This window comes from Odocoileus virginianus, chromosome 19 (genome assembly GCF_023699985.2).
Source record: "Odocoileus virginianus isolate 20LAN1187 ecotype Illinois chromosome 19, Ovbor_1.2, whole genome shotgun sequence".
Taxonomy (NCBI): Eukaryota; Metazoa; Chordata; class Mammalia; order Artiodactyla; family Cervidae; genus Odocoileus; species Odocoileus virginianus.
Genome location: NC_069692.1, coordinates 5765009 through 6053366, shown reverse-complemented (window position 1 = coordinate 6053366; position 288358 = coordinate 5765009). Strand labels below are relative to the sequence as shown.

General features: G+C 40.1%; 2 protein-coding genes, 3 long non-coding RNA genes and 1 pseudogene across 6 annotated transcripts in view; 4 read left to right on the top strand and 2 right to left on the bottom strand.

Moving 5' to 3' along the window:
- SH3BGRL2 (SH3 domain binding glutamate rich protein like 2) overlaps positions 1 to 61560 on the bottom strand; it is a 91968-nt gene extending 30408 nt beyond the window's left edge. Inside the window, exons 1-2 of the mRNA XM_020899248.2 lie at positions 61448 to 61560; positions 41263 to 41758 (exon numbers count right to left, since the gene is read on the bottom strand). Coding sequence (XP_020754907.2) covers positions 41263 to 41758; positions 61448 to 61560 — 609 coding nt within the window. The remainder of the gene's footprint in view (positions 1 to 41262; positions 41759 to 61447) is intronic.
- A 7355-nt stretch (positions 61561 to 68915) lies between these two features.
- LOC139039607 (uncharacterized) lies at positions 68916 to 76291 on the top strand. Its single transcript, XR_011492939.1, has 3 exons — positions 68916 to 69149; positions 72465 to 72516; positions 75443 to 76291. It is a non-coding gene; the product is annotated as an uncharacterized lncRNA (long non-coding RNA).
- A 60944-nt stretch (positions 76292 to 137235) lies between these two features.
- LCA5 (lebercilin LCA5) lies at positions 137236 to 201777 on the top strand. 2 transcript variants are annotated; one of them, XM_020899216.2, is made up of 8 exons: positions 137236 to 137505; positions 152037 to 152422; positions 156681 to 157210; positions 194123 to 194260; positions 195188 to 195284; positions 195996 to 196138; positions 198436 to 198568; positions 198941 to 201777. In XM_020899216.2, exons 2-8 carry the CDS (start codon positions 152224 to 152226, stop codon positions 199795 to 199797), a joined length of 2097 nt encoding a protein of 698 aa, XP_020754875.2. In that variant the 5' UTR covers positions 137236 to 137505; positions 152037 to 152223; the 3' UTR covers positions 199798 to 201777. The 2 variants fall into 2 exon arrangements, with proteins under 2 accessions (XP_020754875.2, XP_020754866.2); XM_020899207.2 differs by lacking the exon at positions 137236 to 137505 and adding an exon at positions 144959 to 146819.
- On the top strand, positions 160028 to 163399 carry LOC139029682 (cytochrome b-c1 complex subunit 7 pseudogene; annotated as a pseudogene).
- Positions 196133 to 267654, bottom strand: LOC139029683 (uncharacterized). The gene is made up of 4 exons (XR_011481873.1): positions 267484 to 267654; positions 255264 to 255381; positions 204313 to 204413; positions 196133 to 196715 (listed from the first exon to the last, which is right to left on the bottom strand). It is a non-coding gene; the product is annotated as an uncharacterized lncRNA (long non-coding RNA).
- On the top strand, positions 240419 to 252687 carry LOC110140804 (uncharacterized). The gene is made up of 3 exons (XR_002314859.2): positions 240419 to 244911; positions 250343 to 250434; positions 251744 to 252687. It is a non-coding gene; the product is annotated as an uncharacterized lncRNA (long non-coding RNA).
- Positions 267655 to 288358: the final 20704 nt, after the last annotated feature.

Sequence of the window (288358 nt, the reverse complement as noted above, 5' to 3'; positions counted from 1 at the left end):
GGCAGATAATGCTAGTTATTTACCCAGTAGCTAATCTCCCATCCTTTCTTAATAACCAAAGACTGATTTTATTTAAGAAAGCAATGTGGAAAAAAAAGAAAGAAAGAAAGCAATGTGCTCAGCTACAAAAACTTGTCGACTCAAACTCCTCCGTAGCTAGGGGCGATCACAGAACACAGTGCTGCCCAGGTAGATGTGAGGTGGCCACTCCTTGGCTCCACTTAATGAATGAAAAGACCAAGCCCATTTTGCACCTATTCATTGGAAGGACTGTTGCTGAAGCAGAAGCTCCAATACTTTGGCCACCTGATGCAAACCAAATCACTGGAAAAGACCCTGATGCTGGGAAAGAGTGAAGGCAAAAGGAGAGGGGGTAGCAGAAGATAAGATGGTTACATAGCATCACTGACTCAGTGGACATGAACATGAGCAAGCCCCGGGAGATGCTGGAGGACGGAACAGCCTGTAGAGCTACAGTCCATGGGGTTGCAAAGAGTTGGACGACTTAGTGATGAACAGCAACAACTTCTTTCTCTCTTGCAGAAATGCACCCGTGATGCCTGGAGGTACAGAAACTATTTGGCAAATGTGGAAACCAATGCCTTATGCAAAAATGGTGGTGGTCAACCAGAAGAACAGAAACCTGAGTCCTTGGTATTTTATAGCTGCCACACTAGTCTTACGCAGCCCAAGCTAACCTTTCAGTATTAGACAAATAAATCCATAATTAGTTAAGCCACTCTATAACAACTTTTCTACAGCTTGCATCCCAATGCAATGCTGTTTGGTAAAACTCCTAATTGCTACATAAAATGTCTTTAGCAATACTGTGATATGATGGGTTGAAAATAAAAGTTACTATTGCACAGCAGAGTCTAGAAATAACAGCTGTAAGGCATAAATTTCACATAAGTGAAATGAGTATCTGTCACTAGATGAATGAATTTTCCTTTTCTTCATAAAGCAACAACAAAGCTGTTGGACCTAAAATAGCAAGATATCTACAGAAGCAGGAAAGTTGCATTTCACCTTATCATTAACCAAACACCATTACATGTCATCCAAAGCAATTAAAGGGAAGTTGTTCTTGTTCAGCCACTCAGTCATGTCCGACACTTTGCGACCCCATGGACTGCAGCACACCAGGCTTCCCTGTCCATCACCAACTCCTGGAGCTTGCTCAAACCCGTGTTCATTTAGTCAGTGATGCCATCCAACCATCTTATCCTCTGTTGTCCCCTTCTCCTCCTGCCTCAATCTTTCCCAGAATCAGGGTCTTTTCTAATGAGTTGGTTCTTCATATCCGGTGGGCAAAGTTAAGTTAAATCTCTCAGGCTCTAACATAGGGAGGCCCTCAGGCCAATTCTAGCCCACAAAAACAGTCTTTATCTTTTAAGTGGTTGACAAGAAGCCAAAAGAATAATGGTATTTCATGACATGTGAAAATCCTATGAGATACCAATTTCAGTGTCTATAAATACAGTTGTAGGCACTTTCCTGGGGGTCCTGAGGTTAAAACTCCACATTTCCAGGTCAGGGGCCGCAGGTTTGATCCCTGGTTGGGAGCTAAGATCCTACACGCCCTGCAGTGTGACCAAAAAAAAAAAGTAAAAAAAAAAAAAAAAAATGTATTGGAAGACAACTACATCCATTCATTTACATACTCTCCACGGCTGCTTTCACCCTAGAAAAATTAACATAGTTGAGCCATTAAAACAGAGGTTCTATGTATGGTTCCCAGGTGGCTAGGTGGTAAAGAATCCGCCTGCCAATGCAGGAAATGCGAGTTCGATCCCTGGGTTGGAAAGATCCCCCCTCGAGAAGGAAATGGCAACGCTCTCCAGTGTTCTTGCCTGGAAAACTCCATAGACAGAAGCACCTAGTGGGCTACAGTCCACCAGGGTCACAAAGAGTCAGACACGGCTGAGCACGCAGGCACATCGTGTGGTTCCCAAAGCCTAAGGTATTTCCCAGCTGCCCTTTTCAGAAAGTTTGCCAGCTCTGCACTAGGTCACAGATTCTCATTTCCGGCGCAAAGCTCACTTTCTCGGGGAGGCCTTCCCTGACCACGTGATTTTGTATTTTCCCCAGCCACCACCGTGCCCCCACCAACCCCACAACCCCCTACTCTTCCTTCAGTGCTTTATTTTTCACCATAGCACTTAGCATCTGATGTATCGGTCCGTTTTACACATGTGTTTGTCTACCTCTTCCTATCAGAATACAAATCCCACCAGGTCCCAGGGTGTTTTGCCTGCTGTTGCGCTCACTGCTGTGTCCCCAGGTCTAGAATGTCATCTGGCACAGAGAAGACACTCGTTAAGTAGTTAATGGACAGCCAGGACTTTCACCGATTCATTCATCATGAGGGCACCACCCTCTTTGGAGAACCCTCTCCAGCTCCCTCAGCTGAAGTTTTATTAGTTACATTTATTACAGCTTTATTTATCTGTTTACTTGTTTTTATGCTCACTTCTCCCTCCACAGTGTCAGCTCTCTTTAAGCATACAGCCTGGTGCACAGGAGGCGCTCAGAAAATATTAACTGAGTGGATGATTCAAGAGTTATCGCCCCAGTGCTGAACATCAAAGCTTTCCAGGTGACATTCAAGAGGTCACACTGAATTGATAATTTAATCTAGGAACAAATGGAATTGAAGTTTAGCCAAACAGGAATGGAGATCAAACACCAATATTTTTCAATGAATGCTAAAGCAGAATGACTTTCAAAAGGTCTACCATGCTACTTGGAAATGGAAACAGTCTAAATAATTCAGAAGAATCTCTGGACCCTGAATGTGAAAAAGGCGTCCCTTCTAACGTTGACACTGACCTTGAAGAAGGAAGTTGGATGTGATTCTATGTTTAAATAAATGCTACAGTCAGTTAATTTTAAAAACTGCAAATGCATTATGTATCTATCATAGTATTTGGTTTCGCCCAAATGGTTTTGTTTTTTTTTTAAATAAGATTGCTGATAGATTCTTCCCTGCTGGTCCAGTGGTTAAGAATCCACCTTCCCAATGCAGGGGATACAGGTTCGATCCCTGGGCCGGGAAGATTGCATATGCTGCTGAGCAGCTGAGTCCAAGCACATCTACTGAGCCCACGTGTTGAATTACTGAAGCCTGAACACCTAGAGCCTACACATCACAGCAAAAGAAGTCACCACAACGAGAAGCCTGCACACTGACGCCAGAGAGCAGCTCCCACTCGACACAACTAGAGAAAGTCCATGCACAGCAACAAAGACCCAGAGCAGCCAAAAATAAATAAATATATTTTTTTCTTTATATATATATGTGTGTGTACTTTATTGAAGTACAGCTGACTTAGAATGTCCCAGGTGCACAGCCAGGTGATTCAGTTACACAAACACACATATATTATTTTTGAAATTATTTTCCATCATCAGTTATTACAAGACATTGACTATAGTTCCCTGTGCTATACAGTAAGCCTTTGCTGCTTGTTGCATATCTATTTTTTTAATTAAAAATTTAGCATTCTATTCATATTAAGTCAAACAAATGAATCAAAATGTCATAAATTTTTTAGTTAGGCAAAAATTTGTAAGTTTTTTAAAATATATATACTATATACATATATATATATATATATATACATACACACAAAAGCTTTTCTATTATGGTTGATAAAGGCTTGAGAAAGAACATTAAAAAAAATGAAGAGATGGAGAAATGGGAAAACATAAACTAAATGAAATGGGAGCACTGAACATGAAATAGAAAAAGTGAAACAAGCTAGATAAAAGTGAAACATCACCATATAGTCCAGTTGTTTTTAAACATGACTGCTCATTAGAAACATATCTGGAGCTCTGGAGAACATTTTTAAAAAGGTGTGTTGACATTATCTGCTAGCGGATGGCAACTGAAAACTAACCAATATGTTGGTATTTCCCTGACCCTGCTTCCAACTACTACCATAGAATTCTATCAATACCACCCCCCAACCCCTTTCCCCCACGTGTCTCCCAGAACTCTGAGGCGAGCTCCTCACACGTGTTTCAAAGCAGCCTTCTTGGCCACTGCATTGGAAGTGCTGCGCCCTGAAGGTGTCACCCCCAAACTCCTATGTTGAAACCTCACCCTAAAGATGACAGCATCGGAAGATAAGGTTAACAGGAGGTAATCAAATGATGAGGATGGAGTGCTTCTATCAAGGAGGCCCGAGAGCCCTCCTGCCCCTGGCCAAATTTGAGGACACAGCCAAGACGACAGTCTGCTCCCTGGAATTGGGATTTCCCCAGCACCCAACCATGCTGACACCCTGTTCTTAGACTTCCAGCCTCCAGACAGTGAGAAACTTCTGTTGGTGAGGAGCCACCCAGTCTGTGGTATTTTCTTAGAGCAGCCTGGATGGACTAAGACAAGAAACCTTTTACCCTTTCAACTCCGGAGCCCCGCAGGACCCAGAATCTCAAGCTCTCAAGTCCTGACGACCCACCCCTGGTGATAAGGCGTCTGGGCTGGGCTGCTGAATCTGCTGACATGGGATGAATGCTCAATGACTTGTGGACATCCTAGTGAAGATGCTAGTAGCTTCCACTGGCAACCTCCTGACTCCAGGAATCCCTAGGGTTAGGATCAGAGACCAGGCTCAATAAATGACACTGCACTTGACTTACACTTACCCCTCCTCTGAGGCACTGGCTTGTAACTAAACTTGCACTCCTCCACTCTCTCTTCGTGTAGGATTAGTTCTCTCCCAGAAGGCTGCCAGTTAACTTACATAATTAAGCGGCCCCTGCCAGATTCCTTCCAGACGTGTCTAGTCATGTTTGAATTCCAAGCTGAACACAGCCAAGGCTATATCCTGGCATCTTGGAAGTCTACTAGTAAATAAAGATATTATCAATTAGAATAAGATAGGGCTTTTTGTTTTTTGGTTTTTTTTGCTTTTGCTTTTAAACTAAGATTTAATGTGAGCAACTGTGGGAAAGCAAGTTTACAGAAAAAGCACACACACATGAAATAACGCCATCTGCAACAACATGGATGGACCCAGAGACTGTCATTCTGAGTGAAGTCAGATGGAAAGAAACAAATATTTTATAACACTTATATGCAGAATCTAAAAAAAAAAGGTACAAATGAGCTCACTTATAAAACAGAAAGACTCACAGACATAGAAAACAAACATTCCCCAAAGGGGAAGAGGGCGGGAGATAAACTAGGAATTTGGAAGGAACATAGACACACTACTATACATAAAATACATAAACAACAAATACCTACTTTATAGCATAGGGAATACTCAATATTTTGTAATAATCTATATGAGAAAAGGGGCCTCTCTGGTGGCTCAAGACAGTAAAGAATCGGCCCGCAATGCAGGAGACCTGGGTTCGATCCCTGGGTCAGGAAGATCCCCTGGAGAAGGGAATGTCAACCCATTCCGGTACCCTTGCCTGGAAAAGTTCATGGACAGAGGAGCCTGTGGGCTACAGTCCATGGGGTCACAGAGAGTTGGACACAACTGAGCAACTAACATACATACACACATACGGGAAAGGAATCTGAAAAAGAACACATGTATTTATACACATCTCAATCACTTTGCCTACACTTGAAACTAACACAACACTGTAAATCAAATATACTTCAATGAAGAAATTAAAAAAGAAAAAAGACATAGCACAGATGGAAGACAAGGAAAAACTAGAGGAAAAATAAGTATTTTCGAGTCAGACTGTCCTGGTTTTAACCCTGCCCCTGTCAGCTGAGGAGCCTTGCTGATATTATTAAGCTTCTCTTTCAGCCCTAGTTTTCATATCTGTGAAATAAACTCAGTATCTTTTTTCATAGGTTTATTGGGAGGATTAAGTAAGACAAGAGCTAAACAGTATTTTTGCCTGAGATATCCCATGGACAGGGGAGCCTGGTGGGTGATGGTCCCCAGGGTCTCCAAGAGTGGGACAGGACTGTAGCAACTTAGCCTGCAAACAGTAACAGGCATTGCTCAATTATTTCATTCATTCAAGCATGTTAACTTTTCTTCCTTTACCCTAGATACAGCCTTTGGCAAAAAATACAAAGTAACTTCTGAGAACTTTCAAAGGGTTTAGGAACTGGATATGCAACAGTTCTTCATTTCACCTCCTTCTGCACTTCAAATACACAGATTTCTTTCTTTTGACTTGAGGCAGATGTAAGGCTGGTTAGGGCCTTTCATGTCTCTCAGAGGAAAAAGTCAAAGGCAGGCAGAGGAAGGACAGAGAAGACAATTTCTTAACTTGATGAGACCTACAGAGAAGAGGCTGGACTAAACTAGGAAGCGGAGGGGGCATGAGGACAACTCCTCCTTCCAACCAAAAAGGCAGGAATGTGCTGATGCTCCTTCCCTGGTCAGAGACCCAGGAACTTTCCCGGGATTAAGTAGGGTGCCACAAAGATCAATCATTTCGTGGGAAATTCTTTAACTATACCACACAGTGGGACTCACTAGGCACTATGTTCTCATAAGGAGGATGCAAATGGCAGATGCTAGTTACCCCAGAGCTATCCTCTACTTCTCCCATGAAGCCTGGACAGTGAAACCCCGGGTTCCCAGCCATCCTTGCAGCTGGGCAGCCACAGGACCCAGAGGCCACAGCTGAGCAGGGGCCGAAGTCCACGGGGCAGGGCTTCTGAACAGGGCTCTGCTTTCCTGCTGGAGCTGCCCTTCCTTCCTCTTCTTGCTCAAAACCACGCCCTGAGGGCTGGAAGTGCAGGGGCCACCTTCCCACTATCGGGCAACAGGCGTCAGGAAAATGCCAACACAATCCCAGAAACACAGGTCTGAACAAATCAGTCTCCTGATTTATCAACAGAGACCAAAACACCTGCTCATTTCAGCTCGCGTTACTCAGGTTTTACCTTCAGACAGACATACTCCTTCCTGAAACAGCCACTGGTATGTTTCCTTTCTGAAGAGCAGGGCAGAGGTGCAGACTACACCCCAACAAGCCATCAACTCACTGGCAACATGCAAATGCTATTTAACCCCACATGCGATTACACATGAATGGCTGTGTCTCTGGTGTCTATTTCAGTCTGTCTTACTAGAAAGCAAATACCAGGTCACCACGCCAGAGATAACGAGAGAGGCTGTCCTGCAAGAGATTGAAACTTGAGTTTCAGGGAATCAGAGTGTCAGAAAGGAGAATTGTGAACCACAGGGCAATTTTTGAAAGAATCACTATTATATGCTGTAAATTAAAGCAACACATTTTCAATGATGGAAAAGATCATGCTTTTTCATCTGTGTATCATTAGCAAACTCCCTGGTACTTATGAGGCACTCCATATGTTTGCATTAAACAAATAAACATTACTGAGCTTGAATAAATACTATTAACATACTTTCTTTTTAACGAGTAAATATTTTGGATCCTGTTGCATTGGCTTCTTTCCCCCATGTTTATAATGCTAAGTCATCTTTTTAATTAAAAAAAAAAATCCATAGTATCATCCTGAAGTAATTATTTTTCATGTTACTTTCCAAGGATTCAACATTCATAAATAGACTTTCTATGACTGCCCTAATAACATATATACTTTGGGTAGAATGTTTCAGATATATTAAAAAATTTTCTGCTTTTATAATCTTCACAGTTATCTTACTGCATGATGGATTCTATCATTTACTCTAATATTTAGAACATTATCCTACCATAGGAAATTTAAGTATATACTAGAGATATTTTTCTTTTATATGAAAAAAATGTTCTAAATGGGCTGACATTTTTCACAGTGATAATGATATCAATAGTAAGCTACTTAACATATTAAACCACAAGAGTCACTCAGACGTACACACAGACCCTCTTCTTAATTTGTTCCTTCAAAGTAAAGATGATACTTTTATCAAGTAACTGTTTCACAAAATGGATGTTAGGAAATGTTTGATATTTTTATTTTGTTACTGTAAACAAAGCTTGTCATCTATAAAAACTGTCACTATGAAAACCTAGAAACATAATTTTCTAATCTACTAAGTCTTTCAAATGAAAAATTTCAGTGTTTTTTTTTTTTTTAAGTGTAGAAATTTAACATCTTTCCATTAGTTTTCAGGAACAACTAAAAGATATCAGGGAAGACGGTAAGATTTTAATGACAAAATGTTTACCACTTCTGCACTATTGATGGATGGGATCAGAAAAATGATCATCACTGTCCTTTAATTCTAATGATGCTTATCCTCCATTTGCATCCACATATTTTTAGGAGTTACAACTGCTGGACTTCCCTGGTGGTCCAGTGGTTAAGAATTCACTTGTCAATGCAGGGGACATGAGTGCGATCCCGGGTTCGGGGAGAGCCCACATGTCTCGGGGCAACTAAGCCGGTACCACAGCTATGGAGCTGGCGCTCTAAAGCTTGCGTTCCGCAGCAAGAGAAGCCACTGCAATGAGAAGCCCATGCACCACAACCAGAGAAAGTTCTTGCACAGGAATGAAGACTCAGCAAAAAATAAATCAGCTGATTTAAAAAAAAGAGTGACAACTGTTAAAAGCAGACTTTCAAATTGTAGTATTGATCTTTAGTTCTCATTGTTCTCATTAAGAAAAAAATTTTTTGATGAAAGATTATCATTAAAAATAAAATTAAGAATGCAATTTTAACTGTATCCCATTATTCTATAATTGCTTTAACTGACATTTTAAAATGCATGTACTTTATTAGTATAGTAATGTATACATAAAATTCATTTAAAATACATACATATTGGAGAAATATGCTCAAAGAATTTTTTATCATTTGGATATGTGATCAAAAAATTTCACAGACCACTGTACTAGAGAACCGTGGGGACCATGAGAAATGTTGAGTGTGCAAAATCAGGGGATTCTACATTATTTTCTTTTGTAATATAAAATAATATGTCTAAACAGCTTCCAAGTCAGAAAGCAAATCTCTTTTCCAAACATTTGATAAACATTAAATTATATTATGCTAATTTTTTAGGGTCTTATTTCTTAAACTATGTTTGAAGGTCAGCTTATAAATTACTATCTTGCAAAACCAGCAAAAATGGAGGGAGGTGAATCCTACCATATTCTCTAAAAGTTCAGAAAACTAACCAGAGTTTCATTGTAAACATATAAATATACTATCCTGCTAATATATTTTCTGTTAAGACAACTGAGACATGATAATAAATCTAGAGGCAGCAAAGACAGGAATACAAGCACATACTAATATAGCTGAATCAGGCAATACATGCTTGAATCATCACAACATCTTACAATGTCCTTTATAATCTACTTGCTCTTTACACTACTATATTGAAGACATCAAACATTTCCACAACTTCAACTAGCCCCTCTATGGAAACCACATCTAAAATCTGCATTTCAAAATCGGCCTTTCATGATGGCCAACCCACAGTTCCAAAGCCTTTCTCAAAATGTATACTTACAACAAAGATGATAAGACCTTGTTGTCACAAGATTTACCTACCAATCTACCTCCTCCTAACTTCTCTGTTTCTGTTTAGGATAGGTCACTGTGTTGATGACTCAGCATGATCACAGACCTGCTTGTCAGTCCGACACTTAACATTAACTACCTACCTAAATGACAGCCTCTCCCGCACTCTCTCCTCTCTTTATTTTTATTCAAATATAGTTGCTTTACAACATTGTGTTATTTTCTGCTGTATAGCAGAGTGAATCTGTTATATGTATACACATATCCACTCTTTTTTAGATTTCCTTCCCACTTAGGTCACCAGACAGCAGTGAGCAGACTTCTCTGTGAGATACAGCTGGTTCTCAACAGTTTTCTATTTTACATTAATACACAGCAGCGTGTGTATGTCGATCCCCATCTCTCAACTCATCCCATCACCCCCCTCCTCCCCTTGGCATCCGTAAGTTTGTTCTCTACATCTGTGTCTCCATTTCTGTTTTGCAAATAGGTTCCTATGTACTATTTCTCTAGATTCCACATACAAACGACGTAACACAGTATTTGTTTTTCTCTTTCTAGGAAGAGTATCTCCGAGTTCAGTATGGCAGTAATAGAATAGGAATGGCATAGAAAAGGTACTGGAAGAGTGCCTCTGAGGGGTCCTGGTTCATCTGTGACTTCTTCCTTGAGGGTTAGAACATCTGATGATGATGTCAAGGGCAGTGACCTGATCCTCACTTGGGTCACTTAACTTTGATTTATGTTCTAGTTCTGGATAACCAGCAAGGGATGGATCTGTGTCACCTTGAGCAAGTTACTTCTCTATCAAAGCCTCCGTTTCCTTATTGGTAAAATGCAGATCAAAATTTAGGGCACACAGTGGCAACGAAAATTTAAATGATGCAATCAATACTCAACAGTTCTTAAGCCATAGCAGGAACCCACTGAAAAAGCTCAGCACACTTAGTTACTACTATTGCTGCTCTTTTTTTTAAGGCTACTTTGCTGTATCTATTTATTTTGGCCGTGCCCTGTGGCAGGTGTGATCTTAGCTCCCTGACCCGGGATCGAACCCGTGCTCCTTGCATGGGCAGCGCAGTCTCAATCACTGAACTGCTAGGGCCAAGGCCACAAACCTCATTAGCTGTTCTGTTCTTTGGTAAGTGTACGCTCTCACTAGTTACTGGCAACACAACACCATTTATTCAGTGAGTCCCTCATCTGTTCTTTCCAGAAGGGCATTAGGAGGGTTGAGCAGGTGCAAGGCACTTTACTAGGCTTAGGGCGGATGCACCCGCCTCTGCCTTCCTTCAGCTCGCCCCCCAAGAAAGCTGGGAGTTACAGGGAGTCACCAGTCAGAGCACTGACGGTGCCTGAACTATAAAACTAGATAATGCAGAGAGGACTGATGACAGGAATGTTCATGTCTGACAGACAGGGAAGTCACTGTGGCTTATCCATGAGTTAACTTGAATTTCATGCTAACTGAAACAGCCTGTTTATGGTCTATCAAATATACACTGTACATCTGCTCTAATTATTAAGAGAAAAGGACATACTGACCAAAAGTAAAGACTGCCCGTGTTAAAAATAAAGATTAAATGCCTCTCTTCCTGGGATGACAATGCTGGTCCTCCGTTGAGGATGAGACTCCCTTCCCAGGGACCAAGGCCATGCTGACTTGCAGTGAACTTGTTGGACTGTTCTTTTTTTGAAACCTTGAAGAAATGTATCCCTGACTTGTTTAATGTTCTTTGTTTTGACAGGAAATAAAACTGCGCTGAAAACCCTGCTTCTCCGGAGCAGTTTAGCAGAATCGCCTGGGAAGCAGGCTTCTAGGCTAGTCCTCAGTTCGGCTCAAATAAAACTGCTTTCTATTCTTATAGTTGATTGTTATATTGATTATTTCTGTCAACAGGATCCACTCCCTGGGAATATGAAGTGAAGTGAAGTTGCTCAGTCGTGTTTGACTCTGTGCGACCCCATGGACTGTAGCCTACAAGGCTCTTCTGCCCATGGGATTTTCCAGGCCAGAGTACTGGCGTGGGTTGCCATTTCCTTCTCCAGGGGATCTTCCCAACCCAGGGATCGAACCCAGGTCTCCCGCGTTGAATATACCCATTGGTAAAAATGGGTTTCTCTTGAGATGCAAGCGTGATTGCTGTCACACTAGCACAGATTCTGTGAGGCTGTATTCTCTTGCTGACACATGCTCCCATCCCGGGAAGCAGGCTAGGGCAGCGTGAACGTGATGAGGGCAGGAAGGGGTCTCCTTGGGCATCCCTGCCCAGAGCTCGTCATGGCAGAATGCGGCTCAACTGCCCTGGCCAGACTCACCAAACCCGGGAACAGGCAGGTGCCATTCCTTGCTGTCTGCTCACAGGAAAACCCTTTTTGACTTTCCCATCTCTACTGCATACAGGGACTGAGAAAACAGAATGCAAGAATTAAAGCTAGAAAGTGGGGGCGGGAGGAGAGGGAAGGATTGGGAACGCGGGTTCAAGAGATGCGAACTATCATATAGAGAGTGGGTTAACAAGGTCCTACTATGTAGCACCGGGAACTATATTCAATATCCTGTGATAAAGCATAATGAAAAAGAATATAAAGAAGAATGTGTAAGTATATGTATAACTAAATCACTTGGCTGTATAGCAGAAATTACCACAACACTGTAAATTAACTAGACTTCAAAAAAAAAAAAAAAAACGAGAAAGTGGAACGGAGAGAACCACAAACATCAGACAGGTAAAGAGTCATCAACAAATGTCTCCAGAGCTGTCCTCTTAAGACTAAAAGTCCATCCTGGCACATTTCTTTTTAATTATTTTATTTGGCTGTGCTGGGTCTTCATTGTTGCATGCAGGATCTTTAGTTGTGGCGTGTGGGACCTAGTTCTCTGACCAGGGACTGAACCCAGGCCCCCTGTATTAGGAGCATGTAGTCTTAACCACTAGACCACCAGTGAAGTCCCCCTGGCACATTTTTAAACCGATAACCAACATCAATTTAAACACCTGCTTATCTGGAGTCATACTCAGTTTTAGAAGTGAAGATTAAGATCAAGAAGTTAAGATGGAATTAAATCTAATCACTTCATTTAGTTCCCTGACTGAAACTTTGGCGGGTGTTGGAGTTTACGGTCTACAGTTCTTGAGTTTAAAGAAATATTTCAAAGAGAGGGTTCCTGCTGCCCTGAGGCTGGCAAAATGACTGTTCTCATGAACTTGAATCTAATCTGTCACTAATGAAAATTTATGTATTTTCTGATTGGGAACTGGTATTCTCAGAATAGCTTTGTTGTTGTTCAGTTGCTAAGCCATGTCCAACTCTGTGACCCCATGGACTGTAGCCTGCCAGGCTCCTCTGTCCATGGGACTTCCCAGGCAAGAATACTGGAGTGGGTTGCCATTTCAGAATACCTTGGGCAAGTCCTTTCACACTCCATGTCATAGGTTACCAAAACAACATTTGCTTCTAATTCTTGGTATAATTTTAAAAGACAGACTAGTAGGACCATATGAAAACCGAATTACAATGGAAAAGATAAAGGAGTCAATAAAATCTGCTACCTCAACTTTTAGAGATTTTATTTTTCAAAAGACAATCACTGTTGGTCTCAGCCTTCCTCTCTCAGTCCTCCATCACAAGTTATGATGGACTTAAGATCTTTCAGCTTCCTAGAAACCACGAAGTCACCTCCTTCTTCTCTTTGTTTGTTCCTTTGCTTTTTCCTACAGCTGCTGAAGACTCTACCACTCCCTTCATCTTGTCGATTTCCCCCACTTCCACAGTGCTTACGCTGCTCTCAGCCTCACCCTCAGTGTTTTACTCTCTTACCCACGTCCCTCCAAAAGCCCCTGAGAATGTTCTTCTCAAGCACATATTACCACCTCTCCAGACTTCACAATTCTTCACTGGCTCTTGACTTAAAATAAATTTTCAGACAGTTCTACTGTCTCCTGCCCCTAGATTCCCAGGCCTCTCAGCAGCCATGCCCTGTTTCCATCTCACCTTCAGAATCCTGGATCACATCCCTAACAGCCAAGCACCTCATCTCATCTCGGAGGCTCTTCCAGAATTGACCAGAACCTCAGATCTCTTCTCTCCACTCGTAAGACACTCCAATCTCTTCTCTCTAAACTGTGGAAATTCACCTCATGTGCTTGCAAAGACACATACCTGAGTCCAAACACCATGGTTACACCTTTATTTTCTAACTTCTCAGATATTATTTTCATGTATGTACACAATAGTATTAATACTATGGTTCTAGATGTGTAGGCATGTCTCCCAAGAGTATTTTCCCCATAGTATGCACTAGATGTCATCTGATACATTGTCCCCAAGGGACGTTTGAAAGAGTAGATTCCAGGGGGAGGAAAGGAGACTAAGATTTACACATATTAGAAAACTAGAAAATTCAGAACATCTAGTGATAAAACCAAAACCCACACATCTGCCCAACCCAGAACCTGGATTCTATCTTTGACTCTACCCCGATGATACAATTAATCATCAAGTTTCTGCTTTCGAATTTTTTCTTGAATCCATCCATGTTTCTCCATTTTCACCCCCACTTGTCCACACCAAGCTATCATCTCTGGTCTTCCTATGTCTTCTTCTAGCCAGATTTCCCCCGAAGCTACTTTTTACACAGGAGCTAAAATGAGACTTTAAAATTTTTTATTTATTTTTAAAAAATGCTTTATTTTTATATAATTTAAAAGGTTAGTTTCCATTTACAGTTACTACAAAATACTGGCTATATTGCCCATTTTGTACAAATAATGTAGAGTTAGTTGCTCAGTTGTGTCCAACTCTGCAACTCCAATGGACTACAACATGCCAGGCTCCTCTGTCCATGGAATTCTCCAGGCAAGAATGCTGCCAAACATCCTTTTTAAAATGAATTTTTTTAAAAGCATAAACCTAACGGTTTTATACCTGTGTTTAAGAACCTTCCAGAAACTTCCCAGTATCCTTGAGATGAAGGTAGAAATCTCTGCCCAGGCCCACAAGGCCCACCTCTCCAGCTCCCCCCACCCCTCGGGAGCCCTGGCTCTCCACCCCTAGGTACACTTGAGTCACCTGGAGGGCTTGTCCTGGAAGACGCCAAAGTTTCTGATTTGGTAAGACTTGGGTGGGGCTCAATAACTTGCATTTCAGAGACCTCCCTGATGATCCAGTGGCTAAGACTCTGCACTCCCAATGCAGGAAGTCCAGGTCAGGGAATTCTATTCCACATGCTGCAACTAAGATCCCGCATGCTGCAATTAAGACCCAGTAGAGCCAAAGAAATAAATATTTTTAAAAAAAGAATTTGCACTTCATGTCCATCAATGAATGAAGTATTGATACTCACCACAATATGGAAGAACCTTGAAAACATTATGCTAAAGTAAAAAAAAAAGCTAGTCATAAAGGATCATATATGTGTCCGACTCCCTACCAGGATCCTCAGTCCATGGGATTTTCCAGGCAAGAATACTGGAGTGGGTTGCCATTTCCTTCTCCATATACTGTATAAGTCCATTTAAATAAAATGTCCAGAGAAACAGACTAATCTACGGACAGAAAGTAGATGAGTGGTTGTCCAGGGCTGGAGTGAGGAGGATGAGGACATGGCAGTGTGGGTAAGGGGTGTGGGACTGGCATTCGTGGTCCCAACTTCTCCATGCAATCGACCACCTCTTCTTTCCTACACTACGTCCTCACCACACTGATAACCCTTGCTTCCCATACCTGGAATGCCCTCTTACCTCCTCAACAGTGAATTCCTACCCCCTACAAAGCTCTACTTCAAGCCCACCTCTCTCCACCCCAGTCCAGAATATTCTCCACTTACTTCCCCTGAACTTCCAGAGAACATGACCCACATTCACTGTGTGTCTAAGAGCTACTGGGTCCTGTCGAATCAAGGAACTTTCAATCCTGGAGGGCAGGGAACTTATGCTACGTCTCTTTGACTTTAAATAACTTGCACACTGCCTCGGTAAATGGTGAAGTTGCAGAAACAATGGAGGTGAAATTGCCAACGCCTAGATGACTGTGATCCTGAAGTGAGTCATTTACTCTACACCTATTCAATGACCCGTCAACCTACGCTTTTGACAAAATAATGAAACAGAAACACAGGTTAGTTAAGCAATTTACCCAGTAGACAGGGCTGGAATCCACATCTCCTAATAAGCAGCCCCACATCCATTTCCCCACTCTGCCAAGTGATTTTTGTTGTGTAGTTGCCAAGTTGTGTCTGACTCTTTTGCGGCCCCATGGACTGTAGCCTGCTGGGTTCCTCTGTCCATGGAATTCTCTAGGCAAGAATACTGGAGTAGGTTGCCATTTTCTTCTCCAGGGGATCTACCCAACCTGTAGATCAAACACCCGCCTCCCACACTGCAGGTGGATTCTTCACCGCTGAGCCACCAGGGGAGTCCTGCCAAGTAATTTACGTCCAGGAACTGGGAAACTGAGAATTCTTGTCCCAGACTATTATCCCAAATGAAAATACAAAGCCTTGAGCTCAATGCATTATTTCAAGCAACTAGTTTCAAGTAAGGAACCAGTTAGCAACTAGTTTCAAGTAAGGAAGCAGTTAATATTAAAAAATTATGCATTCCGGAAACACACAATGCACCATGAGTCAGGGATGCAAAATAAAGAAGGGAAGGAAAAAAAAACCCATGAACACTTTAGATCTTAAAAGTATCAGATATGGAATATAAGTAAGTGCAATATGTTTAAAGAAATAAAAGAGGGGTAATTTAAAAGTAAGTGGCAGAAGGGGGTGGGGTGGGGGAAGGAAGGATTGGGAGTCTGGGATTAGCAAATGCAAACTATTATATATAGACTCTGGATAAACAACAAGGTACTACTATATAGCCCAGCAAACCATATTGAATATCCTATGATTAACCATAATGGAAAAGAATATGAAAAAGAATTTATATATATATATAACTGAATCACTACTAGGAAGCAGTAACACATTGTAAATCAACTACACTTCAATAAAACTTAAGAAGACAAAAAGTTCAAGCAGCAGGTGGAATTTCAAAGCAAACTAAAGTTCTTCAAAGCTTCTTGGGAAGACATAAGCAAAGGACCACAGCCATAGGCTACACAATCAGCCGTCACAACCCCACACCCACACCCTCCACGCGTCCAAACAGGAATCCAAATTACGAGCAGAGAGGCACATACCCACCAACGCCACTATTAAAACAGTGCCAAGGGCACAGACCTTTCTCCACTCACAGAAAATGCAAACTCGCCAAAACAACATTCTCCTTTCTTTCCTTAAGGAATGGCCTTAAGCAGTGGCTGCTGCTGCTATGTCTCTTCAGTGTCTGACTCTGTGCGACCCCACAGATGGCAGCCCACCAGGCTCCCCCATCCCTGGGAATGTCCAGGCAAGAGTACTGGAGTGGGTTGCTATTGCCTTCTCCGTAAGCACTGGCAAATAATCACAAAAATTACTTTGTGCCAAAGACACTAAATTGTTTACAAATCCCAAGAGGGAAAGACACACAAAAGGTGAACACCAAATCTAAAATATATCAATGAAAGTTTCAAAATCATGGTCCCAGGGCGAGCAACTAGAAAAGGTTTCTAAGCAGGAATCATCAGATGACTGAAGACTAAACCCAGAGACAGGCCAAATGACAAACACCCTCCTAAACATCACTCCTGTCTCAAAAATATCCACTGGGTCCCTCTGCCGAGATTCACTGCACTTGGGGTAGAGGCTTTCCAGGCATTCATTCATTCAGTCATCCTGAAAATGCTGAGTTATCAGGTCTAAGATGTGGCAAACACCCTGTGAGGGCTCAGGAACCAGTCCAACTCCATGGTCCACATGGGCCGAACCTAGCCCATCTTATTTCACACTGTGCATCCTAAGTCCAGTCTGGTCAGAGTCGCGATGCTTCCAGAGCGTCAGTGGTAAAGGACCACTCTGCTATTGTTCTTACTGTTTCACTGTTCCCATACTTCAACCTTCCAATGTTTTTTAATGTTCTGAAATTGTCAAAAAATGAATTTCTAGAAAAATGAAATGATTAAAAAAATACAAAACAGAAGCCTGAAGTTTTTGTGATTATATTAAAAAAACCCATAAAGTTAATTCTGTAAACTTTGCCACAGAAGTTGCTAAATATTTACCCTCGACCGCAGTACTTATATCAGGAATAAGGTCCAATCCACAGATGCTACTCTGAGCAGGTTGCTCCAAGACTGACTGGGTTTGGGGTGGGGGGATGGGGTTGAGGGAGAAATAAATTAGGAGTTTGGGATTAATATATACACACTGTTACATACAAAACAGATAAACAACAAGGACCTACTGCACAGCATGAGACACTATCCTCGATATCTTGCAATAATCTATAACGGAAAAGAATCTGAAGAAAAGAATATATATACATATATATAAACTGAATCATTTTGTTGTACACTTGAAACTAACACAATATTTTAAATTCACTATAAAACAAATAAATCAAAAATCAAAACAAACAATTGACTGGCTCTTTCATAATGGCACCTGGTAACTAAATCATCTCCCAATAGTCCACACTTCTTATCCAAGTTCAAGATTCAGCCCTAAACCCACACTGTGCTCAACTATGCCTACCCAGTGGCTCAAAGCTGGGGCAACTCTGTCCCCCAGGAAACAGTGGTCAGTATCTGCAGATGTTTCTGGTTGCCACAACTAAGGGATACAACTGGCATTTGGGAGGCAAAGGTCAGGGGTGCTACTAAACATCCTCTGATGTACGGGACATCCCCCCAAAATATCAACAGTGATGACGCTGAGGAATCCTGACTTATGCCAACCACTGCCCTCCCAGATAGTCTTCTAACCAAACTCCCATTGTGCCCACTGTCACCAGCAACCTAGAATTTAATGATATACAGCTTGGCACTGTTTATAACAGCTGGGTGTGTGTCTCTTCCCCTAACTTAACTGTAAATTCCTCTGGAGGATGAAGACCATGTGTGTATCGCACCTCCATCCCCCATAGGACTCAGGAGAGTGACTCCAGTGAGCTGCTCATCACATACTGGTTAGCCGATCTGTCTCCTTTCCCACCTGCTTGATGCAATATATATGGTTCTAACTAATTTCTTAATTTCTCTATCAACTCATACATTAAACTACTTTACCTCTGCACTTTAGCAAAACAACAACAACAACAACAAAAAAAAAACTTGTGTTACTTAGCAATGTGAAGCCGTAAAAAACATTAGCAAAAACCTGGAATGAAAGATGTGGGTGGTTTGATGCTATTGTTTTTACATTCCCTGTCAAGATTACATGTTTATTTCCTCAAAGGAAAAAGTCAGCCAAGTACAAAATACCAACTTAGAATGCCACTATTTTGCAAGAGTTATCTACAAAAATTATATACTACTGTTCTCACACATGTTTCCTGTTAATTAGAGGATACTTTGTAGAAAAAGCTGCTCCAGCAGAACTTGCTATAATAGTCCAAATCCTCTGCAGTAAGGAGGAAATCCTGCTGACGATGGTATTTTCCACCAAGTGTGACAGGACTGCAGCCGAAAGCCAAGCCTTTATCAATGGCCAGGGTACTACACCGCAACAGTGTTTTTGCAACACCGTCTTCCCATTTCTATGCCAGTCCATCCTCAGATGTGCATAAAGAGATCCGAAGAGGTAATCTAGAAATGACAACTATTCACATTTGACAAAGAGTAAGGGGACAGTAGACTGTTCTCACAATTACATTTTATGGGAGATCACACAATGAGCTCACATTTCCATAGCGGGCGCACACGGATGCCCCAGAGACATTCTGCGCATTCTCACCCACATCCCATGGGCCAGGTCCCATCAGCATTCTCCTCCCTCGGTGGGCTACTAAGTCAGGCCAGGGCACCCTCTCTGCTGAAAATTCAAACTATCAAACTTCATTCATGGGCTTCCTGGGTGGGTGGCTCAATCAGTAAACAACTGGCTTGCAATGTAATAGACCTGGGTTCGATACCTGGGTTGGGAAGATCCTCTGGAGAAGGAAATGACAACCTACTCCAGCATTTGCCTGGAGAATCCCATGGACGGTGGAGCCTGGCAGGCTACTGTCCATGGGGTCCAAAGAGCTGGACATGACTTAGCGATTAAACCACCACCAATTTCATTCAGTTGGACACTCTGTTCTATTTAGATCCCCAAAAAACCATGAGCTTTTGAAGTCTGCCCGAGTCTCTAGAGGCACTCACCCTTCCCACAGATGACCCTGATTCCTGAAGCCTAGATGAGATAAAGTCTGTCTGGAAGAATGTCTCCAAATTCTTAAAGAATGTCCTCAAATTTCTATCTTCAACCACATCATTTCTGAATTCCATCTTGACTCCAAAGAGTCAGTGGAAGAAATTAACAAAGAACTAGAAATTAACACAACCTTATAAATCAACTAGGAAAGTGAAAAGGCAAAGTGTTAGTCTCTTCATGATGTCCGACTCCTTGCAACCCCATGGACTATACCCCGCCAGTCTCCTCTGTCCACGGAATTTCCCAGGCAAGAAAACTGGAGTGGGTTGCCATTCCTTTATCCCGGGGACCTTCCTGACTCAGGGATCAAATCCAGACCTCCTGCATTATGGGTAGACTCTTTCCATCGGAGCCATCAGGGAAGCTCAAGTAAAAAAATATTATAACTGAAAAAAAAAATTTTAGTGAGAGGGCAGAGGGTTGCAGCACAAAGGAAAACCACATTCTCTAAAAGGTCAAGGAGCCAGAGTTCACTCTACGGGCTTTACAAGACCTTGTGCAGACTTTGCAAGGTTATAAACGTTGCCATGGGAACTAGGACAGCACAGGTGACAAAACAAACCTCCAATCTGATGCGGTGCATAGTCACTGGGGTGAGAGGAGAGAGTCAAGGCTTGTCAACAAGCAACTTCCTTACGAAACTAGCAGAAACACAGGGGTGCCCACAGGGTCAGGACAGCTGAAAGGCAGGTGCTCCGTGGGCAAAGTACTGGGGATGAACTGGCACACTACAGCTAATGTGTGGATGGGTACAAAAACACAGCATGAGAACTACAGAAAGAAGGAATATAAAATAAATGGCTCCAAGGGTGATAAGGAAAAAGAGTCAACGTCTATAATACTGAAAGACAGAAAGAAAAGTGGGAGACAAAGAGCAGGTGCCATACAGGTACAGAGTTAAGAGTAAGCAAGTGACTTTCTCTTGGGATTGGAGAGTGAGGTTTTCTGTATAAGTTATAAATTTGTGCTTAAGAGGCTGAGTTTCACTATCTTTTTCCAAGTGTGCAAGTGCTAAGTTGCTTCAGTCCTGTCTGACTCTTTGAGACCCCGTGGACTGTAGCCCACCAGGCTCCTCTGTCCATGGGATTCTCCAGGCAAGAATACTGGAGTGAGTTGCCATTTCCTACTTCAGGGGATCTTCCTGACCCAGGGATCAAACCCGGGGTTTGATCCTGCATTGCAGGCGGATTCTTTACCATCTGAGCTACAAGGGAAGCAGTAAAGAATCCACCTGCAATGCAGGAACTGCAAGTTCAATCCCTGGGCAGGAAGATCCCCTGGAAAAGGAAATAGCAACCCACTCCAGGATTCTTACCTGGTAATAACCATGGACAGAGGAATCTGCCAGGCTACAGTCCACTGGGTCTCAAAGAGTCAGACACAACTTAGCAACTAAACAACAACCAAAGTTACTTTCTCCTGGGATTGGAGCCTGAGGGTTTCTGTATAACTGAAACTCAGCTCTTTAAGCACAAATTTATTACTATCTTAAGCCACTTTTATTTTAGACATCTTTCTGAAATGCACCACACGTGTTCCTGCCTTGTTCAGCAGGATACATCAAGTCAAAATATGCCAACTCCGATTTGATCTCTCCTGGACTGAGCGTTATCCTGCTGACCCATTTTTGTCCTTTGATGCGGTGTGCTGACATCTGCCGAGCCTACTTACATGTCAGAGCCTGCTGGCTTATTTTATGCCAAACAGAACCCAAAGCTGTGCTTCTGGAATTGTCCATGTCTGCCTTCAGAAGGTGACTCCCCTTCTCAGAGCTTCCCCTGGTGACCCCCCCCCGACCCCAAGGGGCCAGGACTGCAGGACCTCAATGCATTCCCAGTCATCTGGGAGAGGGCAGCCCCCCAACTGGCGGAATGGAGACCAGCCAACTGCCTCTCAGAGGTCTCCCTGCTTCCTCCTGAATGCAGATTCTAGAATCCTGGTACTGGGATAAGAGAAGTAGTACTGTAATAAAATTATCCCTAATGACGTGGATTCTTCACGCCATCTATTTAAGAAGCAGTGAAGTGAATCACACCCCCTCGCAGCCTTTCTGTTTTCAAACCAGACTTTCATCCACCTACTCCAAGCCAGGCCCCCACTGGCAAGGTCACCAACTCTTATTAGCTTTCCTGTCTGATGTGGAAGCTACAGAAACAATATTTCTTTTCCATGTTGTTCAATAGATACAACATGCCAAGTTCTCTGACAGGAAACCTGTGCGTGCACCCTCAGTCATGTCCAACTCTGCAACCCCACGGATTGTAAGATAAGAATACTGGAGTGGGTAGCCATGCCCTCCTCCAGGGAATCTTCCTGATCCAGGGACTGAACCCGAGTCTCTTAAGTCTCCTGCACTGGCAGGTGAGTTCTTCACCACTAGCACTACCTGGGAAGCTATGACAGGAAGTGTGGGGGGAATAAAAAGATGACTAGAAAACCACATATGAGAAGGAAGGAGACATATGGGAAATCTCTACTTGCTATTCACTTTTGCTGCAAATCTAAAATTGCTCTTAAGAAAATAACGCTATAAAAGCCCTTGTAAAACATAAATATTTTCCTTAAAAAAAAAAAATGCATAGAACCTGACCTCAGCAAATTTAGAACTTAAGGAGTTTAAATCTGGGTACAAATTCATCTGGGTACAAAACCACTGTAACCAAGTGTGAAATGGGCTTCCCGGGTGGCGCAAGCGTAAAGAATCTGCCTGCCAACACAGGAGATGCAAGAGTCTCGGGTTCGATCCCTGGGTTGGGAAGATCCCCTGAAGTGGGAAATGGCTACTAGCACTGGCTCTAGTATTCTTGCCCAGAAAATTCCGTGGACAGAGGAGCCTGGCGGGCCACAGTCCACGGGGTCACAAAGAGTTGGACACGACTGAGCACCCATGCACGCGGGTTACACGTGTGGAGGCCGCAGGAGAGCAGTTCCCCAGGTTGGACTCTGGGGGGCTGGGGAAGCAACATCCTCCTGATTTGGAAGGTGAAGAAGGGAGACAGGGTGGGCTGGGAGGTGGATGTAATGGGAAAGGTTATTGGCACGGGCTTCAAAGAAGGAAGCGGACTAGTCCCAGTGCAAGGTCAGCACAATCAAGGGAAAGAAAGTGGCATGACAAAAGGCCCAGAGGGAAAGGATTAAAAACGCCTGGTGTGGGGACTTTCCTGGTGGTCCAGTGGCTAAGAGTCCTATACCCAATGCAGGGGGCCTGAGTTCGATCCCTGGCCAGGGAACTAGATCTCACATGCCACAACTAAGAGCCCGTATAGCCTCTAATAAAGAGAAAAGCCTGGTATGTGTATATAGTTGGAGAAGGAAATGGCAATCCGCTCCAGTATTCTTGCCTGGAGGACCCCTTAGACAGAGGAGCCTGTCGGGCTACAGTTTATAGGGTTGCGAGGAATCAGACACAGCTAAAGCCACTTAGCACATACGCATGCCAACAAAGGTCCGTCTGGTCAAAAGCTATGGTTTTTCCAGTAGTCATGTATGGATGCTGGAGAAGGCAATGGCCCCCCACTCCAGTAATCTTGCCTGGAAAATCCCATGGATCAGGGAGCCTGGTGGGCTGCCGTCTATGGGGTCACACAGAGTTGGACATGAATGAAGCAACTTAGCAGCAGCAGCATGTATGGATGTGAGAGTTGGACTGTGACAAAAGCTGAGTGCCGAAGAATTGATGCTTTTGAACTGTGGTGTTGGAGAAGGCTGTTGAGAGTCTCTTGGACAGCAAGATCCAAGCAGTCCATTCTAAAGGAGATCAGTCCTGAATATTCATTAGAAGGACTGATGCTGAAGCTGAAACTCCAATACTTTGGCCACCTGATGTGAAGAACTGACTCATTTGAAAAGACCCTGATGCTGAGAAAGATTGAAGGTGGGAGGAAAAGGGGATGACCGAGGATGAGATGGTTGGATGGCATCACCAACTCAATGGACATGAGTTAGAGTAAACTCCAGGAGTTGGTGAAGGACAGGAAGGCCTGGCGTGCCACAGCCCATGGGGATGCAAAGAGTCAGACACGACTGAGCGACTGAACTGAACTGATGCATATATAGTAGAAAAAACCCTGCAGAGGTAGGTCAGGATTGAATCAGAGGGCCCAAGGTGCCAGGCCAAGAAGTGAGGCCCTGAAGGGAGCAGGTGTCAGCAGACCGTGAGGTTTTCCTACACTCTCTGAACTGAACACAGACTTCATCTTTTTAGAAGGAGGATGCTTAGCTTCCCACTTTTAACGGAAAAGGAATTTAAAACGGTGAAGTGTTAATCTCATCTCTGTTAATCATTAGAACCAAGCTCACAATTTAAATATTACTGTGAACTCACTACAGCATATGTGTGTGTCATGCTCTCACTCCACAAGTGAGAAATGCATGCCAGTGGAAAAGGAATCATCTGGTCTAAGACACCGGCAGCATGGTACCCAATCCAATCCATTTCTTTGACAAAAAGAGAATAGGAAAGGTGATACCTGTTCCAGTTCACAAGCTCGCACAAAATATTTTGGAAAAAAAAAATCTCTCAATTTTCCACTAGAGCCTTTTACTTAAGTAACACTTTCTAGAATCTTAAAAATAGTCATCTCCCCAGCTGAAGAGATGCTATCTTTCTGTCTGGTTCAGAATATGGCTTTCTTTGCCCTCAGCCAGATAAATCTACCTGCCCTGGAGACTTACTGACAGGACAGATCATTCTAGCATTATATTCCCTAGGGCTCTGTTTTCTGTGCTCATCTTTTCTGCTCAAACAGATGACCAGCTATCTGGAGGAAAGGATCATGCCATGTATTCATGCTGTGTCCTGAACATGGGTGAACACAGGGCAACAAAAAGTACTCATGAACGGATGGGAACAGATTAACTCAATTAATTTTAAATCTATATCTTCCCTACCCATGGATCAAACATGCGTCTCTGGTGTCTTCTACATTGGCAGGTGGGTTCTTTATCACTAGCGTCACCAGGAAGCCTAATATATATAAGCAGAGAGAGAGAGAGATCCCTTAAAGACTCAACTCTGTCATATTGTTCTAAATGTGGAATAAAAGAAAAAAAAAGTGAAAGTGTCACTCCCTCAGCCGCGTCTGATTCTCTGCAACCCCATGGACAGAGGATCTGGCAGACTAGCCAGGCTCCTCTGTCCACAGAATTCTCCAGGCAAGAATATTGGAGTAGGTAGCCATTCCCCTTGCCAGGGGATCTTCCCAACCCAGGGATTGATCCTGGGTCTTCTGCATCACAGACAGATTCTTTAACATCTGAATTAAAAAGTTAGAGTTAACTCTGGGAAAAAAAGATCTAAACCAGTTCTTAAGAAATAATAGCAACAGTATTGGTTGCGAGGGACATGCAAATCAAAACCATAGCGAGATTCCACCACATACCCACTGCCTGCAAACACCTAATAACCATTTAGGACTATTATGTCCTTCCTTTCACAAAAAAGACATTCACTAGCTCCATTCTTCAGGAAACACATTTAACCCTCTCAATAGACTCTCAACCTTATTTTGATAGTCATGGATGCCAAGAAATATGTTCTAGTATATGAAAAAGAGATGGTTGGATGGCATCACCAATTCAAAGGACATGAACTTGGGCAAAATCCAGGATATGGTGAGGGACAGGGAGTCCTGGCGTGCTGCAGCCCTTGGGGTACGATTTGGGGACTGAACAATAATAAATATGAAAAAGAACAGCATGAGCTCAAGAAAAATGGCTCAGAGCTGGAAAGACGGCGCGAATGATGGGGAGCTTTGGAGACCCCAGGGGTATATGCCCTGAAGAAGGTGCCACCACTAGCCAGCTTCAGTGGATCCTTGCCTTGATGGAGGTCACAAAATCTTCAGATGTCTCAAGAAGAATGGGAAATCCAGATCATGTGAGGGAGTGAGAAAGACATCTCCCAGGATTTAAAATCTTTGCTTAAAAAAATTTAAACACTGTTAAGTCAAAAACAAACGGGCTCTTTTTTATGTCTGAGTAATATTCCATTGTATATACACACGACAACATCTTTATCCATTCATCTGTCAATGGACATCTAGGTTGCTTCCATGATAGTGCTGCAATGAATACTGGGGTACATGTATCTCTCTCAATTATGGTTTTCTCAGGGTACATGCCCAGTAGTGGGATTGTTGGGTCATATGGTAGTTCTATGATCAAAGCTAGTAGAGGTGATGGAACACCATCTGAGCTATCTCAAATCCTAAAAGATGATGCTGTGAAAGTGCTGCACTCAATATGCCAGCAAATTTGGAAAACTCGGCAGTGGCCACAGGACTGGAAAAGGTCAGTTTTCATTCCAATCCCAAAGAAGAACAATGCCAAAGAACGTTCAAACTACCACACAATTGCACTCATTTCACACAGGAGCAAAGTAATGCTCAAAATTCTCCAAGCCAGGCTTCAACAGTATGTGAACAGAGAACTTCCAGATGTTCAAGCTAAATGCAGAAAAGGCAGAGGAACCAGAAATCAAATTGCCAACATCCACTGGATCACAGAAAAAGCAAGAGAATTCCAGAAAAAGATCTACTTCTGCATTACTGACTACATCAAAGCCTTTGACTGTGTGGATCACAACAAATTCTGGAAAATTCTGAAAAAGATGGGAATACCAGACCACCTTACCTGCCTCCTGAGAAACCTGTATGCAGGTCAAGAAGCAACAGTTAGAACTGAATGTGGAATGATGGACTGGTTGCAAATTGGGAAAGGAGTACATCAAGGCTGTATATTGTCACCCTGCTTATTTAACTTAGATGTAAAGTACATCATGCAAGATGCCGAGCTGGACAAGCACAAACTGGAATCAAGATTGCCGGGAGAAATATCCATAACCTCAGATTTGCAGATGATACCACCCTTATGGCAGAAAGCAAAGAGGAACTAAAGAGCCTCGTGATGAAGGTGAAAGAGGACAGTGAAAAAGTTGGCTTAAAACTCAACACTCAGAAAACTAAGATCATGGCATCCAGTCCCATCACTTCCCAGATGGGGAAACAATGCAAACAGTGACAGACTTTATTTCCTTGGGCTCCAAAATCCGCTGCAGATGGTGACTGCAGTCATGAAATTAAAAGATGCTTGCTCCTTGGAAGAAAAGTTACGACAAACCTAAACAGCATGGTAAAAAGCAGAGACATTACTTTCCCAACAAAGGTCCGTACAGTCAAAGCTATGGTTTTTTCAATAGTTACGTACAGAATGTGAAAGCTGGACCGTAAAGAAGGCTAAAGGCCCAAGAACGGATGCTTTTGAACTGTGATGTTGGAGAAGACTCTTGAGAGCCCCTTGGACTGCAAGGAGATTAAACCAATCAATCCTAAAGGAAATCAATCCTGAATATTCATTAGAAGGACTGATGGTGAAGCTGAGGCGCCAATCCTTTGGCCACCTGATGCGAAGAGCTGACTCACTGCAAAAGACCCTGATGCTGGGAAAGATTGAAGGCAGGAGGAGAAGGGAACAACAGAGGACGAGATGGTTGGATGGCATCACCGACTCAATGGACATGAGTTTGAGCAAGCTCCGGGAGATGGGGAAGGGCAGGGAAGCCTGCCATGCTGCAGTCAATGAAGTCAACAAAGAGTCAGACACGACTGAGCGGCTGTGTGGCAGCAACAACGTGGTAGTCCTGGTCCTAGTTTTTAGAGCCTGTTATGCAGAGTGAAGTCAGTCAGAAAATGAAAAACAAATATTCTATATTAACGCATATACACATGGAACCCAGAAAGATGGCACTGATGTACCTATTTGCAGGGCAGGATTGAAAATGCAGATATGTGGACAGAGAACAGACTTGGGGACACAGCTGGGGAAGGAGAGAGTGGGATAAATTGAGACAGCAGCATAGCAATATACAAATTACCATATTTAAAATAGATAGCCAGTGCCAATTTGCATTTTTGATGCAGGGAGCTCAAATCAGGTGCCTCTGTGACAACCTAGAGGTGTGGCAGGTGGGAAGAAGGTTTAAGAGGGAGGAGACATATGTATACTTATGGCTGATTCATGTTGATGTGTGACAGAAACCAACACAATATTGTAAAGCAATTATGCTCCAATTAAAATTTTTTTTAAAAAAGGGGGTTCCAGCCTCTGCAAACAGGCCATGAGGTAGCACATATTAACCCCAATAAGCAATGTCAATTTCAGGTCTTCCTAGCAGTGTGTTCCATTGAATACAGGACTTACTGTTTGGTTATAAGAACAATTCCTTTCCCTTAGTTAAATCTTAATAGTTCACGTGAAGTTGAAAATTTACCAAAGACCAGAGAATTATTGTTAACTTAAATTTAAATGAACTCATAATGTTATTGACAGCTGCCATTTCTTGAAACTCCCAACAACTTTACAAATGGGAACACTGAGGTCCAGAGGGAAAAAAAGACTTGCTAAACTATCCTGCTAAGCTCTTCTGCCAGTTGGGGAACCAGAAGCATCATCTGAACCCAGCTCTTTCTGTGCTGAAAATCCATTCTCTCCACTTCCAAGGGCCACCAGGCCAAGTTACTTTAAGGAATACAAATAAAAAACACAAAGCCCTGAGTACTTCCTGCACATGCTGTGAATGATAGTTATTATTAAGAAAGATTAGCTTTCCAAGTCAACCGTACTTTAAAAATATTTTTTTTATTTTAAAAACTTACTTATTTTTATTTTGGCTGTGCTGGGCCTTCATTGTGGTGCAAGAGCTGAGTTGCCCTGTGACATGTGGGATCTCAGTTCCCTGACCAGGGATCGAACCCACATGCCCTAAATTAGAAGGCAGATTCTTTACAACCGGACCATCAGGGAAGTCCCTCAATCCACAGCATTCCTGATAGCTTTTGTCAGTCTCTAAAAAAAGCAAAGCCATTGTCTCCACAAGCCCTGAGGACACTAGGCCTAAAATGACCTGCTCAACAGCTTGAGTGGGGGCCCCTGGAATGGCTCTGTGAAGTCCTGCCCCTCCCACTTTGTTAGCCTGGGCTCACACACTGTTATCCTAGCAAGTTTTCTGGGTCACTGGTCTCCAATCAGGGGCTTTTCTGGTGGGCAACAAAAAGTGGACTAGACACAAAACCAGAAGACATGGGTTTCACTGCGCTAAATGATGCTGGGCATGTGACTTAACCACTCTGTGCCCCCCAATATCCTCATCTGCAAAATGGGTATAATAGTCTGCAGTCTGTAGGGTGACTGTAAGGATTCAATTACCTGCAGAAAAAAATCACCCAAGACTGCTGGGCATGGGTAAACACTCATCATTCACCCGATCTTTCCATGTTCAAGGCTCGGCAGGGTGCGCAGGCTGATCCTCGTCTATCCCAGGGCTTTTCTCCCTCTCCTGTCTCCACCACCTTGTTCCACAAAGCCCCTGCTCTCTTTGACCACCATCCCTCTGCCCATCTGCCAGATGTGAAAGAACCCTGCCTACCTTTCACCACATCAAGGTTTGGTGTTCAGTTTCACAGTCAGATAATCATGATGGTCTTTTCTGGAAAGTATCACTCACCTTCATTAAACACGGAGATCCTGATCTTTCTCTGCTGCCACCCCCTTATTTGAGGGTAGATGTTTGCAAAGGATACAATCCATCAATTTGATCCATTGTCGAATATTTCTATTCCCTCTTGCTCACAGACTGAAAACATTCTACATTCTACAGTTACATGAATCTGAAATGTGCACAGAGACAGGGCTGCAATACATGGACGAGCCCTGAGCCGCCGCCTCTGGTGCCAGAGCACACATCAACAATCAGTCACACTGTGCGGTTCCTAGCTGATCCCAGACAAGGCTCCCAAACCCCTCTCCCAGCTCTCCAGGCAGCCACCATCCATCAGACAGGGCTGTCATTTGGGATGAAATCTACTTGCCAAGTTTAGGAAGCCTTAAATCGGATGAGGACTCTAAAAATCACATGCTATGTACAGCAAAGGACAGCGCCCATTTGCATCATAGTAAGCACTTCGTAGGCTGTGAATAAACACGGCTTAATGACCTGTGCACAGCATGCTGTGTCCCTATATGGTGTTCACACGTTACAGAAGAACTCTAATTAAGTGATTTGCTTGGGGAATGACCTCAAATAATAATGTTCTTAAATTTCAGTCAAAAACTGAACTTAAATTTACTAAAAGCTCTCTAAAAATTATACCAGTATGCACCCTTGGTTTAGTAAAGTATTATGTATTAAACACAATATTTTTTATGATTAAAGATCTTGTATGATCCAGGGTTATAATTTTTCATGTTTTTATTATTGCTCTTATTACTACTGCTGCTGCTAATGATGATACAATGAAAATAACAGATAACAGGCATTGAACACTTCCTGTGTACGTGGCACTCTATATGGAATACTTCACTGAAGAAATTTTGATGCTCACAGCAATCCTAGACAGAAGGTACCACTCCAGTCCCATTTTCACAAATGAAGAGGCTGAGACTCCTTGCCTAAGGCCACATCCCTCACCAACGGCAGACTAGGATTTGGACCAAGCCCCGCCTGAACCATGAGACTACGCCAATGTAGCCAATGTGCTTGCACTGGTGATATCTACCCAATGGTAGATAATCCAAAGGCGAGGCCGAAGTAGGCACTTGAGTTGAATGTCAACTGACTCCAGAATTAAATAAATCAGCAGATATTCAATGCAAAGATCTCCTTTGGCAATTATGTTGTTTTGTCATAAAGGGATAGTGCAACCCAAACCTCCTGTCAAGGGGGGAATCCAGGCTTATGGAAATGGCCAATTCTCAGGCAAAGGATCTGTCCTAAGGAACACGATTACTAAAGGAGAGACGCTGGAAGTGTCAATCCGCGTGGGAATGTCATGAATGGAGACATACTCCCATTCCTCGGACAACCCACAGAAGGAAAACAAATTGACTCAAAAGCTATGTTGGTTGTGTTGCTTTGAGGGTTTTTGTTTTGCTTTGTTGTCTTGTTTTTCATTTGAACATGTTCTATTGAAATCGGATGGTATTCATAAACCGATTTGAATCTGTTTCCCAACTTAACATGCACAACAGGTGGTGTATTTTTTTTAATTTACTTTTTCTCTCTTTTAATTGAAGTATAGTTGATTTACAATGCCGTGCTAGTTTCAGATGTAAAGCAAAGTGATTCAGTTACACACATATACATATATCTCTATTCTTTTTCAGATTCTTTTCCCTTATAGGTTATCTCAAGACATTGATACAGTTCCCTGTGCTATACAGGGAACTATACACGCTATACAGGGCGCTATACAAGCAACCTTGTAGGTTGCTTTGGTTTTAATACTAGATTGGTATGTAGCAATAGCTACTGACTTTAACTCCATGTATTTGCATTTACCAAACACCACTGAACTGACCTATCAGGCAAGTCACCTCTTACTCTTAGCCTTCCACTCTCAAAGGCACTAGAGCCAAGGTGACAAGAAGCCATTTCCAGAGATGGGCTACTCATCACCAGCAGGAAGTGGAAAATGCATCCTGAAGTAGTAGAACTCTGCCCACAGTCAGAGCCAAGTTCCATCTCCGGCTTCAGGAGCTCGGCTGTTATGTTGGCACAGAGCCCACAGAGGTCCCACAGCAAGGCAGACACACCCCAAGCACACCACTCCTATCCTTCCACTGTCAGGGGTCAGCTCCAGGAAACTCCCTTTGGGGTTCTGCCAGTTACAAAGGAGTCAGGTCCTCTCAGGAATAAATAAGCTGTCAAAGCTAACACAAGGGATCAGATCTAGGAGAACAATTAAACTGCTCCAGCGCCTCCCAGGGGCCATACCAGCCTAAAGGCCCTGGGGTTACAGGTGGGGGGCCCCCTCTACCAGTATCTAGTTCAGCTGTTCAGTTTAGAGCAAAGCTGTCACAAGTCTGGAAGGGAAACATTCAATGAAGTACTTTTCCTAGGTTGATTTCTCTTTTAGCATTTGTGGGGGAAAAAAAAAAAATCATAAAAGAAATAACAGCACTAACTTTAAATTGCTAGAGTTCTGGGACTTCTCCGAGGGTCCAATAAGACTTCCTGTTTCCACTGTAGGGGGTGTGGGTTTGACCCCCCACCCTCCACCTCCCAGTTTGGGGAACTAATATCCCACATGCTGCATGGCCAGAAAAAAATATTTGCCACAGTGCTGGTCCTGAGGGACTAGCCTGTACTGGCAGATAAACCCAGATAAGCCTCTGAAGAGGACAGAAGGTAAACCACTGCTTTAAACTAGACACTTAGCTGCAGCAGGTGTCAATTTCCAATCTCGGACTCCCCCGACCCTTGCCCCCGCCCCAGCCATCCCAACCACCAATCAGAAACTTGGCAGTGGTAAGTACTGATCCCTATTGGTTTTAAAAACACCAAACAGAACTTCAATGACTTCAAAACAGAGTTCAATGACTTGTTGTTAAGCTACAATAACAGGACCCCAAAAGACAAGTGTACATCATCAGAGGCAGAGGATTTCCCTCACAGGTTAGCAAGCATTCACCATTTCACAGAAAGAAAAAATTTTCAATCAATTTCTAATTTGGAAAGCTAAGCTCCTTCCCTGCAAAATGGATAAACAAATAATATAAAGTTGACCACAGAAAAATAATGAATACAGGGATGTGATTTAAATGATAACGTTTCTAACTAACCCTGCGGCTAAACTAACACCTATTTAATAAAACACCTATTTAATATTTAATTAACACCTATTTAATAAAAGCAATCTGTACCAAAAAACATAAAACCTAAAAGGGTCTCCTTCTGAGTTTAGAGTTTGGGGGGGGGGCAAATTTTTTAAAAACATTTGGCAGCTAAACTAATAATTTCTAAACTAAAAAATGATCCCATTTTTTTCCCCAAATATGCATTTCAAATAAATGTTTCAAACTTTCACATACAACAATCATTAAATCATGCTAAATTTTTATGTTAAAAGCGGCACAGTGGATAGGAATTAGAAGCCCACACACCTCAATGAAGAGTAGCCCCCGCTCACAGCAACTACACAAAGTTGTGAAAAAGCAGCGAAGACCCAGTGCAGCAAAAAATAAATTACTTTTTTCTTAACATGACACATTCACTAAGAATCTTGCTGCTGTTCAGTCACTCAGTTGTGTCTGCCACTTTGCGGCCCCATGGACTGCAGCACACCAGGCTTCCCTGTCCTTCCCCATCTCCCAGATCTTGCTCAAAGTCATATCCATTGACCTGATGATGCCATCCACCCATCTCATCCTCTTCTGCCCCCTTCTCTTCCTGCGTTCAGTCTTTCCCAGCATCAGGGTCTTTTCCAATGAGTCGGCTTTTCACATCAAGTGGCCAAAATACTGGAGCTTCTACTTCAGCGTCACTCCTTCCAATGAACAAATTCAGGGCTGATTTCCTTTAGGATTGAGTGGTTTCATCTCCTTGCTGTTCAAAGGACTCTCAAGACTCCTCTCCAGCACCACAGTTCAAATGCATTAATTCTCCAGTACTCAGCCTTCTTTATGGTCCAACTCACATCCATACATGACTACTGGAAAAGCCATAGCTTTGACTATATGGACCTTTGCTGGCAAAGTGACGTCTCTGCTTTTTAATATGCTGTCTAGGTTTGTCATAGCTAATTTAGATTTTTTCCTATTCTGTCACCCATTCCTAACTTTACTGACAAAAGAAAAGCATGCAATTCATTTCAGAACTTTTTAAACATGAAAAAATCTGAGGAAGAAATGTTCTTTAGTGGTAGTGTCTCACTGCTTCCTGCACAACCGCTGGGGTTTGTTTCAGAATAGTTATTCTCTGGTTTTGATCAAAAAATTGAAAAACACAGAAAAAAGCAAGACAACTAGACTTACATTCCTGAGACATGGAAACCACCTCATACTTTTATAAACAGCTGTCAAACTTTAGTTTCCTCAAACAGAATGGAATATTTATTTAAAGTGTCCTAATGCAAACAGATTTTTCAAAGTCCCTAATTTCGTAAAGGAGTCCATGCCCTTGATTATATTTACAAATTTAAAATACCACAGAACGGAAAAAAGATGTCAAATTTCGGAAATATTAGAATGAACTAGAAAAACTGAGGTCAGGTCTTCACTTGGGATGATGAAAAATCTCCCTCGCTAGCAATGGACCTTAGTGTATACAATGACTAAAATTTCATACCCTGCTGCTGACTTTAGGATTCAGGAAATTCGCCCGTAGTCTTTCCAATTAAAGGCAGGAAGAGCCATCAATTGGTACTTCTATTCAACCTTCAACTTGCATGCTGTTATGGGAACTGGGTTGTGTCCCCCCAAAAGATGCTGAAGTCCTAGCCCATAGTACTTGTGAATGTGACCCTATTTTGCAAATGATCAAGTCAAAATTAGGTCCAAAGGGTAGGCTGAAGTTCAATATAAAAAGAGGAAATGCAGACAAAGACATACACACAAGGGGAATGCCATGTGGACATGAAGACAGATATAAAGGATAATCTACACGCCAAGGAATATCAAAGACTTCCAGCAAGCCATCAGAAGGTAGGCGAGAACCATGGCGCAGTCTCCTTCACAGCCCTTGAAAGGAAGCAACCAGACCAACACCCTGATCTTGACTTTCACCACGTTGAGACAAATGTCTGTTGCCTAAGCCCCACAGTTCTTGGTACTTTGGTGATGGCAGCCGTAGAAAACCAACACACAAGTCTTCCCAGCCTGACATTCTCTTTCAACTTTGTCCCTGTGTCCCCACCTTATTCCTGTTTCTTCTAATCATTTCTTATATGCTCCCACCAATTCCCTAAAGTCATTCCACAGCACCCCCCCCCCAACCCCGCCACCAAAGCCCTTCAGGAATAGTTCTTGCCCGGTACCACTGGCATTTTGCATGTGGCAGCTCTTTCAGGCAACTGTCCAGGACGCTGCAGGATGTCGAGCATCCCCTGGCACTTCCATTTCATCAAGGACATGACAGCGCCCAGAGTGGAGAAACTCGGCTCCAGAAGCTGTAGAGCCACCTGCCAGCCAGACTCTGACTCAAGGTCCCACCATCAACTGCAAATGGTCTCAATCAGGTCGGTTACCTTCAGCCTCTCCACCTGTAAGATGGGAATCAACCCTGCCACGTGGCTCAGGATTGAATTAAAGATCCTAGCAAGTCCAGGCTTACCCTCACCAGCTCTTTCTGGGATTAGAGTCACTTCCAGATGTTCAAGCTGGTTTTAGAAAAGGCAGAGGAACCAGAGATCAAATTGCCAATATCCGCTGGATCATCAAAAAAGCAAGAGAGTTCCAGAAAAACATCTATTTCTGCTTTATTGACTATGCCAAAGCCTTCAACTGTGTGGATCACAATAAACTGTGGAAAATTCTGAAAGAGATGGGAATACCAGACCACCTGACCTGCCTCTTGAGAAACCTGTATGCAGGTCAGGAAGCAACAGTTTGAACTGGACATGGAACAACAGACTGGTTCCAAATAGGAAAAGGAGTACGTTAAGGCTGTATACTGTCACCCTGCTTATTTAACTTATATGCAGAGTACATCATGAGAAACGCTGGGCTGGAAGAAGCACAAGCTGGAATCAAGATTGCCGGGAGAAATATCAATAACCTCAGATATGCAGATGACACCACCTTTATGGCAAAGAGTGAAGAGGAACTAAAAAGCCTCTTGATGAAAGTGAAAGAGGAGAGTGAAAAAGTTGGCTTAAAGCTCAACATTCAGAAAACTAAGATCATGGCATCTGGTCCCATCACCTCATGGGAAATAGATGGGGAGACAGTGGAAACAGTGTCAGACTTTATTTTGGGGGGCTCCAGAATCACTGCAGATGGTGACTGCAGCCATGAAATTAAAAGACACTTACTCCTTGGAAGGAAAGTAATGACCAACCTAGATAGCATATTAAAAAGCAGAGACATTACTTTGCCAACAAAGGTCTGTCTGGTCAAGGCTATGGTTTTTCCAGTGGTCATGTATGGATGTGAGAGTTGGACTGTGAAGAAAGCTGAGCGCCGAAAAATTGATGCTTTTGAACTGTGGTGTTGGAAAAGACTCTTGAGAGTCCCTTGGACTGCAAGGAGATCCAACCAGTTCACGCTAAAGGAGATCAGTCCTGGGTGTTCATTGGAAGGACTGATGCTGAAACTGAAACTCCAATACTTTGGCCACCTCATGCGAAGAGCTGACTCATTGGAAAAGACCCTGATGCTGGGAGGGATTGAGGGCAGGAGAAGGGGACGACAGAGGATGAGATGGCTGGATGGCATCACCGACTCGATGGGCATGAGTTTGAGTAAACTCCAGGAGTTGGTGATGGACAGGGAGGCCTGGCGTGCTGCAGGGTTGCAGCAGTTGCAACCTGGGGTCGCAAAGAGTCGGACACGACTGAGCGACTGAACTGAACTGAACTGAAGATTTAATACTCAGTCTGTTTTACATGGTCACATCCTGATTTACATTGGAACTCCTTTCAGAGGTTCCCTTACACAAATAAAGCTTCATGATACATCCTGTGGAGATGGAACAGATCACTGCCTGTTTCAAATAGTTATAACTCAGGCAAAACAAAATGCCTTTCTAAGCTCAAAAGAACAAGAGAACTCTAAGGACAGTTCCTACATTTCCCCTCCACTCCCACCCTCACTTGAAAACAGCGCTGCAGCTGTGGACAAAGGTCCACGTCTTCCAACTCTGCTTCCCATTTCTCTGTACATTTTCCTCCCACTGACTGTCCTGTCCAACATCCAGCGATATACTACTGCTGTCAGGCTCATTTCACCTTGTCCCATGGAAACATCCCCCAGGCCAGCATCAGCTCTGTGTTCTCCTTGGAGAAATGGTTTTCAGTCCAAGTCTCCGAGCGGTGGGGCGTCAGCACTGATCTATGCCGTTAGGCAGTCTGTGTTCTCCTGACCGTGGTATACACCTAGCACATAACAGCACCTCACAGAGCCTGGTTGTTGTTCAGTCGCTCAGTTGTGTCTGACTCTGCAACCCCATGGACTGCAGCACGCTAGCCTTTCCTGTCCTTCACCATCTCCCAGAGTTTGCTCAAACTCATGTCCATCAAGTTGGTGATGCCATCCAACATCTCATCCTCTGTCGTCCCTTCTCCTCCTGCCTTCAATCCTTCCCAGCATCAGGGTCTTTTCCAACGAGTCGGCTCTTTGCATCAGTGGCCAAAGTATTGGAGCTTCAGCATCAGTCCTTCCAATGAATATTCAGGGTTGATTTCCCTTAAAATTGACCAATTTGATCTCCTTGCAGTCCAAGGGACACTCAAGAGTCTTCTCCAACACCACAGTTCAAAAGCATCAATTCTTTAGCACTCAGCCTTCTTTACGGTCCAACTCTCACATCCATACTTGACTACTGGAAAAACTATACAGAGCTTTGTCGACAGAGCCTGGAACTCAGTTGGTTTTCAGTGATTAACATATGAATGAGTCCATCGAGGCAAGAATACACTCCGGGCCCACACACACATTCAGGAGTCAGGTGACCGGACTCATTTAACCCTCAGCTCGGCTCTGACTGACACAAATGACCTCAGAACAGGTCACTTATTCTCTCAGCCCATATTCCTTCTCAGTGACGTGAGGCGATTGGACTTCATGAGAAAATCTCTCGGTATTCTGCCAGCCCCAACACTGGAGCCCAAGGACTTTAAAGAGTGAAAAGCTTTCCCTCCTTTTAGAGAAATATCAGTCAAGACAGGCAGGAAGGTAAAGAACCTGAAATCATATCCCGGGGTCCTTCCCCATGAGATCACACCTTCCTCCCTGGGGACAAAGGGTCCAGACATCAGCTGCAGATTTTGAAGACGCCTCTGAGAAGCTAAGCACTCTGGACGTTGTTATCGTGGGCGTCCCTGGTGGCTTAGGCATAAAGAATCTGCCTGCAATGTACGAGACCCAGGTTCGATCCCAGGGCAGGAAGATCCCCTGGAGAAAGGAATGGTTACCCACTCCAGTATTCTTGCCTGGAGAATCCCATGGACAGAGGAGCTTGGTGGGCTACAGTCCATGGGGTCACAGAGTCAGACATGACCGAGCGACTAACACTTCTCAGAGTCTGCCCTGTCCTCAAGAGAGGGCCACAGGGAACCCTGCAGCCTGCCCCCTCCCATCTAAGGCTCCCCGTCTCCAGCCTGAACACGGTGGGCTTGGGCACTCTCCCCTCCGTTCCAAATCCAAGTCAGTTCCTCTCTCCACCATCTGCCTGAGGCTCCCACATGCATATTTGATGGCTTCTGGCACATCTCCTCCTTATCTGACATCCTGCAACGCATCCCTCTGCCGCCTATATTATTTCCATCTCTGTTAAGAATGTTCCCGAAAGAGGCCTGTGTCCTTGGGTTGTACTTTATTACTGCCGGTTTCACCTTTCCTATCTTATCTCCCGGGCGTGATCCCCACCTGAATTCTTTGAGGACATAGAAACCACACCCTCTGCTCCTCCAATTCCCAAAAGAATTTCCTAGCCCAGGCAATTCTTGTCCTTACAGAGTTGGGCAAGCAGCAGACACTTAGAAAATGCTTGCTGAATGAATAAAATAATGAATATGAAATAACTGGCTGATTTCAATGTTTTTCAATAAAAGACACATGTATATGTATGGCTGAGTCCCTTTCCCGTCCACTTTGCCGTCCATAGTTTTTGTGTGAAAACTATACGAAACTATCACAGCACTGTAATTATCTATACTCCAATACAAAATAAAGTTTTTTAAAATGTCACATTAATAATACATTTCCTGGATAAAGTTACCAAGATCACCCCTGCTGGGTATACAACCAAAATAAATCAAGACGTCTTAAAACAGCACTTCTACGGTATTTTCTTAGGACTGAAAGAAAATGCCCTTCACTACGATATGAATGACAGCTGGATAAGAAATCTGATTTTCAGGTAGCCACAGCATAATAATGTGGCATTGCTTTTATTTCCTATAAAAGCAGATTTTACACTGAGCTGAGGAAGAGAAAATGGCAATTAACCTTTTGGTGTTAATTATTCCAATTACCACTGTTAGGTGTTGAAGCTGGAGAGCTCAGGGAAATCAGAACAAGATATGAGGGTTTTCCCTAAACAGTTTATTTAAATCTATTGTGGACTGGGGCAGAGCATCTTTTTGGAAACTCCTGGGACTTACTTAGCCAAGTCTACATTCAGTCACATTACTTCCGTGTGGTTTAATCAACTTCAACTAAAACCAAACTGACTTAGGAATCAAAATATTCTTTCTCCCACGCACTTGCTGGTCATGGTTGGCCACTGGATAAAACAGAGTAATGGTCAGTTCAACACTGCTGGAGGGAAAACCCTGCTATGCCCTCCCAGCTCAATACAGCATAATGCCATAAGCCCCAGGGAGCCTCTACTGCTCAGCAGCTGACCTAAACAACCTCATTATCTCTTAGAAATCACTATTCTTGCATATAAGCAGAAACTTCTCATTACCAAAAGTATCCATGGTATATTAACTACAGAAAAACTGTGCAGGGATAGAGGAGATAATATTACAAGTGGAGAGATTCAGTGACTGAGGATTGTCTGAGACCCAAAAAGATCAGGTACATTAAAATAGATAATTAGTGTTCACGGGCTGCACATATGGTACGTGATAACAGAGTATGTCTTCCAGCTCAAACCTTATCTGTTAGAACACAAACTGGGTGGGGCAGTGAGGGGATCCCAGTAAAACACCAAAGGGAAAAAAATTCACTTTGATACTAGCATGTATATTGTCAATGTGAAAGAAGCTGTTATGAGGATTTATCCGCATTTATCCAACTAATTAAATCAAAGTACTTTAAAGCTAGAGTGGAATGCTGAGTTTTTCATCACAGCTCTTCATTCTATCAATGAGAAACTCAGGCAGAGATGAGGTACTTCAACCAAGCTCACTCTGCTCATCAGAGCCTGCCTGGGTTCTCTCAGGTCTAGCTTCATGTGCAAAACACCCATCATTAAATTTAAAAATTAAAAAGGCACATAGCAGACAGGCAATAAATATCTGTTAATGGAAATAAGCAAACAGAGATGCAGGGTTCCAGAACTCTCTTGATATACTACCTACTGAAGGATAAGCCAAGTAATGACCTCAGAATTTTGACTCTGACTTGTCCAACATAGATAACATCGGCTTCTTCATATCAATACTATAAAGTCAATGAAATACTATTGCAGTAAGTATGGGAGCATGCAAGTTGATGGTGAAACCAAAAGCTTTGTAGTACTCTTATGAAGGAGTGACTGTGAAAAAAATCTATCCACGAAACTCTATGGGTTTCCAAACACATGAAGTGTAGCTTCGGTGAAGCAGTGGAGGGATCTATAAAAGGCAGGTATGACTAAGCAGCCCCAGAGAGCAAGCAACACCAAAACTATCAGGAGTCTGGGGACCGGAACATTTCTGCATATAAAGATAAGCTGGAGTTTCCCATCTCCTGTTACTAATACAAAAGGGGGCCTTTTTTTCTACCACAAGTTAATTCTTTTTAAAATAAAAAACTTCAGTGTTATGTTGCAAATGACATTTTCTTCGATTCTCCATCGAACCTGCCTTCTGAAACAAATTTGGGGAAAACCTAGTTGACCCTCCGGGCAGGCAACCAACTGGCCGGACTAAATTTGAAACAATCAATACCGCACTTTTTGATGTATTTAACTCTGTATCTCACTAGAGAGCCCCTGAAATCTACAGCTTAACGCAGCTAAAGGTAACCAAATCTTAATAATCATGGAAAACATACTGCTAGATATCTTACTCAGTGAGCTATTATTACTGAATTTTTCCTTAAAGTCTGACATCTAGCTATGTAACTTCTCCCTAAAAAAAAAGAAAAAGAAAATTCGAGAACATCGGACCAAACAAAATAGCTTAAAATAATTGAAGAGACCACAATTGACACCCCCAAGATGAAATTGAGCGCAGCATTATAGGGGAAAATGAACCAGTCACACCATATTTACATATAAATGCAAACATATTTATAGCATCTTAGGCGAGAAAGAAAAAAGCCCTGGCACAGCAGGACAAACCTGGTTTACCATTCTCTCCGCGCAGGTATAAAGCTGAAGTAACGTGCTTGGCGGCGGGGCACAGAGGGTGGAGAGCAAGTTCCACTTAAACTTGTTCCATTCAGGAGCTAGGTGAGCAAACCAAGCAGCTTAACAAGCTCCCGTACCAAACGGAACCAGGCTGAAAGTCCCAAACCGGTCAAGCCCATCAAGGTAAGTGGGACCCCCCCCCCCCCGGGCCCCCCGCCCGAAGCTCTCTGACCACCCCTCTCCAAAATCCACGAGCCTCCCGACGAGAGCCGGGGGCTTCCCGCCGAATCCACTTCCCGGTCTCCCTCTCGGACCGTGCAGGGTAGGCATGTGGGGTGAGTCCGGGGTCCCCCCACCCCAACACACACCCACCCTGGCTCCCCGCCCCGTTCATTGTCGTCCGAGGGAGATGGATCACCTGCCGGGCGCGGGCTCCCGCCGCCCCGAGACGCACAGGGGCGAGCGCCGCCCGTCTCCCGCGGGACCCGCACCCCCTTGCCCCGCGGGACCCGACCCCGGCCCGCGGCCGGTCCCCTACGTGCTCACCGCCACGAAGCCCGAGGAGGAGGCGAGGAACACGCGGATGACCATCCTCTCGCCGGGTCGGGACGGACCTTCTGCGCCCCCCGCGGGCTCCGGGCTGGCGGGGACGCGTAGGCAGAACTCGCCTAGGAGCCGCCGCCTTCCTCGCTGCCCTGCACAGCGCTCGCGACTGGGGAGACGGCAGGGACCGGGAGCCCGCCCGGTCGACCGGTCTGCAGATAAAAGCTCGGCTCTGCCCGACCGCCGGCCGAGGTAGGGAGGCGGGGCCGGGCCGGGGAGGGAGCCGGCTGCGGGGCGTGATGGGAGTTGTAGTCCGGGCCGCTCCCCAGAGTGGCCGTCGCCGGGCTCCTTCCCGCCGCCTCGTCCCTGAGCCTGCTTCCCGGGCGCGCGCAGGTGCCGGGAGACACTGTGCGAGGGGTGGCAAGGATCCTGGCGGGCGGAGGCCGGGGAGAAAGGAAAGATAGCGAGGATAGCTTGGTTCGGTGTCCGAGCTGGGGTTCTGTGTATAGTGGTTTACTGGTTTGGAGCATTCCCCACACCTAGAAACGTCAACAGACAACAGTGATGCCTCGGAGACCCATCGTCTCCGGGTCGCGCGTGGGGTGGACTGGGCGGCTGGGAGGTGGCCGCGGTGGGGACGGGGTCGGGGGGCGCGGTGGGGCTGTGCGCTCCTGTTTTCCCAGCGGCTCAGCAGATTGCAGAAGGGTAATTCTTGGGGAATAAATACGAGGTTTTCTTTTTCGGTAGACGCTGAAAATTAGAAACCCAAGCGAGAGCACAACCGATATTTTATTTTTCTAGCGAAGCTGTAATTGTCGTAGAAAAAAAAAAAATAATAAGCCCCAAGCGAAATTAGAATCCTACTAATCAACATCGAGAATCGGGACCCCGCCCGCCCCACCCCGCTTCCCTACACAATGGCTCGGGCTCCGTGCACCTAGTATTTACAGATTTGAGCCAAATCTGTGCCGTTTTCAGACCTGCTGCACATTCCAGCGCAGTCTCCCAGGAGGATGCTGCTAAAATAAAAAAGCTTTTAGGTAGTTTCTAACAGTTTAGAAATAGTTCTTCAGCAAGTGTGTTCTGTTTCACAAAAGCGCAAGCCTCTCACAGTTCCTGAAGAATGAACCAGTTTTCTCTGCAGTCCTGTATTTACTGTCTTCCTTTCAGCAGGGGAGTTTTAGCAGAGTTCTGGGAACAATGTTAATTAATAGTTCTAGGAAGAAAGAGATAAGATGATGAAGCCTCTGGCTCTTTGGTAAAATTCTTTCATAAACATTAATGGTTTTGGAGTATTTGTTTTTTAGAGCGATTTTGATTACTTCAGTGTATAACCCTCCCTATTATTTATCGGAAGTCATGTCTGTAGTATACCGTTTTCTATTTAGTACAGTAACGGAAAAGACAATTTTAATGTGACTTTATTTCTTCTTACTATTAGACAATTTCAAATATACATTTTCCTGGCTGTAAATAATCTTTCTCTGCACATGTACTTTAATTTGGCTACCCTAAATGTGGAAATGAATGTTTATATCTTGAAACATAATTTTCTTCAAGGTAGATACCATATTTCCTGTATCGATGGAACTTCAGAAAGTCTAAATTTCTTCCGTTTGCAATTATTCAGCTTTGAGGATATGGTTAAACTCAACAAATGAGAACTCAAAGCCTGTGCTCTGACAGGTACCAGAGTGCATGAAATGCTGAATAAGTCCTTTCCTCAGTCAGCAGAGCATCTATTGACTGCAAAACAAAAAAGTCAGATACAGAAATAGCAATGAGACAAGACACACTATACCAATAGAGTTGTGTGGATATAAAAAAAAGAGAGGGCAAAAGATGGCCTTCTAGAAGAGTGTTTAAAGATGAGTAGAATTTCTGCGAGCAGATGGAAGGGATACAGGATGGAATATTAGAGAAGGAAATGGCAGCTCCCTCTAGTATTCTTGCTTGGAAAATCCTGTGGACTGGGGAGCCTGGCCAGCTGCAGTCTATGAGGTCACAAAGAGTGGGAGGCGGCTGAGTTCACACATCCAGGATGGAATATACAGGGTCCACAGGAACAGCAAGCGGTTCGTTTTACTTCAAGAAGGAACATCAGGGTTCTAATAGGGGACAATGCTGAAAATACAGCTTTGGATGAATGCAGACAGGGACTCTCACTGACTTGTCTGCCCAACTCCTTGCCCTTTTCTGAAATCTGTTCTTCTGCTTTGATCTAAGAGATTTTGGGGATGGGGTTCCCAACACCCTCCTGGTTCATAAAGCAAGACCCAAACTCCTGGCCACAGCTGATTAGTCTCAGGGTAAGTATCTGACTCAAGAAAGGCCTGGCCACATCTCTGCCCGAAGAATTTAGAATGAGGATCAAGAAAGAGTGAGAACACTTGACCTGGAAGTGTTTTGTGACCTGGAAGCTCAGTGCTTTTAGAAGCCATTTTCCAACATGAGAACCAGAGATGCTAAGGATGGTAGTTGGTAGGAAAAGAACAACAAAGTAGGTGTGTGGAGGATGACAGAGATGTTTCGGTGAGTTCTGATAATGCTTGAGCCCAGGGACCCTAAAACTCTGGCCTCTGTGTCAAATCCAGCTGGTTGTCTATTTTGTAAATAAAGTTTTATTAGAACACACTACTTTTCCTGTTGTCTCTGGCAGAGTGTCAGAAACCAGATAACTTGCAAAACCTAGTATGTTTATTCTGTAGTCCTTTACAGAGAAAGTTTGCCAGTCTCTGTTTATGGTTCAGCCTGTTCCTGATCTTTGCTCTGGAGGCCTGTGTAATATTCCTGTATCCATGTCATAAATCTGACCTGAGTCATCCCAAGTAGGGTTCTGTGTTTTTACAACCCTATCTGCCTTAACTGAGAAGTTTGTACTTAATTTGTAAGCATTCTGAGGAAGAGAAGGATCCAATCAGAACTATACTTTGAGAAGATTACTCTGGTCAGAGCACGCTCTGTTTTTGAACACCCTCAGTGAAGAAGGTTGTCTCCAGAGCTTGTATGCAGGATAAAGTGCCAGCAGTCCAGCAACCCCCAGCAGCCAGGATGGAGCTGAGACCCAGAGAGTGACGGAAGAGTAAAAAGCAACCTGGGGTATAATTTAAGTGTCCAGGATCAGCCCCAGGGTATCATAGCACAGAGAGCATTCAGTGCCGATATGACAAGGCAAGTCTGCAAATAGGGCAGGTGGCTGAAACTTAACGACAGCTCAGAAAATGGAGTGGGCCATTGGACATCGCAGAAGGTGGTCCTGCCTTGTCTAGGACTTGATGGTTTTTACAAGTCATGATAGACCATCTGGCGAATGTGGGTTTTTTCCTTAGTTTTATTGACATATAACATTCTGTAAGTTTAAGGTGTATAATATCTCTTTTCCTGGCAGCTACACAGTCCCAACCAGATTATCCACATAGGACACGGACAGTAAATACTGCTCATATAGGGAGTCAGGCAGGTGACATAAATAAGAGTGGTGGGATAGATCCAAGTGTACATATATTCACCGTGAGGACTGTAGCAAACTGGACAGCATCGCTCAAAATACAGACTTTTGTCTAAGATGTTCTGATCTTTGAATACTGACTTGATTTTTAAAAATCGAGCCAACCAAGCCAAAACCGTACAGCCGTGAGGTTCTCCTGGTTTTTCCAGTGTAAAGAAAGCTCCAAGTATGGGGTTTGGAGCCCAGTTAAGCCACAGAAACCACTGGGTATTATTATAATGATGGTCTGTTATCATTGCTGACGTTTGGGAGAGCGCTTCCAGCAGGAGGGTGGAGGCAGAAGTCAGATGGCAGAGGCCGGAGCCCTGATGGCTAATGAGGCAGTAGAGGCAACGATCTAGTCTTTTCTAACTGGAGGGTGAGGGGAAATAGGGGATGAATGAGGACAGAAGCTTGCAGGGGGGCCAGGGAGCAGAAACACTCTCATTAAGGTTTCCCTACAGGTTAAATGAAGAGCTCTTTGAAACAGTCTGGAGTCCCAACTGTCCAGATTTTATTTTTAGAGTAGAATTGCGTCTGATTGATAATTCTGTGTTGTCAGGGCTGCCCTGTTCTTTTTTTTTTTTTTTTTTGGCCGCACCATGTGGCAGGCATGTGGGATCTTAGTTCCCTGACCAAGGATCAAATCCACATCCTCTACATTAGAATCACAGAGTCTTAACCACTGGATCGCCAGGGAAGTCAAAGATTGCCCTATTTTTAACAGCACTTAATCCAATGCTATCTGGCTAGCCAAGAATTTCACTTTTTAAGGAAGGTCGGTCTCCACACCATGCCTGCCACAATCCGTGCCCTGCTGCAGGCAGCAGCTGCTGTGAAAGCTGAGTGAGCGTAGTTGGCTGTTAGTAGGCGATAGATTGTGGGAGAGGAGGTTATAAGCCAAAGCGCAAGAGTAGGTCAGAGTGGTTAAAGAACCGGTCTGGCCTCGGAGTCCAACCTGGATTGGTGTCACAGCTAGATGACCTTCCTAAGGACCTTCCCAATGCAGGAGACCTGGGTTAGATCCTTGCCTGGAGAATTCCATGGACAGGGAAACCTGGGGGTTACAGTCCATAGGGTTACAAAGAGTCAGACGTGACTGAGTGACTAATAACTAACTAAGGAAGGTTTATGTAACTTGCCAGTGTCTCCCCTTCCTCATTGTTGTTAGGGGACTTCATGGAGAAGATTAAGGAAAGTGCTTTTCACACAATGCCTGGGACATAGTTAGGACTCAGGAAGTATTAGCTGTTATGAATCATACAAAGTAAATCAAGGAATGGCCTGTATTTGCATAAAGCGTGTGAGTCCTATAAATATTTCTGTCTTAAGTCTGTGATTTGAACTTGCTAAATAACAAGAATCTGGTTCTTATAAGCCTCTTTGTACAGTGCCATGTTCCGTTAAAGTACTTAACAAAATCTTTTTGATGTTAATGAAGTTTAGAGGACATACTTAAGATAAAAGGAATATTAGAGAAATGAAGCAGGCATAAAGTCAAATCAGGCAGCTTGGATTTCATGAGAGAATTCATCCGGTGCTTTTATGTGGCTTCATCAGACCCATTCTGTCTATTCTTAATAAAATAAAATCTTAATTAACAGAGTCATACGAAGCAATCCCTGAATTGGATGGAAGTTTCAGCGCTCATGTTTAGGAACTGGAGGTAAATCATAAAGCAAGGAATTAGGCTTGAAACCAACATTTAGGACATATTCTTTTTTTTTTTTTAATTGAAGTACAGTTGATTTACAATGTGCTAGTTTCAGGTGTATTCTGACCACAGTGATTCTGTTATATATATATGTGTGTATATAACTTTTATACATATATACATATACAGATGTATATGTATATATATATATACATATATATGTACATATATATAACTTTTATACTTATATATATACATATGCACATATATTCTTTTTCAGATTCTCTTCTCTTAGAGGCTATTACAAAATATTGAGTATAGTTCCCTGTGCTATACAGTAGGTCCTTGTAGGTTTATCATTTCATATATATATATATGTAACAGTGGGTATATGTTAATCCCAAACTCCTAATTTGTCTCTCCCCACCCCTTCCCCTTTGGTAACCATAAGTTTGTTTACTATGTCTATGAGTCTCTGTTTTGTGAATAAGTTTGTTTGTATGTCTTGGTTTTTTTTTAGATTTCACATATAAATGATATCATATGACATTTGTCTCTTCTGGCTTACTTCACTTAGTGTGATAATCTCTGGGTCCATCCATGTTGCTGCAAATGGCATTTCATTCTTTTTTATGACTGAGTAATATTCCATTCCATATGTGTGCGTGTGTGTGTGCACGCGCATGTGCGCACCACATCTTCTTTATCCACTCATCTGTCAACAGACAGTTAGTTTGCTTCCACATCCTGGCTGTTATGAATAGTGCTGCTATGAAAATTAGGGTGCATGTATCTTTTTGAACCATAGTTTTCTCCAGGTATATGCCCAGGAGTTGTATTGCTAGGTCATATAGTAATTCTAGTTTCAGTTTTTAAGGACCCTCCATACTGTTCTTCATGGTGGCTATTCCAATTCACTTTCCCACCAACAGTATTAGAGTCTTCCTTTTCCTCCACACCAGGACTTGTTCTTGAATCAGTTAATATTCAACCAAATCAATAGGGTTCCCCAGCCTCTCTAACAGGAGAAAACACTTTCATTTCTCCAATACCTTATTCCCACTAGAATCTGAAAAAAGTTTGGCACAAGCCACCATCTTGGGCACTATTAGGACTATACCAAGGAAGCTTAAGGTCTGCTGGTGACCACAGGAAGGACTGAAAACCGTGCGTGCGGTTCATTTCTTTCAGCTGGAGTCATTCAGTATGTGTCAGATGCTGTGCTATCTGCTGAGGATTCAGCAGTGGATCAAACAGTCCCTACCCTCTTGGAGATTATGGCTAATCAGGAAGATGAAAAGTGAGCAAGAGTATGCTAGGACTTGATGAAAAGAATCTTTTTATTGTGTTTTGTTTTTTAATCTTGTAAGACTCTCCTAATCAACTTTTTTAATGATACGTATATACATATATCGGAGAAGGCAATGGCACTTCATTGCCTTCAGTACTCCAGTACTCTTGCCTGGAAAATCGCATGGACAGAAGAGCCTGGTAGGCTGCAGTCCATGGGGTCGAGAAGAGTCGGACATGACTGAGCGACTTCACTTTCACTTTTCGCTTTTATGCATTGGAGAAGGAAATGGCAACCCACTCCAGTGTTCTTGCCTGGAGAATCCCAGGGACGGGGGAGCCTGGTGGGCTGCCGTCTATGGGGTCGCACAGAGTCGGACACGACTGAAGTGACTTAGCAGCAGCAGCGTATACATGTATGGCTTCCCTGGTGGCTCAGACAGTAAAGAATCTGCCTGTAATGCAGGAGACCTGGGTTAGATTCCTGGGCCGGGAAGATCCCTTGGAGAAGGGAATGGCTACTCACTCTAGTATTCCTGCCTGGAGAATTCCATGGATAGAGTCTGGCAGCCTACAGTCCATGGAGTCACAAAGAGTCCACTGAGCGATTAACACTTTCACTTTCCCATAGATATATATATACCCACACCCCAACCCCACCACACCCCTCAAGATTACATTCCAGATCAGGAGACAATATCACCATAACAAAGGTTAAAGTTAATGTTGCTTAAGTAATTCTAGGCAGCACTGTTAGAGGAACTCCCAACAGACTAGTGTTTTGGTTATTAGCTCACTACTTTATAAATGAATACCATACTGTAATAAACAAGAATTTACATGTAGGTTGTTGTTGAATTCTGAAATTATTTTGATTCCTCATGAATACATTGCTAATGAGTTTTCAGTTCATTACAGTTTCTCATCATGCTTAAAGGCCATTTAGAATAATTGCAACAGAGCAAGTATAAGAAAATGTTTATATATAGCTACAATTAGAGAAAATGAAACAGCTTAAACAAATATAAGGTGGTATTGTAGCAATTGGTATTTTTTTATTATTACTTTCCCTAGGATTCTAAAAGGGTCTATTGAATGGAAATGATTAACATTTGTTTGTAGTACTTTTAAATACCTTGAGCCATAATGATTTTAAAAAGAACAATGAGGTCTTTGCCTTTAAATTTTGCAACTCTTTCCTGAAAGTAAAATTAAAGAGCAACAAAAAATATAGATTACTTTATTAGATTACCATTTCTTTTCCTCAGTTCTTTGCATCCATCTCGAGTTAGTTTATTTAGAAGCAATTTAAGTTGCAGGCATCACTTTACCTTGGTCTCCACTGCAATGAGAGCCAGTGGTTTTAAATAGCATCTTTGAGAAGGAAGGCATTTTTTGCATTAAGTGGAATTCCATTTAACAACAAGGTCAGGAAACTAGACTTCCCTATGAATGCACTCACTGTACTGGGAAGCTGTGATCTGGCCCAGGTATCACTAAGTTTATGACAAAATGAAGCACTTAATGATGTAATGAAGCTCTACTCCTTAATTGCTTTCTGGTTATAAGCCAAACATATTTGAAAAATCCTTTAAATTCTTCTCGCCCTGAGAACAATGCGTGGAAAAACCTGATTTTACTTGAACCAAATTTATACTTCCCAGAGCATGTAGCTTTTTATTTTTTTATTTAAAAAAATGTTATTGGGGTATAATTGATTTACAATGCTGTGTTAGTTTCAGGTATACAGCAAAGTGATTCAGTTATACACACACATATATTCATTCTTTTTGAGATTTATTTTCCATATAGATTATTAAAGAATATTGAGTAGAGGCTCTTGTCATATACAGTAGGTCCTTATTATCTATTTTATATATAATAGTGTGTATATGTCAATCTCAAGCTCCTGATTTATCCCCCCCACTTTATTCCCCTTTGGTAAGTTTGTTTGTGATAGCTGTGTGTCTGTTTCTGTTTTGTAAATAATTTCATTTGTATCATTTTTAGAAAATTAGATTCCACATGTGAGTGATATCTTACGATATTTATCTTTGTCTGACTTGCTTTATTTATAGTTTGATAATCTCTAGGTCTATCTTGTGTTGCTACAAATGGCATTATTTTATTCTTTTATCAGGCCAAGTAATCCATTGTATGTATGTACTATTCTTCTTTATTCATTTCTCTGTTGGTGACATTTCATGTCTCGGTCATTGTATCTTTTTTTTTTTTTTTTTTCATTGTATCTTTTTTAATTAGTTTTCTCCAGATATATGCCCAGGAATAGAATTGCAGGATCATATGGTTAACATGTAGCTTTTTAAAAGCTCGTCTGTTTAGTTTATTTGTTGAGCACTTCAGCATTGGCTGTCTATTAGCAACTTATCAAACTTCCCCTCCTCAGCAATTTGAATTTCTTTAAATGTTTCATAATTCTAAGAAATCATCTCTCAGGACCTGGAAAATATTAATCTATCTGTAATTCTTGAGATGCAGGTGACTTTAATAAGTGTTCAGTAGAGGATATAATACAGTTTTACTTCCATAGCATTGGTATTTATCAAAATCCTAGTTGACACCAGGCACTCTACTAGATGCTGGGAATATGAGGATTCATAAAACAAAGCATGTGTGTTAGGGACGGACAGAAACAGTTTTAGTACAAACTAAAGGCCTAGATGATTCAGTAGTAAAGACCTCACCTGTCTGTGCAGGATACCCAGGTTTGATCCCTGGGTCCACCGAAGAAAGGAAATGGCAACCCACTCCAGTATTGCCTGGCAAATCTCACCACAGAGGAGCCTAGTGGGCTACAGTTCACAGGGTTGTAAAAGAATTGGATACAAGTTAGCAACGAAACAACTAAGTCCTAGATAGAAGCACAACTGTGAGTGTGGGTAAGCCTGTGGCTCTGTGTGAACAATGCAGAGACAAGAATCTCTGTAGTATGAACTGAAGTTTACTTGCAATATGTATCCCTTATTGTTCTGGTTTTAGTAGAATAAATTTTCCATAGTTCAAAATCTCCTCAGTATGTAGTTTCCTACAATTTGCTACATTTTGCCTTTGTCCCTCACTTAGGAATAACAACCGGGTATATGAAGTCAAGGTTGAGGGTGGGAAGTGCTGTTGGAGATAGAATTCTGGGATACCGAATAGCAAACTGTCAGCCTAAAATAGAAACAGGCTTCCTGTGTCCAAAATCCACTTCCGTTCCATAACAGTGGATATACATGCAACTGTAGGTTTGGCTAAATGTAACAAACTTCCAGCAGCAATAGTTTACATTTGATGTGAAATATCACATAAGAAGACGAGGATAGGGAGGTGAATCCAGGTTTACCCTAACAATCTAGCAGTATCCTCAAAATGCAGGACACATTCCACTTTTCAATCTCCTATCCTCAGTGTAGCCTTTGTCCTTGGGCTTGTTGCCTCATGGTTGCAGGCTGGCTGCCTGAGCCAAAAGGATGACACTGTCATTGATTATCATCCCAAGGAGGAAGAAGGGAGGCAGAAAAAAATGCTTTCTTCTATCACAGAGGAGGGCTTCCCAGGTCGCTAGTGGTATAGAACCTGCCTGCCAAAGTAGGAGATCTCAGTGCCATGGGTTCAGTCCCTGGGTTGAGAAGATCCCCTGGAGGAGTGCATGCAACCCACTCCGGCATTCTTGCCTGGAGAGTCCCATGTCCAGAGGAGCCTGGTGGCCTACAGTCCACAGGGTCGCAGAGAGTGGGACACGACTGAAGTGACTTAGCACGCACACACATCACAGAGGAAAAGCTTTCTCAGAAGCCCTCCAGTGGACTTCTGTCTAAACCTATTTGATCAGAACTGGGTCACATGGCCAACTACAAGGGAGACTGGGAAAGTGTATACCAGGAAGGAGCATGCCAGAGGCAAGGTGGGTGTAGGTCTTTTTTTTTCCCCAGGGACTGGGGTGGAGTGTGGGCCTGTAGTCATCCCAAACTACTGGGGTTCTGCTAGCAAAGAAGACAGTGGTGGTGGGAGGGGGTCCTGACAGCAGTGACTGTCATTTGCTCAGTGTGACCTTGGGTAGGTTAATTAGCATCCTTGCCTCAGTAGTAAAATTGAGGTATTTATAAAGCCTAATTCCTAGGCTTGGGGTAAGGATTAAATGGCATAAGTGCTAAGTGCTTGAATAAGTATGTAGTAAACACTCGTAAATATTAGCTACTTAAAAAAAAGAGGTGCTGTGTTTCCCAAAGTGCTCTATGTACAAACCAGTTCTTCAGATTCTTTGGATAGCACCATGTGCATAAGATACCAAACTGGAAAACATGGTTTCCAACCCTCAGAGGAGAATTCTTTCCACCAGAGATATGTCTGTTGGCCAAAAAGTTGGCCATGTTGGGTTGGCCAAGAAGTTTGTTTGTGTTTTTTGGTACATTGTTTCAGAAAACGTCAAACATTTTAGCCAGCCCAGTAATTTAGATGCTTTGTGCTCTTGCCTGCAGCAACCCCAATTTCTCTTCTTTTTTCCCTTCCCTCCCTCTCTCTTTCTTCCCTCCTTGCCCTCACATCTACTCTTCCATCTTTTCCCACTCACACCCTTTTCTCCCTCCTCTTCCTTTCAGGCCAGGAAGTAATCATTGCTTTGCCCCTGCTCCTGACTGCAAGGCTGAAAAGGATGTTGACCCTCAGCCAGGGCTTCAGATTCCTATGAGACAGTTATCCTTCAAGGACTAAATAGGTGATCTCTTCAGAGCTTGATTAATTTATTCTGTGTGTGCTAGAGTACAAGTAATTCACAAGCCAGGCAACAGTCATGCATCTGGCATGGGTGGATTAGATGGTAAGCACACTGTATTGCATTAGTTTCTTTTCTTTTTTTTTTTTGCATTAGTTTCTTTTTGCCATATTACTCAAAGGTCAGAAGAAAATCATTGCAGGGAAAGGCAAAAAGCTTTTAATTTCGCCAAAATGGTCTTTCCATCTTTTTTTTTTTTTAATCGAGTGGGGCAGAAACGAAACAAATGACTTACGAAATGAATTTTGAAAGAATTACCCAGCAAAAAGAAAATAAGAGAATGTGTGTGTTATGAGCTTTGAAGATGAGCACAGAAAAAAGTCTGCATTAAGAGAACTCGCATACTGAATCTTTAAAGTTATTCTGAGAAATCTAAGACATGAATTTTGAAGATGAAAGCTCCAACTCCAGTGTGCAGTAAAATCTTTCTTCAATCAAATGATGTGTCTTTTGAATGTTAGTAAAATCTTGTGTTCTGTTTTCTTTCCTTTTTTAATTGCCTGTAAGTTAGCACAAGAGGAAAATGATTCCAATTTGTACATAGTAGAGAAGGGAAAGGGAAGGGAAAAAAAGAAAACAGGGCAGTTAATTCCAAGCTGTATTAAATAGCACCCTCCCCTTGGTCATTAACCCCCAGCTTTCCATGGAAACAGGAAAAAGTCCAGGGTGCCTGGGGTTGGATCTGAGGGAAAACAGCCAAGTTAGGTTCCTCATTACCCTTATCTCCACCAAAGGCAATTAATGGGATAAATCTGGGAATTGACTGTACTTGGGTTCCCTGCTTCTGTCCCACTGGAAAGCTTTAGCAGAGGTCAAGACCTCAAATGCCTGTGAGGACCAGAAGAGCATGAACAAAGGCAAAAAGAGCCACTAAATAATAATACAAGCAAAACTGCTTGAGACGAAATAGCAACAAAAGTGTAGGACCACTGAATAAAGGATACAGTAACAAAAAACAATGAGGAAGATATGTAGGAACTAGATGGATTCTCAGCAGGCATTGTTAATATTGTTAGGAAGAAAACAAGGCACAGAGCAGTAAATGTAGATTGCTTTCTTTTGTGTAAATGGGAGAGGAAATCACACAGACACACACAAAGTATCAAACCAACAGAAATGAAAGTTTTAGTTATCTGGATGTAGGGAGGAAGGGGGAGCAGGTGGAGGGGGATATGGATGAAAAAAGTTGATTTCTTTAACTATATTTTTATGTAATTTTGAATTTGAGCCACAGAAATGTTCAAACACGTTTTACCTGTTCAAAACTAAAATTTACTCACAAAGAAAATAAAAGCAAACCAAATTTGAAATCAAACCAAAAGAAGTTACTCTATTTACCAAGTCCAAGCTCCTTCTGCTCCCTGCACAATAGGCCAATAAATCTAGGAGACGAGGCGTTGAGGCAAGGAATACGACTTTGTTTCGAAAGCTGGCTGACCGAGAAAATGGCGGACTAATGTCCCAAAATAACCATCATGTTGGGGCACGGATGCCAGGTTCTTTTGTGAATCAGAGATGGAGGAAGATAAGGAAACAGGGTAAAAAGACCATTTAATTGTTGCAAATAACTCCTAGAATGGCAAGCTTCAGGCGGGAAGGGGGGAGGAGGGATGTGTTAATTTCTTTCTTCCTGCCATCTGCAGGTGGACACCATTATCAACAAAGGCACTTTAGTTTAACAGGCAGAGGAGGGCAAGGTTCCCTAAGGCAAGCCATTATCTATGCTTATAATAACAAAAGCAGCAAAACTTAAATCCAGAAGAACAGATTTGGCATGGAGTCAAAATTAACCCTTCCTGGTTACATACGGATAAGACAGTAAATATAGAAAATAGTTTTTTCAAGTGATTTTGGAATACCATACTCTTACTGTTCATCTTTTTTCCTTTTTTGCTATGCTGGTCTTCATTGTTGCTAGCAAGCTTTCTCTGGTTTCAGCGAGTGGTGCATGGCCATCTCATTGCGGTGGCTTCTTGTGGTTTGGAGCCCAGGCTGCAGGGTGAGTGGGCTTCAGTAATTGCCTCACGTGGGCTCAGTATTGTGGCTTTTGGGATGTGAAATCTTACCGGACCAGGGTTTGAACCCGTGACCCCTGCATTGCCAGGTGGATTCTTAACCCCTGGGCTGCTGGGGAAACCCTTACTATTCATCTTTAATTAAGTATATTCAAAGGACAAAAAGAAATAAATACCCTCTTAAAAAATCTAAACTTCTGCCATTCTGCTTTATCTTTTTATAAACTAAAGGAAATTAGTAAATATTTTAATCTCATTAGGAGCTCCGTACACACACACAGCAACTGATATGAGAGAGGAGGTACCATATAGAATTTTAAAAGTTGAACTCATGATTTAAATACATTTCTTAGCTTTAACCACGAAGAGAGCTTACAGGCAATAACACCCCAATAACAGTGAACTCTCCGAGTTCAGAGATTTGGGATTTTAGATACTGTTCTCCAGTAAAAGATCGCAAGGCTCCTTGATTCTGGACCTGGGGTGTGGAAAATGCAAGATGAGCCCAGGACATTTTCTTGTGCTAAAAAGCAAGAAAGCGCTCAAAGAATCATGGGGACATCTCAAAGGACACAGGATCCAGCCTAATTGAAGGAACTCCCTCTGGCCAAATTTGGGGCTGTGTGAACCAAAAATGATTGCAATTGACTATAAAAATTGAATCAATAAAAAGCCACAAGTCCATATCATTGTTAAAGAGAGACAGAAAAAACCCCAGTTTATCAGCATTGAAAATGACTATGACTATTCCTTATTCTGAAAGTTAGCAAAGGGAGCACTTATCCTGCCTTTTTAAAAGGAACTGTAATTCATTCCCAGTAGGTAAGGAAAAGCTCTTTTTCTGTTGTTGTTTTACAAAGATATGCCTGCAAATAAAGGAAGAAGAAATGAAAATTTAGAAAATCTCCATTTTGTAACTATCAGTTAAACAATATATACAATTAAATCACAATGGGTATGTTTTCTATCAAGTACAGAATGGGGGATCTACACTCTGCCATAGAGATTTTCAAGACAATCCCACCTTTACAATGGAAAGACCAAGTGATCATACTTAACATCATTTAACATCCTGGCATTGTATCTCTTGACTGAGGTGATGTGAAGTACAATCACCTGTGAAGTATCCCCATCTAACGTGTTTAACATAATTCCAATCCAGCTTTTAGACCTAACCTCCAGTTTATAGGAAAAATCGGGAGGAAAAGTTAAGTAACACCACAAGGAAACAATCAGAGAAATCCAGAATAGGGGTTATTCTACCAAACTTTGACCTGTGCTCTTCTAAAAGTCAATATCATAAAACAAAACAAACAGCAGAGTTTGAAGAGCTGTTCTTGTTTACCTTGTTTAGCCAAATACTGTGAGTCAAGCTTGATTGAATATTGGTTCAAAAACGCAAGTAAAATCTACAAATGCAATTGGGCACAAGGAAATTTTAATCTGGACTGTCTGTTAAACTTGGATATAAATAGGAAACTATTGTTAATTTTCTGAGGTGTGATAATGGTACTTTATGCTTACATAAGAAAATATCCCTATTTTTAAGGAGATACAGAATGAAATATTTAGGGGCAAAATCTTGAGATGTTCACCCGTTACTTTGTTTCAAAAATTCTTATAGATGATAGACTATAGATGTAGGGTAAGGGAGTTGAAACTCCAATACTTTGGCCACTTCATGAGAAGAGTTGACTCACTGGAAAAGACCCTGATGCTGGGAGGGATTGGGGGCAGGAGGAGAAGGGGACGACAGAGGATAAGATGGCACCACCGACTCGATGAGCATGAGTTTGGGTAAACTCCGGGAGTTGGTGATGGACAAGGAGGCCTGGCGTGCTGCGATTCATGGGGTCGCAAAGAGTCGGACATGACTGAGTGACCGAACTGAACTGAGCTGGGAGTTAGAAAAGGCGGGGTTCGGAAAAAGGAGACGGCACTTTACGGGAACAGATCACCTTTAATGAGGCGAGAAGGGGCAGCAGTCAGATTAGTGAGCCGCTGCACTAACCCAAGAAAAGAGTAAGTATATATAGGCATATATGTGGAAATCTACTGTCTTAAGGGGACTTGTTCTTCAAGGTTGTTTCGCATTAGTTATCTCTTAAAAGACTGGGGCAAGGAATTCTGGAGATCCGCCAGAGGCTGGACCAGCTGGGAGCTGGACGTAATCAACCTTGATGTCCATTTTTTTCCTTCGGGTGAGAGAGTTCTTTGTTTTGCATAGAATGGTGGGGAGGACCTGGAGGGGAGTTTTAACTCCAGGCTATTTTGAGTTTTGTAACTTTCCTTCAATAGATGGTAGATAGAGAGGTATGGAAGAACCAAATATGGCGAAATTTTAATAACTGCTGAATCAAGATTTTGATATTTTTAAAATATTTATTTATTTTTCTATTTGACTGCATCGGGTCTTGGTTGCCGCATGTGAGATCGTCTCTGCAGTGCATGGACTCACTAGCTGTGGAGCATGGGCTCTGGAGTGCTCAGGCTCAGTAGTCCTGGCTTGTGAGCTGTGTTGCCCTGCAGCATGTGATCTTAGTCCCCCGACCAAGGATCGAACGCCTGTCCCTTGCATTGCAAGGCAGATTCTTAACCATAGGACCACCAGGAAAGTCCCAAGATTTTGATAGTTTTCATCATTTATATACGAATTAAACAGAGAGACAATATCTGGCACTTAACAAATAGATACTCCGTGCATTTTGTCTTTGCTTCCCTGGATCGCTGAGCAGAGCTTCCCAAAATGACAGGGGCAGCATGTGAGAGGTGGAAAGGACTGTGGAGATCACCTGTCCAACCCCTTAATTTGGCTGCCAGGAGTCCCTGAGCTCAGCGATCGGTGCCCGTTTAGGACCAGCCTCCCTGAGGCTTTGTTGTTTTTCCAGTGAAAGAATGAGCCCTGGAATCAGGAAGATGTGATGCAAAGCCCCTGTGTGATCTCAGGCAACTCACTTGATGTCCCTGAGATTTATCTGCCTCCCACATCCTCCTCACAGGATAATCATCTCGTCTCATAATCATTATAAGGATGAAGTGAGAAAAATATGCGCAAAGAGCCTCAGGCAGAACCGCCAAGGAGCCAAGAATCCTGGGCAATGCTGGTCTTATTACTCTTGCCCCCAACTCCTCAGCGCCCTCTGTTTCTCCTTCCCTCGCCTTTCCTACAGTCACCCCCTTCAGCATCCATCTCCTTGGGCTCCTACGAGCAAGGCCAGGGGCAGGGTCACAGTACAGATGGGCTTCCGTGTGTCCTTCTGGCTGTGCCTGCCCCCATCTGTGTTGAGGAACTGTCTTGAACAGCCCTTAAGGCCACCTGCTCACAAACCTGGCCAAACAAGGTGGCTCCAGCCCACTCTCTTATAAAATAAAACTGTGAAGAAATCAGGGGTGGCTTTAAACAGATTTTATACAAAGAATATAAAACATAAAGAAAAATATAAATCCAGAAACCCTTTGACGGGGACAGTTTGCTGTGTGCCTCGCCTCATAGACAGGAGGAGACAATGGCTTTTTTAATAAATTATCTTGACTCTTCATGATTTATTTTCGGGTATGTTTTTTAAAAAGCTACTCTTTCCCTCCAGTCATTCATAATTCTCCTAGAGAGTAGAACACAGAGCAGACAGCATTTAGTTTTCTATTTATTGTAAGAAAATGTACATATGTTTACAGTCAGAAATAGCATTGACATATCTGTTTTAAAATTTATAAAAAATTTATAGTGCTAAAGCATGCCAGACTTTTCAAAATGCTCGTGGTATTGACTTATGATATCTTATATTTACATTCATATCATTCTCAAGAAATGCTTTGCAAATGCACATCACAGTAAGCATGCACTTTGAAGAAACGTGAATGGAACATTCCTGTCTCTTATTTAGCAAGATAACTACCATGTTTGGAAGCACCCCCAATTAAATCCACACAAGAGAAAGGCTATTATCATTGAAGCAAAATTGTCCTGCCACCCAAGACAAGAACAAAATAACAAACTTTTTTTTGTTTGTTATTTGTTTTTTTTTAATAAACTTTTTGCTGACAAAGTTAAGTTACCTGCCACCTGAATACAATCACCCAATCCATACTTTTTTTGTTTTTAAGACAATGAGTCTTGAAGTGAAAATAGACATTACGTTCCTTTCAGTGGTTGAGTAATATTCCATTGTCTATATTAATACGTACCGCATCTTTATCCAGCACCTGTCATTGAACATGTAGGTTGTTGCCATGTCCTGGCTATTGTAAAGAGTGCTGCAGTGAGTGAAATACGGTCATTTGTAGAGATGTGGCTGGAGCTAGAGGCTGTCGTACAGAGGGAAGTAAATTAGAAAGAGAAAAGCAAATATCGTATATTAACACATATATGTGGAATCTAGGAAAATGGTACAGATGAACCTATTTGCAGGGCAGGAATAGAGACACCGACGTAGAGGATGGACATGTGGACACAGTGGGCGAGGGGAAGGTGGGACAAATTGGGAGATGAGGATTGACATATATACACTATCATGTATAAAATAGCTCGCTAATAGGAAGCTGCTGTGTCACCCAGGGAGCTCGGCTCGGTGCTCTGCGGTGACCTTGAGGGGTGGGTGAGGATCAAGAGGGAGGGGACAGGTGTATGCATATGACTGAGTCACTTTGTTGTATAGCAGAAATTAACACAACATTTAAAGCAATTATGCTCCAAAAAAAATAAATAAATAACCACAACTTATGGAATTTTTAATAAGGATCAGTTACTGCACTTGACATTTTATAAGTATACTTATACTTAATCCTCGTGCCAACTCTTTAAGAGAGATGTTATTGTCCTCTCACAGACGGGGACATGGAGGCTCAGAGAGGTGAAGTGCTTTGTCTTGTTAAGCTGCAGAGCCTCATTTGCATCTGGGCCCTGATCCAAAGCCTGTACTTTCTTTTTTTTTTTTTTTTCATTTATTTTTATTAGTTGGAGGCTAATTACTTTACAGTATTGTAGTGGTTTTTGTCATACATTGACATGAATCAGCCATGGATTTACATGTATTCCCCATCCCAATCCCCTCTCCCACCTCCCTCTCCACCCGATCCCTCTGAGTCTTCCCAGTGCACCAGGCCCGAGCACTTGTCTCATGCATCCAACCTGGGCTGGTGATCTGTTTCACCATAGATAATATACATGTTTCGATGCTGTTCTCTCGAAACATCCCACCCTTGCCTTTTCCCACAGAGTCCAAAAGTCTGTTCTATACATCTGAGTCTCTTTTTCTGTTTTGCATATAGGGTTATCGTTACCATCTTTGTAAATTCCATATATATGTGTTAGTATGCTGTAATGGTCTTTATCTTTCTGGCTTATTTCACTCTGTATAATGGGCTCCAGTTTCATCCATCTCATTAGAACTGATTCAAATGAATTCTTTTTAATGGCTGAGTAATATTCCATGGTGTATATGTACCACAGCTTCCTCATCCATTCGTCTGCTGATGGGCATCTAGGTTGCTTCCATGTCCTGGCTATTATAAACAGTGCTGCGATGAACATTGGGGTGCACATGCCTCTTTCAGATCTGGTTTCCTTGGTGTGTATGCCCAGGAGTGGGATTGCTGGGTCATATGGCAGTTCTATTTCTAATAAATGCTGGAGAGGGTGTGGAGAAAAGGGAACCCTCTTACACTGTTGGTGGGAATGCAAACTAGTACAGCCGCTATGGAGAACAGTGTGGAGATTTCTCAAAGCCTGTATTTTCATTCACAAGTAAACTACACCAGCTGCAGGGTTATCCTGCCCCCAAGTAGCCTCATGGAGGTCACTGTGGTGATAAGGTCCATTCGACTAGACTCTTAACCGCTGTTTTTTTCTGACCACAGCAGTCAGGCAGTATAATCCAGGTGTCAACTCATCACCTAGTTGGTCTGGCCCTGCTGGCTGGTTGTCTGAAACTGCAGCTGTGCTTGAGCCCCGCTCGCTCACACCAGGAGCACGTGATCCCCACTCTGAGGATCCCAAACCTGTGGCATCCGTGGGCCTCATGGCCTCCCAAGCAGAGGCGGCGCCCAGCCAACCCAAGAATGTCTGAGCTCTGGTGCTGAGCCCACCGTCCCCCGCTGATGTTACTGGCAAGCCCTCTGGGCCGCCCCGGCCAGTCCCTGTCCAGGCAGTCTTTAGGCTGAGCCCTCGGAGGGGACCGGGAGTGGCTTTCTTGGACTGAAAGCCCCTCCCAGGTAATAAACTTCCAGGTCATCTTGGGTCACTTCTGTGGCTCTTTCTGTTTCTGCTCCCAGAGTTCCACCACATCAGGAAGTGACTTTAGCCTTCTCTGCTCCATGGACTTGCCTGCTTTCTGTCATGGCTTATAGCCTAGCCCTTCCTAAAGCCCCCTTTCCCTCTCCTGTGACCACTGACCTCCAAGAAACCCATACTTCGTTTCCATCACCAGAGCTGAGTCAGGCTTTGGTTCAGTTTGAATCAGAGGCTTTTGTGTGTGTGTCAAACAGGTGCTCGAAAGCTCCCCTGTATCCTTCCTGGAACTATTTGGATGAGGAAGTAAGTATCTACTGCGTGCAGAGTTCTTGTTTAGTTTCAGGGAGGGACGCTTAAGAGCCGGCAGAGGGCGAGACAAGGCAGATGCCGTGATGGTGTGAGGCCCAGTGCAGATGCTGCAGGAACAAGCGTAGGAAAACAGTAGAAGGAGGAAAACCTCTGGGCCTCGGGCATAAAGGAAGCTTTCAAAGAGGCCATACCATTTTCCAACATTTTGGAGCCCCAAACATTGGGTGCCAGGGAACAGAAAGAAATGAAACTCGTATCTCACCTACCTTATCTCTTGCTGTTCCCATGCAGGCATCCTACATTCCAGCCAAGCTAAACTGATTGCTTTACCCATAACGTTGTCCATCATTTTTCACCTCCAACTCATTACTTTTTCTACATGGATCGCCTCCTTCCAATCCACAATCTCCAACTGGCTAAATCTAATCACCTTTCAAGACTCATGTCAGGGGCCGCCTTCTCTGGGATATTCTCCGTGAGGTCCTCCCAGTTAGACTCCCACAGCAGCATGTGTCTCTCTTCATCATTGATGGTTTTTAGCATGGCTTCTAGAGCCAGACTCTCTCACTGTGAATCCTGGCTCTGACACCTTCCAGTCAAATTACCTTTACTTGTTTAAGACAACTGAGTTCGTATCCACATAGCACTTAGAATAATGCCTGGTCATGAGAAGCACCAAACAAGTGTTAGTTATGATTGTGAACTACTACCATTATTGCCACCACCAGCAGCATGGAGTATACCCACCCTGGATTGTAAATTTGTCTTTCTATCCCCAGATTAGGGTCTTCCTGAGCACCGGATTGTATATTACATGCCTTGGTGTTTTTCCACCCTTCATGAATTTCCTGGAACATTAGTTCAGTTCAGTTCAGTCGCTCAGTCGTGTCCAACTCTACGACCCCATAAATAGCAGCATGCCAGCCCTCCCTGTCCATCGCAGACTCCCGGAGTTTACTCAAACTCATGCCCATCGAGTTGGTGATGCCATCTAGCCATCTCATCCTCTGTCATCCCTTTCTCCTCCTGCCCCCAAAGTCTCCCAGCATCAGGGTCTTTTCCAATGAGTCAACTCTTCACATGAGGTGGCCAAAGTATTGGAGTTTCAGCTTCAACATCAGTCCTTCCAATGAACACCCAGGACTGATCTCCTTCAGGATGGACTGGTTGGATCTCCTTGCAGTCCAAGGGACTCTCAAGAGTCTTCTCCAACACCACAGTTCAAAAGCATCAATTTTTCGGTGTTCAGCTTTCTTCACAGTCCAACTCTCACATCCATACATGACCACTGGAAAAACCATAGCCTTGACCAGACAGACCTTTGTTGGCAAAGTAATGTCTCTGCTTTTTAATATGCTGTCTAGGTTGGTCATAACTTTCCTTCCAAGGAGCGAGCATCTTTTAATTTCATGGCTGCAGTCACCATCTGAAGTGATTTTGGAGCCCAAAAAAATAAAGTCTGACACTGTTTCCACTGTCTCCCCATCTATTTCCCATGAGGTGATGGGACCAGATGCTTGCTGGAATTGAAGGTGGGTGGCTGGAGATGAATCTGAGCAGTTCCATAGGATAAGATCTGCCAACAGTGTGCAGAGACAGCATGGTCTAAGTTGTAGTCTTGTTTGAAATGATGAAGGTAGAATGGCGTCATCAGAGTCAAAGAAGCATAGAACTATGAATCCTGATGTTAGAGGCATCTGAGTGTGTTGTTATTTTTTGGGGGGGTTGTGTTTTGAAATTACCAGGGCTGGTATCAGGAAGTGAAGACAGGAATCCCAGGGGTGAGATCCTTGTCGCAGGTGGGAATGTGCCCAAGGGTTGAAAAGATGCTATTGCAAAAAATAAATAATAAATAAATAAAAGATGCTATTGCAAAGGAAAAGAGAAGGAGAAGGCATAAGGAGAAGGAGGATTGCCTCGCCCCCACTACATCCTGAGTGCCCTGGCCACCAGAAGTTAAAAGCATGGCCCTGGTTGGTTAGCTGCCTGTTCAGAATCCTCCCCAAGCCCCACAGCTTGTGGAGTTTGTACGTGTGAGGACATATTTGTGAGCACACACAAAGCTTCATGTTGACTCACTGGCTTACGGACTTCTACTCCCTACTCCCTTATCTCACCAATCTCCCCTACATCCTGTTTCAGCCTTCTTGGCCTCAGAACCTGTTATTCTCTGTATCTATTGGCTATTTGACCTTGGACAAGTCACTTTGTTTTTCTGGACTTTTGATTTTTTTCTCCACATAACATGGGAGAAGTTGAACTGTGAGCTCCACTGCAGTATTTTTAAAACTTCACATTGTGACCCATTAATGGGTCAAGAAACCAATTTAATAGGTCAATGAGATGTTAAAATGTGAAATAGAATAGAATGCGTATGTATGTGTGTGTGTCCTAAGTCATGTGTAAATGTGTTTCTTACAATGTGTTATGGTCAAAAAAGATTGAAAGCATGATTATTTACATCCCTTTCCACTTTGAAATTTGAAACATGTACAGTATTTCCAACCTTCCTCTGCAACTTTGAGGGTAGAAATGAGAAGAAGAATTTCATTTTTTAAGGAAGAGATGCTCATGACAACAGTCAGCAGCTCTTGGTTATGCTGGCAAGGCAGTTATGCTCTGCTTCTTCAATTCAAGAAACTGTTGGTGATAATGGGATGGCAGGCACAAGATTGCTATGGTAACATAGTATCTAGCTCAGAATGTCACACTGAGGGGTAAGGAGGAAGCCCTCTGACTCCCCTTAGGCCACAGTTCTGTGTTGAACAGTATCTGCCGAAGGATGAAAGGCAGGAGGAGGACAGGAAGAGGAGGAGAAACGGGAGGAGGGGTTCACATTTCCTTCTCCTGTATCATGCTACAGTTAAGTAAGACTTTGAAGGAAATGGCAACCCCCTCCAGTATTCTTGCCTGGAAAATTCCATGGATGGAGGAGCCTGGTAGGCTCTAGTCCATGGGGTTGCAAAGAGTCGGACACGACTGAGCAACTTCACTGGTTGACTGGTTCCCTCCTTGGTGCATCAAATCCCACCATTACCAGTCTAGTGCTGTGTGGTCATCACTCTCCCTCCTAGAGATCCCTCCCGAGACGGTTACATAACTCATAACGACACATGAGAGTGAACTCCGCAGAGCCTGGAGTCTTGTTAAGGTCTTTGAGTTTGATTTGCACAGGAAAGACAAATTCAGATCCCAGCTCTGACGTTTGAGGTCTGGTCTCCTTTCTGTAAGTATCTTTTGAGCATCTATTAACTGCATAAACCTGTTTTTTCTTTCCTAATATAAAGAGGCTTAATTAGCCCTTCCCTGAGGTTCCTTCTGAATACACTACCTTCCGGCACTGAGATCCCACTGCACTAGAGGCTTTATACACTTTCTGTTTTTTTTTCCCACACGGTAACCCCATGACAGTCATGTTTTCTTAATTTTTGAAGACTTTTACGTATTTATTTTTTATATTTTTGGCTGTGCCGTGTCTTCGTTGTTGCCCAGGCTTTTCTCTAGTTGTGGCAAGTAGAGGCTACTCTCAAATCTCTGTGGGTGCATGGGCTTCTCATCGTGGTAGCCCCTCTTGTTGGGAAGCACGGGCTCTGGGGCATGCGGTCCCCGTAGCTGGGGTCTGAGGGCGCTGGAGCCCAGACTCTGTAGTTGTGGCCCTTATTCTTAGTTGCTTTCAGCATGTGGGATCTGCCTGGACCAGGGATCAAACCCGTGTCCCCTGAATTGGCAGGTGGATTCTTTACCGCTAAGCCATCAGGAAGGCCCAGCAGAGGTGTCTTTATGCCGAGTTTTTGGATGTGGTGTGAAGAGTTGAGTGATAGGCCCCAGGTCACGTGACTTGAAACCCACTCTGGTCTCTGCCTCCAAAGCTTTTGCTCTTCCCGTTATACTTCTGGTGTTTGAACACCAGTCCCCTCAGGCCTGATTGGAGGTCAACACCCCCGGCCCCATCCAGGCTTATTGACTTAGAACCCAGCAAGGTGGTTAGCTTCTGGGGCCATTCTGGTTTAGTCTCAAAGTTTGAGGACCATCAGTTCAGTTCAGTCGCTCAGTCATGTCTGACTCCTGCAATCCGTGGACTGCAGCATGCCAGGCCTCCCTGTCCATCACCAACTCCTGGAGCTTACTCAAACTATCGGTGATGCCATCCAACCATCTCATCCTCTGTCGTCCCCGCCTCCTCCCACCTTCAATCTTTCCCAGCATCAGGGTCTTTTCAACTGAGTCAGTTCTTCACATGATGTGGCCAAAGTGTTGGAGCTTCAGCATCAGTCCTTCCAGTGAATATTCAGGACTGATTTCCTTTAGGATAGACTGGTTGGATCTCCTTGCAGTCCAAGGGACTTTAAAAGAGTCTTCTCCAACACCTCAGTTCATAACTATCAATTCTTCAGCGCTCATCTTTCTTTATAGTCCAATTCTCACATCCATACATGACTACTGGAAAAACCATGGCTTTGACTAGACGGACCTTTGTCAGCAAAGTAATGTCTCTGCTTTTTAGTATGCTGTCTAGGTTGGTCATAGCTTTTCTTCTGAGGATCATGTCATTAAACAAACAGAAGCCTACAACAACAACAAAAAGTCTGATACACTTTAGTCCAGATGAGCTGATGAAAGGGCTTTCCTGAGAGACCATAGCACCTGACACGTCCAGCACACTTTCTAACGGCCAGATGCTAGGCTAGGTTCTTTATGTGAGCCCGTTTCATTACAGTCAGGTTACAAAGTGAATGACTCCACATCTCCATGTTATAAAAGTGACAAGTCTGAGGTTGAGGAACTTACTGAGGCCATGTGGCTGGTAATCAGCAAAGCCTTGAACCAGGCAGTATGATTCCACTGTCCCCACCAGCAACAACCTGTTTCTCAGGCAAGAAAAGAAGCCAAATAACACAAGAGAACAAGGAAGGAGGAAGACAGGACAAAAAGCAAGAAATGAGTCTGAGAAGGAAGCCTGGGGCTACTGACTACAAATATCCTTTTATTTTAGTGTTTTCTATCAAGAGCCTTCTTGAGAGAGTTCGAAGAACCAGACACATTTACGTAATGTTTATTATGAAGCAAAATGAGGAACACAAGATTTACATTCCCAATTTCTGGTTAAAAGAAGTCCCTCTGTCATCAAGGAAGAATTCAGAATTCAGAGTATGAAGCTGGGGCCTAAGACAAGGCATCAGTGTGGAAACAACCCAGACTTTTATGGAACTTCTTTGAGACGACAGGCAATGATCTGGGCGCTTCACCACGACCTCCTGCTCTAGCTCTCTGCTTTGGTTTTTCTTTTGTCTGCACTGGGTCTTTGTTGCAGCGTGTGGACCTTCCCCAGATGAGGGACATGGGCTTAGTTGCTCCACGGCATGTAGGATGTTAGTTCCTGGAGCAAGGATCGGACTCACATCCGATGCATTGGAAGATGGATTCTTAACCACTGGACTACCAGGAAAGCCTTGCATTTCTTTATCTGTAAGAAATACAGACCAAACCCAGTCTGTATGTACAGTGAGGCCAAACAAACTGAAATGTCAGAGTCTGGAGCAGAGAAAGATTTGTAACATGTCCATGCAAGGAGATGGGTGACTCATGCCCCTCGAACCCTGAACTTTCCAAAGGGTTTCAGCAAAGCACTTTTGAAGGCAAGGTGAGGGAAGGGCATGGTTATTGATGTCCAAATCCTTTGTTGTTGCAGCTGTCCATGTAGGTCAGTTCAGGGTGTTTCTGTAAATTTCCAACAAAAGAAATGTTTTTCTCCATTCTGTAAATTTTTATCTCTATGTGGCTGGAAAAATGTCATCTTGTTAAAGGTCAGAGCCTTGAGAATAGGCTATCCTGTATGTTTCAGGCTATAGGTAACATTCTTTTACAAAAGGTACAGAGTCAGCATGACTAAGCACAGGTAACAGCACAAGCTTAGAGTAAAAAAAAGCAGTTCTATTATGGAGTCAGGTTTGTTCTTCCCTATGCCAGTAGCACATAGCAGTACCTATTCATAGAATTGCTATAAGTAGCAAACCCCACTGAATATCTGGACCTGCCTTGTGAACCATGAAACACTTGACAAATGTTCAAGGACGTGCTTATCACGGAGGAGTTTCTTTATCATACTTTATGTGCCAAGTACCCAGTGTTCACTTGGCGTTGACTAAACATGGGTAAAGAAACTAATTCATGGTGGCAAAGCCATGGAGACCAGGCATGAAATAGGCAGAGACTGGAGATCAGCGCCTCCCTTTGTGCATGGTCCTTGTCAGTTCAGTCAGTGTCTTCTCAGTATTGCAGATGAAGACATATATAGGGTTCATATAGACATATATGAAGACCCCTAGAGGGTTGCTGCTGCTGCCGCTAAGTCGCTTCAGTCGTGTCTGACTCTGGGCGACCCCATAGACATCAGCCCACCAGGTTCCCCTGTCCCTGGAGTTTTCCAGGCAAGAATATTGGAGTGGGTTGCCATGTTCTTCTGCAATGTATGAAAGTGAAAAGTGACAGTGAAGTCGCTCAGTCATGTCTGACTCATAGTGACCCCATGGACAGCAGCCTACCAGGCTCCTCCATCCATGGGATTTTCCAGGCAAGAGTACTGGAGTGGGGTGCCATTGCCTTCCCCAACCTAGAGGGTTAGGGAGGTTAAATAAATTGCTGGATCTTGTCTGTCTTTTAAATGGCAAAAACAAAAAGCAGAAAAGCACTGGAGCATTGGCTCCAGGTGAATGTGACTTTTTTTTTTTTTTTAGCAAAATACAGAAGATAGGTTTCAGTTCAGTTCAGTTCAGTCACTCAGTCGTGTCCAACTCTTTGCGACCCCATGAACCACAGCACACCAGGCCTTCCTGTCCATCACCAACTCCCGGAGTCCACCCAAACCCATGTCCATTGAGTCGGTGATGCCATCCAACCATCTCATCCTCTGTCATCCCCTTCTCCTCCTGCCCTCAATCTTTCCCAGCACCAGGGTCTTTTCCAATGAGTCAGCTGTTCGCATCAGGTGGCCAAAGTAATTTAGTTTCAGCTTCAGCATCAGTCCTTCCAATGAACACCCAGGACTGATTTCCTTTAGGATGGACTGCTTGTATCTCCTTGCAGTCCAAGGGACTCTCAAGAGTCTTCTCCAACACCACAGTTCAAAAGCATCAATTCTTCTGTGCTCAGCTTTCTTTATAGTCCAACTCTCACGTCCATAAAAGATAGGGTAGAATCCCATTATTATTACTTCTGGTCAGTGAAAATCATAGGACTCTCAAAATTAAAATTCAGGATGGTTTGAAAATAGAAAGTCACTTAGCCTGTTTGTACTGCTCTAACAAAATCCCATAGTCTGGGTAGCTTATAAACAACAGAAATTCCTTTCTCACAGTGCTCGAGGCTGTGAGTCTGAGATCAGATGCCAGCAGGGTCAGGTGAGGACCCTCTTCTGGGCCACAGATGTTTCACTGTGTCCACACATGGTGGAAGGGGCTAGGGAGACCTGGGGTGGGGATGGGGGTGTTTCTTTTATAGGAGCGCTAATCCTGTCTGTGGCCTCTCTTCCTGTTCTTAAAAGGGCATTAGTCCCATTATGAGAGCACCAACTCACAACCCGCATGTTTGCTAAGTTGCTTCAATCATGTCTGACTCTTTGCAGCTCCATGGACTGGAGCCCGCCAGTCTCCTCTCTCCATGGGATTCTCCAGGCAAGAATAGTGGAGGGGGTGGCCATGTCCTCCTCCAGGGGATCTTCCCAACCCAGGGACAAACCCGTGTCTCTTAAGTCGCCTGCATTGGCAGGTGGGTTCTTTACCACTAGCGCCACCTGGGAAGCCTAATTACCTCCCTCTGATGCCCTCCGGGGCTCTGCCTCTCCCTCAAACCTTGTCTCCTTCTGTGTGTCTGGCTTTTGAAAAACACGCCCTGGACTTTGTGTTCCCCATCTCGCCCAGTGTCAAGGAAAAGTGGGCAGAAGGAGAGAACGGAGAATGTTCACGGAGAAGAAGAACCCGAGTGACCACACTGGCTGTGGCCCACCACGGTGGCATGAGAATCATGCGTAGAGTGTCTTCGGGACCCTGAGGGCACATGTGGCCTCTCCTGTCTCACTGCCCCGGCTTGGGGCCGGGGCCAGACGCCCAGGTTCCAGCTGCCCTGTCTCACACCAGGTGATGCTCCAAACCCAGCTTCCTGAGGGAAGGTACAGTAATGTCATGAAATGAATCAGGTTCAAATAATTTGCTTTCCAGGAGTAACTGAAGTAGAATGATCTACAGGTAGGGATGCCAAGGTTCATGCAAACATTGTTTACACGAAAGCTTTATCTCTAGAATACAAATACTGTCAGGTGGTAAAAAAAAAAAAGTATAACTCCTTCTCTACATTATTTTCCCCCAATATCCCCAGAAATTATGGATTATAATTTAATATAATACACACTATAACTTTATTTTTTAAAAAACATACCCTTTTTAAAGAGTCTGTTTTGCTCACTGAAGGGAATGTGGCTTTTTATTTCTCTGGGTCGCTGCCTACCTATTTCAAGCACTTTCAGGACCAAAGGCCTTCCTCTGGCACTTGAACAGCTGGGTTTAATTTGGGTCTTGATGCTGGAATAAGAATGGAGAGAGATGTCCTCGATTCTTTCCATTTCTGATTCTAAAAGAAGACAGTCTGGTTGATCTTTTATTAGCTGTCGGCTAGACAGCGCACTGCTTGGCTTTGGGTTAACAGCCCTGCAGAGGTGTCCCCACACCTGCCTCTCAGATAAAGAAAGTGTGAAGTGTTAGTCGCTCAGTCGTGTCCAACTCTTTGGGACCCCATGGACTGTGGCCTTCCAGACTTCTCTGTCCATGGAATTCTCTAGGCAAGAATATTGAAGTGGATTGCCATTTCCTTCTCCAGGGGATTTTCCCGATGCAGGAATCGAACCCCAGTCTCCTGAATTGCAGGCAGATTCTTTACCAATTGAGCCACTAAAGAAAGTCCCAGTACGTCTGGCCTTTGTCAGCAGAGTGCCTTAGATACCCTGGGTAAAGCCACGAACAGCAAGGGCTGCAGTCAGATGTCCCGGAGGGCTGGCCCAGGCCCCAGATGGCCAGGAAGAACACAGGCCCATTAGTGGGGCTGGCCAGTGCTGGCTGAACTCATAGAGTCCATTCTCCATGCATTTCCCACTTGATGAATAGACAGTTTTTGGTTCTATGCATTTTTGTGGATTGCTGGAGGATTTCTGTAGCAAATATTTAACATGGAGCAAGCTGGGCTTCTCTGAAACCAAGTAGGTTTTTGAACTGCTTGTTTCAGTTGCTGTGAACTCAGGAAATGGCTGTTGGTTTTATCCCCAGCAGAACTTAATGAGAGAGGAAGTTTGTTGCCATAACATGCAAGCTTCATGTCAAGGTCAAATCAAAATTATTTTTTGTATTACTCACTGTTTGGGTTACTTATGTTTTCCGAGTTGGTATTTTAGTAGCCCTGTAACGGAGTAGGTGGCAATAACTATCCTTATTGTTGGAACTGGTTAAATTTTGTCACCTACTTATTATCAGATCCTTGACAATAATCTGGAAGTTTCCAGATAAGGTGGGGTGAGAGGACTAAAACCACCATGGGGAATGCTGGCAGAAATCATTGCAGGCTGCAGCAGGAAGAATGGAATTTAATAGACTACACTTATTTTCTCCCATGGATGGTAAAGTTATTAAAAAAAAAAAAAAAAAACCCAGCCCTGCCTCGCCTAACACCATAGACCTATAATTATAGCTGGTATTTTTGAGCCACTCCTATGCCAGATTTTTTACATACAGTTAATCCTCACAGAAAACCAGCAAAAGAAGCATAATGATCCATATTTTACAGATGAGGAGACTGAGGTTCTGAGTGGTTAAGTGACCTGTTTAAGGTTACAGAGCTAATAAGTGGCTAATTCTAGTAAGAATCTGGATTAGCCCAACACTGGAATGCACGACTGACTGTTTTTAAAAAAATTATTTGGCTGCCTTAGATCTTGGTGCAGCAAGTGGGACCTAGTTCCATAACCAAGAATCGAACCCAGGCCTCCTGCATTGAGAGTGTAGAGTCTTAGCCACTGAACCACTAGGCAAGTCCCCATGACAGACTATTTTTAAAGTAGAGACTAGAGCTACACACTCTAGTTAATTTAAGGCCAGTTAATTTAGCAAGGGCTTCCCAGGTGGCTCTAATGGTGAAGAGTCCACCTGGCAATGCACGAGACATAAGAGACGTGGGTTTGATCCCTGGGTTGGGAAGATCCCCTGGAGGAGGGCATAGCAACCCACTCCAGTATTCTTGCTTAGAGAATCCCATGGACAGAGGAGCCTGGTGGGCTATTGTCGACAGGCTCGAAAAGATTTGGACATGACTTGAATGACTGAACACACACACACACACACACACACAATTTAGCAAAGCTCTATTAGCTGAAAGAGCAGAGGAAAAGTTGTTATTTAATCATGAAAAGAGCAACAACTATCATTTGTTGGGCATGTGTCATGAATATTTCTAGGAACTTCATTCCTTTCATTCAAATCACAAAACAGCCCAATAGTTATTGTCTGCCTTTGTAGATGACAACAATGATACTCGGATCAGTTTACTAACAATCAGGCCTCATACAGGAAGATCAAGCTGTGGGTAGATAGGATATAAAATAATAAAATGATAGAATCTGAGAACCAAAAGGTATAATCATGGTGACCTTGTCCAGCTCCTCTATTTCACATATGGGAACACTTAGGTTTAGATCCTTACTCCCATCACATGATCTAGTTAGTTACAAATTCAAGACAAGAATACAGGCTTCATTCAGTGAATTCATTTTGATGTGCATGCCTACTATGTGCTATGCAAAGCCAGGTCTCCCATCTCCCAGACCCAGGACATTTCTTTCAGACCTTGTGTAGAAGCAGGACATGGGGCCCAAGATCATGAAGCTCACTCCTCCTCCTGCAGAGGAGGATCCTGTGACCTGCAGAGTAAAGAAACAAATGATGACAGGGGTCGAAGCAGGATCTGTGTCCATTCATTCATTCATTCACTCCTTCATACTATCCACCTCTGTTGGGGACCTACTTGTATACCAGGGACCAGTCCTTTCTTGAACCATGAAGTATGACAGACATGCACATAATTCCTGGCCACTGTCAGACCTTGTGTAGAAGATAGGATGTGTCAGACATTGTATAAGAAGGTTGTGAGTGGCCAAGACCTGAGCTCCAAGTCATGGGACTGAGACATAATTGGTGAGAAAAATTTTCAACCTACTGTGAAGCCAGAGAGGAGCTGCAGCATCAGGTATCACTTGATCCTAAGAGTGAATGTCAAAAATACCATTCCCAGTGACATTTTTGGAGTGACTTGTCCTACACAACATGAAGTCCAAGCATTTTGACTGGAAGTTCATTGGATGATGTATTTCAATGCAGTTAATAAAGAAAAGCATCTTTTTTTTTTAATAACAGGGCCATAGTCATCAAGTTCATGACTTGTGAACTGCTGGGAACATTTTTGAAGGTAAGAGTGGCCCCATCAAGGGCTTCCCTGGTGGCCCAGACTGTAAAGAATCTGACAGCAATGCAGGAGACCTGGCTTCAATCCCTGGGTCAGAAAGATCCCCTGGAGAAGGGAATGGAAACCCACTCCAGTATCCTTGCCTGGAGAATTCCATGGACAGAGGAGCCTGGCAGGCTACAGTCCATGGAGCTGCAGAGTCAGACATGACTGAGCGACTAACAGTTTCACTTTCACCAGGCACGAGGCAGGCCAAGGGTGCAGTCTCTCCATTGACCTCAAGTGCATGAGATCCTCTCTTGTCTTTTCAAGCTGAAAGTGTGAACCTTTGAACCACTTTATTTATGAGATCTTTTGACTCTAAATATTTGCACATAATTTAAGAAATCTGTACTGAATGAAAAAAATGCATGACTGAGAAAGTCATGAGTCAATGAATCAGGTAACTATCCAAAGTTAAATAACTAGTTAGCAGCAAACTTGTATAATACGGAAGAACCTTTGTATTCTACTACAAGTTAATCACTAAAGGAATGTTGCCTGTAAGCCTAGATTATACTTAATGGCCCATCACTGTGAACCCTACCTCCCAGGTAATGAGTATTAAACTAATATACCCTTGTTTAGCTCATAGGAAACATCCTGACCAGGCTCACCTGTGAATGCCTGCAGGAAGGAATAAATTAACATATCCCTTCTAGAAACTGACCAGAACCAGGAAATGTTTGACTTTACTCCCTCCCTTTTAGTATAAAACAAGTCTGAATTCTAACTCAGGCAGAATGGTTCTTTGGGACACTAGTCCATCATCTTCTCAGTCTATCCACTTTGCAAATAAAGTTGCTATCCCTTGACCTGACACATTGATTTATTGGCCTGTCATACTGTAAGCAGGATGAGCTTGGACTTGGCAACACTTGGACTGGAGGCTTCCTTCCAATTTCTCTTTCATTCTCCCAGGTAGCTTCTTTGGACTCTTTCAACTCTATAAAAAAGAGTAGTAATATTGTGCCCTCCTTTGCTCCAGAGTAAGAATGTCAGCAGCACGTCTTGCAGTCCTTGAAGAAGCAGGTGTAAAATTAGGGTTTAGAAAGGCAGGCATTAGCTCAGGCAGCATATCTCAAACTATTACAGGTTGCATAATGACATTTCTAAACTTCTCTAATTTGACATTGGAAATGTGCCTTCCTTGTGCAGAAATGCAATTCCACTTGCTGGGTCACAGGAGAAATGAGACTTGATTGGCCTGCCTCTTTTGGTTGGATAAATGGATAATAAGATTCTCCCTAGACTTTTCTGACTCTGTGTTCACAAGCGTATTTGCTGTGTTAGTGGAAAATAAGATTGTCTTCATAATAAAGGCTACCAGGCTGAGACAAGATTGATTCAGTGTTTTAGAATCCTAACTGCTGATGGAAATACAGCCATATGACTGCTTAGATCAATATATTGGATCAACTGCGTATGAATTAATTATTAATAATCACCATAGAAAATGCAGTGCCCCGACGCTGACGGCTCTGTTGACTTAACCATGCTATGGGGCCGGGGATGGACAGAAACATGAGGAAGGAAAGAAAGACAGGTATCTCCTCTAACTGGAACAGATGCCTGTCAGCAGGGAGATAGCAGGGTTGCAAGTCAGGACTCTGGGCCTGGAACTGCAGGCGTATTCTGAAAACAAAGGCAGTATGGGGTATGGCCATTCTTTGTCTCCTAGTCAGATTCATCTGGGTGTGCCTAAGCAATGACCTTGGGCAAACAAAGACTTTTAAAATAGTACATGCTTCCTGCCCTTTATATACATTTTCTCCTCATAGAACTTTTATTTTGCAGCCAACATGACCTCATTCCTTTGACTCTCAGCATAGCAGCTTCAAATACATCCTAATGTCCAACGTCATGAACTAGAAAGTTGCTTATTACACAAGAGACAATTCTGTTGCTTACCAACGAGGAGGCACCTCGAGGGCCAACATGTGTATTTAGTATAAATGATCAACCTAAATCTCCACTCCTGCGTCTTCCAGCCCTGATAAGAAGCTAAATGGTTAAGAGTGCCACACCCCAGCCTGCCCAGCAATTTTGCAGGGTGTGGAAGGTTTAGTACAAGGCTTGCATTTCAGCGTTCTCTGGGAGGAGTGGATCCAACCTTGCCAGGCGTGAGACAGTTACCTGGGCAACTTAAATGCATGTTTTCCAAATGCATCCCACATCTAAAGCCTCAAAATTGGTGGTAAGGGGAGTGGGGCGGGAACAAGGCAGCTTTAGGGTCAAGGGGTACTCCAGGTGGTTCTGATCTACAGCCAGGGTGGGAAGACAGATTCCGAGGTTGAATTCTGGGGGAAAAAATAAAAAGAAAGATACATAAAATAGATAACCAACAAGGGCCTGCTGTGTAACACAAGAACCTGTAGTCAATATTTTGTGATAACCTATAATGGAAAAGCATCTGAAAAAGAATATACATAACACTGAATCACTTCACTATACACCTGAAACTAATACAACATTATAAATCGACTACAATTTTTTTTAAAAAGACAAAAAAAAGTAAAATGAAAAGAAAGATTTGGAGGACTTCCTTGGCAGTCCTGTGGTTAAAACTCTACATGCCCGGTGCACGGGGTACAAGTTCCATCCCTGGTGGGTGAGCTAAGATCCCACATGCTGCACAGTACAGCCAAAAAAAAAAAAGGAAAGATATTGTAAGTCATAAGATTTTCACCCCTGAATAATAACTGCTTAGGCACTTTAGGAATCTTTATAAAATCTATTGTTGTGATGTCCCATGTGATTATGGTCCTGCACTCAATTTATACTGTGATCTTTTCGGAGGAGGCTTTGGATCCTGTGAAGTCAAACATTCTGAACCATGTGCCAAGCCCTTTGGGCAACTCAATGGGTCAAACCTGTTTGCTGTTCACAGGACGCTGACACTGAATCTAGACTGTGGAAGAGGAGACTCTTACACATGGCTCATCATATGATAAACTTCAGATGGGAAGAGCCAGAGGTACTGAGGAGCTGGTCCTGGTCACTTTGATCCCGGTGACGTTGCTCACTGTCTTCCTAGGAGGCCAGTGAGCCGTGCCTCCTTAGTTGTGCATGACTCTTTGTGACCCCATGGACTCTAGCCCTCCAGGCTCCTCTGTCCATGGGATTTTTGCAGGCAAGAATACTGGAGTGGGTTGCCCTTTCCTTCTTCTTCACCAGGGGATCGTCCCGATCCAGGGATTGAACCCGTGTCTCCTGTGTCTCCTCCATTGCCAGCAGATTCTTTACCCACTGAGCCATGAGGGGAGCTCAGAAGCCAGGGAGGACCCTTTTCCGGTCGCCTGCTACTGTTCTTTCTCATGATGGATGGAATGCCGAAGGATGCGGTGTCTGTGTGCTGAGTACAGCTGTCCCAGAAGGTTAGGATTGAGCTGAATGGAAGCACCTCCCAGCCTCTAAGGGAAGAATTGAAGAAAGGCTGGAATAGCCGGTCTGTCCATAGATCCATGGAAGAAGCGCTCAATGGGACTGTGGGTTTCAAAAAGAGAGATGATGCTAACAAAGAGAGAAAGGAATCAAAAGAGCCAGGAATTCTGCCTTCTGCCAGGTACACTGGGAACCCAGCACGTGCTGTTTGCCCAGCTGTGAGTTCTGAGCCTAAGGATCCAACCCTCAGCTTTCCGTCCCGGGGTCTCTCCGTCAGGTTGCTGGTTTTCTTGTTTATGCATGCTCTGTTGCAAGGTTAGAGGTCTACTGCTGTGGTTTTGAAACTGCAGGGAATCAGCTGGAGGGTGGGGGGCTGAGGGGGTTGGGGGGCGGGAGAGCAGCCCCAAACTGCAGAAAATTTTAAGACCAAACTGTATCACTGGAGACCACTGTGAGCCTGGGAACAACCCAGGCTTCTATGCAGAAAGGCATGTTTGTGAAACAAGATTATTTACATTCCTTTTTAATTTCATTTTTATTTACTTATTTTTAACCATGTTTTAAAAATTGAAGTATAGTTAGTTTACAATGTTGTGTTAATTTTAGGTGTACATCAGAGTGATTCAGTTGTGTTTGTATATATATGTGTATTCTTTTTCAGACTTTGTTTTAGAGATTATTGTAAGATATTGAGTATAGTTCCCTGTGCTGTACAGTAGGCCCTTGTTTATTTACATTCTTATAAAACGAGTGCTGGGGAAACGTGGATGAGATCCCGGAGTAAAGTCAGTAGCTAAGTCTCTCTTAAAGTTCTGAAGAATTCTTGAGATGTACTAGGGAGTGGTGCTGGTTATCTCAATAAAGAAGCAATGTGTGTTTTCCTTTTAAACAACTAGGAAAAAATATTTATCTCAAAACTGGAGCCCAAAGTTTGATTCTGAAAATAGTGAACATCCAAAATATAAATAGTTTTTTTTTAAAGAGTGTGGTAGTAGGTAATGGCATTGCTTATACAATGCTTACTGTTAGCAGAACTATATTTTTGGCTGCACTAGGTCTTTGTTGCTGTCTATGGACTTTCTCTAGTTATGGAGAGCCGGGGCTACTCTCTACTTGGGGTGTGCAGGCTTCTCGTTGCGGTGGCCTCTCTTGCTGCAGAGTATGGGGAAGTTTGAAGAAGAGCATGCTCTTTGGGGAAGAGCATGCAGGGTTTGGCGCACGAAATTAGTTCTCCCGCAGCATGTAGAATCTTCCCGGATCAGGGATTGAACCCATGTCCCTGAACCACAGCTGAACCACACAGCTGAACCCACAGCTGAACCACCAGCGAGGTCCTAGCAGAACTTTCCATCCAGATTTTAGCGTGTAAGTCAGTGACAAAAGACGTTCATTTATGTACACTGGTCTGAAAAAGGAAATTTTCCAGAGCTTGAATGGCCCCCAAATATGATATTTAGTTTAAAAAAAGAGAGAGAAAATGGGTTTCTGATTTCTAAAAAGTCAAAGATCAAATATCCTTGACACAGTAGCTTGTGATGTTTTAACCAGAAAGCAAATGACCTCTAAAGGGTCTGCCAGCCAGCCAAAACACCTAGTGTCAGATTGTTTTTCTGATGCCCTGATGTCTCTCTCAGATATAAGGACTCAGCAGCGCTCAACTTGGCAAGTGAAATGCAATGTAAGCCTTAGCGTAATAGCAGAAAGTCTGAATTCTTCCAGCAAGGGTATCTAATGCTCAATATGAAGAAAATAAGTTTTCAGAGGCCTGAGAGTAGGAAAGAAGGTAGGTATAGGTGTGTATACGGGCTTCCCTGGGGGCTCAGCTGTAAAGAAATCTGCCTGCAATGCAGGAGATGTGAGTTTGATCCATGGGTGAGGAAGATCCCCTGGAAGACGAGGTGGCAACCCACTCCATTATTCTTGCCTGAAAAATCTCATGAACAGAGAAGTCTGGCAGGCTCCAGTCCATGGGGCATAAGAAGTTGGACACAACTGAGCAACTGAGCACACACATAGGTGTGTCTATGGCTAAGTAGAGTTAAGAAAACAAAATATATGGCCCACCAACTAAAGCCTTAAAACACTGGGACTTCCCTGGTGGTCCAGTGGTTAAGAATCTGCCTTCCAATGCAGGGGACGTAGGTTTGATCCCTGGTCAGGTAACTAAGATCTCACATGCTAGAGCCCCCGCTCTGCAACTAGAGAAAGCCTTCACGCTGCAGTGAAGACCTAGCACAGCCAAAACAAACACACAAGCAAAACAAACTAAAAATCTCGTGTGAAGGTTGTTCTAAGCCTTCTGGGATGGATCCCTGAAGAGCTAAGCAGGGCAGACTTGCCCTCTCCAAAGGCAAAAGGGACACTTTGCAACCCCCACCCAAGATCCAAAGGTTGCCCCTGGGATTTGTGAGCGGTTCCTCAGCCAATCTGCCAGCCCGCCCAGTTCACACCTCTGGAAAGGCCCTGCAGCATCAATTTCTCCACTTGGAAAATCAGGTTCAGAAGACCAATTGAATAGTACTCTACAATTTCATGACCTTATTATTTATTTTAAAGGAGAAGCCTCTGGTTTCTTTCCATTGGGGATGAACATGATTAAGTCAGCAATTTGATGTCCAGGAGAAGAAGTAACCAAAATAAAATTTTCCACCAAGATCATACCTCAAGGTGAAATTTTGCTTCCTTGTCACCAACTCTGTCATCATGCTTTCAGACCCTTGTTTTCATTTCGTGATTGGCTCCGTGGGAATCATCTCTTTTGAGTGTGTTTAATCAAACTGACTGTAATCAGCCACACGTGTTCATAGTTTTCTTTATGCAACTTGCATTTTGACTCTCCTGGGTGCCAGCAGTCAATGGATGAGAACTCTGCTTGTTCAGCTGCTTGCATTCCCACACCACAGACTTCATCACGGCACTTCATATTTGAATCTGGGTACTCATTGATTCAATTCCCCACATTTAAAAATTCACTCTGAATATTACAGCTTTACCAAAACATGAAGAATTCAAGGTGGCTTTGGATAATACTCTGTAAAGACACTTATGATCTTAATATTTGTCTAAGTATCAATGATTCCTCATGCCATGTCAAGGGCAGGGAACAGGAAATTAACTTGTAAGAAGAGGGGAAGAAGATTATGGAGGTATTCATTCACATGATTAATAGTTCAACAGCTTATTTTTTGTCTCGTGATTCCATGAGTTGCCTGGGTGATTCCACTCATCTCTCCTAACATCATTCATAGGATTGCATCTATGTGACAGATTGGCTGGGGCCTGGGCTCAGCAGGGGCAGTCAGCCAAGGCACATTGATCTTAACCGCAGGTAGCCTCTCCACGTTGCTGCCAGCGTGAGGGTCTCTAGGCAACATTCTCAGAAGAAAGTTGCTAGGAGTGGAAAAAGAGCTGTAAAAAATTATGTTTTTTTTTTGCTTATACTTTTTTTAATTAAGATTTTTTTTTTTATGTGGACCATTTTTAAAGTCTTTTTGGAGTTCATTACAATATCGCTTCTGTTCTATGTTTTGGATTTTTGGAGAGGCATGTGGGGTTTTAGTTCCCTGACCAGCAATAGAACCTGTGCCCCCTGCACCGGAAGGCAAAGTCTTCAGCTCTGGACGGCCGGAGCAGTCCCTGTTACAGCTTTTAAATGAAGCTATAAGACCTGTGTCCCTGCTGTTACATTTTACTGGTCAAAGCAAGTCATGAAGCCAGCTCAGCTTCAAGAGGAGAGAAAAGAGGCTCTGTCTCTTGGGGAGAGAAATGGCCGAGTTACCTTGAAGAAAGCCTGTGCAATGGGAGATGCTGATATCAGCATTTGGGGAAACTGTCTACCCTGCCGCCTAACACAGTGCACATTCTGGCCACACACCAAATACACTCATCACCACCTTTCTCCATGGCTCATCACTCAGCCATAAAAAAGACTGAATGCCATTTGCAGCATCGTAGACGGACCTAGAGATGATCATACAAAGTGAAGTAAGTCAGAGAAAGACAGCTAGCATATGAGAGCACTTATATGTGAAATCTAAAAAAAGGTACAAATGAGCTTATTTACAAAACAGACTCACAGGCAGAAAAAAACAAACTTCTGGTCACCAAGGGTGGGGAGGATAAATTAGAAGAAGAAGAGGAGGGAAGCTTCAGGGGGGTCTAGGAGACCCTGACCTGGGTCTCCCGGGGCTGTGTGTGCAGTGGCCTCAGCCTGACTTGGACTCGGGTGAGCAGGACCTGGGTGGCTCCGCAGTAGCCCAGCAATAACGCCACACTGACTTTTTAGGAAATCACAGAGAATTAGAAACGGAAAAATATCTCCCACAGTCTACTCCATGAGCAATAACCACTTTACATTTGGCATATATCCTTTCAGATTTCTGCTATGCATAAGTATGTTTATTTGCAAACTTAAAAACTAGATTACACTATTCCTACTGTTTTATAACCTGTCCTTTCTCATTTAGTATATTGTGTGTGGCCAAAAAAAGGCAGATAAACACTATATAAAACAAACAAGTTCCTACTGTTTCTTTGTGTGGGGAATGATATTCAGTATCTTGTTATAAATTCTAATAAGAAAGAATCTGAAAAAGAATATATAGATATAAATATCTGAATCAATATGCTGTATACCAGAAACTAATACAACATTGTAAATCAACCATACTCCAATAAAAATTAATTTAAAATAGAAGACAAGGGTTCTACTGCCCATATACTCAACACACAGTAATGACACAGGGACAGGAAAATTGCAAATAGGTAAATGATTATATACTCTGCCTCTCCTGGCCCCTAAAGAGAGCAGAGAGTAAATGTGGGAAAAGTGGGGAAGTTCTGTCTTCAGGATGATGGCTTAGAATTGTGCACAGTCATCTGGTGGTAGTTGTGAAACCACCACCATCTCCTGAGCACTTACGAGGGCCAGGCACTGTTCTGAGCAGTCTCCACACACTTTCTCATTTAACCTTCTTCTCTAACTTGAGAAAAATGGTACCTTTTTGGAAATCGAGTCTCAGTCATGACAGGTGAGATAACTTACCTAAGCTCTATGGCTAAAGTATTTGAAGGTGGGAAAGTGAAGGTAGCTTTGAACTTTCTGGTTTGGATATTAACCAGGATAGTGAAAGCAGAATAAGTGATAGGAGATGGAAAAGTTGAATTAATCCTTGGACGTGTGAATGTTGAGGTCCCTGCAAGATACTAGTGGGAAAGAGCTGAAAGTTAGAAGCACAGACTTAGGAATGATTGGCCTTCATGGGACCCTAACACGAGTCTTCCCAGAAAAGCAGCTTGGGGATGAAGTGGGCAAAATTCAACAGCTGCCAAGTTCCTGCTTGTCAGGGTTGCAAATGGCTCATCTGTGGCTGGTGTTTCTAATACATCATGTTATGGGCTATGGGCAAGGGGGTGGGTGGTTCAGGGCTCCGTTTTCTGCTGGTTGTGATACAACAATTTGGATCGCAGTTCCTGTAAACTTGCACAAGAAAGCTGTTTCTAGTCAGAGATGTGAATTTACAATATTCTCCTCTCTATGTCCGGGAGAGTATATTCTTTGCCTGCTCTCACTTTTGGGGAAAATTGGATTTGGGGTCCATGGAGAACCTCATTTCCTTGTGGAGAACAGTTCTTGTGTTTCAGTTTACCACTGGTTTATTTGTAAATCAACTGCAATTGAAAACCTGTAAATATATCAACTGCTGGGACATCGCCTGATTATAAATTAAATAAGCACAATAGCCTCTCAAAAGACTGGAAGATCAGGAGCACTGCAATACTTCAGAGATCCGTGATGCCTTCAGGGGAATTGTGCTTGCCCACTGGAGTGTTTCGTGTGGAAGTAGACCTAAAAAACAGTTGTGCAGTGTTTCGTTTTGATTTAGAACCACTCTTTTTAAAAATAACAGAAATAACGGGTTTTCACTGTGAAGTCCATTTTCATGTTTATCTCGTTACAAGGTTATATAAGCCTTTGGTGTGGGGTAGGCGGGAACACAGATGGTACGGTAACCATAGCAACGCCGCTTAGGCTTCTCTTCTGCCTGTCAGCTTCTTTCAGCATCATGTTCCTTCTAAAGCAGAGGCTCACCCTCACACACACTTCCCTCCTTTTCTCCTCTCCTCTGCACTCTCCGCCTCTGACCCTGCTCTCTCAGCAGCCTAAAAAAGGATGAAAACATTTTATACCTCTTCCTCTTCATTTTGCAGTCTGTAAATTATTCAAACCTTAAATACGAATCTGAATTATAATGTTTCCATCATAAAACTGCATTTCTTACTTATCTCTCTTTTCCTTAAATAGGAGATAAGGGAAGGAAAGCAATTATAAGGACAGAAACTACTGAAATGAAACCATTTTGCTTAACCTTTGAGTTCAGGCAAAAATCACCCCAAGTCCAAGTAGGCAGACATGTCCCCTCAGGACTCTCAGAAACAGATTCTGTGCCTTCTTTATGTAAATCTAATTTCCAGCCACCCTTACATTAAAAATCTCCCTTAACTCTCGATCGCATATTTAGGTATATTCATTAAAAATTAGTATACTAATTAAAATATCTTTGAGTATACTTTTCATAATTCAAGACATTTTTATTCAACATTATATGTTCTAGAGCTCATTTAACAAATGATTATTTTATGTATTCAGTCATATCTAGACAGTTTAACAATTATTCTCAACTTTATTATAATGTATACTAAACACTTGCTTTATTTAAAGCATCTAAACAATGCTTTAGAAAGAATTGGCAATAAATTCACTCATCTCTACCAACATAATTGAGAACTACCTGGTTTAGGTATATTAATTAAAATATATTTTGGTATATTAATTAAAAATCTGGAGCCTTTCAGCAAGCCCCTCTGTAACATCAGTAAGTGGGATATAGTCAGCAAACACACATTGAGTTTCTGCCTCTCAAAAAGTAGGTCTTCTGTGAGACTACTTTAGGGTCTTTTCTGCCCTGAATCTTATCTCTGTGCAGAGACTACATTTTACCTTTTACTTGTTTTTTAACTGCCACCCCCTCCGGGAGTCTATCCTGACAGAATCTTGGTTATTCTCAGTTCCCTGTATACATCTTTAGTTGTGATTTATTTTGACTTGCTTGATTACTTGCTTATTGTCTGTGTCTCCCAATAGGCTCTATGGTTCTTGAGAGAAGAGGCCATCTTCAAAACATTTAATAATGTTTTCCTATCATCTCATGTAGGAGTTGGATCATTTTAAGTATAAAATAAATACTTTCCAAATAAATGAATGAATGTTTCCTTTTTGGGTGAACTCCTTTTAGATTTGGTTGTAAAATGAAACCAAACCGGTTTTTCTAATTTGATGTATTGGTATGATTTCCATTTTCCTTTTTCCTTTGGCTGCTAGGAAGCTCAAGGTAGGGCTCAATTGGTGTAGCTGTATTTACTTCCTTCTGTATATATTTATTTCCTTTCTTTTTCATGGCTTTTATTTATTTATTTATAATTGTAGTTGCATAGTAAAAAATATATTATTTTTATATTTTCTATTTTAAGCCACCTCAAAAATCTTCTTGAAGGCAAGTACTGTATAATTATAAATAAATAAATAAATAAAGATAGAGGCCTTCAGAGCAAAATGACTTTTCAGCAATCTCACAGAGAGAATAATGTGTAGTGTGAATGGTTAGCCCTTAAATGTTGACATGAGCAGTGACCAAAGAAACTGAATTGGTAGAAAATTGAAAAGACCTTTTTACTCTTAAGCTATGCCAAAGAGTATTGAGTGAGGATAAGTAAACATTTCATTTAAAAAAATGATCACTTTTATCTGTGAAAGAGTTGAATTTTTAAGGGTAAAATCTACTTGCGTTGCTGAGGCATTACTTTATATATATATATATATATATATATATTTTTTTTTTTTTTTTTTTTTTTCCCCCTGCAGACCCATTTAAAATTCCTTGTCTCTGTGGCCCATTGGGTTCCCTGCCACCTTTTTTTTAGGGAAGAAAAACTTTCCTTAAAGTCATGATTCATGGGTTTTACCACCTTAGGTAAATAGGGCTGCCAGATGATCGAAGTTTGCAGATTCAGGGCGTAAAATCCTTCAGCTGACACTGAGATTTGTTTACAGCTGGTGGAGGGGAAGAGAATGAGCTTTAGGAGTCTCCTGAGATGTTTTTCAGTGTCTGTGGTCTGAAGAGGAAGCTGTGATGACGGAGCAAATCAATGACATCAGTGTCACCTGGGAAAGTGGTGTGACAAGTAAGAATCTATTAATAGAAAGAACAACTGGGAATATGTCACACTTAGAAAACAAATGATTTGTGGCAGGAGAAGCTGGGAACCCACTTCAGGTGAAAGGAAGAATAACTTTTCTCAGCAACAAGAAGACAGATAGCATCTGCTTCTGTGCCTGAGGGGACAGGAACGGGTCAGTGTGGTTTTTCTCCCTGGCCTGGGGGAGTGGGTGGTCAGTGTGGCTGCTGCAGGTTCTGAACATGAACTTGAGTAAGCTCCGGGAGTTGGTGATGGACAGGGAAGCCTGGCGTGCTGCAGTCCATGGGGTCGCACAGAGTCGGACACGACTGAGCGACTGAACTGAACTGAACTGAACCAGCTCAAGAATGGAAGGAAGGGCCAGTGCCTTCCTCTGATCCTGATTCTCTGGGGCAGGGGAGTGTATCCAGGGACAAATAGAGAGAGTGCTGCCTTCTACCTACTGTTACTGTTCCTCTATTCATAGCAAGACAGAGGGTGGCCATCACCCCCATCGAGTCCTATCTTGACTCTTTGAAAATGCTCCATGGACAAAGCCCCCATTTTCCCTACCTTCATTATTTCTATGACTCTGGGCTCGTGCTGGCCTAAAAATAGGATGCATTGTTTTTTAGGAGTTTGTTAGAGTTACATTTGATAGACTAAAAGACACGTGCTTCTTGGAAGGAAAGCTATGACGAACCTAGACAGCATATTAAAAAGCAGAGACATCACTCTGCTGACAAAGGTCTGTATAGTCAAAGCTATGGTTTTTCCGGTAGTCGTGTGTGGATGTGAGTTGGATGGTAAAGAAAGCTGAGTGCCAAAGAACTGATGCTTTTGAATTGTGATGCTGGAGAAGACTCTTGAGAGTCCCTTGGACTGCAAGGAGATCAAACCAGTCAATCCTAAAGGAAATCAACCTGAATATTCATTGGAAGGACTGATGCTGTAGCTCCAACACTTTGGCCACTTGATGTGAAGAGACGACTCATTGGAAAAGACCCTGATGCTGGGAAAGATTGAAGGCAGGAGGAGAAGGGGGTGACAGAGGATGAGATGATTGGATGGCATCATTACTCAATGGACATGAGTTTCTGCAAACTCCAGGAGATAGTGAAGGATGGGGAATCCTGGCGTGCTACAGTCCATGGGGTTGCAAAGTGTTGGACACAACTTAGGGACTGAACAACAAATACAGTTGGGCTCCAAGTTTATTGTTTTGCTGTGGATACCCAGTTATTCCAGCACTGTTTCTTAAGAAGACCACTCTTTTCCTGTTGAATTTTCTAGGTGCCCTACTGAAAATCAATTGACTGACTATATTTGAGTACCACCTGCCTTGATTACTGCTACTGCTGCTGCTAAGTCACTTCAGTTGTGTCCGACTCTGTGTGATCCCATCGACGGCAGCCCACCAGGCTCCCCCATCCCTGGGATTCTCCAGGCAAGAACACTGGAGTGGGTTGCCATTTCCTTCTCCAATGTGTGAAAGTGAAAAGGGAAAGTGAAGTCGCTCAGTTGTGTCTGACTCTTAGCAACCCCATGGACCGCAGCCTACCAGGCTCCTCCATCCATAGGATTTTCCAGGCAAGAGTACTGGAGTGGGGTGCCATTGATTACTGCGGGACTGTAGTAATTTGTAATTGGGAAGTGTGAGCTCTCCAACTCCGATCTTTTTAAACATTCCTTTAGCTCTTCTAGGTTCCTTGTATTTCCATATGAATTTCAGATTCAGCTTGTCAATTTCTGCAAAGAACCAACTATGATTTTAGTAGGGATTACATTGAATTTGTAGATCAATTAGGAGAGTATTTCCATCTTTATAGTATTAAGTCTTCCTATCTTCCCTCATAGCTCAGTCGGTAAAGAATCTGTCTGCAATGCAGGAGACCCGGTTTTGATCCCTGGGTCAGGAAGATCCCCTGGAGAAGGAAATGGCAAACCACTCCAGTGTTCTCACCTGGAGAATCCCATGGACAGAGGAGCCTGGCAGGCTACAGTCCATGCTATTGCAAGAGCCGGACACGATTTAGTGACTAAACCACCACCACCCAGGAGCACATGATGTCTTTCCATTTATTTTAGGTCTTCTTTAATTTCTTTCAACCATTATTTTTAATTTTCAGAATAATTTTTATACTTCTATTAAATTTGTTCTTTAATATTTTATTCTTTTTGGTGTTATTGTAAATCAAATTGTTTTCTTAATTTCATTTATGGTTTGTTCATTGCTACCACATAGAGGTACAATTGACTTCTGTAGTATATAAATCTTGTGTCCTACAACCCAGCTGAATTCATTTATTAGTTCTAATAGTTTTTTAGTAGAATTCTTAGGATTTTCTGTATACAAGAATGATCATATCATCTGCAAATAGAGCTCATTTTTTTTTTTCCAATCCAGTCCTTTTATTTATTTATTTTCTTGCCTAATTGCCTTGGCTTAAAACAGCCAGTAGAATGTTGAATAGAAGTGATAGGAACAGACATCCTTTTCTTGTTCCTGATCTTTAGGAGACAGCATGTAGTCTTTCACCGTTGTCTGGTAGAAGCTTTTCATAGATACCATTAATCAAATTGAGGAATTTTCCTTCTATTTCTAGTTTATTGAGTGTTTTTATCATGAAGGTTAAAATTTTGTCAAATGCTTTTTCTGCATCTATTACAATGTTCATGTGGTTTTTTTTGTCCTTTATTCTTTTGCTTGATGTGTTACACTGATTGATTACAGATATTAAGTTTGAGCATTTAAAATATGCTTACAGGCCATTTGTCTTCTGTTAAATACTATTCATAGCGCTTGCCTTTTTTCCTTCTGGTTGCTTGTCCTTTTAATACCACTTTTAATACTTTTTTATATAGCCTAAATATCTTTATCTGCTACAATTTAGCAAAAATATTCTCCAAATTTTTTGTCTTTTCTTTTTATGTAGTCTTTTGATGAACAGTAGATTCTTAACCATAATGTTATAAAATTTAAAAACCTTTATAGTTTGTGTCAGTCGTTTTGGAGATCTGTTTAAACATTCCTTCTCTTCAGGGAATAAGTATATTCTCCTGAAATGTCTTGCCATTCACAGTTAGATCTTGACTCCGAACTTGAGCTTTTTTTTTTTTTCATGTGTGAGGTAGGATCAGATGTCGTATTTTCCCAGTTGTTTTGGACGCAGTTAACGCGGCTCCTCAGATTCACTCAGCCTCCCCTTGCTCAGGGTCCTCTGCTGAGCATGCCTGATGAGCTGCTGCTGGCTCCGTGGTTGCTGTTGCTAATGCCTCATCTACAGCACCGCCCCTGACTTTGCCTGGCCCGTGTGGAGCAGCCACTCCAGCATCGCCCCCGTCGTGTCTATTGCTGTGGGAACCTCAATGGGTCTGGAACCCCGGCAGTATGGTCAGGTCAGTCAAGATGGCTGTTCTCTTGTTCTCTGTACATCCTCTGCTGGACTGGTCCTTGCTCCACCTATATCCTACTCACATGACTGACCTTCCCTCTTAGTACATACTTGCCCCATCCCCAGCTAGTGATTGTCCTAATCTTTGATCAGAGCATCTTCACCATGATAGCTTATCAAAGGGATGGTGAAGGCATGCACCTCTGCTGGTTTCCTTGGTAACAGGCAAATGGGATGTCAGGCCCCTCTATACACACCCCTGTCCCCACCCCCATGGCAAAGACCATCACCATGTCCTACCGGCCATCTGCTGCACATGTTGGGGTGTTGCTCCAGGATCTTGTTTTAGACATGTAAGATCCCGCATCCATTAAACCATCAATGTCTCTGTTGCTTCCTGACTCTGAGCTCTTCCTTCAGTTTTGAGGCTGGGCAGGTACAGGGCTTGTAGGCCTGCTGGGTGCAGCCCAACATGGGCTCAAACCGAATGGACTCACAGAATCTTTAGCTCCTCCTGCCTCTGCCCATTCTGGACAAAATCCAACACTACAAGGTATGAGTGTTCTAGAGGTGGCCCAAAGAGATCAAGTGATACTGCCTGGAACTGTGCTGGGGGTCATGCTTTCAGAGACAAACTTTGACCCAAAGAGGAAGAGAAGATAGGAGTGAACCAGATCACCAAGTCCTTGCCCCTCCCCGCACCTGAAACATGATGCATCTGAACACCCTGTCTTAAAACGTCCAGCATGACTGAGCAGTGCGCAGCCAACTGTGTCCCTATGTGGAGCTGTGGCTATCTCAAAAATGTGTTTCTCCCCCTTCATAGTCTTAATGTCCCCTTCACTTTTTGCCCCTCAGAAATTAGATCTACCAGTAAAATAAAAGACCTTAAGCTTTTCCCGAGGCTCTGGTTTCTAGAAAACCAGGCTAAGATAATTATCTTAGACTTTCCTTTACTCCCTTACCTGCAATGCCTGTTATATCATAAATCACGGTTCTCTGAATGTGTCAGTTTAAAAGTGTATATTTTGTTCCATTGATCTATTGTGTAGCTCTACTGATACCACTCCTTTTTTTTTTTTTTTTTGGTGGTGGTTTAGTGTTATCAGCTTTATTTATTTATTTAAAAAATTTTTTACAATGTTGTGTAGGCTTCCGCTGCACAACAATGTGAATCAGCCACAACTGCACACTTGCCCCCTCCCTCTTGGGCCTCCCCCTACCACCCATCCCACCTCACTAGGTCACCACACTGTCAGGCTGGGCTCCCTGTGTTATACAACTATCCATTTTACACATGGTAGTGTACGTATGTTTATGCTACTTTCTCCATTCATCTCACTTTCCCCCTCCCGCACTGTGTCCACAAGTTCATTTTCTACATCTGTGTCTCCATTCTTTCCCTTCAAAATTCTTTTCCCTTCACCAATACCATTTTTCTAGGTTCCATATATATGTACTAATATACAATATTTGCTTTTCTCTTTCTGACATACTTCACTGTGTATAACCAACAGGCTCTAGATTCACCCACCTCACTAGAACTGATTCAAATTCATTCCTTTTTATGGCCGAGTAATATTCCATTGCATATATGTACCACATCATGTTTATCCATTCATCTGTGGATGGACATCTAGGTTGCTTCCAAGTCCTGGTTATTGTAGATAGTGCTTCAGTGGACACTGGCGTACCTGTGTCTTTTAGAATTGAATACCACTCATTTTTAGTTTTATCAGATATCCCCTAATTCATCTTCAGTTGACTTGGGGTCATAATATATCATGAATATAATACTTACTTAGATCCAGTTCATTAATACTTTGGCAAGCTTTTGCAGCTATGTTCATGAGCAGAAGAGTTTGCATAAAGATGGAATTATATGATAGAATTCACCTGTAAACTTTATGGGGCTTGCCATTTTTTTCAGGGAAAAATTTTAAATTACTGCTTCAGTTTCCTTCATGGTTAAAGATTATTTCTTGTACTGAAATATGTATCAATTTTAGTAAATTATATTTTCAGTTTCATGAGCTGTAGAGTATGTATGTGTAAATATAAGTATCTACAAATCAATATAAAAAAAATCAAATAGCAATGGATGTGAACAAACCCTTTGCAAAATAGGAAACACAAGAAAATTGCTCAGTCTCACTAGTAGTAAAGGAAATGTAAATTTAAGTAAAAGTGGATGCTATATTATACCCATAAAATTGGTAACAATAGTAGCCTAATGATACCACATGTTGGGAAGAATTTGAAGCAGTGGAAACTTTCACTTCTTTGTGAGATACATGTTGTTATAACTGCTTTGAAGAACACATGTTACATGTATGTGCACAAGGATATCATGTGTGTCCCCCAAAATATCATCAGGTATATTGATGAAAAACTGGAAGCAACTTGCCTATAAACATAAGAATAGAAAAATAAATTTTTAGTATAATAATACAGTAGAAAAAGAAGAGTAAATACTAAATGCAATATGATATCCCAGATTAGATTCTGGAACAGAAAATGAGTATTAGTAGAAAAACTGGTGATCTCTAAATAAAGTCTGTAGTTTAGTTGTTTGTAATGTATGAATGTTAATTTCTTAGTTTGGACAAAAGTACCATTGTTGTGTGGGATGTTGACACTGGGGAAAGTTGAGGAGGTGATATGTGGGTTGTCTCTGTACCCTCTAACTTTTCTGTGAGTTTAAAATTGTTTCAAAATAAAAAGTTTATTATTATTTAAAAAGAATGACTAGAGTTACTTGTATCATTATAGATAAATCTCACAAACATAATGTTGAGAAAATAGCAAGTTCAAGATGAAACATAATATGTATCCAAATATACAAATGTAAAAGCATTTAGTATAATAATGTCATTTAATGATACATTCATATGTACTGTAATTTTCAACACATATATCTGAATAATAAATACCAAATTATGAATATTAATTATTTCTTGAAGGTGAGAGAGTATCATATGATTAGAAATTAATGACAGAATTTAAACCTTATTTGCAGTGTTTAATTTCTTAAGCTGGATTGAGTATACACACACAGATTTTGTTTAAAAAAAATCTTCCTTTAAATTATTTGAAATATTTCAAAATAAAACAAAAAGCCAATTTCTCTAAAAGAAACAAGGAAGGGAAGGAGGGAGAGAGAAAGAGAACGCTGAAAGGACAGAAGCAATTCTAAATACAGAGAGTTTTAAAATGAAAGATTTTTCTGAATGGTTTGGAAGTCTCATTGAGAACTGGTTTTAACAACTTCTTGTAGTAACCTTTAAGGTTTGGAGTTTGAGGCATATTTAGGACAACAGCCATCTGAATCAGAAGTTCAAGGAAGCTCATGTAAAAGTTTGATTTTAGGTCCAAGACTCCAGGAGATTTGATTTCAAGTAAGATTTGAGCTCCAGAACTTGAACTTGTATCATACTAAGTGTCCTTATGTCCTTGTGGTGTTGGAGGAGACCCTTGGACAGCAAGATCAAACCACTCAGTCCTAAAGGAAGTCAACCCTGAATATTCATTGGAAGGACTGATGCTGAAGCTGAAGCTCCAATACTTGGACCTCCTGATGTGAGGAGCCAACTCATTGGAAAAGATGCTGATGCTGGGAAAGACTGAAGGCAGGAGGAGAAGGGGACGACAGAGGTTGAGATGGTTGGATGGCATCACCGACTCAATGGCTGTGAGTTTGAACAAGCTCCAGGAGCTGGTGAAGGACAGGGAAGTCTTGAGTGCTGCAGTCATGGGGTCACAAAGAGTCAGACAAGACTTAGCAATTGAACAACAGCTTGTCCTTATACTATTAGACAGATTTGGTTTACTTCAGCATGAATTAATTTTTTAAAAACTTGTTTTATCTATCTATCTGTATCTCTTACTATATATAATCTAGCTATGTCTATCTACCTACCTATGTATACTTTATGTGAGTATGAATGTATGTATATATGATTTATAGGTTACCTGAATTTATGAATAGTCCCAGCTGAGAGATAATTTGGCCAGGAGATTATTAGCTAGCCAGGTAGCTATCCTATGTGGACTTTTTAACCTTTATTGTACTTTGGATCCTTTGACAGTCTGGTGAGGTTGTGGATTCCTTTTCAGAATAACTCATTTAAATGAATAAAAGAAATTTCATAAGATTATAATGTAAAGCAATTATATTAAACTATAACTATGAATTATTAAAAAGAAATTTGTGGTATATTAATGTGTGCTTCTTTATTAAGGCATTGAATAACAATATATACTGCAGATGTAAATACCATAATTTGAACGTTGTGATGAACAGAAATAATTGGCAATATTTGCCACAGTCATAATGTCGCATGAGAATATCAGTAATTTCTACTGGCCTCAAGTCACAGATAATATTTATACTTTTACAGTTTGTTGCCTGAGTTTATAGTTAAAGGAAATGCTTTAAAAAAGAAAATGCTAAGTTTTAATTAGAAGTTTGTGAAAATAAGAAACCCCTATAGATCAGGTCTACGACCAGGGTGAGATGAGTAAAGCCATTGCCTCAACTGTAAAATTTAAGGAGCACCAAAGGACTCCACTATCAAGCTATTTAACAAATGTTTAATATATTTAATAAATTTTAAAAAATGTTTAAATATTTTATTTATTTAGCTGCACCGGGTCTTAGTTGCGGTATACAGGCTCTTTAGTTGCAGCATGTGGGGTCTAGTTCTCTGACCAGGGAGCGAACCCATGCCCCCTGCACTGGGAGCATGGAGTCTTAGCCACTTGACCACCAGGGAAGTCCCTAATAAATTAAAAAAAAAAAAAAATTTACGTTTACAGTATTTTTTAAAATAAAAATTAAGGTAAAAAGAATCATGATGAGCAAATTATCAAGATGTTTAAATTAAGAGAAGATCAGTACAAATGTCCTAGATTCCAACTGCAAGAATTCTCCCAGAAAACAGAATTCATGCATTATAGGCAGGCATTCTCATTGTGGGCTTCCTCCTGGCTCAGCAGTAAGAATCTACCTGCAATGCCGGAGACGCAGGAAACATGGGTTTGATCCTTGGGTTGGGAAGATCCACTGGAGGAGGAAATGGCAACCCATTCCATTGTTCTTGCCTGGAAAATCTCATGGACAGAGAAGTCTTGTGTGTGACACTCCATGGGATCGCAAAGAGTTGGACATGTGCGAGTTGGACATGCATGCACACACACATGCACACACACACACAGAGTCAGTTTGCCTCTTTTCCACCACTTATTTGTCATTGGTTGGCAGTCTTCCATATTTCACTGTTGCATTAATAATTTTTAAATGTGACAACAAATACAAATACATTTTTCAAAACGCTACATAGATCCCTTAAAATAAAGTTTCAAAATTGAATAAGTCTGTCTTCATTCTTTGATGATAATGACAAAGATTTTTTTAAAAAGTTAATTTTGACATCGTGTGGTTTCTGTTTGTAATCTAATAACAGCAAATCATTAAAAAATAATTCTAATTATTTCTCTTATAATGTTAGACTTTTTACTCTTAAAATAGGTAAGTTAGTGGTGGTATCCCTCAAAGGAGAGAAGAGAAATGGTGAGAAGAGTGTGCGAAGAGGTTAGGGACAGTCCCTCTTACCCAAACTTATATCTCAGAGACAGAATAAATTGAAGTATAGTTGATTTACAGTATTGTGTTAATTTCTACAGTGCAGCAAAGTGACTTAGTTATACATATATATGCATGTCTGTGTGTTAGTCCCTTAGTCATGTCCAACTCTTTGTGATCCCATGGACTGTAGTCTGCCAGGGTCTTCTGTCCATGGAATTCTCCAAGCAAGCATATTAGAGTGGATAGCCATTGCCTTCTACAGGGGATCTTCCCAACCCAGGGATTGAACCCAGGTCTCCTGCATAGGTTCCCATGTTGGGCTTCCCTGATGGCTCAGATGATAAAGAATTCGCCTGCAGTGCCGGAGACCAGGGGTTCGATCCCTGGGTTGGGAAGATCCCCTGGAGGAGGGCACAGAAACCCACTCTAGTATTCCTGCCTGGAGAATCCCCGTGGACAGGGCAGCCTGGCGGGCGACAGTCCATGGGGTCCCAGAGAGTCACAGCTAAGTGACGAAGCACTCCTGTGTTGCAGGCAGATTCTTTGCCATCTGAGCCACCAGGGAAGTCCATTTATATATACTACTTTTCATATTCTTTTCCATTAGTTTTTCACGGAATATTGAATATAGTTCCCTGTGCTATACAGTAGGACCTTGTTTGTCTATCCATTCTATATATGATAACTTCCAACTGCTAACCGCAGAATAATGTGCTTTCATTCTTTATTAGGGAGCACACTCTTCTGAGAGTTATTCTTAAGCAAAACATGTGCCTCTATAGTCATGTTTTTCCTATGCCAGAAACAGAACATCAGCAACACACAAATGTGGGGATAAGATGCCGTCATTCCTTCTGGGCATTTTTAGAGGACTTTGATTTATGTTGTTTTCCACTTGGTCTTGCATTTGTGGCCACCAGTACTGAGGCTCCACCTAGGGCCCTTTTCTGTAATTACATTCATATTCATGAAAGCTAATCTTCAGGATGGCAACAGTGAAAACAATTATGCAAATTAGAGGGAGTGGTTGAGTCTGTTTTGTTCTGAGCATCCAGCACAGACAGATTAGATTCGGTTTCCCTTTGCACCCCCTGCCTGCGTGCCCCCAGGAACTGAAGGCTGAGGCTCTGATGGCCACAGGATATTGCGCTGGTGAGGAAGTGGTTAGCATCTTACCTTTGGCCTTGGGAAAGTGCCCTCTGGGAATGCAGCTGGCTAACCTCTGTGTAACAGGTGGTCCCAGTCCGGGGGTGGGGGGAGTGGGCCGGGGCGGGGGTAGGCAGGGGGGTAATGGGTGGGGGGGTTGGTGGTGGTTCTGGGGCGGTAGTAAAGTGGAGAAACCAGAGCCTCCTTGTACTTCACGGGAATACCAGCAAGGGAGGTGGGAGAGCGTCAGTCAGAGGAAGGCAGACAAAGATCAAAGGGCAGCCCTGAAGAATTCAGAAGTTACAAGAAATCCCCTACACACGAACCTTCAAGTTGGAACTTTCAAAGATGCGAATGTGCGTTCCCATGTCCAATCATGTAAATCAGTTCATGCATCTGGAGTATATTGTTATGTGCGTGCATCCTCTACGAGAGGTTGTGCTTTTGTGTACCTATTTATTTGTGTGTGTGTGTTTCTAATACATTATTTGTGTGAAAAGTGTTATAAACCTATTATAGTACAGTACTATATAGCTGACTGTGTTAGTTGGGTACCTACACTAACTTTGTGAGACTTACAAACAAAATGGACTTAAAAACTCCTTCTTGGGTGAGAACTCATTCGTATGTACAACGCTTAAGACCCTGGTTATCTCCTCCACCTTTTGTTTCAGTTGTGTTTTCAGCATTTTGCTCCTTGACCACTGGGCGATTGGTTTTTTGATTCCCTCTTTCTCTAGCAGTGAGGAGTGCAGGATGATTTGAGCTAGCACCCCAGAGTGTTTTGACTCACACCTGCCATCTGTCTGCTTAGTCACTGTGCAACCATCCTTCCCCGAAGTGATGGTTTTTATTTGATATAAGAGCTGGCAGGCAGCAGTGGTTGTGTGAGGAGATTGCTGGAGTCCCGGTTTTCTTTATTCCTGTGATCATAGCAGCAGAGTGTATTAATGTTTCAGATAGCCACTTGGCTTTTTCTGGGAACTGCCATATGTTCCTAAAGATTCAGAGTGTGGGGAAGAGTTGTGAGAAAGGGGAAGGGGATTATTTTTAAAAACGTTATTTTGAAATTTGTAGGCAATTCAAAATTGTTATGTTGAGCAGCTTGTCACCATTCAGCGTAGAGCAAAGTGGAAATCTCCCAAATTATTCCTATACAGAGTGAATACAAATAATCCCAGTGCGCCATTTCATTACAACTACTCTGACTTTCTACATAACGCCATTGATAGTCTTCCTCCATAGATTTTGGGTGTGAACTCTCGATGAAGGAAGACAGAGCTGTAAAGAGCAAGTTCTCTTTACACTGTTACTGGGACCACGCACACAGCAGAAATTGTGCTTAAAGTGACTACTGCAGGTGCATATCCAAACAATTTAGGTAAACAAACCCACTTTAGAATCAGGATGCAAACTAGGAGTGTTTAGCTAAGCACTCACTATATATGATAGCAAGCTCATTTAATTATTCCACATATGTAAAGAATATATAATATACATACGTACAGTATAAATAAGAAAAATAGAATAATCATGCTTCTACCCACTGCTCAGCTTAAGAATGAAAATCATGACATATTTTTGATCCTGGCATCACCAAGCATCACCATTCTGTCAATTTACTCCACTCCTGGCTTCCTAGGTAACCATTATCTTGAATAATGGGTTGTCATTTCTTTCTTTTTCTTTCTAGTTTCAAAAAACTTGAAAGTGAAAGTCATTCAGTCATGTCTGACCCTTTGTGACCCTATAGACTATACAGTCCATGGAATTCTCCAGGCCAGAATACTGAACTGGGTAGCCTTTCCCTTCTCCAGGGGATCTTCCCAACCCAGGGATCAAACCCAGGTCTCCCAAATTGCGGGCAGATGGATTCTTTACCAGCTGAGCCACAAGGAAAACCCAAGAATATTGGAGTGGGTAGCCTATACCTTCTCCAGCGGATTTACCAAACCCAGGAATCAAACTGGGGTCTCCTGCATTGCAGGCGGATTCTTTACCAGCTGAGCTATCAGGGAAGCCCTCAAAAAACTTATGCATCACTAAATAATACGTTTGTGCGGTTTTGTATGTGTTTCTATATACATTTTTTATAAATGGAACTGTATGTATTTGTCACTTTCTTTCTTCATCAGTATCATTTCATTCATGTGGATGCATAAAACTCTAGTCGATTTGTTTTCACTGCTATAAATTAAGCATTCCACTTTATGTACCTACCGCAATTTATTTATCCAGTCTCCTGTCAATGGTCCTGTGAACTGGTTCCAGTTTTTACTATTAAAACCAGTACTGCAGTGAATATTTCAGTACCTGTAATATTTTAGTACCAGTAAATATTTTAATATTTTAGTGTTCTGCTGATCATATATGAGGGTTTCTCTAGTCTGGGATATTTAGCTTGAGTTGGAATCACTAGCTATTAGGTGGGTACATCTTTACTAGATAATGTCAAATTATTATCAAAGGAAGGTGGACATATTTATCCTCCCAGGAGCAATATTTAAGAATTTCTGTTTTCCCTCATCCTCATAAGCACATTGATCTGTCAGTCTTTAAAATTGTGGCCAACATTTTGTGTGCAAAAGGATATTTCAGCCTTTTCCTGATTACAAGTGAAGTTGGACATGTTTTTATATGTGTATTCATTGTAGGCTTTTCCTTTTCTATATAATGGATATCTATCTTTTTTGCCCATTTTTAAAATTGGTCCACACTTTTTTTATTGAAGTTTCATAGATGTATATGATTCTAATACTTTGTTCTAACTAATATATGTTGGAAATATATTACCCTGGTTTATATCGTGTGTTTTTACATTTTAAAAATAGTGCCTTCCAATACACAGTTCTTATTTTGGCAGACTTCTGTTTGTCTCCTTTACTTTATGAATTCTGCCTTTTTAAAAAGAAATCCTTTCTGTGATACGAGTTTGCAAAGATAATCTATATTTTCTTCAGAAAGTTTAGGAATCTATATGTATCTAAACCACCAAGAATTTATTTTTTGGTTATGTATGATGTGGAACCATATAGAAAGCAAACTGTCTGGGCATTATTTATTACGTCATTTGTTCCTTCCATACTGCTCTAAAATTGCAGCTCTGGCTTCTGCCTTATTCATATGGGAGGGTCTCTCTCTGAAGTTTGGTTCCTATTTTTGTTGCATTAGTATATTGGTCTATCTCTGCCCTACATAGATAGACCTGTATTGTCTATCACTACAGGTGATATCACTACAGGTGATAGACAACACACTGGTGAAACTAAATAATCCTCAAAATCTGGTGAGTAAATTCTCTTCATCTCCCTATGACACATTTTTTCTTCAACAGTACATTGGCTGTGCTTTTTTTCTCCCTGGCTATTCTTGCTGTTTTGCTTTTTTGTATAATTTTATTTTTTAAAAATTGTTACTATTATTTTGGTTGCACTGGGTCTTCATTGTGGCACATGGGCTTTCTCTACTTGTGATGCGCAGGCTTCTCTAGTTGCCCTGTGGCATGTGGGGTCTTAGTTCCCCGACTAGGGATCAAATCCCTGTCCTCTACACTGGAAGGAGGCTTCCCTGGTGGCTCAGCTGGTAAAGAATCCGCCTGCAATGCGGGAGACCTGGGTTCAATCCCTGGGTTGGGAAGATCCCCTGGAGGAGGGCATGGCAACCTGCCCCAGTATTCTTGCCTGGAGAATCCCATGGATCGAGGGGCCTAGTGGACAACAGCCCATGGGGTTGCAAAGAGTCAGACACGACTGAGTGACTCAGCACTATGTTGGAAGGTAGATTTTTTTACCACTGGACCACCAAGGAAGTCCCTTGTGTAAATTTTAAATTCATTTACCACATTTCGCAAAAGCAATTTAATAAAATTTTTCTGCAGGTGTACTTTCTTTAATTATAATTTTTCTATAACATTGAGTCTGCACAAAGCAGTATTAAATTATTTCAAAGGATTGGTGGAAAATTAAGGAATGAGTTAACTCTGTAACATCTATCCTAAAAAAATTTAATTAGCACAATTTTATTTAGTTTAAAAACATGAAATATCACAGCTTGTAGGAAACCAGCCAAGATCAATGAATGGGGATTTTATACGCTGTATCCCAGCCAGCTCATTTTTGAATCAGGCCTATCTTGGGAAAATCTAAACTTTCAGTAAAAATAGGAACAAGTATTTATTCACAAGCAATTGTAATGTACCTAGCCCCTGTTATTGATAATATAAAGATATGCAAATGAAATAAACTATGATTTAGATCTTCCAAGGATTTATAACTGATTGTGAAGACAATTGATTATCAATAAAATTCCAACTTCGTAGTTCTGACTATGAACTCTTGTGGAAAAAGGGAAAGGAAAGAACTATGTGGATTGAAGTAATCAGGATAAATTTCACATTAAATAAGTAGCATTTTTTTTTTTTAAATAAGGGAAGGAAGAGCAAGGTCTAGTACATAATAAGCATCTAATAAATATTTGTAAAATGAGTGACATCAAGGTATATTTGACCAAGTAGATACAGAGGTGTATATGGTGGTCCAATGGAAACTTCACTTTTACAGGTTAGAAAGCAGAATTAATCAGGGAGAAAGATTTCCCTGATAGCTCGGTGGTCAAGACCCGAGCTTCCACTGAAGGGGGCACGGGTTTGATCCCTGGTTGGGGAACTAAGATCCTGCATGCTAAGTGTGTGTCCAAAAGGAAAAATAAAAAGAATGAATCAGGAGAAACTGAATCACAAAGTAGTTGATTAATCCAGTACAAAGGCAATAAACATCCGTAAAAAGCGTCATGGCCTTGTGAAAAGAACATAAATTGATGAATTAAGAAAATATTTATAAAGGCCTCATTTAAATAAGTGACATATTAGATCACTAAAAAAGAATTATTTACATCATAGTATATCTAATAAAAATAAGAAGGGCCTCCCAATGGTGCAGTGGTAAAGAATCCACCTGCCAAAGCAGGAGACACAAGAGATGCAGGTTCAATCCCTGGGTAGGAAATGGCAACCCACTCCAGTGTTCTTGCCTGGAAAATTCCATGGACAAAGGAGCCTGACAGCCCATGACTTTGCACGGACTCAGACACGACTGAGCCACTGAGTGCGTGTGCACACACGCATGCACGTACACACACGTGTGGAAGCGGGAGAGTCAAAAATTCCCTCAAAGCTTCTCAGGAAGTATGATGATAATTCTGATTCCTCTCCCCCTCCTCCACAAATTTAAGAAGTCGGAAAGACTTGCTAGCACATTTGACAGGAAAGATAACATACTGAGTTTGGGACAAGAGAAAAAATATAAGCAATTGGAAGCATGAGATGAGCACACTATTAAGATTTTAACTAAGTTTGTAAAAGCTAAAATTACAGAGGGGTCCCTCAACCTGGGAATTTAAACAGAACTCCTTGGTTGGGACACTTTTAAGTCTATCTAGAGGTCTGGCAGAGACTGCTGCTTAGTTCAGAAAACTTACTACGTGAATTCAAGATAAATCCAAGCTAAATATCTGACACCAGCAATGATCCAGGTTTTGTTCCCAGAAGTCCCTGCTCTCATAAATCCAGAATCTGGTAGGTGCTGGGATGCTCTTGGGAAAGTAACTCATTCTCAGGGAGGAGAGTGTTGAACACAGGTTCTGGGATGAGAGGTTAGAACTCTCAGCTTCATCCTCCTCACCCTGAGACTAACGGTGGCATACCACTCAACCCACTTTATACTATATTAAATGAAAAAAGAAAAGGTAACCCCAATGACTCTGGGGCCTTTTTGCCATTTAGTGTTGAGAATTATGCCAAAAGTTGAGAATTATGTTTTATTAGGTGGGCATTCTGAGGACTTCAAACCTGGAGACAGCATCTCAGATAATGCTGAGAAACTGTTCCAAAGAGGCAAGTGGAGAGCCAGAATGTATGAGAGCTTTTGTAACAAAAGACCAGGTAATCAGAACATCAAAAGATTACTGTGAATTAAAGAAAACCAGAGATCTCAAGTTAAGAAATTTAGTGCTTTTCCATGTATCCGAAGATGAAAGAGTCTGGGCTCACTGACATTTCCTTTGATATGCACCTCACTCTCTGGGGCCAGTATCTTGTGCTTTCTCATCCTGAGCCTCCTGGGGGTGCCCTGGGAGGGGGTGCGGCAGGAGCTGCCTGCTAGATGGCGGGCAAATTCTGCCTGCAATCTGAGTTCCCCCAGGGCTCACTGTCAGGATGGCTGTAATGTGGTGACTTGATCGCTGCAACATCCTTAGCTTACGCAACATTGTAGTTCATGACTTAATGGGAGGAAGCAAGCAGTACAAGTGTATATATGGAAAGAGCTGTAACAGGAAAAAGTACCAGTAATGATGTGATGGACATCACTGCAGAAGGCTGGAGCAGGAAGAAGGAAATTAGCTGCTGCCATGTGGCAGAGGAGAGGTCAATTTCATGTGCGCAAGTGAGATGCCCTCTGAAAGTGAAAAGGGAATGTGTTAATCGCTGAGTGGTATCTGACCCTTTGTGACCCTATGGACTGTAGCCTGCCAGGTTCCTCGGTCCATGGAGTTCTCCAGGCAAGAATACTGGAGTGGGTAGCCATTCCCTTCTCCAAGGGATCTTTCTGACCCGAGGATCGAACCCAGATCTTCTACATTGCTGGCAGATTCTTTACCACCTAAGCCACCAGGGAAGCCCTGCACGACTCCTATAATTCATTGTGAGAGATGTAGAGAAGAGAAGGAGAGAGTTTGGGATGTCTCGAATTTGTACTGTATCAGTGAATCTGCTTCAGTTAGGGACAATACCATACCCCCAGAGGGTAATTATAAATACACGTGGGCATTTTTGCTTATCACAATGACTCTGGGGTCTTTTTGCCATTTAGTGTGTTGGGACCAGATGTGATAAACATGCTATACTTTGAACAGTCTCACATTTGAAATTATCTTTCTGCCCAAAATACTACTAAATACTGCCTCTAGTGAGAAATCGTGCTTATAAATATACCAGGTAACACGATAAACTATAAGGCTGTGCTCCCTTTCTTCTACAGTAGTAAGATATTTGATAAATTCTATAGTACTTAAGATAGTGATACAACTGCATTTGATGAGCATTAATTTTTAAATCAAACATCATGACGGAAGTAGTAAAAGATGCATAATTTGCAAACTCAAGGAAAGTACAAACTTATGTTGAATTACAAAAATTTAAATATTAAATAAAATTCAGTGCAGTTTCTTAAAATTTCTTCTGCCAAACATAAAGGTCACTGTAGGAGGCTTAATTATTATTGTATTCAAGTTTTAAAAAGATGGAGAAGTTTCTCTTTTCCAAATCCCAAGAGAATGGAGATTATGCAAAATTTTGAAAAATAGAAGACTTAAAGAAGTTTAATGTGTTCTCTGATTTCAGGGAAAATAACATATAAATTGTTCCAAGAATAGTGTTCACTTTGTGGAAAGGGAGAGAAAGGGAACAATTACATTAACTAAATGTATTCCTTCCTTCCTAAGTAGGTTTAACATTATATCCTCCTGTTGTTGAACACCCATTTCTTCCTTGTTCTCCTGCCAGGGAAAATTCCATTTCATTAATCTAAATGGGAATTTTCCAAATAGAAAAAAAAAGAGGAAAAGCTTTTCCAAAAAAGGAGGAAGACGCTAAGCCCCAAACAGCAGGAGATATACCAGGGGAGCATTACGGGTCAAATATCAAAGAGAGTCCACCTTCAACAGTACAAACTATCAGAGCATTGTAATTTCCTCTCTATTATAATTACCAAAGTGGAAAGCATATTCTAGCCCTTCATACATAATGTATCATTCTATCACCCATCTTGAATATTAAAAGGATTCAGTTCTGTGAAATTCTTGTGTATTTTTTGAGAATCATTACAATAATGAAAAAATGTAATACATTTTAAGTTAAATAATTCATCCATTGGAAGGATTTCTTTATTGATAGTATTAGGAAACAGGGAAGAAGGAAAGAGTACTAAATTTGAATCCAGATAGCTCAAGATCAGATCCTGGATTTACAACGTACTATATAATTGGGTGGAGCTACCCCACGTCCTAGGTCAGGGGCGGCGGCCGAGAGGAACTACCCCACGTCCAAGGAGTGGCTGCTTCGGGGCGCAGGAGGGCTAAGAGGAGCTACTCCATGTTCAAGGTCAGGAGGGGCGGCCGTGAGGAGATACCCCTCATCCAAGGTAAGGAGCAGCGGCTGCGCTTTGCTGGAGCAGCCGTGAAGAGGTACCCCATGTTCAAGTTAAGAGAAACCCAAGTAAGACGGTAGGTGTTGCGAGAGGGCATCAAAGGGCAGACACACTAAAACCATAATCACAGAAAACTAGCCAACTTGATCACAAGACCACAGCCTTGTTTAACTCAATGTAACTAAGCCATGCTGTGTGGGGCCACCCAAGACGGTCAGGTCATGGTGGAGAGGTCTGACAGAATGTGGTCCACTGGAGAAGGGAATGGCAAACCACTTCAGTGTTCTTGCCTTGAGAACCCCATGAACAGTATGAGAAAGCAAAATGATAGGATACTGAAAGAGAAACTCCCCAGGTCGGTAGGTGTCCAATATGCTACTGGAGATCAGTGGAGAAATAACTCCAGAAAGAATGAAGGGATGGAGCCAAAGCAAAAACAAAACCCAGTTGTGGATATGACTGGTGATAGAAGCAAGGTCCAATGCTGTAAAGAGCAATATTGCATAGGAACCTGGAATGTTAGGTCCATGAATCAAGGCAAATTGGAAGTGGTCAAACAGATGGCAAGAGTGAATGTCGACATTCTAGGAATCAGCAAACTAAAATGGACTGGAATGGGTGAATTTAACTCAGATGACCATTATATCTACCACTGTGGGCAGGAATCCCTTAGAAGAAATGAAATAGCCATCATGGTCAACAAGAGTCCAAAATGCAGTACTTGGATGCAATCTCAAAAATGACAGAATGATCTCTGTTCATTTCCAAGGCAAACCATTCAATATCACGGTAATCCAAGCCTGTGCCCCAACCAGTAACACTGAAGAAACTGAAGTTGAATGGTTCTATGAAGACCGACAAGACCTTTTAGAACTAACACCCAAAAAATATGCCCTTTTCATTATAGGGGACTGGAATACAAAAGTAGGAAGTCAAGAAACACCTGGAGTAACAGGCAACTTTGGCCTTGGAGTACGGAATGAAGCAGGGCAAAGGCTAATAGAGTTTTGCCAAGAGAACACACTGGTCATAGCAAACACCCTCTTCCAACAACAGAGAGGACTCTTCACATGGACATTACCAGATGGTCAACACCGAAATCAGATTGATTATATTCTTTGCAGCCAAAGATGGAGAAGCTCTATACAGTCAGCAAAAACAAGACTGGGAGCTGACTGTGGCTCAAATCATGAACTCCTTATTGTCAAATTCAGATTTAAATTGAAGAAAGTAGGGAAAACTACTAGACCATTCAGGTATGACCTAAATCAAATCCCTTATGACTATACAGTGGAAGTGAGAAATAGATTTAAGGGACTAGATCTGATAGACAGAGTGCCTGATGAACTATGGATGGAGGTTTGTGACATTGTACAGGAGACAGGGATCAAGACCATCTCCATGGAAAAGAAATGCAAAAAGGCAAAATGATTGTCTGAGGAGGCATTACAAATAGCTGTGAAAAGAAGATAAGTGAAAAGCAAAGGAGAAAAGGAAAGATATTCCCATTTTAATGCAGAGTTCCAAAGAATAGCAAGGAGAGATAAGAAAGCCTTCCTCAGCAATCAATGCAAAGAAATAGAGGAAAACAACAGAATGGGAAAGACTAGAGATCTCTTCAAGAAAATTAGAGATACCAAGGGAACATTTCATGCAAAGATGGGTACAATAAAGGACAGAAATGGTATGGACCTAACAGAAGCAGAAGATATTAAGAAGAGGTGGCAAGAATACACAGAAGAACTGTGCAAAAACGATCTTCATGACCCAGATAATCACAATGGTGTGATCACTCACCTAGAGCCAGACATCCTAGAATGTGAAGTCAGATGGGCCTTAGAAAGCATCACTATGAACATAGCTAGTGGAGGTGATGGAATTCCAGTTGAGCTATTTCAAATCCTGAAAGATGATACGGTGAAAGTGCTGCACTCAATATGCCAGCAAATTTGGAAAACTCAGCAGTGGCCACAGGACTGGAAAAGGTCAGTTTTCACTCCAATCCCAAAGAAAGGCAATCCCAAAGAATGTTCAAACTACCGCACAATTGCACTCATCTCATACGCTAGTAAAGTGATGCTCAAAATTCTCCAAGCCAGGCTTCAGCAGTATGTGAACCATGAAATTCCAGATGTTCAAGCTGGTTTTAGAAAAGGCAGAGGAACCAGAGATCAAATTGCCAACATCCGCTGGATCATCAAAGAAGCTAGAGAGAATGTGCTGGAAGAAGCACAAGCTGGAATCAAGATTGGGGGAGAAATATCAATAACCTCAGATATGCAGATGACACCACCCTTATGGCAGAAAGTGAAGAGGAACTAAAAAGCCTCTTGATGAAAGTGAAAGAGGAGAGTGAAAAAGTTTGCTTAAAGCTCAACATTCAGAAAACTAAGATCATGGCATCTGGTCCCATCACCTCATGGGAAATAGATGGGGAAACAGTGGAAGCAGTGTCAGACTTTATTTTTGGGGGGCTCCAAAGTCACTGCAGATGGTGATTGCAGCCATGAAATTAAAAGATGCTTACTCCTTGGAAGGAAAATTATGACCAATCTAGATAGCATATTAAAAAGCAGAGACATTACTTTGCCAACAAAGGTCTGTCTGGTCAAGGCTATGGTTTTTCCAGTGGTCATGTTTGGATGTGAGCGTTGGACTGTGAAGAAAGTTAGCTCTGAAAAATTGATGCTTTTGAACTGTGGCGTTGGTGAAGACTCTTAGGAGTCCCTTGGACTGCAAGGAGATCCAACCAGTACATCCTAAAGGAGATCAGTCCTGGGTGTTCATTGGAAGGACTGATGCTGAAGCTGAAACTCCAATACTTTGGCCACCTCATGCAAAGAGCTGACTCATTGGAAAAGACCCTGATGCTACGAGGGATTAGGAGCAGGAGGAGAAGGGGACGACAGAGGATGAAATGGCTGGATGGCATCACCGACTCAATAGACATGAGTTTGAGTAAACTCTGGGAGTTTGTGATGGACAGGGAGGCCTGGCATGCTGCGATTGATGGGGTGGCAAAGAGTCGGACACAACTGAGCAACTGAACTGACTGAACTGATATAATCACTAAATTTCTTACCTTTAATGACTTCATCTGTAACCTCAGAGATTTGCTTTCCCTAATAAAACATCATGACAGAAGTGAAGTCGCTCAGTGGTGCCCGACTCTTTGCGACCCCACGGACAGTAGCTGGCACCAAGCTCCTCCATCCATGTGATTTTCTAGGCAAGAGTACTGGAGTGGGTTGAATTAGCAAAGACTTTGTAGACTCAAGGAAAGTACAAATTAATATTGAATAAAAAGTTAAAAATTGAATAAAATATAATGCAGTTTTATGTTCTTAAACTTTCTCCTGCCAGGCATGAAGGTCATTGTCTTCTATTTACATACTGCCCTGTCTCTCTTTGGCTCATCTCCCTCTTACAGTACTTAAAAAAAAAATTTATTTGACTGCATCAGTTCCATGCAGGATCTTTAGTTGTGGCATGTGGGATCTAGTTCCCTGACCAGGGATCAAACCCAGGCCCCTTTCATTGGGAGCATAGAGTCTTACCACTGGACCACCAGGGAAGTCTCCTTAGAGTACTTTCTAATAGACAGCTAACAGAAACCAGTCAGCACTGCCTGGAAATCTCCAAAGTCAGTTCCACAATTTTGTTAGCTATATTTTCTATTTTCCAGAGTACTGTAGGTGACAGTTATGAATTGTTGCCGTAGTGTGTGAAAGGGTCACCACTTTTTTCAACCTGCTGCAGTAGTTTACTTATTCTTGTTCCAGCTTTCACTGGTGGTTGGTTCAACATTCTTTGCAGCTTTTGCTAACTGCTTCCTTGCTGCTATCCCAGTCTTTGTTAACAGCCATTGTCCACAGCTCTTCCAGCCTCCGCAGATTGCCTAGCCCTAAAGTCACTTGTCACACATTTCAGATATTTGTAATAGCAATGCCCCACTTACAGAAAAAATTTTTTATATCAGTTCATGTTTGCTTGTAATGAACCAGTCCAAAACTTAGTCCCTTAATAGTATAATCGTCTATTAGCTCACAAATCTAAATCAGCAATTTTGGCTGGACTTACCTCGGTGGTCTCATCTGGACTCACTGACGTGGCTCCATTAAGCTGGTATGTCACTGGGGTCTGGTTATTTATAAATGGGCTCACTCACGTATAGTGGGTGATGGGAGCAACAGGGACATGCCTCCAACGTGTAGCAAAGAAGCCTAGGCTTCTTGACATAGTTGCTGAAAACCAGGTCAAAACAGCAAGAGAAAGTGAGTTCCAACGCATAATCACTTTTCAAGTCTCTGCTTTTGTCGTATTTTTTTATTCTCATTGGCCAAGCAAGTTCCTTGGCCATGCCAGAAGTCAGTGTGGGAGGTGATTATCCGAGTTCGTGGCTGTAAGGAGTGAAATTTTGTGAAGGATCTGTAACAGATGATAAGGCCTGAGTTTGGTTTTGAATACCACAGGATTTTTTACAGATAGACAAGTAGGAGGGAAATTCATTGTAAAAATGGGGGCATTGTATTAAAAGCTGTGAAGGAGTAAACCCATCCTGAAAACTTGGGATTTTGCCTTTTCTTCATATCACTGTCATTCAACACTGCGTGAGTGAAGCTTCGAAAGAGAACTTAGAGGGAATTCCCTGCCGGTCCAGGGGTTAGGACTCCACGCTTCCACTGCAGGGGAACGGAGTTTGATCCCAGTCAGGGAATTAAGGTCCTTATAAGCTGCGTGGCCGAAAAAAAAAAAAAACTTAGATTATTTCTTCAGATGTAGAATTTGAATTCCAACCCATGCATATCTTGACAGAATAAACTTTAAAAATCATAAAGAGAATATGACTTTTTTAAAGGCAGTTCTATTGTCATTACTTTATAAATAGGATAAAATTTCAAGGGTTAACTCATAGACAAATAATAAAATGAATGATTAATACTATTTCCATTCAAAATTATTCGGATTGGGAGTGGTGACGGTGCTTGGCAGTGCATGAAACCAATAAAGCCCAGCAGTGGAAATCCTTGAAGAAATAGACACTGTTGGCTATGATGGATTTTACATAGAAGGGGAACAAATGACTAAGTAAAGTTTATTGGTGATGGTCAACTGTATGTTGAAAATGGATTAACCACTAATAGTAGTTGACCTGTTATGTTATACACCTTGCTCTGTGCTTAAGTGACATTATACAACTCTCAACATTCTAATATTCTGGAATCGAAAGAAACATCCATGTTTAAATGCATTTCACATTTAGATGCATTTCACATTTAACTGCAGGGGCTCGCAAATTTTGCTACTGGATCTCTTCTATGCCACTGTCAAGGTGCCTGTTTTTCAGCATTTTACTTCTGTGATCTGGATGATGAAAATTGTTGTTCAGAGCAGTTGTAACCCAGCCTTATGTCTTGGTTCCTTCGTGACCTATCTGATATGATAGTTTTCAGAAGAAAATTATCATACCTTTGAAAATTAGTGAGTTATTAAGCTGTTACATCTGGAGTTTTGCAAAACTATTGATAATGAGTTTTCTTGGCAAAGGTGTGAGGAGATTAATCTGAGTGTATTAGAGGTGAATTAGAGACTGGAGATATGGCCTTTCATTTTAGCATTGTCCAGGGAGCTGAAGGAACTTATCCGAAACTGCAAGACAGTTAATTTCATAGCTGAGTTCCTAACCCAGACCACCCATCAGTACTATTGCTCTTTCTGCCACATCATTTGATCTGCTGATCAAAATAAAGTTTGTGGTACAAATAAATCACCATTTCATAGCCATTTCAAAAAGTTTTATTTTCACATTTATTTTCATAGCTATTTCAAAAGTTAAATATTTAACAGCATGGTGCTAGTGGTAAAGAACAGGCCTGCCAATGAATGAGACCGTGAATCGATCCCTGGGTTGGGAAGATTCCCTGGAGATGGAAATGGCAACCCCCTTCAGTATTCTTGCCTGGAGAACCCCATGAACAGAGCAGCCTGGCAGGCTACAGTCCATAGGGTCGCAAAGAATCGGACACAACTGAAGCAACTTAGAATGCACTTATGCATGCCCCAGTTCTAGGTGCCTAAGATAAAGAAAGCTGAGCTCCAAAGAATTGATGCTTTTGAACTGTGCTGTTGAAGAAGGGATGCTTGAGAATCCCTTGGACTGCAAGGAGATCAAGCCTGTCAATGGTAAAGGAAATCAGTCCTGAATATTCATTGGAAGGACTGATGCAGAAGCTGAAGCTCCAGTACTTTGGCCACCTGATGCAAAGAACTGACTCATTGGAAAAGACCCTGATGCTGGGAAAGATTGAAGACAGGAGGAGAAGGGGATGACAGAGGATAAAATGGTTGGATGGCATCACCGACTCAAAGGACATGAATTTGAGTAAGCTCTGGGAGTTGGTGGTGGACAGGGAAGTCTGGGGTTTTACAGTCCATGGGGTCACAAAGAGTGAGACACTACTGAGTGACCGAACCCACTGAACTGAACAAAAGACAGGATAGTGAACAAAATATAGTATTGCTTTCATATGTTAATAGTATCAGATTAGTTAAGATATCACATAACTAATGATTCATGTGATAAACAGTCTTATAACTGTTTGTCCATACATTGATTTGTTCAGGAACTATTTCCTAAGCATCAATAATGTGTCATTAATTTTCTAGGCACTGATAAAATGTCAGTGAATCAGAAAGAAAATATCCCTGTTCTCAGGGACCTTGCAGTATAGTATTCATTTGAAAATATGTGAATTTTTCTTTATAAGTAAACACAATAGTATAAATATAAAATATATAAACATAAAATATAACTAAATAAAATAAATATTATATGCATACAAACATTTATACACATAACTAATGTGACATCGGAGAAGGCAATGGCACCCCACTCCAGTACTCTTGCCTGGAAAATCCCATGGATGGAGGAGCCTGGTAGGCTGCGGTCCATGGGGTCACTAAGATTCGGACATGACTGAGCAACTTTACTTCACTTAATGTGACATAGTGCAAAGGCAACTTTCTAGGAATCAGGAGATGTGGGTTTTAATTTTGACTTTTGCTTTTCAAACTGTGTGACTTTGAAAAAGTTACCTAACTTGCTGAGGTCCCTATTTACTAGTCTGTAAAACAGGGGGAAGAGACTACATTTGTATAATTCAGTATGGTAGCCACATACCAGCCCTGGAATCAGCCATTCCTCTTAGAAGCCCTGGTTCCTTTCTGTAAGGATGACATCAGAGACCAAGGTTGTGCTACTTGCTATACTTGCTGTTTTGCTTTCAGATGCCTCTTACTGGCCTGAGCTCTTCCTATTTCTTTTCCTTCAAAGTTCCTGTCTTCTATTTATCTCAGTCGTTTCTACCTGCTTCTGATTCTTTCATCCTGATGATTTCCTTTTTGTATTTGCAATACACTGTTATTTATCAATCCCTGTTTTGCCAAAAGTTTTCACTTTCATCTCAGGTTTGAAGGATTTGTTAACAAAATAAGCCATTTGTTATATACAAATAAATAATATAGATATTTATTAAAGAATTATCTAGCTTACTTTCAATATACTAACATTAAAAGAAAAGAGAAATAGAGCAGAGAATACATCACCAAATTGGGTTTTGACCAACATCCAGACTTAATCAGCACTGGGAAGTCCCATATCATAGCACATCTGGAGTCCCAATTGGGAAAGGGTCCCAGGGAGCCTGTCTGCTTGGGGGTGGGGGGGTGGTGAGAATTCAAAGATTGCAGTTTGGATTCCTGTTTATAATCCCAGGACAGCAAACTGATTTCATCATAATGTGTGACCAAATTGTAGCTCTGGTTTCATGTTAATGCTGTTTGTTTTGTCTTGTAAAACTTGGAATGTTTTACAACTGGGCTTGGTTGGCCAGTTCCCCTCCTGGGGCTCAACAATCTCAAGATTCCTTCCCCATTTTATGTAAGATGCTGCAAGTCTTGCACTCACAACAGGCAGTCACTCACAGTCACTCCTAGTCAGGGCAGTGTCCAGGCAGGTTAGAAGTTAGGTCAGAGGCCTGCTCTGCTTTGTCTCTGAAGCCTAAACAAGACTGTCCAATTTCCCTAACAATCCCATCCCTCATTCCTGATGTGCCCCTTCTTCTACACATCCAAAATAGCTCCTCTTTTATTCTTTGGAAAGCTGGTACACGTTAATCGCTTTCTTTTCTTCCTTCATTCTGGACCCTGGAAAGTGGATCAGCCTACCTTTTGTCGTGTGTGTGTACTGGCAGGCAGTGGGGGGTGAGGAGGGGTGGTAGTATATGGTTAGACTGTGATTCATTCTGTTTCACACTTCCACCTAACCAGTTTTAATATCAAACTGGTCTGCTAAGAATGCAGTATTCTTCCAACAGTGGTCTTAGCTCCCTTTTTCCTGTTACAACTTTGGGAACTAAATCCTTTTTGTTCTTGTAATTTGAAAGTTGTTCATTAAATCCTTGCTTGGTATTCCAGATGATAAAGGGAAAGAGAAGACACACCTGCCCATGGTAATTGTAATCAAAGTCCATGCCATGGAAATATTGATAATTGTTTTCACTTAGTGATAGACACATGGAGATTCAGTATATTGTTCTATTTTTGCATATGTTTGAACATTTTCATAAGAGGGTGTGGTATATACACACAATGGAATATCACTCACCATAAAAGATGAAATAATGCCATTTGCATGGATGGACCTAGAGATTGTCATACTGAAGAAGGAATTCATAGGGCCTGGATTCCATCTCAGGCCTGTTCATGCTGATCATGCTCGGCCACCTCTCCAGTGGGCTCTGAATTCTGTGTTCAGTGTCTATGGAAACAACAACAGAAGGATAAGACCCCCTCCGGACAGGCGAACCTTGAAGATCGTATCCACGTTACTCCTCACCTAAGAGAATACATATACCAATCACCCCTTCCTCCAGACAGGCCATAAGTTTTTCTGTACCTGTCGGAGTGTAACCTCGTGCTTATTGATTATTGGCTAATTGTTTAACTGTCTGAGCACATGGCACATGAGTGATGGGGTTATTGGGATTGTATTTACCCTTCCTTAGTTTATGTAAGTCTCAAGGAATTTGGGGTGGTGGGTTCGGACACATGGGATATAAAAGATTTTCACAAATGCTGGTCAGGGTCCTTGGCTAAGAGGAGACTCTGCCTTGGGCCCGCCGGTGTAATAAACTGCACTCCACTATCTGCATTGTCCTTCTGAGTGAGTTTGTTTCCCGGAACACGTGGCTACAACAATACTAAGTGAATTGAGCCAAAGACAAGTATCATATGATATGGCTTATATGAGGAATCTTAAAAAATGATACAAATGAACTTATTTACAAAACAGAAACAGACTCACAGACATAGAAAACAATTTATGGTTACCAAAGGTGAGGGAAAGAGACCTAAATTAGCAGTTTGGAATTAAAATATATACAGTACTATATATAAAATAGATAACCAAAAAGGGCCCATTTATGGTACAGGGAACTATACTCAGTATCTTGTAATAATCTATAATGGAAAAAAGTCTAAAAAAAAATACATATGTATAACTTTTTTTTATACATATGTATAAAAAAGAATACATATGAATCACTTTGCTGTACACTAGAAACTTCCACAACATTATTAATCAGCTATATTTCAATAAAATTAGAAAAGTAAAAAATGAAAACTCCAACTTTTTTATTTAAATTAAAAAACAACACAAGTACCAAGAATGCATCTTATATATTCACATCAGTTTGTTACCAGAATATTTTGCTGAGTAGTAGCCATCTCACCATTGGTCAGAAGGTCAATTAGAGATCTTTCTTATTTCACGGAAAATTTATATGTTACTATGGACACTGGGGTTCATGTATCTTTTCAAATTAGAGTTTTCACTGCATATATGCCCAGAAGTGGGATTGCTGGCTCAAATGACAGCTCCATTTTTAATTTTTTAAGGAACATCCATACTGTTCTCCATTGTGACTGCATTCCCACCACCAGTTTAGAAGGGTTTCTTTCTCATTTTTTAAAAGTAAACCTATGACTATATGTTTGTTCTCCAAGTTTGGCCTTGAAGCAGGGCAAAGGCTAACAGAGTCTTGCCAAGAGAACACACTGGCCATAGCAAACACCCTCTTCCAACAACATAAGAGACTACTCTACACCTGGACATCACCAGATGGTCAATACCGAAATCAGATTGATTATATTCTTTGCAGCCAAAGATGGAAAAGTTCTATACAGTCAGCAAAAACAAGACCAGAAACTGACTGTGGCTCAGATCATGAACTACTTACTGCAAAAGTCAGACTTAAACTGAAGAAAGTAGGGGAAACCACTAAACTACTCAGGTATGACCTAAATCAAATCCCTTACAATTATACAGTGCAAGTAAGAAATAGATTCAAGGGATCAGATCTGATAAACGCAGTGTCTGAAGAACTATGGATAGAGGTTCATAACATTGTATAGGAGGCAGTGATCAAAACCATCCCCAAGCAAGAGAAAAGCAACATGGTAAAATGAGGCCTTACAAATAGCTGTGAAAAGAAGAAAAGCAAAGGGCAAAGGAGAAAAGGAAAGATATTCCCATCTCAATGCAAAGTTCCAAAGAATAGCAAGGAGAGATAAGAAAGCCTTCTAAGTGATCAGTGCAAAGAAATAGAGGGAAACAGTAGAATGGGAAAGACTAGAGATCTCTTCAAGAGAATTAGAGATACCAAGGGAACATTTCACGCAAAGATGGGCACAATAAAGAACAGAAATGGTAGGGATCTAACAGAAGAAGAAGACATTAAGAAGAGGTGGCAAGAATACACAGAAGAACTATGCAAAAATGATCTTCATGACCCAGATAACCACGATGGTGTGATCACTCACCTAGAACCAGACATCCTAAAGTGTGAAGTCAAATAGACCTTAGGAAGCATCACTATGAACAAGACTAGTGGAGGTGATGGAATTCAAGCTGAGCTCTTTCAAATCCTAAAAGCTGATGCTGTTAAAGTGCTATACTTAAAATGCCAGCAAATATGGAACACTCAGCAGTGGCCACAGGACTGAAAAATGTCAGTTTTCATTCCAATCCCAAAGAAAGTTCAAACTACCACACAATTGCACTCATCTCACATGCTAGCCAAGTAATGCTCAAAATTCTCCAAGCTAGGCTTCAACAGTACATGAACCGAGAACTTCCAGATGTTCAAGCTGAATTTAGAAAAGGCAGAGGTACCAAAGATCAAATTGCCAACATCTGTTGGATCATGGAGCCAGCAGGAGAATTCCAAAAAAACATCTGCTTCATTGACTATGCTAAAGCCTTTGACTGTGTGGATCACAACAAACTGTGGCAAATTCTTCAAGAGATGGGAATACCAGACCACCTTACCTGCCTCCTGAGAAATCTGTATGCAGGTAAGAAGCAACAGTTGGAACCGGACATGAAAGAACGGACTGGTTCCAAATAGGGAAAGGAGTGTGTCAAGGCTGTATATTGTCACACTGCTTATTTAACTTAAACGCAGAGTGCATCATGCAAAATGCCAGACTGGATGAAGCACAAGCCGGAATCAAGATTGCCGGGAGAAATATCAGTAACCTCAGATATGCAGATGACACCAGCTTTATGGCAGAAAGCGAAGAGGAACTAAAGAGCCTCTTGATGAAAGTGAAAGAGGAGAGTGAAAAAGTTGGCTTAGAGCTCAACATTCAGAAAACTAAGATCATGGCATCTGGTCCCATCACTTCATGGCAAATAGATGGGGAAACAATGTAGACAGTGACAGGCTTTATTTTGGGGGGCTCCAAAATCACTGCAGATGGTGACTGCCGCCATGAAATTAAAAGACACTTGTTCCTTGGAAGAAAGTTGAAGAAGTGAAGTGAAGTCGCTCAGTCGTATCTGACGCTTTGCGATCCCGTGGACTGTAGCCCACCAGGCTCCTCCATCCATGGAGTTTTCTAGGCAAGAATACTGGAGTGGGTTGCCATTTCCTTCTCCAGGGGATCTTCCCAACCCAGAGATCGAATCCGGGTCTCCCGCATTGCAGGCAGACGCTTTACCGTCTGAGCCAGCAGTGCATGCTATGACCAACCTAAATAGCATATTAAAAAGCAGAGACATTACTTTGCCAACAAAGGTCCATCTAGTCAAAGAGCTGAGCTGTCTGCAGGGGTTAAAGTAACAGACTCCACACACATCCTCTCATCTGTTGTTCATTCCTCACGGCTATACTATCCCCTTCCCTACAGGAATAACTCATTCTTTTCATTCAAGTGAAACTCATTTGACCCTCATAGCAAATCAATGTGCTGATGTGTTTAAATTAACTTTTCTTTTTTAGGAGATTCTCATTTACGTTATTCATTTGCATTGTAAACATTTTCTCCCTTGATGATTCCAAGGAAAACAAGAGCCAAGTCAGACTTGAATGATCATATCTTAAATCAGTGAAGTTCAAAATAATAAACTGTAATATACATAATTGTTTGTCCATTCCAGCCTGATTAATTCCAAACTCTGTGCAATCAAGGGTAACTTTTCTCCTGGAAGCATTCTGGAAAAAGTTTTGCATGCCAAATGGGACACATAAATGAATTGTAAAATATTAAAATGGGCTTAGAAAAAAGACATTCTCTGGATTTCTAATGTTTGCTGGCTGAAGCAGTGTCCTAGCAAGCTTATCCACTACTAATTACAATGCATTTTCCTCCAGTGTGCATTTAGTCCAAATGTAAATATTCCAAACATAATTACCTTTAGAAGGCTACTGCATGGTAATATTTGCTACAATCTGGGAACACTCCCAGGGGAATAGTTTCATTGCTCTCATTTCTCTATTAATAGCTCCTCACATTGTTTATTTCATTTTACAGATGTTTTTGAAAATCTTTTCTGGATGCTTTTTGTTGCTCAATAAAATTTTAAACCTTTCACATTTTAATAACAATTTGGAAATTTAAAAATCTTCTCAAAGTCATTAATTTTTTTTTTCTTGTCATAAATCACTAAAACGATCATGAATTAAAAGGGAAAAATTTGATAGGTATCAATTTTAATAAAAATTACAGTGATTCACATTATAATTCTGTGTGTTTTCTGTACTCAATCATCTTACTTATCACCATTTAATTTAGAAATTATCTATAAAATATTATAAAATGCAGGTACTCTTTTATATCTGCTGATTAAAACAATCAAATCATGTTTTTAGATCAAAGTTTATTGAACTGTATGTAATAGCATTCTACTTGGACACCTTTGTTGTTGAGTCACTAAGTCATGTCAGACGCTTTGCAACCTATGGACTGCAGCCCACCAGGCTCTTCTGTACATGGGATTTCCAAGACTCGATAATTGTATTTGTGGTCTGGGAAGAAATATAAATTGGCAATTGTTATTTTATATATTTTTCACATGGCAGAAAAGCATGAATTGTTACAAAAGTAAATATGTTACTGAGTTTTCTAAAATACTTTATCTTTTTCTAATCATAAAAGTTAAACATGCAGAGAAATGCAAATCAAAACCACAATGAGGTACCATTATACACCAGTCAGGATGGCTGCTATCCAAGTCTACAAGCAATAAATGCTGGAGAGGGTGTGGAGAAAAGGGAACCCTCTTACACTGTTGGTGGGAATGCAAATTAGTACAGCCACTATGGAAAACAGTGTGGAGATTTCTTAAAAAGCTGGAAATAGAACTGCCATATGATCCAGCAATCCCACTTCTGGGCATACACACCGAGGAAACCAGATCTGAAAGAGACACGTGCACCCCAATGTTCATCACAGCACTGTTTATAATAGCCAGGACATGGAAGCAACCTAGATGCCCATCAGCAGACTAATGGATGAGGAAGCTGTGGTACATATACACCATGGAATATTACTCAGCCATTAAAAAGAATTCATTTGAATCAGTTCTAATGAGATGGATGAAACTGGAGCCCATTATACAGAGTGAAGTAAGCCAGAAAGATAAAGACCATTACAGCATACTAACACATATATATGGAATTTAGAAAGATGGTAACGATAACCCTATATGCAAAACAGAAAAAGAGACTCAGACGTATAGAACAGACTTGTGGACTCTGGGAGAAGGCGAGGGTGGGATGTTTCAAGAGAACAGCATTGAAACATGCATATTATCTATAGTGAAACAGATCACCAGCCCAGGTTGGGTGCATGAGACAAGTGCTCGGGCCTGGTGCACTGGGAAGACCCAGACGGATGGGGTGGAGAGGGAGGTGGGGGGGGGGACCGGGATGGGGAATACATGTAAATCCATGGCTAATTCATTTCAATGTATGACAAAAACTACTGCAATGATGTAAAGTAATTAGCCTCCAACTAATAAAAATAAATGGGAAAAAAAAAAAAAAGATTAACTTCTTGGAACAACAACAACAAAAAAAGTTAAACATGTTCATAATAGACAAATTAGAACCTATATTTAAAACACAAATTCAAAAATATCCAGTAGCTCCATCATCCAAAACCAGAGTTAATATTTTTGCACATTTATTATGCTATTATGTTGAAGTTTGTTTCTTTTTAAAAATTATTGTATTATTTCCTTTCCTCATTATAAGCTTAACATTTTTAATGTTTCCAAAGTTTAATCATATATGATAATATTTAATCACATTACAATTTATAGTATCTTCAATTTTCTTTTTTAAATACTTTCGTGATTATTGAATTTTGCACATTATAATTTTTGTACAGAGGAATTTCTTCAAACAGAATAATTCTAAAAGTGGAATTATTGGGTTGAGGGATACTGTCATTTTAAGACTTTGATATACTACTAACAAAACAATTCAAAGCAGTTTATACTACCAGAGTGACTGAGAGTGCCTGTTAGAATACCTCCTTACCAGCATTCAATATTTTTATTTTTCAAATAATAAATAAGTGAAGAAATGAAAACAGAATCTACTTGGATCTAATAATTTGATTTTGAAAAATTTTAAAGGCTTCTAATGATGTTAGACTTTTCCATATTTCTAACATGCATTAACTTTTCTTTGGGCAACTGTCTATATTTGTATCTTTTGTTTATATGTTTTACTGGAAACTTCTTTCACTATTTATAACTTTAGAAAGCTTCCTGCTTGCAGAAATTGGATAAATATTTCATGTTATAGTTGCTTTTTATATTTTGAATATTATGTTTAGTTCTTAAATTCATTTGGAATGTATTTGATGAAATAGTATAAGGTATTGGTTATAAATAGAGATCTCTAAGTCTGTGATTTTCCCCAGAGTCATTTAATGAATAATTCTTATTTTTATTTGAGAAGTTTTCTTTATCATATATTAAATTTATGTCAGTACTATTATAAAAACTTTGGTAGCACTCTAATATTTTAATGTTTGAACATTTTATATTTCTCCTCATAATTATTAGTTTTCATTTTTAGCCTTACTTTGTGTGCTTATTCATTTGAATATATTTTAAGATCGTTTTGAAAAAAATTTTTAAATGGAGTTTGGACTGTCAGTGAACTTATAAATCAATTTGGGATGATTTGATACCTTTAAATTATTCAGTTTTCCTTTCCAGGGACATGGTATATTTTTAGCTTTTTCTTTATGTAGGTCATGAAATGTGACTACTGTGAATGAAACATCTTGTCTTTTACATTTTCTAGCCAGATACTGGTAGATATTTCATAACAGTATCTGTAATGACAATATTTATCTATATAATCTCTATCTCTTTCATTGTCTAATTAGATATTGCTAGGTATATAGTAATAATATAATAATATACATACACTTACACTCATTGGCCTTAGGGTTTACTACTCAATTATGTTATTTAATTTACAAAAATCTGAGGAAGTGAATATTTTGGCTTCCATTTTACAAACAAAGAAACTAAAACTCAGAGCATTTTGAGTAACTTGCCCCAATATGCACTTTCTGAGTGACAGAGCTAAGTCTTTCTGACCTCTGACCTCAGAGTCTGTGTTATTAACCACATCACTCTGCTGTGGGAAAGCTATTCCATTTTATATTTTTGACTTACGTTCTGATGGACTGAAACGTAGGATTTGGAGGAAAGTACATTTGAATTACAAATTTCAAGTCAGCATTTTTTATTCCCTGTTGCAAACTCCTCAATAAATCCTCTATTGAATTTCAAAGAATACTCTAGAAACAAGAATTCTCAAATGACTGTCAGTAGAACTTGTCAAAAGAAGATTAGAAAGGCTCTATTAATATTTTTGCATATATTATGTCCTTAGCACAAACTTTGTGATTTAGAAATTATGTTTCTCTCCCACCTCTGGAATTTCTTATATAAAAATCTTCTATATACTTCCAGAAATTCCTATTTAATTTTTTTCAGTAGAAAGCTATCATGATGACATAGCATGAACATACATATGATTACATATGGTTACATATGGTTACAACATGAAAAATAAGAGGGAAAACAGGTCATTTGCCTCTCCAAAGATCATTGAGAATTATAAGCTCTACACAGCTCATTTGGCCACATAATTTTAAAATGACATTAAGAAATGGATGATAAATAATAACTTATGAAAAATAAATGGATGATAAATAATAACTTATGGTCCCTTAAGAAATGAGTAATAAATAATGACTTATGAACAATAACAGAATGAAGAACAGTCCTTTAAAAATGGGGACAGACCATATAATTTTCTCAGAAATCTGTTCATTATCAAAGACACTGAATGGAAAAGGAAGGAAGATGGTTCAGTCTTACAAGATTAAGTCATCTAGAATCTTTGCTATTCTGATGGTTTCTGTCCATCATGACTGCAAAAGTCACTCTTCTTGTTTTGATGTTTACATGCTTGTCCAAGTGGTACATAAAAGGAAACAAACCAAAACACACAATTTTTGGATCTCTTCTTTCACTGGGGCCACAAGCATGGTTATCTTCATTTTATGTGATAGACTTTTCCTTTTGCACTCAATTCTTCTGCACATGTGTGTATCTTGTCTAAAATTGAAGTTTGTTGTGATTTTGAAGAGTTTCAATAGAAAATAGTCCTGAAAATTATTTCCACCCATCTTCCTCAACATTCCATAATTTTGATCGGAGTAACATTGGGACTGGCAGATACAAACTCAGAGACCATGGCTAATTAGATGGTAAAATGAGAACTTTGTTCCTTGACTCACACCACCTACGAACTATTTTTTTCTTTCTTCACTTTGTTGTGTATATTATATAAGTTGTTTCTCAAAGGAAGATTCCAGCCATGATTGAAAAGCAGCTTCCATACCAAAACTGAATATTCTTTGGAAGATAAGATTCTCTCTGGTCTAGTGCAACACAATTAAAAGGGTTCGAATCACCAAGACAATGAGGGGTTGATTCCAAACCTTTGGCATAGAGTCTCATGCCTAGAGTAACTGCAGTCTGAAATACTGCAGTCATTATGAGAAGCATGTTACCTACCTTAAGTATCAAATAACCATTATAGAATGCTCAGATAGTATTTGTAAAATTCATAAATGAAGAGCCACTGTTTTGACAACTGAAAACATTCCCAAAGCAGCCTTGGATTCTCCTAAACTAATGCTTTTCAAACTTTGCTGTGTATACAAATCACCTGGATGAAGGCTTTTATTCCGTAAGTCTGGGGTGGGGCCTGAGACTAAGTGCCTCACAGAGATGCTGACACTGCTTGTTTGTGGACTCCACTTTGAGAAGTAAGATTTTAGCCAAAAATATCCCAGCTCACTTTAGATAAACCACTGCAAAGCAGCCATGACTCCTTTAATATTTCAATAGCTTCTACTGAATCCATTATATAATAAAGGATTTAAGAGATGAGGCTTTCTAACTCCGAAGAACTTGTACATAATTCAAAATCTCTTTATAGCCTGCAATGAAAAAAGCTCACCTGTAGCAGTCCTAGGCTTCCTTGGTGGTCCAGTGGTTAAGAATCCACCTGCTAATGCAGGGGACACGGGTTCAATTCCTGGTCCAGGAGGATCCCAGACAGCAAAGGGCAGCTGAGCCTTTACAATATGACTACTGAAGCCCGCTCACCTAGAGCCCACGCTCGGCAACCAGAGAAGTCACTGCCGTGAAAAGCCCACGTATCGCAACGAAGAGCAGCCCCCACTCGCTGCAACTAGAGAAAGCCTGTGCACAGCAGTGAAGACTCCGTACAGCTTAAAAAAAGCAACAGTCCCCCAATTATGTATATTAAAAAATGGAGTAAAATCTTTAAAAATTGTGAATTATTCTACTGTACACTTGAAACTTACATAATATTGCACATCAACTAAACCTCAATAAAAAGATTTTAAATAAATAAAAGCTTGGAAATGGGGGTAAGAACAAATTTTGAAACTTTGTGAAAAAGTTCTCAATTAGCCTTCATCAGGGTTCCTTAAAATGATGGATATTTCTCAAAGAGCTCTTTCTCTGTAGTAGACTGGCATGCTCCCCGTTGTATATTCAAGTAACACTGCACCCTTGACTGTTGACTTTCATAGAAAATCTCTACTGGATGTTGCATGAAAGGATACACTCTTATGGGACATTGGCGGAAAAAGCATTAGAAAGGCCCAGAGACAGACGCCGAGGTCATGACATCGAAGTCCCAGTAAGACAGGTTTGCATAACTATCTGAGACACAGATAGTTATGCCAGCAAGGAGGCTGCAAGGCAGAGGCATCTTCTAGGGTCATCAGTTACTGAAGGACAGGGAAGCCTGGCATGCTGCAGCCCATGGGGTCGCATAGAATCAGACATGACTAAACGACCACCACCACACCACACCGTATGTGGTCACCACCCTGTAAAGAATTTAACAGCCCATGTGGTCTTGACTTGACCATTTGTTGGAATAGCAGTCAGGTGACCATGGAGGTAATTCTGTAAGATCAGGTCTGGTTTCTGTCAGACAGGACCAGCCAGCGCAAAGCCGGGAAGCAGCAGGTCTGGGTTGACTAAGCCCTAATGCAGAAGGTCTCTTTCGTGACCTCTGCAGTTGTCAGGTTTTTGTCTCAGTTATATTAAGTCAGGGAGGAAGATGGATATGCATGTCTCATCCTACGGGAGAATCTAGAGAAGCAGAGAATCCCAGTTGGGGGGAAATTCAGGGGTGGCTCAGTAAACCCATAGCTGGTCAAACTCTCCATTCCAGTGTCCATGCAGAATTCATTCTTTTCTGAAACCAGTGCCAGTTTCTGCTCTTCAGGTCCAATTTCTGTCTCTTCCTGTTACCAGTACTTACAAAACCAAGCCTCCTCCCTTTAGCTACATGTTGTTTCAAATTCTTTATCTGCATGCATAATACTATACAGCAAAGCCATGGTCACGACAGTTACTTTGTGTGTGTGTGATTTCAGAGCCAAATTTTTCATATCTTTTTAATTTTTAAAAAAATTTTTTAATTGTAGTATACAGGCATACAGGAAGTGATTCAGTTTTATATATACTATAGCCCGCCAGGCTCCTCTGTCCATGGGATTCTCCAGGCAAGAATACTGGAGTGGGTAGCCATTTCCTTCTCCAAGGAATCTTCCCGACCCAGGGATCAAACCTACATTGAAGGCAGATTCTTTACCACCTGAGTCATCAGGGAAGCCCATAATATATTGTTTTTTGGGTGTTTTCCCTTACAGGTTATCGCAGTATATTGAGTATAGTTCTCTGTGCTATACAGTTCCTTAATAAAATTTTTTTTCTATGATGGAAGTAATGGAGATAGTAAGCTTGGACAATGTAGAGCTATAGAAAACCCCCAAATGTCCATAATTCTTATACTTCAAAAGCAATCACTATTAACATTTTAGTGTGTTTATTTCTGTTTTCCTCTTGAAGTGAAAGTGAAAGTCGCTCAGTCGTGTCTGATTCTTTGTGACCCCGTGGACTGTACAGTCCATGGGATTTTCCAAGCAAGAGTACTGGAGTGTGTAGCCTTTCCCTTCTCCAGGGGATCTTCCCAACCCAGGGACTGAACCCAAGTCTCCCACATTGCAGGAGGATTCTTTACCAGCTAAGCCACAGGGAAGCCCAATTTTCCTCTTACTAAACATTTAACAATTTATTAAAGCAATATCAAAACTTAGAAAATCTTCTAAGTGATACAGATTTCTCTAAGACTCCTTGCCCCTCCCCCCATCACCCATGCCAAGTCTCACTCCCCAGGGGTAATCATTTTCATCTAGTCCTCTGAATGTAAAGGATTTTATTTTTTTGTGGTGGTTACCCTCTAACTTCTCACTTCTATTTATTGACATTAATTTTAGGTGGTCTTCATCAACTAGTTATGAAAGATGAGCAAATTAGGACATTTACAGATACTCCACCTTTTTCCTTCCTGAGTTTTGTTAAATTTTTTAAAAAATTGTTGACATTTATAATGCTGATAGGGCTTCCCAGGTGGCGCTAGTGATAAAGAACTTGCTTGACAGCGCAGGAGTTGTAAGAGACATGGATTCCTGGGTCAGGAAGATCCCCTGGAGGAGGACATGGCAACCCACTCCAGTATTCTTGCCTAGAGAATCCCGTGGACAGAGGAGCCTGGCAGACCACAGTCCACAGGATTGCAAAGAAGCGGATACAACTGAAATGATTTAGTGACACACGCACATCATGTTGATAGTGTCTTGGGATACAACTGAAATGATTTAGTGACACACGCACATCATGTTGATAGTGTCTTGTGGCTTTAAGGAGCTCTTCCACGCGTGCTGTTTGTAGACGGAGTTTGAGGATATAAACCCAGGGAAAGACAGAGAAAGAGAGGGAAAGGGGAGCAGGGAGGACCCAACTGTCTCAGTAGTTCTTTAATTAATTATGCTGATGATAACCCCATCTTACATTGACTTTTGCCAACAGTGTCTCTGAACTTGGAATTTCTCTGGGCCTCATTTAGAAAGGAATTCTCTTACCTATGAAGTTTTAGACCGTAGCTTTTCACTTCTCTATTTGCACCTTCAGTCTGATTCTAATTAGTTTCTGTCTTCTAGGATTTCTGCAAACTTTTGGTCAATTGCTATCTCTGTCCCATGGAGGTATGTTACGTTTTTAATCTCTAAAATGTTTTTAAAGATTTGTGTGATGGTTCTTCTGTTATTTCCCTGGGACTTCATGGGGCAGAGGGTTAGATGTGTGTGTTCAGTCCACACTTGGCAACACTAGGAATAACCTCCCCTGTACGACCATTGAATGGTTTCAGCCATGTTATTATGAATCTGATATCTCACTAATTGAATTGGTTAACTTAAATCTCAATAAATACAAAGCTGTAGCATTGTGTCAATATTTATTCAGATACCAGAACGTGAAGCTCCTTCCCCCACTTGGGTCTATCTTCTACTAGCTGCCCTGCCTCCCGTCATTTTCTTCTGTTAGGTCCATTCTTATCCTAACCACCTCCTATGTGGTTCCCATAAATGCCTTCTGCAAAAACCGAAAGGAAATTGAAGAGTAATTACGTCCCATTCCTACTTAAAACTACATTAGTTTTTTGTTTTAAACTATTTTGGTGCCTACTCTTGTGTTGATCCCTGTTCTAGGTGCCAGGCATATGACAGAGAATCAAACAGAGACAAACTCCCACCCTGAGGTGCTTATATTCTAGAAGGCAGGGACACGTTATATCCTTTAGGACTACAGCCATCAGCTCCATACAAATTGGCAAGCACCAGAAGCATAAAGTGTGTAATGCTGCCAGCTTAGGAAATGCATCATCAGAAACTCCTGGCTAGCTTACCAATACCACAGACTGTGTTCTAATGGATTACTTGGTGGTCAGAATATCTTTGTCCATGGATCAGAGGATATTTAATAATGAAAATAATAATCACATTTAAAGGAACAAATAAATGCTAGAATTCTTAAAATTTGGAAAAAACATCAATATCCTACAATATTAATGGTTAACAAGTTGTGACATATCTGTAAAATGGAAATAGACTATTATAAACAATATTTATATAGATTTTTTTGCGAGTGTGAAGATTTTTTAAGATGAGAAAATTGTTGTCATCGAGTGAAAGAAACTCATAAAAAATCGTGTATATAGTTGGATTATGTATGTTAATGAAGCTGTCTCCATATTCAAAAATACAGCAGTATCACTGCTTTCCACTGTGCTCTCTTGAATTCCAGATTAACATCTTGGGCAGATTCTATAACACAGCTGCTACTTTCAGGGTTGGAAATGTATTTCAGTTTTAAAGCCTCAGGCTCATTTCTGACTCAATCTCTTTTTCCTCCCCTCACATAGTAGAAGCTGGAGCTCTGAACACAATGAAAGGAGGGGAGCTGGTCCAGCTGGCTCTGGAGTATGGAGGGGGTCAACCTCCACCTTCTGTGTTGGCCCATGGGTCTCAGTGGGGAGGCATCACTAGTCTCTCTGGTTCATCACGTTCTTGTCTGATGCCAGTGCCTCCGAGGATGAGGTGGTCTCCAGGTAGGTGAAGTGTAGGTGCCTTGGGGCAATGCTTAGCTTTCCCCCGGTCCCCTCTGTTGGTGTGAGGAAGAGAAGGTCCAACCAGACTTCCTTCAGGTTGCCCTGCTGGTCATCCTTCCAGTCTGTCTGGGTTGTGCATCGACCACCCATGGGTCTCCTGGGCTGCCCCATGCTCTCCTGCTGCTCCTCTAATTCCCCGCTCCTGCACATGGAATCTTGAGGCTCCGGATGTCCCTGCCGTGTCCTTTAACACCACAGCCGACAGATTGGAGCCAGGAGCCCTTCCTTCTTCTAGACACACTGTATCTTCAAGTCTTATTGGGAGTGGCTTTTCTGCTCCCACCATCAGAGATTTTAGCCCAGAAATGAACTCATAAACACTGGGAGACACCCCCAAACCAGCTCAAATGCTTTAGTCCAATGACAACACAAAGTTCCCAAGAGGTTGCAACTTAGCAGGCATCACTCAGAGACCAAGATGCTTAGTCTGCTCTTCTTCAAGGCACCTGATGAATCTCTATGAATTATTCTCCTGGATTTCTTCCCCTCACGCCCACCCACTAGGCCTTTTCTTTGGTAAGATGAAGGCCAAGAAAGGAGTTTCTGAGGGTGGTGGTTGGTAGTGGTAAAGTTGATTCTAGACTTTTTAACAAGCTCTGGTGGAACGTTCTGAGTCCTAATTATTTATGGCTCTTTAGAGAATGATGGGGCTTCCCTGACGGCTCAGACGGTAAAGAATCTGCCTGCAGTGCAGGAGATGTGGGTTCCATCCCTGGGTCAGGAAGATCCCCTGGAGAAGGGAATAGCTACCCACTGCAGTACTCTTGCCTGGAGAATTCCATGGACAGAGGAACCTGGCAGGCAGCGGTCCATGGGGTCGCAGAGTCGGACATGAGTGAGCGACTAACACTTTCAGTTCGCTTCAGAGAATGAGCTCAGCTTTGGGCAGTAGCTACAACTCTGGACCAACAGGAAATCTCAGGTAATATTAGTAAGTGGCTAAGGGGAAGACCAGAGATACTTTTCAAGTTCAATAACTTTTATCCCACTCTCTGTCTTTATATTATTTAATTTGTATGATCTGGTGAAAAGTCTTCTCAATTCATTCAACTCTTGGTTTTCTTAAATGTCTTAGGTAATGTCTTACCTAGTAACCTGCTGCCTCTTGATACCATGACCACAACCCCACTCTTGTCCTGTCACCAGGAGCAAGCAACTGGCCACTGTGCCTTTGACAAGAAGAAACAGTTCAAGGACACCAAACAAGACAAGAGGGATCTGGCTTCCTGTTGTCTCATTTCTTGTCTGAGTCTTCAGATTCAGTGTCACTCATTCTTTTTTTTTTTTCCTTAAAGCAGCCATAGGCAACTGGGTATATTTGTGTTTCTTATTTATTTATTTACTTCGCTGCATCAGGCCTTAAATGTGGTATTTCATTGTGGTAATCCGACTTCTTAGCTGTGGCGAGGGGGCTCAAGGGCGCTCGGGGTCAGCAGCTGTGGACGGGCTTCTTTGCCCAGCGGCATGTGGGATCTTAGTTCCCCAACCAGAGATCCAACACGTGTCCTCTGCATTGGAAAGCATATTCTTAACCACGGGACCACCAGAGAAGTCCCAGGTCCCTCACTCTCGTCTCAGGATCCAGTCTAATGAATCGCACGGTTACTGCTGCTCAGCCACGGCCTGGACTTGCCCTGCGTCCTGCTTTGCTTCTGAATTTTTAGGAAGGGCATCCCGTGCATGCCAGCTTCACTCAACTTTAAAGCCAGATGTGACCACCTGTGCCAGTTCTCGACAGCTTCTGTCATCAAGGCTAAGAACAGCCATGAGTTGCAATATTTTTTAAAGTTGTGGTAAAATATCCCTGGTAGCCCAGTGGTAAAGAATCTGCCTGCAATGTAGGAGATGCAGGTTTGATCCCTGGGTTGAGACGATCCCCTGGAGAAGGGAATGGCAACCCACTCCAGGATTCTTGCCTGGAGAATCCCATGGACAGAGGAGCCTGGTGGGCTACAGCCCATGGGGTTGCAAAGAGTTGGACACGACCGAGCAACTAAACCACCACCAAAATAAACATCACTGTGTAAAATTTACCACTTTAAGCGTACAATTCAGTGGCACTAAATAAATGTAAAAGTTGCATTATCATCACCATTGTCTATTTCCAGTAGGTTTTCATCATCTCAAACAAAAATTCTGTATTAGACAGTAGCTCCCATCCCCTTTTCTCTCTTTTGTTTCTGGTTCTGTTCTACTTTCTGTCTCTATGAACTCGATTATTCTGGATTGTTCATATGATATTAATGTTTTTCCCCAAGGCTTACTCACCTCTGTCTACATTGATCTTTGAGTGTCAGACTTTTGTGGGGTTTTTTTTGGTTGTTGTTGTTCTTTTTTTCTATCTTTAAAATTGAAGTATAGTTGATGCACAATATTATATTAGTTATAGGTACACAATTTTAATGGTTATATCCCATTTATAGTTCTTATAAAATATTGGCTATATTCCCTGTGTTGTGCAATATATCCTTGTAGCTTATTTTATAACCAATAGTTTTATACCTCTTAAAATCCTACCCCTGCCTTCCCCCTCCCATCTTCCCTGTCCGCACTGGTAACCACTAGTTTGTCCTCTGTATCTGTGAGTCTTTCTTTTTTGTTTTATTTACTAGTTTGTTTCATTTTTTAGATTCTACATATAAGTGATGTCATACAGTATTTGTCTTTCTCTGTCTGACTTATTCCACTTAGCATAATATGCTCCAAGTCTATTCATGCTGCAAATGGCACAATTTCATTCTTTTTTTTTTTAATGGCTGAGTAATAGTCATTGTATATATACACCCCATCTTCTTTATCTGTTTATTTGTGGATGGATGTTTCTATATTTTGGCAATAGCAAATAATGCTGCTATGAACATTGGAGTGCAATGACCTAGCAATCCCACTCTTAGGTATATATCCAAAAAACAAAAACACTAATTCAAAGAGTGTCCAGACTTTGAAGCAGGAAAATAAGAGAGGTAATAGTTAAGAAAAGTGTACAAATGCATATCACCCCCCTCACCCCCCTCCCCACCAGAAAAACAGACAGGACCTTGGCTCTTGACTATAGCACAAATGTGGAGAATTAAGTGTCCCATAACTGCTGCCTTCATGACTTCTGCTATTTGTTTGTATCATTTGTAGTATTTATTACATTTTTTTAATGTAAAAAAACTTTAGATCACTGAAAAGTCAGTGTCATTCATAAATGAGAAGGAAACTATAAACATTGATAAAATGGAAAGAGTTAATACATTTTAGCTAGAAACCATTGCTTGCAAAGCTTGTTTTTAAAAAAATGCTTGTTTTTTAAAAAGCTTGTTTTGATAAAACAAAGCCTGTTTTTTAAAAATGATCAGCAGGTATTAGCATTAGTGCTGAAAACTGCCGCCAGGCTGAGATTTTCTCTTTCCTGAATTCAGAAAGATTTGCAGCCAGTTATGTAATACTATACCTAGAGACCACTGAAGTCATTTCACACACTGGTTTTAAGAGGCCAACATTTTGGGAAGTGACACTTTGTAAATGTTTTACAGTTTGCTTATGTATTCCCAAGTGTTATATAAGCTCTCCAATCTTTGCTTAGCCTAATACAAGTCTCTTATATACATGTAGTGAGGAGGAACTTTAAATATCTTTTGTAATTCCTTTTCCTTTGGAATCATATTTCTGAAATTATTTTCGTGTTGACTTAATTATCAAGAAAAGAGTTGCAGATCCTGAGATGAAAAAGATTATTTGAACTTAGCAAGGCAAAAAAGATTTTAAAAAAGGAAGAAAAGGAAAAGAGAGGAAGAAAAGAAAAGGCATGTTAATTCTTTAATAATTCAAGATTTCAGTGATCTGAAAGTACTGGGGCAGGGGGGAAGTCACCTGCATAGTAATAAAGCATGCATCATTTGAATGGATTAAAGTTTAAATCACTCCTAAGCAGCTTATTTTTCACCCATCACCATGGATACAAAAAGGACAGCTCAAGTGCAGGCATCTGACATCACAAGCATGTCCAGACAAGCCAGGGAGGAGAGCCCAGCCACAAATGATGGGAAGAAAAGCCACGAAGGGAGGGGAGGCAGAGGGAGAGGGTTATTGTTAAAATGATGAATCAGATGTTCAGTTGGGAGGATTAAATAGAAGGAGGCGCGAAGCCAACTGAGAAGCTTGGAGAGGGGCAGTCGTTTACAGTGACCTTTAAATACCTTCTTAGCCAGAAATAGAAGCAGAGAAAGACTGAGAGAGGTAGATCAGATCAGTCCCCTCTCAGATGGCAGTTTCAATAGTTTTTTTTTTTTTTTAATGTTCTCCTTATTTTATGTGTAGGCTTTCATTGTAACTAATGTTCTAGGGGCTGTGCAAAAGGCGATTACCTGTATGGGTTAAGGGAACCAAAGAAGGGAGGTGGTGGTGGGGGTCACTAAAACTTAGGAACTCAGAGGAAAGATCCAACAGGGCTGGTATCTATACCCACAGGAGAGAAATCCAGGCATCTAGTCCAAAGAGCAGCGAACAACATGTCAGACTAGAACCAACTGCTGCTGCTGCTGCTGGAGGAACATTATAGGAACAAGGACATGAAGAAGAACATGGCTCTCCTCACTGCCTGCCTTCTAGCCTTTTCCGTAATGCCTCCTGCTGTCAGAACCTGACAGTGAGCCAACTTGCAAGGCAGCCTGGGAGATGCAGTTAGCTGCGTTCTAATCTCAGCATCACATAAGAGAATATAGAAAGGCAGGCTAGGAACTGAGAAACAATAGCGTATAACTGGCTGAATTCCAGTTCAACTTTGGCATTGGACGTAAGTCGTGGTACTTGGTCGATCAGTGACAGACACCAGTGAAAACTGCTGGGTTCTGAAGACAAATGAGGTAGATTGTCACATGCTAGGGCAGCAGCCCTGCTTTCTTTCCTGAGGATTACCAGTGAGGTTAGTTATAAGTATGAGATACTCTCTGGAAAGTCCTGGAAATTATTGATGGGGGTGTCTTGACAGTGGCTGCTGCTGCTGCTGCCAAGTCGCCTCAGTTGTATCTGACTCGGTGCGACCCCATAGACGGCAGCCCACCAGGCTCTGCCGTCCCTGGGATTCTCCAGGCAAGAACACTGGAGTGGGTTGCCATTCCTTCTCCAATGCATGAAAGTGAAAAGGGAAAGTGAAGTCGCTCAGTCGTGTCCGACTCCTAGTGACCCCATGGACTGCAGCCTATCAGGCTCCTCCGTCCATGGGATTTTCCAGGCAAGAGTACTGGAGTGGGGTGCCATTGCCTTCTCCCTTGACACTGGAGATACTATAAATCAGAAGGGGTCAGCAGACAACCAGTTTGGCTGATCTTATATATATTAAAGGCTAGGGAACTTAGACTTACATGTGCTTTTATTAAACGAATTTAAAAATCACCAGACGCTATGAACCCGTTTGAATAAAAATTAACAATATTATCACTTTTGGGGACTTCTATTGGTTTTGTCCCATAATCCTTCTTTTAGTAGCAAAATTCCAGTTTTCCTTTGGATACCACCTCTCTCAACTCTCCTGGATGAACATGAAAATTCTTTTCTGCCTTCCCCACCCAAAGGATCCACCTGGTCACAGCAATTAGTTCATGCTCAGGTATGAGCAGAGATTTTAATACCAGGATTTCTTCTGGATCAATCAGAAAAGAGGTATTCTTTTCCAATGGGGTTGTTAGATGAATAGAATGTAAGCCTGGAGCTTTGGTGGTCAAACCTGACAGGGAAAACCTGCCAGATATAAAACCTGCACATTAGAAAGTACGTGCAAGAGATAAAGGGAAAACAAAAATTTAATTGGGCTCCCCTGATGGCTCAGTTGGTAGAGGTTCTGCCTGCAATGCAGGAGACCACCTGCAGTGCAGGAGACCCTGGTTCAATCCCTGGGTTGGGAAGATAGCCTGGAAAAGGAGATGGCAACCCATTTTGGTATTCTTGCCTGGAAAAATCCCATGGACAGAGGAGCCTGGCGGGCTGCAATGCATGGGGTCACAAGAGTCGGACAGAACTTGGGGATAAATCACTATCATATTTGGAGCTGGATCTACTTCTAGATTTTTCTATTAATTTACTCTTTTTTATTTTTTTACTAAGCCATTTTTAAAAATTGAGGTTAAGTTCACATACAGGGAAAAACATCTGAAGTATAAATTCTGATAAGTATAGATAAAGGAAACACTCTTTTAACTACTACCTCAGTAAAGATATAGTAAATTCACATCACTCTAAAATTTTCTTTCACTCCCTTTCAGTCAACCAGTACCTGACTGTTCTGATTTTTACTGATACAGATGAACTTTGTCTGTTTTGAACTGATTAATGGAAATATACAGAATATATATTTTTTTGTGTCTGACTTCTTTTGCTCAACATCATGTCTTTGAAATTCATCCATGTTGATCAGTCGTTAATTCTATTGATGACCAGCATTACATTATAATTTTTATTCTCATGTGATGGGTATTTGAATTGTTTCCTATTTTGCCTAATATGAAGAAAGCTGTTATAGACACTATTGATTAGGTACTTTTTGGATATATGTTTTTATAGCTCCTGTGTAAATGCCTTGGAGTGAAATTACTAAGTCATGTTAGAAATGTATGCCCCAAAGATATCTCAAACATGGTCACCAAACCACCTATTACTGTCCTTGACAAGTACCGTTCATACTTGTCCTTCTGTCCTCACCATCTTTGGTGAAGTGTGCATGCATGCAAAATCACTTTAGTCGTGTCCAACTCTTTGCAACCCCGTGGACTGTAGCCCGCCAGGCTCCTCTGTCCATGGAATTCTCCAGGCAAGAATACTGGAGTGGGTAGCCATCCCCTTCTCCACAGATCTTTCCAGCTCAGGAATCGAACACTGGTCTCTTGTATTGCAGGCAGATTCTTTACTGTCTGAGCTCCCAGGGAAGCCTGTCAATTCTTTCTAAAGCAGAGATCAAATCATATCGATTCCAAAATTTATTCGTCACTACCTCATGGCTTTTGGGATTAAATAGAAGCTTAAAAAGGCATTTAGGGACTTCCGTTGTGGTCCAGCAGTTAAAAATCCACCTTGCAACGCAGGGGACGTAGACTTGATCGCTGGTCTGATTGGGGAACTAGGATTCCCAAGCCTTGGAGCAGCTCAGGTCATGCACAGCAGCTAAAGAGTTCATGCGCTACAATTAGTGAGCCCTCATGATGCAACAAAGATCCCGTGTGCTGCAACTAAAACCAGCACAGCCAAGTGAATACGTTAAAAAAAACAATTCATTTAAAATCTAGCCTTTGCTTCCTCTTCAGGTGTACACTGGAGAGAGGGCGCCATTCCCTCACCCAGTGTATGCTCTACGTTTCCCCACGCCCTCCCTGTGATGTTTACTGAAGGATTTGCCCTGCCTCTCTGGGCATGTGCTGTCCTGCTTGGGTATATACTGATTTATTTCTGCCTTATTTATTTCTTCCCACTTCTGGTTAGCTTTATGTGACATAAACTCTAATTCAAGAGTTATTTCCTCTGGGAAGCATATCTGGGCCACCAGGCTGAGCTTCTTCTCCAAGTCCCCTTAGCACCTTAGGCATATCTTTATAATTGCTCTTATTGCATAGGACCTGCAATCAGAAAAACTTACCTTTCTTGTTCATTAGATAGCAGGCAGCTGGAAGACAATTTCATTTTTCATCTCTGTATTCCCCCAAGTACTCAATATGTATTTAATGAATGAATGAAGGTCTCTAGTTCAGATTTTCCATTTTCCAAATGGCAGTTCTTCTATGCCATTTACCTGTTTTCGCTGAAAAAATAGCTGGCAATTCTGCTAGAACTCTGAAGTAGTAAAAATATTTTTTCTTTACATAGGATGTTTGTTGTCAATTAAAAATAGTCTTTTTTTTTTTTTAGTCACTTATTTTAACAGACTCTCCTGTAGGTTATTTTCAGTTGAGAACAGGCAAGTTATCTACTAAGGAAATTATATTATTTTCCCTTTCACACTGAACAATGTGAATACAAATAGAATTACATTTTCCTTCAATGCTAGTCCTACTGTGTTGAAGACAGCATTTTGATCTACAAGTGACTTACTTAAAGATGTAATTGTGGAGGAACAAAATATGAAAACATGTATTAAAAACTAGCTTAAACCAACTTTGGGTTTCGTTCTTTTTATGGAAAACAAAGCTCAGATGGTAAAGAATCTGTTTGCAATGCAGGAGACCAGGGTTCAATCCCTGGGTCAGGAAGATCCGCTGGAGAAGGAAATAGCAACCCACTCCAGTATTCTTGCCTGAAGAATCCCATGGACAGAGGAGCCTGGTGGGCTGCACTCTATGGGGTCGCAAAGAGTGACAGGATTGAGCGACTTTCACTTACTTACACATTCATGCAAAACAAAAGCAACATTCCCTCCCCCATTCAAATAGACTCCACGAAATTGAGAAACTATTAGTGATTTACTCACCAATTATGAAAGAAAAATACTAGTAAATATCTCAATACTTTTCTTTCTCCACTAACAAAATAATTAACTTGTAACTTTCAAAGTGATCAAATAAAATTTATCCTTTAAAGAAAAGTATGTTAATCACTCAGCCATGTCCAACTCTTTGGGACTCCATGGACTACACTCATGTGGTAAATCATGTAGCAGGAAGCCCTCTAGGTTTCTCTGTCTGTGGATTTCTTCAGGCATGAATACTGGAGTGGGTAGACATTCCCTACTCCAGGGGAGCTTCCTAACCCAGGGATCAAACCAGAATCTCCTGCATTGCAGGCAGATTCTTTACCATCTGAGCCACCAGGGAAGCCCTTACTTAAATAAAGCAATAATCAAAGGGTATCAGCCTTTCTGTACTGCAAAGGCAAATAATAACAACAATCAGACTAAATTTGTTCTTATATGAGGAGACCGCTTTCTGTGTCTCCAACTTTACTGTTCTTTATACTCAAGCTTTCTAAAGCCATTTGATTTCTTTTTTTTTTTTTGGTCGTGCTGGGTTTTCATTGCAACTTCTCTAGTTGTGGTTTGCAGGCTTACTTGCCACACAGCATGTGGGATCTTAGTTCCCCAACCAGGGATGGAACCTGTGTCCCCTGCATTGAAAGGCAGATCCTCAACCACTGAGCCACCAGGGAAGTCGCTCAATTTCTTTTAAACACTTGGTGTATTAGATTATGTTAAAGTTAATAGTATGTGCTGACAATCTACTATTTACCTGGAACTTATTAATGAATTTAAAATTTTCTAGCAATATATCACCAAAAGTTAGATTTAGAATTTTTGAATTTTGCATTATGTATCACCTGTCTAGGTAAAACACACGAAACTGTGACAGTATTATTTTTTTAATTGTATACATGGACAACTGAATTTTAGCTAAGAGTAATTATATGCTGGTGATTCTAAGTTGTGATTATTTTTAGTATGGCCATTTTAAATTATAGTTATTGTAATTTCCGGATTGTCTACAGGTGCAAAGTCTACTTACTACTCTGCCTATTAATTTCATGAAGCTTCTAACAAATTGTTCAAACACTTTAGTTTCTCCCTATGGAAAATGGAAATAAGTCTGTTCATAAGCATTTCTAGGAAAATTTTCATTAATATCATCTGTATCACTTGCCATATAGCATTAAACAAGGCAATCAGAGTACTGCAAAAAATTAACATTCAGTTAAATCTGGAGATATTGTAATACCAATGTAAGCCCAAGAGTATTAAAAATAAAACTCTAAAGTGCTTAATGATTATTAGAATAATTTTTTCATAAATATAATCTTTAATAACAAGAAGAAGCCTGGTTACTGTTGATTATAATTTCAAGTGGCAGAAATATAAAGGTGTAGTTTTATTGATTTTGCTTCCTTTTTTTTTTTTGAAAAGCAGAATTCTACGTAGTATAGTGAAATGAGATGGCAAATGGTATAATCTTAGAAAATTCTAGTCCTATCAGAATATCAAAATCATGTAAAATCACATAAAGACATCTGAAATTATCTATTTTGGGATAACCTAGTTCAGTAAACTGATCTCTAACTTCTGTAGGCTTATTAATTCTTTTGATCATTTTCCTAGGTCCAATAAATTGATAGTCACTGTTATTTCAAATATGATAAGACTGAATAAAACTCTACATTGTAAAGATCTTGAAAATGTGTCACATCCAATTAGACAATTTTATGGAGTTTCTTAAACTTTTCAGTTCTTTCTTGCTTTCCAGAAACTCTTACCAACTTGTTGGTGAAACATATTAAAGGCCTTAAGTTTGAAACCTGGAATTTAGCTACCTTGACTTAAATCTTGGTTCAACCACTTACTACTTTAGTATCTAGTGGTAGGTCCTTTAACCTCTCAGAATCTTTTTCTTCAGGTAGAACGATGAATAATAACACCCGTCTAGTATCTGGGTAAAGATAGAATGAAATAACACTGACTATCAAATTGTGATGGCTGAATAAATACCATTCATTCTCAACTGTCCTTGAGTACTAGCAAACCCCAGTTGATTCTGGAGACTTTTTCGTCTTTCGGGTTTTTTGACTCTTTATACAACTTCCTTTAAAAGTAATCCACTGAACTATGTAGTATTAACTTTCAGTTCAGTTCAGTCGCTCAGTCGTGTCCGACTCTTTGCGACGCCCATGAATCGCAGCAGGCCAGGCCTCCCTGTCCATCACCAACTCCTGGAGCTTACTCAGACTCATGCCCATCCAGTCGGTGATGCCATCCAGCCATCTCATCCTCCGTCATCCCCTTCTCCTCCTGCCCCCAATCCCTCCCAGCATCAGGGTCTTTTCCAATGAGTCAACTCTTCGCATGAGGTGGCCAAAATATTGGAGTTTCAGCTTCAGCATCAGTCCTTCCAATGAACACCCAGGACTGATCTTTACGGAGTACTAACTAGTGACCTATTTTAATGAAGAATATTAGCATTTAAACAAATTAATGAAAAGTTATTTCAGTGCATTTTCTGATATTACTCATCATTTTCACTAACATAATTACTTTCTTCAAGCGAATATTAGCGCATAGAGAAAATTATATTTAATTATGGTATTGTTTGGGCTTCCCAGGTGTCACTAGTGGTAAAGAATCCGCCTGCCAATGCGGGAGACATGAGAGATGAGGGTTCTATCCCTGCGTAGGGAGGATTCTCTACAGGAGGGCATGGCAACCTACTCCAGTATTCTTGCCTGGAGAACCCCCATGAGCAGAGGAGACTGGCGGGTTATGGTGCATATGGTCGCAGAGTCCGACAGGACTGAAGCGACCACGCAGGCACACATGATATTGTTTAAGTGGGTTAATCTTTAACTTGAAATATATTGATAGGATAAAATGAAAGGTTTGAAAGTGTGTAAGTGTAAAACAAGGCCAAGCAAGAAACGGAATTATAATTCATGGTCACAAGGTTGATTAGAACGCCTTTGCCTTCAAGAATTAGATTGTCTGCAGAATGGAAGTTCTAGAGTTTTAACAATGGCGAGACAGCGGAGTGTGGTGTTAAACCATCTTGATAATCAGAAGGCTCTGAAAGGCTTACAAGGACCTTCATCACAAAAAGGATTTTTTTTTTAACCTTCCTCGCCTCCCGCGATTAATGCCGTTTAATACACTATTATCTCTAAAGGGAAAATATGCCATACAGCAGATCTTAATAGTTACTGGCACGCGCCACAGATGTTTCCTTTAAAAACACACACACATACACGCAAATGTTTCACATGTCATTCCACCTCAAACCCTTTCTAAAACACGGGGCGCCTTCGTCCTTCACGAAAGCCAGGACTTCGAGGCAGAAGAATCATTATGGTTACTCCACATCCTCTTGAAAATCAGCAATTTCAGGGCTAAAAACAGAGAAGCGACTGGCTGTTTCTAATTCTAAACCGAGTGATAGCGATCCGAGACAATTTTCAATGTTTTCAATTAGGCAGTGGCTCATTTTAAACAATTCACTTCAGCAGAGGCCTTCACCTCCCAACCACCCACGAAGCCCCTAGACCCTCTGCAGCCTCGACTGGCTCCGCGGAGCCTAAAAAGCGCCGGGCGCGCTTCTCGGGGCTGCGGCTCGCACGGCTTCGCCCCTCTCCTCAGCTGCCACAGCGAGAGCGGTCAGCCAATGGCCGCCTTCCCTGGTACGCATCGTTCCGCCTTCCAGTTCCACCGAAGCCAATAGAAAGAGAATCCTGTAACAACAGAAGCCAATGGGAAGTCGGGGGCGGGCATATCATTGGCTGCGGGGCGCCCCGCGGTGCAGTATGGGCCTCTGCCTCCGTTACCCTGGAGCCGAGGTCGCCGCGCGGCGGCCGCCTAGGGCTTACTGTTTCCGCCCGTGCTCTAGCGCGGTGTTCAAACCTCCAGCACCCCGGCCCCCTCCGCGCCCGCCCCGTAGCTTCCCCTGCCCCCCGCAGCCGAGTCAGGCACCCCCCACCCCCTCCTTAGCCGACAGACGCCGAGGCCCCCGCGGAGAGAAGGCAAGGCGGCGGGCGCCGCGTCGGCGCTGAGGAGGGGCCGGAGCGGGTTGGAGGTGGGCTTTGGGGTGGGCGTGGAGACATGGGGGGAGTTGGGGGTGCGGGGTGAGGCCCGGCAGTAGGGCCGTTGGCGAAGTGGTTTTCTTGGACAGGGGCGTGCGAGTGTACTTGTTAAAGGATTAGGGATGGAGGAGGATTTGGGGGCGCGGGGAGGAGAAAGTCCCTAGGAAAGTAAATCTCGAGCCCGGCACGTAGGAGGGTATCGGGAGGAGGGGAAAGAGTTGGGGGAAAAGGTTGATTTGGGGATCTGGAAGAGAAGGAAGGGAACGCATTGTAGGAGTATTTAGAGAAAGGGGTTCGGAGTTATTAGAAAACCCCAGAGGCCTGTAGACTGAAATGGGAAAGGAGGACCAGAGTCAAGAAGGGGAAGGAAGCTGTGAGCCTTTGGGTAGCTCTGGGATGATAAATGATGGGAAATGGAATACTGTGGTTAGCGTGGAGAGGATCTTTGGTGCGGGCTGTGAAATTTTTATGAATCCATTCAGAGATGGGATGAGAGGAGGAACGAGTTGGCCAAAAAAATATGCCTTTTTGGCATAGATGAGTTGGAGTCGGTGCTCAAATACTTGGTGTTTTAGGTTGGCAGGACCACGGGGTAGTGTTTAACAGTGGCGAAGATCACGGGTCCAGGTCACCTGAGCTTCATCTCCTCTCTTTGACTCACCTGGGCTTAACCCCCTCTCATTGACTCACCTGAACCTCAATCCCTCTCATGCACTTTGCGGCCTTGGATCATCTACAAACATTAATTAGTAACAGGTTCCTGGCTAGGAACAAATTACTAGCATCATTTTTTCGCATTTCAGAATGGGAATGGTATAGATATCGTGAAGGTTAAATTGAGATTGTCCACATCTATACCTACATAAGTGAAAAAAGGATTGGTTATTAAATAGTCTGCCCTGAGTGGTGATTTTCAGTTGTGGAGCACCCCCCTGAAAGTCTGAAGAAAGTGTTGGCTCCTTACAAAAGTACACTTGGGCACCTACACGTTTATGATGGTCCTTTACTTCAGGTTAAGAGTTTGGATTAGGTATCTCTTTGGGATCAAAGTCATCATTTAAATGATTTTTGTTGTCGTTGAAGGGGCCTCATGCAATTTGGAAAATAGTAAAACAGAGAAGGATACAGTTCTGGAGATTATTTTTTGCTCACCTTAGTGTGGTTATTATTTTCATCTTTTTCAGTTGTAGTTTTACATTTGAATTTTATATTACTGTTCTGAATATTTCACTTTAGGATTTTGCTGAATGTTGACTTGCATGTTTATTCAAAACATAATAGGAAATAATTTGTTTTGATTCTCTTAAGTTGACAGAGTGTCATTTTAGATGTCAAAAACTGTGACTTTAGAAAAGTGATTTTTCTTTTGTCAGAGTCGAATCTCTTCTGTTAAACAATCATGGAACCATAATTCTGTATGACACAGTAGAGGACTGTTAGGATAAACAGGATAAACATGCTAATCTCCTGGTTCTTCTCCTGACTGTCATTCCTCATCTCCGGTATGGAATCCTCGTTTATCCACCACTTAATTATTGTGTTTCCTCATAATTCAGTCTTCTGTCTTCTGTTCACTCTGTGTTCTTTTCTTGGCTGAGTTCATTCTCAGGCTTTTGATAATTGTCACTTCCACCTTCCATATTTTTATCAATATACAGTGCATTTTTTTTTTTCTTAATCTCTTTCCTGGAACACTTGAGGTAGCTACAGATTTAGATAATTATTTTTTTGGTATTTCCACATAGATTTCCCATAGGCATCCTCAACTCACTGTGTCTGATATTGAACTCATCAGGTTTCCCCGCCAAATCTGTCCTGTTGAATGGTACCATATTCATCCAATTTTTCAAGGGTTTATTTAGGTTCGTTCTCCTATTCCACGTATAATCGGCCACAAAGTCCAGTTTATTTTACTTGACAAACATGTCTAAATCAATTCTGCATTCTGTATTTCTAAGTTACCGAACCTTAGTTCAAACCTCTGTCATTTGTCACCTGATCTCAAGGCCAGTTGTTATTATTCCTTAAGCTATTGCTCTCCAGTTCTTGGGTTGAGGATGAATCATTCTATTTTTGAATTGTCAAATCTTTGTCAGGGGTGGTCATTTTAATCTTATTGAAGATCCTTTGCTTTCAGTCAACTTAGTATGGCATAAAAATCCTTCTTGTAATGGTCTCTTCCTCTTAATTCTGTCTCACTTATTATCCATACTTTATCACTACCCCCAGCCAATACAATCATTTTAAACCAGCATTGTCCAATAGAAACATAATGTGAACTGTATATGTAATTTTCAGGAACTGCCCAAGAAAGTACATACAGGTGAAATTAGTTTTAATAATATATTTTATTTAACCCAAGATATCCAAAATGCTGTTTCAACACACATTGAATATTAAGATTATTAAAGAGGTATTTTATGTTCTTTTCATGTACTGTTTTCAAAATCCCATGTGTATTTTATCTTTAACAGCTTATTTCTATTTTAACTAGCTGTATTTCAGGTTCTCAGTCATCACTGCTTTGGACAGCACAGTTATGAACTATTTGCAGTTTATCTCACGCCTTCTACTTTTGCACATGTTTCCTCTTACTGAAATAGAGTCCTCCTTCATCAGCTGTCTTCTTTTGCTAACCTTAGCTGTCATCTTGGCCCCATAGCACACAAATACACAACCCAAATCATACTTGTACTTGACCTCTACTAATACCAAATGACTCAGTTTTAGACATTTTCTCCTCTGGCAGTCTTTCCAAACTCCCTTTGGTCCTCTAATCGTAGTTTTGAGTTTCCTCAGCTTCCGATACTTCCCTTTATCATTAGTATTTAATACTATTTATCTTTCTTTTCAGGCTGGAAGTTTCTTAATAGTAGGGATCAGTTGTCTCATTTTTGTGTCTCTAGCTTTATCCATAGTTCAGTGCCTGATGGTAGGTATTCAGTAAATGCCGAATGAATGAATATTCTGTGATGTTTTCATTTGACTGACTGAAGTTTGGGAATACATACTGTAGTTAAAATGCTTTAGTTTCACCCATGTTTCAATGTGCTGTTTAAAAGAAGTTGATTATACCTTAAATCTTAAGTCTAGCCTTTACTGTCATCTGACCTAAAGTCTAGAAAACTATACTTAAAATCTAAACATAGTTTGATTTTTAAGCAAAAGTCAGTGCTGTGTAAATATATGTAGGATATAAAGAACCACTTAGCAACGTCCTAGAATGTCGAGAAGTAGAGGAATGGAAACACTACTTGTTTCTAATCCTTTCTCCCTTATAGGAGAGAAAGAGTTATAGCTTTCATGCCGCAGTATTGTTTTTACCTTAATCTCTTCAGTTATTTGTGTTTTTGGTGGGAGAGAGGGTAAGTATTGTTCGTATCTTTCTCTCCTGGTTTATTTTTATTTCACTCATCTAGTTGGCTGTTGTGTGAGCTCTTGTTGGCAGCAGCGGTAGCCAGGTAGCAATGTTTTATGCGAAGAAGCTGAACACAGGGAAATGACAGGAGATGAACAGTTCTTTGGTTTTACGTAGTTTTTTTTTTTTCTTTTTCTTAAAATGAATTTTTTTTAAAGTCACACGGATCAAATGCTTATTATAATATTCAGTATACAGTGGACTCGACAGCTTTGGTTTACTTTCTGATTCATTTGAAACTGGATTTGTGTATCCTTTATAGGAGGCAATTCTGTTACTGCAGAAGCTTGTGGTAATCTCTCTTCTGACCTGTGATGTTGTTCCACTTGGGACTTTTTTTAAAGACCAGTTGGAAAATGATAAGTGGTAGATTTGATGGCTTTCTAGCATTACCACAGTAGCACTCCTGGCCACTTTTGGAAGATAAACAATTTAGAAATTGAAATTGGACAAGATTTATAGTTTTTGTTTTTATCTGGTTAGCCTTGTGCAATTAAGAGAAACAGATGAACAACTGTTAACTGATTCATTCTATGTCACAAAAAAATTAGTTTAAATTAGCTGGAGAGCTCCACGTGAAGTATAAGTCTTCAGTGTTCTCTGTTGATAATTTTTTAAGAAAAAAATTTTGTTCACTTAATGTGGCTAGTTTATATTAGTGTAAGAGAAATTATTGTAACTGCAAGTGAAATTTATTTTGTCTGAAGCCCTCCAGGTTATTTCTGTCGTTTCAAATTAACCCAGTAAGAATATTCCAACTTTATGATGGGAATGGCTCAGAGCAAAACTTTTGACTTGTTCATTTTCTCCCTTCTTAGGCATTTTAGAGATTTATGTAAGTCTTATGCAATTAGTTGAACGTGGGACGATTTAATTATTTCCTTTAAAATAGAAAGGTACATTTTATTGAATGAAACTACTAATATTGTATTCAAAATAGCATTATAGATTAATCATTCATTTCACAAAAAGATTAATACATGGTATTGTGATTATTCTGGTGAACTAGACAGATAAGGTTTCTGTTCCCATGGGTCTTATATTTAACAGGAAGAGACAAATGTGAGATTATTCCCAATAGTAATGAAGTCTGTGAAGAAAATCAGAGTAATCTCACCGTTGTGAAGTTCTAAGGGAAGGTCCTGGGTAAAAGGTGCAGCAGATCGCTGAGTTGGTGACAGATTTGGCCTGTTAGAGGCACAAAAGAATCCCACTGTAGCTGCAGAAGATGAGGGGAAGAGATAAGGCATGAGATACGGATGGAGAAGTAGGCCGGAGGGCCAGATCTTACAGGAGTTTGTGGGTCTGGTTAAGGAATCTGATGACTTGGAAGCCACTGAAAGGTATTAAGCAGAAGATCTGCTTGATGCTGTCTGATCTCTGTGTCACGTAGCTTTCTGTAAGTGGGGCAGCAAGAATGAAAGCAGGATATCAGTTAGGAGGCTATTGCAGAGAGAAGATGGTGGTTTGGAAGAGGGCAGTAGCGGTGGGGATGATAAGGAATCATCCAATTTGGAATATATTTTGGAGATAAACCAGCCTGGTTTTACAGATGGTTTGGTTGTGGGATGTAAGGTTTAGAAGAAATCCAGGATGATCCTTCGATTTGTGACATGGATAATTTAGTAGATGGAAATGCCATTTACTGAGATCAGAAAAATAGGAAAGAGTTGGTGGGAGTAGAAAGCGAACAGATCATGATTTTGTATTGGCATGTTTAGATACCTAGCTGGAGTTGTCAAACAGGAAAGTGAATATATGAATCTGGAAGGCAGGGTAAGTGACGTCTAGATGAGATCACCTAAGAAGAGAGTGTAGATAAAAGAGGGCCTAATACGTGGTGCCTTGTGTATTCCAGCCTGTAGAGATCACAATGAAGAGACAGATTCAACAGAGAAGACGAAGAGATAGCCAGTGAGGTAGTAAGAAAGCCAGGAAAGCAGGAGACTGTGGAAGTTATAAAGAGAGTGTTGTAGGAAGGAGGGAATGGTTAGTCTTTTCAAATGCTCTCTGAGGTCAAGAACAAATAGGACAGAAAATTGATTTTTGGATTTTGCCAGGATGAACGTCATTGTTTTGATAAAAGCTATTTCAGGGGAATGGTCAAGATGAAAACCTGACTAGTGCGAATTTAGAAAAACGTTGGGAAGGAAGTAAAGGTGTAACGTTCTAGATTATCATATAGTATAATATTCTGGTATGGATTGGGCTTCCCTGGTGGCTCAGTTGGTGAAGAATCCACCTGCAATGCGGGAGACCTGGGTTCGATCCCTGGGTTGGGAAGACTATTCTGGTATAGATAGAATAGTCTTCTTTTACCGGAGGATTGGAGTGGAGAAATTGGATTGTAAATGCAATAGGGACCTGGAATCAAGCAACAGCTTTAGTAGAGCCTCTTTGTTAGTAGGAATGACCCAGTAAAGAGGGCTGAATTGCAGGTGTACAGTCCTTGAGTGGAGAGGAGGAGTGGGAAAGAAGGCAGGTGCGAAGTTTAGCTTTTAAAAGGAGCAGCAATGCTTCTTCAGTTTTAGCAGGGGAGCGCCATAAAGTGATGTAGTTGCAGATGGAGGCACCTTTAAAGATAAGGTATTTCTCACCTGATTGTTGCTATTGAAATATTGAATAGGTCCCTCAACTAAGAATCAGAAAACTGGTAGTCCATTTTAGATTTTACTAACTTAACTCTGTGACCTTAGATAAATTGCTGTCTTGGGTAAATCACTTTAATTTTCTGGGTCTTAGTTTCCTTAAAAATGCAAAGAAAGGACCGATTTCTTAGGGTTCCTTCCAGTGCTGGATTGTTACATAATCTTGTTTAACTAGTAGTAATTCATGGGTTTTTATTTTCTTGTACTTTGTAACAAACTTATTAGTTATTCTAATAGTTGCATTATCTTGTCTGTATCCATTTCTTGCCTTTCATCTTTTTGGTCTAATACTTTGTGTATGTTCTTTAACTTGTTTTGTTTTCCTGTTTGCTTGTTTGAACTGTTTTTTCTGGCAGCAGTGTCAGCCAGGCAACTGTTTTTATAAAAGAAAATTTTCACAAGTGTCTAAACTTCCATTCTCTAGGAATGTTTAGATCTTTGGGTTGCTATACATTCTAAGGAATGCTTGTTTGTTGTCATGAAGAATTGTAACATAATATGGTATACATATTTTAAAAATAGCCTACCTTTTTCCAGCATAGATGTTAAGTAATCAGAAGTTTGCAAAGGGAAGAAAATATTGTCTAGTGTTCCAGGGACTTTTTTTTTTTTTAATTGGAGTATAGTTAATTTACAATGCTGTGTTAGTTTCAGGTGGACAGTAAAGTGATTCAGTTATCCATGTACATATATCTCTTCTTTTTCAGGTTTTTTCCCATATTGCTTATTACAGAATATAGAGTTCCCTGTACTGTACACTAGGTCCTTGCTGATTATGTATTTTTTATATAGTAATGTGTATATGTTAAGCCCAAACTCCTAATTTGTCCCTCACCTTTCGGTAAAGGTAAGTTTGTTTTTGAAGTCTGAGAGTCTGTTTCTCTTTCATAAATAAGTTCATTTGTATCATTTTTCTTTTAGATTCTACTTATAAGTGACATCATATGATACTTGTCTTTGTCTGGCTTACTTCACTTAATATGATAAATCTCTAGGTCCATCCATGGCATCCACTGCAAATGGCATTACTTCACTCTTTTTATGGCTTAGTAATATTCCATTCTATATATATACCTTATCTTCTTTATCTATTGCTCTGTCAGTGGACTTTAGATTGCTTCCACATCTGGGCTATTGTAAATAGTGCTGCAGTGAACATTGGGTTGCATGTATCTTTTCAAATTTTAGTTTTCTCTGGATATATGTGCTGTCCTGGGGCTGAATTTGTCACTTTAAAAAATGCTTTCATGTAGTTAACATGTAATATTTTTAGGGACTTTATAAAGGATACATAGTATAATTTACTCTGATTTTTTTTCTTAACTGGCCGTCATGGAAGAGCCAGACCCTACCTTAATGGAACTCATAGTATGTTTTGCTCATCTTAATTTCCTCATTGGCTTTAAACGGCATCTGTAGCCATTAGTAATTTTTGTTGACTGAATTCAATAGGTGTATGAATTGAATAGTAGTTCCATAAACTTTGGAAAAGTGATTGCTTATATCAAGTTCTGTTAGAAGTTTGAGCATTTTTATCAGGAATAGTTAGCCTAAAGATAACTCATCCTATGGCTGATTTATGTTGATGTGTGGCAGACACCAACACAACATTGTTAAGCAATTATCCTCTAATTAAAAATAAATTTAAAAGAAAGAAATAGCCATTTACTTAAAAAAAGTTATATTTGCTGTTAAAGATGTAGATCTGACCATATGTATTTGTCTTTTCTTCTAGTTGGAGACAACATTAAAATCCTATTAAGGATAAAAGAGAATAAACCTTTAACATTGAAAGGATGATAGAGTACCCTCAGTGGATGAGAGATTATTAATACAACACATTTCTGAAACAGGAAAGGGAAATGATGCATGGAACAGATTAGAACAAAGAGAACTATGTCACAAGATTCTCAGGAGGGAAAGAAGTATTCTGATGTATCCTGCAGATTCTCAGAGAATCTTAGGATTTAAAAAGAAAGGAAAAATTTTAAATGGGAAGAAAGAATAATTGAAAAACTATGAATGAAATAGTTGTGTCTCCTTTACCACCCAAGCCTGTGCCCATTAACAGTCAGTGTGATTCTCTCTGCCCTTCACCCCTTCCTCTACTTCCCATTAAAAAATAGATGTGATTTCTTCTGGAAATGAAAGCAAAGATGACACTTAAAAAGTAGAGTTGTCATGGTGGACATTTGTGTTTGGAGAGAATCCCTTCTCTTTGCTAACTCTCAGTGAGTCCCCCGTATAGTGCTGATTCTTTGCTGCTCATCCTGCAGCAACATGTGCTTGTCAGGAGGCCATGCTCATGTGCAGTTTTGTTCACCCTTTTTCTTCTTTCCTATGGGTGACCAAAAGTTCAAAGAAATTAGCAGTATTTAAAAAGCCTAGGCTAAACAAAGTGAAAAACTGTAGCTAAGTGAAACAGATAATTTCTGCATCAGAAGAGATCTTAAACAAAATGTCTATTTAGTGTTCTCAGGGGATGAAAAGTATTGCCTCATTAAAGCAAGAATAGAATAATTGTTTTAAAAAAATCAGAAGAAAGAGTTCTTAGAAAATAAGATTTTTGCACAAATTAAAAAATCCTGGATGGTTTTGAAGATAAAGTGAGTAAATGTCTTTGAAAATAGAACAAAAAGACAAAGTCTGTTATTTAACCAGTAGAAGTTTAAAAAAGAGTAAAGGGAGAGTCAATTATCAAAAATGTAACCTAAGCACAATAAGGAAGAGGGGAAGGAAAGGGCAACACAATGAAAAAAAAACCTCACACCTGTGTGTTCATCTTTGTGACATTTCAGTATAGCAAGAGGGAAATTCCTAAAGGCAACTAAGGAGTTTTGTTTTTTCTTTAAAGAGTACCTATAAAGAATGAGAATCAGGTGGACAAAACTAGAGTATAAACTCCGTAAGGCAGAGAATTTTCATTGTTTTTTTCATTACTGTTGCATAATGAGAGCACAAGAAACATATGTTGAATAAAAGAATGACTGTCACATCTCATAAGCAGCTCTGAGGTTTTAAAGACAGTGGAGCGGTGTCTCCAAAGTTCTGAGAAAGAATGACTTAGAATTTGGAACCTATGAAGACAATCAAGTATGAGGCAAAATAAAGACACTCTCAGGCATACAAAGACTCAGAGCTTTCACTTCAGGTGACCCTTCCTGAAGAAGTTACGTGAGAATATGGAGCAGTGAACACAATCAATGAAAACTAATAAAAATGACATGGACTTCTAGGAAAGGTAGATTAACATAGAAGTACAATAAAAATAACTCCAGAATGACAGTGGTACAGCAAGTAGAAAGTAATTGGTTTAAGTTAGAATAGGAAATCACTGGTCTCCAAGAAAAAATGTCCTTAAGAGGAAGAATAACAGATTTCAGGCTACAGATAGAATGACTAAGAAACTGATAGATATCAGTGGTAAGAAGAATGTTTTTTTCCTCTCTAGAAAAAAAGGACAGAAATTCTAAAGAAAAAACTCTGCATAACCAACGTGTAGTTGCATGTTGCGTGCTAAGTCGCTTCAGTCGTGCCCGGCCCTTTGTGACCCTATGGACTGCAGCCTACCAGGCTCCTCTGTCCATGGATTCTCCAGGCAAGAAGACTGGAGTGGGTTGCCCTGCCCTCCTCCAGGGGATCTTCCCAACCCAGGGATGGAACCCAGGTCTGCAATGCAGGAAACCTGGATTCAATCCCTGGGTTGGGAAGATCCCCTGGAGAAGGGAATGGACAGAGGAGCCTGGCGGGCTGCAGTCCATAGGGTCACAAAGAGTCGGACACGACTGGAGCGACTTAGCATGCGTGTATACACACACTGAAACTAACACAATATTTTGAATCAACTATACTTTAGTAATAAAAAGGAATAGTATAAGCAAAAAAGTATAGGCCATTAAAATAGTTGTCCCAGGCAACAAGACTTGGATAATGGGGCAATGTATATTTCCTTGTTTTTTTTTTAAAGATGCATATATTGGGGGCGGGGGGTGGGTAGGGAGAGAGCTAGTGTTGGTACATATGAGATGAATGACAGGTAATGTTTTTGTGGATTCTTTTGCAAGAAAAGTTAGGTGGATTCCTGACTTAGAGGGGATAGGTCATAGGGAACTACTTCTGCTATATGCATATAAACAGAAATAATCCTCATCTGTATCATATAGTCAACTTTTAATTATGCTGTTAAAACCGAAAGTCTTTGACAGGGAATGTTAATCAGAATTTACCGAGCATCTTGTGTGTTTGTATTATAATTACTAATATTTACCAAGTGCTTACTGTGTGATAGTAAAGTATTCCATTTAGTTGTCACAGCAGTTGTCTAAGGAAGATACCATTATTATTTCCATTTTACAGAGGAGAAAATTGAGATATAGATGTAGATTGAAATTTGCACAGCTGATAAGTGATGGATCCATTTAATTGCCTTAATTTATTATCCTTTTTTCTTGGACAATTTTTTACGTGTGTAAATATTTTCTTTCATGATTTGCAAAGTGAAAGCTTCAAACTGATTTATATATTTCTAATATTAGTCCTTGCCTACTTGCTGATTTCAGCCCCAAAAGCTAATTGTAACAGTGAGTGAGATTGCCAGGCAATAAAATCTAAATTCTAAGTTAGTTTGCTTGATTTTTTAAAAATCTTTTTTTTACTAAGGGAAATTTCAAACAAATACAAAAGCAGTGATATTAGAGTAATGAAGCTGCATGTCTCCACAGTTTTTACATTATTTTACTAACTCATGGCCCGTCTTATTTAACATATACTTTTACCTCCTTCTCCGTGGATTATTTTGAAGTAAACTCCAGACATTATATAATTTTATCTATAAATATCTCAACATCTACCTCAAAATATAAGGACTCTTTAAAAAAAAGTAACCATAATATCATGATCTTACCTAAAACAATAGCAGTTCCTTAATGTCATTAAATATCTAGTCAGTGTTTTAATTTTCTCAGTTTTATAATTTTATAATTTTCTTTTACTAAATTTGTTTGAATTAGGATTGAAACAAGGCTCATAGATGGCAGTTGTTTGTGTTCCTGAGGCTTTTAAAATATAAAGTAAGCTCTCCCCATCTCTCCTTTTTCTGCTTGCAGTTTATGTTAAAGAAGCCAGTTGGTCCTACAGAATGGGCCACAGAGTAGATTTTGCTAATTGCTTCCTTGTCCCTCTGTCCCCTGTATCTTCTATAAACTGTCATTTCAGTTTAAAAGTTTGATCAAACTCAGATTTTATTTTTCTTGCAGAAGAAATCTATTACCTCAGTGGATTGTTGCGTCTCCTCTGGAGGCACACCGTGTCTGATTACTTTCTGTGGTGTTAGCAGCCGTTAGTGAGCATGATCTAGTTTCATTATTTCGTTAGTAACTACAAAATGACAATGTTCTAATTCTGTCATTCGAATATTCCCCTTTTTAATTTATTAGCTAGAATAATTCTGTAAAGAAGTACTTCCTCTTATCTACTATTTTGTTCTAAGATATATCTTGTAACGGTGTAGACAGGATACATATTGGATTTTTTTCCTCTTCATCTATCAATTTTCAGATAGTATCTTTGAGGTAACTCATTAGTTTTTTTAAAATAACATATGACCTCGTGAATTTAAACACATTCTATGTGTTTTAATCCTTTGCTGATACAGTTCTCATTGAAGATGCAATTGTCCCATCGTTGACTGGTCGGAGCTTCCTGGAACACTGTCCTGAACCCTTCTGACACTCCATCACGAGTGTTTCATACCTTTCTTGCTCTCTAGTATGACCATATTTCTAGGTTGTAGAATAATACCAGCAATGCAATTATTGAAAATTGTTTTTAGAAAAATTTTGGACCTCTTTTGTCAGTAGGATCATCTCTCTAGGGATTGTGTTCTTTAAAGTTGTTAGTACTGGTTAATCTGTGCGACTTTGCCACCAACTGTATATATGAAAGTGAAAGTGTTAGTTGCTCATTGAAAGTTGCTTTGTTGGGTCTGACTTTTTGAGACCCCCATGGACTGTAGCCCTCCCGGCTCCTCTGTCCATGTGATTCTCTAGTCAAGAATCCTGGAGTGGGTTGCCATTTCCTTCTCCAGGGCATCTTACCCACCTAGGGATTGAACCCGGGTCTCCTGTATTGCAGTTGGATTCTTTACTGTCTGAGCCACCTACAGTTAGATTTTCTTTTGATTCATAGGACATGCTTTTTAAAAACCTTATTTCCAAAAAGTATGATTTCCAGCGTTGAATCTATAGAAGTTAACATAAAGAAGTCTAACTTCTATCCCTGTCCCTCAGCTCGGCTTCCTCCCTTTCTCTGCAGCTGTATCGTCCAGTCAGCTAACCACCAGTGCATTTTGCTTTTAGCAGTTAATTAAAATTCAACATAATTAAAAATTAGTTCCTTGTTCACACTTACCATATTTCAGTGTTCAGTAGCTGCATGCGGCTAGCTATCATCCCAAACTGATTTTAAACCATTTCTGTATTTTAAAATTGAAGTGTGGTTGATTTACAGTGCTGTGCTAATTACCGCTGTACGGCAAAGTGACTCCGTTAGACATATACATACCTTGTTTGTTTGTTTTCAAATAAATACCTTCTTTTCCATTATGGTTTGTCATGGGATACTGACTGTAGTTCTTTGTGCCTTGCAGTATCCATTCTATATATGAAAGCTTACATCTGCTAACCCCAACCTCCCCCTCCATCCTTCTCCCGTCTCTTTCCCCCTTGGCAACCACCAGTCTCTTCTCTTAAGAACATTTCCCTTCTTGCCGACAGTTCCGTTGGACACCCCTGCCCTGAAGAACCCATTATGTTTTCATGAGGGGTATAGTTTGTTCCTCTCCTTTTTAAAAATATGGAAGTTACATAGATGAATTTATAACCCTCCTTCAATAAGTGGTAGCATTACTATGCATGCCTTTCTCCCTCCCCCTTTTCTTCGTGTATCTTGGCGATCACTGCAGACTGCAGAGAGTGTGCAGAGGTAGTCCTCATTTCCTTAAGAGCTTGGTAGCACAGTACTTTGCTGTGTGGAGGTGTACAGTGTAGGTAGCCAGTTCCCTGTTGATGGTCATTTTGATTGATTTAGGCCTTTACCGGTAAACTGCACAGTGCTGCAGTCAGCAGCAGTAATGCTGCCTCGTGTATGTCTTTTTCATTTATTACTAGACCCAGGATTCTTTTAACACGCATTTCCTCAGTGGACTTTGTTTCTTCTAAACATTAAGAACAGTTGTTCTGATTATAAAAGTAATCCGGTTTCATTTTACTAGAAAATTAAACTCTGTTAAGGAGACAGATAAACTTATCTAAAATTCGTGTTGCCCAGACAGAAATTATTTTTGTGTACGTGTATACCTTGGTTTTTGCAGGGTTTTTTTTTTCCCCCAGTTCCTGAGTTCAGAGGACTCAGCATTTTTCAATGACTGTGTAGTTGAGATCATATTGTATACAACACTTTGAATTTTTCCTGTACCATAATAGTATAAGCATCTTCCTTGTTAACAAACTTTTTGTAAACATTTCTGACATCTGCATAATACTATGCTATATTAATTTTTTCAATACTTTTCTTAATTTCTTGTTTTGCAATGGTTAGACATTTACTTTTTTTCTTTTTAATTGTGCCACATTCAACATTTGTGCATAACTTGCCCCCTGTTTTTAGGGTAATTTTCTTGGTATCCAGGAATAGAATTATTGAATCAAAGGTTAAAAGCATAATTAAAGTTTTAACCTATTTTGCCAGCTTTTTTCCCCCAGTCTTGTTTTGATAGCCATTTTGGAAGCACTGAGTGTTATTTTGAGGAATCTTTGGTAATTTGATAGATTTTAAAATGATGTGTGAAGTTAAATATTTTTTTGTGCCTATTTTTGTATTGCCTGCTGTGGGTCTTAACATGTATTTGCCCATTTATCTTTTGACTTCCTATCTTTCTTGTGGCATGATATGAGGTATTGATTGATTGTTAAGGATGGTCATGATTTTTCTGTCATGTTGCAATATTTTTCTTCACATGCTTTAATTTGATTAATTTTTTGCATGGTCCAGTTTTACATTTTTATGCAGTCAGTCTTAGATATTTTTCTTATTTTTGTTAGCAGGCTTGTTCTTTACTACCTTTCCCCCCATCCCCACCACCAAAACCAAAAACTGGTGACTTTATTATTCACCTAGCTTTTGTGTTTGTTATAAATCTTAAGATTCAAGGGAGTCAAATTCAGTTAACATTTATTCAGAAGCAGGTGTATGTCAGGTACTTTACACATTCTCTATCTAGTCTATGACAGTCTATCGTTTCTCCAAATAAGGTATGAAAATATAGATGAATTAAATTATGGCCTCTTTTTAAAGTTCTAAGCAATATGTTGTTTTGCTTTTGGTATCTTTCATTGTAATTAACTCTTGAAATCTATTTCATGAAATATGATGAGTTTCCCTCCCTCTTCCTTAATTGTAGAGGAAAAAAGTGTATCTTCTGGTTGCTATTGTGAATTGTGGACTAAAGGTACATAGAGAAAACGGATTGCACAGACTTGAATATTATCCCCAGGATCTGAAGACTCAAAATTGCTCTTCAGGCTTATTTTGGATTTTTCTGAGAAGACTCTGTGAAATTATGTGAATAGAGACTATTTTTCAAAGCCATGGGGGAAAGAGAAAGAAGTCCAGTTACTGATCGAGAAAGTAAGACAAGCAGACCCTATTACTCTTACTGTTCATCTGAATTTGGAACTACTCCACAGTCTTCTGGCCGGTCGTCGCTGGTGCATCCCTCCCCACCTGCAAGTGTTAAGGAAAAACATCCTAAGAAACAAATTTCAGATAGCCAAGTGCATCATCACGGTAAGCATCCTTTAAAAGACTCCAGTAGACCTGGAATATTCATTCTGAGTGCTTAAGGAAACCTGTGTGAATGAGAATGGGATATATTTTTATAAATGTTGCTCACAGTGTACTATCCTTTGTTACATTCACAGCTATACTGTATCCAGAAGAAAGAACTCTAACTGAGGTTTCTCATTTTTGTTTTTGCTTGTTCCTGAATAAATGATTGTCTTGGGGTTTGTAAAGGCAAAAAAAAAAAAAAAAAAAAATCACAAAGCATTTGTACCTTTATTTTCAGAAAGTTGTGAAAGGCATGGATATAAAGTGGTTAAGGGACATTTTTATAGATTGGGTAAAATTACTTCTACTTACTGAAAAAGTTCAAATTCAGCTTCGAAATGGAATTTGGGACCACCAGTCTGTTTTCTATTAAATGGTGTTATAATGGAACAGCATAAATCTTTAGAAATAATTTTTCTTGTTAGAATGTTATTAGTCTGGAGCTAGGTATTAATACATATTTGACTGCATAATGTTCTGGAAATCTCTTCTTCATCTTAATAAATCCCTAGTCAAGAAAATCTGTATGTATTTAGTAACAAAATATGTAAGGACCGCTAGTACACCATAGGTAAGCTAAAGTAAATGAGGTTTTATTTGTTGTTATTCAGTCGCTGAGTCGTGTCCGACTCTTTGCAACCTCATAGACTACAGCATGCCAGGCTTCTCTGTCCTTCACGATCTCCCAGTGTTTGCTTAGATTCATGTCCATTGTGTTGGTGATGCTATCTAATCATCTCATCCTCTGCCACCCACTTCTCCTTTTGCCTTCAGTCTTTCCCAGCATCAGTAAAATGAGACTTTATAGTATCGGTTAATAGATACAATACAGCCATCACATTAGTAGCTTAGAGTGGTAAGATTGCAAGGCAGGAAGTAGTATGTGAGCCTAAAAGGAAATCAGGGTGAGGTCATGAAATGCCTAGAATCCTGTGTTAAGATATTGACTGTTTGGGGGTGGGGGGTGGGGGGGGGGAGATAGTTAGCTATTGAAAAGTTTGAAGCAGGGGTTTTATTAAATTTGCCTTTATAAATTTTTACTTTGAAAAGTAACATTTACCTTTTTAAAATCTGCAAAGAATGTGTGTTTCTTTTGAAAGCAACCTATTTGTGAATCCTTGATCAGGCTTCCCAGGGATGTTGACACTTTTAACAACAACTTTTAAAAACTTTAAAAGTTTTTTCCTTTTTTTTTTCTGTATGGTTTTTGCTGTTATATTTTTGTTTGTTTATTATTGCTACAAGTACAGTGCTGCAGGTTTCATAGTCTCTTCCTCCAAATCTGTCTCAGTGTCATTTTCTTGTTTTGATTTTGTGGTTGAGAGCATGATCTGATATTAAACTTTTGCTGTATAATTAGGAATAAACAGACCTTAGGGTTGAACCTTAGAAAATGTTTATTCCCAAGAAATCATTCACATACCTTTGGAATTATTGGTAGGAATACTTTAATTTTTCACTCCTTACCTAGAAGCAGTTTTACTTAAGAAGATATCTGAGAAAAAGCTGTGAGAAACCATTTATCACTCAGAAAAATTTCAACCTGACTTGTACTGTTTTCTGCTTTGTATTGTCCTTTGAATTAAAGTCTGTGGTAATATGTCTACTTCAGTGCAAGCCATCCGGGAAAACTGGTAATGTCCCTAAACACCGATTTCTTTCGGCTCAAGTTGGCAATTACCAGTGTCGACTGAACTAAGGGAAAGCCAAGTGTGATTTAAAAAGCATCTTGAACACTTGAATTTGCAAAATTTTACATTTAGCAACATATTCTTCCTTCTTCCTTTTACATTTTCAGCTTATTTTATTATTTTAGAAATAAAATTTGTGCTCTATCAGAAGTTATATGTATAATACAATTTAATAATAATTTCAGTTATACATGTTTATATATTACATATTATGTACATATTCTGTTTCTCATTTTATCGGTAATATAAACATACTACGTTTTTGGTAGATGCATAGTTTATCTTTGTTACATGTTTTTTTAATGAGTCATACTGTAATTTTAACACCTGATGGAAGGAAAACAGTGTTTGTCCACCCTCTTTTTGGTGGTAACAAGGGGGAGCTGAAGAATGATTTCAACAGTCAGTCATCTTTCTTCTGAGTGTTACTAGCCCTGTATTTAATCTTGATCGTTTTGAAAATGAAAGAGATAAATGAAAGGTGAGAGATATTTTTTGAGATCTGGTTAATAGAATATAGTAGAAAACAATGTTCATATTTTGAGGATGTCAAATGTTGGTGGCAGAAGCCCTTTTTGTCTGGCTATATCATAGAACAAAATATTAGTGGAGAATTTGTAACTTGATTTGTATAATATCTAGACTTTCACTTCTCAAATTAAGTTTCCATGTGCATGAAATCTTATTTGCTGAGCAATATAATTTTATACATAAAAATCAGAGATTTGGGGTGATTAACATTTATTCTTATGTACAACCATTTTTATGTATAAAGTTTCTGTCATTCCAAGAGCTGAATACATAATCTGTAATAGCATATAGATACTAAAACTCTGTTCACTCAGTATGTTGGGAAAGAAAGAAAATTGAAATGATAGATGTTCCAATTTAAAATTGGAGCAGTTTCTCCAATGGAAGTATTACGCACATCACAAATGCAAGCCACACATACAATTTTTTATTGCCAAAAGAAAAACAGGTAGAAAGGTGGAATTAATTTTAATAATTTTTATTTAACTCAGAATATCCAAAATATTATCATTTCTAAATATAGTTAGTATAAAACATAGTGTGTGGAATATTCTGCATTCCTTTTTTTCTTTTTCCTTTGAGTTAGGTGTTTGAAATCTGGTGTGTATTTCAGTTATGGACTCAGTTTGGATCACCCACATTTCAGTTTCCAGTAGCCACATGTGGCTAGTGACTACTGTATTGGATAGCATAGTTTCAAAGTTACTAATAGGCTTTCCTTCGTTTCTTTTTATTACTACTTCTTTTCAAATATTCATGCATGTATAGAGCTGGAATCCCAAATCAGTACACATTTACTATACCCTCTACAAAATTTCTGTCTCTTTAAATGAAACTTTATAATGTTACATTGTAAACATGTTTTCCTTGTTTACATAGTAAAATCAGGGTATCCATGGCTGGTGAAGTAGGTAAGGAAAGATTGGATTTTCTAGTTTTTCTTCATTTTTTTCCCCTCTGGAATGCATTTCCTTCTAGAAAAAATGCAGTCACCTTGGAGATTAAAGTTCACTGTTCTCAACTATGGCAAACTTCCAGATGCCTCTTTTAAAGGGCAGGTGCTCTGTATATTGAGGCCAAGGTTTAATGAACTTTGAGTAAATAATATTCAAAGTTTTTGTGAAATGTTGTGATATGTACATTTTAAAGATTTCATGTGCTTTTAATTTTTTAGGCTGGAGTCATTTATCTTGTTCTTAAATTATGCCAGATGTTTTTGATTTGAACATCACACAAAAGAAAGCCTCTGAGAAAGCATTTAGAATCACATCTGTACTGCTAAAGTGTTTTCCATTTTCAATCACTGATATGTGGGATTAAGTTCTTAATACTGACAGAGAATATTTGTGGAGAATTTTCTGTCTTATACGCATACTTCAGTTAATCCTCACAACAAAAGGGAAAATAAACCTGGAAAAGGTTTAAGTTGAATTGCCCAAGGATCTATTAAGTAGTAAATCTGAGCCCCAAATCTTCTTGCTGTCATGTTGTCGTCGTCTTTCCTGAAATAAAGATTTCTAATTAATTTAAAAAATCATACGTTTCCATATTTCAAATTATCCCAAATATCTTGGCACAGATGACTTGATTATCATGACATTTTGTATTTATTAGGCACTGTGCTAATGCTGATGGTGCCTATGTTTGAATACAGCTGACCATCTTATCTGCAAAGGTAAAAATGGTGGAGTCTGATGTTACCATCTTTTAAAACAGTGTAAAATAATTCCTTGTGAACCATGGCATATTGTTTTGCTGGATCAGAATATGTTTCTTGAACTGTCTTAAAAGATTTCAAACCTTTCTTAATAAAAACGACATGCTAAAAGCTCTAAGTAAAACCAAATATTTAAATATTGTAGAATCATTTTTTTAAAATGTTTCCTTAAAACAAAATGACTAAAGAATATTATGGATTCATTTGTGTTAGGATGAGTCGATAATTCTACATCTGATACAGCTTTCACTTTATGTTATTACTGTTTCTTTTTCAGCCCCTAGGAAACCAAGCCCTAAGGGTTCACCAAACAGAAAGAGAGTCAGAGCAGGATTTCGCTCCCAGAGCCTCAATAGGGAGCCCCTTCGGAAAGATCCTGATCTTGTTACAAAACGGGTTCTTTCTGCAAGACTGCTAAAAATCAATGAATTGCAGAATGAAGTAACTGAACTCCAGGTCAAGATAGCCGAGCTGCTAAAAGAAAATAAGGCTTTGAAAAGGCTTCAGTACAGGCAGGAGAAAGCCCTGAATAAGTTTGAAGACACAGAAAATGAAATCTCACAACTTATTGCTCGTCATAACAATGAGATTACAGCACTCAAAGACCGCTTAAGAAAATCTCAAGAGAAAGAACGGGCAACTGAAAAAAGGGTGAGAGAGACAGAAGGTGAACTGCTTAGGACAAAAGTTTCCTTACAGAAACTGAAAACGATCTCTGAAGCTAAACACCTACCTGAACGAGATGATTTAGCAAAGAAACTCTCTTCTGCAGAGTTAAAATTAGATGACACTGAGAGAAGAATTAAGGTAAAATTTCCACAGTTTCTAATTGTGCTGTTTTGTGTTATTTTTCATTGGGCATTTGATGTGCACTTTTAAGACTGCTTATTGCAGTTCAGCATTTGCTTGGAAATGAAATCTGATTGTTTTCTTTTTTTTAGTATCTTTCTGAGTAAGAGATTAGGAAAAATTTAAGATTTTATCTTTAAGAGCAAGATGTGAAAGATTGTATACATTAATGGGCCACATGCTAATAGATGTTTAATTCCCAAAATCTAAGCTATTTGGGGGAAATACACTGATTATGTGATTGTTTCTTGAAAATTGAAAATGATACTATAAGACTATAGTATATAAAACTGACATTTGGGGCCATTGTGTAAGAAATGCCACATGAATAATTTCTGTTTTTATTTCTTTGAACATTTGTGAAAGATATATTTTGGGGCAGGGTGTGCTTCTACTCCCTCAATAAGACGTGATGTGAAAAGTGGGTAGAATGATGCTGAGTTAATAGTCTGAGAATACAGCAGATCTTACAAAAATATTTTTTTCTTGAAATTAAAGGAAAAGAGTACTACCCCATGACTGTTACATGGAGAACTTATATTAGATGCTACCTGATATATATATGTGTGTGTGTGTGTGTGTATGTAAAATCTGTTTGGAAAGCAAAGGTTGGGAAAGAGTATGAGAATGATATTTGCTGTCAGAGTTCTTTGAACACGGGAAAGTCAGAACTATAAACTAGCTTTTCTGCAATGTATTAATTAGATGTTTTTAATACCTGGTATATAAATAGTACCTCAGTCTATATAATATACCAGACTCTATATACCAATGCCCTGCCTAAGAGAGTGGCTTATTAAAGAGTGTATATCAGTGGCCAGAAAAAGAACTTAGCTTATTCTCAAAAATTAGCAATCATTAACTTTTGCTTCAGTATACAGAAAATATCTTATTGCATAGGTTCCACCAGTGATCAAGTCAAACTGCAGATCAACCACATGAAAACTTTTTTTGAAGGACCATTTACCTACCTAGGTAGTAGGATGAGGGTAGGGGATGGAAGCAACTATTATCATGAATAGCTGACATTTATTTTTAAAGGGAAGTACAAAATGTGCCCATATGGATTTTAAAATTAGGAACCAAGAGCACAGAAAGTTGATTATTAACTATGGTTAAAAACAACCCACACATCTGTGTGTATTTCTGTAAAACTAGACAGAACATAGAACTGTAGCGCACACACATGTATGCACACACCCTACACACGTATACTGCAGTTCTCTCTTATAGCCTGTTATGAAGGGGGTTGTTGGAATGGTAGAGAAGGAAAGACAGAGAAGAGAGGAAAACTTGAACAAATCTGTGGATTCTGTGTTGTAGATGGAGTTGAATTATGTGGCTACTCACTTGAGAGCATGAAAATCAGTCATCTGTGATAAGTCTGTGAAAGTGAAAGTATTAATCACTTAGTCACATCCGACTGTTTGTGACCCCATGGACTGTAGCCCTCCAAGGTCTTCCTTCCATGGGATTCTCCAGGCAAGAATACTGGAGTGGGTTGCCATTTCCTCCTCCAGGGGATCTTCCTGACCCAGGGATTGAACCCACATCTCCTGTGTCTCCTGCCTTGCAGGCAGATTCTTTACCTGCTGAGCCCTCAGGGAAACTTCAGGTCTTTGAAATACTTACTGTATAGTGTTCTCAATTTCTTAGGTTTTTCTTACTGGAGTAAGAAATTTAAAAAAAAATTTTGGTGTTAATTGTATATGTACATGCAGTTAAAAAAAAATAGATCCCATATACCCTCCATCCATTTTCCCCAGTGGTAACATATAGCATAAGTAGAATATAATGTTATTGTTTGGTCACTTTTGCAACTCCATGAACTGTAGTACACCAGGCTCCTCTGTCCATGGGATTATCCTAGACGAGAATACTGGAATTGTTGTCATTTCCTTCTCCAAGGAATCTTCCTAACCCAGGGATTGAACCTGTGTCTCTTGCATTGCAGGTGGATATTCTTTACTGCTGAACCACCAGGGAAGCACATAGACAAATATAATATTATAATCAGGAAATTGGGAGTGATATATTGATACAGCTCATCCACCTTATTCAGATTTAACCAGTTTTACATGGACTCATTTGTGTTTGAGTGTGTATGTGTGTGTATTTAGTTCTGTGCAGTTTTATCACATGCAGATTCATGTGGCCATCACTATGGTCAAGGTGCAGAACAGTTCCATCACAGGCTCCCCTGTGTTACCAACTTTTATAGGCATAGTTACCTTCCTGCTTTCCCTAGCACTCTGACCTGTGGCATCCACTGATCTGTTGACCATTTCTTTAATTTTGTTATTTTAAGAGTGTAATATAAACAGAATCTTCTAGTATTTTAAGGTTGGCAGATTGCATTTTTTTCCCTTGAGCTCCATCAGAGTTGTTGCATGTATCAATAGTTTGTTCCTTTTTTATTCTCAAGTAGTATTCCATGACATGAATATACAAGAATGTTATGGTATATCCTGTTGAAGGACATTTGGGTTGTTTCCAGTTTTAGTTATTAACTAATGAAGCTACTGGCTTCTCTGGTGGCTCGGACTGTAAAGAATCTGCCTGCAATTCAGGAGATCTGGGTTGGAAGATCTCCTTGAGAAGGGAATGGCAACCCAATCCAGTATTCTTGCTTGGAGAAGTCCATGGACAGAGGAGCCTGTCCTGAGCAGGCTGCAGTCCTTGGGTCTATGGCCATTCATGAACAGGTTTTTGTGTGAACATTAGTTTTCATTTCTCTGGGTTATATGAATAAAAGTTCACTTGATGAATTGTTTGATAAGCACATTTGGTTTTGTAAGAAACTGCCGTTTTCTTTTGTAAAGCGGTACACCAGGTTACGTTTTACCAGCAGTGTATCAGTGATTCACTTCCTCCACATCCTTGGCAGCGTTTCGTGTTACCACTGTTTAAAATTCTAGCCATTCCTGAGGAAGCAACGCTTCTGTGTCAGGTCAACATGGCGGGCCGGCCAGCTGTTTCAGCATCAAGCAGGTGGCTGGAGGGTATTCGAAAATGGTATTACAACGTTGCCGGGTTCAATAAACTGGGCTTAATGCGAGATGACACAATACGTGAGAATGACGATGTAAAAGAAGCAATAAGAAGGCTTCCTGAGAAACTTTATATAACGACAGAGTGTTTCGCATTAAGAGAGCACTGGACCTCAGCATGAGGCAGCAGATCCTGCCTAAAGAGCAGTGGACAAAATATGAGGAGGATAAATTCTACCTTGAACCATATCTGAAAGAGGTTATTCGGGAAAGAAAAGAGAGAGAATGGGCAAAGAAGTAATTTAGTGGTCTAAATCTGTGGGTACAGCTGTTCTCAAGTATTTTTATGAAGCTGGTTAAACCTGAAATGTACAATGTAGAACTATCTGGGCTGTAAATGTATTACTTTAAATAAATACCATAATTATTGTTGGAAAAAAAATAAAATTCTAGCCATTCCTACAGCTATGTAGCAGTATCTCTTAGTTTTAACTTAATATTATTCCTAATGGCTTATGAGTTGAACATCTTTTTAAATGCTTATTTGCCATTAGTAGATCCTGTTCATTTGTTTGTTTTTTGCCTATATTTCTAATTGTTTGTGCTTTTACTGTTGATTTTTTGATAGTTCTTTATATGTAATAGATACAGGTTCTTCATCCGATACATGGTTTGCAAATATTTTCTCACTGTGTAGCTTGTCTTTTCATCCTCTTACAGAGTCTTTCAGAGAGTTTTAAAATTTTGATGTGGTCCAGTTTGTCAGATTTTTCTTTCATGGATTGTGCTTTTTGGTGTCAGGTCTAAGAATTCTTTGCCTATCCCTGTCACCCTTTGCCTGTAGCCGTAAAGATTTTCTACTATATTTTATCCAAAAGCTTTACAGTTTTATGTTTTACTTTAAAGTTCATGATTCACATTGAGTTGATTTTTATATAAGTTGTGAGGTTTAGGTTGAGATCATTTCTATTTTGTTTTCCCTGCCTATGTAGTACCCAGTTGTTCTACTACTATTTGTTGAAAAGGCTATTCTTCCTTCCTTGAATTTGGCACCTTTGTCCAAAATCAGTTGGGCATATTTTTGTGGGTCTATTCTGGATTCTTTAGTCTCTTCTTCTGATGTATATGTCTTTTCCTCTGCTGACACCACATTCTTTTCATTATAGACTACGCCGTAAACCTTATATATATGATTATGGTAGAGTGATTCCACTCATGCTTTGTTTTAAAAGTTTTAGCTAATTTAACTACTCTCAGTAGTTGTTTTGTTTCATGCCTCATTCAGTTTTTCACATTTTACGTAATCTTTTTTCTTCCCAGCTCAGTACCACTGACTGTAAGGGTAAGGGAGGAGTCTAAGAACTATTGTGGTGTTTCATTTTGCAAATAAACTAAAATCAGAGAAAGTCCTGAGTGTCCCTTGAATTTGCAGTAAAATCCTTGTAGTGCTGACTTTAAGTTTTGTGCTATTCTTTGCTAAGGATGACTGGTGTTTTTTGTTTTTGTTTGGTATAGCCTAGTAGCTCAGATGGTAAAGCATCTACCTGCAATGCAGGAAATCTGGGTTCAATCCCTGGGTCGGGAAGATCCTCTGGAAGGAAATTGGAACCCACTCCAGTATTCTTGCCTGGAGAGTTCCATGGACCAAGGACCCTGGCAGGCTACACAGTCCATGGAGTCTCAAAGAATCAGAAATGACTGAGCTACTAACACATAGCATTTTAAGAGTCCTTATGCTGGAATTTGTGACAGGCAGGTTTGTTTGTTTGTTTGTAGATTGCCTCATCCTGGAAGGGATATTAAGCCACAATTCTTATTCCCCTTGTGTTATATTTTCTTTTTATGGGAGGAAAAAGAAAGCATTCTTCAAGGTTATCTCTGAATAGTTGAGCTGTGAAAAACTTATCTCTGCACCCTCTATAGGTTGATTACAGGTTTATTTTGTTAGTTGATGAAAATGACAGAATGCATAGTCTAAGTAACTTTAGAGTACAGTGGCTTAGAAGTAGATAGATGGTTAGACAGAACCAAAAAAAGTATGAGTCGGGACAGTCACCCATGGCAGTTGCTTCTTGACAGCCTTGTGTGATGTGATCTGCTGGGTCCTAGGCCATATGTATACTTGGGATAAAGAGCTGCTTGAACAGGGCTAAATTTGTTAAATTTAAAATTGGTTAAATTTGAACTCTGTCCAAAAGGGCAGATAGCTAAATCAGGCTGCATGTTTATTTCTTTATTTACAGTCGGCTTTATACCTTCATTTTGACTTTTACTTCAGTAAGATTGTTGAATAGAGTCCTGTCAAAGTATCAGCCCCATTTAAGTATATTTATTTTCATATTAATAGTTATATACATATTATTAATATTTAAAACTGCAACAAACTGTAAAAAGCTGCAAAAAAAAACCTGTTAAGGTGCTAACATTTGTGGCAGTAAAATATTAATAGTTATATAATGCAGCAATTCTCAAAGGTTTTGTTTTCAAGACCCTTTTATACCCTTAAAAATTATTGCACACCCCCCAATACCACAGGATTTTTGTTTATGTGGGTATATCTATTGATATTTACCATATTAGAAATTAAAATTGAGAACATTTAATATTTCTTAATTTATTTAAAATTAATGAAAACTTACTGCATGGTATCATAAAATCTTTTAATGAAAAACATCCATTCTCTAAACCAAAATAAATTGGGACAAGAGTGGCATCATTTTATATGTTCACAAATTTCTTCAGTGTTAGGCTTAACAGAGGACAGCTGGGTCCTCATAGCTGCTTCCTCATTCAGTCTGCTTCGATATGTTGTTGGGGTTGATAAATACAAGAAAATTCAGCCTCACACAGATGTCTATAGGAGTTAGAAAATAGAGAAATATTTAAAAGCTTTTCAGATAACTGCATATTCTTTGATACTATATCAAAACTTAGTAAGTGGTGTTCACAAAGGTTTGTTGCAATGTGGAATCTAAAATCATATCAAAGAACTTTTTATACTCTATCACATTAAAATCCCTTGGTTTTCTCCTTTGAATGAATGTTTTATCCATGAATGGTTTTGTATTACCATACATTACTTATTTGGAAAATGTTTGTCATTTGGAAAATGTTCATTTGTTGCATTAAGCAATAAATGTTGACGTTTCATTCGTTATGTCGTATCACATGTTATATAGCGTTTTGAAAACTCTACCATACATTCATGATGGTGAATGAAAATAGCAAGCAATATTGTATCATAAAGTAGTTCTGACCTTGCAGACTCATGAAGCGTCTCAGATCTTGAGGGTCCCTGCATCACTCTTTGAGAATCACTGATTGAATATCAGTGGTTCATTGTTATCAGCTTCATTAGCAGTTTCCCCAGTTTGCAGTTTCTATTAATGACTGCCCAACTGCACCGTTGTTCACTGGGCCTGGAGCTGGCCTCCAGTAGGGGCTAAAGACACCAGTTCTCTCCCATCCCTTGTAAGAAAGACTTACAGTGGAGGTTGCTTTCTTGATCTAAGGATGTGGTAGAGATGAGTCAGAGCCACGAACAACTCTGTCATAAAGCAAATACCGTGAGTTGCTAGCTATTGTAAGTATCCTTAATCACTAAATGGGAAATTATCTACTAAGCTTTATGAAAAGATCATAAGTGTAATAGCATGTACATAATTATTAGAAACACTGAAGTAAGCTGTAGGGCACACATTTTTAATACATTAAAAAATCCAGCTCTGTTTTAACATTAAATTGGCACAGAGTGAATAACCTTGTCAGAAAAATATAATGAAACTATTAAGTAGGCTTTTTCTCCCTTTTAAGAAATTTCTAAAGATTTGGGGAAATAATTTGAGTAGCCTGAATATCATAGAGCTCTCAAAGAAAATTTGAATAGACTTCTTTCTCTTTTGTTAGTTTTCGTTATGAGAAACTGGCATTCAGATTCCTTTCACCCGAAGTCTGCCTTCAAGTTGCTATTTGTTTCTTGTTGATAAAAAAAAAATAATATTGTCCTTCACTGGAAATCAGTTTCAGAAGAAAGAATCGATTCAGCCTTGTCTTCCCTACCCTTCCTAGTTTATTCAGAATGAGAACTGAGCTGTGCAGTGTTGGCCAGGTAGATTCCGGTTTCTGAATCTTTCCCTGCCATACCTTATTTGAGGCTCGGTCTCTGCTCTAAACGTTTTTCTGCTCTTTTACTTCCCCGCTCCTCCCCTCACCCCCTGAAAGTCAAACCCAGAAGTCATGTTTGCCTCACCTACCTGCTTTGTGTCTTAATAAAAGAATGAAGTTAACTAAGACAGAGTAGTAGAAGTCAAACCAGGAGTTCAGCTCGACTCTTCCCCTGCTCTGATGCTGTGAGCCCTCTTAATGCTCGGACTTCGGTTGCTTCATTTGTGGAATTAAATGAAATGATTCTGAGGCCACTCTCAGGTCTGAAATCTGATGAGTCTAAATCATATTTTTAAACTTTTCATGTGTCAAAAGGTTTTAGTATGGTAAACCATATTTATTTAAAAAATTATCCTTATGTCTATTACTGAATGTTGCAGACATGAAAGATTTCAAATGTTGAAAAAGGGGACTGATTATAAAATAAATATTTATTGAGATCCTATTAATTTTTTATTGCAGAATAATTTAAGAAATTGGCTAGATTTTATTTACAAATTTCTTTTCTATCATTTTTGGTAGAGATTTACAATGAAATTTTAAGATCTGTGATTGAAGGGCCAAGTTTAAACCATTGCAGAGAGTAAATTTTGTAGTGTTCTTAAAAACTGCCCATTTAGATAGAACAATTATTACAGAAATTTCAAGTTAATATTTAAAATCATAACTTTCTTCTGAAAAAAAAATAGAAGCACTAAAAAAGGCCTGCAAGTTCAAATAATACAGAGAGGTGTGTAATGAAACACCAGTGTCCCGTCTGTGCTGTCCTTTGTGACCCTTTTCCCAAGAAGTAATCTCTGTTAAGAAATCATCTCTCCATGCACATGGTTATATGTGTGTATATTTTTTTACCCTCCTACTACAAGTAAAGGTGTACCATACACATTGCTTCATGTTTTTTTCACTTAAAATACATTTTGGTGCTCTTTACATACCCTTGTGAATATACGTGTAATATATATATGTGTGTACACTCACATACACAATCACATATATTAAATCTGCCTCATTTTTATTTTTTGTTTTTCCAGTTTTATTGGGGTATAATTTGACATATGTATAAGTTTAATGTGTACAGCATAAAGATTTGACTTACCAATATTGCGAAGATCAGGAATGCAAGGATTCTTTAATATCAGCAAATCAATCAGTGTGATACACCACATTAACAAATTGAAAGATAACTATATGATTATCTCAATAGATGCAGAAAAAGCCTTTGACAAAATTCAACAGCCATTTATGATTAAAACTCTCCAGAAAGCAGGAATAGAAGGAACATACCTCAACATAATAAAAGCTATATATGACAAACCCACAGCAAGCATTACCCTCAATGGTGAAAAATTGAAAGCATTTCCCCTGAAATCAGGAACAAGACAAGGGTGCCCACTCTCACCACTCCTATTCAACATAGTTTTGGAAGTGTTGGCCACAGCAATCAGGGCAGAAAAAGAAGTAAAAGGAATCCAGATAGGAAAAGAAGAAGTGAAACTCTCTCTGTTTGCAGATGACATGATCCTCTACATAGAAAACCCTAAATACTCTACCAGAAAATTACTAGAGCTAATCAATGAATACAGTAAAGTTGCAGGATATAAAATTAACACACAGAAATCTCTTGCATTCCTATACACTAATAATGAGAAAACAGAAAGAGAAATTAAGGAAACAATACTATTCACCATTGCAACAAAAAGAATAAAATACTTAGGAGTATATCTACCTAAAGAAACAAAATACTTATACATAGAAAACTATAAGACACTAATGAAAGAAATCAAGGAGGACACAAACAGATGGAGAAATATACTGTGTTCATGGATTGGAAGAATCAATATTGTCAAAATGGCTATACTACCCAAAGCAATCTATAGATTCAATGCAATCCCTATCAAGCTACCAACAGTATTTTTCACAGAACTAGAACAAATAATTTCACAATTTGTATGGAAATACAAAAAACCTCAAATAGCCAAAGCAATCTTGAGAAAGAAGAATGGAACTGGAGGAATCAACCTGCCTGACTTCAGACTATACTACAAAGCCACAGTCATCAAGACAGTATGGTACTGGCACAAAGACAGAAATATAGATCAATGGAACAGAATGGAAAGCCCAGAGATAAATCCACAAACCTATGGTCACCTTATCTTCGACAAAGGAGGCAAGGATATACAATGGAAAAAAGACAACCTCTTTAACAAGTGGTGCTGAGAAAACTGGTCAACCACTTGTAAAAGAATGAAACTAGAACACTTTCTAACACCATACACAAAAATAAACTCAAAATGGATTAAAGATCTAAATGTAAGACCAGAAACTATAAAACTCCTAGAGGAGAACATAGGCAAAACACTCTCCGACATAAATCACAGCAGGATCCTCTATGACCCACATCCCAGAATATTGGAAATAAAAGCAAAAATAAACAAATGGGACCTAATGAAACTTAAAAGCTTTTGCACAACAAAGGAAACTATAAGCAAGGTGAAAAGACAGCCCTCAGATTGGGAGAAAATAATAGCAAATGAAGCAACAGACAAAGGATTAATCTCAAAAATATACAAGCAACTCCTCCAGCTCAACTCCAGAAAAATAAATGACCCAATCAAAAAATGGGCCAAAGAACTCAACAGACATTTCTCCAAGGAAGACATACAGATGGCTAACAAACACATGAAAAGATGCTCAACATCACTCATTATCAGAGAAATGCAAATCAAAACCACAATGAGGTACCATTATACGCCAGTCAGGATGGCTGCTATCCAAAAGTCTACAAGCAATAAATGCTGGAGAGGGTGTGGAGAAAAGGGAACCCTCTTACACTGTTGGTGGGAATGCAAATTAGTACAGCCACTATGGAAAACAGTGTGGAGATTTCTTAAAAAGCTGGAAATAGAACTGCCATATGACCCAGCAATCCCACTTCTGGGCATACACACCAAGGAAACCAGATCTGAAAGAGCCACATGCACCCCAATGTTCATCGCAGCACTGTTTATAATAGCCAGGACATGGAAGCAACCCAGATGCCCATCAGCAGACGAATGGATGAGGAAGCTGTGGTACATATACACCATGGAATATTACTCAGCCATTAAAAAGAATTCATTTGAATCACTTCTAATGAGATGGATAAAACTGGAGCCCATTATACAGAGCGAAGTAAGCCAGAAAGATAAAGACCATTACAGTATACTAACACATATATATGGACTTTAGAAAGATGGTAACGATAACCCTATATGCAAAACAGAAAAAGAGACTCAGATGTATGGAACAGACTTGTGGACTCTGGGAGAAGGCGAGGGTGGGATGTTTCAGGAGAACAGCATTGAAACATGTGTATTATCTAGGGTGAAACGGATAACCAGCTCAGGTTGGGTACATGAGACAAGTGCTCGGGCCTGGTGCACTGGGAAGACCCAGAGGGATCGGGTGGAGAGGGAGGTGGGAGGGGGGACTGGGATGGGGAATACATGTAAATCCATGGCTAATTCATATCAATGTATAACAAAAACTACTGTAATGATGTAAAGTAATTAGCCTCCAACTAATAAAAATTTAAAAAAAAATAAAAAAAAAAAAAAAAAAAAAAAAAAAAAAAAAAAAAAAAAAATTAAATTGGCACAGAGTGAATAACCTTGTCAGAAAAATATAATGAAACTATTAAGTAGGCTTTTTCTCCCTTTTAAGAAATTTCTAAAGATTTGGGGAAATAATTTGAGTAGCCTGAATATCATAGAGCTCTCAAAGAAAATTTGAATAGACTTCTTTCTCTTTTGTTAGTTTTCGTTATGAGAAACTGGCATTCAGATTCCTTTCACCCGAAGTCTGCCTTCAAGTTGGTATTTGTTTCTTGTTGATAAAAAAAAAATAATATTGTCCTTCACTGGAAATCAGTTTCAGAAGAAAGAATCGATTCAGCCTTGTCTTCCCTACCCTTCCTAGTTTATTCAGAATGAGAACTGAGCTGTGCAGTGTTGGCCAGGTAGATTCCGGTTTCTGAATCTTTCCCTGCCGTACCTTATTTGAGGCTCGGTCTCTGCTCTAAACGTTTTTCTGCTCTTTTACTTTCCCGCTCCTCCCCTCACCCCCTGAAAGTCAAACCCAGAAGTCATGTTTGCCTCACCTACCTGCTTTGTCTCTTAATGAAAGAATGAAGTTAACTAAGACAGAGTAATAGAAGTCAAACCAGGAGTTCAGCTCGACTCTTCCCCTGCTCTGATGCTGTGAGCCCTCTAATGCTCGGACTTCGGTTGCTTCATTTGTGGAATTAAATGAAATGATTCTGAGGCCACTCTCAGGTCTGAAATCTGATGAGTCTAAATCATATTTTTAAACTTTTCATGTGTCAAAAGGTTTTAGTATGGTAAACCATATTTATTTAAAAAATTATCCTTATGTCTATTACTGAATGTTGCAGAAATGAAAGATTTCAAATGTTGAAAAAGGGGACTGATTATAAAATAAATATTTATTGAGATCCTATTAATTTTTTATTGCAGAATAATTTAAGAAATTGGCTAGATTTTGTTATTTACAAATTTCTTTTTTATCATTTTTGGTAGAGATTTACAATGAAATTTTAAGATCTATGATTGAAGGGCAAAGTTTAAACCATTGCAGAGAGTAAATTTTGTAGTGTTCTTAAAAACTGCCCATTTAGATAGAACAATTATTATAGAAATTTCAAGTTAGTATTTAAAATCATAACTTTCTTCTGAAAAAAAAAATAGAAGCACTAAAAAAGGCCTGCAAGTTCAAATAATACAGAGAGGTGTGTAATGAAACACCAGTGTCCCGTCTGTGCTGTCCTTTGTGACCCTTTTCCCAAGAAGTAATCTCTGTTAAGAAATCATCTCTCCATGCACATGGTTATATGTGTGTATATTTTTTTACCCTCCTACTACAAGTAAAGGTGTACCATACACATTGCTTCATGTTTTTTTCACTTAAAATACATTTTGGTGCTCTTTACATACCCTTGTGGATATACGTATAATATATATATGTGTGTACACTCACATACACAATCACATATATTAAATCTGCCTCATTTTTATTTTTTGTTTTTCCGGTTTTATTGGGGTATAATTTGACATATGTATAAGTTTAATGTGTACAGCATAAAGATTTGACTTACCAATATTGCGAACATCAGGAATGCAAGGATTCTTTAATATCCGCAAATCAATCAATGTGATACACCACATTAACAAATTGAAAGATAAAAACCATATGATTATCTCAATAGATGCAGAAAAAGCCTTTGACAAAATTCAACAGCCATTTATGATTAAAACTCTCCAGAAAGCAGGAATAGAAGGAACATACCTCAACATAATAAAAGCTATATATGACAAACCCACAGCAAGCATTACCCTCAATGGTGAAAAATTGAAAGCATTTCCCCTGAAATCAGGAACAAGACAAGGGTGCCCACTCTCACCACTCCTATTCAACATAGTTTTGGAAGTGTTGGCCACAGCAATCAGGGCAGAAAAAGAAGTAAAAGGAATCCAGATAGGAAAAGAAGAAGTGAAACTCTCTCTGTTTGCAGATGACATGATCCTCTACATAGAAAACCCTAAAGACTCTACCAGAAAATTACTAGAGCTAATCAATGAATACAGTAAAGTTGCAGGATATAAAATTAACACACAGAAATCTCTTGCATTCCTATACACTAACAATGAGAAAACAGAGACATTAAGGAAATAATACCATTCACCATTGCAGCAAAAAGAATAAAATACTTAGGAGTATATCTACCTAAAGAAACAAAATACTTATACATAGAAAACTATAAGACACTGATGAAAGAAATCAAGGAGGACACAAACAGATGGAGAAATATACCGTGTTCATGGATTGGAAGAATCAATATTGTCAAAATGGCTATACTACCCAAAGCAATCTATAGATTCAATGCAATCCCTATCAAGCTACCAACAGTATTTTTCACAGAACTAGAACAAATAATTTCACAATTAGTATGGAAATACAAAAAACCTCGAATAGCCAAAGCAATCTTGAGAAAGAAGAATGGAACTGGAGGAATCAACCTGCCTGACTTCAGACTATACTACAAAGCCACAGTCATCAAGACAGTATGGTACTGGCACAAAGACAGAAATATAGATCAATGAAACAGAATAGAAAGCCCAGAGATAAATCCACAAACCTATGGTCACCTTATCTTCGACAAAGGAGGCAAGGATATACAATGGAAAAAAGACAACCTCTTTAACAAGTGGTGCTGAGAAAACTGGTCAACCACTTGTAAAAGAATGAAACTAGAACACTTTCTAACACCATACACAGAAAAAAACTCAAAATGGATTAAAGATCTAAATGTAAGACCAGAAACTATAAAACTCCTAGAGGAGAACATAGGTAAAACACTCTCCGACATAAATCACAGCAGGATCCTCTATGACCCACATCCCAGAATATTAGAAACAAAAGCAAAAATAAACAAATGGGACCTAATGAAACTTAAAAGCTTTTGCACAACAAAGGAAACTATAAGCAAGGTGAAAAGACAGCCCTCAGATTAGGAGAAAATAATAGCAAATGAAGCAACAAAGGATTATTCTCAAAAATATACAAGCAACTCCTCCAGCTCAACTCCAGAAAGATAAATGACCCAATCAAAAAATGGGCCAAAGAACTAAACAGACATTTCTCCAAGGAAGACATACAGATGGCTAAAAAACACATGAAAAGATGCTCAACACCACTCATTATCAGAGAAATGCAAATCAAAACCACAATGAGGTACCATTACACGCCAGTCAGGATGACTGCTATCCAAAAGTCTACAAGCAATAAATGCTGGAGAGGGTGTGGAGAAAAGGGAACCCTCTTACACTATTGGTGGGAATGCAAACTAGTACAGTCACTATGGAAAACAGTGTGGAGATTTCTTAAAATGCTGGAAATAGAACTGCCATATGACCCAGCAATCCCACTTCTGGGCATACACACCAAGGAAACCAGATCTGAAAGAGACATGTGCACCCCAGTGTTCATCGCAGCACTGTTTATAATAGCCAGGACATGGAAGCAACCTAGATGCCCATCAGCAGACGAATGGATGAGGAAGCTGTGGTACATATACACCATGGAATATTACTCAGCTATTAAAAAGAATTCATTTGAATCAGTTCTAATGAGATGGATGAAACTGGAGCCCATTATACAGAGTGAAGTAAGCCAGAAAGATAAAGACCATTACAGTATACTAACACATATATATGGAATTTAGAAAGATGGTAACGATAACCCTATATGCAAAACAGAAAAAGAGACACAGATGTATAGAGCAGACTTTTGGACTCTGTGGGAGAAGGCGAGGGTGGGATGTTTCAAGGAGAACAGCATCGAAAACATGTATATTATCTAGGGTGAAACAGATCACCAGCCCAGGTTGGATGCATGAGACAAGTGCTCGGACCTGGTGCACTGGGAAGACCCAGAGGGATGGGGTGGAGAGGGAGGTGGGAGCGGGGATCGGGATGGGGGGAATACATGTAAAACCATGGCTGATTCTTGTCAATGTATGACAAAAACCACTACAATATTGTAAAGTAATTAGCCTCCAACTAATAAAAAAAAAATTAAAAAAATATTGCGAAGATATTACTGCAACAAGTTTAAATCTCCATCACCTCATATAGATACAGTGAAAAGAAAACGCCAGAAAAAGATTTTTTTTTTTTGTAATGAGACCTCTTAAGTTGGTCTGTTAAACAACTGTCATATATATTCTACAGCAGTGTTACCTTTAACCCTCATCCTATATATACATCAAATGCCTAGTACTTTTTAACTAGAAGTTCGTACCTTTTGACTACTTTCATCCAATTCTCCTCACCATCCCCACCCCCCGCCAACTCTACCTCTACTTCTAGTAACCACAAATCTGACCTCTTTTCTCTATGAGTTGTTTTTTTTTAAAAGATTATTACATACACACACATACACACCCCTTACAACTTCTTTATCCATTGATGAATAATGGACATCAGTGGACACTTATTTTCATGTCTTGGATATTATAAATATATGCTATAAATGAGAATGCAGATATCTTTTTGAGTTAGTATTTTAATTTCCTTAAGGTGTATTCCCAGAAATGGAATTGCTGTATCATATAATAGTTCTATTTTTAATTTTTTGAGGATACTCTATCCTTTATCCCATAGTGGCTGTACCAGTTTACAATCCTACTACCCATCATTCTAATGGGTGTGAGGTATTAACTCATTGGGGTTTTGGTTTGCATTTCTCTAGTGACTAGTCATGTTGAACATGTACTTTTGGCCTTTCATATATTTTCTTTGGAAAAATGTCTGTTCAGGTCTTTTGCCCATTTTTTTACTTGGTTATTATTGTCTTTTGTTAACAAGTTGAATGAGTTCTATATATTTTGGATATTAACCTCTTAGTGCAAATAATTTTTTTCCCCTTCTGTTAGGTTTTCTTTTCACTTGCTGATTGTTTCCTTTGCTGTGCAGAAGCTTTGTAGTTTGATGTAACCTCACTTATTTCATCTGTTATTTTGTTGCTTGTGCTTAGGTGTCCTATCCAAAAAAATCATTTCCAAGACCTATATTAAAGAGCTCACTTTCAATGTTTTCTTCTAGGGGTTTCATGGTTTCACGTCTTACATTTTTTAATCCATTTCAAATTGATTTTTGTGACACGTCAGGTAGGGGTCTAGTTTCATTGTTTTATATGTGATTAGTTAATTATCTCTGAAGAGGCTATGTTTTCTCCACGGAATGTTTTTGACTCCCTTATCAAATACTAGTTTTAACTTTATATGTGTGGATTTGTTTCTGGCTCGGAACTGTTCCATTGGTCTCCTTGTTTTTATGCCACTACCATACTGTTTAAATTACTGTGTGAGTGCGTGCATGCTCTGTTATGTCTGACTCTTCATGACCCACCAGCCTCCTCTGTCCATGGGATTTCCCAGGCAAGAATGTTGGAGTGGGTTGCCATTTCCTTCTTTAGGGTATCTTCCCAACCCAGGGATGGACCCTGAGTCTCTGGTGGCTCCTGCACTGTCTGGTAGATTCTTTACCACTGAGTCACCTGGGAAGCCCCTTTAATTACTATATAGTATTAGCTTGAAGTCAGGAAGTGTGTGATGCCTCCTGCTTTTTGTTGTTGTTCTTCAGGATTGCTTTGGGTAATAGGGTTTTTTTTTTTTTTTTTTTTTTTTTTTTAACCATTCAATATAAAATTTAGGATTGTTTCTTTCTGCTTTTGTTTAAAAAAAAGTCATTAGGTACAGTAAAAACACAACATTGTAAATCAGATATACTCCAAATAAAAAACATAATTTTAAAAATACCATTGGAATAGTGATTGCATTGAATCTGTAGATGGCTTTGGATAAGTGTGGACCTTTTAGCAATATTCTTCCAATCCATGAACACTGTATGCCTTCATTTACATATGTCTTCTTTGATTTCTTTATTAGTATCTTGTATCTTTCAGAGTAGAAGTTTTTTTCATTTCTTTGGTTAACTTTATTGCTAAGTATTGTTTTGATGCTATTGTAAATGGGATTGTTTTCTTTCTTTTTCAGATAATTTGTTAGTGTATAGAAATGCTACTGATTTTTGTATGTTAATGTTAGGTTCTATAACTCTCCCCAATTCAGTAATTAGATCTAACAGTTTTTTGGTTGAAATCTTTGGGATGTTTGGAATATAAAATCATGTCATCTGTAAATAGAGACAGTTTTACTTCTTCCTTTCTAATGTGGATGCTTCTTCTTCTCTTGCCTGATTGCTCTGGCAGGAACTTTCTGGGCTATATTGAACAGGAGTGGTGAGAGTGAGCACCTGTCTTATTCTTGATCTTAGAGAAAAAGTTTCAACCTATCACAATTAAGTATCATGTTAGTAGTGGGCTTGTCATATATGGCCTTAATTATGTTGAGATATAATTCTTGTAATTTGTTAAGAATTTTTATCAAGAATAAATGTTGAATTTTGTCACACATTTTTCCTGTATTTATTGAAATATGAGGGTTTTTTTTTTGTTCTGTTAATGTGGTGTATTACATTAATTGATTTGCATGTATTGAGCCATCCTTGCATTCCAGCTATAAATCCCACCTAATCATGAGCAAGGTTCCTTTTACTGTGCTGCTGACTTTGGTCTGCTCGAATTATATTGAGAATTTAATATAATTAAATTATATTAAATCTCTGTTCATCAGAGATACTGATTGGTAGTTTTATTTCCTGGTACTGATATTTTCTGTCTTTAGTGTTAGGGTGGTGCTGGCCTTCTACAATGAATTTGGAAATGTTTCCTCTAGTTTGGTTTTGTTTCTGTTGTTCAGCAGAGTTACTGGTGAAGCCATCTGGGTCCTGCGCTTTTCCTCACTGGGTTTGGTTACTGATTCAGCCTCCTTACTAGCAATTGGTCTATTCAGACTTTCTCTCTTCTTGAATCAGTGTTGGTATATATATATATTTTTTAGTTGAAGTGTATAATACAGTATTATATAAGTGACAGGTGTACAATAGAGTGATTCAAAAATTTTAAAGGTTGTACTCCATTTATAGTTATAATAAAACACTGGCTGCATTTCCCATGTTGAACAATATATCCTTGTAGCTTTTTTCATACCTAGTGGTTTGAACCCCTGCCCTTGTATTGTTCCTCCCCCTTCCCTTTCCCCACTGGTAACCGCTAGTTTGTTCTCTGTACATGTGAATCTGCAGACAGGCAGAGACTCAGGCTTTGCTCTGAATTCTAGTGCCACTGTCAGCAGGGCTGTCAGGCGGGCTGCACAGCCCGCTGTGTGCTCTGCTGAGGCTCCCTCAGCAGAGGGAGGTCAGGCAGGCTGACCACTGTCTTCAACAACAAGTGAGGCTCTGAGTTCATTTCCTGACCCGAGCTCATCAGCTAAGTATCCCCAAGGCCACTGGTGCTCTTTGTGGTCTTGACTCAAGTCAGCCTGCGCCCCAGGTTCACTGGCTGAACAGGTGCTACTGGCTTTGCTACTGGGTGCTACTGGGGACCACCTGTTCTGCCCGCTCACCTGCCCATCAGCTCAAGAATTGCTGGGTTGTGCAGCTTCCAGATATTCAGGTGTTCTTGTCAGCCCTTCCCGTCAGATGGGGGCAGGCAGGGACCACACTCCACGGTGGGCAGGGCTGTGACCCGACTTCTGCCTGGGTGGAGCTGGGAGAACCCACTTTAGACAGCTCCCCACTTTTCCTGAAGAGGCTTTCTGGTAGGAGGGACTGGGAGCCGTGATCCCCATGGAGGATTGGGAGGGGGGCTAAAACTCAGCTCCTCTGCTGGATGTGGGCAGCCCAGGCTGCAGGGCTGGGAGAGCTCTTCATCTGGAGACCCGAATTAGGCAGACTTGGGTGCACCCGCGTTCCCTGGCCAGACTGTGCCAGCCAGCTGGGCTGCATCAGAGCAGGCCGCTGGTTGGGTTTCCTGTGTGCGCTCTGTCCTCCAAGACCCCACTGCTGCTGGCGGGAGGCCCCCCCTCCCTTTGTCTGTCCCAGTCAGACTCCTAGTGGTTGAGTCCACTGTGATTCCCACGGGGCGAAACCAGAGCAGGAGTTCCCAGAGGTGACCCCCCAGTGCTGGGGGTGCTGGATGTCACCCCTGTGCGCTCCTTTGCCACTGGAGGAGCTGTAGGCAGGGTGGGCCACACTGGGGAAAGGGCCCTGTGGTCAGTGCGTAGCTGTTCCTCTCACCCTTTAATGCAGCCTGTCTCTGTGTGGTGCAGGATGTGCTTCAGCCTCATTTCTGTGTTCTGAGATTTGCTCAGTGATGTCTTTTTGTATAGTTACTTGTTTTCTTTTAAAGTGGAGTCAAGTCAGGAACAGCTGTGTCATCATCTTGGTTATGCCATTCTTGCCTTCTTATTCTTCTTAAAGGCTCTGTATTATTCCACTGTATGTATCTCATCCTCTGTCATCCCCTTCTCCTCCTGCCTTCAGTCTTTCCCAGCATCAGGGTCTTTTCCAGTGAGTCAGTTCTTTGCATCAGGTGGCCAAAGTATGGAGTTTCAGCTTCAGCATCAGTCCTTCCAATGAATATTCAGGACTCATTTCCTTTAGAATGGACTGGTTGGATCTCCTTGCAGTCCAAGGGACTCTCAAGAGTCTTCTCCAGTGCCACAGTTCAAAAGCATCAATTCGTCAGCCAGCAGCTTTCTTTATAGTCCAACTCTCACATCCATACATAACTACTGGAAAAACCATAGCCTTGACAAGATAGACCTTTGTTGGCCAAGTAATGTCTCTGCTTTTTAATATGCTGTCTAGATTGGTCATAGCAAACATCTTTTAATTTCATGGCTGCAGTCACCATCTGCAGTGATTTTGGAGCCCCAAAAAATAAAGTCTGTCACTGTTTCCATTGTTTCCCCTCTATTTGCCATGAAGTAATGGGACCGGATGCCATGATCTTAGTTTTCGGACGTTGAGCTTTAAGCCAGCTTTTTCACTCTCCTCTTTCACTTTCATCAAGAGTCTCTTTAGTTCGTCTTCACTTTCTGTCATAAGGGTGGTGTCATCTGCATATCTGAGGTTATTGATATTTCTCCCAGCAATCTTGATTCCATCTTGTGCTTCATCCAGCCCGACTTTTCTCATGATGTACTCTGCATATAAGTTACATGAGCAAGATTCCAAGTCTCATTCTATTCTGGGCTAACTTTATGATGTGCTTTACCACTTAGGTTATCTGAACCTGTTTTCAGTCTGTAAAACCTTGCCAGGAGGTGATGAACCATGTTAATGTTAGAGATAAAGTTTATAAAGTTTAGGGTTTGGTATTTATCAGCCACCTAATATATGAATGAAAAAAAATGTGCTGAAAGAAAAGTACACAATTTAGAAGTAAATACTTCACAGTTAGTATCCTACAGTTTAAAAGAACTATAGAAATGGTTTAGTGCATTGGTTTTCAAATTGAGCTCAGTGGACTTTAAGGGTTCTTTTTTAAGTTTACAAGTACTAATTTAGACGAAGGGTGAACGTGAACTGGTTAGGGTGCAGCAAGGGCTTCCTAAAGTCACTTGCTCAGCAATCCAAGGCCACCCATGAAACTCCTTCATAGGTACTCTCTAGTTTAGTCTAACACAGCATTTAACAGTTGAAGAGGTTATGACAGAGATGTTAATTACCATGTTCTATTATTTACTAAATAATAGGTCACACAGAGTCACACAGGTCATTAGGACCGCATGTCTGGGACTAGAACTGTCTCCCATTCTGTTGCTGTACTTTTCTACTTAGTAAAAATCCTTGGGACTTTATCATGTATCTAAAAGGTGAATAATATGTTCCTCTTACAGTAGTTCATCTGAGTTTTTTCATAATTTTTAATAATAGCATAAATTAAGATACTAAAATTAACTTGGGATATTTTATTAGCATCCACATGTTATATCATTTTTTCAAAATCTCTCATCATATTAATTCTCTATATGTAGTTGGGTAGGAGCCACTTCTGAAATTTGTTTTATTTTTGGTGCTAACTGCAGTAAATACAGTGGAGTGAAATCTAATGATGTTGGAAGACAAAAATCCAGAGTAAGCAAAGGCTTGCAAACATTTTAAAAGTAGTTTCATTAGAATAATAGTACCAAAACACACTTCTTGAAATGCTCAGAAGAAGCATAACTTTTGGATTCTGTATTTGCTTCTTTCTTTTCCTGCTTAAAATAGATGAAGAAATAGTCAGTGATGGGTAACTCATTAAAAAAAATCTCAGTCTCCAGATTTAGATGAATTATATACCCCAGAGGACTGAAGAATCTTGTGAATGTGATTCCACAATCTTCGTCAGTATACTTTGAGGAGTCAGGAAGAATAAGAAAGGCAAGAAAAGTAACAGGAATCAAGTACCAGTGTTTTCAAAGATAGGTGGAAATAGATTAGGAATTATCAATCAGTATACAAAATGCTAATTTCTGCTAAATTTGTGAGTATGTTTTGGAAAATATTACTCAGAGTGTCTTCACTTGTTTCCTCATAAGATTCTTAGATTGGTACATTAAGGTAAACTATTAATTATATTCTATTTACATATACTGTATACATCCTTATTCTAAACTATCTGCTATACTCTATACAATATATACTACATGTTGTACTATACCACTTATATAGTATATAATATATGCTATGTACATCTATATTCTGTAGGTGTATACTATATCTACTGGATTCTGGCAGGTATATCTTGACAAGTAGTAGATATAATATGTTTTGATATATAATAGATAAAGTAAATTTTTCATGTTTGTGATTAGTGAAGGAATGTGGACTGGTTGAAAAGAATGTCAGAAAGCTTTACAGTTGATCAGTAACTGAACCCAAAGAGTACAAATGAGCAAACAGCTCTCAGCTTGGAGAGAGCATTTCTAGATGGCTGCTTTGGGGGCGCCATGTCAGGTCTTGTCCCTTTCAGCACATTTATCAGTGAATTTGACTGGGCTCCTTAAGGGCACAAGTAGGTCTTATTTGACTTTGTATTTGCAACATTTGACATGCTATCTGGCTAGAATTAAAGAATGGATGGATAGATCAATAAAATAAAGTGGCACTTATATTAGGTTCATAAATAGGAGGGACAGCTAATTTGATGGAGGAGAAGATTAAGAGTGAATTGATTTCCATAGGTTCAAAATCTGGCAGAAAACAGGCAAGATAAAGTTAATCAAGTTCACTTTTAAGTTCTCAGTTTTTTCCTATCCATTTTATGGCTACTGTATGGGAGACCTGACTTGAAAGTTACTAATGTTTTTTGAGTCTAAGGTTTTAGTTGAAGAACCTGTAATCGTACAGCTGTTTAAAATGATAAGTAAAGGAAAACAGTTAATTGAAGATAGTGGTACTGAGGTTCTCGAGGTAAAAATAACTAATTTTACTGGCCAGGTCACATCTGATAACAGGTGTACCCACTTTTAGGTAACAAACTAACATGTAGAGAGCAAGCTGGAGAAGCCGGGAGGTCAAAGAACTGGCATGTAAGGAACAGGGGAAGAAGCATGGAATTAGGGATAAGATTCAAATTAAGGTAGAACATAACTTCAGTATTTAAAGAGCTGTTGTGTGGAAGAGGAGAAATCAAAATGCTTTGGGGTATGCAGATGACACACCCCTTATGGCAGAAAGTGAAGAAGAACTATAGAGCCTCTTGATGAAAGTGAAAGAGGAGAGTGAAAAAGTTGGCTTAAAGCTCAACATTCAGAAAACTACAATCATGGCATCTGGTTCCATCACTTCATGGCAGATAGATGGGGAAACAGTGTCTGACTTTATATTTTTGGGCTCCAAAATCACTGCAGATGGTGACTGCAGCCATGAAATTAAAAGATGCTTACTCCTTGGAAGGAAAGTTATGACCAACCTAGACAGCATATTAAAAAGCAGAGACGTTACTTTGCCAACCAAGGTCCGTCTAGTCAAGGCTATGGTTTTTCCAGTGGTCATGTATGGATGTGAAAGTTGGACTATAAACTGAGCACTGAAAAATTGATACTTTTGAACTGTGATGTTGGAGAAGACTCTTGAGAGTCCCTTGGACTGCAAGGAGATCCAACCAGTCCATCCTAAAGGATATCAGTCCTGGGTGTTCACTGGAAGGACTGATGTTGAAGCTGAAACTCCGATATTTTGGCCACCTGATGCAAAGAGCTGACTCATTGGAAAAGACCCTGATGTTGGGAAAGATTGAAGGCAGGAGGAAAAGGGGATGATGGAGCATGAGATGGTTGGATGGCATCACCGACTCAATGGACATGAGTTTGGGGAAACTCCGGGAGTTGGTGATGGACAGGGAGGCCTAGTATGCTGCAGTCCATGGAGTCACAAAGAGTCAGATACGACTGAGCAACTGAACTGAACTGAAGGCAGTAAAAACCTAATGGATATTTCTGGGAAGCAGGTTTCCACTCATTTATAAAGAAGAACTTTCTAATAGTTGGAACTGCCCAATGACAATGAAATCAGTACCCTTTGAATTACTGAGCTTTTCTGCCACCAGAGGTATCTGTCAGTTCAGTTCAGTCAGGGTCTCTTCCAGTGAGTCAATTCTTCACATCAGGTGGCCAAAGCATTGGAACTTCAGCATCAGTACTTCCAATGAATATTCAGGACTGATTTCCTTTAGGACTGACTCTAAATAGTCTTCTCCAATACCACAGTTCAAAAGCATCGATTTTTCTGCACTTAGCTTTCTTTATAATCCAACCCTCACACCCATACATGACTACTAGAAAAACCATAGCTTTGACTAGACAGACCTTTGTTGGCAAAGTAATTTCTCTGCCTTTTAATATGCTGTCTAGGTTGGTCATAGCTTTTCTTCCAAGGAGCAAGTGTCTTTTGATTTCATGGCTGCAGTCACCATCTGCAGTGATTTTGAAGCCCTCAAAAACAGTCTGTCACTGTTTCCATTGTTTCTCCATCTGTTTGCCATGAAGTGATGGGACCAGCTGCTATGATCTTAGTTTTCTGAATGTTGAACTTTAAGCAAACTTTTTCACTCTCCTCTTTCACTTTCATCAAGAGGCTCTTTAGTTCCTCTTCACTTTCTGCCATAAGGGTGGTGTCATCTGCATATCTGAGGTTATTGATATTTCTCCTAGCAATCTTGATTCCAGCTTGTGCTTCATCCAGCCTGGCATTTCTCATGATGTACTCTGCATATAAGTTAAATAAACAGGGTGGCGATATACAGCCTTGATGTACTCCTTTCCCAAGTACAGATTCTGATGTACAGAGATTGAATGACCACCTAACTAGGAATGTAAAAATTGTTCCTTTAGGGTACACAAGGGTCCTTGGTTATACAAGGGTATTTTTCGGGCTTCAAAATCACTGCCGATGGTGATTGCAGCCATGAAATTAAAAGACGCTTACTCTTTGGAAGGAAAGTTATGACCAATCTAGATAGCATATTAAAAAGCAGAGACGTTACTTTGCCAACCAAGGTCCGTCTAGTCGAGGCTGTGGTTTTTCCAGTGGTCATGTATGGATGTGAGAGTTGGACTGTGAAGAAAGCTGAGCACCAAAAAATTGATAACTGTGGTGTTGGCGAAGACTCTTGAGAGTCCCTTGGACTGCAAGGAGATCCAACCAGTCCATCCTAAAGGAGATCAGTCCTGGGTGTTCATTGAAAGAACTGATTCTGAAGCTGAAACTCCAGTACTTTGGCAACCTCATGAGAAGAGTTGACTCGTTGGAAAAGACCCTGATGCTGGGAGGGATTGGGGGCAGGAGGAGAAGGGGACAACAGAGGATGAGATGGTTGGATGGCATCTCTGACTCTATGGGCACGAGTTTGAGTAAATTCCGGGAGTTGGTGATGGACAGGGAGGCCTGGGGTGCTGTGATTCATGGGGTCGCAGTCAGACACAACTGAGCGACTGAACTGAACTGAAGGCCTTTCTAATTAAGTTACAGTAACGCTGAGCTATACACAAAACAACTGACATTTATAGACCTGTTTTAACAAATGCAGTTATTAAAGTATATATTGCTTTATTAACTAATAGAAAAATAAGTGAAAATAAGTTCAGTTATTCTTTGGGTTTACTTGCAAAAATTCAATTCTGTAAACCTTTATTTCTCTCTTTAAAGAGTTAGAATTCTATCTATTTCTTCAGTTATTTTTTTTTCTGTAATGAAAATATTTGTTACAGTTTTAGATGTACATAAAGTAGGGGAGAAAACACCCATGACCCTTCCAGTTAAAGATTGTTTTCTTTTTCAATCCCATATCTTCAGTTTCTTAAAATATTTAAAATTTTTTCCTTATGAAATACTTTGAACATAGAGAAGACAACAATATTTAAAACATTCATCTACCTACTTGATATTTTGCTAATTTTGCTTTAGGTCATGTTTTTAAAAATAAGATGTTACTTTAAAGTTTCCCTTTACACTTTCTCCAAAACATCTCTCTTCTACTCTCCCTCCTCAGAAGTAACTATTTGGAAGCTGATATATCCTCTTCCTTTTGTATTTTTTTTAAAGTTAAACATATTTTTAGAAATTGTGTTTTTATATAAAGTAGCACATGTACAGTTTTTAAAACTTGAGAAAAAAAATCTGAACAGCATTCTTACAGTCAGATATCATCAGTTTTAGCATTTAATGTGTATCCTTCTTGATCTTTCATATGTGTGTATAAAATGTATTATAGATGAAAAAATTCCTTCTATTACTAACTTGCTAAGATTTTTGTTTTAAATCACAGTGTAGAATTTTATCAAATGTCTTTTTTTTTTTTGCTTCTCATTTAATTAACATGGAAAATTACATTTATATATTTTTTCTGTTATACTACTCTTACGACGTGCTTTTCTGGGAGAAGTGCTGCTTGTGATATAGGTTTTGTACATTGCTAAATTTCTTTTCCTGATATTTGGGATTTTTGAAGCAATATACATATGTAAGAATGGTGTGTAATGTAGTTATTTCAAGCTGTTCTTATCCAGTTTGGGGATCAAGATGATAAAAGTTCTCATGAATAATGACTTGGGGAATTTTTTCTCTTTTACAGATTATAATGAAGATAGGGAATATCTCTCTCTTTAAATTTGGTAGGTTATCACTTTTGAAACTTAGATCTAGTGCTTATTTCTGAATTTGTTTTTGTTTTTAAAATTTTTTTCTACTTATTCATTCATATATTGGTTCAGATCTTATACTTTTAGTTATTTTTAATCATTTATATTTTCTGGAAAATTATTTTATTCATTTTATCTCAGAGTTTGTATTTGTCAGTATTAGGTTTTTCATAGTATTGGGAGAAAAGGAAAGGTATACCCAACTGAATGCAGAATTTCAGAGAATAGTTAGAAGAGATAAGAAGGCTGTAAATGAACAGTGCAAAGAAACAGCAGAAAATAATAGAAAGAGTAAGACTAGAGATCTCTTCAAGAAAATTGGAGATATCAAGGGACTATTTCATGCAAGGATGGGCACAATAAATAGTAAGAGCCTAAAAACAGAGGAGATTTTGAAGAGGTAGAAAGAATACACAGAAGAACTGTACAAGAAAGGTCTTAATGACCCAGAAAACTATGATAGTGTGGTCATTCACCTAGAATAGGACATGCTGGAGTGTGAAGGAAGCATTGCTTTGAACAAAGCTAGTGAAGGTGATGGAATTCCAGCTGAGCTATTTCAAATCCTAAGAGATGATGCTGTTAATCAATGTGTCAGCAGATTTGGAAAACTCAGCAGTGGCCACAGGACTGAAAAGGTCAGTTTTCATTCCAATCCCAAAGAAGGGCAATGCCAAAGAATGTTCAAACTACTGCACAATTGCACTCATTTCACATGCTAGCAAGGTAGTGCTCAAAATCCTTCAAGCTAGGCTTCAGCAATGTGTGAACCAAGAACTTCCAGATGTTCTTGATTTAGAAAAAGCAGAGGAACCAGAGATCAAATTGCCAGTATTCATTGGATCACAGAGAAATCAAGAGAATTCCAGAAAAACATCTACTTTAGCTCTGACTGTGCTATAAAGTCTTTGACTGTGTGGACCACAACAAACAGTGGAAAATTCTCAGAGAGATGAGAATACCAGACCACCTTACTGGTCTTCTGAGAAACCTGTATGCAGGTCAAGAAGCAACAGTTAGAACCAGACATGGAAGAACAGATTGGTTCAAAATTGGGAAGGGACTACGACAAGGCTGTATATTGTCACCCTGCTTATGCAGAGTACATCATGTGAAATGCAGGGCTGGATGAATCACAAGCTGGAATCAAGATTGCCAGGAGAAATATCCATAACCTCAGATATGCAGATGATGCCACTCTAATGGCAGAAAGTGAAGAGGAACTGAAAAAGAGCCTCTTGATGAGGGTGAAAGAGGACAGTGAAAAAGCTGGCTGGAAGTTCAACATTTAAAAAAACCTGAGATCATGGCATCTGGTCCCATCACTTCATGGCAAATAGAAGGGGAAAAAGTGGAAGCAGTGACATTTTATTTTGGGGGGCTTCAAAATCACTGACTGCAGCCATGAAATTAAAAGATGCTTGCTCCTTGGAAGAAAAGCTATGACAAACCTAGGCAGTGTATTAAAAGGCAGAGACATCACTTTGCCAACGAAGGTCTGTATAGTCAAAGCTATGGTTTTTCCAGTGATCATGTAGAGATGTGAGAGAGAGACTGTAAAGGAAGTGGAGCACTGAAGAATAATGCTTTTGAATTATGGTTCTGTAGCATCGAAACATGTATATTATCTAGGGTGAAACAGATCACCAGCCCAGGTTGGGCTGGGGCCTGGTGCACTGGGAAGACCCAGAGGGATTGGGTGGAGAGGGAGGTGGGAGAGGGGACCGGGATGGGGAATACGTGTAAATCCATGGCTAATTCATTTCAATGTATGACAAAAACCACTGCAATGATGTAAAGTAATTAGCCTCCAACTAATAAAAATAAATGAAAAAAAAAAGAATTATGGTTCTGGAAAAGACTCTCGAGAATCCCTTGGACTGTAAGGAGATCAAGCCAGTCAGTCCTAAAGGAAGTAAACCCTGAATTCATTAGAAGATCTGTTGTGGAAGCTGACATTCTAATACTTTGGCCACCTAATGCAAAGAGCTGACTCATTGGAAAAGACCCTCATGCTGGGAAAGATTGAAGGCAAAAAGAGAAAGCAAAGCAAAGTTGCTCAGTCATATCCGACTCTTTGCGACCCCCATGGACTGTAGCCCACCAGGCTCCTCAATCCACAGAATTTTCCAGGCAAGAATTTTGGAGTGGGTTGCCATTTCCTTCTCCAGGGGATCTTCCCAACCCAGGGATTGAACCCGGGTCTCCCGCATTGCAGGCAGATGCTTTACCATCTGAGCCACCTGAAAAGGGGGTGGCAGAGGATGAGAGGGTGAGATGGCATCACTGATTCAATGGACATCAATTTGAACAAACTCCAGGAGACAGTGGAGGACAGAGGAGTTGGTATGCCACAGTCCATGGGGCCACAAAGAGACTCATATGACTGAGCAACTGAATAACAACAAATGATTTTAAAATTTCTATTACTTCTAAAGGTATATGCCCCATTTTTATTCCTAATACAGTTAATATGTTCCTCTTCTTCTTGATAAAGCTTGCCAAAAAATGTAGCATGTATGGAAGCTGTGTTATTTATAGGTTCAGAATTAAAAAACTAAAATTGGTTCAGGTTTGTTTTACCTTTCTGGTGATTGTTTTGGTGTTTTTACATTAAGTAAAAAATCCTCTCTAATGCTTTTGTCTTAAAGCCTATTTAATCTATACTACTTTTATTTTTTTCTTTTGCCTGATATATTTTTTCCTTTAGTTTCATCTTTTTTGTGTTAATGTTTTCTACCTCTGTGCTTGTACAATATTTGACTAAATTTTTAAAACAAATCCAGCATAAGAATATTTTGTTCCACGTTTATTTACTACATTTGTTGGCATTACTGAGATAGATAGATCTACGTGGGTTATTTTTTTAGAACAAAGTTATTATCACCTTTTCTCTGCCTTTTTTTCATCCTGCTTCTTACTGTCTACCCTACCTTTGCATTGATTTCAGAATGACAGATTCTACTACTCTTCTTTTAGAGTTTAGCCTCAAATTTCTAAGATAATCTGTATTTGAATTAAGGGAGTCTAAAGTCTTACTCCTTGGAAGGAAAGTTATGACCAACCTAGATAGCATATTACAAAGCAGAGACATTACTTTGCCAACAAAGGTCCGTCTGGTCAAGGCTATGGTTTTTCCGGTGGTCATGTATGGATGTGAGAGTTGGACTGTGAAGAAAGCTGAGCACCGAAGAATTGATGCTTTTGAACTGTGGTGTTGAAGAAGACTCTTGAGAGTCCCTTGGACTGCAAGGAGATCCAACCAGTCCATCCTAAATGAGATCAGCCCTGGGTGTTTGTTGGAAGGACTGATGCTGAAGCTGAAACTCCAGAACTTTGGCCACCTCATGCAAAGATTTGACTCATTGGAAAAGACCCAGATGCTGGGCGGGATTGGGGGCAGGAGGAGAAGGGGATGACAGAGGATGAGATGGTTGGATGGCATCACCGACTCGATGGACATGGGTTTGAATAAACTCTGGGAGTTTGTGATGGACAGGGAGGCCTGACGTGCTGCGATTCATGGGGTCGCAAAGAGTCAGACACAATTGAGCAACTGAACTGAACTAAACTGAAAGTCTTAATACCTGTGTTTTTTCAAATTCTATCAGGACAGTGAAACATTTTCTCTAGTCTCATGTCATCATATTATTGTTGTCTGTTTTAATTTACCTTATTTTAAAACTCCTCAATTCTTTAATCATTTTTATGAGGTTTATAATTAGTTTCTTGGCACATTGTTATTACTTGCATATCACTATTATTCATTATCATCCACCTTTCCTTCAGGGTTCACTTTCTTTCTTATCCTTTTGGTCATCCTTCCAATGAGGACTTTTGAGTAGTTAATTTTCTAGTCTTTCTATATAATTTATCTTCATTCTTGAGTGATAATTTTACTGAGTCTTGGATTCCAGGTTGACAGTTATTATCGTTTAGAATTTGCTTTTCTCTTTTAACCTCCAGTAGCTTTTTAAACATTTTGTTTGAGTTCAGTGGTTTCTTGTTTTGCCTCTAAGTGTCTAAAGGTACACTTATTTAAATTAACTTTTTATATGGGGTTAATTTTAAGATCATAGAAAGTTGCAAATATATACATAGTTCTAACAACACTCTCATACTCTTTATCCAGATTCACCTTTTGTTAACATTAGCCCCATTTGTCTTATGTACACATATTCTTTCTCTGTCTTGTATGAACACAAACATACATGTGCACATACATACACATGCAATTTTTTTCTCAACTATTTGAGAGAAAGTTCTATGTGTTTCCTCAGTTGCTTAGTTGTGTCCGACCCTTTGTAATCCTATGAACTGTAACCTGCTGAGCTCCGCTGTCCATGGCATTCTCCAGGCAAGAATTCTGGCATGGATTGCATTTCCTGCTTCAGGGGATCTTCCCAACCCAGGGATCAAACCCATGTCTCTTATGTCTCCAGCATTGGCAGGCAGATTCTTTACCACTGCACCACCTGGCAAGCTCCCGCAAGTTCTATACCTATGCTTTTTACCTCTAAATGCATTACTTTTATTTCCTAAGAGTAAGGATATGTCCTTGTATAAACATAGTACAATTATGATATAGATTTACATTTATAAAATAATTTTCTAGAATCTCTCCACAATATATTGGTTCTTTCCAGTTGATGTAATAATGTCTTTTATACCACTTTTCTGCTGTGGTACAAGATTCAATCTAGAGTCAAGTATTGTGTTGGTTTTCCGGATATCGTTAGCCTCCTTTAATCTGGAACATTTCCTCATACTTTTGTAGTCTCTTTTATGACATTCACATTTAAAAAATTTTAGTTCCCTGACCAGGGGTTGAACTCATGTCCCCTGATTGGAACGCAGTCTTAACCACTGGATCACCAGGGAAGTCTCAACATTCATGTTTTTGAAGAATATGGTACCCCATCCCTTTTCATTTAATAGAATATTGTTAATTTGCATTTCTATGATGTTTTCTTATTATACTGAGGTTTTTGTATTCTTCTCCAGAATACTGAATAAGTGATATGATATTTCCTTGTTAGTTGATGTTAATTTTAATCACCTTGCCAATGTGTTGTTTGATAAAATTACTATTTTTCTTCTTCAGTGAAACCAAGAAGCAATCTGTAGTGAGCCACTTGGGATGTATAAATCTTTTTCCCTGTTAAAATTTAACATCCACTGATGATTCTTTTGTAATTCAATCTTTATCATGATGGTCTTCCAGCTCTAATCTCTCTTTTTATATCTTCAGTTCTGGAAAATTTGTAACCTTTTTGTTTTGTTTTTAATATTGTTTTTCCCCATTTTGTCATTATCTTCTAAATTCCTATTCAGTTCAGTTCAGTTCAGTCACTCAGTCGTGTCCGACTCCTTGTGACCCCATGAACCGCAGCATGCCAGGTCTCCCTGTCCATCACCAATTCCCGGAGTCCATCCAAACCCATGTCCATCAAGTCGATGATGCCATCCAACCATAAAACTGTTTATAAAGAATATGGATGGCCAATAAATATACAAATTAACTTCAGGATTATTAATCCAGGAAATACAAATTAAAATAGTAAAATTCTGTTTTTTGCTAGTCCACAGATTTTAAAATGTCAGTATCTAGTCATTCCAACAATATAGTAAAATAAAGGCACTAGACTTTTAAAGAGAATGTAATTGTTACAGTCTTTCCAGAGGGCATTTTGGTAATGCTTTTCAAAAGCTTTAAAATCATATAAATGTCTATCAGTCTAGAAACTTCATTTCTTTACATTTACCCTGAGGAAGTAATATAAAACTAAGCTGAAATGTGTATATAATAGGATGTCCACCATAGGAGAAATTGAAAACGCTTGGAGGTTGAGAAGCAGAATATGGTTAAATAAATTATGATAATTTATTGTAGAATAAATTTGGCAGTGTTAACTCCTCTTCAGTTTTTTGGAATAGTTTGAGAAGGATAGGTATAAGTTCTTGACATGTTTGGTAGATTTCCCCCATGAAGCCATCTGGGCCTGGACTTTTATTTTCTGGGTATTGTTTTTATTATGAATTTTTATTTAAAAATTCTGTTTTGCTTCTAGTGATTGGTCTATTTAAATCACCTATTTCTGCTTGACTCAGACTTGGCAGACTGAGTGCTTCTAGAAATTTGTCCATTTCTACCAGATTGTCCAGTTTGTTGACATATAACTATTCATAGTGTTTTCTTACAATTTTTTGTATCTCTGTTGTGTTGGTTGTTATTTATCATTTTTCATTGCTTATTTACTTGAGTCCTCTTTCTTTTCTTCTTGGTGATCCCAGTTAAAGGTTTATCAATTTTATCTTTAAAAAAAAAAAAAAAAGCCCTTGTTTTCATTTGTTCTTTTCTACTGTTTCTTATAAATCTTTATTTCCTCTCTGATTTGTATTATTTCCTTACTTTTGCTGACTTTGGCCTTTGTTCTTTCTCTTATTCTTTAAGGTGGTAAGTTAGGTTGTTTGAGATTTTTCTTGCTCTTGAGGAAGGCCCATATCACTATGAACTTTCCTCTAAGGGTTCCTTTTTGGTGTGTTTTGGAAAGTTGTATTTTCATTTTCATTTGTCTCTAGGTATTTCTGATTTCCTATTTGATTTTATCATTGACTCATTGGGTTTTTTTTATTAGTATTAATATGTTATTTAATCTCTATATGTTCTTTAGCTACTTTTCTTTCTGTAGTTGATTTCTAGTTTCATACTGTTGTGGTTGGAAAAGATGCTTGGAGTAATTTGTGTCTTAAATTTGTTGAGGCTTGTTTTGTGATTTTGGTATGTGACCTATACTGGAAGACATTCCATGTGCATATGATATGAATGTGTATTCTGCTTTTTTTTGCATGTAGCTTCATGTAGGTATCAATTAAGATTAATTGGTCTGTTGTGTCATTTAAGGCTCCTGTGCCTTTTTGGTTTTCAGTCTTGATTATCTGCCCATTGATGTCAGTGGATGCTAACATCTCATACTATTGTTGTATTATTATCAGTTTTGCTCTTTATGTTTGTTAGTATTTGCTTTATATGTTTAGGTGCTCCTGTATTGGGTGTGTATACATTAACAAGTGTAACACCCTCTTATTAAATTGATCCTTTTATCATTATACAAGGCCTTCCTTGCCTTCATTATAGTTTTTATTTTAAAGGGTGATGTGGTTTTGTGTGAGTATTCCTACCCACACTTTGTCATTTTTATTTGCATGAAACATCTTTTTTCATATTCTTACACACTTGTGTGTGTCTTCAGTCCTGAAGTGAGTCTCATACAGACAGCATATATAAGGGTCGTGGTTTTTGTTTTTAAATCTAGTCAGCCACCTATGTCTTTTGACCAGAGCATTTAGTCCATTGACATTTAAAGTAATTATTAACAGGCATGTACTTATTGCCATTTTATTGCTTGTTTTCTGGTTGTGGCTACCATGGGGTTCATATATGTTGACTCATAATTATATCTACTTGTTTTAAACTTGGATAATCTTCAATATTTGAACTTAAATGTTCAAACACATTCTGAAAGATCTATCTTTTTAAGCTGCATAACCCATGTTTTGTGTATTTGATATCACATTTTACATCTTCCTGCTTATTCCTTAACTGTTTGTTATAGTTGCTTTTCTACATTTTTCTTTTTTTTTTTCATTTTTCATCTTTTAATCTACATACTGCCTTTCCTACAGGGATTTTCTTACTTCGTTTCAATTTACACAAGACCCTTCAACATTTCCTTAGGGTAGTTTTCGTATGTTGAATTTTTTAACTTTTGGTTACCTGACAAGTTGTTTATCACTTCTATTCTAAATGATAAATATCTTTCAGAGCAGAATATCATAGGTTACAGGTTTTTCCCTTTAACTATATCATGTCACTCACTTCTAGCCTGCAGAGTTTCTGCAGAGAAATCAGCTGATAGCCTTATGGGGACTCCTTTCTCCTTTGCATATGACTCTTCTCTTGCTGCCTTTATAATTGTCTCTTTAACTTTTACTGTGTTATTGTACGTCTTGGTGTAGCTCTGTTTGGGTTCATCTTGTTTGGAACCCTCTGTGCTTTATCTGAATATCTGTTTCCTCCTTCAGGTTTGGGAAGTTTTCAGCCATACTTTCCTGGAATGAGCTGGGACTTCTCTCTGTGCAGTGGCTGTCACCTCTTTATCAGCATGGGGTCTGATCCCAAGTTGCCAGAGCAGAAGCTTTCCTGTCAGGCTCAAGCTGCCTCCGTTCCCTTTCAGCATGAGCGTTTCTCTCTCCTGGCACCAGGGCCTTTGCCCCCGAGCAGGAGTGCTGAAGCTGGTGGGGCCTGTTCACAGACAGAGGTTCAGCGCGCTGCTCAGACAGGTGTCTGTGGCTCCTTTAGATGCAACCCACGGTAGAGTCTTCTCCCTGGTCGTGGCCATCCCACACCCAGTGCCACGCTGTGGCAGGGACTGAGGAGGGATGGAGCATTTGCTTGGCTTTGGCTGGGCACACAGTGAAGTAGTTTCAGGAAACCCAGAAACCAGCCAGACCTCTCCTCAGAGGCACAGCAGGACCCCTCACAGCTGATCACTGTCCCCAGTCTCCACTTCTCTCCACAGGGGAGGAGGAGCCTGTGTGGTTTCTCTGTGTTTGTATGGCAGGGGATATTGAGGTGTGGTACAGTGGCTGCTCCCAGAAACATGTCCTGTTTCTGGGCACCGCTTTAAAAAGTGCCAAAAATGGCTGCTGCAGACCCACCTGGACCCTGCCGCCTCTGTGTCCCAAGGTTGAGTCTTTTCCCTGATCCTGGCTACCCCAGATTCATTACTGCATAGTGGCTCGGAGTGAGCAGGGCTTGACTGTTCACTGGCTTGAGCTGGGACCTGGAGGGACGTGGTTGTGGGAAACCAGGTAGCTGCTAGAGTGGACCTTTCTCCACCCTGCCTTAGAGGCAGGCCAGTGTTCATGTGCTGCTCTTTAGTGGAGTCCAGGGTCCCCCAGCCTTTCCATCTGTCCAAGCAGTCCAGGGTGCTTCTCTCCTCCACTAAGACCCTGGGACTGGGACCCCAGTCTGTGGCTCAACACACTTACTCCCCATGCAATTTCTCATTTCCTGAGTTCTCGCCCAGAAGCACAAGTCCCTACCCAATCACTTTTCATTCATTCCTCACAGCCTTGGTTGCACAGTCCTTTTTTGTTTCTAGTTAGTTTTCAGTGAGAATTATTCCATCTGTAGATGTATTTTTGATGTGTTCATTGGCGTAGGTGAGCTCCATGTCCCCTTAACTCCACCATCTTGATCTCCTTTCTTCCATGTTGGGAATTTGATTACTGATTCAGTCTCTTTACTCATTATTAGCCTATTCACATCTTATGTTTCTTCCTGATTCATTCTTGGTAGGTTGTATGTTTCATTTTTTCTAGGTTATGTAAATTTTTAGCACATAATTGTTCATACTAGTCACTTATGATTCAGAGCATTTCTGTAGTATTGGCTATAATTGCTCCTCTTTCATTTCCAATTCTTTTTTCCTTAGTCCAAGGTAAAGGTTTGTCAGTTTTATCTTTTCAAAGAACCAGCTCTTAGTTTCATTGATCCTTTCTGTTGTTTTCCTGGTCTCTATTTCAGTTACTTCCACTTTGATCTTTATTATTTCCTTCCTTTTGCTAATTTTGGTCTTATTCTTTAGCTCCTCAGAGTAAAGTTAGGTTGCTTATTTGAGGTCTTTCTAATTTCTAAATATATGCATTGATGCTCTAAACTTTGAATTTTCACTGCATCCCACAAGATTTGGTATGTTGTATTTAATATTTCCATTTGTGTTGGTTTTAAGATAATTTTTAAAATTTCCCTTTTGATTTCTTTTTTGACCTAGTGGTTTTTTAGAAGTGTGTTCTTTTATTTCCACATTTATAAATCTTTTCACTTTCTTCTTGTTGATTAATAGCACTAGAGGTAAAGAACCTACCTGTCAGTGCAGAAGACATAAGAGACAAGGGTTCAGCCCCTGGGTAGGGAAGATCCCCTGAGGAGGGCCTGGCAACCCACTCCAGTATTCTTGCCTGGAGAATCCCATGGACAAAGGAGCCTGGAGGGCTACAGTCCATAGGGTCGCAAAGAGGGTCAGACACGAGTGAAGTGACTTAGCACAAGCACCCAGGTGTAAGTGATCAGAAAAGAGAGTTGGTATGATTTCATTCTTAAATTTGCTAAGATTTGTTTTGTGATCAGTATAATCAGTCTTGGAGACTGTTTCATGTGTACTCGAGGAGAATAAGTATTCTGCTGCTGTTGGATGTAGTGTTCTGTATATATCTGTTATTTCATTTGTTCTAAAGTGTGGTTCCAGCATTTCCTTGTTGATTTTCTGTTTGGACAGTCTTTCCATGGCTGATAGGTGGTATTGAAGTTGCCTACTGTTATAGTATTGTTGCTGGTTTCTCCCTTAAGATCTATCAGTATTTAATTAATATGTTTCAGTGTTTGGGTGTTGAGAGTATATGTTACGATTGTTATGTCTTCTTATGTATTGACTACTTTATCATTGACCTTTGATTTTTGTTACCTTTTTTGGCTTGGAGTTTATTTTATCTAATACAAGTAAAACTATGCCACCTTCTTCTGGTTTCTGTTTGCTTAAAATACATATTCCATCCTTTCACTTTTATCTTGTATGTCTTTTGAGCTGAAATAAATAAAAACTGGGATGATGCTCTCTGCACCTTGAATAGTGCTGTGTAATTTTACACAGCAGTCTCAGTTTCTATTTGCTAAACAATGGTTCCCAAAGCCAGTGTTTCTCATCACATCCTTTAGCTGTCTTTTGCTTCCAATTTAAATGATTATCCATGTACTCTTCATGCAGCATTTATGTATAGATCATTGTGAAAAACAATGAAAGTGAAATAATAGGCTAAATATCTTACTAAATTGTTGATAAATCTATGTTCCATTTCATTCTATATTTGTGAACACTAAGCACAGTCTTAATTTGTGTGTCTTGTTAGGTACCACAAAAAATGTCATTTTGACATTGTGTGCAGTATTTTACTGTTGAATTATTTTTTAAGTATTTTTTCTATGTATTTATATACATGTCATAGGAATTATCAAGAAACCTTGAGCTAAGTAGTAACAGTTTCCAACGACAGTTGCTTGCTGAAAGGAAAAGGACATGTGAGGCTCATGATGAAAATAAACTTCTTCAAAAAGAACTACAAGGACTATATGACAAATTAAAGGTAAGAATTTTATTTTAAATTGCATCATTTCTCCCTATGATATATATTAGATGAAGACTCAATATTTTAACAGTTATTTATATTTGGAATTTTGATACAATATCATTTATAAAATTCTCATATTTTTGACACTTATAAAGAAAATATTTATTAATATAATCACTGTAACTAAAAATGAGACATTAGATTCACTAATGTAGATAGGAATGCTACAACTGAAAAAAGTTATAGAATCCTGGAAGAAAAATTATGGGTCTAGAGTCTTTCTCTGTTGCATTGGTTGAATAATCTAATGTTCTTCCTCATATAACCCCATGATTGATTATTTTTAAAGTTGTTTCAAATAATGCCCTTTTTTTCATAGTCTTTAGAGGAAACATTCAAATTATTTAATTTTGTTGAAGTAGATGTTCTTAATTCTATCCAGAAGTCACTGATGGGTTGACATGTTGTGCAACTTAAAGCGTTTATGCATTATCTTTCATAGAATTTTCATTTTGTTAATCAAATTTTCAGAGAGAAAGTCTTAGCTGCAAAATGGTGAAGAACACTTGTGTTTAAAAAAATGGTCTAATTTTTAACTCATCATTAATTTGGAACCCAAATTTGAGAGATGCTAATTAAATTCTCTGTCTCTGAGGCTAGGCCTGTAAGTCAGTTGAAAACAATAGGAGTGGGTAGAGAAAGACTTCTGCCTTATTCTGATTTTCTTGACTGCTACTGTGTATTGGATTTTTAATGGAGAATCATTGGTCTACCCTAACCTAAATGCCCTAAAAGCATTCCTTTCTATAGTTGGTAGTTACAAAGGGAAGCTGGACTTAGGTGTATTCCAATTTGATGAGGAAAATACCAGTGGACAAGATGAGGATTTTTATTTTAAACTGAAACTCTATACATTCTTAATTATATTGGGTTTGTTTTTAGGAAAAGGAGAGAGAACTGGACATAAAAAACATATATTCTAATCGTCTGCCAAAGACTTCTCCAAAGAAAGAAAAAGAATTTACATCAAGAAAAAATGGTATAGTAGTTATTATTGTTGAAAGACATATTGCAGTTTTTATTATTAATAAAATAATAAATTAATTTTTAGGTAGAAGGAAGATGAGGAGAAAGAACTTTATTGAAATAAATTTAAATTCCCTTATAGGTACTTTTCAGAAATCTTTCACTTTCTCAGTTTTTTCCCTTGAGGTCACTGAAATTATTTTTTACATGATTAAAATTTTTTTAATTGCAAGTTATTTGCTAATCTTTTATGAAAAAATATAAGCATACCCTAAATGGGATATTATAGTATAATGAATCTTTATTTATAAAGATTACCTACCTTTTAACTGTTATACATTTTACTAATTTTATTTCATCTAGTTTGTCTACTTTTTTCCTACCTTAGAGGAAATCCCAGCTGTTATTCATTTCACTCATAAATACTTTGGTGTTTTTATGCACATTCATACTTTTTTAAAAAACAAAAGTGTAGATTTCCTTCTTTTCTGAATTCCAAAAAGTTAAAAACATAAACTTTCTAAAAATAGGATTTATTTTTAGAAATAGGATTTATTTCTCAGAATTGCCTTCAAATCCTAGAAATAAAAAAGTAGTAATAGTGAGTAGTCATGGAGCTGAGAAACATGAGTTATCTCATGTAGAGCATGAACATATACCAGTTGAATTCCATATATCTTAGCACTGTACAATTAGAAAAATTCTTTTATAATTTTCATGGTAGCTGCATGCCAGAGTGATTTTACAAACCAGTGTACAAAAGGAGTACAAACCAGTGAAGACTTCAAGCTGGAGGACTATCCTATAACACCACAGACAGTTATGTGTTATGAAAACAAAAGGGAAGAACCTGAACGTCTTTCTTTGGTGAGTTTAGCAATATGATTAGGTACTAAACTCTAGGTGTGAAGTATTCCTAAATACACAATATCAAACATTTAAAAATATCAACAATGAAGTGAGTGCTGTAGCTGTATAAATATGCAACTAGCCTTTTATAAGGAAAAAGATAACATCTGTGCATTTTATTAAACTCCTTTGGATTGACTGTCAGTTAACACTATCTTTCAGGGGCTTCAGAAAAGTTATACTTTCTGGGCTGGAGAAAGAAGAAAAGTTTTTAAGTGTCTTACCTTTTATGCCTCTTAACAGATAGTCTCTAAAAATCCTTCTTGCTTTTGTGTTTAATAACCAACTATAGTAGCTTTCAAATGATTTGTCAGAATTTGACTATATCTTTTTGGACTCCTGCATAAGAGACTTTTATAGGTTAGATGAATGTTGAACAAAGTAATTGCAGTAGAATCTGACTTTATATCATTCAAATTAGAGTAGCATTGAGGAGCTCTGCGTTGGATCCTCATTAAAAAGGATTCATTGAGTACTGAAAGGTCCTTTTCTCTAACAGGGTTTTGTCTTTGGTGTTTACAGTTGAGGTCTCTTCCTGTGGTATAAAACAGAAAGGATGGACTAAATTAGTTCCTGTGTGTACTCCAGTTTTTTCCTTTATTTCATTTTGTTTTACAGTTTAAAAAAGTTATTGTATCTCTGTGTTTCTGCCTACATTTGAATATCATTGAAACTGTGTGTGCATGCTAAGTCAACGTGTCCAACTTAGTGACCCCATGGACTGTAGCCCACCAGGCTCCTCTGTCCATGGGATTCTCCAGGCAGGAATGCTGGAGTGGGTTGCCGTGCCCTTCTCCAGGGGATCTTCCCAACCCAGGGATCAAACTCGTGTCTCTTATGTCTCCTGCATTGGCAGTTGGGTTCTTTACAACTAGCGTGCCACCTGGAAAGCCCATCATTGAGACTAGATCTTACTAATTTTTTTTTTAAAGGTAAACTGTAGAATACCAAAGTATTCTTAATTTTAGAAAGGTAAAAAAAAAAAAATTGCTCTTTTTAAGAGTCAGCACATGTGAGACTGACATAAAATAATAAATTTCCTCAATCTTCAGATGAAAACAAAACAAAAAAAAAAAAGAGTCAGCACAAGCAGCAGCGATCTGGTATGGTGAAAGAGAGGATGTGGCCTTGGAGTTAGTGCTGCTTTTTATTTAAATTATGATCCTAACATTTTAGTGACTTGTATGACTTCTTGGAACATCAGTTTCCTAATCTATAAAACAAGGAGGGTTACCCTTCAGGTCTGTGGTAGTAACTAATCAGGAAGCTTATCCTGTAACTTTAAGGGGTCCCAGCAGATGGGAGCTGTTACTATTGGAAAGAGACCCAGAATACAGTGGCTTAAGCAAGATTCAAGATGCTTTCTCTGGTAGTAAACTGAAGGTCAGGGGATAGTCCAGGATAGGTAGAAAACTTTGTTCCATGGTAGCCATTCTTGGCCTGTTTTTCAGTCATAAAGAGTGTAACCTCATCTGTGTGGTTGGAATTGGCTTATGACACCTGGGAGGAGGAATAAGGAAGTGGAGGGCAAGCAGTTTTTGTTTAAATAAATGTAGTCAGAAGTTGCATCCATACTTCCACTCATGTTCCACTGGTCCTGTCTAGCTTCAGAGGAAGGCTAGCAAATGAGACCTCCAGTTAGGGAGCCCTATGCTCTGCTGAAACTCAAGGGATTCTGTAACTAAAAGGAAGAGGGAGGAAATGGAAACTAGGGGACAATTCTTTCTTCTTCATGCCCACTAATTATATATTCTACTTTTATTAAGAAAAATCACACACACATGTGAAAGGGACCATAAGAAACAATACATTTTAAGTTTACATTTTTAATTGATTTTAAATGTTATGAGATTTACTAACTGGAGGCCTTGGGCATAGTATAAACTTTAAAGATTGAGTGCATCACTTGGGCCTTTAATAGTTGTTGAATAAATAGCCTTTTCTTGTTAACTGAATTCATCAGATTTTGTTGTGAAATGTATGAAGTAAGGGTACTTTAGAATTTTATGTAGGATATTGGTTCTGATATGCCTTGCAAATGCCTCTTTAAAAATTTTAACTAAAGTAAGAATTTTGTGTTCTTGTGAAAATCTTCCAAAGGCAGTAACGTGTGGCTTGCTGCCTTAGAAATGGAAAATTTGCTTTAATTTCTAACTTAGTTGGAATAGGCTTAATGGGAGATAAATTTATAATACTTACTTTTCCCCCTTTTCCGGCATGTGAACTTGCATTTTTTTTTAAAAAACACATAATAGGATCTGGAATCTCAAAAGAGAGATAATCTTGGAGAAGCTGGGATTCTAAACCCAACTGTGGAAAGAGAAGACAAATTTGCTAAAGATCAAGGACTCCATGTTGTGAAACAGGATGTTGAGAAGCTGGATAATGGTAAGAGTTTAAGCAAATGATGAGTCAACGTCCCTTGGGAAAGAATGGGTTAATATCCCCTAATATCTTCCAGCTGAACAGTGAACTGGTTATACTGAACAAGAGAAGGTTGAGATAATAGTGGTAGGGGGGTTCTTATCAAGAGTCACAAACATCTGAATGAAGTTTTGAAGGAAAGAAAAAGAATGAAGACTTTAAGTCTTTAAGTATATTTTTTAAACACAGAATATCAAGTATAAAAATGAAATTTATAGTGAACTGATCATACACAAATTAGCTAAAACTGATTTGTAAATTAAGATGAGAGTTGTTTTCTTATTTGAAAATACTGACTACTATAAAATCCCATTTTAAAAATTTGATTTCATACAGGGTGGGAAAGAGAAGAACTTGCTAAAAAGCCAAAGGAAAAGACATCTTTGTTGGAGAGAGAAGGAAAGCCAGTGTTGGAAACTGGAAGATATCAAGTGGAAATGCACCAAGTTCAGAAAATTGATAAACTGGAAGAAGAGGAAGAAGAAAGGCTAAAAGAAATGCTACTTGCTAAACTGAATGAAATCAACAGAGAACAAGACTCTCAGAATGTAAAATATCCTTCTCTGCCATTGCTTCCTGACTTGAAGCCAAAACTGCATTCCCCAGAGAGAAACCCCAGAACACACACGTCCTCTGGATCCTCAGAGAGATTATTTAACGGGCATCATTTGCAAGACCTCAATCTTTCAACAACGAAAGGAGATGGTCAGAATCCAGGCCATACTCGAAGCCCAGCCTCTCCAGATGAGCTTGTGTTTGGTAGCTATGTGCCTTCATTTGCAAAAACATCAGCGAGGTCAAATCCAGTTAGCCAAAAAAGTGACCTTTTGGGTTTCTCAGGAAATAATACAGAGAAATTTAGTAAAGACAGTGTAGATTCAATTACCAGACAAGAAAGAAAAGCTACCCTGATGGAACAGCTGTTTGGTACCAGTGGTGGCAGCAGCCTTTCCTCTAAAAGCAGTGACCCAAATTCTCTGGCTGTCACTAAAGAAGACTGTGACCCTCTAAATTTTCTCCCTGGGGATAAAAACAGCTGGGGTAGGGAACATAGTGATGATGATGACTTTTTCCTCAGCGAAGGAAGAAGTTTTAATCCAAGTAGACACCGATTAAGACATGCAAACAGTAAACCAGCAGTAAAAGTAGTTGATTCTGTAGAAGATGAAATTGAAGAAGTAGTGCTGAGATGACTGACTAGAATGTTTTTTTCCAATTGTAATTATTAGGGTATTTTAATACAGTATTTATTATGAACATTTAGACTTTCTAATATTAAAAAGTCATCATTAACGGATAATTTTTAGTATATAAATACAGTGAAAAGTAGCTGATGCCACTAGTAGCTACACACATGTAGCTAGTTTGCCAATAAGGAAGGAGGCTCTTTTGAATGAAACCAGAAATAGAGATGTATCTTACTTTCTTTGTGCAAATAAAGATGTATCTCACTTCCTTTTTGCAAATAGGTTTTACCTCTTGAATCAACTCTATGAGGAGTTTTACTCCATTGGCATACACATTCATTTTCTGTGTTATCCCTATTATTTTTGGTCTTATCCTCACTGAGCTAAGTACAGTTTTCCCGCTGATGGTTGTGTGGAAATGGAGAGATGCTGTAGGGAGCTGGTGCTACTAGGAACCTCTCCACTGTGACTAGGAGTGAAGGGGGTCCCTTTCTTATATGCCAAGACTGAGCTACTCTTAAGTGGAAACAGTGACAACGTGAGAATTTCCCATTCTTCTGGAAGTAACCACAGTTAAATGGTACTGATTTTGCAGTGACAGAGTCTCATTATATCACTTACCTACAGCTGTGCTAACTAGGCTGAATTCCGAAGACGTCTTTCTGTTGGCATGAACAGTGCCCTCCCTGTCCTGGCTTCCAGAGGTTCCAGTGCAGTGTAATCGGTAATTCCTCTCCTTGAACTCCTAATGCTATCTGTATCTCAGTGACTGGTTGTGAGAGGTCATACCAAATGCACAGAATGGAAGAAATTTCACCCCACTAGAGCAGGATTTTCAACTCAATTATGATTCCAGAGTAACATAACTTGGAAATTTTAATATGTACTTTAAGATTTGAACTTACTGTCAAACCAAAGAGACAATGATCACATGATACCATTGGACTTAAGCGGACTAGTTTTAAAGCAGCCTTGGTGAAAAGTGTTTTACAGATGGAGCTCCTCCCTTGCTGAGTAGGGTGGAAGATGTTCTGTTGAAAAGTGTTAGTTTTTTTGCTGTTTCATAGCTCACTTCAGCTCCAGAGAGGAGTCAGGGACCTTGGATTATGCTGGGCATGAGTGGTCTCTAAGAAGCAGAAATATGCCAGTGGCCTAGGAGAAAACTCAGTGCAAATGAAGAGTGGTGGGAACAGTGTATCAGGGCAAGAATAAGTGGTGATTGGCACTTGTTCTGAAATGAACTGTTGTTTTCTAGAATTTGCTACATATTTGTTCATAGTAGGATTTCTGATGCCAGGCATACATACTGATCAGGGATTCGAGTTACTATCTTGAGTTCTTATAAATGCTTATTATTGAATATAATTTCGTAATTATCTGACAAGACTTACTGGTTAGGTCTCTAATTACAAGATGTACTACCTACATCTTCTAAATTGTGTTCCTGTTACCTACTAGGAACCGAATCTCTCAAAAGTGCTAAACTATATCAAATTTTTTTATAAAGAGATTTTTGGATTGATATAAATAAGCATTTACTATGTTGTAAGTCATTCTAATATATGTAAACCACAATATTTTTGTAATGCAGTTCTTGATAAAATATTATATATTAATTTTTTTCATAGCTGCTAATTTTTCAGCCAAAAGTATTCTCATTTTTAGGCTATTTTTGTATTAAAGGTTTTTTTCTTTCAAAAGTCCTTTAGTAAAGTTTTAAATTCAGATCATTTTAATTAGTCTCTTTTTTCTACTTGATGTTTTCCAATCTTTTTAAACAGATGTAATAACACAGAATTGTTAAAATTAAATCTAAAATTAAGTTATAGACTTGAAGCATTATGGAGTTAAGCATTAAAATTGGAGACTAAAATGTACAGAACAAGTTATTCTTTATGAACAAACCTTAATGGATAACTTTTTTTTCTAAATGTCAAGTTAAATTTATCTGTACTCCAAACTATTACTAATAAAAATTTAAAATATGCTGCGACTCTGTTTGAATGATACTTTCCTTAGGTCACTTAGGAAATATATAGTGGAAGTAAGACCTGAAGGGTTTTTATTTCCTTATTCACCTTTTTAATTTTCCTTTTCGGTATTTTTAGTTGAAGTAGATGAATTTTCCTTAAATCAGGTTAGACAGTATGCTTAGTCTTATCAGATAATTAGTTTTAATTAATCATTTCACCTGTAATAGCTATCATAATGGCATATATTGCTCATAATATTCAAAGGTAAGGAGGATTAAACTGAATCATAAACCCACTTCACGACTGACTCGCTGTTGTTCTGCTCCTCCTCTCCACCTCATTTTCAGACATACCTCACTTCTGCTGTCCTGGGCTGGGTGTTACTCGGGTAGAGCCTGCAAGTTGGCCTGGTGAAAAGGGGACGGGAAATTTGTGTTCCTGTGACAGTGTGGACTTTCTAGGATTAAAGAAGTTACTGTAAATTGTCAAGAAAGGATCTGCTCTTAAAGCTTTTTTTCCTTCTGCACAATAAGTGCCCCTTTCACATTAAAGTCCCCTTTTATATCACTTGAAAGTGCTTTTTTACTTTTGTGAAGAGCATGGCATGTACTCATTCATTAACTGAGTGCTTCCTGAGGGTGCCCTGCTCAGCATTAGGTGCCAGGAAGAGGAAAACCCTGCCACTCCCCCAGTGTGGACATGGAGCAAGGCCACCCCTGCCCTTTGTTCACTTCCTAGGTGTCCTTGGGTTCCTGCACTCACTGGTCTCTTATAATACTGCTTGGGCTTCCCAGGTGGTGCTAGTGGCAAAGAATCTGCCTGTTGATGCAACAGATACAGATTTAATCCTTGGGTCGGGAAGATGCCCTTGAGTGGAAAGTGGCAACCCACTCCAGTATTCTTTCCTGGAGAATCCCATGGACAGAGGAGCCTGGTGGGCTATAGTCCATGGGGCCACAAAGAGTCAGACGTGCTATGAGGAGTAAATACTTAGGTTAAGGTTTGGCAGGGTGCCTGGTACCTGACAAATAGTAAATTTCAACTGTCGTCACAGCTATTTATAGACTTCCTTTTAGGGAATAATTGGGAAAAAATAGAGCATAGATGTGTACATGATATACTGACACTATACTTTCTGTACAATATAAGCAAAAAGAGCTTCTAAACCTCTGAATTAAGAGAAAACATCTGTACCAAATAGATCGTGCCTCTTAGGCCTGCACTTGGCACATCCCTTACTGTATTCAGCGCTAACCATGCAGCATGATTGATGAGCTGCTTCCCTAATATACAAATGAGTAGAATAGCTAAATTTTGGAAAGGTTTTCTGAAGACAGGTTTAGTGACATAAGGAGGAGTGAGAGTTAGCCTCATAAAACAACAATGAAATCCAAAAACCCCAGGACTTCAATCACTTAATGTGACGATTTGTGTCCCAGAGCTCCCTCAATGTCTGTGTGTGTCCCTGGATACTGCCCTTCCCCTCTATAAGATGGGCTAATTATAGTCTCTAGCTTGTGGTACTTGCATATGTTAAACGAGTTGATGCATGAAAAACACTTAGAACTATCTGATGCTCAAGTTGTTGATATTTTGGAAAGGTAGTGGAGGAAAGGGGGAATGATGTGGTATTGTTGAATTCTATATGTGGCTGTTGGCATTTTTAATGTACATGCTCTATTTCATTGAATCCTCACAAAGTTTTTTTCTAAAGAAGGTACTTATGCTCTCCTTTTATCATTGAGACTAACAGGTTGCAATATGTGCCAAATCTATCATACACAGGTGATAGACTACATTCACTAGTCTCAGTTTATGTCCAGAGAAATAGAATATTTTAGGAAGAGTTTTGCATTAGTACTTTTTAAGTGGTAAAAGACAGATACCTAAATTTCTGAACCAGGAGATTATTTTGGCTTGAATCTGGAAGGTTCAAGAAAATGTAGTTTGCTCTGGAGATTAAAATAGGAGTGCTTACTCTGTCCACTTCTCAGCCTTGCTGGGTATCATTTCCAGTTTTAATTCTACGTTTGCTAATAGTATTGGAATTAGCAGCCTCAAGCCACAGCATCCCTTCAGCTTGCACCTATCTCAGAAAGAGAAAATCTTTTCTGTAGTTTTGGCAAAGCTCTGTTTGGCTAGTTGATGTAACATGCTCGCGGGTGGCAGGGGAGGGGTAGACACCCTAGTACATCTCTTCATGGAATGATCAGTATTGCTGTGGAATGGGGAAGGCATTTTTCTCTGATGACACTTTGGATACATAAAAACAAAACCATATTTACTACATTGCCCAATTTGTTAAAAATTAATGGCTATTGCCTGGTGGCTCAGATGGTAAAGAAACTGCCTGCAATGCAGGAGACTCAGGTTTGATCCTTGGGTTGGGGAAGATCCCCTGGAGAAGGGAATATCAAGAGAATTCCATGGACAGAGGAGCCTGGTAGGCTATAGTCCATGGGGTCACAAAGAGTTGGACACAACTAAGTAACACTTTCAAAGAAAAAAATATTGGAAGGTTCTCAGTGGAATAGTACTAGTTACTTACTCAACAAGCCTTATTCCTAGGAACAAGCCATTTTGGGGATAAAATCTTGCTATGAAGTTCATTTTGTTGTTAAAGGTGAGCAGTTTCAGCAATAGATGAGTCTGCAAGACATTTAAACTATGCTTTAGAGTTTATAGGAAAGGCTTAGACATCCAGATACATATTTTCTCATACAAATGCTACATTTGTGAAATCTACATCCATAGAAAACAAAGATATTCCACCTCAATCCAGAGCAGAACAAAAATTAGAAGTAAGTGGCCAGGGTAGGGGAGAAAGAACCCAGGCTTTGGGGTTGGGAGTTTGTAACTTAAACTACTTACTACTTTGGTCAAATAATTTTTCTTAAGGTTCCTCAGATGCAAAACAGGGCAGATCATATCTTACAAGGGTATTGTGAGGATGAATGAGATGATGCATTCTCCAGAGAATAAAGCTGTAGCATATCAGCAGAGGGAGAGCACCACCTCATCAGTATTTTACTTCTATCTCAACACCCCAGTCTTCTCTTTAACAAGAGACACTTGCTAATGTGGAGCCGAAGAAACTAAACGTGCTGTTTTACCCTGTGATCTGCCATCTTGGAAATGGCTCTTGTCTTTACAGACCCACGTGGAGGTTACGGTCTTTCGCAGAAGGCACTTTGCTGCTTCTGGGAATCAGCAGCCCTTGGGAGGAGTAGTTTTACACACATAGTTTTGCTTCACCAACCGTTTCCATGGAGGAGGAATAGATGGCAATCAGGAGCCCACACTGTGGTCTGCAGACAGCATTGAAATGCAGGGTGAAGCCTCCTGGCCTCGGAGCGAGGGTTGCCCTGAATAGCATGGCCAAACGTGGCTGCCTTGCCTCTCTCTTTAACTGACCTGAGTATCAGATTTCAGAATTCCTGTCCCACGTGATATGTGATATTGATCCTGGCTAGGTATACTTTTCACCCAATCTATATAAAACAGGACATCATAGATGTCAGATTTTTTTTTTTTTTAATCCTGATGAAAAGAACCCAAGAGTTACCTACCTAGGCAATCGTGGATACTGAGAACTGGGAACATCTGGGAGCAAAGGTGTAGTGGAGTCTTTTTTTCCTTCTCTAAGAACTTCCCCCTCTAAATCTTAAATTTAGCTTCAATATTTGCTTCTAGTCTCAATGATATCTGTAATATTTACTCTCCCTAAGCACTTACAGAGGAGCTCCTTGAAGTAATCAGCACAAATCTGTTCTAAAATATTTTCAGTCAAGAAGAAAATCTGTTCATGTTATCACCTCAAACATTATCACCAGGGTTCAGAATCAGTGCTGCCTGTAACTCTGAAGTCCAATTGTATAACAAATACGCACTCCTTGGTCCCAAGCAGGAAAGTATGGCATTTCCCTGGACAATAACCACAGTTTTCCTCTTGAAGAACAGACTCAGCATCATTTAAATAGACATTTGCTTCATACTTGCAGTAGTTCTCAAAGTGTCTCACCCCCCGACACACACCCCGCAGAGCTGCCGCAGTGTCCCCTGAGAACTTGTTAGAAATGCCAGCTCTTGGGCTCCTCTCCAGACCTCTGGAACCAGAAATTCCCAGGGATGAGACAGTCTATATGAAGAGTCCCTCTAGGGCATTTCAATGCAGCTCAAGTTTGAGAACCGTTGCTCTAAGGTAACACAAGGCGGTGAGGGTGGGGGGATGTTGCTCTTCAGACAGACATGGCTGCCTGCAGGATTTTGCAGCTTTGAATCCAGCACTTAAGACTTGGGGTCACAGTGTGCAGGTTCAGGATATGGACTCACCTTTGTCCATCACACTGCCTGCCACCTAGACTAGAAATAATCCACCTTTTCATGCCTATAACCAGATACGGTCTGTCAGCTCTCTGTGGATAATGTATCAGAAGGTTTGATCTAGTCTTCTAGTTCAAACTAGTCTTCTATCAGAAGATTTGAACTAGGAAAGCGAAATGCCTTTGAACAACCAGCGCCAAAAAGATTGGGTCACTCCTCCGTCACAGCCTATAACCCCCAAGCTGCCAGAAAAACCTTCTAAACATCCTCCAACACTCCCTGAAGCAAAACTAATCAATGGGGTTTACATCTGAATTCTTTGTGAACATACATTTTGTCATAGAAACACCTTTTTTTAATTTAATTTTTATTTTATATTCAAGTATAGTTGATGCAGGTGGTGCAATGGTAAAGAATCTGCCTGCCAATGCAAGAGACACGAATTTGATCCTTGGGTCAGGAAGATCCCCTGGAGTAGGAAATAGCAACCCACCCTAGTGTTCTTGCCTGGACCCTTTAAAATTTACAAAGCACTTTCCTAAGACCTTCCCTGGTGACTCAGATGGTAATGAATCTGCCTTCAGTGCAGGAGACCTGGATTCCATCCCTGGGTCAGGAAAATCTGGAGAAGGGAATAGCTACTCGATCCATCATTCTTGCCTGAAAAATTCCATGGACAGAGGAGCCTGGTGTGCTGCAGTCTGTGGGGTCGCAGAGAGTGGGACATGACTGAGCAGCTAACACTTTCACTTTTTTCACTTCACTGTTGATTTACAATGTTGTGTTACTTTCAGGTGTATAGCAAAGGGACTCGGTTACACATACAGTCACTCTTTTCAGATTCTTTTCCCATACAGGTTATTGGAGAATTTTGAATATAACTCCCTGCTATATAGTAGGTCCTTATTATTTATTTTATATGTAGTAATATGTATATGTTAATCCCAAACTCCTAATTTATTTTCCCTTTCCAAGACCCAGTCAATTTCTACAGTAAATAAATTTTAAATGGTCAATTTCAAACAGTAAATAAATAGATGTCATGGAGAAAATGTAAAGAATAGGAGCTGGTTGCCTATTCAGACCCTGAGAAAATAGGAAAAAGACTAATTGTCTTGGAGCAGGCTACTCAAAATATGATCTGTGGGCCTGTCCTTGTTACTGATATAAGTACTGCAATCAAGGGCAAACATTTAGGAACTTCTAGGGCAAGTTTATTGGATGAATTAGTCTGAGATTAGTAGCAAGTTTCTTAAATTTAAAAGTTCAGCTTTCTCAAAGTTTGAGAAGTATATGTGTGTGTGTGTGTGTGTGTGTGTGTGTGTACTTAATGACCCAGGCAAGTAGCTTCTGTACCTGAGGTTTAAGAAATATTAAAATTATCTAAAAGAAATTAGCCTGTATGCAGGGACTATGTTAAATAAAAATGAGACCTAAGTATTCAGATTTCTTGAGTCCATTCCTTAGTGGTGGTGAAGACAGATGTAAATATACAAGAATGCCTATAGATGTCCAGAGGAAGTTTTTTTTTTATAGATAAAGTAGGTCATGTTTTCACAAGTGTGGATTTTGTTTGCTATACAGAGTCTCCATCTGTCTTTCTCTGGCTTCTTTTAAAAAACAAAAAACCCGACCTCATCTAGGACAGGACTGTTTCTACATAATCTGTTATAAACAGATATAGATATAAACAGATACAGATGGGACCAAATATCAAGCCATGTAAAATAATGGGGGTGATTACTGGGTGTGGGGGTGATTACTGGGTGTGGGGGTGATTACTGGGGGTGGTTGAAGGAGATAGTGGTGATGAAATTAGCTCTATTTCCAAATGCATGGTCAAGAGAAATATGTTTCTCCAGGGCTTAGTCTCCTTAAAATACATCAATGCATCACCACTAGAAAACATGCATGTAGGCAGTACCTTGAAAATGTAGTAGGGTTTCAAGTTTATCAAGCTACTAGTATTCCAATGTAATTTCTGACCCTTAGACTAGCAAGCTCTTAGAGTAAATAAATTGGTTCTGACACCCCTACTATTATCATAACTTTACCAATTTCATTGCTACTCTTTTTGATAAACATGTTCCAGAGTAAAAATTTCTCTTTATAGTCAAGAAATTCTTCCCTTATGCCCTTTTACCAACAGTGCTAATTTTCAGCTGTGGGCTTAATTTCTGTTTCTGTTTCTAAGTATCTTTTTGATTAACTGCATAGTCTGCTGGAGACCGGCAGCTTAATTAAGCCGGTGTGTGTCGTCATCTGGGTCTTTCCTTAGTTCCTGGGGGGTTGCTGGGATACTCTCTTACAGGTACAATTCTCTGGACTAACTGTGAAACCCAGATTACCCAAAGTAGCATTTTTATTGATTCATAAAAATACAGGTCAGGATTACATTTAAATTTATAGCAAGATGAGTGTTATATATCTCTGGAGGCTTTAAATTTTATAGAAATGTGTGTAGGTACACTTACAAAGGTTGTGTTTTGAATAACACATTCTTAATAATTTAATGGATGAAAATTAGTCACTTTTTTGGGGGGGGGAATATTCCTTTGTGTTGCACAACATATATGGATTTAGCACTGAAAGAATTCTGAATTTTAAATTACCGTTAAGAAAGACATCTCTACTGTGTCTATAGTACTGCCAAAATCCTCTTGTGATTATTATAAATATTATTTATTGGTCTTTTCAACTCCAAAATTTCTTAAAATTGCCATCATCATCTCTGGTTGATTTAATGAAATAAAATCAAGAAACTTACAAAGAAAATCAATTTCATCTGTAATGGTTTGGTGTGATTGAACAGCTGTTTCGGAGGTTAAATTCTAGCAAATCGTTTTAACTGGTTGGTATTTCTTCTAACAATTGATTTATAGCTAATAAGTCTGGAAAATGACTGTGCCTAAATCTACTCGCTGCTCATCATCCGGGTGTTCACTTATTCATTTATTGAATAAGAGTTTATGGAGCTTCTATTATACAAAATGCAACTTACTAGAAGTCAAAGAGGACTTTTGATGACATAAGGGTTTCATTTTGGAACAATTACTTCTATACCAATGTGGAAACTGTTTAGGAATTGCAGATCAGAAAAAAAGAAGGATGCCACCAAGATGGTAACACAGATCATTCCTGACGTGACTCCCCTTCCCAAAAGAACAAGTAACAACTATGCAAGAAGAAGACATCACTGAGCAAATCTCAGAACACAGAAATGAGGCTGAAGCACGTCCTGCACCACACAGACCGAGACAGGCTGCATTCAAGGGTGAGAGGAACAGCTACGCACTGACCACAGGGCCCTTTCCCCAGTGTGGCCCACCCTGCCTACAGCTCCTCCAGTGGCAAAGGAGCGCACAGGGGTGACGTCCAGCACCCCCAGCACTGGGGGGTCACCTCTGGGAACTCCTGCTCTGGTTTCGCCCCGTGGGAATCACAGTGGACTCAACCACTAGGAGTCTGACTGGGACAGACAAAGGGAGGGGGGCCTCCCGCCAGCAGCAGTGGGGTCTTGGAGGACAGAGCGCACACAGGAAACCCAACCAGCGGCCTGCTCTGCTGCAGCCCAGCTGGCTGGCACAGTCTGGCCAGGGAACGCGGGTGCACCCAAGTCTGCCTAATTCAGGTCTCCAGATGAAGAGCTCTCCCAGCCCTGCAGCCTGGGCTGCCCACATCCAGCAGAGGAGCTGAGTTTTAGCCCCCCTCCCAATCCTCCATGGGGATCACGGCTCCCAGCCCCTCCTACCAGAAAGCCTCTTCAGGAAAAGTGGGGAGCTGTCTAAAGTGGGCTCTCCCAGCTCCACCCAGGCAGAAGTCGGGTCACAGCCCTGCCCACCGTGGAGTGTGGTCCCTGCCTGCCCCCATCTGACGGGAAGGGCTGACAAGAACACCCGAATATCTGGAAGCTGCACAACCCAGCAATTCTTGAGCTGATGGGCAGGTGAGCGGGCAGAACGGGTGGTCCCCAGAGCAAAGTCAGTAGCACCTGTTCAGCTGGTGAACCTGGGGCGCAGGCTGACTTGAGTCAAGACCACAAAGAGCACCAGTGGCCTTGGAGATACTTAGCTGATGAGCTCGGGTCAGGAAACGAACTCAGAGCCCCACTTGTTGGTGAAGACAGTGGTCAGCCTGCCTGATGAGGGAGCCTCAGCAGAGCACACAGCGGGCTGTGCAGCCCACCCGACAGCCCTGCTGACAGTTCAAGTGGCGCCTGAAGAGACAGTACAGCCCGTGTCTCTCCCCGTCTGCAGGGCAAAGCTGCTGGCCTCACCTGACCTGGATACTCAGCACACGCACTCTTGCCTGATTTAGGTCCCAAACAATGAGCCTCCCAGGCCCTGGGTCCAATCCTATAACCCCACGAGGGCAGGGACGCTAATTCATAGCCCGGCCCACTGCTGAGGATAGCACCCGGTCTGGACTGTCTGGTGAGACATCCATCGAAGCCAAGCAATAGCGAGGCCATCCTGCAGCCCAACCTGTGCAGGGAACCAAGCCAGCCGTCCACCCAGCTGCGCTCAGCCAGAGGCACACCCACCCCTCCTGACCTCAGAGCTCAAGTAGTTGCCTCAGCCAAAAACAGACCTTAAAAGCACCCCCCCCCCCCCATCCAAGGATGTGACCAGCAGAAGCATTCAGAAACATAAACTGAGCTGACTGGTGAAGAAACATCTCTGCCCAAGCAAACCTGGAAAGTTCAGAAGAGCACACCACTCAAACACAGAGATAACCGATGCCAAGAATCAAGGATCCAAAAAAAATAAAAATCAGGGAAATGTGACACCACTGAAGGAAAACTATTAAAGCTCCGCTAACTGACCGTAAGGAAATGGAAATCTATGAACTTTCAGTCAGAAGGATTCAAAATAATCAGTGTATAAACAAAACAAGAAGTTCGTAACAGAAACAATGAAAAGCAAACAGAAATTCGAGAGTTGAACACTAAAATAACTGAAGAATTCAGTAGAGAGCTTCAGAAGCAGAGATGACCATGTAGAAGAAGGAATCAGCAACCTGGAAGTAGGACACTTGAAATTATCCAGAGGAACCCAAAGAAAAAGGAAGGGAAAGGAGTGAAGAAAGCCTGTGGGACTTACGGGACAAAATGAAAAGAAACAATATTTGAGCTATGTGAATTCCAGAAGGAGAAGAGAATGAAAAAGGGGCAGAAAGTGTATTTAAAGCAGTCATGGTTGAAAACTTCCCAAATTTATGGCAAGAAACAGATGTCATCTAAGAGACCCACAAGACCCCTGTATGCTGAACCCTGATAAGGCTAGACTGAGATACACTGTGATTAAATTGTCAGAATTCAGACTTTGATAAAAGCAACAGAAAAAGGGAGGGAGAGAGTTACATAGAAGGGAAACCCCATAAGACTGTGGGTAGATTTCTCAACAGATCAACAGTGTGAACAGACAACTTATGGAATTGGACAGAATATTTGCAAACCATTTATCTGATGAGAGGTTAACATCTAAAATATATAATGAACTCATATAACCCAATAGCAAACTTCAAATAACCTCATTTAAAAATGGGCAAAATACATTCTTCCAAAGAAGATATTTGTCAGGCTATCAGGTACATGAAAATGCTCAACATCACTAGTCATTAGGGAAATACAAAATCAAAACCACAATGATAGACTACCTCACACCTGTTAAAATGGCACCATCAAAAAGACGAGAGATGACAAATGCTGGCGAGGATGTGGAGAATAGGGAATCCTTGTACACTGTGGGTGGGGTTGGAAAATGGTACAACCAGTATAGAAAAGAGCATGGAAGACCTTCAGAAAATTGAAAACAGAACTACCATATGATGTGGCAATTCTGCTTCTGAGACAAGGAAATGAGAAGAGACTCAAAAATAATATCTGCTCCCCCATGTAATAGTAGCTCTATTTACAATCGCCAAGACTTGGAAACACTACATGCCCACTGATGGATGAATAGATAAGGAAATTGTGAGGTTTATCTGTATCTATATCTATGTCTACATCTTCCCTGGTGGCTCAGCTAAAGAACCGCCTGCCAATGCAGGAGAGCCGAGAGATGTGGCTTCGATCCCTGGGTCAGGAAGATCCCCTGGAGGAGGGCAAGGCAACCCACTCCAGTTTCCTTCCCTGGAAAACTCCATGGACAGAGGAGCCTGGCAGGCTACAGTCGATGGGGTTGCAAGAGTTGGACATGCCTGAGCGCAGGTGCACACACACACACATCTACGTCTATATAGATATATTAAAACAGCCATAACAACCGAGGAGATTCTGCCATTTGCAACAACATGGCTGGACCTCAAGGGTATTACGCTTGGTGAAATTGAGCAAAATAACTCAGAGACAGACATACACCGTATGATCTCATTTTTATGTGGAATCTAAAAATGGACAAATAAGCTCATAGAAAAAGATAATGTGGTTAACAAAGAAGGCAGGATGAAGCAGGGGCAGAGGAATTAGAGGAAAGCAGTCAAAACTACAAACTTCTAGTTATAAGAAATCTAAGTATAAGGGATGTAGGGTATAATACAACGACTATAGTTAACCCTGTTGTATCTTATACACCTGGAGGAGGGCAATGTAACCCACTCCAGTATTCTTGCCTGGAGAACCCCATAGACAGAGGAGCCTGACAGGCTACAGTCCATGGGATTGCATGAGTCAGACACGACTAAGCAATTAACACATACACATATGTTATACATAACTATTATTGAAAGAGTAAATCCTTACAGTTTTCATCACAAGGATTTTTTTTTCTTTTTTGGCTTTTTTAAAAAAATTAAACTATAATCAGATGATGGATGTTAACAAAACCTATTGTGGTCATCATTTCACAATATACGTAAGTCAAACCATTATGCTGTATACCTTAAACTTATACAGTGATGTATGTCAATTATATGTCAATAAAACTGGAAAAATAGAAATAATGAGACAGAATCAATGGGAATGCCCTATGGATGAACTGAGTTACTTTGAGAGAACTCACAGCACTTGGTAACCCACTGGATATGGGAGTAGGGAGAGAGAAGAGGCGCCCTAAGTGAGGAGGCAACAGTGATGCAGGCTGAGATGGGGCCTGGACAGAGCAAGTGCCAGAGGCAGGAGGGGGGGGGGCATGCTGAGTTTGTCTTGGGTTGTCCACATGGACACGTCCAGCAAACTGAAGGAAGATCTACACCAGAGATACTGATTTGGGATTCAGTCACACATGTATGGGATTTGTAGCCATGGGTCTGCACAAAGCTCCGAAATATAAGTGGAAAAGTGAAAGTTGCTCAGTCGTGTCTGACTCTCTGCGACCACATGGACCATAGCCTGCTAGTCTTCTCTCTCCGTGGGATTCTCCGGGCCAGAATACTGGAGTGGGTTACTCATTCCTGTCTCCAGGGGATCTTTCCGACCCAGGGATCGAACCCAGGTCTCCCACCTTGTGGGTGGGTTCTTTACCATCTGAGCCACCAGGGAAGCCCTCCTAAATATGTAAAAGATGCAAATAGAAACATCAGTCAGAGCAGACATGATCCTGTCAGTTTCCCTAAATATCATTTCTCACTTTTGAGTTTCATGAATACCTGTGTTGTACGATTAATGAAGTTGCTGGACCTTTCTCCTTTCTTTTGCCCTTCAAATCCTACAAGGGAAGAAATGTATCTTTAAAAAAAAATTGAAGAGGCTCTCAGTTTTTTAACATTGTTATGAAGTTGAATTCTCTGATTCTCTAAAGGCTTTGATCCATAATCATTTGCCTCTGCTAAACTTTGCAAGAGCGATTAAGGACATTTAATTATTTTTCTAGTGCTTCAGAAGAAACAAATTCATTGAGGAAATAGACAATACAGATAGGGAAAAAATGGTGTGTGTGTTATGTGTGTCTATTATTGAACTTTGTGACTTGTTCTAATGATCTGCCTTTTCCTACACCAGTACCACAGATCTTACTGTTGCATCTTTTTTTTTTTTAATTAAACATTTTTGCCTAGGTAATACCTTCCATGGTTCAACAATTAAAATATGAAAAGGTTTCCTTTCCTTGTCCCTAAACAGTTACACAGAGGCACACATATAACTATGAGAATCCTTCCAGAATTTATGCAAATACAAATGATAAGAATTCTTATTCTTACTCTTGTAAATAAAACAGAGCATAATTTATATACTGTTGTGAACCTTGACTTATTCTTCACTTAATATATTCTTGGCGATTGTGATAGCTCATTTTATGTGTCAACTTGGCTAGCTGTGGTACCTAGTTATTCAATCAAACACTAGTCTAGAGGAGAACACCACGTGAGGATGCAGGCAGGTATTAAAGTGATGTCTGCAGGTGAAGAAGCACCAAGGATTGCCTGCAACCAGTAGTATCTAGGAGGAAGACATGAAGCAAACTTTCCAGGATCTTCAGAGGGGATGTGTACACGCTCAGTCGCTCAGTCCTGTCTGACTGTTTGAGACCTCATAGACTGTAGCCTCCCAGTCTCCTCTGTCCCTGGGATTCTCCAGGCAAGAATACTGGAGTGGGTTGCCATTTCAGCTAACAGGCGGTCTTCCCAACCCAGGGATAGAACCCGCATATCCTGTATCTCCTGCATGTGTAGGCGGGTTCTTTACCACTGAGCCACCTGGGAAACCCTGAAAAGGAATGTGGCCCTAAAAACATCTTGATTTCAGACTTCTCATCTCCAGTAAAAGGACAAATTTCTGTTGTTTTAAAGCCACTCAGTTTGTGGTGATTTGTTACCACAGCTCTGAGAAACTAACACAATGATCTTTTTACATTGTTACATAGAAAGTATCCTTATTTTTTAAAAATAGCTTCTTGCCAGAAGATACATCATTTGTTACTTTGACAGATATTACAGTATTACTGTCCACGGTTTTAACCAATTCATACTCTTATCAGCAATATAAGTGCCTGTTCTGCCTTTCTGAAGATCTCTAATATGGCTTTTATTTGTATTTCTCCTACCAAATGTGGGATTGTGTTTAAGAGTCATTCGCATTTCTGAAATGCCCATTCATATTTGTTTCCATTTTATAGTAGGTTATTAATCTTTATTTCTAGGGTTTATTTACATATTAGATAGATTAGCTCTTCACCTGTGATATGACTTAGAAACTTTTCCCCACATTATCCCTTTTCTTTTGACTTGCTTATGTATTTTCTCTTTTCACATAATTCATTTTTATGCACTGGTCATTTATTTTGAATCACCATAGGGTTATAATTGGAGAAGGAAATGGCAACCCACTCCAGTATTCTTGCCTGGAGAATTCCGTGGACAGAGGAGCCTGCTGGGCTACAGTCTATGGGGTCGCAAAGAGTCGGACATGACTAAGCAAGTAACACGCACATAGGGTTATAATAGGATTCATCCTTATTTTCATCTAACAATTTCTTAATCTCATTTTCTATAGAATTTATACTCATATATGCTTCCCTGATGGCTCAGTGGTAAAGAATATGTCTGTCAACACAAGAGAGACGGGTTCAATCCCAGGGTCTGAAAGATCCCCTGGTGAAGGAAATGGCAACCCATTCCAGTATTCTTGACTTGGAAATCCCATGGGCAGAGAAGTCTGGTGGGTTACAGTCCATGGGGTTGCAAAGACTCAGACATGACTTAGAAGCAAGAACAACAATACTTGTATATACCGAGAGATATGGCTTCAACTTAATTATTTTCCCAAATGGCTATCCAATTGTCATGACACTATTTGTTAAGAGTTCATCTTTGGACCTTGATTTTAAATTCCATCTTTATTATATACCAAATTATTTTATCTATTTGGATGTATTCCTGGTATTTCTATTTTGTTCCTCTGGTTTTCTGTCTATGTACTTGCCAATATTACATTGCTTTAACTTTTGAAACCATAAAATACATTTTAATATCTAGTGGTCCTAGACCCTCCACCCCATTACTCATTTTATGTTTTTCAGAGCTTTCCTTGCTATATATTGCTTTCCACCTTATAACATTTAGAATCATTTTGTCTAGTTCTTTTAAAACTTTTTGGTATTTTTATTAAAATTATATTAAACTGATGCTTTTATAATATTTAGCTGACTTACCTAAGAATATAGTATGTGTTTCCATTTGTTCAATTTTTCTATCTTTCAGAATGTTTTACAGTTTTGTTATTGTTTTTGTATGTGCTTAATCACTCAGTCATGTCCAACTCTTTGTGACCCCATGGACTGCAGCCTACCAGGCTTCTCCATCTATGGGATTCTCTAGGCAAGAGTACTGGAGTGGGTTGCCATGTCCTCCTCCATGGGATCTTCCTGACCCAGGGATCAAACCCAGGCCTCCCGCATTGCAGGTGGATTCTTTACTGTCTGAGCCACTGGGGAAGTCTTGTTTTTGTATAGGCTCGCACATTTCTTGTTAAGTTCATTCCTAGGTTTTTAATATTTTTTGCTGCTACTGTAAATAGTAACTTTACTTTCATTATATATTTTATCTGATTATTATTTGTGTGTGTAAAAGCTGCTCTTCAAGATTTCCTGATTTGTGATTACTTTGATAACAGTAGTTTTAGCTCTTTGGTTTCATTCCACATCTCTAATTTCTTTTTTGTTAGTGACTGCATTGGCTCCTTTATCCTGCTCAGTTTTATATAATAGTTGTGATAGCAGTCATACTTGTTTTGCATACAATTTTTGATAGAAATATTCCTATTGTTTTCCCTTTAAGCATGATACTGACTTCTGGGCTGAAAAAGATTTCTTTTATCGTGTTAAGCAAATAATCATACTTTCCCATTTCTCTTGAGTATTTGTAATCAAAGTGATGATTGTTCAGCTGTTTTCCAAATGCTTTTTTGGTAACTGGTAACTATAGATAGGATTATATGATTGTCTCTTAAGGTCTAGTAATGCAGTAAATTATATTAGTATTAGTAGACAGTGTTTCTATTTCTCCTTATAGGTTCTGTAATTTTTGTTTATAAAATTGCAATAGCATTATTTGGTGCATGAAAGTTTCTTAATTACATGCTTACTGAGAATTATGCCCATTTAGGGTTAAGAAAGTCATTTTTGTGTGCGTATTGTTCAGTGCTTTTTGGTATGAATTCTACCTTTTTTTGGTATTAAGATCCTGACTCTATTTTTATTTGGGGAAGTCTTTCCTTAGTATTTATTTTGAAATGTTCCAGATTGTTTAATTTTTTTACACTTAAAACATTATACTTATTTATTTATCTTGGCTGCACTGGGTCTTCATTGTTATGCAAGAGTTTTCTCTAGTTTCGGAAAGTGAGGGCCATGTGGGTTTCTCAGTGTATGGCCCTCGTTGCAGAGTGCTGGCTCTAGGGCACATGCGGCTTAGTTGTTCTGCAGCCTGTGGAATCTTCCTGGACCAAGGATTGAACCCATGTCCCCTGCATTGGCAGGCAGGGTCTTAACCACTGGACAACCAGGGAAGTCCTAGATCATATTGTGTTAGATCTGACTTTTGTATAAAACATACAGTTGGGAATTATTTTGTGATCTAATCTGAGAATCTTTCTTTCAATACATAAAGTAAATTTACATTTATTGATGTTCAGATCAGCTTAATCTTTGTTCCCTTGTATTATTTTATGTATTCTGTCTTAGCAGTTTGTAAAATGTCTTGCGTTATGTGGCCTGTTTTCTTTGCATGTAAATATGCCTCTGTGTGTATATTTTGCCTGATATTAAGAGAGGTTTGTGGGTTTTCTTCCCCCTACTACCTAGTACCCTCACTTAATCTTCCATTACTGTGGACAATATCTACTAATTTCCTACCCTGCAGTGTTAAAAAAATTAGCATGTTTCTCCCCCCATCCCCTTTTCTTTTCTCCAACAAATTTTAGCTGATATTATCTTCTTGTTATATTGTTAAACGTTATTATATTTCTGCTTCTTGGGTCATTGGCCTTAAATGCTATCTTTTAATTCTAAACTATTACAGATGAAGAAATTAATGTTCTCACAATAGCTATTTCATTCTCCCTTCTTTCCCCAAGTTTTATTAGTTTTATCATTTCCCTAATACCAGGACGTAAAACATTTACACTCTGTTCTGACACCCTGCATTTGCTTTAGTCTTAATTTTAAAGTTAAATATACTCAGCGCTCGTAGGCAGCCATCCTTTCCTGGCAATATTCTGTCCTCTCTCTTGAGGTTCATCTCCCCACAGTGGGGTTCTTATTGCCACCTGACTGGTGAATTGGGTTTCAGATACCATCCTGAGGGTAAACTTTCCAGAACCTTGCTTGACCTAACTTGTATTCTTGGGAAAGGAGCAAGTGAGTCTGAGACAAGAGTTTGTGGACAAGGAGTTTTTTGGGAAGTGATACCAGAAGCAGATGGACTTCCCCAGTTGGTGAGACAGTAAATAATCCACCAGGAATACAGGAGAGGCAGAAGATGTGGGTTCAATACTGGGTTGGGAAGATCCCCTGCAAGAGAGCATGGCAACCCACTCCAGGATTCTTGCCTGGAGAATCCCATGGACAGAGGAGCCTGGCGGGCTACAGTCCAAAGGGTTGCAAAGAGTCAGACACGGCTGAAGTGACTGAGCATGCACGCACACACGAGGAGCGGGAGTGAGCGTCCAGGGGAAGAAGGGACATTTAACGCACGTGTACATTATTGAATTGATGATCCTTATGTGAAAATGGCCCTTGATTTTAGGACATTCTGAGAACTGCATTGAATGTGTCACAGAACTGTCTCCCCAAAGGACAGGAGTAAGAATTTCTTCTCCACTGACTCCCATCCCCATTGGTTGAGGTCTTAACTTACCCACATGTCCTGGTTGAGAATCCATGAGCCCTGAGTATGACCCACCCTTGAGGGGCATGGCTGTCCACACAAAACAAACTGAAGCCTGTGGGGAAATACTTGCTCAGATACAGATGGAATTAGAGGTGAAACCAAGAAGGATGCAAGGTGCACAGGCAGCATATGATGTAATTCATCTTAACTTTCTGAAACTGTGACTTGAATTGTCTCTTCCACTAGCAGGTTTTATTGTTATGGTTCAATTGCTAAGTTGCGTCTGACTCTTTGCGACCCCATGCACCGTAGCATGCCAGGCTCCTCTGTTCTCCTCTGTCTCACAGAGTTTGCTCAGATTCATGTCCATTGAGTTGCTGGTGCTATCTCACCACCTCATTATCTGCTGCCCTCTTCACTTCTGCCATCTATCTTTCCCAGCATCAGAGTCTTAGTTCTGAGTCAGCTCTTCGCAACAGGTGACCCACTGTATTGGAGCTTCAGCACCAGTCCTTCCAATAAATATTCAGGGTTGACTTCCTTTAGGATTGAATAGTTTGATCTCCTTGCAGTCCAAGGGCTTCTCATGAGTGATCTCCAGTGACACAATTTGAAAGCATTAATTCTTCGGTGTTCAGCCTTCTTTATGGTCCAGCTCTCACATCTATACATGACTACTGGAAAAACCATAGCATTGACTATACAGACCTTTGCCGGCAAAATGATGTCACTGCTTTTTAATATGCTGTCTAGGTTTGTCACAGCTTTTCTTTCAAGGAAGAAATGTCTTTTAATTTCTTGGCTGCAGTCATCTCACAGTGATTCTGGAGCCCAAGAAAATAACATATGTCACTGTTTCCACTTTTCCCCCTCCTATTTGCCATGAAGTGATGGGACTGGATGCCATGATCTTAGTTTTTTAATGTTGAGTTTCAAGCCAACTTTTTCACTCTCCTCTTTCACCCTCAGAAACTAGGATTACTTAATATTTTTGATTTATTTAAAATTTTAGTTTACTGTTATTTGTATTGGTAATTTTCAGTTTTGTTTTTTATAGTCATAGGATATAGCAAGTAGAATTGTCACTTGTTGAATTTTATTGAGTTTCTATTTGGGCCTTAGTATATGAATACATTTTGTAAATTTTCCTAGGAATACATAAAAAGAATGAGTATCCTCTCTGTTCACAGAGCACAAATTTCAACATACCTTTTCATTTCTATTCTTATTATTTGCTCAAATTATCTATCTCCTGTTCTGCTTTTTGTCCTTTCATTAAGGATGGAAACAATGTTTAAGTATTCCTTCTAGAATGTGGTTTTGTCAATTTCTGCTTATACATTGCTTTAATGCATTTTCATTAAAGTTAATGGCCCCCATTTTGGAGGTTTGGAGGGTATAATTACCCACAGCTCTCTCTTTTCTAGTTTGTAAACTAATTGGGAAAGATACTCAGAAGTCAGATTGAAATGAAATATTAACTTTGTTGTGTTCTAAACTGAACCGGAAGATTTAGCTTGGATTTCTGCCAAACTGGGCTTCCCTGGTGGCTCAGATGGTAAAGAATCCACCTGCAATGCAGAAGACATAGGGTTCGATCCCTGGATCAGGATCGCCTGGAGAAGGGAGAAGGGAGTGGCAATGCACTCTAGTATTCTTGCCTGAAGAATTCCATGGATAGAGGAGCCTGGCGGGCTACAAGTCCATGGGGTTGACAACAGTTGGACAGGACTGATCAACTAACACTTTCACTTCTAGCCAAATTATTTCCACTACTTACTGACTTCATTTAGCCATTAACTCAGCAGTGGCCAGAGGACTGGAAAAGGTCAGTTTTCATTCCAATCCCAAAGAAAGGCAATCCCAAAGAATGCTCAAACTACCACACAATTGCACTCATCTCACACACTAGTAAAGTAATGCTCAGAATTCTCCAAACCTGGCTTCAGCAATACGTGAATCGTGAACTTCCAGATGTTCAAGCTGGTTTTAGAAAAGGCAGAGGAACCAGAGATCAAATTGCCAACATCTGCTGGATCAGCGAAAAAGCAAGAGAGTTCCAGAAAAGCATCTATTTCTGCTTTATTGACTATGCCAAAGCCTTTGACTGTGTAGATCACAATAAACTGGAAAATTCTGAAAGAGATGGGAATATCAGATCACCTGACCTTCCTCTTGAGAAACCTGTATGCAGGTCAGGAAGCAACAGTTAGAACTGGACATGGAACAACAGACTGGTTCCAAATAGGAAAAGGAGTATGTCAAGGCTGTATATTGTCACCCTGCTCATTAAACTTATATGTACAGTACATCATGAGAAACGCTGGGCTGGAAGAAGCACAAGCTGGAATCAAGATTACCAGGAGAAATATCAATAACCTCAGATATGCAGATGACACCACCCTTATGGCAGAAAGTGAAGAACTAAAGAGCCTCTTGATGAAAGTGAAAGAGGAGAGTGAAAAAGTTGACTTAAAGCTCAACATTCAGAAAACTAAGATCATGGCATCTGGTCCCATCACCTCATGGGAAATAAATGGGGAAACAATGGAAACAGTCACTGACTTTAATTTGAGGGGCTCCAAAATCACTGCAGATGGTGACTGTAGCCATGAAATTAAAAGACACTTACTCCTTGGAAGAAAAGCTAATACCAACCTAGACAGCATATTAAAAAGCAGAGACATTACTTTGCCAACAAAGGTGTATCTCGTCAAGGCTATGGTTTTTCCAGTAGTCATGTATGGATGTGAGAGTTGGACTATAAGAAAGCTGAGGGCTGAAGAATTGATTCTTTTGAACTGTGGTGTTAGAGAAGACTCCTGAGACTTCGTTGGACTGCAAGGTGATTCAACCAGTCCATGCTAAAGGAGATCAGTCCTGAATGTTCATTGGAAGGACTGATGGTGAAGCTGAAACTCCAAAACTTTGGCCACCTGATGTGAAGAGCTGACTCATTGGAAAAGACCCTGAAACCAGGAAAGATTGAAGGCAGGAGGAGAAGGGGACAACAGAGGATGAGATAGTTGGATGGCATCACCGACTCAATGGAGATGAGTCTGAGTAAACTCCAGGAGTTGGTGATGGACAGGTAGGCCTGGCGTGCTCTAGTCCATGGGGTCGCAAGAGTCGGACACAACTGAGAGACTGAACTGAACTGAGCTGAATGGAGTAGCCAGAATGCAAAAGGCAGTAGCCCCAGGATTTCCATATTGTTGGGGTGATTTTGTATAGTGAAGTTGGCTGAGCATGGCAGGGAGCAGACCTCGAATCTAGGTCTGCAGAGCAAGCATACTGTTTCACTGTTCATTCTAGTGGCTTCAGTGGGGACATGGCAAGGTTTCCCCAAAGCCGCTGGCTAATGGAATCATTCTATGGTCCAGGGAGATTTCCAAGTGAAACTCATTACAGTTTTAGGTAGGTAGCTCTAAGAAATTGTGCCCAGAGAGGAGTTCATGAGCATACACTGACCCTTGTCTGATTTCATAGATCACAGAAGCCATCCCTTGGAAGGGACATCAGAAAGCAAAGGACAAAGTCCTTCTGCGAGGTCGGGCACTTCTATATAGGGAGGGAGAAAATGGCATCTCTCCTTCTGGTCATCATTGTGCAATTTTCAACAACATTAAAATCTCCCCTTTTCTCCAGATAATTATTTTACCTTGAGTTTTATATATGGGGTGTTGATATCAAGACCTCCAACTTCTTTATGGTGTGCATTTCTTATGATATCTTTGTTTATCCCTTGAATTAGCTTATTCATTCTGTATGATTTTGTTTTTGATAGATTTCTTATAAAAAGCATATAGCTGGATTTATTTAAAAGCCAGTGTGTTTTTGGTTTTTACACTTACAATTGTCATTATCCACTTTTATTTTACATCTGTTAAATAATGCTAGAATTTCTTGGTGCTTTTTCTCTATTAGGCTTTATTTCTCTCCTTATTTGAAAGCTATTAATCCTAATATTTTGCTGTTACTTTAGCATTAAATATGTATGGATGTATGTTTTTATGTGTATGAATATATTTATTTTGTAAATTTTCTTTTTAGCATCAAGAATGTATCTAATCAGTGTAGAATATAAAAATTAGCATACTTTCTTCATTCCTCCTCTTCACCTCCTGCCTTCAATCTTTCCCAGCATCAGGGTCTTTCCAATGAGTCAGTTCTTTGCATCAGGTGGCCAAAGTATGAAGACGACAAGAGAGGATGAGATGGATGGATGGACATGAGTTTGAGCAAGGATCAGGAGTTAGTGATAGACAGGGAAGCATGGCATGCTGCAGTCCATGGGGTCGCTTACAGTTGGATACAACTGAGTGACTGAACTGAGCTTCATTCCTCCTCTCCCACCTTTTAGCTTTTTGTTGAAGTATTATAGGATTTTAAATTTATACTGTTATTATTATCTTACTTTATCTTTCAAGACTTTTGCTTAACGTGCATTTTAAGTTTAGTAGCCATATTAACAATTATTTAGACTATTTTATTGGTTTTATTGTTTGCTGACTTTTCTTCTAAATCCTGTCTCTGCTTTCTAAATTCTGATTTTTTTGGTGCCTCAAATATTTCCCTACTAAGGTACTATAAATACTAAGTTGCTTTAAGAATAGTTCCTAGGACTATATTTTTTACATCAAATTGAAGTGCACTAGCATTTCCCAAATAATGACTGTCATTCTGAATGAGTTTGGGAAATACCAGGGTCAACAAAATTAAGCATGCTTCTTTATTGTAAGCTTCTCAGAGTCTGTACTGTGCAATTACATATTATGAATCTTTACATGGAACATACATCATTTCCAAAACTTGACACCAGTCCAATTCTCTTGCTGTTTAGTATTAGAGAGAAGAACTATTATTCTAATTCAAATCTCCTCCCCTTAGTAACTTCTTTTTTTTGCCTAGATTTTCTTTCTTTATTACTGAAATTAACATGTCAACAGGCCATGTTTACTGACGGCGTCTCTTATTTTTCCTGGTACTCAGTGTCTCAGAGTTTAGCATAAGACAGAAACCACTTTAGAGACTTTGAACAGAAAGGATTTAATACTGGGAATGAAGAGGTTGGGCTTCCTTGGTGGCTCAGCTGGTAAAGAATCCACCTGCAATGCAGGAGACCTGGGTTCAATCCCTGGGTTGGGAAGATCCCCTGGAGGAGGGCATGGCAACCAACTCCAGTATTCTTGCCTGCAGAATCCCACGGACAGAGGAGCCTGGCGGGCTACAGTCCATGGGGTCATGAAGCTGGACATGACTGAGTGACAAAGCATAGCACATATGAAGTGCTTATGAAAATAGAACTGGAGGAGCAAGGTCTAGACTGGACTCCTAAAACTCATTCCCAAAACACTGCCTGACTCATCACTGCACACAGTCAGTGGCTCCCTCTGACTTCAAGAATGCATTATCAGGGACTTCCCTGGTGGTCCAGTGGTTAAGACCCTGCCTTCCAATACAGTTAGTGCGGTTCAATCCCTGGTTGGGAGCTAAGATCCCACAGGCCTCACAGTAAAAAAATCAGGACATAAACAACAGAAGCAGTACTGTAACAAATTCATAAAGACTTTAAAAAATGGTCCACATTTAAAAAAAAAAAAAAAGAAAGGAAAAACAAAAAACAAAGGAACAAGTTATTGCTGCTGCAGTCAGGGAATTAAAAGCTGGTACTGGAATACCGTCACCATGATTGCTGGACACTGGAGCCCAGAGTTCAGTTCCTGCTGCCTTGGCAGTAAGTGGAAGCTGCATGTAGAGTTTCCACAGTCTTGGCTGCCAGCAGAAAAAAACAAAGTGCCCTAAACTGAGAAAAGGTAGCTTTCACTTCACTGCATCCAGAACCCTAGGTACATGCAAGTCTGGGGAATGTCATCTTTAGCTTTCTAGTCTTTGGAATTCAGGAAACTGATGGGTTCCTGACCTGCGGAATCTTAGACAACTGGGGTGAGCCAGTCTAATGGAGGCCAAATGCCTCCAGGGATTGACCCTGTAACCTGTACAACTGCAGAAAATGTCCTCAGGGTTTATTTGCATTCTCTTTATCAGCAGGCTCAGAAAGCAGTTCTGTTTGCAGTGCATATTCTGAACCAAGGCTCATTTAGGTAACAGGGCCACGGACCCCTACCAGCTCTTCCTTCCTCATCCTGTCTTGCATGTGTGTGCTCAGTTGCTCAGTTGTGGCCGACTCTGTGTGACCCTATGGACTGTAGCCCACCAGGCTCTTCTGTCATGAGATTCACCAGGCAAGAATGGAACAAGTTGCCATTTCCTCCTCCAGGGGATCTTCCCGATCCAGGGATTGAACCCACATCTCCTGTGTCTCCTGCACTGGTAGGATTCTTTACAACTAACAACCCTGGGAAGCCTCCATCCTATCTCACTGCACTTCAAATCTATCCCAAACTGTTCCTATTCTTCCGGTCCCCAAAGCAATGTACAAATCCGGCAAAACAGAAGTAAAATGTGTGAGAATAATTGCCCCATTATCCAAAAGAAACATCATGAATGATTCTATCATTGTATAATTGAATGACTATGGTGTTATGGCAGAAGATTCCCATATACACAGGATACAGTCCTTTATCTAACTGATGTAGCGCTCATACCCTGTCACTCTGTACTCCCAGCCCAACACAGAGCAAAATCCTAGTATCAGGGTCAGTTTTCCTGAACAGCCAAAAGACCTGTGATGTACTCCTGAACATCCTACAGGAGATCTGAAAAGGTGCACATTTACTCACTGCTTTTCATCACCTACCCCTAAAAGCCACAAGAAAATGCTGTCCTTTTCAGCCCCAAATTCTTACCCAGACAGTGAACACTTCAAGATACTGTCTCTAGAAAGATCTTAGAGAGGGGAGACCAAGGGGGAGTTACTTTCGATCTCTTCTCATTAGTGTTAGTTCCTTTTTCAGATTGCATCAATCTCTTCTCCTTAGTGTTAGTTCCTTTTTCAGATTGTGTCACAGAAATCAACTGCAGGAAAGAAAGAGGATGGGTATACGACAGAAAGCAGAGAGCACAACTCACACAGTGGAGCCAAGGGTGGTCAGCCGGCCAAGTGTCTCAGACCCAATCATTTCATTTCTGCCTTGGTTTCCTAGCAGCGCTGTGGGGATAATAATCTTTGCTCTTTTACCTTGTGGAGTTGCAGTCCATGCCATGTTCAAGCAGGACAACCATACCAAGCAGCATAATAATAATCATTCACAAGACAAGGCAGAGCTGGTTTGTGACAGTGAGAAGAACCACTCCCAGTGGTTATGGAGTCAGTAGCGTGGGGGTTCCCTGGTGGCTCAGACGGTAGAGAGCTTACCTGCAATGCAGGAGACCCAGGTTCTATCTCTGAGTCAGGAAGATCCCCTGGAGAAAGGAAGAGCAACCCACTTCAGCACTCTCCGATGGAGAATTCCACGGATAGAGGAGCCTGATGGGCCAAGTCCATGGGGTCATACAGTCAGACACAACTGAGTGAATAACACACATAGTAACTTACCAGCCCCCTCTCCCACCCTCCCTGCTCAGGGCTGCAAGCTCTGACCTCAGACAGAGTTTAGTGCATAAAACAGAAATTACTGGGGACTTCCCCGGTGGTCCAGTGGCTAAGACTCCATGCTCCCAATGCACAGGGCCTGGTTCAATATCTGGTCAGAAAACTAGTTCCCACTTGTTGCAACTAAAAACCGATTCCATGTGCCACGACTAAAAGAGCCTTCATGCTGCAACGAAGACCCAGCAGAGCCAAACAAATAAATATTCAAAGAAAAAGTACTGCTTCTGTTCACTGGCCAAGGCACTGAAGGCAGACAGCTTCTGACCCTCAGGTGTACTTAGACTGTTTCTAGGTTAGAAGCTTTCTTGCTCACCCATCCAGAAACCCCCATGAGCAGAAACTCCATCAAGAGCCATTTTGTTTTTCCCCTAAGTGGAGGCTTGGTTCCAGAAAAGAATTCTGAAAATACTGGGAGAAGGCTGCCCACATCCCACCCCACACCGAGATGGGCAGTCAGAACCAGGGAGCTCTGTGATCCGGGCCCTGCCAGCTATTGTGTTGGGTGGTGGTGGTGTTATACCCTTAGAAGTACATCTTTGGCACCTACATTAAAATAGCCTCCAAGTTGAAAAGGATAAGTCATAGGAGGAGGGGTTTTTGTGTAACCTCCTGCCCTGGAGATTTAAAGAGATCTATAGTTTCCAGAATTTGCCTTTTCCAAGAGCTTTTGGAAGGGAAACTGAAATGAACATTTAAAACCCCCTGTAACTCTAGCCTGTGAAGTTCAAATGCATTCTAGGAGGCCCGTGAGTCAGTGTAGTGCTATAAGTGAGCCATTGGCTCCCGGTAGCTTCCACACACCTGCTGCTCTGATGATATACCTTTTAGCTTCAGTTGTAGTTTGGGGAACCTGCTAAGAATGACTCTAATTGCCGTAATTCTCCAGGCAAATGAGTCACATCTAATTAAGATGGTACTTGCTCTACTAACCACGGGCTTCCCTGGTGGCTCAATTGGTAAAGAATCTGCCTGCAATGTGAGAGACCTGGGTTTGATCCCTGGGTTGGGAACATCCTGGAGGAGGGCGTGGCAACCCATTCCAGTTCTCTTGTCTGGAGAATTCCCATGGAGAGAGGAGCCTGGTGGGCTGTGGTCCATGGGGTCGCAAAGAGTCAGACACAACTGGGCGACTAAGCATACACACTTACTACTAACGATAGCCATCTCTCCTGAACCGCCCCAAAAGGTAGGGGACAGCCCTACTGTGGCTGATGGATCATCTTAGCAGATTTTTAATTTCCTTTCATCTTTAACCTTACATATCTCCAGGTGTTTTAATATTCTAATCAATAAGTAGCAAAAAGGATCATGAGAAATTAAATGCTTATGAGGTTTCTTTCATATAATAGGCTCTGTTATTGTAATAGTTGACCTGCTCACATCACAGGGTCAGTGGGAGGCTCAATGCAGTCTTATATTTCGATTTGTCAGGTCTCACCTGCTAAAGGAGTGTGTGCTGAGTGCCAGCCTCACCATGATCTTTATTGTCTGACAAAACTGAACATGAAGACTGAAGCAGCAAGTTGCAGAGTGCATTTGTGAGCGAGAAAGCAAGGACCCACTCATGTGCATAAGGCAGGTGTGGCCTTGGGACAGGAGTGCACTCTGCAAGGAAGCCAATGAAAAGATCAAGCCCTGAGCGTTTGGAGTGGAAGCACTGACTCCAAGATCCTAGACCACCAGAGAACTAACCCAGGGAGTATCAAATAGTGAGAACTCACACTAAGGAAACCACTTGAATACAAGACCTGGCATCACCTAACCACCAGTAGCACCCTGTACAGGACACCTCATCTAAACAACAGACAAGACAAAAATACAAACCCAATCATCATTAGACAGGATTACCACCTCACTCAGCCTTGCCCATCAGAGGAAAAACAAACAAGCAAACAAATAAAAAGGTCAGCACAAATCTCACCCTATACGAAGCTCACACAAACCACCAGACCAACCGTAGGAGGGCAGAAACCAAAAGGAAGAAGGAATTCAACCTTGAAGCCGGGGAAAATGAGACCTCAAATACAATAAGTGAATATATATATATATATATATATATATATATATATATATATATATAAAATGAAAAGGCAGAGAAATACTGCATAAATGAAGGAACAAATTAGAAACACAGAAGTCCAAATAAATGAAGAGGAAATAGGCAAAGTACCTGAAAAAGAATTCAGAATCATGGTAGTAAAGATGATCAAAAACCTTGAAAACCAAATGGAGAAAATGCAAGAATCAATTAACAAAGATCTAGAAGAATTACAGAATAGACATACAGAGAAAAACAACACAATTACTGAAATTAAAATACTCTGGAAGGAATCAATAGCAGAATATCTGAAGCAGAAGAATGAATTAGTGAGCTGGAAGATAAAATGGTGGAAATAACTTCAGAAGAGCAGAATAAAGTAAAAACAATGAAAAGAACTGAGGATAGTCTCAGAGACCTCTGGGACAATATCAAATGCACCAACATTTGAATTATAGAGGTCCCAGAAAAAGAAGAGTAAAAAAGAAAGGGTGTGAGAAAATTTTTGAAGACTTTAGAGTTGAAAATTTCCCCAACATGGAAAAGGAAATAGTCAATCAAGTCCAAGAGGTGCAAAGAGTTCCATACAGGATAAACTCAAGGAGAAACACACCAAGACACATACTAATCAAACTAACAAAGACTAAACACAAAGAAAGAATATTAAAAGCAGCAAGGGAAAAGCAACAAGTAACATACAAGGGAAATCCCATATGCTTAACAGTTGATCTTTCAACAGAAGTTCTGCAGCCCAGAAGGGAATGGCAGGATATATTTAAAGTACTGAACAGGAAAAATCTATAGCAAAGATTACTATACCTGGCAAGGATCTCATTCAAAATTGATTCAGAAATAAAAAGCTTTTCAGACAAGCGAAAGTTAAGGGAATTCAGTACCACCAAACCAGCTTTACAACAAATGTTAAAGGGACTTATATAGTCAAGAAATACAAGAGAAGGAAAAAGATCTACAAAATCAACCCCAAACAATTAAGAAAATGGCAATAGGAATATATATATCAATAATTACTTTATATGTAAATAGATTAAATGCTCCAACCAGAAGACACAGGTTGGCTGAATGGATACAAAAACAAGACACATATATATGCTGTCTACAAGAAATCCACTTTAAATCTAAAGACACATATAGACTGAAAGTAAGAGGATGGAAAAATATATTCCATGCAAATGGGAAGCAAAAGAAAGCTGGAGTAGCAATCCTCATATCAGACAAAATAGACCTTAAAATAAAGAAGATTACAAGAGATAAGGAAGGACACTATTAATGATCAATCAATCAATCCAAGAGGAAGACGTAACAATTGTAAATATCTATGTACCCAACATAGGAGCACCTCAATACATAAGACAAACACTAACAGACATAAAAGGAGAAACTGACAAAAGTAGGAGACTTTAACACCCCACTCACACCAATGGACATATCATCAAAACAGAAAATTAATAAGGAAACACAAGTCTTAAATGATACATTAGATGAGACGGATCTCATTGATATATTCAGGACATTCCATCCAAATGCAGAAGAATACACATTCTTCTCAGGTGTACATGGAACATTCTCCAGGATAGACCACATCTTGGGTCACAAATCAAACTTCAGTAAATTTTAAAAAGTTGGAATCATATCAAGCATCTTCTCTCACCACAATGCTTTGAGACTAGATATCAATTACAAGGAAAAAACTGTAAGAAACACAAATACATGGACATTAAACAATACATTTCTAAATAACCAACAGGTTACTGAAGAAATCGAAAGAGAAATAAAAAAATTTCAAGAAAGAAATGACAATGAAAACATGACAACTCAAAACCTATGGGATGCAGCAAAAGCAGTTCTAAGAGGGAAGTTTATATCAATACAATTCTACCTCAAGAAACAAGAAAAACATCGAATAGACAACCTAACTTTACACCTAAAACAACTGGAAAAAGAAGAACAAAAAACAACCCCAACAATAGTACAAGGAAAGAAATCATAAAGATCCGAGCAGAAATAAAAGAAAAAGAAATGAAAGAAACAATAGTGAAGATTAATAAAACTAAAAGCTGGTTCTTTGAGACGATAAGCAAAATTGACTAACTTTTGGCCAGACTCATCAAGAAAAAAAGAGAAAAGAAATCAACAAAATTAGAAATGAAAAAGGAGAGGTTACAACAGATAATGCAGAAATAAAAAGAGTTACAAGAGATTATTATGAACAACTATATGGCAATAAAATGGATAACCTGGAAGAAATAGACAGGTTCTTAGAAAAGTTCAATCCTCCAAGACTGAACCAGGAAGAAACAGAAATTATGAACAACCCAATTACAAGCTCTGAAATCAAAACTGTGTTCAAAAATCTCCCCAAAACACAAAAGCCTAGGACCAGACGGCTTCACAGGAGAATTCTGTCAAACATTCAGAGAAGAGCTAATTCCTATCCTTCTAAAACTCTTTCAAAAATTTCAGAGGAAGGAACACTTCCAAACTCATTCTACAAGGCCACCATCACCCTGATATCAAAACCAGACAAAGACAACACAAAAAAAGAAAACTACAGACCAATATCACTGATGAACATAGATGCAAAAATCCTCCACAAAATTTTAGCAAACAGAATTCAGCAACACACCAAAAAGCTCATACACCATGATCAAGTCTGGTTTATTCCAGGGATGCAAGGATTCTTCAAAAAATGGAAATCAATTATGAAAGATAAAAACCACATGACAAACTCAATAGATGCAGAAAAAGTCCTTGACAAAATTCAGCGCCCATTTATGATTAAAACTCTTTAAAAAATGGGCATGGAAGGAACCTACCTCAAAATAGTAAAGGTCATATATAAGTCTACAGCAAACATTATTCTCAATGGTGAAAAACTGAAAGCATTCTCCCTAAGATCAGGAACAAGGCAAGGGAGCCCACTTTCCCCACTATTATTCAACATAGTTCTGGAAGTCCTATCTACAGCAAACAGGGAAGAAAAAGAAACAAAAGGAATCCAGATTGGAAATGAAAGAGTAAAGCTCTCACTATTTGCAGATGACATGATACTGTACATAGAAAACCCTAAAGATAGTATCAGAAAATTAGAGCTAATCAGCGAATTTAGCAAAGTTGCAGGCTACAAAATCAATACACAGAAATCACTTGCATTTCTATATACTAACAATGAAAAATCAGAAAGAGAAATTAAGGAATCAATCCCATTCACCATTGCAACAAAAAGAATTAAATATCTAGGAATAAACTTACCTAATGAGGCAAAGGAGAAGGCAATGGCACCCCACTCCAGTACTCTTGTCTGGAAAATCCCATGGATAGAGGAGCCTGGTAGGCTGCAGTCCATGGGGTCACTAAGAGTCAGACACCACTGAGCGACTTAGCAGCAGCAGCAAGGAGGCAAAAGACCTACACACAGAAAATTATAAGACACTAATGAAAGAAATCAAAGATTACATAAACAGATGGAGAGATATTCCATGTTCCTGGGTAGGAAGAATCAATATTGTGAAAATGACTATCCTACCAAATGCAATCTACAGATTCAGTGTGATCCCTGTCAAATTACCAATGGCACTTTTCACAGAACTAGAGCAAAAAATTTCACAAATCATATGGAAACACAAAAGACCCTGAATAGCCAAAGCAGTCTTGAGGAAGAATGGAGCTGGAGGAATCAACCATCCTGACTTCAGATTATACTCCAAAGCTACAGTCATCAAGACAGTATGGTACTGGCACAAAAACAGAAATATAGAACAATGGAACAAGATAGAAAGCCCAGAAATAAATCCATGCACCTGTGGGTATCTTATATTTGACATAGGAGGCAAGAATATACAATGGGGCACAGACAATCTCTTCAACAAATGGTGGTGGAAAATCTGGACAGCTACATGTAAAAGAACGAAATTCGAACACTTCCTAACACCATACACAAAGATAAACTCAAAATGGATTAAAGACCTAAATGTAAGACCAGAAACTATAAAACTCTTAGAGGAAAGCATAGGCAGAATACATAATGACATAAATCAAAGCAAGATCCTCTATGACCCACCGCCTAGAGTAACAGAAATAAAAATAAAAGTAAACAATTGGGACCTGATTAAACTTAAAAACTTTTGCACTGCAAAGGAAACTATAAACAAGGTGAAAGGACAACCCTCAGAATGGGAGAAAATAATAGCAAATGAAACAATGGACAAAGGATTAATTTCCAAAATATACAAGCAACTTATACAACTCAATACCAGAAAAAAAAAAAAAAAAACCAATCAAAAAGTGGGGGAAACACATAAACAAACATTTCTCCAAAGAAGACATACAGATGGCTAACAAACACATGAAAAGATGCTCAATATTGCTCATTATTGGAGAAATGCAAATCAAAACTACAATGAGATATCACCTCACACTGGTCAGAATGGCCATCATCAAAAAGTCTACAAACAATAAATGCTGGAGAGGGTGTGAAGAAAAGGGAACACTCTTGCACTGTTGGTGGGAATGTAAATGGATACAGCCACTATGGAAGACGGTATGGAGATTCCTTAAAAAACTAGGAATAAAACCATCATATGACCCAGCAATCCCACTTGTAGGCATACACCCTGAGGAAACCAAAATTGAAAGAGACCATGTATCCCATTGTTCCCTGCAGCACTATTTACAAATGCTAGAACATGGAAGCAACCTAGACATCCATCGACAGATGAATGGATAAAGAAATTTTGGTACATATACACAAAGGAATATTACTCAGCCATAAAAAGGAATGCCTTTGAGTCAGTTCTAATGAGGTGGATGAACAAGACCCTATTATATAGTGAAGTGTGTCAGAAAGAGAAAGATGAATATCGTATTCTAATGCATATATATGGAATCTAGAAAAATGGTAGTGAAGAATTTATTTACAGGGCAGCAATGGAGAAAGAGACATAGAGAATAGACTTGTGGACATGGGGAGAAGGGAGGAGAGGATGAGATGTATGGAAAGAGTAACTTGGAAACTTTCACTACCAAATGTAAAATAGATAGCTAATGGGAACTTGCTGTATGGCTAAGGAAACTCAAACAGGGTCTCTGTATCAACCTAGAGGGGTGAGATGGGGAGGGAGATGGGAGGGAAGCTCAAAAGGGAGGGGATATATGTATACCTATGGCTGATTCAGGTTAAGGTTTGATAGGAAACAACAAAATTCTGTAAAGCAGTTATCCTTCAATAAAAAATAAATTAAAAAAAAAGACTGAAGCAAAGTTTTCAAAACATACATAATGCTCTCTATGTGTAGTTTTGGCCACAGAAGAAATGAAATATTTTGAACTTTATCCTCAGCCATCTTATTATGACAATAACCTGCTTCAGCAATTTATATCTGGGATTAACATCTCCTGTACTTATTGACTTTTAATGTCTCCAGGGCAGATATTAATCTCCAAAGCTTATCCCATTCCTAATCAATAGTAACAAAATTGTGCCCAATATTTCTTGTAACATTATCAAGTCATTTGTGACTAATTCTCTGTGTATCATGTAAGATGGAGGAAAGATGAAAGATTAAATCACAAAATTAGATGGACAGATACAAATCCATAAATGTTTCATATCACTATTTTCTTTTAATTTATGTGTGTTTTAGCCAGACAAGACTGCCTGTCCCCTTTGAATTCAGCTGATTTGGCTGTCTTCCCAATATGCAGGTTCTACGAGTTGGCCCAGGGCAAAAAGCTGATGAGGCTTCCTTGGAACTCAGTCCTACACACTTTTTCCTTCCAGGTAGCACAGCTTCCCACCCAAGACACATACCTGGATTCCCTGCAGAAATTGTCACTTTTTCTCTTTCGGGGAACCTTCCATCTGGATGGTGATAACAGATCACAGTGAGCAGAAGAATGGTCTTTCTGCTCCAATAGTCCTGAATTGGGGTGGACAGCTCCCTAAGATACTTATGACAAGCACTGGACTGCATTCTTTTTATAAGTTTGAATTCATTTTTTGGATTTACAATTGAATAACATTTTAGCAGAATGGCTGCTGAATTAAACCTGGATATGGAATGTACCTCACATGGATTTCCTTTAGAGGGCACTATTGATTCTCTGGAACCATGGAAACCTTCGTGTTTCCTTGGTAAAGTTGGCCAATTCTGAAATCATATTGGGTTTCATATCTACTCATGCAGAGAATAGTAGTACAATACTCATTACCAAATACATACTTTCAAAAGATTGTCCATGTACAGAACATTTCAGAAGCTAAACCAGACAACTGGTTGTTAGGAGAAGTCAATATAACACATATAGTTCTATATTTGGAAACATCAACTGGTCTATTTGCTTTTGAAAATCCTCTAAATGGAAATTTCCTTTTATCTCGTGATGCGAAACAATCAATTCAGTCTTTTGTTTAGGAAGACAAATTAGCACCTTTTAGGAAACTAATGTTTCATTCTAGAAAGGGATAATTATTAACTTTTTTTTTTTGGAAGAAACCATATTTATGGTATTTTCATTCAGATATTTATTAAAGACTGGAGGTAAGTTTACTCAAATTTGTTCTTCAAATTTCTTGTGTTTCATAGCCTCTGTCAATTCACAGACTTTTGATAAAGGCCACAGGGAAAATTTTTCTTTTCTTTTTTCATTCTTTAAAGTAAACAGAAATAGAAATTTGTAAGCTAGTTCACTGCAGTCTATAATTTCAAAATAATAGGAAATTGAAAGTAGTTCAAAGCTCAGAAACACAATTTTTCAGACTATAAAATACATTCATGCCACCATCTACCAGAGTTCACTTACCTTTCATAGCCTAAGATACTATTTCAACACATGGGCCTCGTATAGTAATTTCTCACTACTTTACAAATATTCTGGGATAGTAATGGGTAAAGTAATTCCACAAATGTTTTGCAAAAAATAAATAATAAAAATGTCATTCATGTATGTAATAAAAATGAGAGAAAAAGTGATAGATCTTCAAAATTTAAATATAAGTTCATCAGACCAGCCTTTAAAACTCTTCCCAGGATGGTTCTAGTCTGTCTTCCTGGCCTCAGCTTTCTCTACCAGTAACCTGAGCTCCCAGCAAAAGGCACCACCCACCATTACCTGGACATTCATGCTTTTCCACATTCCTGCCTTTATTCACCCAGAGTCTTTCACTAGAAATGTATTCTCCGTTTCAGTTGCCACTCCAGAACCAAAAGAAGTCCAGTCCTTTGAGTGCTATTTTGAATACCCCCAGTTGAACTGAGGGTTTCCTCGTTGACTCAGTGGTAAAGAAATCTGCTTGCAATGCAGGCAGTTCAAACCCTGGGTTTGATTGCTGGGTTGGGAAGATCCTCTGGAGAAGGACACAGCAACCCACTCCAGTATTCTTGCCTGGGAAATTCACGGACAGAGGAGCCTGCTGGGCTTACAGTCCATTGGGTCGCAGAGAGTCAGATGCGACTTAGTGACTGAACAAGAACAACAGTTCAGATGTGCTCCCTTCAGAAGTGGTCTACCCATCCTGTGAATTTCCTTGGAGAGTCAGGCATCATTTCCATGTGAAAGTTTTATCCATTTTTTGTATTTAAGTGGTTTAGGTGGTCATTTCATCACTTTTCTAAACTCCAAATTTTTTAGAGCTCATTTCAGGATCTGTATCAAACTAAGTGTCCAACATGTGGTAAAAACTCACTACAGTAAGTCCCCTACATACTACCCTTCAAGTTTTGAACTTTCAAAGACAGAAACATGTGTGGGCATATCCAATCACATAAATTAGTTCACGTGTCTAGCATACAATGTCATAGGGGTGCATCTTCTACAAGTAGTTGTACTTCTAAGTACTCTACTGTACATAACTGTATAGAATACACTATCAAGCCCAGGATGTCTGGAAGCAAGCATAAAAGCAGGGGTGATGAAACTTATACTGCTAAGAAATGCCAAGTGATAATGATGGAAACAAAAGTAAAAATAATTGAAGAGAATGGAGTGAGGCAAAAAGATGGTAGACATTGCTCATTCTTATAACATGAATCATTCAACCATCAGCACAATTCTAAGGAACAAGGACAAGATCAATGAACACATGAAGTCTGCTGTGCCGATAATGTTGACAATAATATCAAAGAAACGTGGAAAATCGAGGCAATGAAGAAACTTCTCAATGTGTGGATGTAGGATCAGCATCAGAGTTGATGCTCTAAGCATCAGGTCTTGCTCAGATTAATGCTAATTCAAGAGAAAGCTAAAGACCTCTGAAGAAGAGACATGGAGAAGAATCAGATGGTGTATCCTTTAATGCCAGTCGTGGCAGGTTTTACGGGTTCAAGGCTAGAGTCAGCCTTCACAATGTAAAAGTAAGTGGCAAGGTAATAAGTGCAGATATGGTAGATGCTGGGAATTTCCTGAACTGCTTCAAGAAATTATTGACAAAGGCGTGTATTTACCTGAGCAGGTTTCTAGTACAGATGAGATAGGACTGCACTGCAAGAGGATGTCAGACTGAAGTTACATCAGTAAGGAGGAAAAGTTGATACCAGGCTATAAAACAGCAAAAGATAGGCTAACTCTGTTGTTTGGTGGCAATGCTTCTGGTGATATGAAGCTGAAGCCTCTCTTAGTTTATCACTCAGAGAACCCAAGAGCCCTTAGAAACATAGCCAAGGGCTCTCTTCCTGTTGTGTGAAGCATAACCCCAAAGCCTGAGTTGTTGTTTAGTCACTAAGTCGTGCCTAACTGTTTGTGACCCCATGGGCTGCAGCCCCCCAGGCTCTTCTGTCCATGGGATTTCCCAGGCAAGAAGACTGGAGTGGGTTGTTATTCCTTTCTCCAGGGGATCTTCCTGACCCAGGGATCAAATCCATGTCTCCTGCATTGGCGGGTGGATTCTTTACTGCTGAGCCACCAGGGAAGCCTCAAGCTTGGGTTACACAGGCCATTTTCCAGGACTGGTTTTCCACCACTTGACCCTGGGGATAGAGAAATATTACTTGGAGAAGGACATTCCATTCAACATGCTTTTGCTGTTTGACAGTGCTCTGGGCCACCTCCACCCACACATGACTTTCATCCCAATGTAAAAATAGTGCATCTGACACCGAATACTACGTCACTTATCCAACCTATGGAGCAGGGAACTATAGCGACTTTCAAAAAATATTATTTACATCACACTTTTTGTCAGGCAGTAATGGTGAGTAATGAATCAGAACAACCTTGTGACAATTTTGGAAAGACTAAAACATCTGCAAGGCCATAAAAGACATTGACTTTGGTGTGAGGTCACGGCTATCACCAAAGAACTTTTGCCTGAGTTTGTTCCCAATTTTCATGGAATTGAGGAGGTGGAGGAGGAGTCCAAAGAGGTCTTCAGCAACTTTGTGACCCTCAGCAAGAAGCTGGAGCTAGATCTGCCAGAGGACGACATCACTGAAGTCCTTGCTGTGAACATGAGGAGCTTACGAATGAAGACCTGATGGAATTGGAGGCCCAGAGAAAGGATGAAGAGAGACAAGAGAAAGAAGTAATGGGAGAACTGAAGAGATCCATGCTGCAGGAAATGACAAGGGGACTTTATCTGGGGAAGTGCTGTTAGATTTTGAGGCACAGAACCCAAACATAAAATGGTACAGGAAGGTTACAACAGCCATTCAGAATGAATCATGATATGGAGGAGGAAATGGCTACCCACTCCAGTATCCTTGCCTGGAAGATTCCACGGACAGAGGAGCCTGGCAGGCTACAGTCCATGGGGGTCTCAAAAAGTCAGACACGACTGAATGACCAAACAACAACGAGGCATTTGGACACCGGGTCTGCTCTGGATGACCTGTTTTAAGAGGTATGCCAACAATCCAACAACCTCCAGATAAGTGTGTCCGGGCCATGGAAAGGGTCAGGAAACCTCAAAAAACGATCAAATAAGCTAGGGATGTCACACTGAAGGAAAGAAGATTTAGGGAGAAGGAAGAGCAGTCTTTAAATAACTGAAGAGCAGTGATGTGTAAGGAATTGGATTTATTCTACCTGTCTCCCAAGGACAGAGGGGGCCTCAGCTAGTGGAACCTATAGGGAGGCAGGTAGGAGTTTCAGTTAAGAGGGAACTCCCAAATATTTGGGTCAGTCTGTAAATGGAGTGAGTTATCCAGTGACTTCATGAGTCATTGAATTCAATGACCTCAAAGTCCCTTCAACTCTAAGATTTAAGGATTTATCATCTTTCAGATGTTGTCTAGTTCATGCAGAGAGATCACTACTAATCTAGTGTAAACAGTCTGTCAGGCTTTTCAATGCATGTTTATCTGTATTTTGTTTTTAATTTTCATGTATTTACTTTTAGCTGGGCTGGGCCTTCACTGCTGCACACAGGCTACCCTCCAGTTGCAGGGTGTGGGCTGCTCACGGCGGGGGCTTCTCTTGTTGTAGAGTGTGGACTCAGCAGTTGTGTGTGGGCTGAGTTGCCGCTGGGGCATGTGGGATCCTCCTGGACCAGGGATCAAACCCATGCCCCTGCATTGGTAGGCAGATTCTTAACCATTGGACTACCAGGGAAGTCCTATATGTATTATTTATTCATATTCTATGTACTTTATCTTCATAAAATAAGAACTTTTCTGTGTATACTGATTATAATCTGATTTTTTTCTCTGAACACATACTGAATATTTTTCTGCATTATGACGTGAGGTGCATGCTATACAACTATGCAACCAGCCCCCTATTCTGGGATGCTTACATTGTATCCAATTTTTACATGATTATGAATAATCGTGTAATGAATCTTTCTATGTTCTCTTCAGCAAGAAGGAATTCATCTTTAAGGGAGAAGAGGTCTCATGACTATATCAAACAAACCAAGATTCAAGCCAAATAAAAGAGCTTACTCTGTCCCTGAAGAAGGAAATGGCAACCACTCCAGTATTCTTGCCTGGAAAATTCCATGGACAGAGGAACCTGGTGGGCTATAGTCCATGGGGTCGTAGAGTCGGCCACGACTGAGCACATCAGCTTGACATTTTAAAAGCATCTAATTTTCCTTAGCCTGGGAACATTTTGAGGTAGGAATTCTGGCTCTTAAATGTTCTTTGCAGCAGGGAACACACCAATCATTTTGTATGATTTTATATTTTTCCATTTATAAAATTGTCCGCTTCATGTTAAAATTGCCTCAGGGTTTGAGTACAAACTACAAAACATTTAATTAAAATATATAAAGCAGAACTCTAGAATGGAAGCAAAATCAATGTTAATGACAATATGAAAATACAATAGTGATTTTTGAGAACATCAGAGAAAACCCTAGGTTAGTTTTTAAAATACAGGATATGAAGTATTTCAAATTACAATTTCAAGTAATAAGATAAAGTACCACACGTGACCGCCTTAGATACAAATTGCATTATATTTAAATAATGCTGTTTACATTCCCTATTTATTTCACTTCACAATTCTGATGTAAGAGCACTGGAAGCACCACACTTAAATCAAGAGGGTTTTTTGCCCCAAGATCAAAAAGCAGATGTGGGTAGGTATGACCATATTTGAAAGGGTTTCCTCTGGCAAATAATGATTGTTTCTCTCAATTCAAGTCCTCTTATTTTTGTGCTGTTTGATTTTGTTAGATAAGTGCTTATGGAAAACATTTTATTTGCAAATAAAACCCTTTAGCATTTTTAATGTAGGCCTAAACCCAAAGCTGAGCCAAATCTACTTTTTTCCAAGAATTTTTTTTAAATGTTTAAGGCAGGCAACCCTCATGGAAATCTCGAGAGATATTTAAGCAAGCCTGAAGATGAGCTGTGATTCAAAGTGGTGGCTGATCTAGGAAGAAAACAGCTCCCCGTTATTGGAGAAGGCTTTCTCAAGGCTAAGCATTCACTGAAGGATGACCAAGAAAGGAATCACAGGTAAAACAAAAAGACGCCTGGGATGGTTTTAAAGGGAAATGTCTCAAGGCTTTGAGGCAGCCTGACCTGAATCAGTCATTTTTTTTGAGGTAACTTTTTTTTTTTTTAATATCTCATTGTTTAAGAATATCTGGCCCCAGAATAAGTCTTCAACAGTCCATCCCTGGCAGAGAGGGGTGGTCCCTATGTTACCAAGAAAATCAGACTTTTAGTCCTTGGCCCCCAGGATAAATTTTATTGTAATTTTCCAAGTTAATGGAACTTGCAGATAACATTCTCCAGGGACCTGGCACCATGAGATCTGCCCAGCGGCCTCCATGGAGTTCATCAAGCTGAGGATAAAGACATGTCACTGACCCTGTTCTCATTTCTTACAGTCCAGTCACTACGGACTGTAGCCTGATCTGACAGCAGCTGAGAAGAGGGTGTTTGGGACACAGATTGTTTTGAACCTTAAAGGATTTGGAGAAAGGAAGAAGGAAGGGACAGAAATGTGAGGGAGAAGGAAAAAATGGGTGAGAGAGTCTAACTTCAGTGTGTGGTAAAAAATTAACCATACCCAAAGGGAGGTCTGGCTTTTGCCCTTGGGAGGTGACCTCTGAACCCTTGAAATGTTGTGTATGATCAGACTGATGGCCACTGTCCAACAATGTGGCTCTCGGGGTGGAGGCTTTGCATCATGTGGTACAAGTGAGACCTCCAGAGGGGCTAAATACTGAAGTCAGCAATGTGGGTGGCCATTCAGGTCTATATGAGCTCTAACAAAAACTCTGGACACGAAGCCTTGGGTGAGCTTTGCTGGTTGGCGTGCTGCAGTCCATGGGGTCCCAAAGCGTCTGACACGACCGAGCGACTAAACAACAACAGTACTTTGTTCCCATTGTCTCACATTGTTCCTGGGAAAGTTAACATGTTCTACACTCCAGTTGGAAACTCTGGGTTCAGACCTCTTCTGGGCTCTGCCTCATGCATCTCTTCCCTTGGTTCACTTCCATCTGTATTGTTTCACTGTAATATATTATCACTCTGGTTTAACATGGACAATAGCTTTCAGTAAGTTCTGTGAGACTTTCTGGCAAATTATTGAAACTGAAGTTGGCCTTGGGTCCCCATAAACTTGCACTTGGGGTCAGCATGAGGGTGGTTTTGTGGTCAGCTCCCTAGCTCTGCACTTGGCAACCCTACAGCTCCCCGACATTGTTCCTTATCATGTTCCACCTGTGACCCGTCACCCCCTCTTTGGCCCCCATCCCACCAGTCTATAATCCAGCATGTCCACTGCTATATAAGATCACCCACCAAAATATTTCTCCTTAACCTTCCATTACACCCCCTTCAGGAGGAGCCAGCTGTCCCCGTCTCGCTGCTCCCCCCACTGGTTTCCCTCCCACATGGATATACCGTCTTGGGATAATTTTGTGGGGAGGGGTAATTTGTAAAAATCTTTTTATTTTGTATTGACGTATAGAGGATGAGACGGTTGGATGGCACTGCGGACTCAATGGACATGAGTTTGGGTAAGCTCCAGGAGTTGGTGATGGACAGGGAGGCCTGGCGTGCTGCAGTCCATGGGGTCACAAAGAGTCAGACATGACTGAGCAACTGAACTGAACTGAATAGCTAATTAACAATGCTGTGACAGCTTCAGGTGGACCACAAAGGGACTCAGCCACACACGTACATGGCTCCATTACCCCCTAAACTCCCCTTCTAACCAGGCTATCATATAACATTGAAAAGAGTTCCCTCTGCAATACAGTAGGTTCATTTGGGTGATATACTGTCTTTTCTCAGGATGCTTCTCTTCCTTGATTGTCCTTTTCCCCTCATTCAAATCCTACCCAGATGAACATTCAAAAAGAGAGGGAGAAAAACTACAATGTCTTGGAAAGCTTGCTTGAAATCAAGGTCAATTATAAACTAGTAGAACCCAAGGAGAGATAATATTCTACAGTAGAAGGTAAGAAAATAGAAACAATACTGGGTATCACCAGAATCCAAGCCACAAAATTCTTCATCTATTTCTCACAGTGACTGTAATTTGCCGATATTTGATTCTACTAAGGAGCCTCATTACCCCAGCGAAGAATGCCATGATTAGTGCTCTGTGCTCACCACTGTCTTCCTCACACCCAGGCAGCAGTAGAATGTTTGGGGTTTAAACATTCAACCTGTTCCAGGTGGTTGATATTTCTGATTCGAGGGTTCTCTGTGGATTTGATTGAAACATTATTTGTCCCACTCCCAATTTTCTGAATGTATTCTTTCTCTTTGTACAGATATAAGGATTAAAGTAAAAATACAGTTATACTGCATGGCTGGTGGCTCAGACAGTAAAGAATCTGCCTGCAATGTGGGGGGCCTGGGTTTGATCCCTGGGTCAGGAGGATCCCCTGGAAAAGGGAATGCCTACCCTCTCCAGTATTTTTGCCTGGAGAATCCCCTGGACAGAGGAGCCCAATGGGCTACAGTCTGTGGGGTTGCAAAGAGTTGGACACAACTCAGCAACTAACATACACAGTTTTAACCCAATAGCACCAAAACATAGAGACATACAAATGACCTAGAACCACCACAGCTTTTGAATTGCTGAAAAGGCCACTATGATATTTCTTTGCTTACCTGTATAATATGCACAGCCATTTCCCTAGGGCTCAGGTGGGGCTGGTGACATCAGAGATTGGTCATTTAAAGATCAGAGGATACACACATCTCGCCTAAAGCTGCACACTACTACAAGTTATCCATAATGGGTTAATTATGTGATTTATGTTATAAATATAATAGTAGAGTTACAAAATGTATAATCACTCAAAAAGGTCCTTTTGAAATAATTCCATGTCAGGCTTGCTTTCAATTCTGTAGTAAATGACCTTGTACCATTTCTGTACTTGTTTGTTCACAAACAAAGAATCTCTATGACATTTTAAAAAAAAACAAACCCTTTTTATCTCTCTGGGGAAATAAAGTTCTTAAAATGTCATGTCCTGACTTTAGTGGGATGTTTACAGATTTTTCCTGCTGCCCATTTATCTCAATATAGACGAGGGGGTGAGACATCTGAAAAGAGTGGGTTACTTGGCCTTGGACCTACTGAGAGTTCTGGTGGTTGCCCTGCCCTTGTGTTTAGGAAAACCCCAGTTCTTCAGCTTTGGGGGTGGGGGGGACTTTAACACAGCATACAGTTTTCCCACCTCTTTTCATTTCAGAGCTGCTCCAAAGTTCACATGTCCTTAGGCAACTGTCAGGTTTATCAGATAATGTATGAATAGCTGTCAGGTTTTTGCTAAGCTCACCACTGCCTCAAACACAGTTCAGCTGCTCCTTTCTCTCAAGGGGAGTCTTTCTAGCATCTTTCTTTCTTCCCCCATCGACATCAGTTGCCCTCTTCATCCCCCTGTACCTGCCTAGCCTCTTCCACACCTTTGACACCCAGATAATCTTTTTTCCTCCTGCATCAGGAAGGCCTCTCTGCGAAAACTCCTTCTAATTTTAATTTCTCACCTCTCTGACCTCCAAAGGAACTCATATATTCACACACTCACAAAGCGTTCAGTTGGAAGGGACTTGGGAGGCTTCTCCATTCAGCCTCCCTCTGAACGCAGAGCTCAGTCTGTGTCTGGACTGGGAGGAAATCACGCTGCGGCTGGCCAGTGTGCCTCTGGTCGGCTGTCCTGTTAGGCGTTTTCCCTCACATTGAGCGACGGCTGCTCCCTTCTGCCTCGGTCTGTCCTCCGCAGCAGAACCAGTCACAACGCAGGCAGTGTTTGTATTTTAAAGTTAGCAGATGAGTTCAGTGTGACTCTTGAAAATCTCAGTCATCACTCAGAAATAATAGTAAATCATTTCTGAATGATGGTGTACATAGTACATCATTGAGAAAATCCATCATGGCCCGTTCTTCCCTCCATTTTGGGGACAGATTTCAATTTCTTTGGCTGAATGGAGGCTGCAGTTGTTGACTTGCAATTAAAGGTCGTATATATAAAACACTTAAAAAGAAAGAATTACCATCACATTGATAAGAGAGACTGACAAGACACCTGAGACCAGTCAAAATGATGCTAGTATACATTCCTCCAGGACACACCTATTCCCTGTCATATATGATGGGGTATATATATTATATATGTGTGTGTGTGTGTATATATATATATATAGAAGTGGAAGTGCTAATCATTCAGTTGTGTCTGACTCCCTGTGACCCCATGGACCGTCAGGCTTCTCTGTCTGTGGGATTCTCCAGGCAAGAATACTGGAGTGGGTAGCCATTCCCTTCTCCAGGGGATCTTCCTGACTCAAGGGGGATTCAACCTAGGGTCTCCTGCATTGAAGGCAGATTCTTTACCATCTGAGCCACCAGGGAAGTGCCATACATACAAACACACACACACATATATTTAATTTTTTTCTTTCTTTTTTTTTTTTAAGTTTCTGGCCATGCCATGCGGCATGAGGGATCCTATTTCCCTGACCAGGGATTGAACCCACACCCTCTGCAGTGGAAGCCGGAGTGCCAGAGAAGTCCCCAGCTTCACATACTTAACGGTAAGCCTCCCCAATTATTTGTGTTGCTTTTGTTACTTCGATGATCCTCCCTGCCTCCCACTACTCCCCAGTGCCTTTGTTCTTTTACCAGACAGCTCTGATGTTGACGTTGTGAACGTTCTGGGTTTTCTGAGAAACAATATAGCTTCACGTTTAGAAATTTTCTGGTGAAAGTGGAGCAACCAAAAAAGAGAAGACAGTCCGGGAGGCAGAGAGAGAGGCAAAGTATTACACCTGGAGTTCAGGCAAGAGATCAGAAATGAAAACCTAAACATTTAGAACCATGCTTAGCAAGGTGACCATCTTGGCTTCCCAACGAGATTATATACGTTCCAGAGGCAGGACTGCGCCATATATTTCTCCGAAGCCTCACATCAGAACAGCTCAGCAAGAACTAAACATATATGTGCTTGATTACCAGTCAATCCAAGTTCTAGGGAGCCCAGAATAAAAACACAAGTAATTTGGAAAAGAGGGTGCTACTGTTGAGCGTGTTACATTCTTATGAACAAGAGAATCACTTTCATCTCCACTGGCCTCTAGACAGGGCTTCCCACGTGGCGCTAGTGGTAAAGAACCTGCCTGCCAATGCAGGAGACATGAGTCACAGGTTTGATCCCTGGATTGGGAAGATCCCTAGAGAAGGGCATGGCAACCCACTCCAGTATTCTTGCCTGGAGAATCCCATGGATGGAGGAGCCTGGTGGGCTACAGTCCAGAGAGTCACAGAGTTGGTCACAACTGAGGTGACTTAGCACGCGCACACACACACCTCTAGACAGGCCTGCACACATACATGCTCCCTGCACAGCCCTTGAAAGCAGGTCTGTGCAGAATCCCTCAGATGCAGGGAAGAGGACAGGTTGGTGGGGGGGGAGGGGTGCTCTCCACTCCGCCTCCAGCAAAGCAGCCCTGTTTTTAATCTATTCACACAGAGCCTTCTGGTAAGAATTTCTTTGACAAAAGCATTTGCAAGAAGTAGCATCTGGAAGATGACGATGAGGAAGAAGGGGAAGAGGGGAGAAAGAGGGGAAGAAGGAGGGGGAGGGATGGGGAGGAAGGGGAGGAGGTTATAACCCCACTCCAGCCGACAGGAGAAGACCACTGTGAAAGCCATCTGGACAAAGAAATCTCAGGCTGGGGCTGTCCAAGTCCTCATTCTCAGGGTTAATAGATAAAGGATATCCAGTCCGCCTCTTGCTTCCACTATGCTCACTTCAGTTCAGTCTCTCAGTCGTGTCCGACTCTTTGCGACCCCATGGACTGCAGCACACCAGGCCTCCCTGTCCATCACCAACTCCCAGAGTTTACTCAAATTCATGTCCATTGAGTGGGTGATGCCATCCAACCATCTCATTCTCTGTTGTCCCCTTCTCTTCCCACCTTCAATCTTTCTCAGCATAGGGGTCTTTTGAAATAAGTCAGCTCTCTGCTCAAGGTCCATCTAGTCAAGGCTATGGTTTTCCCAGTGGTCATGTATGGATGTGAGAGTTGGACTATAAACTGAGCGCCAGAGAATTGATGCTTTTGAACTGTGGTGTTGGAGAAGACTCTTGAGAGTCCCTTGGACTGCAAGGAGATCCAACGAGTCCATCCTAAAGGAGATCAGTCCTGGGTGTTCATTGGAAGGACTGATGTTGAAGCTGAAACTCCAATACTTTGGCCACCTCATGCGAAGAGTTGACTCATTGGAAAAGACCCTGATGCTGGAAAAGATTGAGGGCAGGAGGAGAAGGGGACGACAGAGGATGAGATGGTTGGATGGCATCACTGACTTGATGGACGTGGGTTTGGGTGGGCTCCGGGAGTTGGTGATGGACAGGGAGGCCCGGTGTGCTGCGGTTCATGGGGCTGCAAAGAGTCAGACACAACTGAGCAGCGCAACTGAACTGAATATTTTGTTGAACTCATAACATGTACCATGGGGCACCACTGAAGAAGAGAAAGCAACAGTATAGCTCTGGCAAGTCTAGATTTTGCACTTTGGAAAACTGAATACAATGCTTCTCTCTCCAGGGTCTGTCTCATGACAGAGAAGTCTTGATAATCTCTAGAATGTGTCTGATCTATGGTTCTGGTTCAGTGAAAAACCCAAACACTCCTTTGCAAGGGAGGATATACGCATGGCAGTTGGGCTGAGTAGTGAGATGTAAAAATAGAAGTTTGAACTCTAATGAGTGGAGGCAGGACCTGGGAGCACACAGCTGGGGGTGGGTGGGGTGTGAGACCCATCCAGTGACAACTGGCAGGTAAAGCTGAAGGGGGTGGGTGTCAACTGGGGAGCCCTAAGCACCCACCCAAACAACCTGGACTTTGTTCTCTGGGTAAATCCAGCTCTGCATATAAACTCTGTGACCTCAGGGAAGCTACTGCAAAATGGGATGGTAAGAAGAGGACCTACCTTCTAGGGCTGCTGTGAGAATTAAATTTGAGGAATGCAAAGCACTTAGTAAGTATACTGCTATCAGCAAAGTGAGAGGTATAATTAGGATATTGTTAGAGGGAATGGAAAGGAGCAATTAAATGTGAGCAGCGTTGTTAAGATGGAATATGATGATGACTGTCTGTGAAAGATATGATAGCCTCAAGATAACAGTGAGAAATCCCTTCATAATGACCTAGAGAAAGTGGTGTCATTAAAAGGAACAAAGCCAGAAGCGGGATAAGCCAACCTGGAGGACTCAAATTCACGAGCCTGTTTTGGGGTTTCTTGAATATGCTGACAAGACATCCTTATGTAGCTGTCCAGAAGATGAATGGCATTACAGGAATGAAACTAAAGATCAAGGCCAGGGCTGCCTACAGAGGCCACAGGTGTTTATGTGTCAGAATCGGTGTCTGAAGCTGTGACATTGACTGAGATCACCAAGAAGAGTGTGAAGGAAAAAATGACAGAAGACAGACATTTTGGGAAGTTGAGAAACGTCTCCCCCTCCCCCTTATTGAAAAGCTTTTTTAATTAAAGTATAGTTAATTTACAATGTTGTGTCAATTTCAAGTGTACAGCAAAGTGATTCAGTTACACATATACATATCTATTTTTTTTCAGCTTCTTTTCCATTACAAGATATTGAGTATAGAGAAAAGTCCCTTTAATAACTAGTTTTTAATTGTAAAATGTTATCTTTCCAGTATAGTTTAAGAATAAGGAGGGAGAAAGCTGTGTCTCAGGACTTTTAGGAACTTTTGAGCTATTATAGTAACACTTGCTCCCTGTAAATAATTCATAAATACAGGAAAGTGCGAGAGAAGGAATAATAGTAGCCCCAAAGCCCACTGTTAACATTTAAATACATTTACTTGCAGATAACTTTATCTCTGTCTTAATGAGAATTGTGTTATTTTAAAAGTTTTATATCCTAGTTTTCTTTGTGTAGAAATTGTCTGATGCTCCCAAGAGAACTTTCTCCTGTCACTAAAGATTTTAAGGAAGTATCATAGTGAATGGCTGTGTAGACCTTTTACACACATTTCTGAAAACAGAGAAGTCAAGCATGTCATCAAGTGGGGCATAAATATTTCTGTCTGAATTTGAGAGGGAAGTGGAGTAGCCAGGGCGTCCTGAGACATGACACCTCCCATCTCTATGGCAAGGCTTCTAGCATCTCACTCTAAGGAAGCAACCGCCTCATGGAACATGTAAGCTGGAATGAACAAGAACAGCTGCTAAAAAACCAAGGGTATTATTCACACTCAGTCATTGCCAATTAGAATTTTCTTTCTAGAAACAAGTATAATCCACCAGTGTTTGAACACCACTTCTGAAGAAAGGCATTCTTTGGCTCTTCAGCCAGTAGACTCTACCATCTTCCACATTAGTAGTAAAGACTCATCTCAATAGGTGACTTCAGCCTGACCAAGAGCATTGAGATTATCTCTCACACAATTTATAGCAATACTAGACGGGAAAAACGTGCTTATTAACTTTATTATCAGAATCTCACAAGTTAAACAGACGATTCGAGAGAAAGGAATTTGTAAATTGTTCCCCTAAGCTCATAAATCTGAGTTATCTGCAAAGGTGTAATACATCAACTTCTCCCGTTAAGTCTCTTTATCAAAACAATTCTACTTTGTTTACTCACCAGAAAACAGAAGAAGGTGAAATTAAAACTTTGTTGGCTTGTGATAATAAAACATACAGGCCAAATGATGGGAGGATCCATAAATTCCCCTTGAACCCTCCCTCTATCTGCTCAGGGGCAAGATAAATCTCTTAGCTAGCACATGTGATGGGTTCCCCAGGTTATTTATGTTCAGTAGATGCTACGGAATTGCTCAGATAATACAAAAGACAGGTTTATCAAAAGAAGGAGAAAAAAAAATTATTTTCAAAATGAATTTAGAATCTAAGTAAAATGATCTCTCTCCATTTTCTTTTATGTTTTTCAGGATTCATGTAGTTTGTATAGACAAAAGGCAGACTCTTGCAGAGAATGGAATATACCGGCCTTTTGACTGAAGCATAAAGTTGGCTTACAATCAAAGTATTTTTTAGATAATAACGTATTTGCTATTGAAATTCCAATTAAAACACAAGATTTCAGAATGACATATAAAGCAAAAGAAAATTGAAAATTTCAGCAAAAAGCTTTATTTCAAAGGAGATTAATATCTCATGTTCCCTGCTTTCTTGCCATGAGAAGAACACCCTTTGTTTAGCTGTTGGTCTAGGGAGAATGACAGGCTCTTGGAGCTGACCTGAGCCCAACCTGTAGTGTGAGGCAACTCTAAGCAATCCACAGGTGTGGAGTGAGAAATGAATGCTTATTGCTTTATGCTATTGAAATTTTATGGTTGTTTGTTACACAGTGTTATTGCAGCAATGGCTGACTGATACAACACATATTTAAATAGTACTGTAAAGTGCCATATGTTCATTAGGTATTTTAATCCTCACAACAACCCTATAAGGTAAGTACTAGTATCATCACTATTTATGGTTAGGAAGCTGAGGTATAGAAGTTAATGAATTTACCTGATGCTCCATAGCAAACAAGTGGTGGCAGATTAGAACCCAAGCCACCCAGCCCAGAGTCTGAGAGTGCAATAGCTGCCTCTTATCACAAACTGCTGATGCTTCCATCCACCACCTTTGAAAAGTTTTTCACTCACCTGAAGCTAATTATAACAAAATTCATCATTGATTCAAATATCTAAATATATTAAACATTTGCTAAGTCTAATATTTTTGTAAAATGTGAGTTGAATGGGGCTTTTCCTTCCATTTAGTTTTGTATACCTTTGGATGAATCACTTACTGCTCAAATGAAACAGAGTTCAGATAGAGAAAATCTTGTTCACATAATTAAGAAAGAATCTGTTACAGCAATGTCACTCAATTCCTTGAATTCCATTTGAGTTGCATGACCAAAACAGAATAATTTATTTTACTATATCTTTATTTTTTGTCCATGTTGCGTGCATGCAGGATCCTAGCTTCCCAGCAAGGGCTCGGACCCATACCCCTGCATTGGAAGTACAGAATCTTAACCACTGGATTGACAGGGAAGCACCTATGTGGTAATTTATAACACAATATTGTTTTAATGTTTTTATGTACTGTGTATCTTCTACTTATCTTTCTACATCCAAGTCATCCTCTTCAACCCCACCTTGTGTCTGGAGGCTGACCTGTCCAGACTACATCAACATGCTTTCTTGCCCTCTTGCTTCCAGTTGGGTTTGGCCAATGAAGATCTTTTGGCAGGAGATGATGGGAAGAGAAGGCTATCTATTCTCCTGGCTCCTTCCCTAAGTTCTCTCTCCCTTCAAGGTGACCCTTGTGACTATTTCCTTGTGAGTTCTGGGTAACTCTCCACCCTCTTATCCCTTTAGGCCCAAAGATAGTAACAACTTTCCTATTACTATCCCTAGGGTACTGTACTATTTGGGGGGGTTTCTCTATATCCTATTCATACTTATCAATCGCCCATTTAGTAAATCTTCCTGGAATTACTCTCCTAATGTGCATATACCATATATTCCTTGCCATGTGACTGTGGATGGTTGCCATGGCTCATCCAAAGTACTAGCAGACAACACAGTTATGTTCTTCTTTAAGTTTTTTTGAAAGAAAAGAATTATATACCACTTAACCAGCAAAAGGACTTGTTAGACCTGAACTGTTCAGTACAGTAGTCACTAGTCACATCTGGTGAAATTTAAATTAATTAAAATTAGTATTTAAAATTTAATTCCTCAGTTACATAAACAATATTTCAAGTGCTCAATAGTTAAATATGGTCGATTGCTATAGCATCAGAGAGTGCTTCTATCATTGCAGAAAGCAATATGCTAGACAATTGTGAAATGGTGATTATAAAACTAAAAATATATATTGGGACATTTACAGTTTCTAGAAAAACTCATTTACAAGATAAAAAATTATTTTTCTTATATTTGTTGACCTATAATAATCATTCAACTCAAAAAAACATTTTTATAATAAAAATTTTCTGAAGATTAATAAATAATAATGTATATCAACATAGATCAAGAAATTCTGGGAACAGAACCTGGTATCAAATTGGATAAGACTTGGAGAGTCTGCAGGAGCTAACTAAGGTTTACATGTGGAAGTGATGTAAACGTTAGTGGCCTGAGGGCAGACTGTAGTGGGCTTGTCTGCAACTAGAGCCAATGATAACTCATCTCATCCCTGTATGCCTGTTTCACTTCTCTGACCAAGAAGGCGGGTCTGTCTCCCTACACCTTGGATCTGCACTGGACTTGTGATTCACTTTGACAAGTTGAATGCAGCAGAAATGATAGTTTGGGATTTCTGAGCCCAGGCCTTCAAAGTTTGTATAGCTTCTGTTTTCTATTACAGGGGAAACCAGAGGACATTGAAGGAATCCTTGTAAAGAGAGGCCACGTGGAGAAATAGAGGCTTTGGAGTAGAAGAGTCTATGAGGAGGCAGGAAGGAAATGAGAGAGAGAGAGAGCCAGAGAGTGAGACCTAGCCAGACCCCAGTCATTTCAAGCAACCAGCTTAGAAACCAAACATCTGAGGGGGGCTATCACAGATTCTGCAACCAACACCACATGATGCAGAAATGAACTTTCCCTTCTGAGTGCTATCTGAATTCCTGAACAACAGAATTGTGAGGATTAAATAGTTGTCTGTGTGTGTGCATGTTCAGTAATGTCTCACTCTTTGCAAACACATGGACTGTAGCTCAGTCACCAGGCTCCTCTGTCCATGGAATTTTCTAAGGAAGAATACTGAAGTAGGTTGCCATTTCCTTCTCCAGGGCATCTTCCCAATCCAGGGATCGAAACTGCATCTCCTGTGTCTACTGCATTGGCAGGTGGATTCTTTACCATGGCACCACCTGTAAGCCCATTAAATAGTTATTTTAAGTCACTTAGTATTGGGAAGGTTTGTTATGCAGGACCGCCCAGTTTCTATTTTTTGCATTTATTTGACATGCACTTGATTATTATTTCCCATGTGTTATAGACTGATGTTTGCATCCATTCCCTCAATTCATATGTTGAAGCCTTAACCCCTCAGTGTGACCATATTTGAAGCTAGGACCTCTAAGGAAGTAATTAAAGTTAAATGAGGTCATGTGGGGGGCCCTTATCCAATAGAATTAGTATCCTTTTAAGAAGAGACACCACATGAGCACAGAAGAAAAGCTATGTGAGGGTGTTGGGAGGAGGTGGCCTGGAAGAGAGGTCTCACCAGGAAGCAAACCAGCTGGCACCTTGATCTTGGATACCCCAGCCTTTAGTACTTCAAGAAATAAACTTCTGTTGTTTAACTAAGTCTATGGTTTTGTTGTGGCAGCCTAAGTAGACTAAGATACCACACTTGCCACCATGTTTGTTTTATCAGGAAAGCTCTGCATGCTGTCTTTGATGGGTGAGTGAGAGTTATGTCTATGTGAAAGGGTTAATAAAAGAGGAAATAGGCTGTTGCTGGCCACCCTTCAGATCTAACCCATGTCAAAGCAACAGCTCTTCTCTGCACACACCTGTCAGTAGTCGGAAGTACAAAGTAGAGGTCTACCAAACCCATTCCAGGTGACTTTCATTCAACTCTTGGTAATAATATTGAGGTAAATATTAAAATATCCAGGTCAAATGCTAAACTGGATGGGATGTTGAAGCCATCATCCAATATTCTGCCAAACTAAAAGCCTTCAGTCTCTCAGTTTTTAGTAAATATACCTTGATACTATATCAAGACTTTAACCAATTGATGGTTAGTTACACCTGTTATACTCTTTTTAGGGGCGTCTCATTTGTGGAGCTGGATTTGAACCAAACCTGTTAAAAACAAATCTCATGAAACTGGAGACTGAAATGATTTTTTCTTTGTCCACAAGCAAAGGCCTATTTTATGCCAATTTCAATATTCTAGGCTGACTCGAAGGACCTTAAAAAGGCATGACAGATGGCTCTAAAGACAGACAGTTGAGAATGATTACATATGGACTGTTTAGGAATTTCATTTCCTGGATGAAAATTACTAAGTTTATGATTACACACTTGACAGTATTAAAATATCAACATCTGAGTGGAAAGAACTAATCCTTATTAAATAAAGATGACTGTCTAAGTTCAGGTTATTACATTGTAGATTGCGCTTTGAGAATATTTTGTCATATACCTAAGTAGATGCTCTACTTTAAAGAGTGCAATTTACTCTTCAGGGAATTAACAGCAAAGAGAAAGTATTCAATCGCTAGAAATTGTAGAGTTTACAAAAAGTGAATAAAATGGTTGTTATTAAGTGCATTATCTATAGAAGAACAATGTGAATCACATAAATAAATGGAATGAATGATGAGTGTCAATGAGGATGAAATTTGTGCTTATGTTAAAAAAATTTCTGTTATCATCTTAAAAAATTTTATGCAAGTAAACATGGACATTTTTACCTCTTCTTCCTTAAAGTCATGCAAAATATGCAACTAAGACACAGGTCAAGACACAGGTTAACAACATGAATCACCAAGCTCATTCTCACTGTGAACTGTCAACAGGCAGACAGAACATATTTCTTAGCTGATTGTAAATTCCTGGCATGCTTTTCATAGTTGAATATTCTAATTCCATGATAAACAGGTAAAAACCTTTGATGAAAAAAATCATTTCATAAATCTGTCACCTGCATGAAATGAGGCATCTAGACCCTAGATATTTCTTACTGATGATGATTTTTTTTCCTGTTCTATTACATTTTCATATGTAGTCCCATTGTTTGGATGAGAGGTTTTTCTACCCTGAAAGAATGCAACGTGGCTGGATTCAAGAAGGGAAGACAAGAAGTGTGTTTTTGTTGGGTGAAGTGAGAGAAAGAGAGTAGTGAGCAGAGGAGATGGGTGTCTGTGGGCGGATGGGATTAGGATGCGGTTCACACAGAGGTGAGGGTCTGGAGCCTTTAAAGCTCCACACAGTAGGGCTCTTAGGGCCATTGCCATGTACACTATAACCACATATGATTATATGACGAGCACTGCCTTTCATTCTTGTACATTTGGTACATTTGGTAATCAAGCCCATTTTAATTGGTTTATCCATAATGGATTAACATGCATTGTTAAGAGCCTGAAGTGTTGATGTACTCATTTCTGCCCAGGAAGCCAAGAGTATTTCATGTGATTCTTATTTTTGTAAGTTTCAGTAGGATAAGAATTCAAATTTACGCATTTTACATCATCTCTCTGTGCTTTCCCTATGTGCTTAAATACTTACATATTTTTTGAATCCAGGCAGAACTCACCTGATTTAATAATGCCAATCTGTTATTTTCAAGAATTTGATTTCAAAAATCCCCCTTTACCTGTGAATATCATGTGTCTGTGGCTTTAATTTAAGAATAGTTTCAGAAATTTTATAATTTTATGAGAGATAATTTGAACAAGTTTACTGAGTTTTTTTTTCTTATTCTGTAACAAAGCTTCAGAATAAAGATTATTATTTTGCAGATTAATATTTTGGGCAAATTCTAAAATGCATTTCTAGCGATGATTTCCACACTTCCTCACAAGTACAAAGCAATCTGCCTCTGTTTTTCTGGAACTAGAAGTGGATAATACTGTGATAAAACTCCTTATTCAAAACACCATTATGGCTCCATATTAAAAACACTTTTGCTTAAATAATTAACATTTTTTGCTTATCCATAAAGAAGCCACATGAGAAAGGGAAAAAAGTTTTCCCAGATGGTTCTTTTTTTCATTAATATTACTAACCCAGACATCAAACACAAACAATAAGGTGTTGAAATGTATAATATGAGCCAAAATATCAAAGCCTTGAATGTTTAAAGGACTCTGCAGTTTTAAGAGGACAGCTGGGCATGCACGGGAAGTCAGCTTGGCTACGCCTCTCACCTCTCTTATGTTTCCCTCTTCTCCACAGTCATTATGTGAACGGCTTCCTTCTTGTGGAAATGGAGGAAGATCACTGTTCAACCATTACCGAACTTGGGAAAGACACAGACGTGTTTATCTGTTGTAAAGGAGAAAACAAAACCCAACCAAGAATCAGTTGTTTTTGTTTGCCTGGTATCCATTTATTATTTTTTTTTTCTAGTAAAATAACCCATATGTGGGGGGTGAACCATCACTTTTCCAATCTTATCCAAGTGAGAGTAGTTACTTCAGGGCTAAGCCTATGATTCAGGTTGGCTGATCAGAGATTCAAATTTCTCAGCCACTGTGATTGGTTCAGAAGGGCACATGCTCCAAACTGGGTCAATGAAATAAATCTGGGGACTTTTATAGACTAGTTAGGAAAAGAAAAAAGTTATCTTGACTAGGAATTGCCAGAATTACTACATGGTGATAACATCCAAAAGGAAACTTGATCTGAGATATGGCAGAGGGAGATGGGGAGATGGAGAAGGGGGAAAGAAGAAGGGAAAGGGGATAAAGACCTGGTTTGGGGTATTTTAATCACATGAACCAAGAATTCATTCATTGCTTAAGTCAGTATGAGTTTCTCTGTCACTTGCACCTGAATGAGTTCTAATACAAAATCTATCCAGCTACAATCATGTTCAAATAGGGCAGTTTACAGTGAGCTATCACCTCACATAAATCAGCATGGCCATCATCAAAAAGTCTACAAATAACAAATGCTGGAGAGGGTGCGGAGGAAAGGGAATCCTTATACTGTTGGTGGGAATGCAAATTGGTGAAGCCACTATGGAAAACAGTATGGAGCTCCTTAAACAACTAAAATTAGAGTTACCATAAGATCCAGCAATCCCATCCTGGGCATGTATCTGGAGAAAACCACAATTCGGAAAGATATGCGCACCCCAAGGTGCACAGCAGCACCATTCGCAGCAGCCAAGACATAGAAGCAACCTAAATGTCCATCAGCAGAGGAATGGAGAAAGAAGATGGGGCACACTTATACACTGGAATATTACTCAGCCATAAAAAGAGTAAAATAACGCCATTTGCAGCAACATAGATGGACCTAGAGATTATCATACTAAGTCAAGTAAGCAAAGACAAATATCACATGATATTGCTTATATGCGGATTTAAAAAGTGATACAAAGGAAGTTATATGCAAAACTAACGTAGATCCACAGATATAGAAAACAAACTATGGGTACCAAAGGGGAAAGGAGAGGAGGGATAAATTAAGAGTTTGGGATGAACATATACACTCTACTGTACATAAAAAAGATAAACAACAAGGACCTACTGTATAGCACAGGGATCTCTGCTCAAGATTCTGTAATAACCTAAATGGGAAAAGGATTTGGAAAAGAATAGATATATGTATATGTGTAACTGAATCACTTTGCTGTATATACCTGGAACTAACACATTACAAATCAACAGAATGTCAACTTTTAAAAAATGGAGCAATTTATCAGATCTGAAGACCTTCTATGTGCCAAACACTGTGCTGGTCCCCAGGGACACTCAAGGATCAATAAGGTAGGGCTTCGCTGTACAAGGATGCTGCCTCAAAACACTTGCACTTTTTTCCAACCTCCCAGTGACCGTTATGAAACCTTTGTCTTTTTCCAAGCAAGATGTCTTTTTATAAAGATTTTTGCAAGTAAGGGGAAAAACCTAGGGGAGAGGCTCCTGATTGTGTGTGTCACTATAAGGTAAACATATTTCTTAACTCCTAGAGAAATAGCTAGTGCTTAAAAACAATTTTTTTTTGGACTTGAAGAAGGGTCATTATTATCTAAATGATAGCCTTAGGCAGCAGTCCTTGAAGAGGATCGAAGACAGTTAATAGAACTACCCAGTTGAAGTTTTAGTTACATATTCATTCTAATGAGTTATCATTATGATCAGTAAAATACTAAATTACACTGCTAGGTACTCAACTACATGTATTATATACATATATATTATTTTTTTTTGTGGAGGGACAAATATTTTAGATTGCTCCTAGCTTATACATGAAGAGTTTTATCTGCTTATGATTTCTCTTCACTATTTCAGTAAGATCCCTATGTCTACCAAATATACACGTACCTCGTATCAGTGGAAAAGGATGATGATCATCATACTCGAAGATAAATTTTACATTTTAAAGACTCATGACTCAAACATTTTATTTATTTATTTTTTTTTTGACTCAAACATTTTAAAAGAGCATGTTATCCATTCTTTTTATTGGAGGAAATAGAGCAGCAGAGATGTCCAGTCATGAATAGTCCTCAATGGGCTCAATGAAGTCAGGTACACAGATGCATTCATAATTCAGTGAAGTGAGGAAATAACATCATTTAGAGACTAATAATGAGTGGATCGTCTCACTGCTCCAAGTCAGAGGTTGTCAAGACCTTGTCCAGCTGTAAGATGACACCTGAACATGGGACGTCTGCTCCCACCCTTCGCTACGAAGCTGGACGGACAGGGCGGCCCACTGGGGGCACTCTTACCGTCTCTCTTCTGTGCAGAGCTCCCTGGGGAGCAGCGAGCCGTGCTTCTTCCTCCAGAGATTCAGCCTCAGGTGTCCCACCAGCGACACAAGCTGGACATCGAGGCCTTTAGGGATCAGCTCTGCCAGATCACACCCTCAACCCATTTCCTCCCAGGACACACCCACAGTGCTGGGGTTACTGGTGCAAAGAGGTTCTAGGATAGGCTGTGCCCTGAATTCAGCATTAGTGTTCTGCTCAGCTGATTAAAGCCTTGGCATGGAACCAGGGTCACAACTGCAAACTCTCCAGGCTTACGGCAGACTGTATCTCAGGACTTCATGGCCCTTGCTGGCCATCTGGCCTCTACTTGGGCTTTTGAGTCCCATCAGGCCACTTTGACAGCTCTGAACCTGAGAGTGGGGGAGTCAGTTGGATGCTGACAGGCTATGAGACCCCCATCTACCTACAGAGCCAGAGTCTGGGGCCTGACCCCACAAACACCCAGTTATCTCTTCCCTCAGCACCTGGATGCTATTTACTTTACATTTATATCACACAAGGGACTATCTGGGAATTTTTTCTCCCCCAAAATGAAACCAGTTCCAAAGTCAAGCTGACATTTTCATCATTAGAAACAGAGAATTGCCAATGATTTTTAAGTAAACTGTTTCCACTTTAAAAGCAAACATGACTTCCTTAGTGGTACAGTGGATGGGAGTCTGCCTGCCAATGCAGGGGACATGGGTTTGATCCCTCCTGGTCAGGGAAGATTTCACATGCCACAGAGCAACTAAGCGTGTGCACCACAACTCCTAAGCTCACATTCTAGAACCTGTGAGCCACAACTATGGGGCCCGTGTGCTGCAACTACTGAAGCCCATGTGCCCTGGGGCCTGTGTTCTGCAGCAAGAGGAGCCACTGAAATGAGAAGCCCATGCTTCGCAACGAAGAGTAGCCCCAACTCGCCACAACTAAAGAAAAGCCCAAGTGCAACAATGAAGATCCAGAGAAACCAAAAATAAATAATTTTAAAAATCAAATTAAAAAAAATCAAATTGTATACCCCATGTATTATACATTTTAAAAGGAATCAGGCAGAGTCAAATACCTTTAATATTGAAACTATGATGAATACAGGTCTTGGATAATTAAGAAGCACTCTCAACACTTCCTGAGGTCATTCTAGAAGCACAGAAATCCCAATTAGCAGAGCGTCTCAATGAATAGCCGTCTGTGGGGCTACACAGGGTTGGACACGACTGAAGCGACTTAGCAGCAGCAGAAGCAGCTCAATAAATAGAAGCTTGACCATAAGACCATTTGTTCTACTTACCATGTATTCTCATGCAATCAAAGGATTTAAGAATTTTATAAAGTCTTCATCACCTTAGCCCTAGGGGAACCTTAATATTAAGTTGAAAAGAACACCATTGTCATGACCACCACAGCATACATCTGACACTCCCCACCACTATCAATGTTTTCCCAGATAATGTCTAAACTCCCTGTCTCCATCACTGTGAGTACTGGGAGGGCAATAACGTAAAAAAGAACAAGTTGGGGAATGCACAAGTGTGGAACTGAGATTTATGAGCTAAGTTCAGGAAGAGTGCTTTTGGCTGGAGCTGTGGTTTCCACTGGGCTTTGTTTAGGCAACTCAGGTTCTCTGACCTGCCCACTGGCAGAAGGGAGTGAGCATCACCTGGATGCACTGTGATCTTCTCAGACACTGTGGCTATGTGCTAGGTTTCTCACTGATCATCTTCTGACATGGCACCTTCTTTTTTAGTGATAGATACATATATTAGGGGCTTCCCTGATAGCTCAGTTGGTAAAGAATCTGCCTGCATATATTAGCGTCACCTACTAGGGTCTTTTCTTTTTTTATCAACTTTGGGTCTGTTGTTTTTTTTTTTAAGATGATCTTGACTATGTTTCTTCTTATATAGAAGGACCTCTAATAACGAGTTAAGACATAACAGATTTTGGAATCAGACTAATGGACTCCAAACCCTGCTCTGCTGCTTACTTGCTCTATGACCTTGGGTAAGTTAAATAACTTCTCCATCTGTTTGTGTCTTCTTTGATTCCTTTCATCAGCATCTTAGAGTTCTCAGAGTATGGGTTTCTTGTCTCCTTAATAGGTTTATTTCTTGGTATTTTATTCTTTTTGATGCAATCATAAATTGCATTGCTTCTTGAACTTTCTCCTTCTGATCTTTCACTGTTAGTGTATAAAAAATGCAGCAGTTTTCTGTGTATTAATTTTGTAGCCTGCAATGTTATCAAATGTTATCAAAAATATACATATGGAATCACTTCATTGATGAGCTCTAGTATGTCTCTGGTAAATAACCTCTCATGCCTTAGTTTTCTCATCAGTAAAATGAAGTCAATAATAAAATGTCCTTCATAAGCTTGAGTTGAGAATTAAACGCATAAATACAGGTGCTGGCAAACTTCTTCTGTGAAGAGTCAGTTGATAAAGAGGTTAGATTTCACAGGAGATATAGTCTCTGTTGTAACTACTCAAACATGCCACTGAAGAATGAATGAGGCTAGAGGCAATATGTGCATGATTTGGTGTGGCTGTGTCCCAATAAAACTTTATTTCTAACAATAGACAATGGGCTGAATTTGGCTTGCAGGACATAGTTTTCCAGATGCTGGGATACTGGTGCACCAATACTTAGGCCCCTTGTAAGAACTCAATAAATATTAGATTTTTATCATGACGATCGTCATATGTACTGTCACTGAATCCACAAATGACTATAAACCTATTCTATGCTAATTTTACAGTGTAGCTGTCAGAGTGTTGCATGGGCTTCACTGTGTAATCTAAGCATTTCCTAAACTAAGGGTCTCAAATCTTCCACTAGAGTCCTATTGGAGGATGACAGTGAGCTCCTCTTTCCTGGTTCTGTTAGTGGCAATAGCTCTAAAAGCAAAACATGTCTGACAAGTGTCATATTTAATCTTTTTTTTTAATCTTAAAAATTCACATGACTTGTACTTTACTTCATAGTATATTTATATTTCTTTCAATACAAAAAATGGTGATTTAAATCATTCACCATTTGGTAAAACTGAACATGCTTGCCAATCCTCTGCTGGTTTTTTAAGACGCGTATACCAGTTTCAAATCAGGAAAGGAGTACATCAAGGCTGTATATTGTCACCCTGCTTATTTAACTTATATGCAGAGTACATCATGAGAAATGCCAGGCTGGATGAAGCACAAGCTGGAACCAAGATTGCCAGGAGAAATATCAATAACCTCAGATATGCAGATGACACCACTCTTATGGCAGAAAGCAAAGAAGAACTGAAGAGCCTCTTGATGAAAGTGAAAGAGGAAAGTCAAAAAATTGGCTTTAAACTCAACATTCAGAAAACTTAGATCATGGCATCCGGTCCCATCACTTCATGGGAAATAGATGGAGAAACAATGGAAACAGTGACAAACTTTATATTTGGGGGCTCCAAAATCACTGCAGATGGTGACTGAAGCCATGAAATTAAAAGACATTTGCTTCTTGGAAGGAAAGTTATAACCAACCTAGACAGCATATTAAAAAACAGAGACATTACTTTGCCAACAAAGAGCCGTCTAGTGAAAGCTATGGTTTTTCCAGTGGTCATGTATGGATGTGAGAATTAGACTATACAGAAAGCTGAGTGCTGAAGAATTGATGCTTTTGAACTATGGTGTTGGAGAAGACTCTTGAGAGTCCCTTGGACTGCAAGGAGATCAAACCAGTCCATCCTAAAGGAAATCAGTCCTGAATGAACATTGGAAGGACTGATGGTGAAGCTGAAACTCCAATACTTTGGCCACCTGATGTGAAGAAGTGACTCATCTGAAAACACCCAGATGCTGGGAGGGATTGGGGGGCAGGAGGAGAAGGGGATGACAGAGGATGAGATGGTTGGAGGGCATCACCAACTCAAAGGACAAGAGTTTGAGTAAGCTCCAGGAGTTGGTGATGGACAGGGAAGCCTGGCATGCTGCAGTCCATGGGGTCGCAAAGAGTCAGACATGACTGAGTGACTGAACTGAACTGATACCAGTTTCAGAAACATGGCCTATGAAAACAGAAATTTACATTTTGACATAGATAATCAATCTCCTTAGTGATGAAGACTTTTAGCTTTCTGTATGGCTAGTACATCTTTCTCAAACACAAAGAGAGGAAATAAAGTGAGGAAACATGGACATTAAGGAGTCCACTGACAAATGTGGGGAACACCAGACCTTGCCTCCAGCATGGAAGGTGACAAAGTGCATTTCTTGGCCCCTGCAGCTCTGACCTCACAGCTCAGGAATGCTGATGGCACCCAGGAAATTGACATGTGCCTATCAGGCCATGACTGATAGAAACTGGCTCAAGCTGATCTCAGAAAGTCCTGAAAAGTAAAACAACAGACAGAAAAATTTGTGTGTAAGAGAGATCATTGTTAAGTTGAGCCATATTAAATTTTCAAGATTTGGTCATTTTGAAGTATAAAAACTGTGGCTAGGAAGTCCTAGCCACAGCATCCAGAGAAGAAAGAGAAATAAAAGGAATCCAAACTGGAAAAGAAGCAAAATTGTCCTGTTTGTAGATGACATGATACTATAAATAGAGAAGTCTTAGAGATGCTACCAGAAAAAACTACTAGATCTACTACTAGAGCTCATCATTGAATTTGGTAAATTTGCAGGATGGAGAATTAATACACAGAAATCTTTTAAACTTCTCTATACTAACAACAAAATATCAGAATGTGATATTAAGGAAACAATCCTAGTAACTATCACATCAAAAAGAATAAAATATCTAGGAATAAACCTACATAAGGAGGCAAAATACTTGTATCCAAAAACTGTAAGACATTGATGAAAGAAACCTAAGTCAACACAGACAGAAAGATATACGGTAATCTTGGATTGGAAGAATCAAAACTGTTAAAATGACTATACTACCCAAGGTGATCTACATATTCAATGCAATCCCTACCAAATTACCAATCACATTTTTCACAGAACTAGAACAATATTTTTTTAATTTGTATGGAAACACAAAAGACCCTGAATAGCCAAAACAATCTTGAGAAAGAAAAACAAGAGTGGAAAGAATCAGACTCCCTGACTCCAGACTATATTACAAAGTTACTGTAATTGAAATAGTATGGTACTGTCACAAAAACAAATGTACAGATGAATGGAACAAGATAGAAAGCCCAGAACTAAATCTGCATACCTATGGTCAATTAATCTATGACAAAGAATATACAATGCAGAAAAGATAATCTTTTCAACAAATAGTGCTGGGAAAACTGGAAAGCTATATGTAACACAATGAAAATAAAATATTCTTTAAAATCATACACAAAAATAAACTCAAAATGGATTAAACTCCTAAATGTAAGACCAGAAACTATAAAAACTCCTGAGGAAAACACAGGCAGAAGTCTCTTTGACAAAAATTGCAACAATATCTTCTTGGAGCTGTCTTCCAGAGTAATAGAAATAAAAACAAAATAAACAAATGGAATCTAATTAAACTTCAAAGATTTTGTAAAGCAAAGAAAACCATAAACAAAACAAAAAGCAACCTACAAACTAGGAGAAAATATTTGCAAATTTTAACCAGCAAGGGATTAATTTCCAAAATGTACAAACAGCTAGCGTAGCTCTCTCTGTATATATAAAACTAACCCAATCCAAAAATTGGCAGAAGATCTAAATATACATTTCTTCAAAGAAGACATGCAGATGGCTAAGAGTTACATGAAAAGATACTCTACATCGCTAATTATTAGAGAAATGCAAATCAAAACTACAATGAGGTATCACTTCACTCTGGTTAGAAAGGCCATTATCAAACTGTTTACAAACAATTAGTGCTAGAGAGGGTGTGGAAAAAAAGAACCCTCCTACATTGTTGGTGGAAATGTAAATTGGTACAGCAACTATGGCAAATAGAACAGAAGTTCCTTAAAAAACTAAAAATACAGTTACCATATGATCCTGTAATTCCACTCCAGACATACATGTTATATGCAACTGAACTGAACTGAACTGATCCATTATATACATATCCATATATACACATACACACATACATACATACAATAGAATACTACTCAGCCATAAAAATGAATAAAATAATGGCATTTAGAGTAACATGAATGGACCTAGAGATTATCATACGAGGTGAAGTAAGCCAAAGACAAATATATGATATCACTTATATGTGGAATATAAAAAAAAAGACCCAAATGAACTTATTTACAAAACATAGACTCAGATATAGAAAAGAAACTTATGGTTACCAAAAGGAAAAGAAGGGAGAGATAAATTATGAGTTTGGAATTAAAATTTATACAATACTATATAAAAAATAGATAGGCAATAAGGTCCTACTGTATAGCATAGGGAACTATATTCAATATCTTGTAATAACCTCTAACAGAAAATAACTTGAAAAAAATATACATATATATATAATGGAATCATCACTGTGCTATACATCTGAAACTAACATGACATTGTAAACTAACCACACTTCAATAAAAATAAATAAAAATGTCAGTTTCTATGATTCAACTAATATTTCCCCAAAGTTTATTAATAAGTAGTGTGCATTACATAGCATTGGCATTTAGGTGAAATACAACCACTGTAAATCATAATAAGAATAGCATTTTCAGACTCATTAAAAAATACACCTAGAATGAAGAATGTAGAAAAAGAAAGTAAAATTTCCTGGATGATGCTGAAAATGATCAGGGCATTTTGCTTTTAGTGGTTTAAAGGTTGAGCTGTGACCATGGTTCATAGGCACAAGCCTTTCAGTTAGTTTGGAGAAATGATCCTGTGGGTTCTTGTTGATCCAGCAGGTATTACAAAATAAAATATCAGGACAAGCAGAATAAGCCTTGGGCATTTCATGATAGCACCTGGGAAGATAAAGTCCCCTGTGCTTTTCAAGCCCAAAAACAAAGTGCATTTACTCAATCATTTTATCAGGGTGAACTGGAGAGGAAGCAGATGTAATTACACTTGACCTCTGTTAGTGCTAGCACATATCCTATGGCATCCTCCAGTTTACTTTAAATAATCTACAGATTACTTATAATACCTAATACAAGGTAAACGATATGTCAATAGTCACTTGCATATGGCATATTCAAGTTTTGCCTTTTGGAACTTTTGGAGTTTTTTTCCCAGGTATTTTTGATCCATGGTTGGTTGGTTGAACCTGCAGTGCAGAAGAACCTGTGGACGTGGAAGGGTGACTGTGCTCTGAAGCCATATGATGAATTTCTCTTAGGACGACCATTTCCCTTAGTAAACAGCTAGCTGAGTGCCCATGACGGATTTTTTTTTTTTTTACTTATATTTAAACTAAGAGGTATTCTCTCCTAACACTCATTTAAATTTCAGTCTCTATTGCAATATTGTCTCACGTAGGAGTGGAACCATGCAGAGACAGAGAAAGTAACCAAATTCAATAACATGCATGTCACAGGAAGAGTACAAGGTATGTTATGCACTTTCAACTTTGCAAGTCTGTGTAGCACTTTCAACATGAATCAGCACTATGAGATTCTTTAGGTTTAAATTCTCAGATCTGGATCTGGATTGAGTGGAGAGGGAAAAGGCAGCTCAGGAAGATATATCTGGGCAATAAAGGAGGAAAGCAGAGTGTGTTTCTAAGCACATGGGAGGGTTTCTATGTTCAGTTTGGCACAACGTAAGTAGCTTGGATTTCAGATTTGCTGCCTTCAAACTCTGTCTTGGATTTTATGACTTCAACTGAGTAGGCAGAGAGAGAAGAACCAAACCAAATCAACCAAGCACCAAACCAAGTTCAGGAGAATAAATGAACAACCAATAAACAAAGGGTTTCCCGATAGAAACTTAAATTTACAAGACTTAAATTTATAAATTCACAAACTCAAATTCACAAGACAGCCTGGACTCCCACTACATCAGAAACTTGATTCAAATGGAAAATACCTTCTAATCAAAAATTTTAGGACTTCCCTGGTGGTCCAGGGGTTAAAAATCCACCCACCAACACAGGTGACATGTGTTCAATTCCTGGCCCCGGGGAGATTCCACATGCTGTGGAGCAGCTAAGCCCGTGGGCCACAACTTTAAGCCTGTGCTCTAGAGCCCGGGAATTGCAACTACTGAGCTCACACGCCACAACTACTGAAGCTCGTGCACCCTAGAGGCCACGCTCTGCAACAAGAGTAGTCACCACAATGAGAAGCACCGCAACTAGAGAGTAGCCACAACTAAAAAAAAGCCCTTGAGCAGCGACAAAGACCCATCGCAGCCAGATATAAAAATAAACAATAAATGAAAAATTCTAAACATATCTAGAAAAACCTGAGTAAACTTTTTTGCCAACCTAATACTTAGATTCAACACATTTCAAAAAAATTTCTGTCCTTGCTTTACCTACCCTTGTTTACATTGTTGAAGTATTTTAAAGCAAACCACAACCCCATATCATTTTATTCCTATATATACTTCAGCATGCCTCTCAAAAATTGAGGATATTTCTTTTATAACAACCAGGCCACTTGGGTAATGCTTTCGATGACAATTTGTCACTTAAAAATAAAATTTTTATTTACTGTTCATTTATACTCTGCTACACTGCAAACATGGGTATGAGAAAGAGAAATGAAATTTAAAAAAAAAAAATGAAGTTAAGACAGCAAAATAAAGTCAGGAATAAAAGTATTGAACCAGGTATATGGATGCTCTGTTCCTAACCTTCAACCTACTTCATAGAGACCAAAATAGGTTTTTCTATTCAGTGCCCAAAATGGGTAAACAGCACCACTGCTCTGGAGAACATAGCTTTCCCTCTCTCCACGGTCTGGGATGATTTCCCTTGGATATCTTCGTGAAGAAGGCACTGTGAGATTTACTGGATGATATAATTTACAAAATCCCCATAATAAATACAGAAGAGGTTCTGTGCTCCTTCTGAACCCTGGTTGCAAACCGAGGCATAACACCCAAGTCCAGGGGAGAAAAGTCATCCAGCAAAGACCCGAGCAGCATGGCTCGCTTGTCTGGTGACCACCCGCCCCAGGTACTGCATCAAACCCACACATGTCAAATCATCTTTGATCTCCCTCAGACTCCCACTGACCCAATATCCCCAATAATAACACGGCCTTCATTTAAAAAAACTTGAATCCAGCTGTTATTACTCTTAAGCGCTATTATCCAGAGCAACTGATGTGATGCCACAGGCGTCTTCACACCCTTTCATCATTTGTGAATTTGGCCCAGCCTCTGGATTTTCCCCTCCTGTTGTTCGGGAGGGTTGCAAATGCCAAAAGCAATCAATCTGCAAAGCAAATCAATGTGCAGAGCCGTCAGGGGGAAGGGCTGACCCTGCGGCTATCTGCCTTTCTTTTTGTTTTGAGAGAACTGCAGTGCTCTGTCTTTGGATCTGATGACCAGAATACCCATGCACTCAAGGAGCTATGTCACTCCAGCTTTTTTTTTTTTCCTGCTCTCACTGGAGGCTGGCTTCACTGAGTTTCCAGGCTGCAGGAACAGCAGTCCTGCTCTGTCACCCTGGTGACCGGTGGCTCCTGCATCCTCGGCTCCCTCTCAGCTGCAGCCACGGCTGCACTGATCCTCCGCACGCTCTCTGGCGCCCCAGCGTTCTGCTACTTACCATCAATATCTCTATGGAGGGTGCAAAATGCAATTTCTTTGTGTCCTTAGTGTGTGCGACATAGCTCATCTGCTTTTAAAGATTTCCTCCTGGCTTCTGCTAACGCCTTTGCTTGCTTCCTGCAGTTCTGTGCATCACATGGCTAAATAAACCTGTTTGATGTTGCCAGCTCTCAGGAATCCAACCAGAAAACATACTGAAATCAGATAGTTAGGTGAGCTGACATCAAGGAACAATGAAGAAAAACTATCTCAATAAATAGAAGAAATTCTGAGTGCACAAATATTTTCTTGTCAAACTAAAAAAGAAAGGAGAGAAAACATTAAAAGTATTCAGGGAAATTTGAACCTACCTTCAAAGGTAAAATATGCCCTTATTTTCCTGAGTATAACATTTCTATGTTAAAACTGTAGCAACAAATCCAAGTAACAAATGTCTTTGAAAATTCCATTTCACGAAAGCCTCACTGTATGCATTTAAACTTTTCGTTTCCTAATGAAAATTATTGCAAACAGCACGAAAAATGTTGATGCAGAAAACAGAATAAAAGTAATGGATAGTTTTAAAAGAGCAGGGGGGTACAAATATTCATGAAATGCTATGCTCAAATGACTAATGTTCACATTTAGGTAAAATTATTCCATATAGGCAAGAAAATAAGTAAGATGCTTACAGAATAACACATAAAACAATAGTATTAGGGGAGATAAAGTAGTAAAAGTCAGCAATATTTCTAGATCATTTTAGGAAGTTGGCAGAGTGACTATCTAATGGTCAGATAAAAATGTTTAATATTGCCCAGGAACTGAAAAATAAAGTCTTTATTTATCCAGTACATTAATACGAATTTTTAGGTATTTTTTTGTTGGTGGTCTACAATATTCAGATCATGATCTCCATTCCCTGTGATACTTCACAGAATTCTTAATTCTTATTTTTTTTCACTGTCTCCCACACATAGCCACCCAACCTTATTTTTAGACTTCTGTTTATGATTAACAGTATTTTAAGTTTCCTCAGTGCAGCCCTTTATTTGGAGTCTTTATCGTTAGAGATTGAGTTGAACCCTATTTTCCTTTTTCCTTCAGTCATTTGCTCTCCTAAATTCCAGAAGAGCATGCATCTGACATGTGCTTCACCACTGCTGCATTTTAATTAAAGGCACCTTGTTAGCATTGTTTTCAGAACCCAGGAAGTCATACCACCATATAATCAAGGAATTCACGGTTAAGTTTTAAGAATGTGAGGCTAACCTGCAGATACTTGCTGGAGGAGAAGTTCAAGCTCTCTGTTAAAGAACAGGAGGGATTTCAGTTTTGAAAGGAAAGAAAGCTGCTCCAAAAGGAAAGAATGATATGGAAAGCAGCAGGCAGCAGAGGGGAAACAAACCTGGGTACCAGAGGCATGTCTGGCAGAGAGAGGGGCTTGAAGCAATTTTTCTTTGCTTATGATGGATGGTTATAAAAAGCATACTGCTGACAAAGTCCAGAACAAGTTCCGGAAGGTGTTGGATTCGACATGCCCTCTTTGGTTCCACTGGGGGAAAGCAGGGCCATCCACCCACTGAATGGCTTCAAAACCACACCAGAAGAAGCAGGCCCCTGAGATCAGGACTCATGAGGAGCCCCTCTGGGAAAGGTCTGGGTATGATTAAAGTGTTTGCTAATGAAATGTTCCACACTACTTTATACGTACCGCTGCGTTGGCTACCCAACCCTTCCGATGCACAGAGCCCTTCTGGAACCCATCAGCAGCTTCATCTACCATCTCTGGCTCTTTTTCATCCTAATTAAGGGCTGGCAATCCTTAATTGCCTAAATCTATCCGGGGAAGTCTTGATACACAAATCACAGATGGGTTGATTTGTGGTGGGACAAAATTACTGTTTTCTTTCTAGTTTAAATTCTCTTCTAAATATCTGTAAGAATCTATGCTGGGGGTCATTCTTTATATAAAGCAGTAGCATATTACAGGAGGAGAGATTCTTAAGGACCCAGTCCACCTGTAGACTCACAGATTCCAAGATTGGAATACTTAAAGAGAGGAATAAGGATTGAAAAGGGACCTTTAGTTCACTATATAACTTAATTTGTAGTATTAAATAAAAGTGAACAACACCCTCTGTCTTAAAAATTAAGCCCTAAATTCTTCATATTCTTTTTTCCCCAGTTTTATTGAGATACAGATGACATATAATACTGTGTAAATTTAAAGTGTGTAATGTCACTCCGGGCATATATCCAGAGAAAACTAATTTGAAAAGATACATGCCCCCCAAGTTTCACAGCAGTACTATTTACAATAGCCAAGACATGGAAGCTCTCTAAATGTTCATCAACAGATAAATGGATAAAGAAGATGTAGATATTACTCATTAATAAAAAGGAATGAACTAATACCATTTGCAGCAACATGAGTGGACCTAGAGATTGTCATACTAAGTGAAGTATGCCAGATAAGGACAAATATCATATGATCACCTACATGTGGAATCTTAAAAAATGGTACAAATGAACTTATTATCAAACAGAAGGAAACTCTTAGACATAGAAGACAAACCTCTGGTTGCCAAAGGGGAAAGGTTGGGAGGATAAATTAGAAGTTTGGGATTAACACATACATACTACTGTGTATAAAATAGGTAACCAACAAGGGCCTACTATATAGCACAGTGAACTATATTCAATATCTTGTAATAACCTATAATGAAAAAGAATCTGAAAAAGAATATATATATACACACACACGTGCCTAACTGAATCTCTTTGCTGTACACCTGAAACTAATATAACATTGTAAATCAACTATACTTCAATAAAAAAATTTTAATGTATATAACGTGATGATACACATATGTGTTGCAAAATGTTTACCACAGTAAGGTTAGTTAACACATAATTTACTTATACAATTACGATCTTATCGTTATTTCGATGGTAAGAACGTTAAAGCTCTACTCTCACAGCAAGCTTCTTTTTTAAAAATATATATTTATTTTTGGCTGTCTTAATTGCAGCATGCAGGAGTTTCATTGCAGCATGCAGGATATTTCACTGTGGCATGCAGGCATCTCTCTAGCTGTGCCCTTCGAGCTCCAGAGGGCATGGGCTTTATAGTTTGTGGCACGTGGGCTCAGTAGTTGTGGCGTATGGACTTCGCTGTCCTGTGGCATGTGTAGTCTTAGTTCCCAACCAGGGTTCGAACCCACATCCCCTGCATTGGAGGGCAGATTCTTAACCACTGCACTACTAGAGAAGTAGCTCACAGCAACTTTCAAATACACAAGACACTACTGTAACCTATAGCCACCAAGCCATATATTTGATTCCCCAAATTTATTCATTCTAAAACTGAAAGTTTGTGCCCTTTGACCAACATCTCTCTATTCCCCCCACTACCCCTAAGCCTTTGGCAACCACCAATCTACTGTTTCTATGAGATTGATGTTTTTGGATTCCACATATGAGTGAGATCATACAGGTATCTCTTTTAGAGAGTGATTTTGATTTCCTTCAGGTATACACCTAGAAGTGGAATTGCTGAATCATAGGATAGTTCTATTTTTAATTTTTTTGAGGAAACTCCATATTGTTTTTCATAGTGGCTGCACCAATTTGCATTCCCAACAACAGTGCGCCAAGATTTCCTTTTTTCCACGTCCTCACCAGCATTTGTTATCTCTTGGTTTTTTGATTACAGCCATTCTATCAGGTATAAGTTGATAACTTATGGTTTTGAGTTATATTTCCATAATGATGAGTAATGTTGAGAACCTTTTCATATGCTTTTTGACCATTTTTTATGTCTTTAGAAAAATGTCTGTTCAAGTCCTCTGCCCATTTTAAAATTGTTTTTATTTTTATATTTTTGCCATTGAGTTTTATGAGTTCCTTATATACTTCTGATGTTAACCCATTATCTGATATACGGTTTGCAAATATTTTCTTCTAATCTGTATATTGCCTTTCATATTGACTGTTTCTTTTGCTGGGCAGAAAAATGTAGTTTAAAAGTCTCGCTTATTTTTTTTCTTTTGTTGCTTCTGCTTTTGGTGCCATATTAAAAAGGTCATTGCCATGACTGATGTCAAGGAGCTTTTCGCCTATTTTTTTCTTCTGGGGGTTTTGGTTTAGGTCTTGTAAGTAAGTACTTAATCCACTTTGAGTTGATTTTTGTGAGTGATGTAAGACAGAGGTTCAGTTTCTATCTTTACATGTGGATATCCTGTTTCCCAAACATTATCTGGTTTTTGGCCATGCCACACAGCATTTCTACATGCTAGCAAGGTCATGCTCAAAATCCTCCAAGCTAAGCTTCAACAGTGTGTAGACTGAGAACTTCCAGATGTACAAGCTGGATTTAGAAAAGGCAGAGGAAAGAGATTAAATTGCTAACATCTGCTGGACCATAGAAAAAGCAAGACAATTCCAGAAAAACATCTACTTCTCCTTCATTTGCTCCACTAAAACCTTTGTGTGGATCACAACAAACTGTGGAAAATTCTTAAGGAGATGGGAATAACAGATCACCTATCCTGCCTCCTGAGAAAACTGTATACAGGTAAGAAAGCAAGAGTTAGAACTGGACATGGAATAATGGACTGGTTCAAAACTGGGAAAGGAGTACATTAGGCTATATACTGTTACCCAGCTTATTTAACTTCTTTTTTTCCCCCCTCAATTATTTTTATTAGTTGGAGGCTAATTACTTTACAATATTGTAGTGGTTTTCGCCATACATTGACATGAATCAGCCATGGATTTACATGTGTTCCCCATCCTGAACCCCCCTCCCACATCCCTCCCCATCCCGTCCCTCTGGGTCTTCCCAGTGTACCAGCCCTGAGCACTTGTCTCATGCATCCAACCTGGATTGGTGATCTGTTTCACACTTGATAATATACATGTTTCGATGCTGTTCTCTCAGATCATCCCACCCTCGCCTTCTCCCACAGAGTCCAAAAGTCTGTTCTATACATTTGTCTCTTTTTCTGTCTTGCATATAGGGTTATCATTACCATCTTTCTAAATCCCACATATATGTGTTAGTATACTATATTGGTGTTTTTCTTTCTGGCTTACTTCACTCTGTATAATGGGCTCCAGTTTCATCCATCTCATTAGAACTGATTCAAATGAATTCTTTTTAATGGCTGAGTAATATTGCATGGTGTATATGTACCACAGCTTTCTTATCCATTTGTCTGCTAATGGGCATCTAGGTTGCTTCCATGTCCTGGCTATTATAAACAGTGCTGTGATGAACACTGGGGTACATGTGTCTCTTTCAGATCTGGTTTCCTTAGTGTGAATGCCCAGGAGTGGGATTGCTACTGCTTACTTAACTTCTATGCAGCGTACATCAGGTGAAATGCTGGGCTGAATGAAGCACAAGATGGAATCAAGATTTCTGGGAGAAATATCAACAACCTCAGATATGCAGATGACACCACCCTAATGGAAGAAAGTGAAGAGGAATTAAAGAGCCACTTGCTAAAGGTGAAAGAGGAGAGTGAAAAAGCTGGCTTAAAACTCAGCATTAAAAAAACTAAGATCATGGCATCTGGTCCCATCTCTCATGGCACATAGGTGAGGAAACAATGGAAATGGTGAACAATTTTATTTTCTTGGGCTCCAAAATCACTGCTGATGATGACTTCAGCCATAAAGTAAAAGAGACTCGCTCCTTGGAAGAAAAGTTATTACAAACCTAGAGAGCATATTAAAAAGCAGAGACAAATAAATAAATAAATAAAATAAAAAGCAGAGACATCACTTTCCCAAAAAATGTTCATACAGTCAAAGCTCTGGTTTTTCCAGTAGTCATGTGTGGGTATGAGACTTGGACCATAAAGAAGGCTGAAAGCTGAAGAACTGATGCTTTCCAACTGTGGTGTTGGAGAACTCTTGTGAGTCCCTTGGATTGCAAGAAGATCAAACTAGTCAAACCTAAAGGAAATCAACTCTGAATATTCATTAGAAGGACTGATGCTGAAGCTGAAGCTCCAATACTTTGGCCACCTGATGCAAAGAGCTGACTCAATGGAAAACCCCCTGATGCTGGGAAAGATAGAAAGCAGGAGGGGAAGGGGATGACAGAGGTTGAAATGGTTGGATGGCATCACTGACTCAACGGATATGCGTTTTAGCAAGCTCTGGGAGATGGTGAAGGACAGGGAAGCCTGGCATGCTGCAGTCCATGGGGTTGCAAAGAGTTGGACATAATTGAGTGACTGAACAACAACTCAGCATGTGGAATCTTAGTTCTCTAACCAGAGATAGAACCCACATCCCCTGCAGTGGAAGCTTGGGGTCCTCACCACTGGACAACCAAGTGGTCCAAACACCATTCCCCCAAACAGCATTTTTGAAGAGATTCTCTCCTCATTGGGTATTCTTGGCTCTCTTGTCAAACATTAGGTGACCATGTATGACTGCATCTATTTTGGGGCTCTCTATTCTGTTTCACTAGTCTATAGATCAGTTTTTATGTCAGTACCATACTGTGTTGATTACTACAGTAATCAAAATCTACAGCTTTGTAAAACTGTTTGAAATCAGGAAGTGTGAAGCATCAACTTTGTTCTTTCTCAAGATTGCTTTGACTATTTGAGATAGTTTTTTGTTACCTACAAATTTTAGGATTTTTTTTTCTATTTCTGTGGAAAACATCAATGGAATTTTGATAGAGGTTGCCTTAAATTTATAGATCATTTGGATAGTATGAATATTTTAACAATATTAATTCATGATCCATGAACACAATATATCATTCCATTTATGTGTGCCTTCAATTGTTTTCATCAATATTTAATAGTTTTGGTGTATATATATTTCAGTTTCTTGGTTAAATTGATTCCTAAGTATTTTATTCTTTTCAAGCTACTTTCTTTTTCGAATAGTTCATTATTAGTGCACAGAAATGTGGCAAATTTTTGCATGTTGATTTTGTATCCTGAAACTTTATCAAATTCATTTCTTGAGTCTAAGGGTTTTTCAATGGAGTCTTTACAATTTTCTTTATACAAGATCATGTCATCAGCAAATAGATAATTTTACTTCTTCCTTTTTGATTTAGATGGGAATTTTATTTTTCTTTCTTTTGTTTCCTTTTCTTACCTTATTACTCTGGTTTGGATTTCCAGTACTACATTGAATAGGAGAAGTGAGAGTGGGAATCTCTTTCTTGTTCCTTCCCACAGAAGGAAAGCTTTCAGCTTTTCACCACTGAGTATGATGTTCAGTTCAGTTCATTTCAGTCACTCAGTCGTGTCCAACTCTTTGCAACCCCATGAATCGCAGCACGTCAGGCCTCCCTGTCCATCACCAACTCCCGGAGATTACTCAAACTCATGTCCATCGAGTCGGTGATGCCATCCAGCCATCTCATCCTCTGTCATCCCCTTCTCCTCCTGCCCCCAATCCCTCCCAGCAACAGGGTCTTTTCCAATGAGTCAACTCTTCACATGAGGTGGCCAAAGTATTGGAGTTTCAGCTTCAGCATCAGTTCTTCCAATGAACACCCAGGACTGATTAGCTGTGGGCTTTTCATGTATACGTGTGTGCATGCTAAGTCACTTCAGTTGTGTCCGACTCTTTGTGCCACCTGGGAAGCCACAAAGGCTTGTCATATATGTGTTTAATTAGATTTTTTTTTTTTTTTTTTACTGAAGGATAAATGCTTTACAGAATTTTGTTGTTTTCTGTCAAACCTCAACATGAATCAGCCATAGGTATACATATATCCCCTCCCCTTTGAACCTCCCTCCCATCTCCCTCCACATCCCACCCCTCTAGGTTGCTACAGAGACCCTGTTTGAGTTTCTTAGCCATACAGCAAATTCCCATTGGCTATCTATTTTACATATGGTCATGTAAGTTTCCATATATCTTTCCATAGTTATTCTTTCCAGATATCTCACCCTCTCCTCCCCTCTCCCCATCTCCATAACTCTATTCTCTATGTCTGTTTCTCCATTGCTGCCCTGTAAGTAAATTCTTCAGTAACATTTTTCTAGATTCCATATATATGCATTAGAATACAATATTTATCTTTCTGTATCTGAGTTACTTCACTCTGTGTACTAGGTTCTAGGTTCATCCACCTCATTAGAACTGACTCAAAGGCATTCCTTTTTCATGGCTGAGTAATATTCCATTGTGTATAGGTACTGCTACTTTTTAATCCATTCATCTGTTGATGGACATCTAGGTTGCTTCCATGTTCTAGCTATTGTAAATAGTGCTGCAATGAACAATGGGATACATGTCTTTTTCAATTTTGGTTTCCTCAGGGTATATGCCTAAGAGTGGGACTGCTGGGTTATATGGTGGTTTTATTCATAGTTTTTAAAGGAATCTCCATACTGTCTTCCATAGTGGCTGTATCAATTTACATTCCCACCAAGAGTGCAAGAATGTTCCCTTTTCTTCACACACTCTCTAGCATTTATTGTTTGTAGAATTTTGATGATGGCTATTCTGACTGGTGTGAGGTGATAGCTCATTGTAGTTTTGATTTGCATTTCTTTACTAATGCCTGTTATGAAATAATAAGAAGAAATGTCTTACATGAAATAATACATAAGAAATATCTGTTATGGTCTTTATTATGTTCAAATATGTTCTTCCTACATCCAATTTGTTGAGTTCAATGATGTTGAACTGTCAAATGTTTTTTCTGCATTATTATCATATGATTTTTATCCTTTATTTTGTTAATGTGGTATATAACATTTATTGTTTTGCACATATTAAATTATTCTTGCAACTCAGAGATGAATCTCACTTGATCATGGTGTATGACCCTTCAGCATACTGTTGAATTTGGGTGCTAATATTTGTTGAGTATTCTTGCCTTGATAACCCCATGAACAGGATGAAAAGGCAAAAAGATATGATACTGAAAGATGAACTCCCCAGGTTGGTAGGTGCCCAATATGCTACTGGAAAAGAGTGAAGAAATAACACCAGAAAGAATAAAAAGATGGAGCCAAAGCAAAAACAACATCCAGTTGTGGGTATGACTGGTGATGGAAGTAAAGTCTGATGCTGTAAAGAACAATATTGCATAGGAACCTGGAGTGTTAGGTCCATGAATCAAGGTAAATTGGAAAGGGTCAAACAGGAGATGGCAAGAGTGAACATCAACATTTTAGGAATCAGTGAACAAAAATGGACTGAAATGGGTGAATTTAACTCAGATGACCATTATATCTACTACTGTGGGCAGGAATCCCTTAGAAGACATGGAGTAGCCATCATAGTCAACAAGAGTCCAAAATGCAGTATTTGGATGCAGCCTCAAAAACAACAGAATGATCTCTGTTCCTTTCCAAGGCAAGCCATTCAATATCACAGTAATCCAAGTTTATACCCAACCATTAATGCTGAAGAAGCTGAAGCTGAATGGTTCTATGAAGACCTACAAAACCTTCTAGAACTAACACCCAAAAAAGATGTCCTTTTCATTATAGGGGACTGGAATGCAAAAGTAGGATGAAAAGAGATACCTGGAGTAACAGGAAAGTTTGGCCTTGGAGTACAGAATGAAACAGGGCAAAGGCTAATAGAGTTTTGCCAAGAAAACACACTAGTCATAGCAAACACCCTCTTCCAACAACACAAGAGAAGACTCTACACATGGACATCACCAGATGGTCAATACCGAAATCAGATTGTAAGAATGTAATCAGTGCTGATTACATTCTTTGCAGCCAAAGATGGAGAAGCTCTATACAGTCAGAAAAAACAAGACTGGGACTGACTGTGATTCAGATCATGAACTCCTTATTGCCAAATTCAGACTTAAATTGAAAAAAGTAGGAAAAACCACTAGACCATTCAGGTATGACCAAATAAAATCCCTTAAAATTATACAGTGGAAGTGACAAATAGACTCAAGAGATTAGATCTGATAGACAGAGTGCCTGAAGAACTATGCACAGAGGTTCCTGACACTGTACAGGAAGCAGTGGTCAAGACCATCCTCAAGAAAAAGAAATGCAAAAAGGCAAAATGGCTCCCTGAGGAGGCCTTACAAATAGCTGAGAAAAGAAGAGAAGCTAGAGGCAAAGGAGAAAAGGAAAGATATAACCATTTGAATGCAGAGTTCCAAAGAATAGCAAGGAGAGATAAGAAAGCCTTTCTCAGGGATCAACACAAAGAAACAGAGGAAAACAATAGAATGGGAAAGACTAGAGATCTCTTGAAGAAAATTAGTTATACCAAGGGAACATTTCATGCAAAGATGGGCACAACAAAGGACAGAAATGGTATGTACTTAACAGAAGCAGAAGATATTAAAAAGAGGTGGCAAGAATACAGAGAACTATACCAAAAATATATTCATTACCCAGATAACCACGATGGTGTGATCACTCACCTAGAGCCAAACATCCTGGAATGTGAAGTCAAGTGGGCCTTAGGAAGCATCATTATGAACAAAGCTAGTGGAGATGATAGAATTCCAGTTGAGCTATTTCAAATCCTGAAAGATGATGCTGTGAAAGTGCTGCATTCAATATGCCAGCAAATTTGGAAAACTCAGCTGTGGCCACAGGACTGGAAAAAGTCAATTTTCATTCCAATCCCAAAGGAAGGCAATGCCAAAGAATGTTCATACTACCGCACAATTGTACACATCTCACACGCTTGCAAAGTAATGCTCAAAATTCTCCAAGCCAGGCTTCAACAGTACATGAACTATGAACTTCCAGATGTTCAAGGTGGATTTAGAAAAGGCAGAGGAACCAGAGATCAAATTGCCAACATCTGTTGGATCTTCGAAAAAGCAAGAGAATTCCAGAAAAACATCTACTTCTGCTTTATTGACTATGCCAAAGCCTTTGACTGTGTGGATCACAACAAACCGTGGAAAATTCTTAAAGAGGTGGGAATACCAGACCATCTGACCTGCCTCCTGAGAAATCTGTATGCAGGTAAAGAAGCAACAGTTAGAACTGCACATGGAACAACACATTGGTTCCAAATAGGGAAAGGAATACGTCAAGGTTGTATATTGTTATTTAACCCTGCTTATTTAATTTATATGCAGAGCATATCATGTGAAATGCCAGGCTGAATGAAGCACAAGCTGGAATCAAGATTGCTGGGGAAAATATCAATAACCACAGATACGCAGATGACACCACTTTTATGGTAGAAAGCAAGGGAGAACTAAAGAGCCTCTTGATGAAAGTGAAAGAGGAGAGTGAAAAAGTTGGCTTAAAACTCAACATTCAGAAAACTAAGATGATGGCATCTAGTCCCATCAATTCATGGCAAATAGATGGGGAAACAATGGAAACAGTGACAGACTTTATTTTCTTTGGCTCCAAAATCACTGCAGATGGTGACTGCAGCCAAGAAATTAAAAGACGCTTGCTTCTTGGAAGAAAAGTTATGACCAACCTAGACAGCTTATTAAAAAGCAGAGACATTTCCAATAAAGTTTTGTCTAGTCAAAGCTATGGTTTCTCCAGTAGTCATGTATGGATGTGAGAGTTGGACTATAAAGAAAGCTGAGCACTATAGAACTGATGCTTTTGAACTGTGGTGTTGGAGAAGACTCTTGAGTGTCCCCTGGACTTCAAGGAGATCAAACCAGTCATTCCTTAAGAAATCAGTGCTGAACATTCATCAGAAGGACTGATGCTGAAGCTGAAACTCAAATACTTTGGCCACCTGATGCGAAGAATTGACTCAATGGAAAAGACCCGGATGTTGGGAAAGGTTGAAGACAGTAGGAGAAGGGGACAACAGAGGATGAGATGGTTGGATGGCATACCAACTCGATGGACATGAGTTTGAGCAGGCTCTGGGAGTTGGACAGAGAAGCCTGGCATGCTGCAGTCAATGGGGTTGCAAAGAGTCAGACATGACTGAGAGACTGAACTGAACTGAGTGATTTTTGTTGAGATTTTTGCCAGGGATTTATCAGGGATATTTGCGTGTAGTTTTTTTTAACTAAATTTCTCCAATATCCATATTTTAAATGTCTTCTCCTCCTACCTTTTTTCAAAAAACTATATCCATAATCTGTTTCATGATTTCCTTGACTGGCTTTGTTATAAATCCTGTGAAGTCATTCACAACATGTAGACACTGCAGGAATTGACTGTTCTAGGCTTGATGGCTTTCATGACTTTTTCTATAACAATAATAGATTTTTAATAGTGTAACCGTCCATGACGTTCTCTCTATTGGGGTTCTCTTCTCTAGTGCTGGCTATCATTTCCATAGAGTACCAGGTGTATTGAGCTTTAAAAGTCTCTATGACCCCCTGATCTAGAGGCTAAAGTAGAGACGTGTGAGGGTAACTAGGCCACTTAAACACACTTGGTGTTGAACTCAGAGGGTTCTGGGTGCCCAGGGGTTGAAATCAGAAGAACTTGAAAGGCAGTTTCTTACTGCCAAGGTAATTCTTGTCTTCAGGGACAAAGCCCCGATGGACCCAATGCAGAAGAAGTGTTCTTGTTGTCTAGGCCTTCTTGTTGTACAACCAAAAGACCAGCAACTGGTATTTGTTTCTCCTCATGAAATAAAGAAGAGCAACTTTATAGATAAAGGCAGTCCTGATCATAAACCCAAATGCATTGGTACCAAATAGAGTTAGTTTCTCCTATCCTGCTTTAAATCCTAGTGCTTGCTTCTCTTCCTTACTAATAAATGTCCTTTGTGGCATTATTTTTCCAGAATAAGCCTCTTTCCTCTGCATTAAAATCTGATCAGGCAGATATCCTGGATATCCTAATGACCTTTTCTGTCTCTTGCTGCAGGTTTTGACTGAAAGTCTATTTTGTCTGATACAAGTATAGCTACCTCTACCCACTTTAATTTTTAATTTTAATAGAATAAATTTTCCCATTTATTCACTTGAGCCTACGTGTGTTTTAGAAGCTAAATTGAGTCTGTTGTAGACAACATATAGCTGGGTTAAAAAAAAAAATCCATTCATTCACTCTATGCAATTTGATTGCAGAATTTCATCCATTTACATTTAAAGTAATTATTGCTAGGTAAGGACTTACAATTGCCCTCCTTGTCATGGGGGGTGGCTGTTTTGTAGTTTTGTTCTTCCTTTCTTCCATTCTTGCTGTCTTTCTTCATGAAATGATGATCTTCAACAGTGGTGTACTATGATTCGTTTCTCTGTCTCTTGTATGTAGTTACTGTAGGTTTTCATTTTGTGTTTAGTTTATGGCTTACTTGAAACCTCTTACACACATAGCAGTCTTTTTTAAACTCATGGCAATTTAACTTTGATCATACACATAAACTCTTATCTTTTATTTTTCTTCCTGATGTTTTATGTTTGAATACTTTGTCAGGAAATTCCTGTATCTCCATTTCTTTGGGGCCAGTTACTAGAGGTTTACTATATCCCTGTGGTGGAGTCATGTTTCTCTGATTCTTCATGATCCTTGTAGCCTTGCATAGACGTCCTACACTCTTGAAGAAGCAGTCATCTCTTCCAGACTTGCTGGACTGACTTTGGTAAGAGATGACTTTTACCTGCAGGTGGGACCATACTGAAGCATTCTGTGACTCCGGGTTTAATGACGCAGGCCACCAGGTGCTGGGGTGTGTGGTGGCACCAGGTCTTGGGGGGCATGCTGACTCACTGGCTCAGGCTTTAGGGGTCCACATCATCTATAACTGCACAGTGCTTAGGGATCACTGCAGGGTTATCTACAGATTTTGCAAGTGATGTTGGGCTTCTAAGCAATGCTTTGAACTCCGGTAGCTAGGAATCAGGGAAAGCAACAGCACTGGCCAGAGTTGGTGGTGGACACACACTTAGCTATGAGGGCCTGCTGCAGGAAGGCAGGGATGACTGCAATCAGACATTCAGTGGTTGGTCCAGGGCCAGCAGCAAAGGCCAGGGCTACCTGTAAGCACACTGGCGGCTGGGGGGACCCTGGCTGCTGGTGTGGACTACTCAGCTTCACAGTCTTCCCTGGGGATGCATACGGCAGTAGAGACCAGTGGTGTGCAAATGCACAGGTGGAGGAACTAGCCCCGAGTGTGTACACAACGACGGTCAGTTGTTGGACCTATGTGGCCATCGTGTCCTTGCACAGCTGCGGAGGCCTGAGCTCCCTAAGATTCCTGGGCTCTGGTGGGGGCTGGGACAGGGGAGAGCTGGTGGGACCCAGGTGACTGGTGTCAGCCAACACAAATACCTACAGGGTAAAAGTGAAAGTGTCAGACTCTTTGCACCACTATGGACCATAGCCACCAGGCTCCTCTGTCCACGGCATTCTCCAGGCAAGAATACTGGGGGCAAGAATACTGGCTAGCCAGTCGGTGAAATCTGCAGGCAGCTCTACTGGTCATTGACAAAATCAATTGCGAAAGTTACCAAAGTCACCAGAAACTTCAGTCTCTCTCTTGCTCTGGGGTTGATGTATCTCCCACTTTTCTTCCTTGTTTTAACTTATCTACACATCTCAGTCTTTGGGTGGGATGAAATGGAAGTACAAATTTTGTGTAGTGCCCAGAAGGCTGGGGAAAAGCTGGTCACTCACGCTGCTCTTCCTTTTCCTGCAAGGAAAACTCTTTCCAGTTGAGCAATGCCAGCTCAGGAGCTGGGATGATGCAGCCAACTCTGTTTCATATAACGTATAGCAGTGGAAAAGAATCTGCCTGCCAATGCAAGAGACACAAAAGAGGTGGGGTTTGATCATTGGGCATGCAGGTTCCTTAGAAACCCGCTTCAGTATTCTGGCCTGGAAAGTACCATGGACAGAGGAGCCTGGTGGGCTACAATCCACGGGGTCACTAAAAGTTGGACACACCTGAACACACACACACACATATATATATTTAAATTTTTTGGCTATGCCGTGCAACGTGCGGGATCTTAACTATCCAACCAGGGAACAAACCTATGCCCCCTGAGTTGGCAGTGTTGAGTCTTAACCACTGGACCACCAGGGAAGTCCTGATACTATATATTTAAAATAAGAAAATAACTTTATTCTTCATTTAAAGTCATGTTTTCTAGGCATCAAATAAATATAGACAATGAGGTCCTTTGAACAAACTAATGTAGTCTATACTTTAAAAGGGATATTATTTTCATAAGTAGAGGGAAAGCAGGGTAATTTTGAATTGTATTAAAATAATATTTAATATTGTGTGAATCAGGAATGCCAAAGTTTATATGTGATGGAATCAACTGTGGCTAACTACTGTGTTAAATTAATTAATCTCCTGTTGTGGTCATAACTAATTTGTCTGTATAAGATTTCTCCCTTAAATAAACAAACAGAATTTCAGGAAGAAGAACAAAAAGAAAGTGAAGCTTTTCTTCTGTCCCTTTTTGTGCCTTATTTTCAAGTTTTCTTCTTCACTGTGTTGCTAAAACTTCTTAAGCAGAAGTTTTAGAACTTCAGAAGTTAGAAGTTCTTCAGTTAGAAGAACTTCAGAACTCTTCCAGAGCTGTTTTTGATCAGAGATAGCTGTCTTACTGTTGATCTTTGTGGGGGATCAGAGGCTGAAAGCTCCATCTTAGCTGTTAGTTTCTCTCAGGAAGGAAAGAGTCCCATTCTGTGGAATCTGACCCCTGGTAGACTTCATAGTGTTTTTAGGGCCTGCAGACTTTGGTAAGTATGCTGGAACATCAAGTTGTTTCAAGGGGCACTCTCTAAGTCTTCCTGGCCCCAAATGGATCTTCCTTAAGCCCAGAACCACACCTCCAACTGCATCACTATCAGTAGATAATTATCTGGCATCACTGGAGGTCTGTAAGGCTGTCTGTCTTCCAGAGAAAACTCTATGAGCTTTTCTGCCATTTTCCCAGTCAGCCAATATCAAGGACATTTATGTCTTGGTTTGAAATGAATAGCAAGACACAGGACTGTTATTTTAGATTCTGGGCACCATTCCAAAAATATAGGAATTGGTAATGATTCTCTCAAGGATGGGATTCTAAGTATCACAGGTGTCATTTGGATGACATAGCTACATAGCCTGGTACATATTTCTAGCTGAAATAGTAAGAGATTTTATACCAGCTCCTTCCAGAATTGGCCTAGTAAGGATCCTACTTACTTATCCTACCAGTTTGGGTAGCGATTCTTTAAAAAGAGATTGCTTCTAAGATGCTCAGTCATGAGAACTGATGTCAGCTATGCTAACTTCAGTCAGAATATCCCATCTTTTATTTATTTATTTATAGTTTGGATATTTTTAATTTATTACTTTTAACTTTTTATTTTATATTGGAGTATAGCCAATTAACAATGTTGTGGTAGTTTCAGGTGAACAGCAAAGGGACTCAGCCACACATATACATGCATTCATTCTCCCACAAACTCCTCTCCCATCCAGGCTGCCACATAACATCGAAGAGAGTTCCCTGTGCTATGCAGTAGGTCCTTGTTGGTTATCCATTTTAAATGTAGCAGTGTGTACATGTCGACCCCAAACTCCCTAACTATCCCTACTCCCATTCTTCCCCCCAGCAACCATAAGTTCGTTCTCTAAGTCTCTGAGTTCACATATATAAGTTCATTTGTACCATTTCTTTTTAGACTCCACACATAGGGATGTCATGATATTCTTCCTTCTCTATATGACTTTCAGTTCAGTTCAGTTCATTTCAGTTCAGTCACTCAGTCATGTCCGACCTTTGCGACCTCATGAATCACAGCACCTCAGGCCTCCCTGTCTATCAACAACTCCCGGAGTTCACTCAAACTCATGTCCATCAAGTCGGTGATGCCATCCAGCCATCTCATCCTCTGTCGTCCCCTTCTCCTCCTGCCCCCAATCCTCCCAGCATCAGGGTCTTTTCCAATGAGTCAACTCTTCTCATGAGGTGGCCAAAGTACTGGAGTTTCAGCTTCAGCCTCAGTCCTTCCAATGAACAACCAGGGCTGATCTCCTTTAGGATGGACTGGTTGGATCTCCTTGCAGTCCAAGGGACTCTCAAGAGTCTTCTCCAACACCACTGCTCAAAAGCATCAATTTTTTCGGGCGCTCAGCTTTCTTCACAGTCCAGCTCTCACATCCATACATGACCACTGGAAAAACCATAGCCTTGACTAGATGGACCTTACAGTATGACAATCCCTAGGTCCATTCATGATGCTGCAAATGGCATTATTTCACTCTTTCTAACAACTGAGGGAGAATATCCTGTCTTTTAGTACTGAGAGGGTAACAGGCAGGAAGGCCAGGGGTCTCCAAACGGAGGAAATAGGCTACAAGTGCCAGACATTTTTATCTCTCTTAAGCGGCAGGAGGAAACAAACTAGCAATATTTTTTTTTCTTTTCTATACAAATTTAAAAGGAGGTTTCTCTTAAAATGCTGTGTTACCATGATACCTGGTTTCACCTGAAGCTAACTATCCTCAAAACTTGAGTTAACCGATACATTTTTCTTATGGAAATGTTTGTCTTAAAGTTATGTTGATGTGCTATGCATTTATCCCAGACTCTAAGTTCCACCAAATGGCTCAAACTACTCGACAAACCAGTATGTTATACTCAGATATTGTTCCCCTAATCTATGTAAATGAAACTGTTTGTGTGGTAATCTGCCCTTCTACAAGATTCAAGTCAATCATTTTATGGCCTGGGATGAATTATCTGGTGCCAAAATTATCACAAAATGCAACTTATGGATGAGGGGCCTGGTGCCATTCTGAATTTTAAGACATTCCTTTCTTTTCATTAACAGACTGCAAGTGACTATATAACATACAGCTGAAGGCTAGCAGGGGGGTACTCTTTCTACCCCCTCCTGATGTCTATGTCAGAAGCTTTCTCTATCTCCTTTATACTTTAATAAAACTTTATTACACAAAAGCTCTGAGCGATCCAGCCTTGTCTCTGGCCCCGGATTGAATTCTTCTCCCCCGGAGGCCAAGAACCCCGGCATCTTTGCGTGATTCAGAAACAAATTTTCAGTACCAGATATGTTTGAGCTGTGCACAGTTGTTACATGATTCAGTCATCCTAATAATCCTGTATTCATTCTTACTGCTCCACCTCTCTTAATGGTCACTGATGAAAATGACTCAGATCTGTCGCCCACCAAGTCTGCTTTCCAGATGCTGGGCTTCTATTGTGTGATCAAGACACTGGATGTGTCTGGATCCCAAGGGCCTTTCTCCGTCCTAGACATTCCAATCTAATCACTCTGAAAAATATGCAAGGCAGTAAATGCCACTTTAATTATAAGCTTGCTCCCACTGGATTAGACTCAAAATAAGCATGCTTAAGACAAAAATTCGATCTGAAAGGCAAAATGAGTGACTGAGCTTCTCAGAGAGGAGTCCATTTTTATTTCATGATTAAGTGGTTTTCTTTTCTCATTTTTATTTTAATATTCCCATTTCTACTACATGGGCTTCCCTGGCGGCTCAGATGGTAAAGAATCTACCCACAATGTGGGAGATCTGGGTTCGATCCCTGGGTTGAGAAGATCCCCTGGAGAAGGGAATGGCTACCCACTCTACTATTCTTGGCTGGAGAATTCCATGGACAGAGGAGCCTGGCGGACTATAGTCCATGGAATCACAAAGAGTCGGGCACGACTGAGTGACTAACACTTTCACTTTCATTTCCATTGTAAACCTCTACCATCATCCCACACATTGTTTCTCAAGAAGTTCAGGTTCCTTTTTACTTGACTTTATCTTTCTGGTCTCACTTCAGGGCATCCCAAGTTCTGGATACAGATCTAAGCATTGCAGAGAAGCCCTGATAACAGAGGTTAGTGAGCAATGATGAATACTGGTTTCAGAATTAGACCTGGTTTCAAATTCTGGCTCTAACATTTCATCGTAGTATAATTTGCACAGAGTATTTACCTTTCCACACTTCAATTTCCTCAGTCATAAAATAGGAAGAAATCCTATTTATTTCTATGGAGTGGTTTTTAGGATAAATGAACTAACAGAGGTAATACCCTTGGCAAAGGGCCTGGCGAATGCAGCAACAATCACCTGACTGCTGCTACTTATTTTTGGAATCACATATTTTTATTTATTTAAAAATTTTTGTTTTATATTGGAGTTTATTTGATTTACAATGTTGCGTTAACTCCAGGTATACAGGGAAGTGATTCAGTTACACATACACATATATCTGTTCTTTTTCAGATTCTTTCCCCATATAGGTGACGACAGAATCTTGAGTAGAGTTCCCTGTTGATGCTACTTATTGATATGATTAGGAGGATGCTCACCAGATCCATGTGTAAATTGGAATCAGATAGAGTTCAAATCTCAAATCTGGCTCCTGAGGTTGCAAAACCCTGGGCCACTTGTTTCATGTCTCTGTACATGGCTCTTTTGCAAAACAGGGATAAAAACATCTATCTCATAGGTATCATTTCCATGTGCTGTGTTGATTAACACACGCTTCTTTGAAAAGCTAAATGTCAGACTGTATGTGCATAGACAAAGTGACTACTGGCTATCTTTGTCTGAAATACCCTGGAAATTAGAAAGAAACATGACCATCACCTTATAAAGATTTCCAGTGACAGTTGCTCTTTTGTTCCATCCTCATGGCCATAAACAATATCTTCTACTCAAATCATATAGTATTAGGAACAGACTTTTTACTTTAGGTGAGGTTCTCTGAAATTAGAATGAGAAGGGGTATGAACAATGCTTTGCATTCCTGCTATAGATTCAGCCTACAGGAGGAGGGCGGCCCATGAAGCTGTCCTGAGACTAAAGCTGATCAAAGACTCCAGAAAACTCCACAGGGGTCTATGGTGGATCATGCTGACAAACCAAAAACCTCAGACATTCTGAAAATGAGATTCCTTTTTCTAGTCAGAAGACACATAGAAGAGGGCAAGTGAACTGTTTATTTTACCACTAGCTCAGGACTTTGTGAGTGAGTGAGGAGTGAAAGTCGCTCAGTCGGGTCCGACTCTTTGCGACCCCATGGAATTCTCCAGGCCAGAATACTGGAGTCGGTAGCCTTTCCCTTCTCCAGGGGGTCTTCCCAATCCAGGGATCAAACCCAGATCTCCCACATTGCAGGCAGATTCTTTACCAGCTGAGCCACCAGGGAACCCCCAGGAATACAGGAGTGGTTAGCCTATCCCTTCTCCAGAGGACCTTCCCGACCCAGGAATCGAACTGGGGTCTCCTGCACTGCAGGCAGATTCCTTACCAACTGAGTTATCAGTCACCTGCATTTTCGTCCCCAGTTGGTTGCTACTGCTCTCCGGGGGGTGGGGTGGGATGGGGAGTGTGCTTTCCCTTACCCACATCATGTTTCATGTGACTTGATTTGACCAGGGAAACGTGAGCCATATGCCACTTCCAAACAGCAGCTTTAAGAGCCACTAATAATTCCTTGTTCTCAGGAACTCTTTCCAAAAATCCTCTCAAATGATCTGCTTATGTGGGGCAAGGTGTACAAAGTTGGTCATTGGACTTGACTGACCTCTTCTGGGCAGTGCTACAAGATAAAGCGCAGTTTGTCTAGCTTTTCACTTTAGGACATAGAAACATGCTGTCCTCAAGCTTGGTTTCTAGTCAATACACATACATATACACATGTGCATGCTCTATATATATATATATATTTCTAGATTGCTGAAAAAATTCCTCTGTCTTTTATCTTCTGCAAGATAATTTAACTTCTTACTGCAGTTGGAAAATGTGGTGCCAGTGATACTGTACTAAATGAAAGAATTTCATCAACTTCTAATTAGAAATTGAATCACTATGTGAAGAGCATAATAAAATAGCCTGCTTCTTGTCATCTATGACATATATTGGTTCAGGGAAGACTTTATTGAAAGTGTAAGATTAAAAAGCTCTCATTCAATTTGTTTTTAAAAAGACCTCCCTAAAATCAAAACCACAATGAGGTACCATCTCACACCAGTCAG

What these genes read in the sequence shown, in the direction of transcription:
- LCA5 (XM_020899216.2), top strand. Translation starts at nt 152,224, where the DNA reads ATGGGGGAAAGAGAAAGAAGTCCAGTTACTGATCGAGAAAGTAAGACA. An exon ending in ATTTACATCAAGAAAAAATG is followed by an intron (nt 195,285 to 195,995) that starts GTATAGTAGTTA and finishes TTTTCATGGTAG; the next exon opens with CTGCATGCCAGAGTGATTTT. An exon ending in AACCTGAACGTCTTTCTTTG is followed by an intron (nt 196,139 to 198,435) that starts GTGAGTTTAGCA and finishes AACACATAATAG; the next exon opens with GATCTGGAATCTCAAAAGAG.